The sequence below is a fragment of the Opisthocomus hoazin genome, chromosome 13 (genome assembly GCF_030867145.1).
Source record: "Opisthocomus hoazin isolate bOpiHoa1 chromosome 13, bOpiHoa1.hap1, whole genome shotgun sequence".
Classification (NCBI taxonomy): Eukaryota; Metazoa; Chordata; class Aves; order Opisthocomiformes; family Opisthocomidae; genus Opisthocomus; species Opisthocomus hoazin.
Genome location: NC_134426.1, coordinates 23,251,685 through 23,540,042, shown reverse-complemented (window position 1 = coordinate 23,540,042; position 288,358 = coordinate 23,251,685). Strand labels below are relative to the sequence as shown.

The 288,358-nt window shown below is 39.3% G+C and overlaps 3 protein-coding genes across 16 annotated transcripts; 1 reads left to right on the top strand and 2 right to left on the bottom strand.

Moving 5' to 3' along the window:
* The first annotated feature begins 54,399 nt into the window (after positions 1-54,399).
* On the top strand, positions 54,400-81,539 carry PIWIL1 (piwi like RNA-mediated gene silencing 1). 4 transcript variants are annotated; one of them, XM_075434646.1, is made up of 21 exons: positions 54,400-54,545; positions 55,331-55,419; positions 58,672-58,822; positions 63,927-64,052; positions 65,610-65,824; positions 66,902-67,023; positions 67,684-67,764; positions 68,715-68,912; positions 69,279-69,390; positions 72,001-72,121; positions 72,754-72,871; positions 73,035-73,149; positions 74,072-74,259; positions 74,853-74,925; positions 75,269-75,469; positions 75,756-75,859; positions 76,340-76,410; positions 76,946-77,099; positions 78,150-78,275; positions 79,199-79,346; positions 80,084-81,539. In XM_075434646.1, the coding sequence occupies exons 2-21, from the start codon at positions 55,339-55,341 to the stop codon at positions 80,198-80,200; spliced, it is 2,622 nt and encodes an 873-aa protein (XP_075290761.1). In that variant the 5' UTR covers positions 54,400-54,545; positions 55,331-55,338; the 3' UTR covers positions 80,201-81,539. The 4 variants fall into 4 exon arrangements, with proteins under 4 accessions (XP_075290761.1, XP_075290758.1, XP_075290760.1 ...); XM_075434643.1 differs by lacking the exons at positions 54,400-54,545; positions 55,331-55,419; positions 58,672-58,822 and adding exons at positions 59,701-59,781; positions 63,039-63,189; XM_075434644.1 differs by lacking the exons at positions 54,400-54,545; positions 55,331-55,419; positions 58,672-58,822 and adding exons at positions 59,708-59,781; positions 63,039-63,199.
* Positions 81,540-82,236: 697 nt separating this feature from the next.
* RIMBP2 (RIMS binding protein 2) lies at positions 82,237-265,056 on the bottom strand. Of its 8 annotated transcripts, none has more exons than XM_075434836.1 (28): positions 264,872-265,052; positions 255,509-255,628; positions 251,125-251,235; positions 246,330-246,554; positions 245,504-245,638; positions 201,236-201,373; positions 154,483-154,572; positions 147,549-147,671; positions 140,374-140,478; positions 136,591-136,641; positions 131,329-131,533; positions 125,519-125,670; positions 122,321-122,397; positions 121,271-121,380; positions 120,053-120,862; positions 115,749-115,900; positions 114,900-115,367; positions 112,605-112,754; positions 108,522-108,680; positions 103,705-104,436; positions 101,689-101,806; positions 98,441-98,593; positions 95,302-95,486; positions 92,873-93,041; positions 89,201-89,304; positions 87,429-87,500; positions 86,201-86,335; positions 82,237-83,800 (listed from the first exon to the last, which is right to left on the bottom strand). In XM_075434836.1, the coding sequence occupies exons 1-28, from the start codon at positions 264,872-264,874 to the stop codon at positions 83,612-83,614; spliced, it is 5,241 nt and encodes a 1,746-aa protein (XP_075290951.1). In that variant the 5' UTR covers positions 264,875-265,052; the 3' UTR covers positions 82,237-83,611. The 8 variants fall into 8 exon arrangements, 7 of the variants coding, with proteins under 7 accessions (XP_075290951.1, XP_075290955.1, XP_075290952.1 ...); XM_075434838.1 differs by having other exon boundaries at positions 83,711-85,625; positions 264,872-265,053; XM_075434840.1 differs by lacking the exon at positions 103,705-104,436 and having other exon boundaries at positions 264,872-265,053.
* Positions 265,057-266,406: 1,350 nt separating this feature from the next.
* On the bottom strand, positions 266,407-285,001 carry STX2 (syntaxin 2). 4 transcript variants are annotated; one of them, XM_075434642.1, is made up of 11 exons: positions 284,857-285,001; positions 278,689-278,760; positions 278,092-278,191; positions 276,537-276,611; positions 275,527-275,600; positions 275,214-275,322; positions 273,431-273,504; positions 273,179-273,316; positions 271,659-271,769; positions 270,254-270,302; positions 266,407-268,770 (listed from the first exon to the last, which is right to left on the bottom strand). In XM_075434642.1, the coding sequence occupies exons 1-11, from the start codon at positions 284,884-284,886 to the stop codon at positions 268,577-268,579; spliced, it is 1,026 nt and encodes a 341-aa protein (XP_075290757.1). In that variant the 5' UTR covers positions 284,887-285,001; the 3' UTR covers positions 266,407-268,576. The 4 variants fall into 4 exon arrangements, with proteins under 4 accessions (XP_075290757.1, XP_075290754.1, XP_075290756.1 ...); XM_075434639.1 differs by having other exon boundaries at positions 268,602-268,770; positions 270,175-270,302; positions 284,857-285,000; XM_075434641.1 differs by lacking the exon at positions 284,857-285,001 and adding an exon at positions 283,140-283,209 and having other exon boundaries at positions 268,602-268,770; positions 270,175-270,302.
* Between the last annotated feature and the right edge of the window lie 3,357 nt (positions 285,002-288,358).

The window sequence follows — 288,358 nt, the reverse complement described above, 5'->3', positions numbered from 1 at the left end:
TGTGGCATTGCACCCCTGCTTCACACAGTCACTTCCATCTGCTTGCACAGCTTTGTATGGGCTTGTGCAAGCAGAGTAATTATGGTCAGCAAACACAGGCCTCCAAGATGGGCCAGAATGGTGATAGGTAGAGGCTGGGAGCAGCAGATTCCTTATACAATGGGATTCTGTTGCCATAAGATTACAGCTGAGTTTGTGTTGCTGAAAAAAAATTTAGCCATTTCTAATCTGTCATTGCCAAGCCCGTGTCAGCAAAGTACTCCTGCAGACTTCTAACTCTATTGCAGCATGCTGTGACAAGCCCCAGTATACATCATGGATGTTGGAATTTAAGTAGTATATATCCTTTGTGCTTTATGTGCACATGAAATGAATTTCATAAATGAAGCACAGTTTCTTGCTAGAAGGTGAGGTGGCTGCAAACTGTCTATGCTGCTACTGCTGAAATCACCTATATTTACTCAGTGGGACTTTACCCTTCTGACTGTTGGGACTTAACCCTTCTGACTGTTGGCCCCATGCCTTCAACAACCCTGCAGTGGAAGTGAGATGTAACAAACTGTGATTTTAGCTAACAAAAGCCCACACCTTTGCCACCAACTCACACCATCATGCTGAAAGAACGGGCCTATCCCGTTAGTATTGATTTTCATTTCTTCATAAATGATGTGATTTGCTTTTAGAAATTAAGAAGGAGCCAAATGTAAATTTGTTCATATACTTTTCTTATTTATCTGTTATAGATCATTTCATATACTTCTCAATCCATACTTTAGATAAAGCATGACAGCTGCTCAAGTTTACCCAGCCATAATAACCCAGCATAGGAAATGAGAAAGAAGTGAAGCTACAATGAAGATTTAAGCAGACACAGCATAACTTCATCCATTTGATGAAGAGAATCCAAGAAGATTCACGCAAAAGAGAGTGTGCAGCACCTCTGTTCCTACTGAAAGTGCCAACGAATCCTCTGATGACTGTATGTGATCAAGACCAAGTTGAACTTGTTATGTCACCACATTTCCTGTCGCACAAGTTGGTTTTGCTAGAAGTCTGTTAATCCAGTTGGAGATAATCCAGCTATGTTAAACTTGTGAAATCAGAGCCCAAGGTGGAATAGATGCAGATCATACTGTTTGCCCACATTGGAGATCCTTCACAAGATACCTATCCTAAGAGAAGGTACTGGAGAGAGAATTAACCTACTTGAATAACTAGTGGTTTTAACTGCTCAGAACTACAAAAGGTTTCCCTGAAGAAGGGAACTCAAGTTTCCCTGGATGACCATGCTTTAATTATATATCAGAACAGGGACAACATTCTTATTATTGTCTTGTAATTTTACATTCTGTCAGGCTTAATGAATTAACATGCACTGCTGCCCAGTGTGAGGGCTTACAAACAAATAGACTGTAGTCACCAAAATAAATGTGACATTATAAAAGCTTGGGGCAGCAGAGGGGAAATCGGTGGACTATGCTGAGCACTAAGTCTCCTTATCAACAGAGGACAAGGTTTGTTAAATTGACAGTAAATAAAAAAGCACCTAGAAACCAGGTAAACAGCTGAACTGCAGACTGCAATGTAAGCACTTCAAATTCACCAAGACAAATTCACTTTGCCATCTGAACCTCCCATCGCCCAATCTTCTCTTACCTTATTTAGAAGCTGAGTAACAGCAGGGTCTTATCTGGGGAAGTCACTCTCAGCTCAGCTGGGGAACAATATACTGGAAGCAGCATTTTCCTCTATAAACACATTAATTGGAGTCCGTTTTCCTCACTCTACATGTGCATAACTTGCAACACTAATGGGAGCTATGCAGGCTTGTCAGTTTGCTGGAAAATCCTTTCTTTGGGTCAGTGCAAGCTCAGCTGTCTTTCACTGTGTACACAGCCATCAACTTTAAACGATTCATTTTTCTCCTTGAAAATAATTTTCTTACTTCTGTAGTAATACAAGGATTGAGATGAAACCTGGTGTGTCAGGTCCAGATTTAAAACGCCATTGCTGGTTGTTACAAAAGACAGAACGAGGCACTTGGCTGTTGAGTGGTACTTGTATTTGCAGTACTGAACTTAAAGAATTAGAATGGTCAATGAGGAAACTACGATTTAGGTTAGAAGATATTAGAGATTAGTAGATACTCTTTGTACTGCAGAAATCAGTCCATTTGTAATGACTTTATAAACTAATGTACTTATACTTAATTCTGGATTTTACAGTATATTTGGACCACTAGCAGGTTGAAAGGGTGCACAAAAATACAGATATGGGAAATCTACAGCAAAATATACCAGTATTTATTCTGCTGCAGGTTTTGCTCCAAAGCCCCATTGAAAGAGTTGGTCATTATGTAGAGTCCAAGCCAAGCCTGCATATGCCAACCTAGCTTTATTTTAGGAGATACATAGACATTTTACAGATGTGAATCTCACCCTGAGAACAGAACTTGGCCTGTTTTTCTACTCCTTATAAACTGGCATCCTTCCTGAAATATCAGACATTTAAACTGTTCCTTAACTGCCTACATTGGAAAAGTTAACAGTAAACTGCCCTTGTTTGTGAGCAACTTCAATTTTCATGCGTTTCATGTAATAATCTTCCATCTTAGCAAACTTAAATCCACATTTAGAGACCTTAATATGAATTCTGTTATTAAATATTTGGTAGAAAGGCTTTTTTTTCTCTCTCCTTTAAACTACTTTGGATTAAAATAATTACTTTTGTTTAATATGTGATCAGAGACTCACCTGACCTGTCTCTGCAAGAGATTTGACAACACCCAGGTCAGTATTTTCCCTAGTAAGAAAGCTCTTTGTACAGCTCACCCAGGGAAGCTGCTGAAAAGCCTGTGCTTCGGCTAATAACGAGATTAGTTTTCCCATTTGTCAATTATAACTTCCATGGGGCTTGAATGGTGGAGGAAATTACTGCAAGCAGAAAATGAGCAAAGCAGAAAGGACAGACACTTCAAAAGACAAAGATTTTCTCTGTCACAATTATATCGCAGCTGCCATGAGCTGATCAGACCTCATTGATAATATGGAGAAATACCATTTGGGGATTTTAGAGCCAGATTGCAAAGTTAAGTGAAAGCAAACTGGAATCGTGACTTCCATTTGAAAGAAAAAAGTTGTCTTTAGATGCATACATATGGCAGTCACAGCCATAGATAAAAGCTGTAGATATGCCTCCAGGAATACAACTTAGCCTATGGATTCAAAGGCTTGCATCATAGGCAGAGCTGGTATTGCAACCTATTATTAAAGGTGACCAACATTAGCCGTAATATGATCATGTGCTCAGAAATCTGATAAGATTTACTTTGAAACACTCTAAAGACTTTATACTGTGGAGTGAGGACTTGAAATTTGTCAGGAAGGTGTGTTTTGCATTGTATACAGACTTTTTGCTTTTCTTTTGAAAACTCATGAAGTTGTTGAAGGTAAAAGCACTGGAGCGATTGCGGTTCACACACAGGCACCAGAAACTTGCTAGAGTTCATCATCCAAAGCCTCTAAAGATTTACGAGCAGTGTGAATACCTGAACCTCTCACCGAGTCTGGGTTTGATTGAACTATCCTTTCACCTGCTCCATCTCTGAGACTGACCGGACAGAGAATACTGAAAGCTAGAGGAGAAAGTAGGTACAGACTGTCAGGAGAAAGCAGAATTGTCAAGGTGAGAGGGAGACTGACGACCCTGGAGAATTTTAATTGCATAAAGACCTTGGTAAGACTGCAATTAAGAGCATAAGGAGACTGGCACTTGGAGTCAATGGGACTGGGGAAGAAGAATTCATGAAGAATTTAGTGTGTTTAATCACAAGCTTGCAGAAAGAAGGAAGGTGTTTTTTTAGTTAAGGAAGCTGTCCTGGGGAACCGAATTCAGCTGCAGAACGTAATGCCAGTGCAAACATTTAAATCATATTTTTCAGAAAAGGTAAATTAATTTATGTTGTCCCCAGTCCACATCTACCAGAGACTCTTAAGTCTGACTTGCAGAAGTGGAGAGCAATTTACACTTTATAATAAAAACTACTCTGAAAAAAATCAGGTCTTCCATGTCTCAAAGCTAAAATTAATGAATACTTGCAGACTTAATATCTCTGTGAATTCTCCATCTGTTAAAAAGGATAATATTCTCTCATCTCAATGATGTATTGTAAAAATAATTTATCCTATGTATCGAATGACGAAGACCATAGCAAAAAATAAGATATGCAAGGAAAAATAGGTCTCACATTGGAACAACTGCTCTTAATGGTGCAGTGAGGGCGCTACAAAAGCCCTGTTTTGTTCAGTAGTGTTCTTGCTTCTTTGCTGTTTGGTCCTGTTGTAATAGAAGAGAACACACCTGCAGACACACCCCAGTGCGTAGTGTTGGAGGCAGTACTGCTGGTTCCTGCTGTACTGCTTTTATGTCTTCTATGTACTGTTGCTCAAGATTGGGATAGCCATTGCTATAGCAATGGTCCACAATACTGTGTCATCATTTCAGAGAGACTGCATGACTGGATCAAAATATGCTGATAATGAGACTTCATTATTAGTTGAGAAACCACAGAAATTAATGTCTTAAAGACTTCACAAGTCCTCTTCTGTTTCCTCTTCATTCCTCAGCCAGAGTGAGATTCTTCTCAGTTCACCCATCTTCAGGGAATGCTGTAATAACTTCTTTGTTGTCTGAGTTTCTTCATGCCTTCAGAAGCATGATGCTCACAAAAGCAATCTCCCTTTCCTCCTCCAACCCCAAAATATTTGAAAATCTGGGCGTAGAACTTAAACCAGAAAAGTGAGAATTTTACTAGGACAGACATTATAAATGTGAGAGCCACGGTCTAAGGGTGATGACTGCAATGAAGTGTCACAGAGTTATGAGCAGCCTGCCATAACCATCCTCATGGGAGAGAAGGCGAGGTGGTCATAGTGAAAAAAAGCTCTAGAGTCACAGCACTGAGGAAAAGCTAACCAACAGCTAAAACAGACATCTGGGTAAAAGAGAGCACCAACCTTAAAGAAGTGTTTGTTTTGAAGATATTTGCTTAGTTCTTTTCTTTTTCTGTTTATTTGGCATTATCAGCTCTTACTACTTTCTATCCCCTTTTCTAAAACCTTTGAAAAAACCAGCCAACACACACACATATATATATGTATATATACCTTTTGAAAGGTATATATATACCTTTTATATATACATATACAAAATGTATACCTTTTGAAAGGCTTTTGCTTCAGGCTTATGAGAAGTCTTCTCACATTTCTTTAAAGAACAGCTTGTAAGATGTGCATGTCCACATTTGCAAATATGATTGTGTGTGAATCATCATGGCTGTACTCCATGCACAAGGGGAGACTACCTCAAGCGATAAAACCAACAAAAGGGTAAATGTCAGGGATTGCGGACACTTCAGGCATAGATTGGTTTACATTCATTGTGGCTAGAATCCACCATTAAGTTGCAGGGCATGACTCAAGGGTGACTGTGTAGGGCCAGATGGTACTGAATCTGGCTGTGATCTAAATGAGACATCCATGGTGTCAGAGTCGTTTTGCTATTTCTTTACACTGGGCTAAATTTCAGCCTCCTAGGCATAACGTGGAAATTACATTTTGGACTAACCCCTCCTGTCCTTTTCTGATTTCCAGGTGTTCACTGTCAGATTAATGTTAGAGGCAAGTTGCAGGTTAGATCTTGTATACATGTGATTTCATATCACAGTATGTTAGTTTGAAACTATTATGAAGTAGTTTTCCAGATTAAGGTATCCATATCACATCTACAACTCCTGTAAGTTTAGTGATAAGTGTAAGGTACTCTTATACTGAGATAACTGTGCTATGCTAAAAATGCTGACGTACCAGTAAGCCAAAAAAAATCCCAAACTCACAAATTAAATAACTCCCAAGTAGATATAAACCAGTATTTACGGTAGCGTTTACGCTTACCCATGCAGAAAACGATGTTCCACAAAATGTTAATGTTTCATTTGATAAAAGAACAAGAGAATAAGTGCTGACTGGTTCTGAGTTTTGGCTTCTGCTATCCTTTCTGTCTTACCCCTAATGAACATTTAATTGGTTAAAGCTATGTTTATCCCTACAGTGAGCTGGCAAGCCCAGATAACTGTCTAGATTCTTAGATGATATAAATAGGCACGCTTCCAGTGAGTTTAAGGGAGAAATGCTGTTTTACCCAGCTGAAAGCTTGGTCTGTTACAATTCATGTTTTTATTTATTCTTTTTCCATATGGAACTGTATCTTTCAACTGTATGCAGGTGCTTCCTAACCGTAAGCTTTAGGATGGCAGACTGAATCTAGCTAACACATCTTCTTCCATCCTGCAGCATTGTAGAAGACAGAAGGAAGAGGATTTCTTCTATTTAGATATTTTCTAGTAATCTTGTGCCAATCAGATATCCCCACAGTTGCAAGTGTGATCTCTATGTCTACATATATAAACTTCTACAGAATAGATGAGAGAGCAGCAAATGCTATTAAAAATAAATACTGTAATTCCTGGGGATTGCATATCAGTAGAACTAGTTGTATATTGCAAGCAGCTTTTTCTAGCAGCAATTTACATGATCGCTTAACACCCAGGTAATTGCACTCTTCCTGCCAAACCTACAGTCTTTTGGGAGAGATTTGTGAGGGTTGCCAATTTATATCCAAAAGTGTCTGCATGCGTTGACTAAAACTGGAAGTAACTGACTTGGATGCAAATACATGTGGATGCACGTGAGGAGAATTTGATTCTGGTTTGATTTTTCCCCTCCAGACTTTTCAGTTTCCCATTGCAGAAAAATATGTCCATATCAAATGGACAAGAAGCAATGCCTGTTACTCTTCTTTTTCTTTACACAGGTATGAATAACAACATCAGGCCTGCCCAAGCAGATAAGCTGCAGGTTTCTGCAGTAGTGGCAGGGAGATAGTAACAGACTCTGCCATGGGAGAAAACCAAGATGCTTTAACTTAATACACATGTTGGAGAAGAAAATCCAAGGAAAGGATTCCTGTTGATGGGAACCCAAAGCTTTTTGGAGGGGCTATAGCCATTTATAATACCATTGCTATCATGTATGCAGGAGGATTTTAGCTACTATACCAGGATCGAGTCTGAAATACTCCTAGGTGTTTGGGGAAAGGTGCAGAAAGGCTGCCCCGTGCTGAGCAGGGACCTTTTGTACTCTGTGACTGTCAGATCTGAGGGAATGGAAGCCACTGAACAGCTCTGTCGTAGCTGAGGTAATGATTCTTGTTGACTGTTTTCCTGTTGCTGCAAAGATAGGAAGAGTCACACTGTGCCTGACATCTAAGGAGATTCCACAAGCAATTTGCCTGAGTCAGCAGGCCCTTTGCTGCTGCCTGCAGATAGAAGACACAAGCCAGAATTTGGCTATCTACAGCACACCTCTTGGGGGGGACGTGATGGAAGGAGCCTGCATCATACCTAGAAAAGGGACTAGCTTTCATTATACAGTTTAAATACCTTATAAATATATGTAATATAGTGTAGTTGTTTTCAGTCCTGACCAGCTTTGAGAATCCCACTCTTTCCTAACTGCAGCCTGTCACTTCCTTGACTAATCCTCTCGCTAGCTGCCTTAAGTTAACACCTCTTTATTTCAGAAATTGGCTTTTTTAGATTTATACTCCACTAATTGGCTTTTTCACCCTCTGAACCTTTTCTGCTTCCTCCTGCATGCAACCCAGACCCTTTCAGCACCTAATCCCCTCTTTTCACACTTCGATTCCACCATTCTCTTTTTCCTTCTTTTTATTTCCTCCTAAAATGAGCTCGTACTCTTTTGCTACAACCCCTGAGGCTCTGGTGTTAAAAATCTCTGACTTAAGTTGTAGTGTTAAAAATTTCTGACTTTCCCTGACTTTCATTATCTGACACTTACAAAATAGGCTCTGATCCTACAAACGTGTATGGACAGGCCAAACTTAATTTGAGTGCAGTGAGACTCGTGCCTGTGTTGCTGGCTTTTATGGTTTTATCACAAGTTGCATGATATTTATGTTTCCATTTCTGAAAACCCAAATATAAGGAGTCCATGTTAGAAAGATTCTGCTTCATGTAGGGAAAAAAAAAGAGGAAGAGAAGAAATAACTTCTGGTCCTCCTAGATATAGAAGCAGATGGCAAGTGTAAATCGTATCAATCTGAGAGTCAGAAAGAAAATAAAAATAACTCAGTTGTCAATATACATATATTTTAAATCTCTTCATCGTAATCTCATAATCTTATTGAAGCTGATACAAATTTTGAATACCTGCAGCTGGCAATGCTGAGCATGCAGTTAAACATATTTGCAATTATTTTCATTCACTTATTAAGTTATCACTGGTTTTTGCTAAACAGAAACCAAGTAAGTCAGAAAGATGGATTGCCTATACAGTAACAGAACAATGCTGTACCCAATGCATACAAAAGATTCAAAGAAAGGAAAACAGAGAACCAAAGCTGTGCTGTTCCAAAGCGATATTTTAGGAACATCTGGTCTCTACTGGAAGAAGCATTTCTCCAAAAATGGAAAGAAAATCAAACAAAAAAGTAAAATCTTTACATGTATTCAAAAGCAAAACTTTAAGGAACAGGCTTTGATCTGCAAATGTAATTAGCATTAGAATTAGAGATGGAATGGAGATTTGTCTAAAAGCATTAATTCAAATCCCACGCCTGATTTTTTCTTATCACTGCTGTAATTCTAACAGTGCCTGTGGCAGATTCAGAAATCAGAAGAAAGGGACAAGGGCAGTAGGTCTCCCCCTAGCAAAAAAAAAAAAGAGGGTGGGGGGAGAGAGGAAAAAAAGTGTGAGATGGAATTAATCTATAATATCCCCAACCCAACTCTGTTTTCAATGTATGAATTATTTACCTTCCAATCTCAAAACGCCAATATATCTGTATGCACCATTACTTTGATCTCATGCTGCTACCCAGCACTGCAATGCCTAAAATAAGAAGACTGTGGAAATCTATAGGCTTCAGGTATATTTAATTTTAATAATAGACCCAAACAACTACAAGTTGATTTCAAAAAGTCTGGAATAACTTATTTTATTGATGTTATTCCTCCTTTTATCCTTCTGTCATTGTGTGTGTGTGCATTAGGCAGCAATGTGCCTACAGTTACACCTGGATAAGCCTTATTGAATTACCTCAGACTGCCGTTACAGTAACAGTGAGCAGAGTTTGGCTTCTTTGTGTGTTAGAACATGAACTGAGGTAGAAAGGTTAAAATGGTCTCCTTTGTAATGTGTGGTCCTTTGTACGGAGATAGCTAATCAGTGTTTGAAGGGATGTTTGAATTTAGGATTAACCTCTTTCCCAAGTCCCGTGAGCATCAGAGCATACGTACGTTCAGACAAAGCTTTTTGTTTAGTCAACAGTAATACCTTCTGTGCTTTTTTCAATGGGCAAGAGAAGGCAGCTATGTGCTTTGATTCCTATATCACAGGGCCTCCCAGTTTATTCACATATGTTTCTAAATGCGCTTATTTCTCAAGACTCGCAACAAGGCTGCAAAAACTTTCAAACCTGTGACATCCATTAAATGTTGCAATTGTATTCGGTCTAAACTACTGCTTCCAGGTATACTGCTTCGAGACACTGCTTCCAGACCAAAGTCAGAGTTCGTATTCAGACACCTCTCAAATTCCTTTCCAGCCAATTCTTTTTCTGAATTGTGGTCTCATTAAAAGTAGAAGTAAACACATGATGATTACCCACTTATCAGAGGGATTTGACCAAGCATTTGTAGTTTCCAAGTCAATATTTTTATTGTTATTATGATTATTAAAATTGCAATTTAGCTTGATCATGTTACAGTTTTTACTTTTTTTTTCCCATTTCCTAAGAAAGAAAATAACTTTAGCAGGAACAAAGGCTGAGAGGCTGAGCAAAAGGCAGCCATAAGAGTCTTATCAAAGCCCCAACAGAGTGGGAATAATTATTCACACTCTGTTGGGGGTTCTAGAAAGACCATCTGAGGAAAAGGATCACTCAGTCTTTTCAACATGTGAAATTAAAGCAAACCACTAGAAATTCAGTACAGGGTTGGGAGGGGGAAGTAAAACAGGGGCAGCTGAGAAAAAGATGTGACTTCTTCTCTCAGGCTTCATTCACACCATTAGCTGACCACTAGCCGGGCAGGCTGTGCTGGACAGCGCTCACAACAGTAGTTTCGTAACAAATCTCTGTTAATAACTTTAATGAAAGGATAATAGCAGAGCTGAAAACGACTGTATTATAAGCCACATTTAACTGCTGTATTCTGTTCACTGTCTCGCACTGGTGTGCTAGTTGTTTATTCTGCATATGTAGAAAAATACCTAAGCTTTAACTAATCAACCTAATTGTTCAATTTCAAACACCTTTGTGTTGACTCCCACACTGGCCTTCATTCTTGAGAGAGCCATCTCTTAAATATTCATTGTACAGCCTTACATTGCACCACTGAAAACTTTCATTTTTAACTATTTGGCTGCTGGTTTTTGAAGATCACAACCTGTCATAATGATTAATGTTGTTTCATTATTTTGCTGGACTCTCCCATCTGTCCGTATCCATTTCCCATTTCAAATGGCAGCTCTCTGAGATGAAGTCCCTCATTTTCTTACATTTTGCCTAAGACCTCCTTCCAGGGAATCTTGACAACACATCGTCAGCACTACAGTAATGCGAAAGACAATAAACCAAACAGTCTGAGATTTGTCAGATCATCGTGTTCACTATGTCCCTAGGAATTAGACAAATAATTTTATCTCCATTACACAAATGGGAAACTGAGGTAGGGAGGCATGAAGTGACTTACCCAGGGTCACACAAGGGATCTGGGCAGAGCAGAATTTGAGTATAGCTTTTACAAGTCCAGGGCTAATCTATTGACCACTGGTCAACTTTGTTTTTATAAAAAAACCCACAAATTTTATATATATATATATAAAATTAAAATTAAAACTCTTCAAAATCTGTAATTAGGCTTGAAATTTAAAAAGCTATCAAGAATTGAATCAACTCTAGTCTTTTGTGAAGCAGGATCTACCTAACTGGAGATAGCCTTTGGCATATCAGAGCCCTACTCAAACAGTTCGGGAGTGTTTCTCCTCCTAAATCACCTCTCTGAAGTTCACCTCAGGGTAGAGTAACAAAATGCCACACTGGGCAAAGCCTGTGATTTTGTGAGCACTCCCGCAGCGTGGCATGCTGAAGAGCCACCCTTGCCTGTAGCTAACTTGCATTCTGTCAGTGGTCCTGCAAAGAGATATGTAGTTGCAGCAATATATCAAAATGATTATTGAAATGATTGGGTTTATGATCTTCTGAAGAAAACTGTTTGTACAGTCTGGATTGAATGCTCCGCACCAGCCACTCAAACAGCTCACAGTTTGCTAGCTCAGCATATTAGTTCATTCAGTGTTATGTTTAGGAATTATTAATGAGGGGCTTCTAAGACTTGCTTTAATATATGATTCAAGTCAACACTGGCAGGATTAAAATCTCCATTTGGAATGAAAACCTGTTATTGGTTCTTACTTGCTTGGGAGTAGGTTTTTATAGTAGCTTTGCAGTCGGCGTTGCAGTTGGTTTTGCATTAGAGCTTGGGCTGGTTAGTGCCCAGATGGCACCTCACCTGCAGTTCCAACCCCCCTGAATGCTGTTCTTACTCAAGTACCTTTCCATCTGACTGAAGCAGCCTTTGAATAAGCACATATAAATTTAAAGGCGATCTCTCTGGCCTTTGGCATTATGAAGCTGCTTCTTGAATATGTTAAACAAAAGACACTGCACAGTTTTCTGGCCTGGGGTTTTCTGACATTTGTTGAGAAGCAAGCTAAGGCATTTGGAGATGACCATGGTAATAAAGTGCAGACTGATTCAATAGATAAAGACTGACCAGGTCTCTGAGTCACTGCTTCATCTCTGTCATCTTCTGGAGATAAAGGATACTATTTCTTCTTAAGAAATAACAGGTCTTCATCTCCCCGACGTGCCTTGGGAGCTCTGCCACAGAGCTAAAACGTTTTTCCAAAATGTTGCCATCTTCTTACCAAGCGAAAAGCCCTTTTTCATTTTCTTTGCAAAATCCTTGGGAATGAGTACAGTTTGCATTCACCAGACCATTTCTTATAGTGCTATGGCTGCCGTTGGGCTGCCCTTTAACTAAATGGCAGGGTATTTATCTGCCACACCAGGGATCCCTGGCCAGTAACAGCCGAACATTTCTGCCTCTGAGGAGTCAGCAGTCCAGACAGTCCATTGACCTGAGGCCTGAGACTTCTGTGGGCTGGCAGCTATGGAGAAGGGTTTCTTATGTAAGGTAGAATACTCAGCTCAAGATTTGTTTTATATGGGGGAAAAAATCGTTTCCAGTCTGAATTCATAACAAAGAAGCCAGACCAGAGCCAGGAAATAGTCTTACACTGGCCAAAAAAAGTGAACTAGGTGATGTAATCAAGTTACCTACATGTCGAAATTTTGCAATCCTAAGAACAAACAGAATCTAAGCTATTCGGTGATCTGTGCCTCATGTTACATAATATTTTATATTTTATTATATGCATTACGCTAGCATCTAGCTGATATGTCATACTTGCCAAGATAGTGACAAATGGCAGGAGACAAAGTAAAACCAGAAATTTGGGAAGTGTTTGCTAGAGGTAGAGCTTGGAGGCAGAACCAGACCCAGAGCCCAGCGTGCCTTGCTAGCTATATGTCAACTGGCTGGTGCCTTTTCCACTGTATGGGCTAAATCTTGTTGTGTTAGTAAAACTGCAGATCCCCAGCATGAAATTTTACCCGCAAGGCTAGCTGAGCCATATTATAAATGTGCTGTATACCAAGGGAAAAGTATTCTCTGGTGTCAGAAAATTGTTGGTGTTGCTTTGATTATTTTTTAGAAGAAATACTTTCAAAGTGAAAAAGAGAATTTTTTTTTATCTTAAAGGGGAAAAAAGCAGCAGGGAGTTGCTTTCCTTAGTCTATATGCCCTTTAAAATCCAGCATAGAATACCCTATTAATTTATTTTCCCTTTTCCAGCATCACATTTTGAAAAATGCCTGTCTTATTGCAGATCTGTAGCTGACTTATTATTAGACCCAATGGAGGAATTATGAACAATTTTTTCCCTGTTCTCCCCAGTAGCAGCGACTGGTGACCACATGGCAAAAGCCCTGCTGATTTTTCCTCCGAAGCGAACTAAAGCAGATAAGGTCTGTCTCTCTCCACTGATACACAATGTAGGGATGTGCCGCTGTTATAACCCCTGCACCACAGTTATTGTTAGCAGGTCAAAGCACTGAATATCAATAGACTAATTCCTTCACCCCTCCAACCCGTTCTCTGACTGGAATGTAAACTTCTATTGCACAGCTTTCACCTTTGGCCCTCCCCATCTTCATGGCTCCACACTTCAAAGCATTCTGCTCATGTAGAAAATGCCTTATTGAAGGAATGGTCATAGCTGCACAATTATTTCAAAAAAACTCAACATTGTATTTCAGCTGAGGACAGGAGAACTGGCGAAAGTCTGAATCACTTTCAAGATTCAGATCTAAATCCTGAGGTTTAGAAATATGAAAGTCAAAACTACAATAGTCCAAACACACAGAGCCTATTCTTTGCGCCTTGAAAAGTGGGAAATTAAAGAGCTGCTCTCAGTTTGACTACTCACCTTTCCATTTTCTGAGGCACCCAACAAAGTTCCCTGTGCTAATGAATACAGGTTTTGATTGTTGGATTACACAGATTATTTTCTGTCATCTTCCAGTCCTTTAAACAATTGCTTCCTTTGAAATCCCTTATGCAAGAAGCATATGACCTTACAACACTCCTATTTCTCTTTTGTGTTTAACATCACAGTCCTCTCTGTGGTTATATACAATATGGGGAATGCTATAGGTCAGGGCGATGAGGTGGTAGCTAAAAATGCAGGGTGCTCAACTATTGAAGTTAACACAAAATACACAGAAGAAAAGAGGGCTACATGGAAGATGATTTAAAGGTAAACATTATTTTTTGTATCAAATTTTGTTAGAGTTCCAAAAACCAAGGAACAGGTGATTGTACACAGGACACGATATAAGTTTAGGGACAACAGAAAATTAAATGGGACATAATTGCTGAAACAATCTGAAACAAAAACTTGTTTGAAGTGCGGTGAAGAATATCCACACTAGTTGGAATTTATACTGGAAGACGATTCCTGGCCCCCCAGTCTTTCTCTCTCTACCTTTCTCTGTATTTTCTCTGTTCCCCTCCATGTTCTCCTGCTAGTGCACCAATACCAATCTCTCACGAATTTTCCATAAACATTTTCCTTTAACCAGCCTTTCTCCCTCAACATACTTCTCTCTTCCTTACTGGTATCCAGCTACTCCTGCAACTCTCATACCCTTGCTCTAGGTGTTACATCGTACAAGGGGGGACAGACTGCCCAAGACAAAACAACGGCGGTACAGCTGAGCCTAGCAGACCAAGAGCTTGTCCCTGAATCTAGTGCTAAAGATGTTTCACATTTCCACAACTTCCATCTTAGCACAATACTGCACTTCACAAATAGAATTATCTGTTTTCTGATATCTTTAGGGAACACACAGACAACATTCAGAGAAACTGAGGCATTGCTGTTAAACACCAAGTAAAGTTAAGTGCCAGTTCAGAGGTGAGAAGTATTTTCAACTCTCTGTGAAGCCAGAGATGTGATTTAAACACCGGGCAAGATTCGCATACATTGGGCCATACCTTCTGAAGGTGAATGTTTTTGTGAATGCTTATTAAGAGATGTGTTGTGCAGCACAATTCCTAGATTGGGTTTTAAATGCAGGAAAATGCTGTGGGCACAACAGGCTCGAAACAATAAACTGAACCTAACTTTGTCTAACTCAGCATTTAGAATTTTTATTGGCAGAGACTTGTAGAAAGGAACCAGAAATCATAATTCAGCAGATTCCTTCTATCACTGCTCAACTTTCTGTGCTCATGGTGAAGAGTTTCTTCCTAATATCTAATCTAAATCTGCCCTCTTTTAGTTTATTCCACACTATTGCTTTAACCTTTGGCTCTATCTTCTCAGTTGGTTTAGGCTGTAATGATTTTAGCAATGCTTATGTGCCCTGTCATGACCAGAGTTTTTGGAGTTTCTCAAGGCTTACTGATAAGCACAACTCTAGCAGACTACGGTGTTTTGCCTTGTTACTCACAGGATTAAAGTTGGCTGCAAAACCCAAAAATTTGCCTCTTATCACATCACTACAAAGGCAACAAAAAAAAATAATTCAGTATAATCATCAATGTGCAGGTCTCCTACTAAATAAATAAACCTCATGAAGCTACAGTTATTAAACTAAACATATCTGGCTCCACAAGCCTTTCATGAACCTAACTCCAACTGAAACTTATAGTTCTCTGCACGGAAACTTGCAGGAATAAATCCTTTTTTCTTTGCAGTTAACAAGTCTTCAAACATGTGCATGAAACTATTCTATCATTGGAGTTGAACCTGTAGAATTCAATGGGTGAAAATTTTGATTTAGGCTTTTTATTTTTTTTGTGTTTTTTTCAGGTGTTCTCTAGAGTTCTGTAAAACGTACAGAACCCTGTTCAATGGGTACATGGGAAGTATTTTATGAGGCTTTTCAGTAAGATTTTAGATTTAAATGGTTGCTTAGTAACCAGTTGTGCATTTGGCTACTTCTAGCATCACAGTTGATTCTTCTTTGCTTTGTACCTTGAGCAATCACCATGGAGCAAGCTAGTTGTGAGATGCTATCATCCTGATCATTCTAAGCATTTTGGGTTAAATGTGTCCTGCTGTGCAGAGGGAAAGAAGCAATGAGAGATCACATATAAATGTTCAAAATGAGAAATTAGATTCAATAAATTTAAGGACCAGTACATTTCTTCATAAGTAAAGTGTTGCTTAGTGATAGCAGAGCAGAGGTAAGTCAAAGGAACTCCCAGAATACTGTACCATGCATTTTGAGTATTTTTGGTTGGCAGTAGTCCTTAAGAAACACAATGTTTCTATTTCTTTGTTGAGAATTGAAATGATAAATTTCCCACAGAATATTTTGGAATTCAGAACTGTTTGGTAACTCATATGAAATAACCCATATGCTATGTAGGCACTGAGGTTTCATCTCTTACTTCTCTCAGCTGCCATGAACTGAGAGTTATCATTTCAGCTTTCTGGAAAGCACTTGATGCAGTCAGTTCCTTTTAAAACATATTTTGTTGGAAGCTGTTAGAAAATTCAATAAAGAGACTTTGATCATGATCCATTCATTGACTTTCTTGGACTAACTTTTATATGGGATTTAAAGTGGATTTGAAGCTTCTGTTTCAAAAGCAAAGCATATTTTCCAAATTCCTGCAATGCCTCATGGCATCAGCTTTGCTTTTGAAATGGAGAATGAGGATGCAGAGATATTAAAGCTAAGTTCAGAGAAACATGATTTTTCACCCCCTCTAGAAAAACAGGAATATCCTTACTCTTTCTTTGAATGCATAATTAGTGCTAATTGAAGACCCATGTCAGAAATTTATACAGAGGGACAGGATATAGAATGCACAGGGTTTTTCCTGTCAGTGCTACAGACAAGCAAATGAAGATCTGCAGTCATCCTTTTCATGGATCCTCATGTCACGTGCAAGACCTACAAGTTGTAAGTGGTCCTCTAGTCACACAGAGTCCTCACAAACAGCTCCCCAATACACCTGTGCCAGTTCAAAATCTTGTGTGGCATAAGCTGAATCCTACCATTATGCTGGCAATGTTTTGTGGGGCTGCTCAGGATTCCAGGCAGATAATCTATTTAAACTGCCTCTTGGCTAATTGGCCTGAAACTGCATAGGGAACTACTTTGTCAGCTCAGTGGAAGGGTCAGTTATCTCTGGCAAAGACACAGTGGCAAATGGGCGATTATTTTAAATGGGGGGGTTAGAGCTGGAGACACTGTGAGACTTAAGACTTATAGCTAAAGCCTGTGTGCAATAAAGACGGAGCTATCCAAAAAACCACGCATGCTTTTCTTCATAACTTACATTGAATACAGAAGGGCTTTTTTTCTCCAGATAAACTCATTTGCTGCCAACATCTTATAAAAATGGCTCATGTCACAGTAAAGTTAATTGATGAACATTAGGCCAAAATCTCAAAAGAAGTTAAGGCTGACAGGGATGTGTCCACTTTTAAACAAGCAATAGGTGAGCATCCGTACTGTGCAACACACATTCCCAACCAGAGCTACCCATAGTAATAAGCTAACAAATTAAAAGAATGTTCTGGTTGAAAAGTTAAACCTTCAGAAGTTAGAAAGCATCAGAATTTAGGTTTTAATTTCTTACTGTCTTAGCAATGTTCATCTTTTCTCCCCTGTCCTGTTACATGGAATTCAGGCAGGCCTTTGAAGAAGCACTGAGGTTATAGAAAAGATTGTCTCCATGTTGATTCCTAGTGCCTGCCACCACAGTGGCCCACTAACCGGGAGGGATTAGTCCCCAGAAATTCTTCTCAGTTTCTTTGACAATTTAATGTATCCATAAACTCTGTGGAGTCCTTAATTTCCAAATTAAATATTTGCATATACAGGGGGTTTTGACAATTAGCACTCAGTAAAATTTCCATTGAGCTATCAAGTTTACATTGTTGACAGAAAAGGTTGTCCTTCCTTTGAAAACGTGTGTCCCTACTTCAAATTTGTATCACAAAACCTGAAGTAATATGAGCTTCTCAGGAAAAAAAAAAAGGTTTTTTTTGAGCAAAATAACCTTTTTTCCCTAAGTCCATCTCTATAAAAGACTGAAACATTTCCTCTCACATAATGGCCATAATCAGATACTCAGCAATGAATATTTCAGCTCAAACAATTAACGATCAACAACAGAGGCAGTTAAGGCAGCTTTGTTACTACCTATATTGGCTGCAGTAAACAGTTTCTATTTAATTGTGTTGATGCCTAAATTGCATGCATGCTTAAAAATCTTCGACTGTTTCATGAGACTTCATGCCAGTACTGAACTCCTTACTGTTCTTTGTAGCATGCACATAGATAATAGGCTGAAGCTAGTACATATCAAGATCTCGAGGGCGCTTTCTCCTTTCCATACATCCTAATGCAAGGGTAACTTCCATCAGTGCTAACTAAAGTCACATGTCTAACTCCCCATTCATCAAGATGAGAAAATTACATAACGCAGAATTCCCATTCAGCTTCTAAAATTTTCCATCTGTTAAGCAATTCCCTGGATCCAAATCAAAGTCTGCAGATGCTCTGGGGGTAAAATCTCTACTGAACTAATAACGCAGTCTGGATGGAATTGCATTATTAAGAACATTCATGATGGCTCCATGAATCTGCCTGGATGTGGATCAGCTGCTCCTAATTCAATCATATGCTACATAGATAGGTCCTTATGTCCTTGGTATTTTTTTTCTGATAGCTTATATTCTTGATTGCTTGCCTTAAAATCCGTAGGTGTCCTCTCCTCCCCCTCAATTTGACAGTAAAAAATAACCCAATGAAGAGGTATATCTATACTAATGTGACATTGAAATGGAACTAAATGCCATTGCCAGCTTTGGGAATATGTATCTACAGGGCAGCTCAATGTTCGGTTAAACTAACGTGCAAAAGCCCCACAATCCACAAGTTCTCTGGCTTTTCCATTTTATGGATTTTCGCTGTAGATCTGAGTGAGTACATCCTTTACTCTGAAACCGGAATAATAATGCACTACAGTTATACATTAAAATTGAATGTAGGTGAGGTTTAGAATGTAATCTGGTTTTGTTCATTTGGGGCCCAATTCAGTAAAGTGCAAAATAAATGCTTAATTGTCAAATAAAATCAAGTGTGTTTTTAAATACATTGCATGTGTTGGGTAAGATTCATCCTATCAGTTATTAAGTCCATAAAGATAGCACACATCAGCACTGGTGGGATTTCATTCACAGAATGAGATGATTACAGGTACTAGCAAATTTTCTAATTCCAGACAGACATTGGCTCAGGCTTTCAGGAAATAATTTAAGATCTCTGCCTCTGTTTGCCCATCTATAATTTGGGTATTAATGTCAAAAGGACATACCAAGCAAATTTCATTAATGGGGTTTACTGGTCTAAACTAACCCTATCTTTACACAGAGCACTAATGACAAAAAACACTGCAGAAAGAATTGAAGTGTTGAATGTGATCTCTGCTAGAAGGAGACCAAAAAATAACGAGGAGTTCTGGCCTGCATGGGCAGGAGGGTCAGCAGAGATGGCTCCTCCTTGCATTCCCCCAGGCCCAATTTACATAAGGCTATGTAATGGATTAAAGCTGTGTTTAGGCTTTCAGCAGGTAAATCTAGGAAGTCATTTACATCAGGACTGTGCCAAATCAATGTCTGAAAATCATTTTAAGGTTGGAAAATTTGGTGTAAGTCTTGCTTACTATTATGATCATAGTTTTACATTTAGGTTTTATAGAATCAACTGTTGAAGATTGAACGCAACCCTAAATTCTGGCCAGCATAGAGAAAGTGTTGTTACAGTCCTTCCAGTGGTGTTTGTGAATGTATCCCTAAACAAGATACACTTGCTTGATTTTCAAACTCAGGAAATAAGAATTGTTTATCTGTGTAGAGGGAGCAATCGACCTCCCTCTATCAGCTTTCCCAGATGCTTACTCTGATGGAGTGGAACTACAAAAGCCTGACATGTGGGCCATGGTTGCCTGAACAGTATCAGTCTTTTGTCAACAGCTCTACAATCCAAATACCATGTTCTGCACAGATTCACATAATACTATAAAGTATATTAGCCGTTTAGGCTCTATTAACTAATATTACCTAGGATCAGAGGAATTTTGTCTAGATTATTTGGGGTGAATGGCTATATAGGAGCTATCGATAATGGAATGAAAATTTCTGAAACAAATGCAGTTTTGAAGGGCAGTTGCCTGCTTAACCTCAATAGCAGTATTTCTTCAGAACCATTCTTCATAAAGACTTTGCCTTTGCATATCAAGGACGTAATAAACTGCAATAATGAATGGCAAATAGTTCTCTTCTACCTGTGCTTCATTCTGTTTCAAGTAGCCCCACTGCTGCACCATGAAAAATGGGGGGTTTTTGTAAGTGCTTATCCTATAAATAGCAATGTGCAAATCCCAAACTAGCGCAATATGACAAAAACTGGAACCAACGTTCAATTAAGTCTTAACTGTAGGAGTTCCTTATTAGGAGGGCTTCCTTGAACACCTGGGTCTTCCTAAGGGTTTTCTATGGAGCCATTCACTCAAGTCACTCAGAAAACATTGCACACTGGAAGGTATGGTAGAAATATCTAAGCAATTTTGAAAAACTTGCTTGTGTACTGGAAGTTGACTAACTTCAGCAGCACTGGACTCCACCTGGGCTAATCTGTCCTGCTGCAAAGCAGTGAAAATTCAGTCATTTGCTCTCAGTTTTACTTTTTTTACTTGTCTAATTCATGTTGATACTTTATGAACTTAGAACTGAAATGGAAAATTGTGACTTTCTGTGTAATTAAGTGTGATGAACTTTACAACGGGTTTCTGCTTTATGTTAGTATACATGTAAATTCTATAATTATTAAGTAGCTCTTCTACATCAGACCGACCATTTAAAATGTTTATTCTGAAATCAAATTATTTTCCTGTACAAAACGTGTTCAGTATAAAGATTTGTGTTGCAGTGTCAGATAAAGAAAATCCAATAAACAAGCAAAGTAAAAGCTTCAGTAACGTCATATGCTAAGAAAGACTTGAAGAGAAGCTGTTCAGCTGTTCAGAAGTAATCATGTTGCATAGTGACTACAGCTTGGTGCAAAGGAGTTCTGAAAAGCTGAAGAAAAGGAATGTTTTGGACAGAGACTGCAAATGGAACTAAGGAAATATTTCCGAGGTTAGCAATTTCATTCTCTGTCAAAAAGTTGCTTCTTCAAAGATGAATCATTCCAAAGGGTAAAAATGGGTACAAATAGGACAAGTCCTTGTTTTGAGTATGAAGACTTAAGTGCTAGGTTTCATACCTTAAAATATGCTAATTGATTTATTTGCCCTGGTAATGTTAAAATATTAGATTTGTATTACAAAAAGGGGCAAAATAGAATTTCAACTATATTGGAAAGAGGGTAAATGAAGGGAAGTAAAACACTGCACTACACTGCAAGAAGAATTATCCCTTAGAATAAATACATAAATGACACTAAAAACTTTGAGGGAGTAAGGGGAAGGTAACAAAAATCTCCATGTTCTGTTGTATAGGTTGATATAAAAACCTTAAAACGGGTTTGCTTCATGATACATGCATGAAGTTGGAAATATTCTATCATCAGATAATACCAGTTTTCAGCATGTGATTTCTTGTAATTTGCTAGAAAACATCTGTCCTTGGCCTTAGTCAGAAGCAGAAAACAGCACAGATGATCTGTCTGATATGTTGAGTCCCACTGTCCTCAGTATCTTCTAAGTAAAATTTTGGAGCTCTTATGGAACCCCTGGACGTGTATTCTAGGTTCCTTCAAAAGCCCAACAAGAAAGTGTCAAATGTAAATTCAAATATTTATTCCCCTTGATGTGTGTTTTACCCCAGCTCTACCTTCATGCATTTAGTCAGATTGGTTCAGTTATTCTGTTTTGCCATTTAAAAGATACACCTTCCTAATAATTATGCTGTGCCACCAGAAGATAAGCTGGGAATAAACCATGGATGAAAAATCACAATTGATTTGGCCAGGGTCAGTGTTTCGTTTTAGGAATGGTCTCCCTTGGAACTGCTTACATCTGTGTCAGCACTTGCAGAGGTTACACTGCTTCCGAGGCAGAACCTCGGTCTCCGCAAATTCCTGCAATTCAAATGGATATGCAATGTTTATAATGATTGCAGTTCTGTCCTATATTGCAATACCCAAGAGTCTTTTGAGTTTTTGCAGTGGGTTTTATAACTGTTTGTGGTATCCAGTTTAAAAAATAAACAAAACAAAACAAAAAGCTGGTAAAAGAGACAATTAAATGTCTTAGGTTGAGATGCTCCATAATTTATTGAGGATCTATGAGAGCACATTTGTAGAACCCATTTAATTCATTTAATAGTAATGCAAACATTGATATAAATTAAAACTCCAGAACGCTCTCTCACATCTTTTCTCTCCCCATGAGAGGTGAATGAAAATGATTTATTACTCATAGATTATAATTGCTTAAAATAGGTTATGATGTAAGAAAAAAAATTCTAATCCCTTCTACCAGGCAGGAGCAAAATTCTACAGACAGAGAAATTACATCTAACGCCAGTGTGTTAAGGAAGAAACATCCTTCTTCTCCCTTTGGGGAAACTCTACGAACATCTTTTTAGAACTGTCAAAATTCACAAGCTGTAATAAATTATTCTTTTTCATTACCCATTTATTAAGTAGGCTGTTTGGTATAATAGCAGAAAAATTCTGTTTAATTTTTACAGTATTACATTACTGTGATTTCTCATTTGAAACAGACTAGTTATCAAGAGCAGTGATGTGTTTTATTTTGTACATTGGGACCATCTTTCCTCTGAATTCTGATGAAGACAACTTTTAAAGCATGTAATACTCTGTCTGTCAGGACGGTTACACGTCAGGGAGGTAGGCTGGCTCAGTGGAATTGCCAACCTTAAGGCTGGCTCATAGAAAGAACCTGACTGCAAGCTTAGTCAAGTTGTGCACATGATATCCACTACTGCATTTCTGCAATGTCTTTGCTAACGCACATCGCCATGCTTAGTACTTCTCCCTTCGAAAAGCTGGATCCCATCCTGTTTCTCTGCCAGACACTGAGGGACAATTTATGATGAAAGGACTTCACTCCCTGCTTGTAGTAATTGTATTAACGTATTTGATTCACTATTTTTTTTTTAAAAACCTGAAGAATTAATGTGGACATCAGATGCAAAATTTCATACCAGGTTAAACAGGAAATTGGAGGAAAAACAGACCACTGAGGAATTATAACAAAATATAGCAATGTTGTAAATATTGGCTATAATAATGTGAAATTCTGAATGAAATTTTATGCTGGATAAATGGACAAAACCCTGGCTTAGGAGATGAGAAATCTGAAATCATGTTCTGGCTTCATCACAAATCTCTGTATAATTCTGAGAGAGTAATTTCTTTAATATAATAATTTATTATAAATATATAAATATACTAGAATTATATTACTACAATTTATATTATACAAAAATTTATAAATATAGTAAAGGTGTACTCAGGGTAAAGCTGCCTCACCCTTGGTGATGGAAGTGAAACGCTAATGACTTTTTGCTTTCATAAAATGAAAGTAAAAATACATCTTCTTCTTCTGAATGTGCACACTGTACCCTAGGTTTATGACATGTAAAGAGCTTTTGAATACAAAATCCAAAGTTAATAAACACATCGTAAGTAGTGATTATAATGGGTCTATTTAGAGTGCTATCAGGTGTCATGGGCCACGTCGCATTCGTCCTACCCATGCTGAAAATCTAATGTCTGGGGTATGATACAAAAAATAGCAACTACACTTCCATTTTTAATTGCTGTGCAAGCTCAGGGGAGGTGTCTGGCCACATCCTCAGCCGGCAAGATGAAACGCTTGCAGGTCACATGACATTACACCATGCTTCTGCTGTGGGTCACTACGTTTTTCCTATGGGTTTGCACGCATGGTAGCACATGTACACAGTGTAGCCCAGAAAATATGAATACAGAAGCAGAGGGAATAGATGGCTGCAATAATATTTTTAGGAGGTATTTGTGAGACCTACCGTCCCCCTCCATCCCCCAAAAGAGATATGCAGTTAATACAGAAAGACAAAATAAAAACTACCTATCTCCTATGCCCTGAATGACAACGACAAGCCAGGAATGCTGCCTTGTTGGCTTTGGTTGAAAATATATAAATAAATGGTGGTTATAAAACCCACATTGTATCTTCACAGCCAGCAGCGACATAAAGCTGCTTTCTTCAGCTAGGAAGTGGATTACATTTTTATAACTAATCCGCAGCTCTTTGACTGAAAAGATTTGCTAAGCCCACCCTCACTACTTTTTCTTTTAGGTCTGTGCATTCTAAAAGCTTCCTTCCACCTTCTTCCACCTACTTCCCAAAATGCATGGCCATGGCTCTTTTTTTGGACTTGCAGTATGTAACTTTGTTTGTGCCTTACATTGTTAAACAGTATTCACAGACAGGGGAAAAAAAAACCCAACACCCAAACAACTCAGTGCTTCACTGATCCATAAAATCATTATAGGCAGCACTTCAGTTTCAACAAGTGCCAAAAATTTTACCCCCCCTCCGAACAGAAAAAATAAAGCAGAAACAAAAATAACAAGGCTATTAATCTTTCATTAAGTTAAAGGGATGAAAAGGAATCGCTTAAAGTATCATTCTTTACTTGCACCACAAGATTGGATGCCCCCTGCTAACTTCAAAGGCTCTAAAAGAAGCTGGTTAATATTGTTGGCACAGAACCAGATTGTGGTTTACTTTAGTTTTTGTGATTTTTTTTTCAACAAAAGAAAACATTAAGGGCTGGACACTGATTGCTGAGTAACAGCTATTGAAAGAGGGTGCCTTTTGTGCTGCTACCAGTAATATGTCAATTTTCAGACATGTAATAGCTGTACAAAAAATCAGGTCGGTCACTGCATGAGGGCAAAAGTCTGTAATGTTGCTCCTGTTTGTTCTGTGGTTTCAGATCAGCTACAAATCACTAGTTTTCCCTGTACGCCAGAGTGTTTGGACTTGCAATGGCTCTGGTGAAATACGGCCTTTATCCATCCCAAGAGAAGTAATAGATACCCCATAAGCCACAAAGTCACTCACTTGCTTCCTTGCACAATTGCTACTACATTTTAATTCCTCCCCAGCCCCAAAGTTTGTGTATATTGAAAACAAAAGCTAATTGCTACTGAGTGACATAATTTTGTGGTTGCATTTCTTTGTGCAGGGGTTTCTTTCCAGTGTAGTGCAAGCTGTTAAGCTGCAGATTGTGGTTGCCGCTGCCTGGCAAAGGGCGAGTAACAAGCAGCGAGGAAAAGGCAGGCAGGAAGTGTTTGTGATGGTTTGATGATGTGCTGATGGCTTAATGTGCTTGGCTGAGTTGTGCGGTGCAGGCTCATGTAAATCCATGTTGCTCGGGGGGTGTGTGTGGCACAGGGAGAAAACATTCAATATATTTTGCTCTCTTTTTGAGATATAGGATTAGCTCAGTCTCCATTGCAGTCAGCCTTCAGCCTTTTTCCTTGAGTGGATAGTGAGGAAATACAGGCTTGACCGTGCGAAGTGAGGCTCCTGGGGGCTTGAGCACCTTAATTCCCTGGGTTTCAGCGCGACTTGTCTTGGGCAGAGTAAGCGGAAGGCCCCAGGAACCTTGCTACAGCCACACAAAGTAGCTGCTGTGCCAGACAATGCGTGTAAGCGGTGGTGTCGGGTTGGTAAGCTGAGCGCAGACAGCTACTCCCCTCCTGGTGCGGGGCACAGGGCCTGTAGGAGCGTGGCTCTAACTGCCAGCGCAGCACCAGGGTTACTGGCCGTGCGCAACTGGGGAGACAACAAACCCCACATGTGCACTCAGACCAAATGGGAAACCAAACCCTGGAGTCAAAATTTGCAAATGGCCAGCCCTATAGTAGCTGCAAGTGTTCTATTCCTGTGAAGGCAAAGCACTTTCAGTGTCAGGTCTTGCTAGTAACGGCTATGATGCTAACTCCTAACATGTGGGCGCCGGCCTCCAGGCTTCTGCGTACCTGCCATAACCGTCTCATGTACAAAAAGGGATGAGAAAGTACCAGCTGAGAATTTCAGTGCAGTTTATGGAAATGTTCTGCATATAAAGAAAGGAGATATTTTTAAAATACAAACTATGTAAACACAGGGTAATTGAAAGGATCTATTTTACTTGATTTGTTGCCATTCGTTCCCCTAAGGCAGCACTACTGGATCTGCCCTTTCAAACCCATGATACAGAATAAAGCAGATAGATCCTATTTGTCCCTGTAAAGTTATTTTTCTACTTACACCAGGCTATTAATGCATGACAACTGCAAAGAAATTTGGCTACTTTCCCCAAAGTGTATTTCACCCAACATCTCCCTGTCATGCTCGTATCCATTATCTCTTCTAACTATTCCCTCTGGGACAGAGTCTACATTAATCAAAAAACTTACATTTAATCCAACAGTGTTTGCATAAGGCGTATATACATTCTTGGATATGCCAAATATGACAGATGTCTTAAATTCCTTCTTTAAAACCCTTTTCAGGGAAGGCTGTTATACTGTTGCTGTGATGAATAATGTCTCCTAGACTTCTAATAAACTATATGTATTTTATTTGTCTCAGCCCATAAAGTCTTTGGGGCAGGAGGAAAGCGCATGACCATTATCCTTTTGTTTTTTTCCAAAAGGAAGCATACATTTCCTGCACAAAATAGCAAACGGAGCCAGTTGCACTGTTGGGGAGGCAGGTTGCCCAATGCTTCCTATTACGAGACACCTTTCAGTTGCTCATATTTCTACCAGGCTGCATCTGTTTGTCCTGAAACGTGTGTTCTCAGCTGACTGCCTCAGTCATTTCTGGGAGTAAAACAAACGATAAATCTGTTGTGGTTTTGTGTTAAACTCTGGCAAAGTAAGTGGCAATGATGCTGTCATTTGTTTTCACAGAGTCTGCAAGCCTAAGTTATGTTTTTAAAATACTGATACTTCAATGATAAGTGCTACAGAAAGATCCATTAGGAAACTAGTAATGCTGTCTCAAAGCCAGTTAACGTGCTGTACGTAAGGTAGGGAGGTACACACTGAACACTGGAGATAAAGGGAAGCACTGAACAGCGCCGATCTGTCTCCATGTGCTGAATGAGGCATGGGTTCTCTGGAAAAAAATGTAATTATGTAATTAAGAAGAATGTCATAATGTATAAACAGCAGGGGGCTAATATGGCTCCATGAGCTTCTCAACTCCTGGCTTTTTCTTATTTTTAAGTGCTTCAGTTTGACCTGAATAATTTTCTCTTGACTTGTTTCTCTATGTGTGTAATAAATAATATAGAATAATGTGAACAATACAAAATGCAATTATTTCATTTGAGCAGCTGGATGAATTGCATCTATTTCGGGTAGAATGTCTCCTACATAACAAAACAGATTCCTTCACTGAAAAAAGGATTTTCTCCATCTTCCAAATTTTCTGGTGGGGTTTCCAGTTGGACAGAACAGGGAATAAATTCTATGGAAGCGTCTCTGCCAGAGCCTGAGGAGGGATGCATAAACCAGAACATCACCTGATGTCCTTCCTGGCCGTGGGATCTGTGCAGTCCCATCAGCAGCGACATTATTCTGACTTTTGTCAGCACTCTTTCCTCCTGCAGACGGACAGCTGGTGCGCTCGGTTGACTTCAAGGGACTTTGGATCAGGCCTTGGGCATGAGTCACGGACGTAAGTGTAAGTGAAGGTTGTATATTAACATCCGGTGTACTCTGGCTGCATGCTGCATCTTTGTGACTTTTTACTGAATTTATGCTTCATTTTCTGTAATGTTTATCTTGAAAAGAAGCTTTTTTAAGCTTGGCTAAGCAAAAAGACTTCACAAAGGGGAATGGCTGGTTCACGCTTGAGATGGCTGTCTGTTAAATGTTGTATTAATGATAACATCCTAAAAGAGCCAGTCGGGGGTGAGCAATCTTTTTCCTTCCTTTTTTACACTATCTTTGCTGAAGTTTCTTTTCCGCTTATAGTGAAGGGGAACAGTTTTCTTTTTCTTTCTTTTTTTTTTTTTTTTATCACCATCTTCAACCACAGGGTCAGCTTTGATTTGAGTGAGTCAGAAACATATTTATCTCTGAAGTTCTCCTTCTGTGCCTGGGAGTGAAGTGTTTCTTCTCGTCTCAGAAGAAAGAGACATGTTTTAAATAATAGCAGTGCCAAAAAAAGAGAAAAGGTAATAATAGCTGTTTGTTTGACCTGCTATAGAGTAGACCTGATTTATATGTTGCTGGTACGTATATGATTTTAAGAGACTTCTTTAGTTTCTCCATGGCAATGTTTATAGTTTGTTTATAGAAAGAGATCTGTACTCCAGATTTTGTTCTAAACTCTGCTCAGCTCAGACAGTTGTTACAGCAGATAGACTTGACCTAATGCTCACCCTGTTTAAGATGTGTTTTATTTTTGCAGGCATTCCATAGTTGCAGGAAGCACTCAAACCTTAATCTGGACCACTTGTCGGGCAGTGAATGGAAAAAAACAATTCAAGGAGCAATCCTCTTGAAAAACCATACATGGGTTTTAGGGAGAGCTCAGCAGGCCTGTAAATGCTGTAGGCAGCTTTGAAATCCCCAGTTTAAGATGGGCCAATGAGGCTTTGTTGTTGATGCCCCAAGGGAAAAGCCAAATGCAGTGCTCATCACAATGCGAATGCGTATCAAGAATAAACTGAGATTTTGCATGGTTTGATCTGTACATCTTTTTCCTGCCTCCTTCTGCAGTTTTGATGCAAACAAAACTGCTTAGAAGCCTGAAAACCCTGGAAACATGTTGGTTCTCAGACTCTAACAGGTATGTCCATGGTTTTCAAGACTCTGAATTCTTTTGTGCTCATAGCTTATGCCCTTGGGCAGGAGTACATGCCATCAGTGCAGCTGCCTATCTGTTCAGAGGGCTGCGCGTAGTTAGGAGCAAGCATATGCTTTTCTTGGCTATAGTTCTTTGTGAGTATCCGACATCCTGACAAGGGTCTTTGTAATATTCTTGGCTTCTGTGGTCTTCCGTTGCTGTACCCATAGTAACTGGACTGTAAGTATGCCTGGTATCACCAATGCCAGGCTCTCTTACATGGGATCTTGTACGGTGTATATGGTAAGCATACTGTATAAACACTGCTGTGAGCTTTAATTTACTTATTTTAACCAAATGCACAATTTGCAAGAAGAGGGTCTTGGAGCAGATGGAGAGTATAAGCAGTGGTCTGTATCATCCATGTGTAGTTGCTCTTTGAACCTTGTACAATCACAATAACAATACAGAGTACTACCTGGGCAGAATCCACCATTCAGAGTAGAAATAATATTCTCCTATTCCCTTACTCAGCTACAGATCAGAAGATGCAATCACTATAAGCCGACTATGATATATTTAGCAGTAACACGATTGTACTTGTGCAATACAATTGGGTGTGTCCTCCCAGTAACAATTTTCTCTATATTTTCATTTTTAAGACCTTTGAGGTCTTTCTTACCTCAGTTTTGCTCAGGCAAAATGACGATGTGATTAAGGAAGATGTGTTTTCTGCACTTTGAATTTTTTGTCTAATTTATCGAGTAACAGACTAAACTCCAGTGCTGTAGATCATTGCAATTTCACATTGTCATCTGCAGCTGTAGGTGCTCAACATCTCTGAGGGTTAGCCACAAGGACTTTACACTACATTCATGACAAGGGCCTAGTGAGTACCCTGCTAGTTCTGCAAACACAAACAAGAAGATTGCATATGTATTTTCAGATTACTCTGAATTACTTGACACGCAACAAAACGATTCAGATGTACTTGTGGCAGATGGGAGAACTCAAAATTATTGTTACATTACGTTCAGTTTGGAAGTGGAACTTGTTTTTTCTGTTACTGATTGAGTTGCATCTAGGTAGATCAGGGAATTAGAAAGTTCTTCTAGTAATTCGGGGAGGGAATCTTTTGATTTCTTTATTGCAAATCCCAGTTGCAGTTGTTGCAATTACTACATTTCTGCATTCACTCCAATGCCATTATGATATTCCTTTTCACTGGATGATCCTTCTGGAAGATGAACCAACGGTGAGGAATGAGGTTGTACATAAAAAGGGAGCAGGGGACAAGTAACTTATATGCATGCAACCATGGGGAAAAGCTACTGTATATGCAAACCTACTATTCTGTGCAAGCAGTAATGATATATGGGGCCTGCATTACTGGAATATCTAAAGTCTATAAGTTCTGTACAAGTTTTCTCTTTAAAGAATTGGTAATTTTTTACTTGTAAAAATTACATGTATTGTGTCCAGTAATGGAACATCATTGAGCTAGAATTCCTTTCTAGTAGCTTGATTTAAGTAGGTCCACTTCTGAGTGACATGCAGACATGTAGTATACACAGACAAATTTGAATTAGCTAGAGGAATGTTTTTGTACTAACAGTATATAATTATAGCTCTGTTTTATTGTCACTAAAAATGAATTGATTTGCTGAGGTGATCAATCATTTATGTCACTAGGGAAAAAACCCCATATGCCTATAGCATATCCTTAAAAAATCATACTAGAATGGTGGTCATAGTGCATTTTGGCTTGTATTAGAAATATTACTGTTTGAAATTTTTTAAAACTACACCAGTACAGACTATAATGGCTAAATACAGAAGGCCAGATATTCAGCAGATGCAAACTTCTGTCATTTATTTCCATTGAACTACTGCAGTTTACACAAATCCAGAGAATCACTCTAATGGACCATTTCTCTTGCTTTCACACTGAATGTTGCCTGAGTAAACAATTAGTTTTACTAATTCAATGGAAACTCTTTGCATGTTTTCCCACGTGCACTAACCTCAGTTTCAAGATAAGAAAAGCACACAGTGGAGATCAGTGCTGGCACACAGAACATTATCCAGGCTGAAGTAAGGGGGTGACAGTAGTAGCTGCTACTTGCAAAATTCCTAACTCTTCTCGGATGGGAAATTTGGACAAAGGGACAGGAAATTCCACAGCACTGATAAAAAAATAATTTAAAAGAGTATGATGCTAAGAAGTATAGCTTCAACTTGCAATAGCACTGCTTTTTACTGTCAGTGCTGAGAGTGGTAGTGGTTCCACCTCTGACTTGTCAGGTGTTGAAAAGGATGCTGATCCAGTTGCCACTACCATGCATGCCAGTCTCCTGTAAACTCGGCAGCGATTTTGTATTTCTGAAAGCTTCAGGGAAGCCAGCCACTTGCCATAGTGCTTCAAGGTTATTTTCTCTCAGGACCTGTTGCTCCATGACTTCTGCAGAAGATCCATTTCCCTCCTCTCCTGGAGTGCTAGCGTTCAAGCTTGTGCATGTGAACAGAGTATGGGAGGAAAGAGGGCTCATTTAGTAGTGGAAGGACTAGCATGACTAAGTGATAACCCCTGTGTTATGCAATTTCCAGTGAAACTGATGGAGAGAAAAAAACTTAAGATTTGAGAATTAATTCTTTTCTCTTTCTTTCTTGTGCTTTTTTTCTATCATCTCACATAGGATCTGGACTGTTTAGAAGATGTCTCTTTTTTGTGCTCTCCTTTCATTTGACCATCCTGTGTTCAAATTTGCTTATAGAAACACATAGCGCTGGACGCAGAACATATGCACAGAAAGTAAGACTTTTCTTCATAGCTGTCTTTAGACAATGTTTACTGGACTAATTGGTTAAAGAAAGGGATGGAAGAATTAGAAATAGTTTATATTTTAATATTTTGTTTGAGAAACCCTTAACACGTGTACACATCCTATTCTTATCAACCTGGGAAAACAAATAGAAAGTTAATGAAGCAAACCACTCAGCCTAATCTGAAGATTACTAGCCACCGTGAAAAAAAGACACATGAATAAACAGGCTTCCTTTTCCTTCTTCTGACAATGCTCCCCTCACACAGACCTGAGACCAAATCCAGTGTAATGAATCATTCATGCTAATACTGAACATTATGAAAGGTTAAATGTAGAACTGAATGGCAATGTTGTCAGACCATTTTCTTTCCTTAGTTGCAGCATACATACCATGATGCATTCTTCAACTGTTGTTAATTTAAAGGGTTTGAGGCTGAAAAAAGGAGATTATGGAAATATCATACTAGTCCATGTGGGTTAACTTAGTCTGAGGTATCTGCATTTTCAGTCTGAGGATTCAAAGTGACTTGGTGAAAGACTCATATTTGCTTTTTTCTGTCTACTATTTCTCTTTAATCTCAAAATCAAGAGTACTAAGATTTGATATTAGAATTCTGTGCAGTAGATTATTAGCAGTATTATGAAAAATAATTCATACCTTGGATCATAAAAAATTGAGGAGTTTTTAGATGTATGTAGATAGAAAATAAAGTATTTTCTGTTTGGGAGATTTTATAGTGTAAGAACACTGGAATTTGTATTTCACTAGGGATAATATTAAATTGTGCTAAGAAGAGATCATGCAGATTTCAGATATTCCATGTGCCACAGGAAAATACCTGTATCCAGATTTAAGATTTTAGAAATATTATTTTGGCTTTTCCTTTTATAATGGAAACCTCAGGCCTGTATTATTATCTGTTCAACTATCGAGGCTCATTGTCTACAAGCTTTTAACATATGTTCTTCACTACATTTTCAGGAATCGGCGTAAATATCTTTTTTTCGGTAATATGTTTCCTCTTATTCCTTTGTCCATTTGAGAGCTACACAATTCTGACTAAACGTCCCTATAGACAAGGAATATCCCACTGCTCAAAAATTTTTTACTTTTCTGAGTTCTGTTTTCGTTTAGACGCATAGTCAAAATTCCATACTTGATCAGACTAGTGGTATAGTTAGCCCAGTATCCTGTCTTTAAGAAAAGCTAGTAACAGATGCTGCAGAGGAAGGGGAAAGGAATGTGCGGGTTAGTAACCCAGGGGTAACCTGCCTGCGGGGAAAGGTTTCTCCCCAGGCCACAACAGTTTGAGACTGAGTTATGCCCTGAAGTATAAAGTTTTATGTCCTTTCAAAAACTGCAGTTTTGAAAAATAGCTATTGTAATTTCACAAAACTTTTTGTGAAGTATCTGTTTCTTCATAGACTCACATTAAGTTCTTGCCTCCATGGTTTGTATAGTGACAATGAGTTCAATAAGCCAATTATTTTCAGTTATGAAATAGATTTCCCTTCTGTCACTTTTCTGCTTGATCCATTTCAATTTAATTAAATGGTCAAAATTTAAAGCATATTTTTTCCATCTTGAAAAATAAATCCTTCATCGTAACTTTTCAGAAAATAGCGTACCTAGTTCTTTATTTTTCATTTGGAATGAGTTTTTACACTGATGAGAGATTGTTTAAGCAACCATCTCACTTATCTGCTGTAGAAACAATATTTTAAAGATCCAATTTTCTGTGAAAGAAGCTAGTTCAACATGTAATTCTCTTCTGTCTTTGATGGATCATTTGCTCAGACATAATGAATTCTGCTGAATCTGATAACTTTATTTCTCGTAAAGTAATCACAGTAAAATAATGAGTTACTGTATCATCATTTTTGCTTTGTTTCTCATTGCTTGCCTTTTTCACTTGAAAAAAGTCATTGAGTTCTTGATTAGTCTTCTTGGCTTAAAGGACTTGTCTTTGCCAGGTTGAAAGAAAAAATTATTCAGATTCTTTACTTTTGATTCACCATTGCTCTGAAATAATGAATGGTATCCTTTCTTATAATGACCCAAAACATCAAGGGTGGCTTCCTACTCACTATGAAAAGACATAGGTCCAGCTTTTTCACTGGGATGAAAAACTTGTTAATAAAATCAGCACAGTGGTTCAGGTACATTAGCCTGTTAGACCTCCAACAGGAAAGCCACAGATCTTAAGAAGAAGAAGAAGAAGAAAGGGAAGGAGAAATAGAGATTCATGGGAGAAAAAAAAGGGGGGGAAAATGTGATTTCAGATGGTATCAAACAAAAGAAAAGAATGTTACCGTCAGTTCTCTCCCACCAAATTTGCCTCTGCCCAGTTCAATGCTGGCACCACTGCTCAGGTCAGAGATTTATTAAAATGCAATAAAGTGACAATATTTCTGGAAACTTGGAACCATCCTGGAACTACCTGAAGAATCCTTCTTAAAGGGACTGATCCAAAACCCACAAAAGTAAATAGGAACTTTTGCATTGATTTCAAGAGGCTTTCAATTATACCATAATCCTGTATTGTTTCAACAAATGCTGAACTGGTTGTTGGCAAGGTGTTTGAGGGGAAGCCACTACTACTGCTAACCACTAAGCCACTAACAGAATTTATCATTAATAGAAACAAAATACCACACTGTATTCACGGACATGGCAACAATACCTCCCTGTCCAATAACTTTATACAATGAAAGCCATCACAAACTTGAGATTTTTGAAATATTTGAAGAGTTAAAATTCATTGAAACCTGTTGTACTAAAACTATCAGAAAGGGCTTGCATTTATTTCTTAGCCAGTACATTTTAAAAATACGTGCACTTTTTCAAATGCTATTTCACACTGCATTCCCAGTGATGACCTCTACTATCTGTGCTGGACTTAGGTATTATTTTTTACTTCAATGAGATCTCTTTAATCAGCTTTAAAAACATTGTGAACTGAAACTGCTCTTATTTAAAAGTTTAACTTTACTTTCATCAATTTATAATCAGAGTTCCTCTGGTACGTTTGATTCCTGACAAACAAGGATAAAAGTCTTGTGCCCCCATTGCTAATGAGATGATAAAACAGCAGGGATCAAGTTTTTAATTACTACAGGCTATGCACTGGAGAGGTAGCAATGATATTTTCTATTGCATGTCTAAGTTGTAACTTCAGGCTTATGACAGTCATGCTGTGTTCCTCTGCCTTTGATGATCACTCATCTTTGTCTCCTGAGAACATACAAAAATTTCTGAGCTTGGATCCTGGGGGGCTTGCAATTATTGCTGTAACCTGGCACAGGTTCCAGTGTAGTACCATTGCTGCTCAGTGAGGATCTGATGTCTGAACGGCAGATAGGACATGCAAAACATCTACGAACTTTTCTTCTCAGACAAGCTGGATTCTCAATCTAGTTATATGTAAGTCCCTTTAATAATTATGCTTTTAATTAAGCTGGAGAATCATTTAATATTGTTTCATTTTTTCCTATTAGAAGCACAATCTATTACCTTCTCATACATAAAGAATTACGGCCACAGGCACAAGCAATACACACTTTTGGCACTAGGGGACTCAGGTCTTGAAAACTGATGATACAGGCATATTTTTTGAAACAATCGTCATTCCTACCCATGTTTTTAAGCATGTCGAGCAAGTTTTATTTATTTGAATAAAATTAATACTTATGCAAGAGATTAAAACGCATTTTCTTGTAATAAATAGTTCCATTATTAGAAAGAGAAAGCTGAAGCTGATGATTTTGCGGATCTGTCCTTCCTCTCCCCAGTTTTACAGATCTGCACCACACTGATCAGCCTGCATGTATTTGGCCATTATTCTGGTTATTCAAATGCTTCTTTTTCCTTTTGCTCCATACCACTGTCTTGGATAAGAGTGAGTATTTCCTTTGGCTCCAGTGCAAGGCAAATAACAGAAGAGCCACCAGTTGTGCTAACATGGACAGAGCACAGATGAGACCAGAATTAGGATGTTTGTAGGTTACATGGGAAGTCACCTCTCTCAGTTGCCTCAGGACTGGATCACTGCTTAGATCACCAGAAATTTGTGGGGAGGAAAAAGACAGAGGAGAACCACTGAAAGTATCTTCTCACTGAGCTTCTATGAGTTTTCTCTCTGAATACAGGGTTTATCTTCTCATGAAAGAGTTTGGGAAATTTGAACATGAACCCACCAGATTCTTCAAATCAAGAAGAAGCTGTCTCTGTACTGGCCATGAACCCACCCAAATTTGCTCTGAACCCACTGCTGCTTTTTTCTGCCGCAGCTGCACAACTCTGTCACTGTTGATGGAATCCTACAGACAGAATTTCCTTTAAATTCCTCGATGCTGAGAGAGCACTCTGTGAGAAAACTATTTCATCCCTATTTTGTATTGCCTTTTCTGTTTCATCTCCACTTAATGTGAGATAGGTATGTCTCAGCATTTTTTCCAACCAAAATGAAGCTGCTATTCCTTTCCTCAGTTCCTTCCATTTATACTTCCTCTCTGCAGCTCAATCTTAAGCCAGGAGGGAGTTTTCCATCTAGGAAAGGAGTTTAGACTGCAGAAATAGTGACATCTCCAGCATGAAGTGGAGCCAGCGAGGGGAAAAAGATGAGGCTGGATTCAGGAGCAGGAGGTCCTCCCTGAGTGCCGAAATATGAAAAACAAGAAAGTACTTTATCTAAACTTGAAGATTTTACAGTAGCATCATTTGTGTAGGAGAAAAATACCAAAGGACGTGCCTGCATGCAGAGATATTGCAAAATACCGTATGAAAGCAAACGTTAACTAATTTATTCATTTCAGCAAGAATTGTGAGTTCTGATCTGACTTGGATTCTCCAGGGACTGCATGTCAGCCAAATGCTACAGAAATCAAGAGACCAGATGACCCACTTCTCTCTAGCTTGAGGATAAAACCCCACTGCTTTGGTAGCCCCATCCAAACTGGCTGTAAATAACAATTCTTAAGAAAAACAGGGTGGTGACATGAACTTCAAAAAGTACTTCACAAATTTGAAAACTTCTATTAAATAACCAACCATGATTAATGCACTTGGCTGTAGAATTCAATTACATTTTAAAAGCAAATCATGAAAGAGACTTCATACTTGTTTCCTTTAACAACTGATATGACAGATCAAAAATGTTAATGCTACAAATGCTGTGCTGACTAGAAACCAAATATATCTTAAATGCACTGATTTATTTCACAAATGTAGGTCATCCAACTAATAGCTATTGTTCTGTAAAGGCGATCAATGGCATTTAAGAACTATACAGCTTATATCAACTCAATCCAATGCATAAACAGAATCAAGAGACATTTAGTGTGCTACATAATAGAACTTGAAACGAAGTTGACCATAAAATGTGTGTAATCTAAACTGCGGAAATCACTCCATTTTAATGATCTGTTCCCTAAAAAGAAAATGTAAAGTGTTTAAAAGATTTAGCAAAATGTGTGCATAGATTGAATAAATCATCATGGGTATCAATTATATCTTGAAAATAGTGTACAGCTCTTATAAAATCAAGGACTGGTTTTAATTACAGTTGCAGTGTAACTAACATTTTCTTAATTTTAATGAGTGTTGTTCTATTATAGGATTAACTTGTGCTGAAGCTGAAGAAGCCAAAAGAATTTTGAATTAAAAGAATTCCAAAGACATTTGAAAGGTACACAGAACAGCAGATTTTTTTGAAATATGTTGGATTTTGGCCCAAATGCTGTTCTACTTTCTCATTCAATGAGATATCTCATGGGAGTACAGCAAACAAGATTTGGCCTTTTTTCCAGAATTGTAAAAACTAAATATTGCAATGGGCTACAAGTGGAAAGCTGTAGTAAATGCCTGTCTATATAAGAGAAATTTGCATCACTAAAATGAGCACGTTACGTCATTATAATCTGTAATGTAGAGATACATCAGTAACACTGACTCTTTCAAGTTCCTGTGTTTAGTTGTAAATCGTGCTTCATTGACATGCTGAATCTATACTGAGTATGCACCATTGTAACAGCACCGATACAGCAGCAAAACTTCATCAGGTAGGCAAGGCATTAAGTGAAATATTGTGTAAAGGTCAAAGAACCACCTGGAAGACTCCTGAATCAAAAACAAAACCAAAAAACGGTGCTTGTGTTTATCATCAGCATTTCAAAGCACTTTAAAATAGTATTATTAAAGAATGATAGAACTTAGTTTTCTACAGACAGGGGTAAAGAACCAGTAGTTTGAGAGGTGGCAACAGTCCATTTTGTGGGCGCTCTATTTTTTGTCCCCCTCTTTCCCTGGCTTACCCAAAGTGTGATCATGCTCAATTACTTGCTATTTATGTTCAGGATTTTTTTTATTTTGGTCCCTTCGTAGGCTACTGGTCATGACTGATGTCTAATGTGGGACATAAAGAAGACGGACTCTATGATCCGCAAACAATTTATGGGAAGCAGCTGGTTTTGTGTAAACATGTGAAATGTTAGTAGAGAGATTAGAAGTCATCCTTTAGCCTTGAAAGCGGGCTCTTGAATACAGGAGCAGAAGGAACATTATATTTTTGTTATGCTAAAACTGTGCCACTATTAAACTAAAGTAAGGACTCAAAACCAAAATGTCCATGTTTACAGCAAAGTGAACCTAGTTCTTGAGGCCATTGTCATACCTGAAACCTATGATTTCCGTATGCTGCGGACAGAAACATTTGCATTTGGCATCTCATTTTTCTGCAGCAAGTTTCTTTCCTCTGACTTTTTCATTAGAAGAGCTATAGTGTGTATCAAGAACATTATTTTGCTTATACAAAAGGAAAACTAGATAATAGGTGCTTTTAATGTCAGAAGGTTGTATTGCTTTTCTCCTTCTGCTGGGTGGCCATAATATTTAAGTTATAAATGGCCAAATGTCAAGGCAGGTCCCCTGCTGTGCCTAACTCCCTCTAATAATTAGGTGCTGTTTTATTGTTCCGTGGTTTAGCTGTGAGTACAGCTGTCAGCTGACACAACTGGTAATGGAAGGACCACATTCCTTATAGCTAGACAACTCCCTTCGAAATTCATGGCATACGCACAGCCATCAGATTTGCAGTATCAGGTTCCAGACTATTGTTGTGCACAGCAAAATAATATCTGATCCTATGTGACTGCACTGCTCAATGCATTTAACATCAAAGATATATATCTGTACAAAATTAGGAGGATCAGACCTTCCATCCAGCTATGAGTGTGCCTTGCATTGTTTCAGAAGAAGCAAACAGCTTCGCTGCCCAGCTGGGCTCCTGCCCTGGAATCCTCCCGCGGTCCAACACTGCTGCACCGGCCCCAGCTCCTGTCCCTCTCATACAAGGCCTGGAGAGCACAAGACAAGAAGAAAGAAGCCCAGTGGAAAGAGTAACCCTGTGGTCCCCAGCCACCACAGAGACATTTGGAGCAGTAAACCACTAACATAATTTAGCAACTTGCTAAAAAGCAACTGCAAAAGAAAAAAAGCCAACAGCAAAAGTTGCTGGGAGCACATCCATGTGCAGGCAGAGGGCTCTGTCTGTATTTTCCAAGGAAAAATACGACAGCCATTTACACCTTGCCTGTCTTGCTGCTGTTTGAAAGGTGTTTTACCATCCTACCATCCTTTTTCAGGCTCTCTCTGTAGTCTCCTGTGATACTTCGCGGGGCAATAAAACTCCTGTTAGGTCTGATAGAACTAACAAGGGAGAACCTTCCCATCCTGACAAACTTCACCTTTGAAGGCTCCAGGTAGCAATGCCAGTTCAGTGCCCTCTAGAACAGCTTGCCGTGCCAAAGCTATTTCCCGGGTACAGGGACCTCATGGGAACGAGGACGTGTTGGGACATGGGTGCCGTGCATGGGCTGTGCCAGGAGCTGCCCGGCTCAGGGTGACTCTTCACAAGGTGCACTGCAAGGACACGGCCTGTCCCCCCTCCATGCAAGTAGGCATGGGGCAGGACACAGCGGTGATCGTTCCAGACATCCCTCACGTAGCCTGAGCCAACCTGGAGAGCGACAAGGAGGATGCGCAGACGCAGGACCTGCTGTCCCCTCTGCCACTGGTGGGAGATTTGCTATGTGTGGTTAAAGCCCTGGCTGAACATGGTATGGGTGGGTGCTCAGAAATAGCCCTCTTCAAGAGGCATTCTTGGAAAGGAAGAAGTTACAGCCTCTTGCGGCTCCAGCCAAAAGTTACAGAAGTTTAATGCTGCAGGATTATTAGCTTTTTGTGTACTTAACAAAACATGTCAGTGATGTTCTGTAAAAAAAACTTTCCCGTGGCAGCTGTCAGACTTGTTACAAGCTGTGGTTGAGCAACCAGTCAGGACAAGTGGTTTTCTTGGGGGAAGGATTGTTATGAGGATGGCTGTGCTACTTTATCCCAGAAAATCAAATTATCTCCTTGCTATTCCATAGTCTAGCAATAACTTCTTACCGAAAATGCATCCTCCTTCAGTATGGACTTAGGAAAACAAGGCAAAAATAGCTCATTCAAAGCTAGTAGTGTTCAGGAAGAACATTTAGCAAACATGGAATCCTTAACATCTCAGTCCCTAGCCTTTATTCCAGCAAACCTTCTCTGGTACCAGTGGCACCTCTTTTTCTGGGCAGAATCTGTAAGGGCAGTCCCACATTGCCAGAAGATGAAAATGAGTAAGAGACCAGAGTTTTGGTCAGAGATTTTGTTTGCCACAGTATGCTACTGGATGCAGAAATTATTAGAAAAAGTTTACTGAGAAGAAGGACAACCAATAAAATATCAGTAAATATTAGGGTTTTTCTAGCAGTCACATACTCACCCTGATGAAGACGTCAATTCACTTTAGCGGTTATTTGAACAGGAAAAAGCCAGAGAGAAAAAAGGAAAAATCGAGCAAACAGCCTCTTTTCCTGCTTTCTAAACACTGGCTAATCATTCACCCCATTTTTTGCTAGATAAGAAAGTTCTAGTGGTGGCTATCTGTGAGGTACTTAATGCAGTGAGACTTTTTTTTTAATTATTTTTGCCCAGGAGACAAATGTGTAACCGTATGATTTTTCCCCCTGCTATGTTAAAAATGCATTTATATTTCTTCAAGCACACCCCGATTAAAGAGGGCACATCTGTTTTAAGTCCTTCTTTATGAAAATTACTGAGCTTCCTCTGAAAGCTTATCTTTTAATTTCAAAATTCTTTGTAGCAATAACTTAGATAATAACCAACCATATTTCTGTCTTCTTTAGAAAAAAAGAGAGAGAGCGAGAGAGAAAGAAAGAAAGAACCGTTTTGAGCTTTGAACTCCCCCTCCCTCCCCTCTTTGGGTCTCCTTTGAAAAGGCCCCCCTCATTTGCGTTTAAAATGGATGTTTCATACTGGTTGATTAGTGTTGGGATGGGATACCAGCCGCTCCGAGCCCAAGGCTCAGCTTGAGCTCGGCGGATTATTCGGCGGCTTCCCCGGCAGGGGGGACCGGTTCGCACTTTCACTGCACAGCACCAAAGTCTTCAGCTTTGCTTTTTAAGATTTTTTTTCCCTTTTTCAAAAAGTTGGTGTTTTTTTTTTCCCCCTTATTTCCCATGAAGGGGTTACTTGGGTGTACATAAGACCAGATCAGTTTTAATACCAAACCTCCCCCTCGCCGACCAGCTTTCTTGGTCTGAATAGTACATAATGGCTCGGGACGTATTTACCATATGCCTGTCTGGTTACAGCCATTGTTTAAGGCAAAGATCATTTAAATACGTAAATGGAGACCTAGAGAGGCACTCGATTTTATCACTGTATTATGGTCATATTATAGCATCTCTTTTTTTTCTTTTTCCTTAGGTCTGATTGATATTTTGTTTATCATACAGTAAGTTAGAGACTATGTAGAGGCCGTATGTTAGGATGTGTCTGTATTAACATTATTTCAATAACATTGATCATCATTGCTTCCAGCATTCTGAGTACCAAGTCTAATCCAGCTCTGAACAGGCTTTTACAAAAATTACTTGACTACATACAGCTACCTCTGTATGTTTGCAGTGTTTGATTGTTATTATTAATCATACCTACCGAGATAATGCTTCAGAACCAATGAAAAAGAGTTCTCCTTGTGCAGAACAAAAATAAACAGCAGACAATTTTCTGTGCCTGAAATCTAGCCCACTTTTGTGTCGTCTGATCTCACAAAAGATGAGATCCTTGCAAACCTGGGGTCTCTCAGTTCCACAAGCTATTATGGATACAGGAATACAATCGCGACATGAAGAGTTTTGCCAGACATTACTGAGCATATATATTTTCCTTTGCTCCTTTGTCTCCAGCTGCCTAAAGGCATAATCCTTCCTTGAACATACTGACTACACACAAAATTATGATGTCTACAAAAAGGCAGAATTACTTTCTTTTAACTTTAGCCATCTAAACCAGGCATGAACCTTGATGATTAGTTCAGAAGAATCTACTGCTGACAGAGAGAAACCAGCACCTGCAGAATGTGACCATCCTATCAACACTTCTGATGGAAAAGAATATCCTCTAGATATGGCATGTACTATCCCCACTGATGGAGTCCAGATAACTAGTTCAGCTCAAACCCCTGGCTTTTAGACAGCAGAGACTGGGTGAGATGATTCACACATACTAAGACACAGGATGATTTGGTGCAATGCTCACAATCATGAATTCTTCTTAAAATTGACAGCTACCATGAGCTGAATTTTCTCTTTTGTTTCCTACTGTCATCCCTGAAAATTCTGAAAAAAAAGATTTATCATCTTTGGTACTTTTAGTGAACTGTATTTCTCCTTTGGGACATCTTTGACCTGCTTACAAGGAGGTTAGTAGGAGTAAGATACACAGCGCAGCGCTACGCAGACTTTGAAAACAAGAACTTCTTTGCACCCATGTGGGCACCCACAGTTCCCCTTCCTAGTGAAACATAAACTAATGATACATTTTTTCTCTTCGTTGCCTTGCTTTTTGGTTTTGAACCTCTACCTCCTGGCTGAGCTCGCACTGTGAAACCATGACGTGTAAAAGTCAGATGTGTTATTTTAAAATACGAATGGCCGCAACCACTGCACCCTGTGCCAAGCCCAGGGCAATCGATGCGTGTCCGGCATGCTCCTCTGGGAACGGGGCACTTTGATCCTCCCTCCAGGCCCGATATTCCCACAGGGCTCAGGCAGGAGTTGCACACAGCGGCTCAGCCACCTATGTTCAGACGACAGAACTGTGAGCATCTTGAAACTACGCGGTCAAAGAACGGTTTTAGGCCTATCCAGGGTTAGACATATGCTAAAGAAATTATGCAGACTGAAGTTGAGGATTTAGGTGCCTAAACCTCTCTAAAACTTATCTGGGGCACACAAATGCTTCTTTTGACATCTCTTAACACTTCCTTACTCTTCTCTCTAGTTTGTGTCATGCACCCATGACCACAGCCGTATCTGAGTGTCATTCAGAATTGCCTCATGTGAATTCTGCCTCTTTCTTCTTTTTCCCAGGAAGGAATCCATGTAATAACTACAAAAATTTTAATACATACATAGATAAAGAGACACATATACGCATATATGCATATGTATATGGACCAGTGAAACTAGTAACCAAGATGTTTGACTCCTGCATCAGGAGGTGGGTGTTTTCATCACAGACATCAAAGGAAATATATGAAGGAGGTGGGGATGACAATGAAGCTGATACGTCAAAGGATATTGCAAAAGATGTTGCAGCAGATGGAAAGACGTATTTTACATACTCTGCTGCATGACAAATGATGCAGTCCACATACAATACTCCAGAGAGAACTCAGAGAATATACTATGTGGCTAGATTTCTCAGGGCCACTTTAGCAGGACAGTGTAAATTGGCACAGCTCCACTGGCTTGAATTGATTTTGGCAAATAAAAGAGACGCCAAAAGAAAACCTAATGAGCCCTCAGTCGTTTTATTCAGTTGTGTCTAGAGGCATGGTGATGCTTCGGAAGTGTTGCTTACAAAGTATTAGTGATAGTGGTAAAGCCATTTGTACCAGATTCATTTAACACGTACCCGCCCAACTCAGTTCAAGTCAGTGAAGCCATGTACATAAGTACATCGTCTGCTTGATAGGATAAACATACCATAACATCAAATATATTTGATAGTATATGTTTATTTGATACATACGAGAGCAATGCAATGGGTCAGAATTCAGTCCAGAACAGATTTTAAATACAATGGAATTACTACATCTTCAAATTAATGTTACAGAGATCAGGATCTTTACCATCCTATTGATCACCATGGTTTCTCACCACAGCCCATGTGGAAATCCATTCAGCAGAATCATTCATAGCATGGTCTATCAGGCTATGATTTGACATTTTAAAAGTTAACCAAAATAGAGTTTTATAAAGTCATTGTCTGCAAATATTCCAAGGGAAGTGAGTGAAATGGTGACAGATGTTTTGCATGTAGGTAGATACAAACTTAGTTTAACATAATGTAAAATGTGTGAGAATTATTTAAACTAAATTGCAAAATTAATTATTGGGGTTTTAAACTTGTAAAGCACCATTTGGACTTTCAGGAATCTTCAAGATAAAGAAAATAACTCAGGTATTTATTGTTTTGCTTCAATTTACATTGGTGCTATAAATAGCTGACAAGAAGTGATGACAAATAAGCTATTGTAACCCTTTGGGAGTTTATTAGGTCATTTGTGAGAACGTTGAATAGAGTCATTTGTTGCCCTCAGGTGTTTGAGAGTCTCTTTACCCTTGGGAAAGGAATTTAACAAAGGAGTGTATTTCAAAGAAGGCACTCTGTGTTTTCCCCCTTTTTTCTGAAGTGTTTTCAAACACACTCCAAGCTAAAAATTCTCAGAAGTGAGAAAAGGAGGTATATATCAGACGACCCCTGAAGCAGCTGACAATCCCAGGGAGCAGAAGATAGGGTCAGATTCTAGATGCTTGAATCCCAAATACATTTTCACCGTAGGAGGCCCTGATTTATTTTTGCCCCACCCACTGGGTGCAAACTTTGAAACGCACAATACAAAAGCGTTGGACTAATGCCCTACTTGCTTTTTTTTATTTGGCTGAAATGTGACATGTCTTATTTTCTGTCTGCTTCCAAAACCACTGGGCAGGTCCTTTGTTACAAAAAGACATTGCATCTGCCTTAACCTATAGATCTTCTTAATTAAATAAAGGATTAGCATTTGTTTAGGCTATAATAAAACAGATTGTCAGGCAATACCAACATAGCCTTCATAATGAGTTTGCTAAACAGATTTAAGGCAAAAAATAACTACAGTTCTGACTATCTAGGCAGCATCTAGGTAGTTACCTGGTCCAAAAGCAATGGTCCATACTATCCCTCCAGTGGAGAGAAGGGTAACAAGGAAGCCAAGGCGAAAGGAAGCATGGAAGTGAATCTGTGTAAATTTTTGTTTTCTTTTTCACTTCCCTGAACAGCAGCAATGAAATTTAGCTCATGATGCCTATCTAAAACGCAGGGAGTAAGCAGTTTTAGCATCACCCATCTTGTATTTAGTTCAGGAGGTGCTATCAAGTGAAGTCACTAGCTCATTGTTTCTGCTAATTAAGATACTGAGAGATGAAAATCTGTGGAAATTAAAAGGTTAGTAGTGACAATGATGAAATAGCAACCCAGTCTAACTGAGTAGAGCAAATTTGCGGTCTGGAAGTCCTGAATGGAACAACAGCAGTTGATGGAGACCAGGTAATAAACAAGACTGTTGTTTTATTTTTCCTTAAAGGCTATTGCTGACGGGTCCAAGGCAAGATTGATCATTTTTGTTTCAGGAAAAGCATCCTTACTGTACAGATTCTGCTTAAAATAACTTTTATTTGTAGTGTCTATCAGAGAAGTGAGTCAGACAGAAATAAGAAAACCACAGGCTACAAAAAATAGTGCAAAAACTTCATTTTGATAAGGGAGCTGTCACAAGGACAGTAGTTAAGGCTAGTGTCACAGGTGTCTTTGGCTGAAATAGGGGCACATGTACTCATGAGGTTCATTGATTGGGCCAAGGATACGTAAAATGATGTAAAGTAGAATTCAGCATGAATTTTTCTTCATTAATCATAAGGGATAAATCTTAAGTATTAGTTTTGTAGTTTGTTTCAAATCAATGCTGATCAATCTAGCATCAGTGCTCTATCCTTCACTCTCTCTTTGCCCCTAGCAGTACAGAAGAACTACAAATGGCTCAGAGATTTTTATGTTTTGGTATTAGGACTGATTTGTATTTCTTGCTCTGTACAGCCAGATGTCCTATTTGTCGCAATAAGACCATAAAGTTGGATTTGGTGGGAACCATTAAAATCTCTTGAAGTTCAGAAAAATGTAGTGTCCTTCTAAAAAAATCATTTCTTTAAGAACATACTTAATGACTTCTAAGGGCTAGAAGCTGGTGCTTTTTATCTTACTGGGAGGCTGGAAGATTTCACTGTGTTTTTACAGTGCCTGCCAGTCTCCTTTCCATAGCACAGTATCGGGCAGGAGTTAACTGTATGCTTGAGAATGAGAAAACCAGAACAAAGTAATGTGAAAGAGAACCCGTTTTCAAAACATCTTTCTGTGTTCTGGATGGGGTTTTGTTTCCCGTGACGGAAGGCTGACTGCAGTGGGCATTTCTGACCTACATTTTTGGGAGCTGACTATTGCCTGTCTGTGTGTACATAGCACAGCAAAACACTGTCTGTGCTCTCACTGCACGCTGGCAGGCAGGGATTTGTGCATTGCCAACACCCTTCAGAGCTGGTTACAGAGGTTCCCAGACCATCTCAGGGATGGCCCTGCAGGTTTGGTCCCTGTGTAATTCTTCTGCCACTGAAAAGACGCACTTCAAGCATTTTATAGCTACAATAGAAAGTACCAAAGTATTACAAACTTTGCACTTGAGCTTAGCAACGAGGGTCTCGATGTAATGAAGATGCCTGGCTATTGGCCAGAGTTCCCCTGCACAGTCAGTAAGACTCAGGAGGAGTCCCAAATAGACAGCACATGGAGCCAGTCTAACATCTGCATGCCGGACTTGAATCCCTCTGTCCCCTTCTTCACGTTTACAGATGGATGCAGGCTTGATCCAGTGAGGAAAGCTCTGCGGAGTAACAGTGATTCCCCCGCCACATCGCCTGAAGTGCACGCACTAGCACACGCTATGGACGAGGCTACAGTCCTGTTTTCCACCACTCTCAAAAATTATTTCCTGGTCTTATTCAGGGCTTCAAGAGTGTGCCATCATCCACTTAAGACTCCACTTGAACCCCTCTCAAGTGAATGCCCTCCAGCTCTTGTCTTCAAATAGTGGTGTCCATCCTTTTTGATCATACAAGTCATGTAGATTTTTCAAAGGCAGAGCTGATGCTTACGGCCCCTCTTCTCTCTTGCTTTCTCATTTCTTGACTGCGCTCACTGTGCATTCGGCTCACAGGAAATTCATGCAAATAAGCCACCGCATGCTTGAAAGATGCCCAAGATGAAGCATGGCTGAGATTAGGCTGCCCCTGTGGGAATAACTCATGTAGCCCACATACATTTTGCTTAGGCTGAATTTGAGAGCACACAGAAATTAGCTTATTGGTAGGTGAATGTTCTGGCTGTGACTGCTGCTCATTCCTAGTTACTCTCTCTCTTACGGGCCTTTCAGAATCTTGCCCATACTGTCATGGGTGCAATCCACAGACTGCATGCATCTGCCTTGTTTTCTCCTGAGCTGCCTCTTTGGTGCAAAGAACCCAATCGGTTTTGTCAAGAATCGGTTTTGTCAAGAGTTTTGTGCTGGGAAAGTACAAAAGAGTAACTTGGAGTGCCTGAGGAAATCCGTCATCAAAAATTTCCATGCATATGAAATTGGGCACCTTCAGGAATAGGCAGCATCTAAGCAGGAGATTCCAGTATCAGTTTGGTGTTCAAGTTCTACATTGTACACTATAAGCACATAGAGTCTGTTCCTCCATGTACCTCAATGGAAAGTTCGTTACGCCAGCCATTTAGCTAATGAAATCCATGTGTTTATGTCTGGAGTGCTTTGAATAAATTAGGAACTCTGCAGAAACCTGCCACCGTCCCACTAGCTGAAGCCCTGTCTGCTGTTGGTTACCAAACTGACTCAGCTATTGAGGTAGGGAAACTTAAAATCAGTTGCTCATACTATCTGCAACAAAAATAGTTCAGTGTGAGAGCTTATTCCCATCAGAGTCCAGATAATAACTCTGGTTAGTTCCCCTCTTACAGGCATCTGTGTCAGTAATTCAAGCACGCGAATGAAGGACTGAACTGTACGAAAATCAAACTACTGATAGTGTAAGCAGTAAGAAACGTATTCAGATCCTGGACTGAAATGCATCTTTGGTATCTGAGGTTACATCACACTTTGGAAGCACCTAAAAAAAAGCCATTCCAATTCTTTCTCATTCTCCTACTGACCACTACCTTACCAACACAACCACTGCCAAGGAAATCAGATGCTGTTCCAGTAGAGGGATCAGCACACCAATGCAGCCGCTCTCTTAATGTCTTTTCGTACCTGGTGCTCCCAGTTCCTTAACAGCTCTAGTTTAGCAGACTGCCTCACTCGTGTGCCCGGAGAGGAAGGTCTAGGTCGAAACATTTCATAATGAAACAATGCACTTGATTTTTTTTCTCATGCAATCTTTGCATCACTTTATTACGTGGTGCTTGTTTTTAAATTCACTTTACATGTAGGAGAAGTATCTTTCCACAGTGACAAATGTGTTTCCTTTAAATATGTAGCTGTAGAGATTGAGCCCTCTTAATTTTAACTTACTGTATTATGTATCGGATCATCGTGATTGATTAAGTCCAAGTAAGAGATGCTAAAATAAGATTTAAGGCAAAGGTTTAAAATTGAGATTAAGCCTTCATTTTGCTGTTCAATAATTTAAAATGACAGCCTTAAATATGGAGCACTTCATTTAATTTCCAAGGTTCTTATTAGACCGCATCTGGAGTGCAGTTAAGTGCTAAGACACCACTGAAATATTCATGTGGTCTTAGAGAGGGTGCAATACAAGACGACAAAACTGACTTCGGGTCTTGACAATGAAATATAGGAGGAAAAGACAAGAAACTCTTATTAATGTCTTTGACACAATCTAGCAAAGTGTCCAAAAACTACGAATCATTGAAGAAAGTCTACAACCGCTGGCCAGGATCTAAAAGCATCCATCCATATGGGATCCCACAGAACTGAGGGTGGGTCAGTAGAGGCTTAAATGCCCATCCATGTTTTGATATCGTTGCAATACTGAATTCACAAGCACCCTAGCTGAACCCTGTTGCCTTCATAGGCAGCTTGTGTTAGATTCAATAAAACCATGAAAACAGACATGTGTCTTTGCTTATGTAGACCGCAGACAATAATAGTTTTGTCGATGCTTCCTATTTCTGCAAGTGCTATATAAGGTATACCTTCTACACCTGCTATATGAAGTACCCAAGAAAGCCAAGTTTTCAAGAGCGCAGCAGTCTGTCTGAAGAGCTGTATTTTATCTGGATCACTGACATGAATGAAGCAGTAGAAGAGCAGTAAATACTGCCACTTGTCGAAAGAAGTACCTGTTTAAATGCAACATCCGTTGAAAAAGGGCAGGGAGCACCAAATGTTCATATTTTATTTGCTTTGTAAATACAATAAAGACAGTTGCCTTCACGCAATAAAATGTTCAGATTAAATAAACTGCTACGGAAAGAGAATACAGGGTGTGTGGTTTGGTTGATGCAGCTACCCAGGTGTAGAAGACGTGCTGAAACGCGTTTGATACTTTATTGTGCTGTTGCACTCCTTTCAGCCTTGTGGACCAGACTCTGTGTTTGCAGGGAGCTGGGAGCAAAGTGCTTTTTCTAATACCTTACTACTACACTGAGGAATTTACTCTGCACGTTTGTAACTTAAGGATATCACTTGTGGACTTGTGTTCTTGATTCTCCTGAGAGTATGTTTGCCAGATAACCAACAACTTGACTCATCTTTCAGAAGAAATTCTTGGAATAGCGTACTGAAATTGTCAATTCACTTGCTTAGACCTGGGGATTGTGCCTGTGCATCTGACACTGTGCACGAGGGAGCAGCCACACTAGCCTCCGTCTCGGTATCAGTGACACCGACACACAGATTCAGTGCTGCGGTCACGCATAACCGCTGCGCTGCAAGTCCACTCATTCTCATGCACAGCGCTGACAGAGGTTTCAGTGAAAACATTTCAAAAATGATTTTGCAACTTAAGAAAACATACTTCAGCAATTACCATTTCCTTTACCATGAAACCAAATTCACTGTACATTACAGCTTTAAAGCTGAGATCTAAGGTTCAGATCGACTCTTTAATCCTGACTGTGGCTTCGGGTACTTCCTGATATTTATGAGAAACGCTCCAGGCCTGCAGCTGGGCTTTGAACAAAAAAATAATGAACTTCGTTGACTGTGAACAAAGTTCTGCACTATTTTAAAGAAAGTTAAGCTGTGACATTTTTTAATCCAATACCAAATCACATAACACAAATTCTCTGCATAATTCAGGAATGTTCAGAGCAATAAAGAGATAATTAGATCAAACCGGGTTGCTAAATGAGCTGAAATCAATCTACCTAAACTTGAGAACGCTTGCTAGTCTCTCTCCTGAAATACGTCTCATTGCTTTTAGGACTAACACAACGTTTTACTATACAATACCTGAATCAAAAGACTGTTTCAGTTCTATTCTAACATACTCCACACACTAATTCTCCATCTTCTCTTATTACTTAAAAAATACAAATAATAAAGGACAGAACTAGATCTTACAGCATTTCATACTTAGTTATACAATACACTTTAAAAATCTAATTACAGTATTAACTTCTGGAGGTCTTGTTCCTGTCTATTTAATGTGACCTCTCCATTTAATGTGGCTATTTATGGAGAGCTTCAAATCATTTCTTGCTCGCTTCGCTCAGAATTTGGATACAAATTAAACGTCAGCTAGGACTGATGTGAATTTGTAATGGGCAGAAATTAACAGCAAATAGAGTTAAGTTGATACAGCATAGTTAATTTTGGCAGGGATGTGATGGTTTGTAAATAAGAGGCCATTTTCTGTTCAGGAAAAGAGGGCTCGGGGCACCGTCTGACAAAACAGGGCTTGGAATGAGCAGCGATGATAACTGCAGTGATTAGATACCCTGGTAAACAGGGAATACATGAAACAGAAAAACAGTTTGCTTCAGTTGAAGCAAAACGCATTGTTGTCAAGGGGAACAGGAGAGTCCTACACAGGTTCCAAGAACAGAGTGAGTGATATTTTAAGAGAAGAGTACAAAGAGTAAGGGCTCAGACCAAAGAAGCAAAGATCTGAAGGGAACGCAGAAATTAGGGATGAAAAAGATAGACTAGAGAACAGCAGAGGAAATACAAAGTCGAAAAATGTATTTTCCCTCTTCCTGAGAGAAAATGCGTGCATTATATTTGTTATGCAGCGAGTTGAATTTTTTCCTGTGACATGTCTACTGCTTTCTGTTTTGGTATGTAAATCCTGGTTTCCCTGCCCCCCATACTCTACCCAAGGTAGTAAGTAAACCCGACTCCACTGTGTAGGCAGATCAGTTCCTTTATCCCAAGCATGCTTACAGTAAATTCAATGTGACATTAAAAATTTGCATTGGAAGAAGCAAGACTGTTAACCCATGAGATGTTATTTTGGGTAGTAAGTCAGTCTTTAAAATGTTACCTCTCTCACTTTAGGAAAAAAATAATTAAGAATGTAAAAACACTGTGGTCCAGATTCGTGAATACTTAATACCTACCACAGGAACTTGAATTTTAAAATTTATTTTTTGAGCAATTCCCATTTGCATTTTTTTAAACAAATATTTAATAAGATTCAGGAGCAACATGTTGGGCTTTTTAAAATCTACCCACAAGTAAGAGTTGTTGAGTTCTGTTGTGAGCTTTTCCGTATTTTTTCTTGCTTCATCACAGCAGACAATATTTTTGTTCTGGTATCTTGAGGTATTGCCTTTTCTGGGGCTAGAACCAAAAGAGCTGTTGATACCTGCACTTGGCATTCCAAGACAGACATGAAAGTGAGAGTTCAACTTCCAGTGCTAGGAGTTTACAACAGACTTCAACATTACACTAAAGGTACTGAAGTGAGCATTTTCTTCACCATGTGCATTGGAATCACTTATTTATTTACCATTCAGAATCCCAAAGTGCTGGTAACTACACAAGTTAACAGCTGTCTGCTAGCACAGTTCCTGGCTCCTGCCTCCACAGACATCTTTTTCCTGTTTATACTTGTACATCAAATGGGCCTTTGGAAAAATCCCTGATTTTCTTTTGTGCTGTTTTCTTTGTTCTGTTTCCATGCGGTCTTTTCCCCTTTGGAGATGACATGTATGGGAAATGGCTTGTTGTAGCAACAGGAGGCAGAAGGCAAAACCAATTGCATCACGGGCAATACAAACATCAAAGCCAAGTGCAAGTCAAGTAGCTGTGATATCCTATGCGATATTTTGACGTGCTGAAGGCCAGCACTGGTAGGTTATTTGGCCACACAGAAAAAATAAAATGCAAACATTTTCAAAATCTTGTTTTCCCTCAGTGTTTATGAGAAACCAGCCAGGACTCGGGACACGATGCACCTGCTGCAGCTGGTGCACTGCCATTTCTACACTCCCTCTGACGCTGAAAATTCATTAAGCCTACCTGCAGAGTCACAGTTTTAACTGGGCTTGAATTGCTAAAAAAAAACAAATAGGCAAGTCTGAAAGGCTGTGAAAACCAAATTGGAACCTATTTTTCATTAAGTACTAATTAACTGTCTGACAACCCACGTATAAAAATGAGGGTGCTTATTGTTGATGTTTATTTTCATTTTATAACGAATTGCTGTAGGTAGCCAGCCTGATTAAGTACTTTTAACAACGCCCATCTAAAGATAATTAAGTTCTGCAGCGAAATGTAAGGAATTTGGCATAAAAAAATAAACACGAAGTAGGGCAGAGATTTTAAATGAATAAACAAACATAACTATTTCCAACACACACATTCTGCTTTCTCATGATTTACATAACGTAAATGACTTTAACAACATCTTTATATTCTGTTTATTTTTAAATACTGCTGAGCCAAGAAAATCTGCATATTGTCTTTCTGCAGCTTTAACCCGCTGACCCACTGGAGAGTTCCGCAGGCTACAGAGCAACAGAAGTTCCCACTGTGGGTGAAGAGCCCATGGCAAGCAGTAATCAGTGCTCTTAAAAGCACTGAACATGCCCCGTTTAAGTGTATGTATTGTTTGCTAAATATTTATCCAGATTTATATATGAATAATAAAAATCACATGCTAAAAGTGCTTCAGCTATCTTCAAGCAGCCACATCCGCACTTCCACAGTTCGAAAGCTCTTAACTTGTAAAAGAGAATCTGGCTTTCTCAGTGGGTTGCTATGCTGATGTCAACAAGAAGCACAGCACAACTGGCTTTAGGGACAAGCTGATAATCTCAATCAAAGAGTGATATTTGTACTATTTATGTTAAGTATTAATGTTAACACTGGCACCTGTTTCCACCTGGAATAACAGAGAATAAGGAAAAGGAAACTTGTCCTCTATTCACTGCAGGTACCTGAAAAATTGTAAACGACCTTAAGAGATCAGACTCGTCTTTTATAAGGGTAAGGTTTTAATTAGTCAGTGTTATCTCTTGTCCCTGGAAGCCAGTCTCTCCAGACGCATCGCAGCCACCTGATCTTCAAGCAAAGGCACACAGTTAAAGCTACCAGTGGTCTGCTGTCTGGACACCCCGTCTTTCCGCAGAAGGATAAAAAAGCTTGCATAGAGTTAATTCCCACTGAAGGCCGCTTACTTCCACGTTGTAAGATCGGCTAGTTCTGTCGTGAAGTATCTAAAACACAAGCTGTGACTCCCTGTAACAATCACAGCAACTGGATCAGCCCTGGTACTTCGAAAAAGGGGCGCTTTTCACACAGAATCACAGAATGTTCGGGGTTGGAAGGGACCTCTGTGGGTCCAACCCCCTGCCGAAGCAGGGTCACCCAGAGAAGGCTGCACAGGACCTTGTCCAGGCGGGTCTGGAATATCTCCAGAGAAGCAGACTCCACAACCTCCTTGGGCAGCCTGTGCCAGTGCTCCGTCACCCTCAGAGGGAAGAAGTTCTTCCTCATGGTCAGACTCAACTTCCTAAGCTTTCAGTTTTTTCCTTGTACTTGGCTGCTCGGCTGCCGAAGAGCGCATCTCCATGGCCGGGCGGCTGCTCCTGTGCTCCAGCTGCTGATGCTTCGTCGGATCGTGCCAGGCCGCTCCCGCCGGCAGCTTCCAGGCTGTGCGCACGGTTGGTGCCCGCTGGCAGCCATTCCCCTCCGTGCCCCGGGAGCGGAGCAGGGACCCCACGCCGCAGGGGCTGACAAACGCAGCCCTTCGCCGGAACAAGTCGGAGAGTTTTATTTCTTGTTTTATTGCACCACCTTCTGGCTAACTCAGTTTTATTTTTCAGGCAAGAAGCGGGAGGAGAAGGAGGAAATAATTTTTTAGCGGGAAAATGCTCCCCTCGCAGAGGTGACGAACACCCCTCGGCAGCCCGGGCTCGCCCGCGGGCGCGGCCGCGGGGCTGGCGGCGCCCCAGGGGCCCGTTTCCGGCAGGGGCTGCCCGGGGGCCCCCCGAGCCTCACGGCGCCGGGACCGGCCCGTCGGTGGGAGCAGGCCAGGCGCCCGGCTCCCCCCAAGCTCCCCGGCCCCGATGGCCGCCCCCTACGCGAGCGCGAAATGGCGCTGCGCTCCGGTCGCCTTCGTCCCCGCCCTTCGGGACTCTCCGGCAGCGCTCGGGCCACAGCAGCCAATCGGGGCCGAGAGCGCGTTCCCGCCTTGCACCTCTCGCGCGTGTCGCCCGGGCGGTGTGCGCCTGCGCACGGCGCGGCCGGCCTGAGGCGCTGGGGTCGGGCGGCGGAGGAGCTTGCGGCGGGGGTTTCGTCTGCGGGCACCCTGGGCTGCGAGAGGGGCTGCTGAGCGCAGCGGGCACGAAGCCGTGCGGCGTCGTGAAGAGGACGGCCTGCTGTGCATCGCCGGGCTGGGAGCGGAGTCCCTTCGTGGCCCGGGGGCAGGCTGAGGTAACGCCGGGGGCCCCGCAGGGCTGGCGGGGGAGGGGAGGGGAGGGGGGGGGAGGGAAGGGGAGGGGAGCGGGGGGGGGGGAGGGGAGGGGAGGGGAGGGGAGGGGAGGGGAGCGGGGGGGAAGGGGAGGGGAGGGGGGGGGGAGGGGAGGGGGGGAGGGGGAGGGGAGGGGAGGGGAGGGGAGCAGGGGCAGGGGAGGGAGGGCGGGGAGGGGAGGGGAGAAGGGGGGGGGCGCGGGCGCGGAGCTTGGCCCCGCAGACTGCTCGAGGCTGAGGGAGAAGTTAGGGCCGAGCCCACAGTGAAGGGAAGGGTTGCTGCGGGGTAGGGGGGGAATGGGTCTCTGGGGCCGGGTTGCATCGTCTGGGAGGTGACCAGGTGGGAAGGGTTGGCGTGTGCTGGAGTGAAGCGTGTGCCGCTCCCAGGGTAGAGTAACAAATGAGCCTGAAATGAGTCTTGAGTGCGCCTTGAAAGTAACATCGGTAGGCTCTGAGTTACCCTTGGCTGAAGCTGCAGATCCTGCCATGCTCTCCAGTCTGGTTGACTTTCTTCACAGCTTCAGAATTTGTGGTGGGCTGTGCCAGTAGGTTCAGACGACTATCAGGAGCTATAGCTGTGTGACTGTGTTAGGGTGGAGATCCAAGAGCAGGGAAGTTTGCAGAGGGGGCTGTATTTTACTGAACCAGTTGAAATTAAACAATGCAATGGTGTTGTTTGTAATATTTATTGGAATAAAGATGGGGGAAGGAGCGGATTGAACACTAATGCTGCAGGTGGTTTGTCTTAGAAGATAAGATGACGGGAAGAGCTAGAGCCAGAGCAAGAGGAAGGCCTCCAGGACAGGAGACTACTGTTCCTGCTGTAGGAGCTGCATCTGTAAGTTGGTTCTGTTTTTAATGAGCACAAATAGGCTTTGAAATGTCATAGCTCAACTACTTCGTATTTTAATATCAGGTATATATGGTAGATGATATGTGTGTGTGTGTGTGTATATATCAGGTGTATAGTTGTATTAAGGAAATTTTTGTGTGCTTACAAACAAGTACTCTAATCAGATTATCTTAATAGAGCTATTTTTGTAGTCTGCTTTGTCCACTGCAATACCCTGTAGAGAAGCAGAACATATTAGGCAGCTGCTGCTGCTGATCTGGGCAGAACCTGGGTCTGGCAGGTGTCCTGTTCCTCTTGTTTTTAATTTTAATATTAAGGACTTTCAGTCTCTGCATTTGAACGAGTGCTTAGGGCTTGTTTTGTGCTTATATGCCCTGGTCAAACTGTAGCTTGAACATGGCAGATACTTCTTTATTTGCAGCCATTGCCACATACCTGGGTTTTTTTTTAAAGCAGTTCCTCAAGTTTGTCAGTTACTAAAAATCATCGTTTATTTAAGCATGTGATTAAACTGGAGGAGTGTTTCTAGTCCATTTCTTTCCAGCGTTAGATGAGTTTATATCATGATAGAAGGTAGTTTACAGTTCTGTTTCTCAAATGATGAAATATGTCTTGCATTAGTCAGTAGCACTGATGCACCTCTAGAACCCGGAGCAGAATTTATAAACCTGAGACCCACTAGTTCAAACGTGTGGTCTCATTGACTTGAATAGAATTGTTAGTGGAAGTCAGGAGGTGATATCAGTGTGTAGGGTAAAGTAAGAGGCCTAGATATTTCACGTGGACTAGGAATATTGGTAGAGTCTGAGTGGAGACAAGTCCGTGTTTGTTTTTTTTTTTTTCATATGGGCTGCCACTGTTCTACCATGTAGACTGTGTATTATCTCCCTCCAAGAGGGTTAGTTCCAGAAGTGTTTCCAAAGACATATTGAAAAGAGGTTGCGGAATGAATAAGAGGGTTTATATTAGAATTTTGGAAAAGGAGGGCTCAGGCATGCACTCTGTCTCAGTTTAAGTGAGAACATAATCTGTGCTGGTCACAGAGGAAGATGGGAACAGGTAGCCATGTATGCAGAAATGAACCATACTATTTGACTTTCACACTGGACTGATAAAGAGATATCATAATACACTAAATTCTTATTGCTGAGGTTTTTATCAAATATTCTTAGTGAGATTTAAGGAGGTCAGGGGCCTGCCTTTCGTCAGTAATGTCCTGCCAATTCCGTGATCTTTCATGCTGCGGAAGTAGGAAAGAGAATAGGTTGGTCAGTCCCTGGCAAGTCCTTCCCAATGTGGAGACTGCAGTCTCCAAGGAGGATACCAAGAAGATGGCACTTGCCTCTTTGTAACGGTGCATGATGGGAGGAAAAGACACAATGGGCACAAATAGGAGCAAGATTTGTTTTGACTGGATATAAAGAAAAATGTTTTCATGGTGAGGACAGTCAAGCACTGGAACAGGTTACCCACTCAAGTCCTGCAGTTTATGTCCTTGGAGATGCCATAAATCTCGGAGCAACCCAGTGAGACCTCCTCATCGACCTTGCTTTGAGCAGGAGGTTGGGCTAGAGACCTCCTGAGGTTTCTTCCAGCCTGAGTTATCTTGTGGTTCTGTGAAGGATTGTGGAAAACGCCCTTCCCCATGACCATACAATGAAACCTATCCCCGCATAGTACCTTCCTTCAGTTTATGAATTGATATGGAGCTCTGCTCTGATCCTTTAATGGATGGGAAGGACTACACACAGAATCACACAGAATGTTAGGGGTTGGAAGGGACCTCTGTGGGTCATCTAGTCCAACCCCCTGCCGAAGCAGGGTCACTTACAGCAGGCAGCACAGGACCTTGTCCAGACGGGTCTTGAATATCTCCAGAGAAGGAGACTCCACAACCTCCCTGGACAGCCTGTGCCAGTGCTCCGTCACCCTCAGAGGGAAGAAGTTCTTCCTCATGTTCAGCTGGAGCTTCCTCTGCTTCAGTTTGTGGCCATTGCCCCTTGTCATGTCGCTGGGCACCACTGAAAAGAGTTTGGCCCCATCCTCCTGACACCCACCCTTGAGATATTTATAAGCATATATTAGGTCCTCTCGCAGCCTTCTCTTCTTCAGGCTTAACAAGCCCAGCTCCCTCAGCCTTTAGTGAGCTTAGGACAGGGGGACTCAGTGCCTAGCTGTTGGACTGTGGAGAATCCAGGCAGGTGACACAGCAGCTTCCTTCAGGAGCAAGGGTGGAATACAGGTGAGAGAGGCAAAGCAGAACTGATCTTTCCTGAACTACTTTTGTGAATGCTACAGGAAGCACAAAACTTGTGATAGTATGCTGTTATTGTGATGGCACTGGACTCTGCTAATTTTCGCATATACTCTTTAGGGTTGTGTACGTTCAATCTTTACGGTAGTGCTTATGGGTATTTACAGGCTGCTTAGAGGGGGTATTCTGAGAGATCTTATAGCATGTAAAAATATGAACAGAGGGGCCTGCCTAGTTACTGATCTTGAGTGCAGTGTCGGAACATGCACGTGGGAATCACAAGACGAGTACCAAGAGCTCTGAGAGCAAAGGAATGGAGGAACTCCAGGAATGGATTGCTGACAGGTTGTGTGATGCTGGTTCGGGGGGTTCCTGCTGCTATGTTGTAGGACAAGACAAAGCCAGGCTGGCTTTCTGGCTCAGGTTTCATGATCATGCATTAGCCTCTTGCTCGCTTACGCTTAAAGTAGAGAACTTGGATTATTCCTGGAGGAACTAACCTGTGGGGCAGACTGCAATCCAGTAACATGAGGCTCTGAATTGTGGGATTGCCTGTGGCCAAAGTTCATGTGTTGCAGTCCTTCCAGGCATGACGCTTTTTAATATTATTTATTCACTAGATACTGACGTTACTAAAGCTGTTTTTATACAATAAGTAGTCAGCTACTTGATGTTTCAGAGAGATTGTTAAAAATGAGAAGTCCAGGAATTTTAGTTAGAGCTTGTAAACAAGATTTGCATTTATTACTAGTTCAATGAATATTAGTTACAAAAAAAAAATTCCTGAACCCCACATATTTGGAGTTTGAAGTACAGAGTAGTATCTCTGCTACATAATATAGGAAAAAAAAATAATCTTATGTAGCTGTTACACTTGGATATTTGAGTATTCTGTACTTGGTTAGTGACTTTGTTTTGCTGTACTCTTGGAAGTATGCTGTTTGTTCAGTTACAGTAGGAAAAGTTGTTCCCAACTATTGCAGGCTCGACAGACTTTGCTGAGTCAGCCAGTTGGCCATTTGCAGTCTCAGCAGCCACATGTTCCTTCACCAGCATCAGAAGAACCTGGTGGCCGTGGACAACAGAGGGGCCCTCAGAGTGTTCCGCGAGGCCAGAATGGGAGCAGGCCAGAAGGTCAGAAAGGGTGAAAAAGTTCATTACCCCCAAGAGCGAGTGTTTTGAAGAAGATGCAATTAAGACATTCTTTAGAGTGTATTTCTAATTTTTCTTTTCGAAATGAGATTTATTACTAAGGTTTGGAAAAATTCACTGCGTATACCTTGTGATGATAGTGTTGTCATTCTAAGATGCAGAGTAGCTGAACCAGGAATTTTGAAAACAACCTAAAATATGTTCTACTCCATCTGTACCATCTCCTCTATCAAAATAGTTCAAAAAAATAAATTAGAAAGCAGTTGACACAATTAACTGCATGAATACCAATAGTAAATTTCATTGTGATATTGCATTGTTTTCTTGAATCTTGATAAGGAAATTACACTTTCTTACCTATTTTGCATCACAGTGTATTTAAACATTTTGATGTTTGGGAGGTGACCAGGTGGGAAGGGTTGGCGTGTGCTGGGGTGAAGCGTGTGCTGGGGTGAAGCGTGTGCTGGGGTGAAGCGTGTGCCGCTCCCAGGGTAGAGTAACAAATGAGCCTGAAATGAGTCTTGAGTGCGCCTTGAAAGTAACATCGGTAGGCTCTGAGTTACCCTTGGCTGAAGCTGCAGATCCTGCCATGCTCTCCAGTCTGGTTGACTTTCTTCACAGCTTCAGAATTTGTGGTGGGCTGTGCCAGTAGGTTCAGACGACTATCAGGAGCTATAGCTGTGTGACTGTGTTAGGGTGGAGATCCAAGAGCAGGGAAGTTTGCAGAGGGGGCTGTATTTTACTGAACCAGTTGAAATTAAACAATGCAATGGTGTTGTTTGTAATATTTATTGGAATAAAGATGGGGGAAGGAGCGGATTGAACACTAATGCTGCAGGTGGTTTGTCTTAGAAGATAAGATGACGGGAAGAGCTAGAGCCAGAGCAAGAGGAAGGCCTCCAGGACAGGAGACTACTGTTCCTGCTGTAGGAGCTGCATCTGTAAGTTGGTTCTGTTTTTAATGAGCACAAATAGGCTTTGAAATGTCATAGCTCAACTACTTCGTATTTTAATATCAGGTATATATGGTAGATGATATGTGTGTGTGTGTGTGTATATATCAGGTGTATAGTTGTATTAAGGAAATTTTTGTGTGCTTACAAACAAGTACTCTAATCAGATTATCTTAATAGAGCTATTTTTGTAGTCTGCTTTGTCCACTGCAATACCCTGTAGAGAAGCAGAACATATTAGGCAGCTGCTGCTGCTGATCTGGGCAGAACCTGGGTCTGGCAGGTGTCCTGTTCCTCTTGTTTTTAATTTTAATATTAAGGACTTTCAGTCTCTGCATTTGAACGAGTGCTTAGGGCTTGTTTTGTGCTTATATGCCCTGGTCAAACTGTAGCTTGAACATGGCAGATACTTCTTTATTTGCAGCCATTGCCACATACCTGGGTTTTTTTTTAAAGCAGTTCCTCAAGTTTGTCAGTTACTAAAAATCATCGTTTATTTAAGCATGTGATTAAACTGGAGGAGTGTTTCTAGTCCATTTCTTTCCAGCGTTAGATGAGTTTATATCATGATAGAAGGTAGTTTACAGTTCTGTTTCTCAAATGATGAAATATGTCTTGCATTAGTCAGTAGCACTGATGCACCTCTAGAACCCGGAGCAGAATTTATAAACCTGAGACCCACTAGTTCAAACGTGTGGTCTCATTGACTTGAATAGAATTGTTAGTGGAAGTCAGGAGGTGATATCAGTGTGTAGGGTAAAGTAAGAGGCCTAGATATTTCACGTGGACTAGGAATATTGGTAGAGTCTGAGTGGAGACAAGTCCGTGTTTGTTTTTTTTTTTTTTTTTCATATGGGCTGCCACTGTTCTACCATGTAGACTGTGTATTATCTCCCTCCAAGAGGGTTAGTTCCAGAAGTGTTTCCAAAGACATATTGAAAAGAGGTTGCGGAATGAATAAGAGGGTTTATATTAGAATTTTGGAAAAGGAGGGCTCAGGCATGCACTCTGTCTCAGTTTAAGTGAGAACATAATCTGTGCTGGTCACAGAGGAAGATGGGAACAGGTAGCCATGTATGCAGAAATGAACCATACTATTTGACTTTCACACTGGACTGATAAAGAGATATCATAATACACTAAATTCTTATTGCTGAGGTTTTTATCAAATATTCTTAGTGAGATTTAAGGAGGTCAGGGGCCTGCCTTTCGTCAGTAATGTCCTGCCAATTCCGTGATCTTTCATGCTGCGGAAGTAGGAAAGAGAATAGGTTGGTCAGTCCCTGGCAAGTCCTTCCCAATGTGGAGACTGCAGTCTCCAAGGAGGATACCAAGAAGATGGCACTTGCCTCTTTGTAACGGTGCATGATGGGAGGAAAAGACACAATGGGCACAAATAGGAGCAAGATTTGTTTTGACTGGATATAAAGAAAAATGTTTTCATGGTGAGGACAGTCAAGCACTGGAACAGGTTACCCACTCAAGTCCTGCAGTTTATGTCCTTGGAGATGCCATAAATCTCGGAGCAACCCAGTGAGACCTCCTCATCGACCTTGCTTTGAGCAGGAGGTTGGGCTAGAGACCTCCTGAGGTTTCTTCCAGCCTGAGTTATCTTGTGGTTCTGTGAAGGATTGTGGAAAACGCCCTTCCCCATGACCATACAATGAAACCTATCCCCGCATAGTACCTTCCTTCAGTTTATGAATTGATATGGAGCTCTGCTCTGATCCTTTAATGGATGGGAAGGACTACACACAGAATCACACAGAATGTTAGGGGTTGGAAGGGACCTCTGTGGGTCATCTAGTCCAACCCCCTGCCGAAGCAGGGTCACTTACAGCAGGCAGCACAGGACCTTGTCCAGACGGGTCTTGAATATCTCCAGAGAAGGAGACTCCACAACCTCCCTGGACAGCCTGTGCCAGTGCTCCGTCACCCTCAGAGGGAAGAAGTTCTTCCTCATGTTCAGCTGGAGCTTCCTCTGCTTCAGTTTGTGGCCATTGCCCCTTGTCATGTCGCTGGGCACCACTGAAAAGAGTTTGGCCCCATCCTCCTGACACCCACCCTTGAGATATTTATAAGCATATATTAGGTCCTCTCGCAGCCTTCTCTTCTTCAGGCTTAACAAGCCCAGCTCCCTCAGCCTTTAGTGAGCTTAGGACAGGGGGACTCAGTGCCTAGCTGTTGGACTGTGGAGAATCCAGGCAGGTGACACAGCAGCTTCCTTCAGGAGCAAGGGTGGAATACAGGTGAGAGAGGCAAAGCAGAACTGATCTTTCCTGAACTACTTTTGTGAATGCTACAGGAAGCACAAAACTTGTGATAGTATGCTGTTATTGTGATGGCACTGGACTCTGCTAATTTTCGCATATACTCTTTAGGGTTGTGTACGTTCAATCTTTACGGTAGTGCTTATGGGTATTTACAGGCTGCTTAGAGGGGGTATTCTGAGAGATCTTATAGCATGTAAAAATATGAACAGAGGGGCCTGCCTAGTTACTGATCTTGAGTGCAGTGTCGGAACATGCACGTGGGAATCACAAGACGAGTACCAAGAGCTCTGAGAGCAAAGGAATGGAGGAACTCCAGGAATGGATTGCTGACAGGTTGTGTGATGCTGGTTCGGGGGGTTCCTGCTGCTATGTTGTAGGACAAGACAAAGCCAGGCTGGCTTTCTGGCTCAGGTTTCATGATCATGCATTAGCCTCTTGCTCGCTTACGCTTAAAGTAGAGAACTTGGATTATTCCTGGAGGAACTAACCTGTGGGGCAGACTGCAATCCAGTAACATGAGGCTCTGAATTGTGGGATTGCCTGTGGCCAAAGTTCATGTGTTGCAGTCCTTCCAGGCATGACGCTTTTTAATATTATTTATTCACTAGATACTGACGTTACTAAAGCTGTTTTTATACAATAAGTAGTCAGCTACTTGATGTTTCAGAGAGATTGTTAAAAATGAGAAGTCCAGGAATTTTAGTTAGAGCTTGTAAACAAGATTTGCATTTATTACTAGTTCAATGAATATTAGTTACAAAAAAAAAATTCCTGAACCCCACATATTTGGAGTTTGAAGTACAGAGTAGTATCTCTGCTACATAATATAGGAAAAAAAAAATAATCTTATGTAGCTGTTACACTTGGATATTTGAGTATTCTGTACTTGGTTAGTGACTTTGTTTTGCTGTACTCTTGGAAGTATGCTGTTTGTTCAGTTACAGTAGGAAAAGTTGTTCCCAACTATTGCAGGCTCGACAGACTTTGCTGAGTCAGCCAGTTGGCCATTTGCAGTCTCAGCAGCCACATGTTCCTTCACCAGCATCAGAAGAACCTGGTGGCCGTGGACAACAGAGGGGCCCTCAGAGTGTTCCGCGAGGCCAGAATGGGAGCAGGCCAGGAGGTCAGAAAGGGTGAAAAAGTTCATTACCCCCAAGAGCGAGTGTTTTGAAGAAGATGCAATTAAGACATTCTTTAGAGTGTATTTCTAATTTTTCTTTTCGAAATGAGATTTATTACTAAGGTTTGGAAAAATTCACTGCGTATACCTTGTGATGATAGTGTTGTCATTCTAAGATGCAGAGTAGCTGAACCAGGAATTTTGAAAACAACCTAAAATATGTTCTACTCCATCTGTACCATCTCCTCTATCAAAATAGTTCAAAAAAATAAATTAGAAAGCAGTTGACACAATTAACTGCATGAATACCAATAGTAAATTTCATTGTGATATTGCATTGTTTTCTTGAATCTTGATAAGGAAATTACACTTTCTTACCTATTTTGCATCACAGTGTATTTAAACATTTTGATGTTAGCTAGAGCTGAAGTGTAAGATCTGTCGTCCCTGTATTTGCAGAAGACATTATTGATTTGGCTTACATTTTTTTTTCATCTGGCTAGTGAGCCCTTCTATTTGCTTACTAGTTAGCTATGTGTAAATCTTAGGAAGCTGGTATGTATTACCTGAATGCTACTTCAAGATTAATTTACTACATAGCATAAGCTGAAACTTAACATTTCATGATTTCTCTTTAATTTTTTATATATATGACTTTCAAAATGGAATTGTATTTAATTCCTATGTGTATATAAAACTTGTTTGTAATTCTTCCTCTTCATCAAATTTCAAAACGGTAGGATTACAGATTTCTGCAGGATTTCAGGAATTGTCTTTAACAGAAAGGGGTGGACGTCGTAGAGATTTCCATGATCTCGGGGTAAACACTCGGCAAGCCGTGGAACATGTTCAAGAATCAAAAACTGGTATGTTCAGATTAGACTATAGACACATAGGGAAGTTGAAATGAAAAATAATTTTGCTTTGTTTCTGCTTTTCGTATGGCTCTAGAGAACCAAATTAAAAAAAAAGATCTTCATTGTGTACTGGGAAAGATACAAGTTGCTCCCGATATCTAAGAGGAACGGTAAGGTGGACACGTCTGATGGCAAAGTGCTTCAGACGGAAGTTGTGTAGCATTTTACATTGGAACTATTTAGACAGAAGTGATGATCCTTGTACGTTCCTGCTGTCGATTACTTCAAGCAGGACTCTAGGTTTGCTTCTAGAAGTTGCAGTTTGTTCCATTGACCTAACGAAATTCCTAAAGATCTCATAATAAATGTGGAGTTTGAGACCTTTTCTGAAGAAACTTTTTAGTTTAAATAAAAGGTAATATGCTTCTTTCCTTGAGATCATGCATAGGAAAAAAAGTAAAAGCAGGCTGTCGTAATAGTCCTGCCTTCTTGCTGGAATGCAGTCATTTTAAATGTTGAACAGTGCATGTTCTTTGCTGATAATAGTTTTGTATTGCAAGTGAGTCTGTGAGACATCACAACAACGTAACGGCAACTGTAGTTCGCTTTTACTTAATCGAATGATAACTGGAGCGTGCCACGGGCCCAGAAATGGTAAGGCTTAGTTCTGCTCAGGTCACTTTAGGCCAGAAGCAGGATAGTTGTTTTTTTTTCTCATCTAGATTTTCTATCTAGAACTATGCTGATGCTAGCTCATGGATCGCTGTACTTTTGTAGGCAGCCCTATTGCCAGCCTTTTGTTTTCTCTTTGTTGCTTTGTACAGTGTCATATACATACTTTGTATGTGGTAGGATTTTTTTATTTTCATCTGGGGTGTTGTATTTCAGGTAGGAAAAAATGGAGAATGAAAACCAAATTAAAACAGATGATGCATAATTGTCTGCCGTGTATTTTTCGTATTAGACTTGTGTCTTTGAGTCGAAAAGAAATTGAAATGAGACATGGCAAAAATGGGAAGAAATATTTTAAGGGATCTGGAGCTAGTTCTTACTATTGTGGATTTTTTTGTTTGTTTGCTTGCTTGTTTGTTTGTTTGAAAAATCTTGAAATACCAAAAGAGCTGTCATGTTGTCACATATGAATGGGAATGTGGGTATCTCTAGCGATTGATACTTAGTTTTCGTTCTGTGTTTATGATTCGTGTAAAGAAAGGTTAATTTGTCCGCAAAGGAAGTTTATGTGTTGGTGGAAATTCATCTCTCTAGTACCTGGTGTTAATTCTTTGGGAGACAGGTTACGGATCGAAATGCTTACCTCACTCGATGTGAGAGTTTTCCTGACAAGTGAAGGAAGTATAAAAAGCTCTAATAAGCGGGTGAGTGTCTGTGATACCACTGTGCCTGTGGGAGCATTTCCTGTAGCTTATGAGCTACAACAGTTGCAGAACACAACTGACCTCTAATCTTTGTCTGAATGCCTCAGTTTTTTAAAATTGCTCAAAGCTGTAGAATTACTATAAAGTGGTAAAATCTTCTAACTACTAAGATATTTGCCTCTCGTTTTAGGTTCTTCGGGTGTTATGATAAAATTAATTACAAATTACTTTCGTTTGACATCGCGACCCCAGTGGGCTTTATATCAGTACCACGTTGACTATAGTCCTGAGATGGAAGCACGTCGTCTTCGGTCAGCTTTGCTCTTGCGGCATGAAGAGCTAATTGGAAAGACACATGCATTTGATGGATCAATATTACTGTTGCCAAAAAAACTAGAGCGTAAGGTGTGATATGAGGACGCTATTTTATTTTTTTTTTTTGACTTGCATTTTTTGATGCTTCTTGTTTCTTACTGGTCTGGGTGAAGCTAGATAATTCATGTCCCGTGAGCAGTGTTTAGTTGAATATATTGGTATAAGCTAATTTGCTTGTGTAGAGGAATTTGATAATAAACTGCTGATTCTAATGCTTGGATTCTGCAGGCTAAAATAATCCTCTGCACAGAACTGGATAGTACAGACAGTATTTTTCTTCAGTTTTCTTTCTGCTTAGATCTTTTTGTAACTTCTGTGTTTTAACATCCAACATAACTGAAAGGGTGGATGTATTGGGTGTATGTAGCAAGGTTTTGGTAGCTGGGTGGGTGGGTGGGGGTCTGGGGTGGTCTCTATGGAAAGAGGTTAGGGCCTGCCCTGTGCTGTAAACAGCCATTTCCAGCTGGCTTCACAACGGACCCACCACAGACCAAAGCTGAGCCTGTGAGCAAAGTGGATGGCACCTCTGTGCATTTATAAAGGTGGGGGGGGAAATGCCAGAGCAGCAGAAAAACCTGAGAAGAAGGGAGTGGCAGAGGGAAAATGCCATGTGCTGATGGTAACTCCTGCCTCTACCCCCTGCCTTGTGCCCCTCATTGCCCCACTGAAGGGACTGGGTGTAACCAGTGGTGGTAACAGAGGGGCAGAGGCGGCCGGAGTGAAGCCGAGTCTGGAAAAGGGAGAGGGGAAAGAGGTTTTCACTATGTGTTTTAATGTTTGTCTTTTTGCATCCTAGTACATGAATTAGTAATTAAATATACATTAATTGGCAATATATGAGGTTAATTTCCCCAAGTCTTTTTCCCACGGTGCTAATTGGTGAGTGGATAGCCTCCATTCTACTCCATTAGTCGTCTTCACCCAAACGAATGAAGCATTATAGGTTGTAGTTTACAATCATACTAGGAAATCAAATTCCTGTTTCAGCTAAGTCTTGAATTATTACTTAGAATCTTAATGTACAAGTCCAATTTGATATTAGTGGAGCAAAGTCCCGATACAGCCCTGTTTGCCTTGACTTGTATTAATCTTACTTCACTTTCTCAGGTTACCGACGTGTTTAGTAGGACTCGAAATGGAGAGGATGTGAAGATAACAATCACGCTGACTAATGAATTGCCACCTACTTCACCTACATGTCTGCAATTTTACAACATCATTTTTAGAAGGTTTACTGTCCAACTTAAGTCTTTCTAAGAAGTCATTCTAAAAATACCCGACTTAAGTTTTTTCTTTCCATAGACTGGACAAGTCAGTATTACACATGTAAATTTTTAAGCCTGTGTAGCTACCATTACTATGTGGCCAGCCACATCTGGCAGCATTTTAATGTGCAGTTCTATGCACGTTTCCAGCACGTGTTAGTGGGAAGTGAGTTTATACCTTTTCCCCAAGCAAGCAGATTCACACTGGAGCGCTAACTGTTGTAGGCAGTTAGTCCTATCTCTGCTCTCCTTTTGTGTCTGTGGATTTGTCTCTTTTGAAGCGAATAGTAGTGCAGGACCTTGAACTGCCGAATTGTTTTTTTGACTGTAGTCTTTCCACTTAACCTCGGTACCTGGTCTACCTGGTTCATCTGAAACGTAGCATGTTTAGACTGCTACGCAGCTCGTTGGTGAAGGGCTGGGTTGTATGCTAATTTAACTGATTAATTGTCATTAAGAAGTGTCCATGGCCTTTCTAATTGAGTTTAGTGAAAAGTCCACATTCATGACTTGTTGCATCTAGTCAGATAAAAAAAAGAAAGAGGTTATGCAGAGGGATGGGACCGTGCATAGTTTGATAAACTGAATAATAATGGTAAATGACATCCATATTTTAACTTCTAGGCTTTTGAAGATGTTGAATTTGCAACAGATTGGACGTAATTATTACAACCCCAGTGACCCAATCAGCATCCCTAATCACAGGTTTGACAAGAAGGATACTGGGTTTAGGAGGGGTGCAGGGAGAAAGGATGGTATTTGGATAATGCTCTGGTGCTTGATCTTGTAATAAAACCATGGACTTATGCTTCCTGGGAGTACCGGTTTTTGAGACCTCGGTCTCCTAACTCAGCTTCTTCTATGTGTAAGATCTCATTACTCTTTACCAGTGTGTGTGGTGCTATTCTGTTTTACTCCAGTGTCAGAAACCTTGCTTAAATGTCTGTAAGGCTGAGATCTCTGAATACTGTAATTCTAAAGCTCAGGAGTTACCAGCCTTTGTTCTGAAGGCCATTTAATCTGCTGTGTAAATTCATATCTGGCCATACCCCATTGTGTGGGTGGTTCTGGAACTCACGTGTTGCTCGCTGTCGTGTCTTGTCCTTGTTCCCTGCTAGGATCCCCTACAAAGTGACTGATGCTTCTAGCTAGCCCTAGGCGTATTGTACAAGTTAGTAAGCTTGAATATGACTACGTGAGTGTGGCCCTGCCGTGTGGCTGTGGTGTACTCCTTGCCATTAACATAGCCTACATAACCTGGTTGATGGAAGAAACTGGACAGTGTTCAACTAGATAAACTGTTGGTCTTTCTCTCTGTAAAGTGTCATTGAATACCCATACACTTTGTATGTAAGATATTTAAGACTAATAGCATGAAATGGATTTCTGAGGTTTTGATGCTTCCTTTCTTTCACTTCAGTTATATTGCTACATCATTAAATTAATCTTTTTTCATCTTAAGTTGACTAAAGATAACCTGCATTTAAAATATTTCTGGCTTTGTAAACTTTCACGAGCTTGTTTGTATTTGGATAATGGTTTCTTTGTGTCTGGACTGCTTTCTGGTGTCTGAGAAAGTGGACAGGAGGAACTCAAGGGGTGGGAATAGAGAGGCTTTAAAGCATGTTAAGATTCTGTATGTTCTCTTTTGACAGGTTGATGGTTTGGCCGGGCTTCACAAGTTCTATCCTCCAGTATGAGGAAAGCATTATGTTATGTATGGATGTGAGCCATAAGGTTCTTCGCAGTGAAACAGTGTTGAGTTTTATGTACAGTCTGTATTACCAGGTTGAAGAGCAAAGATTTAGAGATGCCTGTGCTAAAGAGCTCATAGGTTTAATTGTTCTTACGAAGTAAGTCTCTTTGGACTCTTGTCGTCTTAGAGATTTATTTATTTTTTCAGCTGTTCCATGTCCTGAAGTATACAATGAAGCATCAGAAAGCATCAAAATTATATAATTTTCAAATTAGCAAACTAATCAAGGTGACAGCATTTACAAAAGCAGGAAATACGTACTAGATGAGTTCTGTTTTCGTTTGGTTTTATTACAGTTTAGCTTTTAGGAGAATTGATAACCTGTTACAATTGAAAACTTGAAGTTACTGCTGTTGGTAGGAGCAAAACTTTCAGCTTGCATGAGTATTGCTAAAAACTTTTGTCCTGCAGTTCTATTTCTTTTTTGTTTAAGAGTTAAAAAAAGGTGAAATTGTTTGTTTAGGTACAATAACAGAACATACAGAGTTGATGACATCGACTGGGATGCCAATCCACAGTGTACCTTTAGAAAAGCAGATGGTTCTGAGATCAGCTTCGTGGACTACTACAGAAGGGTATGGAAACAACTGTCAGTGTGTGTTTATGCTTTAGCTTGAAACATTAGAGCGTTGTTAGAGGTTTACTTATGATGCATGGATTCATAATTTTCTTTAATAGAATTTTATTTGTAATGGATACCATGTAATCTAAGAGCAGTATCTAATTTATGCAGCATGCATTCTGCATGAGTAGTCTGTCCCAATGAGTCGTAGGCCAGGCAAAAATGCCAGGAGGCTTACATGGGTGAACAAGGCGCTCCTGGGAAAACTCAAAACCGAAGCATACAGAAGGTAGTGGAAGCAGGGACAGGTAATGTGGGAGGAATATGGAGACATTGTCCCAGCATGCAGGAATGAGGTTAGGAAAGCCAAAGCCGCACTGGAACTGAATCTGGGCGGGAATGTTGAAGGCAACAGGAAGAGCTTCTATAAGTACGTAAGCAATAAAAGGAAAACTAAGGAAGATCTGAGTCCACTGCTGTGAATGAGGCAGGGCCCCTGGTGACACAGGATGTGGGAAAAAATGAGGTATTGAATGCTGCCTTGCCCCCAGTCTTTACTAGCAAGGCTGCCATTCAGGATTCCCAGTCCCCAGAGACCAGGGAGAAGTCTGGAGCAGGGAAAATGCATTTGGTGGAAGAGAATCAGGTGAGGGAATGCTTCAGCAAATGAGACATAGTTAAGTCCGTGGGCCCTGATACTGATGCAGCTGGCACGTGTCATTGGGAGGCCACTGTCAGTAATCTTGGAACCGTGGTGGTGAAAGGAAAGGTGCCCGAGGGCTGGAAAAAATGAAATGTCACTTCTCTCTGGAAGAAGTTCAGGGAGGATGACACGGAGAACTTACAGGCCAGTCAGCCTCACGTTGATCCCTGGGAAGGCAATGGAGCAGCTAATCCTGGACACCATTTTCAGGCACGTGAACAAGAAAGTCATCAGGCGTAGTCAGCACGGCTTCACCAAGGGAAAGTCCTGCTTGACCAACTTGATAAATTTCTGTGATGAAATGACTGACTTGGTTGATGAGGGGAGAGCAGTGGATATTGTCTACCTGGACTTCAGTAAGGCTTCTGACGCTGTCTCCCGTACGATGATTGTAGAGAAGCTCATGAAGCGTGAGCTGGATGAGCAGACAATGAAGTGGACTGAAGGCTGGCTGGATGGCCAGGCCCAGAGGGTGTGGTTGGTGGCACGATGTGCGGTTGGAGTCCGGTAACTAGCAGTGTGCCCAAGGGGTTGATGCTGGGTCCAGTCCTGTTTAACGTCTTTATTAATGGTCTGGATGATGGGTCAGAGTGTAACCTCAGCAAGTTTGCGGATAGTTTGCTGGAGGTAAGATACATGAACAGACACCTTCAGAGAAATTACCGTTTTGTACTTTTGGTTCTTTGAAACAAAAGTTTATGTACGCCTTTCACTGCTGAACCTTTCCTGCCATTGAGGCCTGCCATTGTAATTGTGAAATCTTTCTGCACATCAGGTTCAGTTGTAAAACAGGATGGGACGTGATAAACTAGAAGCAAAATCTATATTATCCATTCTAGTGCAGGATGGAGTTTATAAATGATAGATTTTCTCTGCCTTCTTGCCTTTGCTGTGATCTCACTATTTTGTTTTTAAATGCTATCCTTTGGATAGTTTCTGAGCTGTGGTTCTCTTTAAGAAAAAGTAGTAGTTAAACTAATTCTTTCTCTCTATATAGCATATATATAACATAATGGAGTATGTTTGACTGTCAGCCTGTGTTATTTTTGGTTTTGTTCATTTTTTTTTTCCTGAACTAAATTAGTGACTGCTAGACAGACCAACTCATGCCAGATGCAAGGGAAAGTTGCGGGAGGGTTGAATTTCAGAGGCTTCACTTGGAATCTGGTTTGATTATTGCGATGTCTTGAACTAAATTAAGGCAGGAACCTTGTCCATTACTGCTCTGGAATCAGCATCGGAATCTTGACTTAGATATTCTGGGTGATACTGCCCCAAGCAAGGCAGAAGCATTGTTTCTGTTGTCTCTTACAAGTCAGTAATTTGGCAGCAATAGAGAAGATAGTGCTTCCCTGTGTGGCCATTGTTGGAGTGGGGGACGGATCGGCAGTAACGATGTCGACTCAATATGAGCATAAATCGTCCTCCCTTATTAATCAGCAAAACAAGGTTTATATACCAAAGCAACTACAGCCTCTGATTGGCTAGTTACCCTTAACCGTATATGGGCACAACTGCTGCGATTGGAGCAGAGCGTCATCTCGACGCGGAAGCGACGATAAGGCAGGAAGCGGCGAGGAGGCAGGGAGCGGCAGTTCGGCAGTCCCCCTGCGCCAGCGCCCCGCGCCCGCCGCTCTGCCCTCTCAGCAGCGCTCCGCTTGCACTGCCCCCAGGTCCATCTCCGGCGCAAAGCCTGGGTTGCTCAGCAGCACCAAACTAGGTCCCCTCTTGTCCGGCCAGGGCTCCACAGGCCATTTCTGACAAAACCAGTTCCTCTCGTTAGATGTGCTAATTGAAAAGTTGCTGCTTGCTTTTCTTTGCTTTAGGAAAAAGACTCAGTTTCTAAAGTGAGCATTATTATTAAGAAAACTGAGTGTTTGTTATGAATAAACTAACATACCGTGTATATTTCTAATACAGCAATATAATCAAGAAATTACTGACTTGGACCAGCCTGTCTTGATCAGCGAGTCTAAGAGGAGGAGAGGAAGCATGGCGGTAGTACCTGTGGTTCTCATTCCAGAGCTGTGCTTCCTAACAGGTACTCTAGAGTTTTTTCATATCAGAGCATCTGTCAAATCATAGTGCCTACTGAAACTGGTATTTTGACAGCAGCTGCTTGCCAATTTAAGTAGAATTGTTTTGTTTGGGTAAATGTGAGTTTAGCAACAAGTTTTGTAGCTAAAATATTAGATATTTAAAGGAGGCTGAAAAGTTTGAGGGGTTTTGATATTGCATGGTCTTTATGTACGGCGTTCAGTATTGGCCCACTGATAACTTGTCGTGGTTTTTGGCAGTAAAACTTCTGTTGGAAAAATGAAATTTACTATCAGTTGATAGTTTTGTAAGATACTTTAATAGGTGTTTTCCTCTGAGATACTCACTTTGCACTAGCAGTACCTGTCCCTCAGCACTGTTTTGCTTTGCTTTGGAAATGTAAATAAAGAGCTGCATGTCTTGTGTGGTTTCCTCTCAAGTGCAAAAATCCAGCTTTTTTTTTTTTTTCTATGCAGATGGGAATGTATGTATAGGGAGCAACTGAAAACCTTGGTTACTGCTGACACCACTTTACATGTCTGCAGCCCTTGTATAGTTAATCTGCATGACTTGCAAGTTTACTTTTCTTAGTCCTTAGTCTAACTTGTACTCAGAAAAAGATTTTGCTGTTAACAGGATTAACTGAGAAGATGCGTAATGATTTTAATATGATGAAAGACTTGGCTGTTCATACACGACTGCCACCTGAGCAAAGGCAACGTGAAATTTCAAGACTTATTGACAACATCCAAAAGTATGCTACCTTAATATCTTCTGCACATCTTTGTCATGAAAAATCTGTATGATAAACTTCTTTCTTGCAACAAAACTTTGGAAATCTTACTGGTTTTAGGAAAGAAAAGTCTTAGCAAGAGCAAATTTCAGTATGTTTTAATTTAAATCTTGTTTTTAAACAGCGATGACAACGTTCAGAAGGAACTCCGTGGCTGGGGTTTAAGGTTTGATTCTAATTTATTATCCTTTACGGGAAGAGTTGTTCAAGGAGAAAAGATCCTTCAGTCGGGAAAAGCGGTAAATAAAACAACTTCTAAAATCTTCTGCATCTCTCACTGATGAAGCAAGTTCTTAAGGAAGGGAACGCTACTTGTTGGTTTATAAATGAAGGATTATGAGTAAAAAACATCTTTGTCCAAACAGGAGACTTGCAAACTTCAATAAACTGTGTTTAGAAACGCCTGAAGATTTTTGTGGCTTGCATTACAATAGTGTCTTCCTTGCAAAACAGTCCCTCTGTCTAAACAAAGTCATTTCAGATACACAAACTAGGAGACTAGAGATGTTTCTGACTAGTTTTCATTTATTAAAATAGCAAAGCTTTCAAATGAAAAGCCACTAATTATTTCTGTTCACTCGAAGGTGGGGTGACTTCAGTATGAATAACTTAGATTTCAATTAAGTCACAGATTGCCATAAAACATTATATATTTATTCTGTAGTAGAGATCTTTTGTTCGTTTTGAATGAATGCTGGATAGAAAGGGGCATTTTACAGTGTCTTGATCTGTATATCTGTGTATTTGGTAAAGCTTTTTTTGTTCCTGTTATTGAAAAGATCTGATACGTTCTTTATAATAATACTTTTCTCAAGCAGTTACCTTATAAAAAAGAAAAATGGGAGAAAAGTCAACACAAACAACTATGTCTTTGCAGCACAAAAACTGTGCATCAAATAGTAACAACTTGTCTGGGCTAAAAATCATAAGTATCTTTATATAACTGTGAATGAAACATTTGAAGAGTGTAGGATTTCTTGAAAGGGCTAGATAAACCTTATTTTAAATCAGTGACAGCAGTAAAAGAAAAGATAAAAATCAAGTCATTTGTTGTAGGCAGAAGCGTTAACAGTCTGTTCCTGAAGTGTATCAGGAAGTAGTAGTGGTATAGCTTGTTTGGTAGGGTGCTGATTTTGTTTCTTTACCATCTCTTATTTGCAGTTTGAGTACAATCCTCAACTTGCTCATTGGTCAAAGGAAACTAGGGGAGTGCCCTTAATCTGTGCGAAGCCTCTGGACAACTGGTTATTAATATACACACGACGCAACTATGATGTTGCTAATACATTACTTCAAAATTTGTTTAAAGTCACACCATCTATGGGAATCAGAATGAACAAGGCAACCATGTAAGTGTCTTTAGAAAGCTGATGGAAAAATAATGTTATACTTGTTAAGGTATATCTGTTAGCTTGTTTAGGCTGTTAAATGAGGAGATATAGTATGTCACACTACAGACTTCTGTGAGATTTTTAATACAGTTGCTTTCAGTATGTAAACTGTTCAGTTTTCTCTGGTGACTGACTTTCTCACTCAAGCTTTTACTTGTGAGAGCTTTCACTGGGGGTTAAAGCATGCCAAAACCAAACAGTATTAGACACAGAGTCACTGAGCAAAACCTTCTCAAGTGGCGCTATATGTATACAAGAAGGAATATATATTCTCTTGCTGACTTTGGACATATTCTGGTTTGTTCTTATTGCAGATATCTTCTTTGACTACCTGTGCTTGCTTTTAACTTTGAATTTCATTGCTCTTGGAAGCCTAAATTGGGGATGATTCCGCTTAATCTTCAAAATCTGTGACTATTGTGCATTTGTTAGTAGCTATAAATGTGATACTTGATATAGTACTGATGCATAATGAGCATTTATGTTTTTGCTGAAGTTTCAAAAGCTGTTAGTTGTGTTTTTCTGTAAGCATTTTTTCTCTTCCTTTTTAGGATTGAAGTAGATGATAGAACAGATGCTTATGTAAAGGCTTTACAGCAAAGTGTTACTCCTGACACAAACATAGTATGTATTTGAATCCATAATTTCAAATCATGTTAATCTTTGTAATTAGTGTTTTAAGACTAGTGGGATTCATTCTCGGGAATAAAACTCTTGGCTCCTGAGTATCTACTACATGCCTACTCATACTCGTCTTTAAACCCCAGACTAACTATGAGCATCCTTCTGGAAAAGAGCCTTTGTACTTGGCTCTGAAGTATAGACACTGACATTTTCCAGGTATTTCTTTTGCTGTGAACATGTGAATATTTTTCCTGAGTGTAAGAAACTTTCCCTAAAGAATTACAACTGTTACACAAATCTGAGAATGCAGCTGCTTAAAAACATTTTTTTTTTTTCTTTGAAGGCAGTTTGTATTTTGTCTAGTTCCCGAAAGGATAAGTATGATGCTATCAAGAAATACTTATGTATAGATTGTCCCATTCCAAGTCAGTGTGTGGTTGCTCGAACTTTAAGCAAGCCTCAGACTGCTATGGCCATAGCAACAAAAATTGCCTTACAAATGAACTGCAAAATGGGTGGAGAACTTTGGAGCGTTGAGATCCCAGTAAGTAAATTTTTTTTTCATTCTTGAGCCATATTTATAAACAAGCCTTTTTCCCCAAAAAAGAAAACTGAGTGTTCTTTCTCTAGTTTTGTCTGTGAGAAGACACATGAAGTTAAATAAGACATAAGGAGACATTTAATTCAAGGATTTGGTGCCCATGGTTTACTTAAGTATCCTGAAACCATCCAGTTTATGTCATGATCTTGTTACACTGTAGGATGGAAATGATAGGTGCTTTCGCAGGTCTTCATGTACTAATACCTGTTCTGTATTGATTCTTTTTAAGCTGAAACAGGTGATGATTGTGGGAATTGATTGTTACCATGACACTTTATCTGGAAAGCACTCAATTGCAGGATTTGTTGCTAGCCTGAATCAAACAATGACCCGGTAAGATTTGAGTGCCAAAGAAGAAAAAAATAAAACCCTATCTGTCCCTTAACTGAAAAGTAAATTAAATGTGGTGGTCCATCATGAAAGTGTCCAAATTGATTTACTGCACATTGTTAGTAAGAACTGTACATTGTGTATTTCTCTTTCTACTGCATCCCTTAAGGAATAATCTTGTCCTTCTTCCACAGTGCTTGGGAGAGGGGGCAAACGGTGGGGCAAGGGCCGGGATGAGTAGAAGGCATTGGGGTGACAGGCTCTTCTCCCTTTTGAGTTGACTTGTGTGAAAGTTTTTTGACCGAGAGGAATTGCACAGGGGCTTTGCGAGGGAAGTACTCTCATAGTACACTAACTCTTGCTTGACTATCTTGACTCACAATAGCCATAAAGACAAAGTGGTCATAGCCATTTAAAAAATCACTTCATTGAAGGAAGCGTGGGAAATGCTTTGAAGGTCATCTTGTGTTTTGTTCTTCACAGGTGGTTCTCCCGCTGTGCTGTTCAAGGTCGTGGGCAAGAACTTGTGGATGGGCTCAAAGCCTGCTTGCAAGGTAAGAGAAGGCTTTCTGCTCTTGTTGGGTCAGGTCTAAGGAATGACAGTTTAGCCTCCTCAGAACAGACCTCCTCGGCTGCCTTGAGGGGAGGCGTTACCAGCTTGCACTGAGATGAAAGCAGATTAAAAATACAGTTGTAAATCTTGCTGAAAATTAATAGCATTTTGTGTACATTCTTTCATTGATTCCCTTGTCTATTAACAACAATTAAATACTACTTACCAGTGCGCTTCAAAGAGTGCTTTAAAGGAGACAGATTGAAAGGATGAGAGCTCCTTGCTGTGAGAGAGGCCAGTCAACTAGATAATTTCCTTAGGTTCGTTCTTTTTCTGTTGGTACGCAGGCAATACAGCATCCTTTTTGCAGGTAACGTTTGTGTATCATGATGCATACCTGTTGGAGGTTACTGAAAGATTGAGGGCCTTATATTTCAAAACTTACAGCTGTCTTTCCAGTAATAAAAATCCATTTTTTGAGGGGAATGAGTTGTCATTATAGCTAACAGCTGTTACTCTTTTTATTTTTTTGTAAGCTGCTCTAAGAGACTGGTTCAAGTGGAATAAGTATTTGCCCTCTCGTATTATTGTGTATCGTGATGGCGTAGGAGATGGACAACTAAATACTTTGGTTAATTATGAAGTGCCTCAATTTCTGGATTGCTTGAAGAGTGTTGGTAAAGACTACAAGTAAGTCTCTTTCCACCAACCCCCTTTTTTATACTGTAAGAGAAATATACACTGGGATACAAAAAGTGGTTACAGATGAAGATTGTGTCATCTTTTCATTCCGATTTATTTTTACTTGAGCACGGATAACTGCTTTTCTGATGATTACGTGACTTGAGATACCTAACATAATACAGAATCAGAGAGTCATAGAATGGTTTGAGTTGGAAGGGATCTTAAAGATCATCTGGTTCCAACCCCCTGCCATAAGCAGGGACATCTTCCACCAGAGCAGGTTGCTCAGAGCTCCATCCAACGTGGCCTAGGAAAAGTTTTTAGTACGTGCACCACATGAGTATTCAATACACACGTATACTCTTTAGGCATTCTTGATGCATAAGGTAATTAATAGGTTTTTTCAATTGGTTGATCATAGCCTGATTGCTACCATGTGTCTGGTAGGTCTTTTTTTTTTCTTTCCGCTTCTGGGAGGACTGTCTGTTGTCCAGTCACTTAATTCTGCACAATTTTCAACATTCTGCTTTAAAACTTACCAACTGCAGTGACTTGGTGTCTTAATCTGCTCTGAAAATGAAAATATTTCCTGATGCTGCAGGCAAGCAGAGCACAAAACAAGTTATAGCTAGTAGGAACTGAAGTGCTTGCTGCTTCTGTTTAGCTTCTGTTGATGGCTTGCTCTTTACCAAAAATACTGTCAAAACACAATGTTTTCTATATGAAAAGATGAGGTAAAGAGATGATAGAAATCAGATCTGTCTTTAGAAGATCCCGTTTTGGTCTGTTTTGAGTCTCCCTATGAAGCTCAATGTAAGGTAGACTGGTAAGAAATAGTATCAAAGTTGCACCTGAAACGAAAAATGTAAAGTTATGAACAACATCCTATTTAATCTAAATCAATGCGTCAGTGAAGGGTTACATGTGAAAATAACGCTCCGGAGAACTCTGAATTGCTTTTAATTTGGAGCTCTAGACAATCTGTTCCTGAAATACTCTCAGTGCAGTTTTTCAGCATAGTTTTGGGGTTTTTTCTTTTGTTTTCATTTATTTTAGTCCAAGACTTACTGTGATAGTTGTGAAGAAACGAGTGAATACCAGATTCTTTGCACAGTGTGCTGGAACACTTAAAAACCCACCCCCTGGCACTGTTGTTGATGTGGAGGTTACCAGACCAGAGTGGTAAGTTAGCATGGAGGTAACACTTGTGTTTGCTGACAACTTGATAATAAAGGAAATATATACGATATTAAATTGACTGTGGGATCAAGTAGAAAAATACTTTCCACACTTCTGTCCTTTTGAAAAGAAATCATAGTGAATGTGTAGATGAAAGAAATGGAGAAGCTTAAATGTTATGAATTCATTATGCCATGTTTCATGGCTTCCAATATGCAGGACTTGTATACATCAGAGTACAATATATTCTCTAAGTAAGTGTGTGTGTGTGTGTTTGACTTTTTGGTGTTTCTCTTTTTGGTTGTTAAAGGTTTAGTACCAAATGAGTTCCTGTTGGTAGGATTGCCCAACTGTCCTTAACAGAAATGAATTTCTGTCTGGCTGTTGTTTTGGCGTGCATAAATTTTGTTACTTTGTAAGGGTGCACTTCATGAGCAGATGTTGGAAGTGTTCTTTGGTGGTTGGGAAGTCACGAGAAGATGCCTCAGAATTGTACCACTATCTGTGTAGGTAACACATGTACACAGATCTCATCAACTTCACTCGCTTGCTGTTGGTGTTGAACGTTTTAGCAAGTCACGCTCAGTGACATTCAGGTCAGGTGTGTGGGAAATGCAAAGCTTGTTCAGTATGTGATTGGTTATCAGGGAGAAAACTGGATGATGAATGGTGAAGATTTTCATGGTCTTAAGACCTGTTCTATATAAGAAGGTTATTTACATTCTTCCAGATCTCCTCGCTTTTGAGAAACAGAGGGAACTGATTATCTTGTGATGAAAGTGCAGGCATACTTTTTGGGGTTTACTCAATGTGCATAAAGTGACTTGAAGAAAATAAGTAAGACAAATTTGTGGGGATTTGCATTTTTTCTAAGAAAAGCAGCCTTTTCTGTATCAGATCTCTGGGATTTTTTTTTTCTATTACAGGTATGATTTCTTTATTGTGAGTCAGGCAGTGAGAGATGGTTGTGTTGCACCCACTCACTACAATGTAATCTATGACACTAGCAAACTGAAACCAGATCATCTACAACGTTTAACCTACAAACTCTGCCACATGTACTACAACTGGTCGGTAAGTATTTCCTCTGGGAAATGATAATGCTTTTCTTCTAAGATTGTGCATAAGTATGCAATAGCAGCCCACAGAAAGGTAGAAAAAGGTGTCCTTAAAACACCCTTGCAGATCTGAAAAGCCTGCAGGTATGGCTCTTGACCTAGAGTGGTGGCTTGAGAATGAGCCACTGTAAAATAGTGTGATCTCTTCGAAGTCTGAAGGTTATTCTTTATTCTCACGAGAAAATACTTCTTGTTTTCAGTATTACTCCCAAATTCTATGTTAAACGCCAACCTGAAATGATTATTTCTTACCTGCTTTGTGTGGAAATGCAACCATGTTCCTCCATTTCCCTTGAGGCCACTTCTGTTGCGTACCAAGATCAGCACAAAGTCAGCTCACACCTGAGGTGTGCTTTAGATTTGTCAGCTTAGCAAGCATAAATATTTCACTTAGCTGTGTCCTGCCTTCTGTGAGATCCAGCATCAAATGTAAACCTGCATAAGGGTTTTTCTGGAGTGAGGAGGGAAATGGAGTTGGCAAGTTTTTTGCATCTGTCCTTCTATAAAGCACAGGTTTTTCTTAATGCGCCTAGTGTGTGTAATGTTGTTTTCACAAATCTGCATAAACTCCAGGGAATATAAATTTTACGTGGATCTGAACGTTTGAATTCCAGGCCTGTCTTTGTTACAGTGACTGCATGCTTATTTAAATGACTTGAAAATGATTCCTTTTTTTTTCTTTTCCTTCTGCAGGGTGTTATCAGAGTACCTGCTCCTTGCCAGTATGCTCATAAACTGGCTTTCCTTGTAGGTCAGAGTATTCACAGAGAACCAAGCCTGCTGCTTTCAGACAGGCTTTATTATCTTTGAAGTTCAGTTACCAGCTAAAAAAAATAGTGCAGCTCCTTTCTAGGGAATTTGGAATTGTCTGGGGGTTTGTGGGGGTTTGTTGTTGTTTTGGGTTTGTTTGTTTTTTTTCCTGAAGAGACATGTGCATGGGATAATGCATATGTGCAGTTGTGGAACTTTATTTTCATAGTAGCAGGAAAAAGCTTGAGGTGGCAGATCTGCATTTTGAATAGGTGTCTGCTTGCTAGAAAAGCTATATAATTATTTATTGTTTCTAATGCTTATTTACTAAAGTGTTTCTGGTGTTCTTCACCAAAGATTCAGTTGTTCTTAATTTTATTTAACTTCTGGAGAAGTCTTATGCAGAATTATTTTTCACATACAAGATCCATAGTTATGCAGACAAAACCCTAAACTTCTCCAGTTTGCACATTACACTTTTTAATTTTCAAAATGCAATTTTTGCTTCCTTGTTTTTCTTGGCTGTTAAAGTGAGGGCAAACTTTTGTCTGCTAAACTATTTCGTATCTTAAATAGGGGCTATTGGCCATTCTTGATTATCAAAGTTTTGTTTTAAGATTGCATAGTGCTGTAAAACCTGTGGAAAAGTTTTTAAAACTTGCCCTTGTAAATGATTTGCAGAAACTGTCGTGTGCTCACTGGTGTCTCCAGAGGAGTGGAGGGAAGTGGAAATTTCTGAAACTGGCATAGCTGAGGACGCAGTTCTGTGTATGCCAATGTTTCAGGAATGAGGGTCAGAGGCAGAATTATTTCTGTATCTTATCATAGCTATAGGAACACCTTTATTATATGGGACTGCAGTGTTCTCTCTGCAGAAAGTGACGGCTTTGACTAAGCTTGAATGCTGTTACGGGGGCTGTGTGACTTAGCCCGTTGACATGCTTTTTTGTAAGTCTTGTAACTTCACAGTTTTTACACAGTGCGAGTCAATTGGTGTTTAGACAACTGCAAGTTCATAACTGGAATGAACTAAATTTCTTGGTTGACGTTGTGTAACTACGTGCTTGTTAAATGAGAACAATAATTTCCACCAAAGAATATCAGTGCACTGATGTGCAGAAAAGTAGATGGTTTCACTATTCATGGGTTTGCTTTTTGGTTGTGCAGTTCCAAGTAATGGGAAGTGCTTAGGTCTTGGTTTGTATCGTGCTTCTAAGATTTTTCATTGTTAACTACTCAGCAGGAGTACCTTAATTTGTAAAGCATGCAGCAGTTGTGTTGACAGAAGTTGATTTCAGATTTTTGCATTGCCAGGCACTGAGTCAAACTAGTGCATATGGAAGAACGTGGGTTAGTGCTGTTTTTTAAGCTAACTTGTTGTGTACCTTGTTCCTTTTCTTTGTGAGATCTAAATAAAGTTGTTGCTGTAATCCTTGCTCATTTGATTTTGTTAGATGTATTTGCGTACACACTTCGAGTCTGGGCTTTGGGCATACAATGTGACACGTGCTGGAGTCACTTCCTAACCATTTTTTACCTCTGGGAAGCTCCTGGAGTCTTGCATGTAGGTGAGCCTTTATTCTACAGTAAACTTCAGCAGCCGTTGACAGTTGTGAAAAATGAGAGTGCTCCATAGCTTGTACTCGGTTCAGGTTTTTTTCTTTCCTAGGCTGAGAGAATTGTACCACCTTCTTCCACGTGACATTGTAATGGAGAGAGGCATAGGGGGTTCTGGCAATAATTTTGCTCTTCCCCATGTCATACGGTGGTGGCTTTCCCTGTTCACTACTTAGTATTTTGTATTTCTTCCTAATTACGTGTCACTCGTATATCTGTCACAGGTAGTCATTCTAATCTGGCTTCTATCATTCGAGGTCAATAGCAGCTGCTTCCTTAGTCACCTGCGGCAAGGCGGGAGATGGGTACCGCGGGCTGGTCCTTCGCGCGGGCGCAGCGCTGGAGCACGTGGCTTGCACCAGTACCGCGTGCTGGGCGCGGGTCCTACTGCTTGTGTCCAATCCCTTAGAAAGGGAGGGAGGGCTAACACCGGCGTCAGGCAGCTGACACAGCAGATTCATGAAACGTACTGCACTCTACAAAATATCAAATTATTTATTTATATAAAATATAATACACAACAGTTGTACACATGCACACATCCACACAGTACTTTACCACAAATTTAGGCCAGTTATTTTAATTAAATGTTATAATCTAGCACACGGTATCTTACAGTAATTTACATTATTTTCTGAAGACACAATGGGGAAGCTTTGATCATTCATTTATAAACCTTCCATAAATTACAAAAAGAAAGGCAGTCTGAAAAGTATGTATAAACAGTAAAAACAATTTACAAATGGACAAGAATTACAAAATAGTAACAGCCAATGACTGCCATCAATGTGTAAGATTGTTTTTCTTGAGATGCCAATATTGCAATTAATTGATTATCACGTGTTGCAGCCTTTTGACTGGCTGCGGCTTGTGTATGTGACACAGTTTCTCACTTCAGACGTGCACTTTATCTTAAATCTGACATCAGCAATATGAAAATGCCTTTTAACTTAGGACTGTACCTCCACAGGAAAAAATGTTGGGGAGTGAAGGTTTTTTTGTTGTGGAGTTTTTGTTGGCTCCCCCCCCGCCAGGTAATTTAGAACAGTGAAGCAGGAACTCCAGAACTGGAGGTTGTGTGGTTGGAACTGGGTGAGTCTCTGAATAACTTGCACTGTATCTGAATATCAGTTTAGTGAAAGTGTTGACAGAAGAAATCAATACAAAGGTTTTGGTTTGGGGGAAAAAAAAAAAAGGCAGCAAAAAGCAAACAGAAAGCGTTTTGCACAGCACTTTCAAACTCCCAGGAGTTACATCAGACACTGGATGGAGTCAGTAACATAGTACTTGATCTGAAATTACCATGTGTTAGGGGAGATGAAGACAGCTGAACACACAGTACATACAAAGTATACGCTGTATATTTATTAGACAGTACAAATCATTGTGCATTAATAAGGCAAAACATCAAGGCTGTTTAAACTAGGAGTTTCAAGACCATTTTTGTGTGTGACAAAGATTAGACACCGTGGGGTGATCTCTCTCAGCCAGGAACAGAGTTTGCTTCCCCCCCACTCACGGTTAAAGGAGACTAAAGGCTGAGATTTGTCCAATGGAGTTGCAGGTGTTGAGTTGACTTCAAATAAAACCATGTTCTTCTAGTCTTAATACCACCAAATTTTTCTGTGTTTTTTTTTTAAAGAAAAAAAAAATTGCAACAACAAATCCACTTCCTTTTTTCTTGCTGTTGTGATTAAGCAATTCACATGATTCTATTGATGTCAGAGTTAAAAATGCAAAGGTTTGGTAACGTTGTACTGCATAGTCATGAAAGCCCTAGTTTTGACGTTTAAAAAAAAAAAAAAGAAAAATACACAGACTGGAAGCTTTGCAAGTTGTCCAGGAGTACATGAATCATTTCACTGCACCAAGCTTTTTCAGCAGTTTCTTGCCTTTGGAAAGCAGCCCCTTTTTCTTTTTCGAGGACATATCCCTGCCTCTCCCGGGACTACCAGAACCCATAGGTGACGGAGGTGACCCAGAATGGAGATGAACTGTGGGGGATGGTGCTCTCCGTGATGTACCTGTATTCTCAGGAGGAACCTATTAGGTACATTGTTATAATTTATTGAATGTTTGAAAGCTTAAAAGCTATTATCATTAAGAAAGTTGGTAACATCACTTGTCCCACTAACCCACTTAAACAAAAGGGCTGGTTCCTTTCTTCTTTGTGGCTTAAAATACCGTATGAGCTTACGGAAAATACATCAATTTTGAGAAAAAGTAGAGACAATAGAAAACACTCCAATAGAGCCCTGTTTTGGTTATATTTTTTTAAAGAAAGGGTTGGATACACTTGTTTAGCCATAGTTCTGGCCAGAAAAGCCACAAAACTGGTTTTGGTTTTGCATTTCAGTACTCTGATAGTACAAAAATGAAGAGGGATATTTTCAGCTATAGATTTTTAAAAAAAGAAGTGTTAATTACTAGAGATTAGCAATAGAAGCCATACTGTTTTCAGAAGAAATTACTGGAAATGCTACACAATCACTTATTTTCTTTTAATGTCCTTTAAATGCCTTTTCTTTAAAATTGGCTAGCAAACTTTATGTACACATTTGAGGAGATGGCACACTGGCTTAAAGAAAAAAAGAAAGGAAAAAGAAAAAGCTAAAATGAACCTTAATCGCAATCAAAGAAAGCTTAAAGACCCTGACTGCTTGATGTGTATGCTGCAGCTATGAGGTTGCTGAATGGAGGTGAATACTTGTACAATAGTTAGATGACAGCATTCCTAAATATTTTAAACAGCTATTTTTTTTCAATTATCAAAAGCACTTGAATGAAAATGCTAAAACTACTTATACTCAGCCTACCCTAACTACAGTGCCCGACTGACAAAATGTGATATTATCAATTAAGATGATATTTTCGTAGTAGAATCCATGCCTTAGGGACCCCTGTTATCGTGTAGTTCAAGTTAAAACAGAAGCAATTTACTGGCTCGTTTGTGTAACAGTGAGTTAAGCAAAGGGGCTTCAAGCCTACTTTGATTTTAAATCAAGGTCTAATTCTAATAAAAAAAAAAAAAGCAACTTGGTAAAGCACCCCAACGTACACCTGAAGATACCATATATTTAGTCTAATGCATTCGTTCAGTGAGCTGCATGTTTCGTACTGAGACTTCTATTGCATTGGTAAACCAAACAGTTGCTCACACTTCGAATGTGCACTTCCCAGGAAAATCCAGGCCAGTCGTACCACGTGAAGGAATTTTTGAGAATTGTCGAGTCTTAGGCAAACTGGGGTATAATCGATTATGGAAAACATATTTTAAGGCAGACAAGTTGTAGCTATATTTGAGTGTAATGAGTTTCAAAACCAACTATACCCTTGTAAACTACGGTAGTAGTTACGGTAGTAGTATCGGCTTGCATTTCATTTGTGTGTTAGTTAAGGGTTGGGGGTGTTGTGCTTTACTCTCGACAGAGGAGCTGGGAGTTCTGACATCGCAGGTTGGCTAACAATGCAATATGCAGCTTTTGTTTGTAGGGTAGTTAGACATCAAACTCTCCTTTCTATGTAAACAGAAACATTTAGCTCAGGAAGAAATATGTTCCAAACGTTGACCTTCGTAAAGTGAGGTCTAATTGACTCATTTTGAAGGATTCCTTTTTAAAGGATTTGTCTCCTAAAACAGCTAAATGGACTTGACCAGGTACAGTGAGGGCATACAGCCTGTTCTTCTGTGGCCAGTGGTTTTGGAGACATATTTCTTTTTTTTTTTTTTTCCCCCCCCACAATTAAGTTTCAAGACTTGCATTAGAGAGCCAGGTAGCTTTAACTGAAATCTCTATTGGTATCTTCAGTTGCTCACTTACGTGAAGGCTACATTGCCTTATTAAGGTGTGAAATGAACACTCTTCTTCTGTTTCCAAGCAGATGAGCAAAGAAATAAAAATATATATAAAATATATAATATATAAAAGTATTGCAGTGATGAAACAAAACCAAAAATGAGATACTCTACACATGATTAGTCTTTCATAAAGGAGAAGTCTCTGGGCAGTTAACTAATGCCAGTTGGAATAGGAAGTCATAAGGATTAACAGATGAACGCTGTCAATCAATCAGCTGCATTGACAGTTTGTATTTTGAGGAATGCGTGTACCCATCTTTTGTCCGCAAGAACTTTTGCCTTCAGTGAGATATTGCGTGTAGTAAGAGTAGTTTAGGAGCATTAAGAAGTAACTACTTTCACCACAGAGAAGCTGTTTAAACTCAGATTCTAATTGAAAAACTGTTGAATTTAGTTTCTTCGTTTACAAATGTAACGAGCTAGTGGAAGGCTACGGGAAGTCATTTTTCTCTGTGTTTTATTTTATGTATAAGTTAATTTTAAATGAGCAAATGGATTTAAAATGTTAAAAGTAATGTCTAAATTATACATGAAACAATGGAATGGAAAATAAACATTTAAGTTTTTTGTAGTCGGTTGCTTACCCTTTTTGCTTTTGTACGTATCGGTGTATCGTGAACGTAGCGCAAGGGTGCATCGGACAGATAGACTTCAACATCATCAGGCACTTCTTCAAGGAAGTTGGAAGGAACCAGCCCCTTTTGTCCGTTCAGTTCACCCTGCACCATGATGAAAATTTCAGTGAATGTTTTAATGAAAGCAAGTGTAGGTTCCTAAGAAGGTAGGGACAGGTTTGTGACTGTGTCAAAGCCAGCGAGGAAGAGGAAATACCTAGCTGAGGGCAGTGGGCACCCGAAGGGCTCACACACTGCTGGTCACAGGAGCTAGCGTGGCTAAGGGCGAGCAAATGCACCCCCGTGCTCCAGCTGTGGGAAGCGGGACGGGAATTCCCACCATGTTTCCAAACAGATGGGTGCAGTGCTTGGCTGGAGGCACTTCTGGGGCCAGCACATCGCTCCTTTGGGTCTCGACAGGGGCCACTTCTGAAACGTCTCTGAAAGAGCTGGGCCTGTTCTCTATGACCGAGACACCGGGGCCATGGAAAACACGTGCTCAAGAGGCTGAGTGGCAGCTACTGTCAATGGGAAGATCCTCAGCTGGGCCAGCAATGCTGGAAAATTGTCTGCCATGGCTAAAACTCTTCAAGGAATGACGAAGTCGTAGGACCAGTTAACTAGTGCTCCAAAGATGAGTGAGCTGTTTTATTGATTTATTTTAACCCAATAGCCCTGTATCCTAAGGACAGGCTCCCGCTAGGTTTTTCTCCCAGATGAACTGCGTTACCCATGAGAACTCAATGACCTATGTGTACGATCAAAACACACTTCGCAGGAAGCTGCATGAGGCAGATATTACTTCTAACATGCCAGAGGCAGCTCTGAGCTACATGAGCACCGCTTCCTGAAACCTGTGCTGGAGGGGCGAGGGAGAACCTTCCTCGGGGCACGGGCTCATCCAGCTGCCGCAGCTCCCAGGCGCTGCCACGGCCTGCGCGGGTGCCGTGAGGCCGCGCTCCTGTCCCGGCTCCAGGCGGGCTGGCTGGGACCGCGGGCTCCCAGGTGAGGCCAGCCCTGTCGTGACAGCGCTCCCGGGCGCGCCGTCTGGATGGCGTTGCTGCTGAACCGGGAGCGTGGCCGTTCCCACGACAGGAGCTGGAATGGTGAGCTGGAACCCCCCCGGCCCCCATTCAGGAATTCGTGCTCATGCAGAGTGCTCTGAGGGTCTGAAGGCAGCAAACAGAAGCCAACTTACGTAGTAAAAGCCGTCTTCATCGATTTCACCAAAGACCGTGATAATGTCCCCTGTGCAGAATGTCAGCTCAGCCTGCAGAACAAGGAACACGTGACAGCATGTTTTGTTAGGCAGAGGCTAACATTTTCTTTATTAATAGCAAATCCACAAATATTTTCCTCTCCTCTTTACATTACACCACAGTTGGTGAAACTGAACTGAACTGTGAGAGCAAAACTTTCTTTTTTTAAATATTTTCTCTTTAAGCTTGGTAGGTCTGGCCCCTCTCCCGCTAGGCTGCGGACACCCACAGGACTGCCTGCGGAGTGCAGCCAGACCTCGGGGGCACTCGGGACTCATCTGCGCGAAGCCTGGCGCAGCCTGAAGAGCCTTAGAAGCTGTGAACTGCCTGGCCTCAACGGTCAGTCAGTCCTCCTGCGAGGAGGGAACACGGCGGAGGGAGGGTCCTGGGCCCGAGTGCTGGGACTGGCGGGGGTGAGAGCAGCTCGCAAAGTTCTTAACTAAAATTCTGGAGCTATACTGGATTCTGGTCAGTAAAGTCTTCGGAACAGGCACCTCCAGGCTCTGAGCTGCAGTCTACTGGGCTCTTTTTAATTACCTGTGGTTTAAATGTAATTTCATTAGGTTTGTTTTTTTTTTTTAAGCTTATTGTTAATTTCCTGTGGCTGTGGGAAAGAGAGAACAAATGAAATCTTTACAATATATCAGTACATTTTATTTGATTTGCAGCCCAAAGAGTTTTGAAACACCATAATTTAGAACCAGATTTGGTTCAGGGAGAACTACAAGCCAGCTCTGGGTGAGTTTTAAAGCATCAAGTCCCACATATTTCAAAATTCATTTTTTTTAAAAAAAAACAAACCTCCAAATTGTTCTACAATTCACCTGAGGAAGCTCCTAGGTATGCAGGAATTTTTCAGAGCTTTGAGCATACCCTGACACTCTTACCCTAATGAATGAAAACTGCATCAAATCTTGCCTGAGGGCCTCACCGAGTGACATCAAAGCCAGCGCAAGAAGTGATGCTGTTGCTGCTGGTCACAAATACGGAGAGATGGGAAACTGCACGCAGGCAGATGGAGGCTAAACCCATAACGAGGATCTAGCGCCTGATCAGCTGTGTTTTAAATGAAGAGCTACCTAATGCTCAGTTGTTTAAGTTACCCTTACATTGTTATTAAAAAAAAAAAAGATTACGGCCAAGACATAATTCACAAAAGCTCAGAAGCACCCATGAAGGGGAAGAACTACCCCTTGGGTTTTGGAGGAACTGTAGGTTACAGAGATTTGGCTGCGTGCGTCACTGTCAGCTTGTCGGCATGAGCTATGGTGCGTCTCAAAAAGAATCCTGAGGTGGAAACATGCAAAGGACACTTGGAAACAATAACTGGAAAATAATCATCCCCTACTATTTCTAACGCCACGCTATTTTCCTCACAGACTTCTGGTTACACGCGTCTGTGTGCACCTGTAGTGCACAGCATATATCCGTAGCGGACTGTACGATGTATTGAGCCATATTACATACAGCCTGCAAAGGATATTCCTTGAGTGTTTGAACAAGAACCATAAATCTACTTGTGCAGCAGTCGTAAGCTTGTCCTATACAGCTGCCTGGAAACACTCGACCAGTCTTTGGGATTCTAATTTTTTTTTTTTTTTTTTTTTTTTACATCCGCTGTAAATGTGTAACAGGGCTTATTCGTACTAACGGTGTTTAACTACGCTGTGGCTCCAGAAGTGGTAAACACGGTAAGCAGTTGAGTCCCTACCTCCACATCAACGTTCGGCGAGCTTTCTCTGGGGTCGTAATCGTACAGTGCCACCATCCTCCTCGTCGCCACCGAATGCTGCCTGCCGCTCCGCCGGTTCCGCTCTGCTCCGGCCACAAGGAGAGGAAGGGAAGGAAAGCTATCAAAGTTACTTTGAAAAGAAAAACAAGGTGCAACTTTTCCCTACATCCTTTTCACGCCAGCGCAATCACGATGTTGGTGTTTCTCTAGCATAGTGATAAAAGGTCACAGGTTACCAAACCTGTTAACGCAGCGAAAGGTGTCAAACCAGCATGTAGCGTTTCATAAATAATTTTTTAACCGTTGGCTTGCCCCCTTTGTTCTAAGCCACTGAACCCTCTGAACAGTGTGTAGCTGCACAGCTAATGATCCGAAACGTTCAGCCATTCTTGGTTGTAAGGCTCAGAGTTTGCCAGGGTATACAAAGCTAAACAGTCAAAATACATCTTTGTTTCATTTCACTCGAACTTCTGCATTGACTGTCTGCTCTCTTCCCCCTCCTAACCACGAGGCATTTTGTGCCTGGGACTATTCTTCAGCTTTCTGCTGGGAGCCTGGATGGAGAAACGGATGCTCTCCGCTGTCCCACAGCAAAAGAGGCTGCCTGTTATGCAAGCGGTTCACAGTATTTTGAAGACGCTGCCTACAACAACACCTTCTCAAGTACCGTTTAATTTTACAAGTTTCCTTTGTGGGGAAGAGAAGGAAAGGAGTAAAATTTGTGTTTGCCAGGAACCACATGAAATGGTTATTGGTTGATACTAGACATCTACAGAGAAGTCCAAAACAGGCTTCATTTTAAATTGGAACGGTATTAGCATGATTCTTGCAGATGATTGCTGTAGCAAGAGCAACGCGCTCGTCAGTGCTGCTTACAGAGCGGCGCCGAGGGCAGGTTGGATGGGCGCTGTGCGGTGAGCCGAAGGAACCTGAGGGCTGGAGGCACCCTACGACTGCTCTGGCAGGAGGGGGACGTTCAAGGTTCGACTAACGTAGGAGCAAAGACCGAGGGCAGCATGCACACCCAGCTGCCGCATCCCCCGCCAGCGGACACCGAAGCGGTCAGCCCAAGGAGATGGCTTTACTTGCACAGTGGGTGGTTTGGAGTTGTTTTCCCAGCTGCCAATGGAAGGGATTTCCACAGAGAACAAGGAGAGATCCAACACGCAGGCACGGACTGGAACAGACGCGAGACCCGATCCCCCAAAGCCTGGATCAACCCATCCCTGAACGATCGTCTTGGAGCTGGGCGCTCCCTGTTGAAGTGCTTCCCTGGGGCAAGACCCTGCCCCCCGCTCAGGATCCAGGGCCCCTCTACACCAGAGGAAGAATCCAGAAAGGACCCTATACGTAAGTGCTATGGGACAAGATTTGCCAACTTCTGGGTTCCAAAAGTTCAAAGGCATAAAAAAAATAAATCTGGACAGCTCAAATCATTTCAGCTAATTGACAGCTTGAATCAAATGATTGGTTCTTAGCACAGACCTCTTTTAGACTTTCTGGATCTGCGGTGTACAGAGCGTGTACTCGCTTTGAAACGGTCACAGGTGACTTCAGGAAAGGAATGCATACAAATAAAAGAAGAAAAGATATGAAGCGGTTCAAAGTTCTGTTTTTAAGGATTTAATGTGGGCAAAGGATTAAGAAAAATATGGTCATATGAATGCAGCATGTAAAGTTTCTGCTATGATATTAAAAATAGGAGTAACACTACGAGACAGACTGGCGGTTAGAGCCTGCTTCTGCTCAGAATCCACGTGGGCAGCCTCTGCGACAGCGCGGGTCTGGGCTCGTGGATCTCTGTTGTTCAGTGTTTGTATTTCGTCTAAAATTAAGCCAAACTAACTGTTCTTTCCAAATGCATTAGTAAGAGTGTTTGTTGGTTTTTGTTTTCTAAATGGCTAACCACTTAAATGCATATTAAAGAGAAAATACATGATGCTTTTAAAATGCGAAAATATTTAAAGGTGAACTGCTGGGGGTAGGTTGCTAACAGCTCTCTCAGAAATGTCCCAGAACAAAAAGAATTGCTGAAAAATGTAAGGCAGGGCAACATTTCTGTCACAAATTGCCTCCTCCGCTTGCCAAGATAAAGACGTTTGGATTTCGCAGCTGTTTCAGGAGACGCAGCCCCACTGGAGCACAACAACGGAATCCAGTTCTGTTTGCAAAGTACGACCCTTGGACAGCCAAAATACTCCGGTTGTGGGGAGCTGTGTGGAGGAGCGGTTTCATGTTCTGTACCAGCGTCTTGCTGACTTTGATAAGAACCGAGAGCGCTGAGCAGGGCTCAAAGCAGTACGAGCTCCAGTCGCAGCTGTTCAGGAAGATTGTCTGGACCCGCACGTGCCCTCCATGCTAGAAGTAGGAATATTTAGATGCTTCTTGACCCCACCTCTCCAGGCCCCAGCTGTGTTCGCAGATGCACCTAAAGCAGGTTAGGAAGCTCATTCTGACGGATTTCAGGCGGTGCAGAGCCCCGCTAAGGCGACGGCTCGCGCAGAGCGGTGCTGGCAGCAGCCGACCTGCGCAGGCAGGCCCGCGGGTCCCGCCGTGAGCCTCTCCCGTGCCTGCGTCCCGTACGTGTGGGTGCGCGCGCTGCAGCTGCGGCAGCGGGGGGCCGTGGGGTTTGCAAGGGCCTGCGGCCGGGAGTATTTGGTGTGTTTATATTGCCCAAGTAAATACACGGATTCTAATTCAGAACTCAGGTAAGCGCTTAAGAACTTAAATAATCCTTCTCTGTCATGGACAATGAAGAATTTAAAAATATCTCAATATCTTAAAAAAACAAGAAAATAATTTGTCTCACATTTACTAATATGATTTTGGAAATGATAAGGTTTTATTCAATCTAAGAAAACAATTGTGGAAGATTTCTTTGGGTTTTTTTTTTAGCAACCACTTTTACAGTTCACTTTTAAACAGGACTGAACCAATTCCAGCCCTTTATACTCTCTGAATCATGTTGAAAATTTTAAAACATATTGAGATAGTTGTATGAAATTTATTTTTAGAAAGAAATCTAGGTTAAAACACTTGCACTCAATATCTGTGTACAACATTGAACCAATGATGCAACATAAGCGGTTCATGACACAGAACTGTTTGGCCAAACTCTGCTTTTTAAAGGGTTTGTTACAGCAATATTCATAAAATCTCACAATATGTAGTGCTATCCCAAATGAGATTACACATAACCCTTTGCCACTATCCCTTTAAATTACTGGTAAAGTAGGAGAATGTAGAAGAGTGACAATAACAACAAAGAAGGGATTCTTTTGCTGCTTTGCAGCAGTGAGCGTATCACAAAGCACCTCAGCACAGCACACTCCAAAGCACAGGGATCATGTTCTGTGTCTAGAAATCTTTCAGGTGACAAAACTTGTTTTTTTTTTTCTAAGTAAGGAAGGAAAGTAATGAGTGGAGTGGTGAAGATACAAGTCCTCATTTGCAGCAAAAGATGGGACCAAGACTGAATATTAGTTGAATAAAGTCATCCAGATACTGACACAGAATGCATCCCATGGTGTAGTAAATGGCTGCAAAATTTAGCTGCATCTGCGTATAGTAAAAACAAAAGGCAAAGCAGATCCAGCCAAGTTAATAGCACCCAAAAGTCAGAAGTGGTGAAGCGTCTATACTTTTCCTTACCAATTTTCTCAACCGGTGTGTTCAAAGGAAGAAAGCCTTGTTTTAGAAGCTGATCCATCATCTCTTCATCATCTGCTTGGATCTCAGAGACCATATTACATGGGATAAGGCCAATTCTTGTACAGGTCTCTCCGCGATAGAATCCATCAGCATCTTTGTCCCCATAAACCTGTTACTCAAAGGGTGATAACATTGGTCAAGAAAGGTTTTAGCATTTAGGAACTTTAATACAGGCTAAATGGTTACTAAAGCATGGACAGATGACTACAGTTTGGATGTGGAATAAGATTAGTTTTTGACTATTCTGAGTTATGACAAAACTGGAATTGTTATGTTAATTTGAATTATGACTTCAGATACATAAGTAGAATTTTGACATTTTTTGTTAGCAATGAAATACACAGAAAGCGAGAGACACCATGAAAAGTCATCCGTTTCTCCCTGTGCTGAGCTGACAGTGTTAACCATGTAAGCGTAACCACTTAATGGTTTGCACTCCTGTGTATGGAGTTATTCGCATAGCACCATTTTTGGTGTATGATCAAAAATGCTTGTCTAATACATAATACCCTTGATATACGTACTTACTTAAGCTCTGCTATGGTCTGTCCACAAAACATGAATAAAGGTGCAAAAATAGCATGAGTTTTCACCAACAAGAACACTTAAATCCAAAATTTCTCTTAAATTCTAAAAATGCAGCCAATTCATAAAGGCTCCTAATGATACAAAGGCCTAGATCAAGGACTGTGCTAAACAAAAGTGGTGCTCTTCAGGCCAGACTGATGACTGAGTTCAGATTGTTCCTTGTTCAGGCTCGATCAATTGCTTTTTCTTTTCTTTAAAAACAAACAAAACCCCCCCAAACTAATCCCTTCAGTTCAAATCCGAGTTCATTACAAACGACCTTTGAGGAGCCTCAGCATTCTGGGGCAGGAGCATTTTCCAGTTTTCGTCGCGGTATGGCCGTGACTTACCTGACACCGCTACTCCTTCACACAGTACAGCCTGTGACCGTAACACGCGCGCGGGACAGGCTGCGTACAGCGTCATACTCGTGGCGGAACTGACCCTCCACCACCCCACTGCTCAGGTAATGTACGAAAAGTATTTTGGAAATGCAGACTAATCCATCTTCACAACAATTTGGTGAGAAATCCGAAGCAGCAGCAGATCCCACAGTAATCACCATGGTCCCAAACAGAAAGTAAAGATCACTGAGAATAAATATCTGATGTGGGACCTCTCTAGACTTTTCAGAGCCAAACACATACATAGGTGGGAAGAAATAATTAAAACACCCAAGTGAAATGAACATTCTTGCAAAGAAAAATAAGCTCTTAAACAAGTTCCATATTTTTGACATAAATTTTCTATCATGTAAGGAGGTAAGCCAAATATCTAACAAAGTATTTAACATTAAAAAAATTGTGATTTATGATATAGACTTTTGCGTTAGGATCCAATCCAGCACAGTGGAAGTCAGTCAGAATTTTAATAGCTTAAGTTACCATTATATCTTTGAAATGGGCAGTGCGACAAATGAGCCTACATTTTTTCAGGTTCTGCTACAGACCACACAGAAATCTCCGTTACTCTTGGACTGCCAGCAGCTGTTCCTTCTGCCGCTCTCAGTTCTGCCCATTTTGCACCAGCTCGATGAGCTACACAGCTGCAGGAGGGGATGCTCACTTTTGCTGAATCAACAGAAAAATCTGCTGGCTTTTGAAAACCAGGTTAGCAAACTGAACAAATTTGCTTTGTAGCTGCACAATGATAAGGTGAGGGAAGCTGGGACAGGGGCTGGCTGCAAACATGGGCAGAGCCCAACACCGTCCCCATCACCGAAACCAGGCCGATTTGTCTTCTGCGCCCTGTTTAAAGGCAGCTTGGGTGTTTTATACCAACCAGTCAGGGAAGGGAGTGGTTGTCCCAGTTTCAGAAGAGGATGACTCTGGAAGTGAAATACCTCATTTCTGGACCTTAATTACTCTTAAGTGTATGCTAGCTAGGAGTCTTCAGCATCTTAAATAATCCAGCAGCTCTGGTATGTATGAAGGTAGAACACTGAGCACTTTTGGGGTTCCTCTGCAGGAAAGCCATTCTCTCTGAAGCAGCTTCTCCTGCAGGGTTTGAGGCAATGGACATCGGGGGCTTCAGAGTCACAATTTTGGTCTTAGCACCTAAATCCCTGATTGAGTCTGGCTCTAACTATCTATAGCACCTTTGAGATTTTTGCCCATTACCTAATTAGTTTTAAGCCATTAGCACTAGATGTTAGGTTGCAGATCCAGTGAGATTTGTAGCCTGAACCTCAGCAGGAAAAAAAAATGTGGACTCTAGTCACACAAGTTGCTTTCTCCACAGGGAACAAAGTACACCCTGTTTGTAAAACTGGGTCCTTCATTTCCTTTGGTTTTAGATCCCACCTTAATGATCTGTCCTTCTTTAAATGGCAGCTCTTCTTCTGCAGCATCAGGATTTGGGGACATTGTCAGCGGATCGTAGTCAAAGAGTGCAACAAATATTCGAGTACAAATATCCTCTGTGCCAGGATCTGTTTCTGATTCTTCATAAATATCGGGAGAAAGATGGTCATGACCACCATAGCCATCTATGAAAGTAAATTCAGAAAGGAACAATTCAGTAATAGAAGCTGGCTTCATCTTTCAACTATTACAGTTAATATTTGACATATGTTTGGCAATTCAGTGAAAAAAAAACCCAGTAACTTTATGCATGTCCTATTAAGCTTGGTGGTGTTTTTGTTAATAAGTTGTTATTTTTCAAAAAAGCGTATACAATCTGCATGCACTGAATATGGTGTTGCTCTCCCACACCACACTGACATTTACACATGTGAATACAGCTCAGGTAAGAAAGCACTTTCTGTTAGGTTTACTGGAGTTTGCCATAAATTAATAAAGCATGTTAAGAGTGGCATCATGATGAGTCTGACGGGCTTTATCATTACTGCCAAGATAACCATGCTTTGGATCCAACTGTGCTCCAGCACAGCTGCTTCTGCTCTTCATGGACACAAGAAAGCACATCGCAGCTGTGCTGACACACCATGTTTTAGGTACCAGGTTTAAAACATGGTTATGACCTCTTCTCTCCAGACAGGCAAGAAGAAATGTATTTCAGTACTGTTCCTTATGCCAGGGTTGGAACTACACTGCCTACGATTTTGTTTAAACACAGTCAATGGTTAATGTAGCCAGCAGTGCCCCAAACCAACCCAAACACTAACAGGATGTGTTAAAATCCGGGAGGCATGGTGAGCTATGGCTGCGTTTAACCGTAAGCTCATTGGGAAAGAGCACCCGTGGATGTCACACCTGACACTGCGCTGAACTCTGTCCACTGCAGGGTACCAAATCAATGAGGACGTAAAAAATGAGAACCAATGTTTGGTCTCATACATCTTTCAGGCTTTTCAAATGACCTGAAGAGTGTGTTTAGTCCATGATTCAACAACTTACTTCAGGATGGACTTCAGTAAAACCGAATTAGAAAATTAGGCCCAAATGGCTAACAATGAGTGTTTTGATTGATGGGTTTCAAAGGCTTTTTATTTGTTTTCAAAGAGCATGTGGCAGTGCTTTGCCAAAAACTAGGCTCTTTCAAGACACATGAAGTTAAAAGTCCCAAAAAATAAAGCCTTCCAAATCACAAGCCACTTCCAAAAAAACTTGGCTGACTCTGCAAGTCTTGCTGCCTTCAGTGGGAGTTAGGTACTTTTGTTTTTTGGTGAATCAATACTTATTGTCCAGTTTACAAGACCCTTCACAATGAATAAATTGAGAAAGCAATGTTAGGAATTATGATGAAAATGTAGTTCAACTATATAAAAATTTTTCCAAACAATTTTCCTATTGATACAATTTTACTATCACCATCACTTACAAATTAATGACTCCCATTTTTGGTTATAGTCTGAACATTCAATATGGAACATTTTAGACAAAATTCCTCTTTTTGCCTATACATTAGATGTGTTTTATTCAACAATTAATATTTTAAACTAATAGAAAAAAATTTCAGCGGGTCACAGCTTTAAGGGAACAGCTACTAACTCTTGGGTCCAGAGCGCAAGAAAGAATGTGAATAGGGAACAATGCAGAACAGCAGAAGGGCAGGGAAAAATTGCAGCCAAGAAGCTTTAGGCAGGCACAAAGCACAGAAAGGAAGTGTGGGAGAAGAGCACATGTGGGAGAGAAAGCAATGGGACACAAAGGATGGGATTCTTTGTTCTGTTCTCCTCCCACAGTCAGGTTGCAGTCATTCTGTGGTTCATACTCAGGCCCACCAGGCAATGTAAAACAGGTGGGTTAAGGGGTGTTTTGTTTTATTTTTTAAATGGAAAAATATCAATTTTTGCATCCAACTCCAACTACAGTTAATGGGGTTAGGTGCAAACATGAATTATAGCCCAATGTATCTCTGGTAAAAGCACTGGCCTGTAACAATCTCGCTCAGAACAGTCATGTTTGCTTCCATGAACTAGAAAGCAAATAATCTCTTGATTAGCTCATTACCCACTTCTCCTGTTCATTCAAGAGGTATATACGTATATCATACATACACACACATATGATTGTGTATGTCAGCTCTTTGTCTTTGGATGCAGCCAGCCAGATTCCCACCAGATGCATAGTTGCAACCACAGTTGCATTGACTTCATGAGATATCCATCGATACACACAAGCTGATGATCTGGTTGTAAGTCAGTCAGATATGCTTGCTTTGAAATCCAACATTTAACTGTGATTTACCTAAACTTTCAGGGCCCCTTTTGTTTCATTTCAGGTATCAACAAAACTCTAGTATGTTTCTTTGCTCTCCGTATGGCCTGGGCTGCTTTTATGGGTTGTGTTAGATAGACACTTCAATTCACTGTGTTATGAACCATGAAAACTGAGTTGTTGATCATGTAATGATTTCTATGTTGATGAAGCAACAAATACTATCAGTAGTGGGTATAATTGTCTTACTCATGTAATATAAATTTGTCATTATGACGTAATTATTCCTAAAAATAAGAATAATTTTTGTCTTCACCAAGTGGCACAGCCAAAGTCCTGTGTGATCATTGAAAAGAACCCGAATCTTCATTTAGCCCAAGCCGTAAATCAGAATAATGTTTGGTAACTGCTTCCTGTTACAGGACGTTGGGTTGTGATATACCAGCTACTGCTTGTCCCTGACCAGTCTGTATGAATCAAGTGGCAGCGTGGTCGTTTTGATGAATGGTTGTTCAGGTGTGTACAGTAAATACTGACTGGCATTAGTAGCAGCATAGCTTCACAGAGGTTCATGCAATGCAGTGGGCTTGGGCTCAGTCGAGTATGGAAGGCGGCTGCACAGCAGTTTTAGGACAGAGGACTGAGGGCTGTTTGTCCCTGACAGCTGAGCTGGAGAGACTTACCTGAGAGCAGGCAGGATTTATGAGCTAGTTCCCCTGGCATTCTGCATTGCATGCAATGTTGTCATACAGAAACCGCACTTGTTAACACGCAGCTCTAAAATGTGTCTGTCATAAAGGATGAATAATGTTCGGCATACCGTATCTATATTCAGAGGCCATGGTACGCTGCTGAGGCCATTTCTTGTGTCCACCAATGCTGTGATAATAAGCTTCTTCTTTTACAGGTGAAATATTTCCCTCACTACCTGACCGAGACCGACCGCCTTCACTGTTACTGTCCATTGTAATTTCTATGGAGAAAAAGGGAATGATCTATTAAAACATATTGTATAGTTGCCTTTGCAGAGGCTCCTGCGAGCAGGCTTTGCCTACCTTTTTTTCTGACTTGCATATAGTAGGAAGACTAAACACTGCGTAAGCTCTGCCAGATGTCTCAGCCTCTAGAAATCCTTTTCCAGCAGGGGAATCACAGAAATGTGTATCTCCTTTTTTTTAAAACATCTGAATTTTGTGCCTTTTAAAATTCATACAGTGTAAATATTGTTTGTTAGATCTTTGGATAGGAATCATCTTTTATTACGAGGTTTAACAATCCTACCTGCCAGATCTGCAAGGTCAAGAGCACTGTAAACTGTATTTCACCTTCTAAAGTATCAACCTAAAAACAAAAATTAATTAATTTACTTAAATCCTATCTGCAAGAAGATACTAATCCAAAGTATTTATAGATTAATGGAGAAAATACCTCAAAGAATTTAAATTCTGGAATAGTTTGGAGAAAGGTTTTGTCATTGGAATCGTAAGAACATTACAATTTTGAAGGTCTTTCCCACTAATTTAACCGCCCAGAGCTGTCTTGAGAACTTTCCATCACTAAAGTCACCATTTAGCTGAGTAACTCAGTAAAAGCTGCAGGCATACTTGTAAAGGAATAAGTTGCTGGCAAGAAATTTGGAATCCACATTTTTGAGCTATATGCTGAGGTCAGCAACAGTTTCATGTATTTAAGCAGCCTAAACTTTGGCTCAATCATATTTACTTTCTTCTTTCCTTTTATTTTACTCTGCTTTTCTCTTTGTGGAACTACATATTATAATGACACGACTGCCATAACTTCCTTCTTCAAAACCCATGCTCACAGCCCTTAGTCATGGGAAACTTCCTCTGTCAGCGGGAGTTCTGAACAGTGGGTTCAAGGTTATACAATGCTCTACTGTATGATGTTGGATTCCCTGCTTTTACCACATTTTATTTATTTGAACTCTTGATACATTTCATATCCTTTAGATTTTTTCCAGCAGGCTTACAGGAAGCAACTTTTGTGCAGAGTTTCATCAAGCGTTTATATTTGCTTCATTTATCCTCGAAGTGATTTATTACAGTATGATGCTGAAAGTGAGAAATATTGCGTACATATCTCTCAGTAATTTTAATCACTGGTCTTTTAGTCTGAAATTAGGACTCTTGATCTCTAAACCACATAAAGCCTTTCTACAGCTTCACAGCAAATGATCTTTTTGATACATGCTGTACATAATGCTCAGTAGCTTCCTTGTTACCAGCATTAGCCATTATTGTAATTTATTCCTAATGGAGCTTCCCCAAAGACCATTTGTGGGTTGTACATCGTGCAAGATAACTAATTCGTTCTTTAAGTTACATTGAAAGAAATAAAATCTGAGATTTTATTTTCTATTTAATTATCTGTTTGAGCACAGATTGACTATCAGAAATTAATTTCTTTATTGGACTCCTAAGCTGTTGCTATTGAACTACTAAACAGCAAAGTCATTACTTAGTGGTTTCCATGTCCTAACTTTGTTGACAAGAAAGTAAGCTCTGATAAATTTAATAACTTCCTTTATTTTTTAAATAAAATGAAAATGAAAAGGAAACCCAAAGGACTGATTCAAACCAACCTGTCTGCACTCTTTCTATTTATAAGAAAATGTTTTAGCAGATAATAGAAAAGAAAGAACTTAGATACCAAACTTGCTTCAAGTAGTCCAAACATAAGCCAGAAATCTTTACTCCTGAGAAAAAAAGGCTGCTTTCAGAGAAAAAGGAAAAGGACATGAAAATCCAAGAGTCTTCACGCCATCATCCAAAAGCTGTTTGGTTCAGCCAACAATAACTTGTCAACAGAAACACAAGAGCCTCCCTGGAGCTGATTCTCCCCCACACCATTTTCATATCAGTGTAATTCCATTGACATCTGTGAATATTACCCTGGTTTATACCAGGATGTGGGAGGAGAATCAGGCCTCTGACCAATCATGCTATACTGTAGACACTAAGAAATTTTCATGCATTAGAGTTCTGTGTGTTTTCTGACCTATGGTTTCAGTAATAATAATTACTATCTACTAGATATCAAATTAATTGTGCCCACTAGGGAGATTTTGCTTTTAATTTACAGTACAGGCATGTTAGTGTGATTCTAAATGAAAAGGGAAAAATATTGAATATTTAAAAGCAAAAGCATTCCTTAATGATCAGTTTCTTTCCTTCCCATAATCTCCATTTGTGACATCTCTTCTTCACATAAATGTCAGGTGAAAATTGCCTGACACTGCTTCCTTCTCCTTCTGATGATGCCTATAGTATTCACAAATGAACGTCCAGGTTAGGGCCAGGAACTGGACCGACTTTACATTTTCATGCAGTAAAGTTCTGCTAACAGCTTACAGAACTCTTTCTGCATTTGTTTTGCACGTGTTTCCCGATTTTCAGTTTGAATGTTTCTTAGTTGTCAGTATAGACTGCAAGTTTTAACAGATATGTATTTGTCCATAGCGTCTTGATTCCATTATCTTTTCTGCACTACTTTTTGGACTTTCTGGTGTACACCAGCATATAGTTTAAGTCGTAAGTAAACCAGAATAGGGACGATTCTGTAAGAAGTACCAAATTGAGCAAATATATGCATTGTTACATTTAACAGCTTCTATTTTTCCTGCTAAATTCCAAAAAGTAGTCAAGAAAATGGAAAGTGAATGCAAATTGATGGCTGATGAATGGAAAGATGGATGGCTGAATGGATGGCTGAATGGGTATGCTTATTTTACTAGTATAGTAGCCTGCCTGCAAATTTCTTTTTAGGTAAGATCTAACGGTATCTAAGCTTAACCAAGCTTAGGAAAGCCCTGACACCCACTAAGTTCAATGAAAAGGCTCCCCGTGATGCCAATGACTACCAGTTCAACCCCCTGTGAGACCTCAGTACGCTCAGATTGAGATGGAGATGGTTTTAGTTCCATTTTAGCCCATTTTAACTAAGAGTAACCACGGTTCAAGACGAGTGGCTGTTGTTTCTTTTTTTAAGGACCACCTTCCCAACTCTGAGGCTGCAAAGACCAGAAATGCACCAATCTGTCCAACTAACCAATGGAAGGGACCAACATTGGTCGAGACCTTTGTGGCACTGCACTGCCATGAGAGGACCTTCGCCCTGCATGCTCCGCCCTTTCAGGCCGTCCTGCAGATGATGGATTACCTAAAAGCTAGAAAACAACAACAGAAAAAACAGGTTTGTAAGTTACATGCGTGGTAACATTATGGTTACATGGTTGGACATTAATCAGGTCAATCACATTTGGAAGCACAAGCTCTAAAGGCAACTAAACTTAGTTTTTAACTGAAAGGTTAGCTGAAAAGTAAATACTGTTGCCTGGAAAACCTGCAAAAGAAAAATGGTTCCCTGATTTATGGCAGAGTTTTGTAACCAGCAGTCACACATCAGAACAAAAAGAAAAGAAACAAATAATTTTGGAAATATTCTTTTGCCTTTGTTGTTGCTGCTAAGATGACGTTTTAATCTCCTGAAGAGTAGTGCAACCAGTCATGAGAGCTGTGGAGATTGGGCTGCACTGGAAAGGCAAGCCTTTTTTGCATTCAGCTGTACAACTTTGTCCAGTTTGCAGCATGTGAACAAGTGTACGTCCTTCTGTCTTTGAGCACACTGCTCTTCTATAATGGCCTTCGGTTGTTAAAGCCTTTTAAAGGTCATTGAAATGCGTAGCAGGGAACGCAGACAGTTCCTCTCACATCACAGCTGTCTCTCTCTGTTCACTACCCTTGCAGAAAATGTTGCTGTTTTAATAACTAAATGGTACTGTTTCAACGCTCTCAGGGTTTATCATGCAGTCACCAAGGTTAATACGGCTTGGGCACCAATTTTAATGGGAGAAATTTTTAAGGATCATTTCAGCACAAACTGCTAGGCTAGAAGCGCAGGCAGTCGATCTCTACTCTTACATGAAATACATCAGATTTGAGGTTTCCTTTCTGGACTGTTGCAGACTGAGAGGGTAAGGTTCTTCTTGAGGAAGAACTTCTTCACTTTGAGGGTGACAGAGCACTGGAACAGGTTGCCCAGAGAAGTTGTGGATTCTCCTTCTCTGGAGATATTCAAGACCCGCCTGGACAAGGTCCTGTGCAGCCTGCTGTAGGTGACCCTGCTTCGGCAGGGGGATTGGACTAGGTGACCCACAGAGGTCCCTTCCAACCCTTAACATTCTGTGATTCTGTGATTCTGTAAAGAACTTGCTTTGGTCTTTAGGGAGCAGGGAAGCCTACGGATGCGTCTATCAAAGCGTGGAGACTCTGCTACAGATTAATGGACAGAAACGCAAATAGGCAAGATCACGCAGAGGCATCCTTGAAAGATATGAAATGGCCCTGGACTGTCCCTTTGGAAGAAGCTGCATTCTCATGCAGAGATGCAGTCTGCAACTTCAAAGGCAAGAAGAGATGGTCTAAAAAGGAAGGCAAAGTAGTGACCGTGCAGAGATCAGGTAGAAAATGGAAATATGATGAAACCTGTGACTCCATAAATCTGGGTCACTGTCACACGGGGGGAGAATCTTGATTCTTGTCTGGAGACGTTTCATGATAAAGAGCATGTCCTGAAAACTCTGGGAATGAGGTGAATAAACACAAAATGATGAAATTAATTCCTTGACATTAAAAAAAAAAAAATACTGATGAAATGTTTTTCCAGTTAAAATGCAGCTTTTTTTAAAGCAACATTTAGATGGGCAAAATAAAGAAAAACAATCTTTTGGAAAAATTATAGTTCAGCTAACCCTTAATTAAAATTTAGATTCAGTTGTCCTTTAATAAAAGCAGCCATTATTGTAATTTGTTCTGTGGGAAATCATCGTAAAGCAAATTAAACTGATTTCAGCATGACACAAAAGAGGACTATAAAGGAAAATGCAGAATAACGAACAAAAATGAATGGGGAGGGGAAAAAAAGGAAAAAATGTAGTGAATAGAGCCAAAGGGTGGTCCCTAAAAATTAATTCAAGAAAAAAAGAAAAAAAAAAAAAAAGAATGAAAGAAAGAAAACAGACTGATTTGGCAAGCAGATGTTAGAAGGAAGATTTATTTCACACACCAGAGAGTCTTCTGCATCTCTGTGGGATGTCTTTGCAAGTAGACCAGCTGCCCTAGAGTCAGCCATTTTTAGGTCAGTCTTCCAGCCTCCCTGAACATCTTCATTAGACAAATTATCTGTTCTATTACATTTCTGAGTCTCATACTTTTTCTCGTAACTGGGCTTGACCTGTTCGCTCCTGGGCTCTACAAAGGAAGGACCCAGGTCACCAATATCTTCTTCGATGCTCGTTTGTCTTGTTAAAGTTTTCCTGCGAGCAAGCAATGGCCTCATGCTTTTCCTGCAGGAACAGTTAGCAGTCTCTGCACAACAGCTAGATGCAACGTTGGCAGAAACTGAATCGCAAGTATATCTGAAATTAAAACGAGATTCTTCTTCTTCACTTCCACAGTCTAGTCCACTGTCTGGGCTTCTCGATAAGGATCGGCTATATTTACATCCTTTGTCGTCTGCAGCAAAATCCTCCATGCCTGAAATTCTGTGCTTGGCTGAGTACCAGAAGTTGTGCTGCTGGTCTTGATTGTAGGGCCTAGGTGGTCTAGAGTCTCTAGCTATTGTGGGATTCTTTTTATAGGGCATACCTAAACCCTGCTTGTACAGCAGTTCAGAGTATTCACCATCCTCTTCAGCTACTTCTGGAATACTGAAAAGCTTTTTACTGTGATGTATCTGCTGTGAAAAGTCAGGTTGTTCCAAAAAAGTGGCTTCAGTGGTCTTATTCTTAGCGCACTCCTTAAGATTATGTAATGTTAAAAACCAGACAGGGAACAAATAGTGTGTGACAAAAATAAAATGGGAGGGAAAAGGGAGAAGAAAAGAAAAATAAAGACAGAATTAGTTTTAGAGCAATGGCAAACATAACACATGCAACTTATTTAGTGAAAAGGATGTCATGCTTTGAATGAGAATCTGTGAAAAATAAAGACATGATTAAGAAGTTGCTGGGTGTCAGATACAACATGAGAGGTCAGTACAAACAACTGAGTGACGCTCTTAACAAGAATAAACCCATGCATTTTAAAACAAAGCAAGAAAAGCTGCATACATGTTCCAGCATGGTGAATGAGAATGGCATTAAAACACAGCACTAATGCTTAGTATGTTCCTCGCCCCATGCCAAACTGCGATTTATTTTTTCTTTGTAGCCAGAACCCGTATCTAAGAATGAAAATTCTGTTCTAGAAAAGCTTTCTTGCTTTGCATCTGTTAAAGCATCCTGTGTGAGTAGCAAATACTCCTAAATCTCCTGCTGGAGGAGAGCTATTCTGCAGGCATCATTAAAGGAGTTGTAGTTTTCTTTGTAAAACTGTAAAAAACCTGCACCATTTTCAAAGCTTGGTTTCCACAGAAAGAACCCTGAGAAGCAGGCTGCTCTTTGACGTCACTTGGTCTGCACTGTCATCAAATCTCTCATCATAATCTCGTACCTGCTTGATAAAACTAATATTCAAAAATCAGCCTATTAGCAGAGGTAAATAAAAGTCTCTGCTTATATCAGAAGGAGGTAAAAACTATCCCAGCCTGGATAAAATAAGCATTCTGAATGACAGATGTGTTTTGTATTTTTTCTATTTCATTTACACAAAACACAAGTTGATGTAACAGAAGAATCCTGTGCAGTATCTTTGTTGGATTCTGAGAAGAGACAGAGAATAATGATGCAGGAGGTGTTGGTTTTGATTGACAGGGTTTTTAGATTCTACATCACAGAGATCACTTCTCCTTTTACTTTACTCAATGCCCAGAGCAGGTAGGTCTCTGGACACAACAGCACCCGTAAATAATGACAGGATCATCTTAGAGACTTCAGCAATACCTTTCTCTCTGAGCATGTTAAATAACAGGGTTTGGGATGTCTTCCCATTTCAGGCATTAGGAACTTTCTAAGTTACTTTGTGACTGTGGGCTGGATGAGTGGACAGTGGGGTGGACTGAGAACTGGCTGAATGGCAGAACTCAGAGGGTAGTCATCAGCAGCGCTGAGTCTAGTTGGAGGCCTGTAGCTAGTGGAGTTCCCCAGGGGCCAGTACTCGGGCCCAGTCTTGTTCAAATTATTCATCAATGACCTGGATGAAGCGACAGAGTGTGCCTTCAGCGAGCTTGCTGATGACACAAAACTGGGAGGAGTGGTGCGTACACCAGAAGGCTGTGCTGCCATTCAGTGAGACCTGGACAGGCTGGAGGGTTGGGCGGAGAGGAACCTGATGAAATTCAACAAGGGCAAGTGCAGGATCCTGCACCTGGGGAGGAATAACCCCATCCACCAGTACAGGCTTGGGGCTGACCTGCTGGAAAGCAGCTCTGTGGAGAGGGACCTGGGTGTCCTGGTGGACGACAGGTTGACCATGAGCCAGCAGTGTGCCCTGGCTGCCAAGAAAACTAACGGGATCCTGGGGTACATTAAGAGGAGTGTGGCCAGGGGGTCAAGGGAGGTTCTCTTCCCCCTCTACTCTGCCCTAGTGAGGCCCCATTTGGAGTACTGCATCCAGTTCTGGGCTCCCCAGTTCAAGAAAGGTGAGGAGCTACTGGAGAGAGTCCAGCAGAGGGCTACAAGGATGATGAGGGAACTGGAGCATCTCTCCTATGAGGAGAGGGTGAAGGAGCTGGGCTTGTTCAGCCTGAAGAAGAGAAGGCTGAGAGGGGACCTATAGCTGAAGGGTGGGTGTCAGGAGGATGGGGCCAGACTCTTTTCAGTGGTGCCCAGTGACAGGACAAGGGGCAACGGGCAAACTGAAGCAGAGGAAGTTCCGTCTGAACATGAGGAAGAACTTCTTCACTGTGAGGGTGACGGAGCACTGGAACAGGTTGTCCAGAGAGGTTGTGGATTCTCCTTCTCTGGAGGTATTCAAAACCCACCTTGACATGGTCCTGTGCAGCCTGTTCTAGGTGACCCTGCTTTGGCAGGGGGGGTGGACTAGGTGATGCCGAGAGTTCCCTTCCAACCCCTGCCATTCTGTGATTCTGTGATTTGTTTCACCTATTCTCATTCATTTTTAAAATGCGTGCCACACTTGTGAAACTTTTGAGACAAACTGCCATAAAAGTGGAAAAATGTCAATAAATATGAATAAGGATAGTTTTGCCTGGAGTTCAAACTTCCCACAGGCTAGAATGCTCAGATCAGGTGAGTGAGTTGAACCTTCCCTTGATTATACGTCAGCCTGTGTTTTAAGGAACCACAGGAGGGAATAATAATCTCCCAATAAAGCAAATATATACATGCATGGAAAATGTTTTACTCTTACTTGGGGGCATCTACTAACTTGGGAGAGAATACTCAGTAACAGCTGCAAGGGCATGGCTGGCATATTTTCACATGCCAGAGGAACAGGAACCCGATTACATTATGGAAAATTCAGTAAACATATTTTTTTAATTTTTTTGTTAATTACTGATGTTGTAAAGTGAAATTGGATCTAGTGAAAGAGAGGGAAATTATCGAGCACTTTGGGAGCAGAATCTGACCAGCATTTTATATCAGAATATTTATCATCATGGTGGGTCATATTCTCCAAATGAGACTTGGATATCCAGGAAGTCCTCATACTCTGAATTCCACTTCTGCAGAAAGAGTCAACTAACTGTACCCTTCACATACACTGCTACATCAAGAGAAGTATGCCTACAGACTTTAACAGGTCTAAAATTCTTTACTACATCAATTAACGGTGTAGAACATTCTTTTTAAATATCAACATTGGCAATACTAATTTAAAACCAAGAAGTAAACATACTTTCTGATGCATAAAGAACAAGAACTGTCTAGGGATAATTCACTTTTTCCCAGAGGAAAGGGACAGAAGCAGCATGCAGAAGGATTTCAGTGTCAACCTTGATGTTAGTAGAATAATAGAAACACTGATTATTTTTTCTTTTGAAAAAGTACCTGTCTCATTCCAGATTGTATCAGAATAAAAGGACTGAATTTATAGTATGTGAAACCATTTACAAGAATAGTCAAAATTCTTGTATGCGTGAGAAAACAGTATAGTTTTTTAGTTAAATAATAGCACAGCAGAAGAAAAACCAACCTGTGGGTTTGCCTATCATTCAAGTTATCCAGTTTTCTAAGAAAACACAACTTAGTGTAATTGCTAGACACATAAAAAGGAAATACAATTTACACGTAAAAATATACTATGGGAAATACATATTCTGTGTTGGGTAGGTTCAACATTCTATGTATGCTCTGAATGTTAAATTAAACTTGTATTTCACGGTGAATGTTCCTGTGTAATGTTAAAATAATATTTCTGATAGGTACTTCCTACTGTCTCTGGTGATTCCTTAACGATCAGAGCACAAGAATTTCTGATAACGCGTTTAGGAAACAAAGCTGACCCAACTCCCTTTCTTACAAGCATACTTTAGAGCCTGTGGAAGAGATGTACTAGGAACAGGGACAAATTATTCAGACATGGAAAGCCTAAATTGTTTTTTTTTTTTCTATACGTATGAATGTTTACATACATCTTCTTGCTTAGAAATAACTCCTTGTCTGGGTAGAAAATTTATGTTGTCGTATAGACATGGGCAAGGTCCCCAGATCTAAAACAGAAATTGCAACTTCAACAATCACATATAGGAAAACAGTCAACTAGTTAAAAGATTAGCTATCAAATAATGTAAAAAAAAAAAAGGTAATAAATGTATTAAAGTGGCCTTGACATCATAAACACTGTTCACCCCAGTTCTAGGTCTACACAACAGTGGGAGTTTTAATAGTCTGCAAAATCCATAATTGAGTAAAAGAAATACTTTGAAGGAAGAATCAAAATACGGAGGTACTCCTAAGGTTTCTCTGCAGTCACACTTACCTTAAGTGCACTGTGTGAGGTCACACTGACTCGTCGCCTTCCTCCATCCTCCAGCTGCATTTCAGAGTACAGCTCTTCCTCATCTTCTTCCATAATATCAGACAAGTCAGAACCTCTGCTGCTCTCTGTATGGTACTCTTCACCATGGCAATAGTGAGGCTAATTGACAGGGTGAGAGAGAAAGATCTTTACTGGCTGTAAAGCTGAAAATCCTTGCATAACACCATTGAGGACTAGAGCATTTCCTAGGTTTGAATATCACAGTAATAAGCACATACAAATTACATCATGTGGCTTGCTGCTCTGTTCTAGCAGGGAGATCACGTGTAAATGTTTTTTGCCCATTTACGCTCCCAGTTTGGGAAATCTCAGTCCCATAGGTAATATAAAAAGGACGTCTGCATTCACAGCACCAAATCTAGTTTTAGTCTTGATTAAATTCCCTTGATTGAAAGAGGTCCTTCATGCATCAATGCACTTGCTGACCAAACTGTAAAAGCCCTAGGATAATTCACACATCATCTGTTCTTCACAGCTGTTTGTTACATCACATTGTAATTCAAAAGTGGTCAGCATTTAATTATTGCAGGATGTTACCATCTTTATATGTTATAGCTGATGGAATTTGAAGCTTTCATTCTCTTAAAACATTGTAGGAATAGACAGGCTAGAACCTTAATTGTCTTTCAAAATTAGTCCAAATATTCCAAGTTCCTATAAGTTTTCAACTAATTGGAAGATAACGAGGAAAAAGTACGTCCTACTGAACTGACAACGTTAAATAGGAGTGGCCTCTGTTAATCATTACATCTAACAAATCAGATCATAAATCAAACTCATATTTCCAAGGACAAATTTTCAAATGGAGTCATCTGACTGTCAGATTGCAGTAGAATATTTGAAGAATCAAATATTATAGAAGTACTGGAATACTAGAAATCACTGCATTCCTTCCCCCAGCAATACTAATGAAGAAATAATTTCTACAGCACCAGATCAATTCTCATAGCTATGGGACACGCTGGTATCGATCAATCCCATCAATGAGAAGAAAGTATCTACAACAAGCAGTTTCTCCAAAGTGAAGATGAATTTGCCCTCCAAATAAAAGAGACAATTTCTCCTCTTTTGATTTTTTGTTCTGGAGCTAAAAAGACTGTAGGGTCAAGCCTTTAGTAGCAATCCTTGGTGCCAAGCCCGTAATGTTTCCAGATGCTTCAGATGCATTGCATTAGGATCATCTTAGAAAAATAGCCACTGCATTTTCACAATGTGTTTGGTTTCTTTTTGAAGTTAAAAGATCAGACTATATTCTAATGCTTCATTTTTCACATCTAAACTCTGTGGATCTTACATTCATCAGTTCCATTCCAGCAGAACCTTGGTCTGGTTTTCATAGAAAATCACTCCTGCACACTTCTTCTCAGCTGTGTTCAAATAGCCTTGGGGGTTACACTGGCACAGTACTACAAAACTTGCCCAGCTAAGTGCTCAAAGACTTGTAGATTATCAAAGGTCAATGCAGCTGGAATAAAGCCCAGATTGCTTGGGCAATCAGACTACACAGACCTAGCAAATTGTCTCCAAGACTTCTCCACTGCGATTCTACTAACGGGAATGCCTTGCTAGACAGACACTGAACTATTTAAATAGATATTCTAATTCAAGCACTACATTAAGTAAGGTGTAAAATGTAACTAGGAGATATTACATAAAGAATAATTATGCAATTCTGCTTGCAATCAATTAACTCTGTATGTAATAGGGCAAGCATACTCTATGTTCAATAACTGGGTGCACTTACGCATACAGATTTCCACTGAAACATCTATGGCCACATATTCCATGCACTTGCGGTTATTATTTCACATGTTTTCTAGAACTGCCTTTCCTGCAAATGTCCCAAGCTGTCTCTGAATTTCAGGTTCATCTCCGATACTTACTTCCCTTGTCCTTCACACATTTTTGTGACGAAAGAATTATCATTCCCATTTTAGTCTTAGTTGACATGCCCACTGACCCAGATCCTCAGAAGTATTGAGATATTTAGATGCATAAATACTTGAAAGTGTCTGGGCAAGAAAGACTAACTTTCTAAGTCTAATTTCACTACGAAAGTCTGTGAGAGACTGATACTGCATCACTGTTTCAGAATTGTGATCCATGCCACCCTTCCTCATGGGGCATTTTAAACTGGGGAGTTTAAAACCAATATTTCTTCCTACAAAATACAATGCATCAGACATGAAGGATTTCCATTAGTAGCCATACACATCTAATGTTAATAAAAAGCTTGATGAAAAAACATTGTTACTTGCATTTGCTTGCAGTTTTTTTACTCTTCTCTACGGAGAAAGGCAAGTCAACTGATAGAAAGCCAAAGACTTTTGACAGGGAATCAGCAGACAGAATAGCCCTTGCTTCTGGAAGATACCAGAAGCACATGAGCATTATAATGAAATTAGCAAACTAATTATTTCTTATGGAGAAAACCACCACAGATTAGGTTTCTCCAGTTTTCTCCAATTATTTCTTCACTAACAAATCAAGTGGTAAAAGTAATCATCTTTCATAAACAATGCAAATGAGCAATTAAACTACTAACAGGTATATCTCTGAAGCTATAAAATAAACATTTAATAATCAATTTACACTTAACACACTGCAGCTGTTTTGCCAGACATAATTAAACCGCTATTTCTCAAAGTGCATTTTCTGACATAGTGTTTTAAAGCAGTGAAGAATTCTTTCAGCCTTACATGAAAGCTAAATTCGAAACCAATCAGATCTGAGAATACTTGCAGCCAGAGAGATTTCAAATCTAGCTTTAAGGACGTTCCCAGTAGGTAACAGAGCTTAACCTTTTTAGGCTTCAAGCAATATAACTTCAAGGGTTCCCAGCCTTCCAATGTTCTTATCCAAACCTTCTATTTTGTAGACTTTGGTAAAGCAGACACGCTCCAAATCACTCTTTCATCATCTGAGGTAGTAAGTACACATGAAGCAGCAACTTTGTACTCGCATGGTAGATACCCTCAAGGGTATTTACCAAGGTTAAATATGAAGTATGGTTATCAGAAAAATGAAGTTGATCTCGGTCCCTTACAAACACTCTAAACTTTTTACACTGGGCCTTCTCAGTAAGATCACTGGTCCTGTTAGAAAATCTTAGCCTCATTGTGTCCAGAATAATTTTAGTTGCATACAGAGATACAGATGTATCTCACCCACAATCACATTTTGTAAGCACAGCATGGGATCCACTGTATGTGAAGATGGAATCAAATGAAATCCTGAAGCCACATATTTAGAACACTGGAAATTTTGAGCAACGTTTATACATTTATAAATGCTTGAACTTCTATAATAAATGGAACCAAAATTGCAGAAAGTCTCAGAACCGGCACGAGAGAGAATGCCATTGCTTGGGCTGTTCAACTTGGGAGGTCAGATGTTTAGCTAACGAGATTATTTGACTGTGCTAAGACATATGAAAATATCTCTTTGCTAGAATTTACATCTCTCTTGAAAGTAATGTAATAAATTACTTTATACGTGTTTTCAGTGAGATTAGACTAAAAGCTGTGCAGATGTGCAAAATTCTTCTGGCAACATCTTTCTATTCATTACAACATGCCAAGTATATATGTTGTTGGTTTTCTGCTAATTAGGATCACATGTTATGGCTTTAATGGAAGACAGAAATCCTTCCCCCTTTCCCTTTTTTCACAGCATGTTTTCATACGCTATAGTAACACATCATCCAGAAAAAGGCCAGAGCCCAAACATGACATTCCAGTTACATTTTCTATTTCAATTTTTTCATCTTCAGTCCAGTGCTTAAGACTGTTGCCTGGGATAACGATGTATAGAGACACGGTGCCAAGCATTCGCTTCCCATTACACAGTGTTATGCTCCAGTAACAGGACGTGCATCTGCTTCCCCACAATTTAGCTGCTTCTCTGTACAGTTTACCAACATGGCTACAATAATCAGATGGTGACCTGGATAGTCTGCTGAACTTCACATAATACTTGTCTCACATTAGACACCTGAAACAATAACAGGACTGGGCTACTTACTTGCTTTCCAAGTTCTGACCCTTTCAGGAAATCATCAACTGAAGCCCCCCTTCTTTTGACATTAGGAGAATCATAGCCATCTTCTTCATCATCTGAGTTAGCGTACTGGGCTGCATTACTCCTTTCACTAAAAACACTCCTCCTCTCCATCTAGCAAAGCAAGAAAAAATGGAAAATTGTGAAGCAGACTCATTCCTGCACCCAGTGGAAGAAATGGCAAATAGAAGACATAAGGACTCAAGAACAGAACATTTAAATGTACTCACAGTTTTAAGCAATGTAAGTTTCCCCTGACTGCAACCTTTCAGGAGTTCTCAAGAATTTTTTGCTTCTTGTATTGCTCTTGCTCATAAGCAATTATATGCATTTGTGACTATCAGCTCCATTGCTAGCTTTCTTCCCAGTACCACTTACGTCAAAATTGTCAGTATCCTACAGTCAGAGGCTACTAATGAAGACACTATTTTCCCCTTGGCGGAGGGTTAGCAGAACAGCTAGCCACTAGAGCCTTTTTGACCTCAGTACAAAAAAACGCTATAGAATGAGATTTCATGCTCATTCTGCTGAGGTCACTCTTACCCTCAGCTACTGAATCCTGCTGCTTACTCTCATGGCAATAACCATCAGCCCTCTAACAGGCTGGATAAAGGGCAGGGAGAAGACAGCTTCTTCTGCAGCAGCCTACCACAAGGGAAGAATTTCTTCTACTGGGGACTAAACATGACAAATATCCCTGGCCAAATTTGATCTAATTTAGAATGAATCCATCTGTAAACTGCTGTTCAGATCCCTGAATTAAACATTTCAAGCATTACTAAAATTAATGTGATTAAGCATGGTTCAGAGCATATGTTATGTCAGCAATTTTCAAAACCAGAAAAAGTATTTCAGTTCTCTTTCCCTATATGGTTGTTAAATCAACTTTCACTTCAGACTGCCAAAGAAACTAACTGCCTTTTCTCCCTCTATTACATTTATTTCAGTTTGCTTTATTTATAAAGAAAGGGAAGAAATATACAAATGCATATATATATATGTAACCAGACCTTATTGATCCAGAATTATGCAGCTTCCCAAAAGCTGTATCACCACCCACTGGCTTAATTCTGTCCCAAAGCAGGGACAGTCAATAAGTTGGGGCTGTTAAGACATCTCTGAACTGTCAGAATTAACGGAGTTATTTTGGAGATACAATGGGAGACAGAAGACTGGACATAACAACTGATGACTGCCAGATGAAGGATGGAGATAGTGTATGAAAAAAGTGACACTGGAGCTTGAAACGAGCAGCAGACAGTTGTGAGCAGCCTGTGATGAGAAAGTAACCGCCCAGGGCACTGGCAGTATTTAAATATTGTACGCTTCAGTAGGAAAACCAGAGCATGTTGTCAGGATGTACACGCATCAGCTATGGTGAACCAAGGGCCTCAAATATGGGATTTAAATTAACTAGTAAATATATAAGTCACTATAGCAGCCATGGGTCATAATGGTCTCAAAACCAGGAAGTCTCGTCCGGGCAGTGATGCTTCCAGCAGCAACAAAAGGAGCTGTAATGGAAAGCTTTCACATGGCAGCTATGCTGAAGCAGCTGTAAATGTCTGTGAAGGTGTGTGCTACACCTGTGAGAAGGGCCATTATGTAAAATTGCCTGTGGATCCATGTTAGCATACAAAATACTGCTTTACTTGCATCTAAACTGCAATTTCCTACTTCGAAAAAGCAGATGGGTTGAGAATACAAGCACGTCTCCTATCTGACTGCTGGTTAGATCCCCTTACAGAAATGAGACTCTCTCATTCTATAAACTGTCAAAAAGATTATCTCTCATAGTAAGTCTGCTCAGGTCATTTGCCTACCTACCTATTTCTGGACCCATTTTTAAACTGCCTTTTATTGTTTTGGTCTCTTTCAAAGTACTTCAGTACTTGCTTGACTTATCTCACATAGCCACAAGCCTCCCTTTTGACTCCTGCAGGATCCAAGCGCAAACTTTGATGATTACTATTTTTTTTTTCAGAAGTAAGGCTCTGCATTTCTGGAGACAACATTTCTAGTGATGTTATGGGGTTTCCATGCTGATCAAAGGCTGATGAATGTTCTTTATGGTTACATGCGTATTTGTGGAGGATGACACAGAATTTTAGCACGCTGCTTCTTCTCGAACTACAGATCTTCAGGGTTTATGAATTATTAGCTGCTCCTTAAAGCATATGGTGACAACATTCTTTGATGGAAAGTGCCATTATGAATAAAGCCAGCCCAAAAAAACCTCAAGAAAAAGTTTGCTTTTACCCTATTGCTCTCTGCAACTCGTTGTGCAGCTTCTCTTGCCATGGCTTTTGCGACAGTATTTGGGACAGGTGTGCCTTGAGGTTGAGGGAGTATTCGGTTAGGTGACGGAGACCTCCTCCCCTGAAGCGGGCTGTGAAAATTAGGAGCAGGTGGCTCAAGCGTATGTCCATGAACAGGGGATGCTGAGTGAGTCTGCTCCCATGACTCATCAATTTTTAAATGTGGACCTAAATGTTCTTCTTTGGTTTCTGGGGCTCCGGCACTTGCTAATGGCTTAGATTTGGGAGCAGTTCTGGGGTAAGGGGTTGGAGGCACCAGTAGGTCAGATGGAATGGCAGCAACAGAAGAGTCCGCTGATTCCCCTTGTGCAGAGAGTGTTCGAACTGTAACTTCCTTTGCTTCCAAACTCCTTAGTCTCATCAGATCCACCAAGGTGTTCTCTGCTGTTGGAAAGATCACCTCCGCCACCTGAGTACACAAACAAGCAACTTACTAGCATGAAGACATCTGTTCCCCACCTCTCAATCCCACTAAAGTACAACCTTCAAAGTCTTAATGTGGAGTGAATTATTGACGACACAGAGTGGGCTGCAAGCGCCCATGTTAGGGCTCCACACCAGTTAACCCCAGTTGTCTTTAATCCTTTCAATCCATTTGTCCAAAAGCTGAAGTGCTTATAGGAAGGAAGCTAATGAGAAAGTTATGCACAAACACAAGAGTAGGTTCTACTGAAAGCTGAGAAAGCCCTGCACACATTCAAGTGCAGTCACATGTTTATTGTTGCCTTTACCTATCAGCTGAAATATACCTACTGCAGATGGTCACTGTAACGCTGGAAGGAGAACTCACCCGTTGACCTTTTGCATAAACACCATAGCCAGTGACGCTGGCGCCATGGGAGGTCCCTGTTGCTGTCAGAGTTGGTGGTTTCCAGGATACCTGTATGGTTGCTGGGCTGGACCCAGTCCGTACAGTAATGTCTTGAGGTGGTGCTGGAGGACCTAAGAAAGACAAGACTCGTCACTGTTGAGCCTTAGATCTGAAGTATGTACATCGACGGATATACTTGCAAGCTGGAAACGACAGATCTCAAAGTATTTTTTTTTTAAGATGACAAAATATCATTATTGGAATTAATATGTAAAAACAGAAGCATAAACTTAGCAGGTCATGGAGCCAGGAACTGACTGTCAGCTTACAGCCAGTAACTAAGCTATATTTCTTTCCAAGATGGTCTGTGCTTGCAGCTTGCTCTAGACCTATTTTTATCCCTCCAGGCTACATAACTGCTATTTACTCTGAATACAGAGATGTTAACAGAAAAATGCAGGGAGAAAAAGGCCCAGGAGTGGCACTTAGTGGAAAACTGCCACAGGTGACAGCAAGCAACTTTCTGTTATATATCTCTCCACTGTATGCACACTACGTACTCAGAAATCACTTTCAAATTCTGTCTCTCTGGACTGTCAGTGACTCCAAGTCACAATTTATGGGCTAGAAGCACATTGACACTAAGGTGCAAGGCGGACTGCAACCTGAAACTTTAACCTTTTCAACCAGCAGCAATGCTGGTTTAAAGGACTCTAGGTCTTCTCTCTGTATTGAAGAAAAAATATGCCTACTAACCTTTTAAGGCAATTACAGCATGTTAGTGTAACAGTACACCAAGCACATCCTTAATTAAAAGACATAATTGCCCTACTATAAATAGCTCTACTTTGGTCAGAAAGCCAAAGTAAAAATAGCATAGAGATTATTAGTTCGTTAATATTTCAGGCATCCTGTGGTGCTAATTTAACAGTTAAACCCTGAGAAATATTTCGTGCTGTAACATTTCAGAAGCAGGGTTCAGCTGGAGCCATCTCTGGGTAATAGTCAGGAGAATACAAATCTTGATTGCTGTGAGTTTACTTTTGCCAGTGAACTAAGCACAACCGATTTCTGTTCAGCTACCAATAAAAGCTACAAATATTTTAACTGGGGGTACTCACTGCTACCAAACAGATCATGATAGAAGTCACGCAAGCCTCAGCCTCCAGCTATGCTGGCAAACAGTCAATGCATTTCAGTAGTTTGCTGTCACTGAATTTCATCCTCTAGTGGGCGTGGAGCTGAAATTGTGGTCATGTTCAGGACACTATTAGCATAAAATGAAATTTTTGCCTACACCATTCCTTGCACCTATAAAGTATTTTTAACTTGCTAGGCCAAAGAATGCAAACTGACCTAATACTATTCTTAGCCAAGACATAGATTTTGATTTAGGATTGAATTTCAGCTTTCCTGACCATCCTATTTTACTGACAGCCAGCACTCCCAATCCAGCAAAGCTCCTCGGATTACAAGAAAGAATGCATCTGATGTAGTCCAGTATCTTGTCTACAAGAATGACATTAATCTGCTCCTGCAGGAGAAGTCACCTTCCTTCCACTCTCCCAAAACCGAGCAATCCCCAGAGAGCCTGTCTCAACCTTCACAGGCTGGATCAGAGACAGGTTTAACAAACTGTAATGCCCAAGGCTTCGTATGGTTTCTGTTTTCCCCCGTCATTAAATGGGGAATTACTCTTGATGACTTTTGATGGTCTTGGTCATCACCATAAATGTTTGTTTCAGAATTCTGCTACAGTTTGCTCTTCAGGAATTTATTACCTAAACTAGCTCAAAAACTGTAACAGTCCCATTGGTCCCAATCCTCTGCATACTTATGTCTGGTTTTAGATTTGATGCATCTGAAAGAATACTTCTATTTTAACTTCAGCGGTTCTAATCCTGTGATGAATCAAGAAGAGGAGTTCAACTGCTCAGCCACTAAAGAGCTGTCACCAACTTTGGTCCAACAGGAAGCAATGTGTTTTCAAGTATAAATTGTGCAAAACATGATACATCTATGCAAAGAGAAAAATGAAAGGTGACCTCTAACTGTCCTGTGCTTCTCATGGTATTGCTCTCTCTAGCTTTGGAATGTGAGCAGCTATACAATGAAAATTTTAAAATATTTACTGATCTCCACTCACTTTTTGGTGTAAGTGGCTGATGGTATCCTTTTCTGTAAGGGTATCACAGAACCCACTAGCAAAGAGCAGAGCTTCTCAGCTTCAATTAAAGCAAGCACATGTATTCATTTGTAAACATTCCTGAAGCCCTTAGAAAAATGTCAGCACAAACGTTAGCAGCTGCCTGTGGGCAGTTCTGTTGCAGTTTATGCTGCACTGTCTGGTAATCCCGACATTCACCACAACTAAAGGTTTGTGTGACAGCACTCACCCTCATGCATCTTCTAGATAACAACAGACAACAGCAATGCACAACAACAAAAGATTCCCCTCACACAGAGTATCTGTATTGCTCTCTCATCATACTCTAATATCATCTTTGAAATATGTCCCTTACAGTGCAGATTAGTCAACTAAAGGTATTTAAGGTGGAAAAATAATTCAGAATCTGAGAGAAAAAACAGTATTAGTCACAGTAAAGACACTTTCTCTATTTTTTTGTCTTTTACCTTCATTCTTTGAACTGTAGTTTGGGAGAAGAGAGATGTGATTACTCGAAGCCAGTAATATTTGCAAGATGACAGCTATGATGTTAACGCTTTGCTGACACTGATTTCATGGGCATCCTGCTCCCTTTGTTTCAATGACTTTTGAAAGACAAGCATCGGTTTCTAGTCACTTCAACAGTTGCTGTTTTATTTTGCAGTGAAAAGTTGATGTGCTTTTGTAAAAATGCTCTCTGTGAAATGAAGCGGTGGGAAGATTCTGAGATCTCTGAATCTAAAAGCAGTGACTTCGCTGCATTTTAGCTCCTCAACAGACAGCTCATTTATTGCTTTAGCATTCTTCAGCAGCTAGAGAGAGATACAGCACGCTAAGTGTTCAGCCTGAACAAAACCTGACTTGAAAGGCCTTTCCCAAACGACAAAGTCATCAACATACCTAGTAAGTTCAAGCCCCTATCTAGGCAGTCTCTCCCAACTTCAAAAAAATATATACAAAGTTTAAAATGTCGTTGTCCCTCTCCCCCCACCCCCAGCAGATTCAATAACAGCACTACCACTTATCTCACTGAAATGATTTAAGGCAAAAGAGTAGATGCCCAAGCTGAGGACATTTTTACTGAAACTATAAATCAACAGCATTAAAAGCAGTAGACATAAGCTTAAGTCCCTTGCTACTCAACCAATGTTACTGTCCTGCATGTCTCTTTATGTGTAAGTCACGCAAGCCAAGAAAGAGAGCAGAACTAATTCCTGCCCCGTCGCTAAAATCAAATCCCAGCAGGGAGTCAGTTAAGCCGTAGCACGGTACACGCTATTGAAATGTCACTGGCCAGGAGTCACTTGCACTGGACTGTCCCTGCTCCAGAGGCATTCAGTGATCTGAAAGTCTGAATATATATATGGAGTCTTCTACTTGTCCTTGGTTAGATGGATCTATAAGGAGAGATGTTCAAATTTTTCAGGTACTGCCATACACCCTCAAATTATGAGATCATACTTTAAATGCACTACATTATTTCAGCTCTAGTTTTCAATGTTCGTGGTTCTTAAATACTTGGCAATGACTGGTAATACTTATCAACATTCCTACTGTAAAAGCAAGGTGGGAAAAAACCTCGGACTTTCCAAAACATGACCAATTTGTTATCATTACAAATTCAAATTGTGCAATGTGATTACAACTTCTCAAGCAAAACGCGTTTACATCCCCTAAATGACTGTGTGGTCCTCTAAGATGTCTGTGTTGCTTCTCATTACAGAAAAGAGCTGGATCATCCCTGTAAAAAGTGCTTGAAGACACACAAATAACATACAAATAACACGTCAGAAGTAGTAACTGTTTCTTAACCAGTGGTGTTAAACACAAATGGAGATTAATCTGGTAAAAGACTTAGCGTGTGATCTGTGATGATGATAAGCATGGCTTTCCCTTGTTTGTCTCCCAAAAATGCTTCAGTCCTACCCAGGACCAAAGAAGAAAATAATGTAGTGCAGGAATTAATTTTAGATACCATAAAGCTATGTAATAAATCCCAGTCTGCTCATGAATGTGACAGGGATTACAGCATAAAGCTAAAGGTTAGATTAATTTATCTAGAATTTTCAGAGAAACTTAACTGGAGAGATTTGGGGTAGGGAGAAAAATATCAAACCTGCTGGCAACGTAGAAAATTCCACAAAGGCTTCCTTTTTTTCTCGTTGTTCCAGGGGAAGCTGCCAGGGCATCTGATGGGGCTTTGCCATGACCTTCACCTTGTAGGCCATATTGGGCTTCAAATTAAAAAAATGGTACTTGTAGCTAGCAGCCTTGACAATGTCAAATTCTTCTTCATTAAGAAAGATCACATGACTGTAATTACTATTTGTAGGGAGCCACGACAGCTCAGCAGAAATCTGGGTTATATTGTCCACTTTAAGATTAGAGGGGGCTACTATGACATCCTTCCCAACTAACAAAGTACACTGCAGCTCATCTGAGTTACCCTTGTTTGTAATGCTCTGAATTGATATTCGGTACGTACAAGTAGAAATGTTAAGCTTTTCTATAAGAGCTTTCGTTCTGCTTCCTAAGGCTATGTTCATCCGTACTTCTTTGTCAACCAGAACATTGTAGCTGCTAATGGTTCCCCATCCGGGTGGCACTACCGGTGGCTCCCAGCCCACAATGACACTTTTGGCTAGTTGTTTAATAAGGGCGATTTTTCTAGGATAAGGCACAATGTCTTCTCCAATTTCATCAATGTTCACATCCAGAGTCCCTGCGCCATTACTGATCACACTGGAGTCTATGTGAGTTGGTGGACTTATCTCCAAGAGATCTCCTTCTAAAGTAGGACCTGAATGGTTGATAAAATTCTGATCTTGTTCACTGCTTAATGTGCTTGATAACCGGGTCTCATTGTCTTGAACAAAATCCACAAAATTTGAAGGGACTAGTCCTCTTTGTCCATCTAGAAGTTCCCCTGGTGAGAAAGAACAATGCCATTAAAATCCTTGAAGGAGCATACCTCTTGCATGTCAATACCTTACAAGTGGAAAAGATAAGGAAGAAGATATAAGTGAAAACTGTACATAAACAAAATTCACAGTTTGAGAATGTAAAGGTTCAGCGAGGCAAAAACCAAAACTGCCAGTCAACTTAATCTTGCCAGTAGGAAAAGCTGACAATATAAAATATCTTCTAATTAGCTATGCCTGCAAGGAGCAGCTTTGCTGGTGCAGAAACTCTGTTAATTAACACAATGATGATAGGGGTATTTTTAGCAACTGATTTGGTATTAGATGTAGGAAAGAACTGGGAGCATGTTTGACAGATGAACTGATTTGAATCTGCACGAATTAGCACGAAATCACAGATTAAAAAAAAATACCTTCATAAAAGCCATCTTCATCCATATCTCCATACACATAAAGGTATTTTCCTGCCGTAAGAGGGAGCTCTGCCTCTGGATTTTCATTGGGTCCATCAAAAGGGTTGTAACTGCAGCAGATGGAAAACATGCCTGTTCACTTCCAACCCCTCACAACGGAATGCTAAGCAGAAAGAGGTGTACAGTTCTCAGGCTGCACAGGAAGGTAAGTCCTCAGTTCAGTCTTTTTGGGTACTTTCTGAAACATATGTTCTGAATGGAGTCTAGGTGAGTTTGTTGTTGTGAACTGTAGCACAGACAGACTCCCATGAAATGCAAACGATTCGCTTAAGCGCTATGCACTTAAACCCACATCCTTTTCTGTAAAATTTACTTACACATTTCTTTCTTTGGTCTCTCTGAATACACTGGCCAAAATCTTCTTCATTTTTTAAAGTCAGTTAAGGAAAACTCACTTGTAGGGGTCTTTTCCAGTCCCCATATTCTGTTTATTTTCTATGGTAGTCTTTTATACAAGTTTACTAACTTCAGCAGAGACAAGTTAAATAAAGACAAAATCATTAAGTTACAGCTAAAACAAGCTACTCACAGACAAAAACTTCTTATAAAGTATTTAAATCCATATCCATCCTGAAAGAAATTGTTAGCCACAGAAATTTTTATTGTAATAGTACTTTATATCTGAAATTTTAATGTGCAAAGTAAAGATGTAAGCAACTTATCAAACTTTCTTTCATTGATGAAAAAGCTATTCATAAGAACAGACTGAGGCATCCTCTGTGAAGCAGGAGGTACACATTCTCATCTCATTTAGACGTTGAAGGCTAGCAATACAGTGGTGCATAGAAGAGCTATGCCATGTTAAACTTTCTCTGACCATTAAAGTACACGGAAGTGGCACTATTTTGCAGCCAGTGCAAACAGCAAAGGGGTCTGATATCCATAACGTTTGTTCCGGGTAACAATTCTGTGCATGAATAAATGTGAAGCAAAACCAAATGTTGAATATTACAAATATATATCATATATGGAATGAGCTGGTTTTGTTACCTATAACGGGCAATGCAAAGATGGACTTTCCCAGAATATCTCTGCTTTGAGGTATTGGAATTCTGATCATTATCCATCTGTACAGGGAAAAAAAAAAAAAAGACAATGTGATTTCAAAAAGATGAATGCACTCTGTGTTCCTGACAGGTGATGTAAAACAGGCAGTGAACATGCAACATTAAAAAAAAAGAAAAATCTAACATGGAACAGCACTGGTTAATATTACCTAGAATGGCTTAGGCTAAGAAAAAATTGTAATCCAAATTCTAACAGGGCAAAGAAATTGAGCTAATTCGGTGACATTTTACTAGAGATTCAGATCACCTGTCTGAGACTGGCTGTCATTTTTCCTCAAAAGCTTACAAAATCAGTGAAGCACCAGTAGGTTTGTGCTTTGTCATTGGGTCAGTGGACACGGCTGAAGGAGATGTGGCTTTGACCACACACCGTTCCCTTTCATGCTGCTGACTAAAGAAATAGGCATGACTTAACCCTACCAGTCTTACTGACCAGCTCACCCTCCTGATGAAGCTTTTACTAAAGCCTTTGTTAAAGTACAGTAAACTCAGTTGCTCCATGACCACCTGTTGTAAGTGATATGCCTAGTATTTCTGGACATAGTACAGCCATACGATCACACACACAACCTAGGGTGATACCCTAATATTTTCATCAGAAAACAACAGTAGAAACCTGATGCCAGTGACTAAATACTTAAGACAAATGCTGAGTTTTAGAGCTGGTGCAAGTGTCAACTTTCAAACACTTGGAAACAATGAGTATCCCACAAAATAGACCCCCTTGCCAATCCAATCCAATTCACAGCAGCAGCATCTGTTAAATTCCACTCTTTCCACTAAGTGAAAGAAATAATGTATTTCCTCTGAATTTACCATCATATTTAATTAAATTCTGCAAAGCCACACATTTATTTCATTGCAAATCTGGTTTGTAAAACCTGGAAATTATATTGTGGTGCTGAGTCAACACAGACTACCTATTTTAGCTCTGCACTAGGTATCTCGCTGGGAAAATAATAATCTTTCTCTTATACTTCGAGCCTAGTAGAGATTTTAAAGTGAGAGATGCACTTCTTTCCTCCAATTATTTTAACAGTTTGCTGTGAACTGTTTTAGGAAAAATGAGCAACTTTTCCCCTCAGTTTGAGAGATCTTTAATTGAGGTAGAAATACTAGGTTTAATAGTGTGATCAAATAAGATAAGTTGTCCAAATATTGACCGAAATTTTACAATCTGGACAGAGTGAATATTAAACTGCCACTTTCAGGCCTAAACTAGTTCCTGTTTTGTTCCCACTATGGAACAAAAGTCTTCCAGAAAAATACTGAGTCATGTCATTTTTCATCTGAATTAACTCTTAAGAGGTGGGTTAGCTTGTTGAGTCAGCACATCACACGCTATTCCGCCAACACTACACTGCCAGGGAGGAGGACGATAACAGTCAGCTAATAGGTATTCTCTCCCCTGTGCAGCATTTGGGGGTGCAGGCAAACTCTCAAGGGTTATCATCCTGATACCTTTTTATGGACATGTCACAAAGCTCATAACTAACCCAATAATGCTTATTTTAGAAGACTTTGCTACTAGTAACAATCAGGGAAGTTGCGGATATATTTTTGCAGAGTATAATTTTTTAATTTCAGACTTCACAGCATTATGCTCCATTTTTAGTTTTTATTCATACACTCTCCCCCTGGGTCTGGATACCTCAAAAATAGAATGGAGCTTCATTTCTGTGAGCTTGCATAATGTAAGTATGTATCACATAATTACACTCTAGAAGGCACACACCGAACAATTCTGCAAAAGAGGGCTTGACATTCTCAGTGAGAGATAACTCAAAAATAATAGAAAAGGGGAACTAAATCTGACGTGCACTTCTTCTGTTCCTTGCTGTTAGTTCTGCTTCCCTAAGTCTTGCGGCTAAGGTGCTTTTTCTGGTTTGACTACTTCAGGCTCTTTTTTCTGTGGCCTCTTCAAAAAGCAGTCAGTGTTCCCACTTTTCAGTAATGCTGCTACACATATATATACGCATATATTTATTTGTGGATAATCCTTAGATATGCCCATGGAATTCCTACTATACAAGAATCTAATATTTTCTTGAGCATCTTACACCATAGGCCTGATCACATCAGGCTTGTTTAAAAACAATTTGCTTCTATCAAGTTTCACAGGTTCAGTAGCAATGAATATAAAATAGAAAATATGTACACAGTTTCAATTTATTTACTTCTGTAAAGATTAAGAATGGAATTCAGGACTGAAGGGTAAAATTGAAAGACCCTTTCCTCAAGGCTGTTTGTCCATATAAAACAGTCTTTACAGTATTTAATAGAAAATGATAACCTTCTATAAAGTTTTCAAAATGTGTCCTGTATCTCCTTATATTTAGCATTTGTCCTAATATATCAACAACCAAATTGTTATGGCACCTTTGTAAAGCTCTTCTGAGCTTTCCACTGGCTTTCTAGTAGAATTCTACTGAAAACGAGGAAATCTTTCTAAGAAAGGAATAACAGACCCTTTCAAAAGTACAATTAAATACAAGCTGTAAAGTGGAATGCTGGGAGTTTAGTGACAACATCCTGCAACTTTCACTTCCCAGGTTACAGATTCACAATCAGTTTGAGCTGGAAACTGATGCTGGTGGGTGGTATCAGCCTAGTAGTAGCGAGAAGATTCACAAGTCATGAAAACAAGTCCCACAGAACAAGCTATTTCTTCGTCAGAGCATACCTGCCTGGGCAGGGCACTGCATGGAATTTCTCTTCCATTTGCCCAGGCTGTATCAAAGTCACACCTTTTGGCAGGTATAATAAAATAATAATAAACCTGCATAACATACATATGCCGACACAGACAGAAATGCTGACTTACACCTCTTATGCACAGAATAAGAACACTCTCACTGCATCTCTGAAGGCTGAGGTTTTCATAGAAGCTTGAGGTTCTCACCCTTTTTTTACGCTGTGTAACTAGCGCATCAGCTGAGACTTCTTTGAAAATCTCAGTTAAATTCCCACTGGTCATGTTCCCAAATTATCTCATAAAATGAGAACATTCATGTCTTGACTTGTTAAGAGCAGATGGATCAACCTGTATCAGTCCCCTGGGAGAAGAAAAAGTCTTGGCCCCATAACAGACATTTTCAGTAACAAATCTAAAAAGACTCACGTCTGAATCAAATCTGCATCTTGGGGTACCAGATCGTGACTTGGACAGGAACGTAGGTTTGACAGACAATTGTTCTGGTTTGTCTCCAGATATTTGAAGGGGTCGTATAAACTCTGAAATCACACAACGACTTCCAGAAGGACTTTCATGACCTGGCAGTGAGCAAAACACATATAAGTAATTTTTATCAAGCAGAAATACTACAAACTGATAAGAAGCAGGGAGTTATTTTCTGCTCCTGTTAGAAATCATTCTAGAAAAAGACTAAGGTTGGTAAACTGCAGAGCACAAAAGTAGCTAAGCCTACTCATTCCCAGTGTTTCAGTAAATTACATAGTCAACAATATGTAATGGAACATAATGTAGAAAATGAAGGTATTCTAATTAAAAAAAAATAAATCAAAGTTAAAGTTTCCCCTAATAAAAAAAAAGTCCGCCTTTGTTCTGAGCACCTCAATGTCTTCAGAGAAGTTATCTGACATGCCATTTAACATGCCCACCATTAACAAGTCGCTGTTGGAACGCTTCTGTTTCTTTTGGGGACTCTGTCGTATACTGGAAAGTAGACTCAAGTCATGCATTTATCTTCTAAGAAAGTGACTGAAATGCTACTAATTTAGTTGGCAGGATATTCATTTTGAAATGAAGGGAAGTGGTTTGGCTTTTTGTGGGGCAGTAAGTTCCAAGAGCACTTGCTTCATATTTCTTAAGAGCTCCTTGTTAACACCAGTACTAAAACACAGGATTTGACCACAGTGCCATCTCTCCAGTTTCTAAAAGACAGAAGACAGGCTATGAAAAAGGGAAAATCTCCAGACATGCTTTTGGAGTATTTCTACTGCACTTTTTTTAAGCACTTAAAAATAAAAAGACAGTTTATACTGCACATTTAGAGGACACAATGAGACAGCCTTACAAGAGGCTGAACACTTTTATCTCCTATTGACTTGAGTGAAACTCAGGTCTAATGCTGAGGAGAGACAAATAAAAAGAACAATTTCATCAAGATTGCAACAGAGACTAATAAAGTGTAATACAAAATACTTCTACATTTTTTCTCTTTTCTGTTAGTTTAGTCCCCAAGCCACATGAAAACAAGCAGGAAATTGTAAACTGAGCCTAATCATACTTGCAGCATCAGCAGAAGTTATAGCAAAGCACAGAGTCTAGGGCGCTGCTGACACAATCAGATATCCAGAGTGCCTTCTCCTTTCTTTCTCCCTCTCATTAACATAATGAGCCTATGCTTTAATTTTTCAGATCCTGGATATGTGTAGTTTCAGCATTTCCTCTCCAGTTCTGCCAGAAGTCTGGACAGCAACGTTTTGCTACTGAATTGCAAGCTTCCCAGACGCACATCACCAGGAATTATCAGTGCAACCTCTTTGTTCATATTGCAGAGGAGAATAAGACACAAAACATATCATCAGAGGGTTTTTCTGGTGTGGTCCTTAGTCCAATATGATTAATTTTCTCTGCATCGCTGTAATTTACAGCAGGACAGCTTAAGAACATTGACAGCAGGGAAATACACAAGTCATGATACAAAAGATTAATTACAACCCGCCTGCTTACAGCAATCCCCAGGCTGGAAAAGGGCACATTTTTTATTCTTGGAACCTTTCTCACATATATAACAGAAAAGTCATTCCCGTTCAGAAACCTTTAGCCAATTTAGCTCCTTCTGTTTGCTGTTAATGTGCTTGCCATATCAGCCTGTCAGTGCCAAGCCTATAAATAATTGGTCCAACTGTGATTATTCATTCAAAGGAAACTGCTGTTTGGTCTCATACCTCCTGGATTTTTCAGGCTTTGTTATTAAATTAGTTGCACCACATACAAAATGTGGAGAAAGATTCTTGGACAATACAGCCCTTGCTTTGCATAGATAAAGGATGATAACCAGCATAGTAACACACATTATCAAGAACTCCAGGAATATCAAGAACTTGGAAGATATTCAACTGTCTTATTTTCTCCACTTGTAAAACAGGGTACATAAAATTTACCTTGAGTCCTTAATACATAGGAGAGAAAACTGTGTAGTGGTTGTAACTGCATCATGTGGCTGGACACATCTGTGGCTCCAGATGTTGCTAATAACTAGATACAGCCTACTTAGATACCTCACTCCCCATCAGAGTAATTCTGTACCCACATCCATCAATGTATGTGGAAATACAGATTCTGCCTCAAATCTAGCTATGCAAAATGGATCTGTCTTCCTAACTGGACTTGTTGCCGCCTTCAGTGTCCTTTTCTTCTCTGTTCATTTGGCTACTTGTGCAATGCAACATCTCCCTGCTCAATAAAATCTGCACTGGGGGCCGTCAACCCCTGTCTCTTTATGCAAAAGAGTGTGAAATAACAGAAGCTGATCCTGTAAGGCTCTTTCCCATGCTGTGGGACTGCCTTTATCTGGGACCACAATGCAATCTATTTCTTAAAGCATCTTAAAAACTACTGCATTTTCAAGGTATTCTAATATCTGCAATAAATGGGAAAGAATAGGTTTTTGGGCAAGCTGTATCATACGTTAGCAGTTAGTTCCTGTGTATTCTGTACAGGAGACTTTTGAAAAAGGTCATCAGACACTTAATAGATGTGCATTCATGCTGATTCTATGTATGTAGAGCCACAGTTGGATTAAAGAAAATAAACACAAGCATCATCAAGCAATGCCTTTGCAAAAAGCAAAATTGAGATTCACCGTGCATGAAGCACATTCCTCCTGAAACCTCCTGAAACCCTGTAATATCCTGCCATTGCTATACAGGATGTCTGCATTTGTAGCTTGCCAATACAGGAGTACAGACAAAAAAGGCTGCATTTAGAAACTGGCCTAACTTTACCTCCAAAATAAGAAACAACTTCAAACTAGGTTGTCTTGTTCATCCAAGGCAATTTGGCTGATGTCCCTGGGCTTGAACAACAGAATGTGGAGGAATGAGACCCTTAGGGACTGTTTTAAAACTTGTTAACTCACTGAAAACTAAAAAAAAATTTAAAAATGCACCTTTCCTTCTATATTTGAAAATTAAAAATACAAGAGGTCAGTTCATAGGAACATGCAACAGCTTCTAGAAATGTCTCTTCTTTTCTCTAAATACTAGAGAAGAATCTTATAAAGGCACAGGGGTTTTGTCCATAAAGTCTCGTAAAATCCATATACCTTCAAAACGGCCCTTATTTTTCCCATGACTAGCCAGTATCTGTTAAGGAAGTCTGAAGAACACTCTTTCAAGGAAAGAGACAAGGAAGAGCATGAGACTTAATTTGAATCTCTCAGCAGAATTAAAGCTGGCCATACTTGTAGTACAATTAGACTCACCATTTTATTTATTGGAACTGGTGACTCATTATGGACTACCTAAATTATCTAGAAAGGCCATTTAAATGAGCCTTTTATCTAATGAATAATAAATCTTAAGGTTTCTGTATCTGATTGTGACATTATTATATGTTTAGAGTGAACTTTTTATGTTCTAATCTATTCTGGCTAGGTTTATTTCATTTCCTGATACATTCAAACATCACCAATTAAGGCAAAGCAGCTGGTCATAAACTGATCTCATTTCCGTCATTTGCTTCGCTTTGAAAGCTGTCCTTGTGTTCCCTCTTGTGTTCTCTCTTCCTCACACATAATAAAAATAATTACACTTCTGGTTTGAAGAACTTGCTGTAGCATTACCATTGTCAATGTGAAATGGTTGATTTCAATAATTAGAAATCCTGCCCATTTGCTTAAACATAATTTTATTGCTATCAGTGCATTCATACTGAGAATGAATATTGTCCAAAGATTTCTGATGTTTATATATCGTTGCTGCAGGCCCTGAATTCTAAGTTGCATAAAAATCAATATGAGTACCTTTATGAGAAAAGGTTTGCAGAGCAAGGCCCTTAAATAAAGTCAGTACAGACTTGGCTGTGTTTTCTGTGGTTTAAGTCAAGGAGTTCTTGGAATATTTCTGTTTGTTATGTTTTGAAGGTTTTTTTAAAGGCTGTTTCCATTACTATTTCTAGAAAAAATAGAAGTTCATTTGGAGAGTTTGACTGAGGACCTCAAAAAGTTTATTTGATTTTTATTTGAGGATTGGAGCCTATTTAGATCAATTCCAGAGATACAGACTGGACCTTCATTAGCTGCCTAAAGGATATTTCAACAACTAATTACCTTTCCTTTAAAATTAATTGTTGCTTTGAAAATCCTGTCCTTGGAGACATGAGGGGCTAATCCTGTTGATGTTAAGGAATTTTCTACTAAATTCTTACAGCTATCAGCTAACGTCTTCTGAATTCTCCATTTAGTGCACTTCAATATCCACTTAGGTAAGGCTTGCAGCTCCAGAAAAGCCTATAAACTAATATACACCACAGTGGGCAAGACTGCAAACAGCTCGAATTTTGTGTTCAAAAACCCAAGGCATACAACATACAAAGGTACTGAAGTGAAATGAACGAACGATGTCACCTTGGTTCCTTTTGACTTGGTTTCACATTAAGTTTATCACCCTTTGCTGAAAATAACTGCTCATCTGTAACAACAGGGAAATGATTTGTGATTTCTAGGCCCTATGCCTCCAGTTCCTCTTCATACTTATTTTAAAACAACTTCAGGGGAATTCGTAAGAAATGGAAATTATCTGACAAGTGCTCTTTTGCAGAACATATAGTCATTCTAGCATGGGGGATACTGAACTGATAAGCACACTCCTCAGCTTTGACAACTCTAGCATGCAATTTACTTGCAAGTTACTTTCAAGTGCCCTCAGGTAACCTCTTGCCTTGATCTTTTAAATTTTCTTACGAATAATGAATTGTTAACAAAGTTGTGTACTTAGAAGGAGCAGTTACTTCTGGCAAAAGTTCAACACATCTTGGAAAAAATGCATACTGTGTTGAAGATACTAGGAACTATAAGTGTAACAATACCAATAGAGATGTAAATTTTTTTTTTCTGCATTCTCCATTTCTTCTAAAACTCAAATCAATGATATTTTTGTTGTGACTTTTCTGTTTCTAAAACACCTGGCAGTTACATGTTCAAGTACTATTTTAAACATAGTTAAAAATTGAAACACACCTTTGCACAGTTTAGTAAGCAACTGTAGTTATTATCTCTGTTCAAGTCTGTTAAAATATATCCCATGAAACTCCTTTCGAACCAAAATCACTTTGTGATAGAATCTGTGTTTTTGTAGATAGTGTTTGCTTCCACTGAGGGTTTTTTTTAATGTTTTAGTTCGAAGTTTTTATGGAGAAGTGCATATTTTCTGTTGAACAAATGCTGCTAGACCAAAAACGTTTTCATGTTTGTCAAAATATTCCATTCGGTTTTCCCATTTTCTACCCAGTGCTATTTACAAGTTTCTTTTATGTGCTGGCTAATGCAGCGTGGAGGTCTCTATGCTTTCTTTCCCCATGAACTGCTACTGCAACAAGATAGCAGACCAGCTCTTGTCCCTGAAACAGTGAAGGTTTTACAGCAAAGCCTGTATATGCAGTCAGTCTTTCTTCTTCCAACAGAAGTAGATACTTACTTAAGGAAGACATCGTTTTAACACTGAACAGGTTTCTCATCACTATACCCAACAACAATTAGAAAGAATTCTGCTCATAGCAGTGCCCGAATAAAACTGGAACAACCTCAGTGAAGGCTTAAGAGATACTCTGAAATTTAAGCAGGTCCTAAAACAGGAGCGAATTCTATCCTTCATTTGTACAATCAAACTCTATTTACATCATTGAGCTTCATCTTAAAACCTACAGGGGAGAACAGATACCTACAAATAAATGCTGGTCCTTACCTTTGCCTATAGAAGTGGCTATTCCATTCATTAACTGGGATAGAGATTTACCGGGAGAACCAGGGATATCCGAGGATGCCACCGAGTTACTGCTCAGGAGGTCAATCTTTCCCGCTTGCTGTCGAAACTTCTCCAGCTCTCTGGACAAAAGGTTAAACTGTTCGCTCTGTGTCCGGCATTTCTCTTCTAGCTCTCGGACCTTGGCCTGCGCAAGCAAGACATAACACAGATATTTGACTGAGATCAGAGCAAGCTATGACTGCGTCAGATTTTTCTTAAGTACCAGGAAGCCAGGATAAGCAAACTGTTTGGGATAAACAGGCCCACAATCGCACTTTTCTTCCCCTAAATTCTCACCCATATTTCAAACTAAACTTTTTCATAGCCCTGTAACATTGAGGTAAGGGCTCCTTTCATCCCCAATTTCCAAAGTGGAAATTCCTCATCATCTTTTTTGGCAGTGCTAAAAAACTCATTGCCAAGAACACTTGTGACTTCTACACACATCTGAATGTCACACTTGTATGCTTTTCCAACTTTTTCTAAAACTCAAGTATATTTCTGAGGTTTGCCCATCCTCAGCTATTAAGTTGAAGCCTCCTGAATTGTTAGATTAACACTGATGTATTAAAAAACACCACCAAAAAAAACCCCACTGTGGTTCATGCAGAATGTGGGCCTATCTACTGGCTTTCAAAAATGCTCCTCACTATAAGTGCAAAATCACACAAAAGTAATCCAGACACGAGCCAAGAGGACACTGTTTGTAAGCTTGTGAGTAGAACCAAAATGTCATTGTTGGCAAACATTTTTGTTTCAATTTTAAGGTATCAGGCTTTAACAAAACAGAACTTTAAAGATAAGCTTCTGTGCTGACTTGGAAAATTTGCCTACATACAGTTTATGAATTCCTGATGTGAAAAAATGCATGAGGTGATGGGAAGGAAAGATCCTCTGCCTGAAAGAAATGACATAGGGCATGGGAATCCAGGATTTCTTCTACACATTTAACTCAAAAAATATATTAGTGAAGACACTAAAGCATGAAAAAACCCTTTTATCCAGATCCGTACCTTCATTGTTCCAGCCATATTAAGGATGTAATAATGTTTTCAACATAATGCATTTAAATTTCAATCTGCATTTACAAACAGCCTGTTTGCATACACTGTCATGCACTTCTGAAGAGAAAAACCACAAATCTAGAGTGCCCAGAAAGCCAGGAAAGAGCAGATTAACACCTATTGCAAAGACTGAAGAATCAGCAAAGCTCCTCCAAATTTCATTTGTGAGGCCTGATTTTCACGTAGGGGTAAACAGTTGGTCTGTACTCTGGAAATGGGCCAGAGAAAGACTGCCGTCTGCGGCCTAGGAAGCACTCGTGTCTCGTGCTGTGACCCAAGTGCTGCAAGCAGGAGGAGCTCAACAGGGGCAGTAACAGGCTCCGTATAGGAAAAGCTAATGCATTATGTCCTAATCTGACGCTTTATGATGAACAAATATCACTTTCCTTCATCAAAACCCCCTTTATGGCATATGCCTAGTTAAACAACTGTACTAACAAAGGAAGTCTGGATATCAACTAAATTCATTCAACTGTACTAAAGGTTTCTTTTTCTTGAAAGAGAAAAATGTACTCAGTTCATATAAGAAAAACTGCACATATTACATATCAAGAAAATGGCATATATTACATACCACCTACACAAAGATCAAAGATCTTATCAAAGATAAACAAAACACATATAGTCCCCTGAATAACACAAAAATCCAAATTTCCTCCTACAGAAGGTGGTATTGTTTGTTCCTTTTTTTTGCAACAAATACATTTTTAAAGCTACAGTGAATTTTGAGCATATAATTTCTTTGTGTTCATGAAACACTAATTTAGTGCTGCTAAAGAGGTCTCAGAGTATCTATATGATTATGAAACAGAAAACGATAAGATGCAGAGACATTGTGGGAGTTTTACACAAACACTAAATTCTTTGATTTTTGTTTTTTGTCTTTCATCTTTTCACTGTGCTTTTGAGCAACTGAAATGTAAGCCTTTGCTATTTGTTACTTTGCTGCGTGAATAAGGCATCTACGTACATTTTAAAAGAACACTAAACAAACAAAGTAGTGAAGTGGTTTGGATTTTCAGATCCCCTCTTTCCAATGGGAAGTTTAAGGATGAGCTAATGAACTCTCTAAGAATATATACTGACCTTTCCACATGCAGTTACGGAAACTCTAGCATAAAATAAAAAATAAAATCATCATCATCCAGAACCCAACAAGATGCTAAGTCTGCCTTAAAAAAATATTTTTGAAAAAAATATTAATTTAATGTATTATTATTTTTTTATTGATTTAAAACTTATTTGCATTTCAGGATATTACTTCTTTGACTTTTCTTTCAAGTATCTAGAATCTTCATTTTCAAGTTGTTCTCTCATGACAGTATGAAGCCTGGAAGAAAAATGCCTTTGCTACTTTTTTTTAATCAAGCTTATGAGTTAGAAGTGAGCACAAAGCTGGTACTATATAAAGAAAAAATTGTCATAAGATCCACAACAGTACTATAGCAGGAGTCATCCCCATCCCCACCTTTGTGTCTTGACTTCAGGCAGGTGCTTGGTTCATTGTTAGCCAGCCAGCCTCACCTCACTGTAGAAAATCTACATATTCATAGATATCACTGCAGGGTGAGGCACGTGCTTACACTCTCAGCAGTACTGAATTTTCATTCTGTGTCATGGTTCTGCCCATACAGCCTATCCTAATAACCACAGCACAAAAGTGCCAAGTCTACCAGATCTCCCTAAAACTGGATCTGCCACTAGCAGTGGTTGTATGAAAAGACATTCTCTGCCGCAGACAGAATGTATTTCACTTAGGACTTGCCCAGTTTCTCATACAATACATAGTACTATATCTAAAACTTAAACAGCTGCTTAAATTGAAAATGAAGTAGACTTCATCCATTACAAGACAGATACTGTTCACACAAGACGGGTAAGATGATGAGCAACTTTCCAGGTGGACAGGCTTGAATTCAGACCAGTAATTAGCTCACATGTTCTGCTGTGGAGATACCATTTCATAGTTTTATTGTTTACATAGCAGCAATGGCTTTCAGTAGGTGGCTTAATAAATCGACTTCAGGTGAAAGTACCACATAAAGTTATTTTTGTATGAATAAAGAAACAATCTGAATTCAGACAAAATCCACACACTCAGAAAGCTACAATCTGGAATAAACCACCAAACCATTCTTACTGGGCATGCTCATAAGAAATTGACTTTCAAAATCGGTACGTGAGTTCTCATTATATCATGCCATATTTGAAGATTAATCTCTCGTAGAAAAAAATTCTGATCTGGGTGATTTGGTATTAGGCCAATAAATGGCAAGCATGCTTGCATAACAATGGCTCTAGCACACGTTCCATGCAAGGTTAGGCAAGACTATTGTACTCAATTTGAAGGGAAAAGTGCAGGATTCAGGACAGGGAAAGGAGAATTTGTGCCCTAAAATACCTGCATGCTGTCCAAGGTGTTCTGGATGAAGTGCAAAGCAATAAATTCCAAACAAGACACAGTAAACAGAGATGTGAAATAAACAAAGAAATAAAGCCAGTTTTGAACACTTTTTTTTATATTTCAAAGCAAAATATATTAGAACAGTTAACACGTGTAAAAACATGCATTAACACAAAACACGCTATACAACGTTTCAGAAATCAATACCACTGCTGGTCTTAAATTGCAAAAGGCAGATTAAATAAAAAGCTAAAAATTAATGGGCTTATGGCAATAAAAAAGCAAAAGCTTAGGAAACCTTGATGGCTTTATGCAGATCTGAGGTCACAGACAAACCAGCTAAATAAGAGTTTTGATTGGCTTGAAGGGGGTAAATAATCACTTGCTGCTTTGTTTCTACCCAAGTTTTCCTGCGTCATATACTTTCCACCAGCCATTAAGTAATTTAATCTTATGTTCTTACAGGCACAACAAACTTAATATATATGGTGCTAATGAAAGCATGAATAAAACACTTTCTGTGGGAATATTAACTTTTACAGATATATATAAAAATTTTTAGAAATTTTTTAAAGATAGTCAATGCACCAGAAAAAACATCTTCCATCAATGACCAGTAAGGACACAGAAAGAAGAGCTACTGTGAGAAGGTAAAAATACTAGAAATTACCTTCTGCTAAAAACAGATTTCTAAGTGAAATGTCGGCAATGCACTTCCTATAATCAGTCTATGGTATCATATGTTCTTTGTGATATGTACGGTATATTAAGACTTAATAACTATTTAATGCCTTTTCCTCAGACAGAAAAACTAGTTTGGTAGTTATCAGTAAAAACCTATTATCCATGAAAAAATGAAGAACAAAAGAGAGCAAAAAGAAATCTGGATGCAGTTAGTGTGCTATTTACTTGTGCATCCATATTTTCTGATACCTTACCTTATGCAAGTACATCAAACAATATGATAGGAATTTAAAGAATCTGTTAAGCCTAGTTTTGAAAAACTCGGGAGGAATTGTTTGCTATAGTAACCTTCTTACAGGAGTTCTAATTTCTGCTACATGTTGCTGTCATTTGTCCTATCTTACACAACATTGTGGGTCAGCCTGCATTTCGAAACAGCAGAGAGCAAAGGGAATAAAAAGTTTTGTCAGCACCAGGCAGATATTTGAGTGTATTAATTTCTTTAAATTCTTCTTGGATTTTTTTGTGTGTTTTCATATGTAATTTAACCATAACTGTAAGTATTCATTACAAAGGTTCCATTATTATAAGATAGTTTAAAATCTCTGAAAATTTCACTCCAGCCTAAGACAAAGAGATTTGGTAAACCTTGTCCTATTCCAACTCAAACTGACAGCACAGCTCATGGTTTTCGAAAGGGAGTAAGAATTTGCTCCTATTCTTCATGTCACTTCTATACAAGACACAAGGAATTCTATCTCCTTAGGCACAGAAGACTGAATTAGTCTTCTATCCAACCCCATCAGGTTGGATGGGACATTGAGCGACGTGGTCTAGTGGAAGGTGTCCCTGCCCATGGCAGGGGAGGTTGGAACTAGATGATCTTTAAGGCCCCTTCCAACTCAAATAATTCTGTGATTCTATGAAATCACTAGATTTTTTTCTTTTTTAGGATTAATGACTTGAAATAAAAAATTATGATACTGTAAAGTTACTACATTCACAATAGAACTGCCACAAGCAAAGGTAACAAAAAGGATATCTTCTTACCTCTAGCAATTGAACTGCTCCTTCATGTTCCTTCTTAGCTTCAACTTGAGCCTTGTTTTTGTAATAGAAAGGAAGAGAAGAGGAAGAGCAGAGGAAGAGAGAAGACTCAATTAGTCATGCCACGTATATTATGCTTTAACCACATAAAGTAGCATACTGTATACTCAAATCCAGAGTGAATTACTGTCTTGAAGGGATGGCTCCACCAATATTACTACAGCGCTCTGGTTCCAAGCCACTGAAATAACTGCTTATTTGTAGGAGATTGAATCTCAATGAAGCTTAATAGCACCAGTATTTTGTTGGATCAAGACAAGCATGCTCAACAGACTGCAAGAACACATCAGAAACATCTCTGAAACCCTGTAAAGTCAAGTCAAAAAATGAGCTTGTTATTCTACATTGCAGGAGGTTCATTGTGTAGAGACCTACCATACTAGCTAGGAGAAAGCAACACAAAAATTAAGCTCATTCTTTTTCGTTAAGAGCAGAAAAGTGTATTTTATGGAGCTCAAAAATTCAGTTAACAAATTTTGGTTGGGAAATGTGTAAACCTTAAAACCTAAAAAAATAGCACTCAGTAACTTTGTGTTATCCTCACTTTATTTCTGTTTAAGTTTTCACTGTCTTCTTTACTGGAGCTTGCCCAAGATAAGCAAAAGTTTTTATTAACCATTGTCAGTGCTGATAGCATCAACTTTGCCCTTTGGCTCCTTATTACTGTAACCCAAAGACCACATTATGCACATTCTTCATCAGAGAAAAGTCTTAAAACCCTCCAGTTTAGCAGAGGGCAACACCGTGCCAGATACTCCCATGATGGACACTGACACAGCTATGTTAACTTCGTTTTCCTCATCTGTGAGGGCTACCCTACTCCGTTATTGGTTTCATTGAAAGCTCGGTCAGGCCATAAAGTCACAACCAAAATCATATACCCAAACTATACTTCACTGTCATGCATGGTAATAAAGCCTCCTTCGGTCCTGCAAGTGCAGTCATATTTCTTCCTGTACTACAGCAATAAGTCTTCTTGCTGACACCTGATAAAATGTTGGCTCCATAAGCATTAGCAAACATATGATGACAGGTAATAGAAAGCCTTGTGTTATCCATCACTACAAGTTTAATAAAATCTACCCAGAATACGAGTTCTTGATAAATGATCAGAAAACTTGCATCAATAGCTATCTCTCTTTTACACCGAACTGTCTTGTATGAAGGCTTTCTTGGAGAAAAAGACTACCTGATTCCTTATCAACACAAAACCTTGATGAACAATATTATATTCTTCCTTCTAGGCTGCAAGTCTATCAGTCTGTACATATATTAAAAACACAATGATTTTTTACTTATAATATCAAAATGTGACAACAAATGCATCAGACTGCTCCAGTAACTTGCTTTGTTTTGAAGTGCACATTTCTGTGGTTCACCAGCAACTTTACGACAGTAACAAGATACACTGTGAAATGTCATCCTGTTACTGCCTGGAGTTACTACTTTCATTTCATGGTACTTTTTCAAGTAATTAGATGACTCGAATAAAATAAAGGAAGAAAGAATTTAACACACATGTACTAGGTACATTGAGAGGTCAGCTCTGGATGAAATGTGAGCCAGGAATTCCTGTTTAATGATGGAAGCAACATATTATAGTTACTTCAATAACAGATTTATTTAAATTATTTTTCTGACAATACAGACTGCAGTATAATGTTGAAAAGGAGATGTGTTGGATACCAGCAGTCTAGAGGTTAAAGCAGGACAAATTAGTCTCTACTCATCTCACTACCATGCCTAGAGAATTACAGGTAGCTTGTGAATCTCTCTACAAGGTAGAACAGTGCACAATATAGATATAATCCCAAAGTTTTTCAATGTTTTGAATACCTTCCCTCTTGTATCCAGACAGTGTACTAATCTGGTCTTCATTCTTATTCTATAGCATTAATAATAGCATTACAAAAGCAACTAAGCATCTCAACCAAACTGGGATTCCAAAATGTCACAAGAGAAATGAATCTACGCTTGGAAGGGCTGAAAATCAAAATTTTAAAAGGGCTGGCTTTTTTTCTTTCTTTTTCAGTGATATCTAGAATGAATATCACATGCAGGTTTTGTCAAGAGATGTGATGGGTAGAATGCTCATTTAAGTTGTCACAGATCCTTGCCATGAAAGGCAATAATAACTAAAAAAGACACGATAGCAACTTAATCACATAAAGAATTAGTTGTTTCAGGGCAAAAATGAGTGTCTGTGCAAAGTCCTAGGATGAATATTTCAGGCTAATGAATGAAACCAGTAAGAAGGACGAATTAGTTCTTAAATGTTTCTAAGTAATTCATAGATGAATTGTTATGGTGGATTTCAGTATAAGGATTCTAAGCTAAAATTCTAGTAGTACTTTGTGTTAAATGACTATTAGATAATAATTTTCAACATAAATGATCTTGTATTCCATGCTACTTCAAATCCACTGAACAAGAATTTAATCACTGGCTACAGAAGCTGAGCTAGTCGCATGGAGTAAAACACGAAATGCAATAAATATACCCTAATTTGTGCTTGAAGTCTATCATGCTACAGCTTAGCAAAAATGACTGAAGAAAACAGTTTTACAGAGATTTGTCTCCTGTAGCCAATCTGTAACAAAAAGATCCATATAATGTGGATTTATTAGAAGAATGTGACAAAAATTAGCAAGAAGAAAAGCTGCACCTTTGCCAAGAAATTTAAGTCCAAAATTTATGTGGAAGTTCAAACAATAATAGCTGAATATAACTAGAAATAGTGTTTTGAAATATGCCTAAATAGATTAATTACAAAAGGCTGAAATAAAATTAACTGGAAGATTTCATTTGGTCAAGTGAAGCTTTCTATTTCAAGCAAACTATATTAGATACATCTTTTGATTTTTCTGAGAATGTCCCTCCATGCCAATTCTCTACCAAATCATCGTTAGCATTATTATTTCTGTGTTTTGATCCAGTCAAGCAATTGGAAAAAATCAAAATTAGTGTTGACACAATTGCAGCTTTAAGTGACTTTGGTAAGACTGAAACTCAGTGTCATGTCTTTTATATTATAATGAATACTGGGAAGTTGCAGTGTGAAAAAAAAGAAGTCTTAAAGTTATTTGTGAATTAGAGAATGAGCTTGGAAATCGGTACTTAAACAACTGTTTAGTTTATGAAAAGGAAGATCAACTGTGATGTGTAAGTACCTTGACAAAGACTTACTTTAATCTAATTTAGTGGAGAAAGGTAGTAAGAATCACCAGTGTCTGGAAGAGGAAGTCAAAGAAATGCTAACAAAACATTAGTATGTCAGTGAGAATGATAAACTGTTCCAGCAAACTGACAAGGAAATGGTGGATTCCCTGTATTTTGATTATCATTAAATTAAGACCTGATTCCTTCCTGATATTTCAGGAAGCACAAATATTCCTGAGACCAATATAGAGGGAAGTGATAGAAATACAAAGGAAATACATGTATTTGTATCACTTTTTCCTGTTGGGAAATACGAGGACTTGCATATACTGGTCACGTTAATCTTCTGTAGCATAAATAATTATAAATCAATTAGTACAGCCATGTAAATCCAGCAGTAACCATCCACTTGTTACAACTGCATCAGCAATCACGCAGAACAATCCACGACAGCAATGGGCTTGGCGGTGGTGGTGGAAGTTCCTTTAAACCAGGAGGTCTGTTTCAATGCCAGCGCTCTGTCACTGCAATTTGCTGTTTCGCCTGACTTTCCTCTCCTCCGCTCACCTTCTGCAGGAGTTCAATTTCCTGCTGTTTGGCGTTGAGAACAGCCAAGGCTTGCTCATGCTCCAACTCCAGCTGTTGCCGCCGTTCAGCAGCCTCTCGCATATGCTGTGCCAAAGGAAGCAGAAAAACTATCAGGAGACTTTAACACACTCTACCTGCAGCCAAATGTGCTGCCGATCCCAGGCACGCAGACGTTCATCTCAGCATAAAAGTTCTCTGGTTTCACTGATAGGCAAGTGGAAAACTGGATAGGATTTTAATTCGGTCAGTGCTTAGAGGCATATTGCCAATGCTAAACTAGGGCATTTTGACAGCAACCTCTTTCAGGACATACAACTGTCATTGTCAGCAGTGTGGCCTCTGTGATGCACAAGTGAACAGCACCCGTTTTATCCATCCGGCACACATTTACATGTGGCATTGTGCTGAAAAATTAAAGCTTGGAAAAATATTAGCTTGACAATTCCCTAAATGCCTCTTTATCTAGGATACAGTTTTGTCATTTGTTTTGCAAATGATGACCCAAAAAATATAGCTTACCTTTGCTAATCTCTCCCTATTATTTATAGCAAATTAGAGCAAAACTAACACAGGTGAATTTGATCAAAAGTGACCACACAATACTCAGAAACAACTTTTAAAGTACAGTTGTACTAATGCTTCAAAGCAATATGAGAAAGGTTTTTGGGAAGAGCACAAGCTGTACAATGTCAAGATACCCTTTGCAGATAGCAATCTTTTTCATTACAGGTGAATATTATTCTCCCAGTATCATTATAACTTTCAAACACCCTGCTAATAAATGGGAGTTAAGAAAGATCTCTTTATAGATTCTGATCTCTTCTCTGGTGAAATTGGTATTAAAGATTTTTATTTTCCAAATTACACATTATTCCCATAACAATCTCAGAGTAGAGGCACAATGTCTTATCTGCAGCACCATGAGTTATTACACAAAAACCTATTAGGAATCAGCACTCGGAAACAAATGCATGGCTAAAATTGACAAGAACAGCCCAAAATACCTCTTATTGTGTACAAGAGAAAATTTTATCAAGCATATTGCTAACCTTTAATGAGCTGTTATTCCCTGCTACATGTTACCCATAGCAAAGAGGGACAGCGCAGTAAGGCTAACTTCTCTCAATCTGGAAATGTTTGGAAAGGAAGCAGAAATGTCTCCAATATCCCGTTTGGCCTCTGCTTGGGATTTATTTGTTTTCATTTCATGTGTTGATTAAAAACAAGAATTAAAAAAAAATCGGATTTTACCAAGTCATCAGTTTTGACTATCAACTACAGCTTGTTTTCTAGGAGTTTTGTGAGGAATCAGTATTTTGACCATAGACATTTCTGAATTGTGCATATTGTACAAAAGTTAAATGGATCTGTTTATGGGTAATATATATTGTCAGTATTTAATAATTATTCTGATCTTTATTAAATACTGAGACATGGTTCTGATTCTCATCTCATCTGAATGAACATAATCTATTTTGCTAACTAGTGTTACTCATGATTTAAATTAGCATGAAGCTACGTTTACTGACCTTAGCAGCTTCCATCAAGTCTTATGTAAAACTTGACACTGATGCGGCATCAGCACATTTTTACATGCAAGAAATGGTGAGGCAATCAAGTCATTCTCACACCTTTAATTAAAATCTTTAATTATCAGAAAAAAACCCCAAAGGTCTCACTTCACTCTCTCAAGATGTAGTTCCTGACTTGGCACCGCATATTTTGATACCATTAAGTTCTTACTGCTTTTACAATAGCTACTACAGAACATTTCTAGTCCTTTGCAGAGATCAATAAATAATTAATACCACAACCATACAGCGAATCTATAAAATGTAATGAAGAAACAGACTGTGATACATGTTCTGTGGTTCTCCCCAGCTTTTAATTTCTGTGTTTCGTAAAATAAGTATTTAATGATCTACAGTTGACAGATTTTAAGGTCAGAAAAGACCATTTGGCCGTCTATGTTGACCTAAAAGTACCTCTTAGTTATTTCAGTATTGTCATGATCTACTTAGTATTTAAAGCAGCAAGGATCTCTTCACCCCGGCATCTGTCCCTCCCCTGGCACAGCAATTAAATCTCCCCCAAACCAGAAGCAATTTCTCCCCTCCCACTCTGCTCGCAAATCGGTTGGGTCTGCAAATCTGTTTTGTGCTTCCTATCTGCACATCAGCTGCTGTCATTTCTTCTTCCAAGCCTGAGGGGAGTAGGTAAGGGCAGTGGAGGAGGACTGCAGAGATCACTAGAAGAACAACAGGGAGAAAGCTCTGACCTGCTGAATTCTTTCTGCATCCTGCTTCAGGATTGACTTCCACGATGATCACACTGCCATGCTTTGTGCAGGCAGTGGCAATCCATTTGTCAGTGCTATCACTGTCCTTAATGGGAGGCAGGTTAGAACTTTCTAAACGTGCAAACTTGCACTTCTCTTTTTGCACCCTTTCTAGAGGTCCCAATACTGTTACTCTAACTTCAGAAAGTAAATCCACATCTAAAAGAGCATAGAAAAAATACAGTGAGGACTCCGTATTTCAAAACATTGGCAAATAATGCTCTATCCTTCAACAAAAGTGCGAAGAAAGAACTTTCTCTGTGTATCTTTCAGACCAAAGGCAAGAATCCTGCTATGCAACAGAGAATGAACTAGCGACATTGTGCATATCTCAGTTTTCTTTCAAACTATAGAGCTGGACAGCTGTATAGTATAAACTGTTTCTGAAACAGCACTTAAGGGATCTGCTCACAGTTCTTATTCTTCCAGCTTCCACATGGGCAGCAGAAGAATTTGACAATGAATAGCCCATCCTAGGTCCAACTGTTTCAGTGGCTGCACTGTATTACCTACAGCTGCAAATAAAACAAAGAAACCCATTCTTTCCTATAGCAGTGACTTCTCCAGTTCCAAAATGTACAACTGGTTAACGCTAGAATAAACTCCAATGGCTTTCAAGTACTAAAGACTTGTTTGAGTCAGAACTCTTACATGATACTGAATGGGGAGCAAATTTAATTCTCAAAGGACTTGTCATCTGCGCTTGCAGATGGGTGAGCACCATCACAGTGGAATGAATGGGAAAAGCTGGCTGAACACACCAGAAAATCAGAACTGTTCCATGTGAGAGGCAATATGAAGATTCTCAGAAGTTAGCTAATTCAGCAGTTCTTCAGCTTCCCTTTTCTGCTTTGTTGATACATCCTGAATTTCTCAAAAGAGAAACTGAACTTCTCTTGACAGTGAAACAAGGCTAAATATTTCTCCAAACTTTCTGATAGTTGGAAAGCTGCAAAGCATTTTTTCAAGCTACTAATTTCCCGAGCATAGGAGGACACACATGAAATACATAATTAACTGCATCTGCTTGGGCATGGTTAGCGCTAAACAGGAGATTTAGGGTTTCAAGTTTGTTCAAGGTACTCTGCCAGCTCATAAGGTTTCTGCTTAAGGGAGAGAACTACTGAACATGAAAGGTCAGGTTCTCTATATCCACCAGGCAGATTTTGTCTCAAGGAAGGAAAACTTTTAAAGGCATTCTTAAGCAGAATAGTGAGATTTACAGAATGTTTCTCCCACATCCGTTAGAAATATTATTTCAGTAGAAGTTAAGAAAAATCAGTCAAATGATCAGATTTAGCTCTTATGCTGAAGAAATTTTGAGGAATCATTAAGTCAAATACTAGTAGATAAGCTAATTAAAGAGTGGAGAAATGAACATTGTTTGGTATTATCAAAGAAAAAAAGTACGTTATTTAGTTTGTTGTGAGAAAATAAAACACAGTTCATCATTAGAGGAGTTTCAAGTGTTCAAAAACATACCAGCATAGCAAAATCAATATCCAAACAAGGTATGAGAAATTAATTTTATTGCTCATGAAAGTGTTAGTGTGTTTTTTTGGCAGCATAGGAGTCCAGACAATAATAATTTGTATTTTGATTTGATGAAATGAGAATTAATGCCAATTTACTCAGAGTAAAGTGCAACCCTCCGCTGTTTTATGAGCCATGAATTCACAGTTCACTTCTTTTCCAGACTTTTCTCCTCTTATCTTTCTGCTTGAAGAAGTAAATTCCTGCAGCTATCCAGCTGGAATCCCACAATCATTATAATAGAGAGCACAGGCAAGCCATACCTGTTGAAATAGCTTCTAGGAGTTGATCCTACTTTCTGTAGGTACTAGCACACGGCTCACAATAAAACAGCAAATTGGTGATAAAGGTCTGTGAAACTGTCAGTTTTGTATGCCCCAGAAGAAAAGGAAGGAAATAACAGAAAAAGTAAATTATCCTCCATTGCTTGAGAAAAAATTCCTGCTTGTTCCTGGGGAAAGTTGTGTTAATCTATGGACAGATACCAGTGTATCGCTCTTCTATTTAATTAAGCAGTTTAATTTTCCTTTCCCAGTAGATGTATTTCTTATTTGCACATAATTCTAGATTAATTCCACCAGTGCTACCTGTTGACTGGTAAATAGGACATTGATAATTCACTGCACAACAATACACAGAATAGTTAACTCCACTTGGCATTGCCTAGTATGTGATGTGACTTCAGCAGCTCATGTATTCGGGAGCTGCTGGAACAAGTTGATTTACAGAGCAGTCAGCTTACTTTTGATAAACCCACAGTCTTTTGGAGGCTGAGCAAGAGGGATTGTAACTTATAACCACCTTTTATTTCCATCTGTAGCTGGAAAACCTTCTCCTCACCTCTTGAGTAATACCAAATAAAGCTTGAGAGAAGGTTTCAACAATGTAGTTACCAGTACAACAAACCAAAAATAAAAACCCCTCCTTCTCAAAATTCAGACAAGCAGGTAGCCATTTTCATCACTAAAATCACCTCCAAAATCCCAGATCTGTTCTGATGCAGCCAACAGCAATATTATTTTTCCACTTTAAGAGCAAGTCTGATGCAAGTCAAAATCATTAACAAATCCAATTTTAAATAAGTGAATGTACTTATGACAAGCATAGGCTAAAGCCACTTAGCATTATCAAAACATTCTGCAAAGAAAAATATTGCTCAAAATTTAAGATAACACTTATTTCCATTTCCATCTCCTCCTGCTCTCAGGGCATCCATCCCTCCTTTACTAGCCACTTCAGTGGTTTCAAAAAGGAAAAATTTGGCCTTGAAAAGATGAAAAATAAGCAGCTCTCTAGCAGTCTGTCAGAAAAGTTTCAGCACTGGATCAATGCTCCATTCCAAACAGAAAAACACATCCTTCATTTTTCTGAATGGCCTGAATTACAGACAAGTGTTTATAAATGTTTTCTCTCTAAAAATTCTCACTGTAGTCCTCATCAGTGTAGCTCCTCCACTGATGCAAATAGCTGTAACTGCATGACTTTTTTTTTTCCCCAGTAATCTTACCTGCTTAACTCTCTTCAAGGCCTGTTTTGGTGGCAGTTTTCCACATCACAACTTGCATATTTTCTACAACTAAGAAAACCTGGGAACAGTGGTCCATTCAAACCAGTTTGTGTTTCTACCACATCATGTGCTCCTTTCCACTGACTGCCTCTACCCCATCACATTGGGCACTAGCTCATTGCCTGTAAAGGAGCTTTCAGACCCTTCTCCATTACTGCTGATCCATCTATCAGTTTTGGCTTATCAAGTTACTGACTTCCATATTTATTTAATCAATGACACTTTGGGAATTTGCCTGTTTCCTAGCAAAGCACTGTTTCTTTCCCACCAACAGAACTTTTTTCGCACTTCATTTCAACGTATCACAGAACCATAGAATGCTTTGGGTTGGAAGGGACCTTTAGAGGACATCTAGTCCAACCCCCCCACAGCGAGCAGGGACATCTTCGACTAGACCAGGTTGCTCAGAGCCCCGTCCAACCTGGCCTTGATTGTTTCCAGGGTCAGGGCCTCCATTACCTCTCTGAGCAATCTGTGCCAGTGTTTCATCACCCTCATTGTAAAACATTTCTTCCTTCTATCCAGTCTAAATCTACCCTCCCTTAGTTTAAAACTGTTACTCCTTGTTCTGTCACAACAGGCGTTGCTAAAAAGATTGTCCCCATCTTTCCTATAGGTCCCCTTTAAGTACTGAAAGGCCTCAATAAGGTCTCCCTGCAGCCTTCTCTTCTCCAGGCTGAACAACCCCAACTCTCTCAGCCTTTCCTGGTAGGAGAAGTGCTCCAGCCCTCTGATCATTTTGGTCACTCTCCTCTGGACCCGCTCCAACAGGTCCATGTCTTTCCTGTGCTGAATACAAATTATTGCCCCCCTGAATTAGCTGGTAAGTAACAACCTCTTGGTTGATTCCATTTTCCAGCTGAATTTTACTCTTACTCTACCCCATCATCTCAGCTAGATCTTCTCTCTTTTAGATTCACCTGGTGAATTCCACTACTCATAAAATCATCTTGTCCCATGGCATTATGCACAATAACCCGGAAAACAGAAGCAAGGAAGCATCTTCAACTACATAGTGAAACCTCTGCTGAAGAATACACTTATGATTCAAAATTCATTATTGAATTTTTCAAAGTTGAAAAAGAAGCAGCAAATTGATGACATGAAAACAACTGTGTATTTAGAAAACAAGCATGGCTAGACAGCAATGGACTAAGCTTCTCTAGAAGCATGTTAAAAGAAAGGAGGTTATGTATCAGGTACTATAATTCTTTCTAACTAAACCTCTCTAATAAAACAATAGCAGGTGTCGCAACCCTGTCCTGACAATGGGATGTACTCTGCGCAGGCAATATGAGCTGGCACCAGCGGCTTCTTTCACAAGCCCACAATAGCATTTTGCATCAAGTTAGTCTGACATGTGTAGCTCTCTTTAAAGTAAAATATCTTGGAAGTTGTTCGTATTTCCTTCATCAGTGTAGTCACTTGTCGTCATTTTCTTCTCATGTTGCCTTGAACAACTGTATAGTGAAAACCTACATCCAATTAATTCTAAAGTATCAGATAAAGATCTCTAAAGATGTCTCTCCAATAGTTTGAGATCCCATGTAGGTACTTGGTCTACTGTATTCTGCACTTTTTATCATAACTAATAGGGACTTTCAGTCCCCTAGTTTGCAATGCACTTACACTTCTGTGACTCACTCAATGAACATCAGGAATATTAAACAAACAATAGAAGTACTGGATTGTTGGACTTCACGTCATTATACGTACCTTTAGGACCTGCTCTAAGTTCTCCAGCTTGGCTTGGAGCTGGTGTTTTCCCTTTACAGCCAAATCTCGTTCTTTAGTCACTCTGAGAAGGGTTTCTCTAAGATGGTCATAGTCTGATTTTACCTAGAAAAAATAAAATGTGATTATTTCCCAGACAGCTAATTAATGAAGGAAAACTATATCTGACACAAACATTTTTGCATGTTAAAATGGAAAAAGGGAAGAAATATTCAAAGAAAATAAGAAGAGTAAAAAATGGAAGGGAGTGTTCACTGAGGAAATTGTGTGCATCTCATATACATGTATGAAAAACATTGTCTTTTGACAAGGATTACAACCTGGTGACCAAACTGTACTTACGCATATGTTACACAAATTTAAATAAATAAACTATATAATGCACAAAATAAATGACAATCAAAAAATTCTTCATTTCTGTGGATCTCAGAGGCATCGGAGATGGGTGTTCTATACAAAGAGACAGAGATCTAACATACATATAGAAATATAACTCAAATTTGCATTTTTCTGGACTATCCTTTAGTGTAAATTGACTTCAGAATAAACTCAAATATACACAATCAGCCTGTGCTAACATTTGAAATCAGTGTCTCTAATTCAAAAACAGGTATTCTTCTGCAACAGAACCCTTGCTCTCCCTTAAAATATTTGCATACAGAAGGTTTTTAAAGCATCAGATACTCACCAAGTAGGATTTGTTTTCTGATTTACTTTACTTGGTGCTAGCTTAACCATTTCAGTGTGATTAAGTCTTTTTATACAGGATTTTGTGACTCATCAGTGATAGTGACTACTTCATAAACGCACACAGAAAATAAGAAAATACAATATTAAACTATTTTTTCCTGCCATGGAAAAGTTGTTCCTTTAGTTCAGATATGCTGAAAATTTTATTTCTTATCCCTGATCATTTTATGACTTTATGTCCTATATTGATGTATAACAATAGGATTGTTACAGCTTTTATCATATCAGAAACTGCAATTTTTACATTAAGAATGAAAATCCACCAGGAATAAACACGTGAGTAAAAAACCTCATAATGTTCACATACTCTTTCCACTTCCCTGCGATGTTGATAGAAGGTAAGAAAACAAAAGAAAGAGCCATAATATTTTTAGTGAACAGTGTTCCAAGAAGCATCTGTTTTCATCTGTTCACTGCAACGCAGGGCAGAAGCCTAAACAATGCTGGCAGGATTACTGACCAAGGCAAGGCAGCACAAAGTACTGGGGCAAGGCACAGGCTTTAATCTTGGTGCAGCTCATGATCCCTTCTAACTTCAGTTAAGGAAGTGACAATTTTTTTTTTTTCTGATTTAATTACTGTAATTTCTTGTTTTTTTTAAAGAACGAATGGCATTAAGCAATCTCTGACACTGACATCTCCTGGACATTTTCTGAAGCAATGTTTTGGAAACTGATTCAGCCTTTCTGTTTGCCTTCTGGCTCCAGTTTGTTAACTTGCAAATTTTGCCATGGACCGAACAATCTAAATGGTTTCTGCCAGCCCTCGTATTCATCTTTGCAAGAGGGCTCTTTAAAGTGCAGTGGACTAGAAAAAAGAAAGAGGAAAATGGAACAAATCATGTTTTCCACAAGAACTGGCGGGAGTAACTATGACTCTCTTAAGACGGGACCATAGTTACTAGCTGGGCTGAGCCGCAGATGTCACACCTCCCCGTGGTCCCGCTGGATGCCCTCCTGGGTAACCAAGTTGACCTCTGCCCCAGCGGGAGTTATAGTTACTTCCTCCCTATCGAACGGCCTCACCAACCGATCGATAGTAATTAAATACGGTGATACAAAATCCCGGCATCGACCGTGTTCGTTGCCTAGAGCCTCTGCCCACGAGTGGTTAGTTGGGCGCAACCAAGTTCTGCTGGAGGGTGGTGGTATTTGGTAATGACTATATCCTCAAACGATTGTGACAAAAAGGGCTGACCGATGTGGGTCATCTATGTATCGGTAGCCAAACGAGACATTGTGGCCATTGGTGCCACTGTGGCCATTGGTGCCACTGAGTGTTGGTGAAAAAGGGAATGGAAATGAGTGGGTTGGAGTTTGCGAACTCGAGATTGTACGGTTTGATTTTTTGACTCTTTCGCTGTTATTCCCAATGTTGTACCCTAACTACTACCAATAAAAGAAAAAACGAAATGATGATAAGGTGGGAAACACCGCACTACACCTCCGGCCTCCAAACTGGGAGGTGTGGTAGACACACTGGAAGGCTGTGCTGCCATTCAGCGTGACCTGCATAGGCTGGAAAGCTGGGCAGAGAGGAACCTGATGAGGTTCAACAAAGGCAAATGCAGGGTCCTGCACCTGGGGAGGAACAACTCAATGCACCAGTACAGGCTTGGGATGGACCTGCTGGAGTGCAGCTCTGTGGAGAGGGACCTGGGTGTCCTGGTGGACGACAGGTTGACCATGAGCCAGCAGTGTGCCCTGGCTGCCAAGAAAGCCAATGGAATCCTGGGGTGCATCAAGAAGAGTGTGGCCAGCAGGACGAGGGAGGTTCTCCTTCCCCTCTACACTGCCCTAGTGAGGCCCCATCTGGAGTACTCTGTCCAGTTCTGGGCTCCCCAGTTCAAGAAAGATGAAGAGCTACTGGAGAGAGTCCAGCGGAGGGCTACAAGGATGATGAGGGGACTGGAACATCTCCCCTACGAGGAGAGGGTGAGGGAGCTGGGCTTGTTCAGCCTGAAGAAGAGAAGGCTGCGAGGGGACCTAATAAACGCTTATAAATATCTGAAGGGTGGGGCCAAGCTCTTTTCAGTGGTGCCCAGTGACAGGACAAGGGGCAATGGGCACAAACTGAGGCACAGGAAGTTCCGTCTGAACATGAGGAAGAACTTCTTCCCTCTGAGGGTGACGGAGCACTGGCACAGGATGCCCAGTGATGTTGTGGAGTCTCCTTTTCTGGAGATATTCAAGACCCGCCTGGACAAGGTCCTGTGCAGCCTGCTGTAGGTGACCCTGCTTCAGCAGGAGGGTTCGACTAGATGACCCACAGAGGTCCCTTCCAACCCCTACTATTCTGTGACTCTGTGTGATTCTGTGATGCAATTATTGTCAACCTCATTTTTTTTTTCTGTGCACAGCTTTTTCTTCTCCTTTTCTCTCCTTTCTTTATAACTAAGGAAACGAATAAAAAAATGGATTTTCAGAATCTATTAACTTCCTGCATTCTTTGTATTTTATTTCATTGCTCAGATCAGTCATTGTATATTGTTGAAGAATAATGGAGTGGAAAAAGGAAGCAATGAAGTATCGCTATCAACGATGCAATTTTGTTATTGTCTGTGATTCTCAGTTAATTTACTGAGGACGAATGAAGTACAATATTTTGAAGAAGTTTCAAGAAAAGGTTACTTTCCACATACTTTAGTTTTCCCTGTCTCTAAAACAACTGACACCAACTGACTGCTTTCTTAAAGAATTTTCTAAAACTTACTAGTCATCATAGTCTGGATAATTTTTGGGAGCTAGCGAGCACGGTACCTTTCTGCTGTGTGTTTTTCCCCGCTGGCAGTGAAGGGGCTATCAGAACAAACAGTACCTACCAGGCTGGCAATGCAATTTTGGAAAGAGATGAATTAGAGACAGGTAGAACTGTAGATACTTTACACATCTCAGGACCTATCATTTAGGAACTCAAAGTACATACCTAATTAGTTAAAGTTTAGGAATACACAAATGGTTCTCATAACTTCTCTACTTTCTCTTTTGGCAGATCAACTTTCAAACAAAGTTCTGTGTACATTTTCATTTTGCATGTTCAAAGAACACAACCAAATCTACCAACCACCTTCCAGTAATTACTCTTGTTAATTCCAGCAACACCAATAACTTTTAATATTTCTACAGGGTATTCTTGCCAGGACTTCCTCCTCTGAAGATTGTGTATCACATAGAATGCTGTGATATATCCATTTATATAACCCATAAGGCAGCATAAAACTTGACAAGTCTGTAAGTCACTTTTTTTTTTATTATTTAGACAACATTTGTTCTTAAATGTGAATTTAGTGCTCTCTCCAAACAGGCTGATTAAGAACATACAGGATATACATGAACTTGAATTACACACAAAGCACATCAAAACATCAATGTTCCCAGTGGCAAAAGCAGTTGGCCTAAATAGAGTGCCATCATAAACAGTTCAAATTTCACGACAGAAGCAGGGAACATTTATCTGTGACGTTTCTCTGTTCAATGCATCAACCAATTTATTTTTCATCTCATACCTTCACACTTACTAAATGCGTCCTCATTTGAGTCAGTTGTAAAGACCAGAATACTGCTAAAGTGGCTTCCAGTTCCTGGACACTTCAACGGAAGCTAGCAGAAACCAGCACTTCAACAGAAAGTCAGCACACCAAAATGAACCAGCAGTTTATTTCATTGGTGAAAAGCTCCATCAACCTTATAAACCCTCATTTGCCTTAATTCTAGATGTCAGAGATCTGCCAATTTTTGAAACAACTGACGTTGTTCAGAAAATATTATTCAGAAACTACCATGGTAATGGTATGATTTCAGGTATTGTGAAAATAAATTCTGAACATATAATGCCTATTCTGTTTCTACATAAAAGCACTAGCCCATATATATTCAGACGAGCAGGAAAACAAGTCCGAGCCCAGTGTCATAGCACTCCTAAGGACATAAAATCTTTTGAAAAGTGCTCCACTCCAGGAATGCAACTTTGTTTCTCTTATGCAGAGTACCAAAACTAAATCATGTAAGTTAGCTACAGTTTTAGCTTTGTTTTGTGGATTTAAAGGTATCCAGCCTCTTTTCTAGAGTCACATTTCAGCAACTACATTCTGTGCTACATAACAGAATGCATAAACACTCCTCCAGACCCATTTGCTTGGATAAAGTTGGCCTGTTTTTCAAGCCAGTTCTCAAGGGTGAAAGATAATAAATTATTTTAGGCAGGTTTTGCCCTTCAGGGCTGAGCCCTAACTCTGTTAGAATTCTGCTCCAACCTCCACGTCCAAAGCTGTATAGTTTAACACTTTCTGAATAGTAAAATGTAATCTAAACTGCACAATCTATCCTCAGCCTCAGTGTGTGTGGTAAAAAAAACCAAACCAAAACCAACCAGATGGAAAAACCCAAGCAATTCCCTCAGAAAACCTGTTATGCAAGCAGGAAAACACAACATTTGTTAACATCCAGGGTATACTCCAAAGACTGCATATTGTTAAAATTGTTAAAAGTCAGAGCCTACACTTATAGTAAGTCTCCTACTGAAGCTGTGACACTAGCACAAGCATCCAGAACTGTCGCATTGAGCCTTTCAAGTGTTTAATATATTTGAAGAAACAAATACTCATAGTATGATAAATTCAGACACTACAACAGTAAAAGGTAATTTTATTGCTAACTTAATGGCTAAAGTGTCAAAGGTTGACTAAATTGCATTTACTAGGTTTTTCAATGTACCTCAAGCTCTTCACTATAGTAAGAGACAAATATTATCTATAATAAAGCATTATTAACCCTGTAGCTCTTCACTTTCTGGTAGTAAGAGGGTTAACAATTCTAGCGTCACCAACGTACTGAGCCTTCACTGCATTAATGCTGCATGGTATTCCTGTGGCAGCTGGAATATAGAACTGCCTAAGTAAGACTTTATGTGCCCTGTGAAGTACAGAGTAAAGGCAATGTGTAAACAACAATAAAGAGAAGAGAAAACCATTAGGAAAGGGAGAAATTCTAGACAGATGGATGAATAAAATTAAGTGATGCTATGATACACATGGCTTCCTCCAACCATAAAGTATTATTACACTGCCTTTTTATATAAAAACAATTTAAATTCCCCAGCAACAGAAAATTTCAGGTCTGCTTCAATAGCAGGTGCTACACACAAAATGTAGAGTACTTGCATGGCCATCTCTGAGTTTTAGTAATTTGCATTGTCTCAGGGACTTAATCAGCCCTCCTTTGGTTTGGAAATTCAGCAGTGGGCTACTCTGTGACACAGGCACCTCAGAGATCGCAAAGCATGCAGCTACCACTGTTCTGCAAGCTTTGAGGACAGGCTTTCATAGAGCCTGTGTGAGCTACAGCTCTTCTGATATGAATGAGGTTGCCGAGCAACTCACTTAAGCCCTGTAGAAATCCCAGATTGGAGTTTTATTTTTAGCTAAATGTAGCCCTGTAAAGTGGCTGGTTCATGATGTTTCTTCCACTGAATGCATATGGGGTGAGGTAAGGCACGTCAGTCTCTCCTGCCATGCTAGTCACGCCATGCAGTGTTTGCCATAGATATAATCACACTGTAGTCAGAAAGATATTTTTTGTCTTATAACAGGCACAAAAAAGAATTGAAGAATATTATTTACTATTAAATTAGTTTTTATATCAGGGCCTGGAATAGCTGAGACTATGCCATGTGCCATGCTACAGGGTAAATAACAACTGCTAAATAGAGTTTTGGACATTCGCTGCTGGACAAGAGCTTTTCAACATTTTATCAAGAAATTTAAAAATCTAAAGAAAAAATGCAGAAGTGTAGGAAAAAATCCTGCTAGATAGTGATTATTTCTATAAGTATTTCTCAGAAAAAGAAGGGAATTTTTCAATCAAATCTCATCAAAATCACCAAAACCATCTTTTTGCCAAAGCCTAATACCAGTTTACAATACTAAGAGAATATGCATCAGAGGAATGATATACCTCTCTAAAGTCTATCACTGTGTCTTAAATTTTCACATGAAAATAACATTTGAACATAAAATAAATTTTTGTAGTTTATTTTTTATTAAAATATTTTATGTTCTCTAGTAGAAACAAGCAAATCAGCAAAAATTACAATACAATCCACTTTTATCCACTCTGCAGCCTGATTTCTGTAACGAATGAATGTAAGAGAGCTGTGCTCACAGTGTTACCTGGTCATACTGCAGTGCTTTGTGGGACACACTTGCATACTGAAGGCTCAGGCGATTCTTTTCTTGCACAGCATCCTTCAGTTCATTTTCCTAAAACACAAGTAAAGAGTGTTATAGACCATTTATCTCCATTACAGTACATCCTATTAAGTGCTTAAGGGAGCAATGTTTTTGCATTATTTGGTATTAACAAACTATTAAGAGTAATATCAGGCACAGAGCCAAAGGCACTGAAGGTGCAGAAGCAGCAGATTAGCCTGCATTTACAGTTGGCTCTATTGTAAACCCACATGTTTTCCGTAGATGATCTGATTAAAGATGTGCAAGCAAAGAGAGGTGGCCTGACTTCACAGGCCTGGTGCCTACAAAATAATAAAAATAAACATCTCCCTGTGCATGTAACATAGATCTCAAACCTGGCTGTCTCACTTAATGCTGGGAAGAGAAAGAGGCTTGGCTCCCAGAAAAAGCGTAATGCTATCAAACTTCGGTCTTTAGAAAGTATTTTGAGGGCAAAAGCCAACAACCGGAATGTATAGGCATTTACGCATTTTTATATTCACACATTCCACTGTACTTATAATGTATAACTATAATATACGTACACATACACACTGTAATGCAAACATTTTTAGAATCTGGGTAGAGCATCTATGTACTACAGTGGCAGGCAAATCAGAAATGCAGATGGAAGTCAAGAGGTAAGTAACCTGCGCCTAAAGATCAAGGTATTAACTGCAGCCTCAGGAATGTGTTTGTATTTATTTAGACAGCACTGTAAGAAAAAAAAAGAAGTAAATAGAACTCAAATATACAGTCAAAGGTCAAACTAGAGGGGTGGAAATGCTTTGTCAGGTCAAACAAATCAAAATACATGCAGCTCAGGAAAAAACAGCTGCATCTTCTGATATTGTTGACAATTTCTTTTTCGCAGAAGTTCACAAAGGTACTTGTCTGAGCTTAAATCTCAAATTCAGTTCCTTATGAAAGCCGCAATCAGTCATGCTGGGCAATCTGTAATCTTTCCATCCAACAGCGTGCATTATACATTATCTTCTGAAAACATTGGTTATATTTGCCAAAAACTATACTAAGGCGGGCAAAACTGGGCCTGCTTTTGAGTGATTTATTTATGATTTTGCACCATTGAAATCCAAACTATCACCAGATTTCTCTACTAACTCTGATGAGGGGTTAAGAAAAACTGTCCAAGTAATGCCTTATCACAATTTCTCTTTAAAATTCTCAATAGGAATTAAACTGCCATTTTTTAATTTACTAAAGTAAGCCCTAAAAAAAGTATTTACAGATTCCGAATCTTAAGTCTTTTTCATATTACTTGAACAAAAAAAGTTGCTATTTTAAGCATACCCTTCTCACATCAGTTTCAGAACTCCTTGCGCACAAGATCCATGTTTTGAACAGAAAACTAGTGTTTTCAATAAAAAGTTGCTAAACTGCATATCTATCTAAATTGTTTCCCAGGCTTCACCACCTGAGCATCAGAACTAGTGAAGCTGACTGATTTCTGCCCAATGGCCACTTGACTAACATCTAAGAAGGTGCAACATCCAAATTTGATTGAAATTAACCACTGGGTTCAAAATTTATAGGGTCAGCTGAACAGGTAATATGATCATGTGAATAAGTTTTTCAATAGAAATGAGATTAAAATACCAGTTTTAGAAAACATATCATACAGTAAAGGCCATTCTGAGTAACAGTGATTTTGACATATCAATTAATTCTGCAGAAGATATCGCATTTCTGCCCACATTTGGAATGCCAATCTCACAGTTAAATTTGAACATAAACACAGGATAGGGAAATTATTTCAGCTGAAGTAACGACATGTTACAGCACCATCATCGTACGGTATCAGAACATCTCATCATCTGTGGGAAGCCGTAGTTTTGACTGAGTGTTAAGTGCTACTGCACTGAACTAAACCAGGATGACAAACTGCGGAGTATTCAGAGTCTGCCGACTGCAGATATACCTATCATCTCTCACATAAGGAGCTCAGCAATTATAATTTCCCAAGTCTGTTGAATCTGTTGTTCAGGGTGCAATTAAAAGTGGCAGTCAGGCTCTGTGAGATGCTAGACAGTTCTGAGGGCCAAAACAAGAAGAATTTCTTAGCTCACATTGTATTTTCAAAGGTGTGAACTAAATCAGTAAATATTTTTATAATATCAACAAACTGCACAGAACGGTTCCTTGGATATGCAAATAAATCATTGCATCCTATTAAGTGCTGAAAGTCACTTATAAAGCACAGTGTGTCTATTCTGCGCTTTACAAGGTGAAAATCAGCTACACTGCCTGCTCTGAAACCCCTACAACTGCAGGCTTTTGTCAAGCCAGATTTGACATTGACTTTAATGGATCAGTTTGCATTTGTTACAAATCAATACTGCTCAGCTGAGTAAAGGGGATCAAGTGACAATGAGTTACCAGGTTTAAATAATGTTATTAAAAGGAATTCAAGAAGAATGGGGGGAAGGAGGGGGGAGGAGAGGAGAGGAGAAGAGAAGCAGCATAATTGATGGCAATCTAGGCCAGCATGTTTCACACCCTACTTAAATTCTCCAGAATGGAAAACAGTTTGTGAGAGATGGCACAGCAACTGGGCTGGCTGTTAGTCCTAACTGAAGAAAATACATTTGATTATGTTATTTGCAAAGATGGATAGAAGTAGGGCAGTAACTATCCCAGTTTCATTGATCTTTAGTTATAAGCTTATTTCTTCTTGCTTATATCTCTGTTCATCGTAGTGGCAATATCTCTCAGTGTTCTTTTGCATTTGCCAGGATAAAGCCCACCCATGTTCCTCGTCCCAACTACATCTGTAAAGATCAAGAATCATCTGAAACAGCAGAAGGAATTACTGGCACACTTCTGGCCTAGAAAATACACAGATAGAGACCCAACAACTAAAACTCAGGTGCAAAATTTCCACTTGCAGTATTTGCAATAAGGATAGAATGTATTTGTATACATTATCAGTGTGTTTAGAAGTGACAAAAATACATGTACGCTTATAATATTTAGATTGCTTGCTCTCAGAAAAAGCATTAAGGAACAATGAATAAATGACTGAAAGGTCTCAGAGTAGTAACATGTAGTGAAAGTCAGAAACTAAACCGAATTCTTTTAAGTTATAGCCAAGTTCCTTTATTGGGCTATGTCTTCTGGAAATGATCAAAGTCATAATTACTATCAACTCAGAAATTCCCACAATGTTAGTTTCAATCGTTTGTTGACTTGAGTCATCTCTCAACAGCAACAAACCCTTACAACAGGGGCTCTGACAGAAGAAATCTGATAGATTTAGCTGCAAATGTTTAGCTACTGCAAAGTATTATCAGACAAGTCCCTAAAAGTAACCTGTGCTGTGGCTAACTAAAGCAGCACATACAACTGTCCGAAGGGGAACACAAGCTAGTTTCTGTGTAGTACACATGAACAGCACTTCACCAAACAGTTATATGCTTTCTCAGAATTCCTCATGAATAGTTTCTCCAGTGTTAAATGATTCCAGATGCTAACTGTCACTTGGAGAAACACTCTTACAGTACTCATCATACATCTCCTCTTCTCATCATCTCCTCTTCTCTCGTGGCTGTGAAACACCACCTGGATTTTTGCAAATGATAGTTAAGCATCACTGCAGTTTGTGATTTTCCGTCTAATCAATTGACTTCAGTTTGGTCCCTTAGCAATATCCACCTCAATACTTTCCAGATTAGTTAAATATAAACCTTCAACAAAAAAGACCAAAGCTTATCCCAGCTACGCCAGAACTAAACTCAACCAAATAGGCAATTCATATATTAAAAAAGTGAAGTCATGTAGAGGAAAATTACATTTTTACTGTTTTCTTCCATGTACAAACCAGAAAACTCAGATTTTTGGTATAAAAACTTATTGTTCCACAGTCAGTCTCTGAAAGTTGCCAGTTCATGGCTGCTCTTCTCAAACTTGTTGTCATTCCACCATTGTGTCTATGCCCATTTGACTGGAGCCGGAGTGGCACACAGAAGGGTGTTTTTCATTTGTGGGGGGCATCCAACACATTTGATTATCATTTTACAATGTTGTGAGTTGTCTTCATTAGGATTTTATGGTTAGATCCTGAAAGCACTTTGACACTTCAGACACATTTTAAGGGAGACAGATGCCTTTTGAGTTTGGTTTCGGTTTCTTCTCAGTAGCTGCTGTGTTTTGGATTTACAACAGGAAGAATGTTGATAACACTGATGTTTTCAGTTGTTGCTAAGATATCAAGGACTTTCTCCAGTCTCCCGTGTGCAGTTAATGAGCAGGTGTGCAGGAGCTGGAAGGAGCACAGCCAGGCAGCTACCCCAAGCTGGCTGATGGAAATATTCCATAGCATGAATGTCATGCTGACTTTATAAATGGGAGTTGGCCAAGGGGCAGGACTCTCATTTTTTTTTTTTTTTTCCCTCTTTTCTGTGAGTTCAAATCCTCTCTTGTTTAGGAGTTCAGACTTTTCTTGGAGTTCAGTGCTTCTAAGGAGTTTTGCAAAATTTGCGAAATCTGCAAGGTCCAGGTTCCGCTATCGCTGCTTGGGGACTGGCTGCAAATCAGTCATTGGCTAGTGAGAAAATTGTATTGTGTATATTTTGTTTTGCATATTCATTATCATTACTATTCTAATTATTATCATTATTAGTAGTAGTAGTTCCTTTGTTGTCTTCTTAAACTGTCTTTATCTCAACCCGCGAGTTTTACCTTTTGTCCATTTCTTCTCCCCATCCCACTGGGAGCAAGGGGAGGGGTGAGCGAGCGGCTGTCTAGTGCTTAGTTGCCAGCTGCCAGGTTAAACCTTGACATCCAGTCATCTTTCTTCTCACACGGGAAGGCTACGCTTCCTTAAGATGGTATACTGAATTAAACAGTGTATTTTTCCATTCTCTCTCCTTTACTTGGCAGCTAGCACTGCATGCATTAACAACAGGGCAACACTTCTCACTTTAGCTCTTACAACTGCCAATTCCAAACAGAACCTTCAAGTCAACAGAAAGAAGAGGTCAGCAAATACATAGGGCAGCCATCACAAATGTCAGACTTACTGGCAGTAGGCTGGATATGTGCTTTTTGCTTCCAGCTTGCCTGTGAATGCTAGGGATTCTCCGCTACAACCTTCCCCACTCTTAATTTAATAACTCTACCAGGTTCTAAAGGGAACATGCAAAGATGCACCACTCTGTTATTGCTTGGACCTTAGAGGAGACTTTGTGGGATTTTGCAATTCATTTTGAAACTTGACATGATTCAGATTTTTAAAATTCTTGACAATAAACCAGTACTAGTCCAAAAAAACAAACCTGTGGAAAGCATTACCATGAACTCTCACCTCATCCTTTTTTCTTTCATACAAATAGCTTTTGACTTCTTTTTACAAATTTAATGAGAGTTTTGTCCTTTTTTTCACCTGCTGCCCTCTCCCTGTTCTTCATTTATTCACTGTATGTAACAATTCTGACAATTTAATTGTGCCTAAGAAGCAACATTTTACTATAGTCCAATGAGGTCTACCATTTAACCTATGCAAATCAATCCACTGCAGCAGGTAATAAAGACAAGTTGGGTGAAGATTAAGAACTCATCAAGCCAGTTAGTCCAAGACACAGTACAAAGGGAAATGCTGACGAAATGTTAGCAGAGTAATGTGCAAGTGAAAAGGAAGCAGTACTTCATACTTCCAGAAAAGCTTCTCACCAGTCTCTAGAGTCTTGACACGGGGTTTCAATTATTAGTTGAACAATCTGTCACCCCCTTTCTAATGATGTTGCTATACAATCGCCATGTAAAAAAAATCACGAGCTTAAAGCAATTTAATTACTAGTCTAGTATGTATCCAAAATTTTTACAGAGAAATGAATGTGGAAAATTAATAATAAGGAAAGAAACAATAGAAGCTGTATGTAGAACTATTTCACCTTCCCCCAGAAAAAAATTAAAACACTGTCACAGATTCGCATCAACTAGCTACAGAACAAACAAAACCTAACCTTTTATAATTTACGTAGGCAGAAGTTGCACTGAGCTTAGATTGCTCCTGCTTAAGCTTTCTTATCAAGCTAAATACAAGACACGTAAACCATACTTACATATATTACACATGTGGTGGTATGCCAATCAAGCTGTATTCACATCAGGACCATAAGTAGCATAATTTGCAAAAAGAATCTGAAATGTCTTTAGCATGTCAGACAAAATTGCAAACAGAAAGGATATTTCCTGCTGGATGTAAGGAATGCTTCAGGCATTCTCAGCTCAGACAGGCATTTTGATTTAAGAAAACAACCCTAAGGATGATTTTTTCAGAATCTGCAAAGTAAACTGAATCAGAAAATTGACAGCTCTCCCAAATGTGTATAAACACAAGCAGTCCTGCAGTGTACCAGTTTTTAAGGGGTGCCCAGAGCACTACACAGATGTAAAGGCTCACACACCAGTACATACTTTGCAAAACATGAGATGATTAATAAAGAAACATCCATGAAAAATTAAAAATAAGACATTTAAAATAAATTGTGTTACCTTATATATGAGTTGCATCTTTTAAAGTGCAGAAATGAAGGCAAAAATGTATGTTCGTAACAGAGCAAAAGTAGAAATTCTCCCACGGATATGAGGACTGACTATACAAATTCATGGTAGGAGGATGACTTCTGTAGATTTAATACAATCAGACACCGCTGTCTGGGTAACAAGGTTCTACATTGCCTGGAGAAAGGCATCTGTTGCCCTGTGTGCTAGTTTGCTCATCCATCAATTATTTCTGTTTAAAGAAACGTTATAGACTATCCATTTATTTGTAGCTTTTTTACTTTGAGACTTATTTTTGCCAGTAACCTGGAATGACTGTATTAGAACATTCTGATTATAATTCCCTGTGATAGTTCTCTATTTTGATAATACATGAATAGAATTAATCCAAGAGAAAAGTGAAAACCTCTAGTCTACAGGTACTTGAAAAGGAAAAAATGAAGAATCTTCTGATCTTTTCCCATGTTTTTTTGCCCTGTAAATGACTCACTTCTAAGGTCAGTTTCATCTCCACCAATTTGTTTTTTTCTCTTCTTCTAAGAGCTAGATTTGAAAGGCAAAGCTGACTCATTCTGAATAGTACATCGCAGAACTATTTAAGAACCTCAACTTGGGCAAGCTAACAGAGCTAGGCTGAGGCACAGCCTGTGCAACAAACTGCCATTAAAACCTTTCTGATTTTGTCTTTGTAATTAGTATGTGGATGATCCAAGAAAAATACAGGCTGTCCTGCATAATGCCAACCACTATACAACATAGCACTGAGCAAAGTGGAACCAGAAGCAAGCAGAGAAAAACAGCTGTCACGAGAGATGTTGCTGTTATGTTACTGTTAATGTTCCGATACCACTTCCATTACATCTGACAGCTTTGGATGCACACCGAGAAGATAAAAGTGGGATCAAAGAAAGCACTGAAAGATGCTGAATGTCCCCTACCTGTCCCATGAAGGGTCCAGTTCTCTTCAGTACTGGCTTCCACAGTAATCAACTTTGACAGTTAGCAAGTTCCACTTTTAATAAATTACTTCTTATAAGTTAGTGGAAAACTATTAAAGGCGATGAAAAAGTATCAAAATACTCTTTTATTCTGAAGTGTTTTACTATTTCCATTTGATTCTTCCTCTCAATTGTCATGATGAAGTACACGTTAGCAAGTAGTACACGAAAGTAGTCTGACATTTTATGGTGTTAATATTTAAAAATTAAGGGATTTCTACAGAGATTATTAACAGACATATATACATTTTTTCTGCTACCACTCTTAAGATAAAGGAAGATCTACTCAGAAATGCTTGCATTTTAAATAAGATCACTTCACAATTCAATTTTTTTCATTTTAAAAATAGGAACTTTCCATGCAATTATACATTGTTCTAACAAAGGAAAACAAATGCAGCTTTACCCCTCTAATCAGTAGGCTGAGTTTAGCATAAGAAACACCACATAAAAATAGCACTTCTTAAAAAGCACTACTAAATAAGGAATGCAGGAAATGTAGCAGTTTGTCGGACTTGGAAATCACCAGTGTCTTTGCACTACAGTGACCAGGACCAGACGTTATAGAAGAAGCACAAACAATTAATGCACAGTATTATTTTTCACTTCAGTAAGACTCTGAAGATAACAACTTTTGTGCTGCCAACTCATTCACACTATTTTCGTCTTGTCCTTTGGAGTATTAGCTTTTCACGCACCTGTTTCTCACAACTTGTCCATACAACTTTTTCTACCGCCTCAAATCTGTCACCCCTATAAAAACACCGATTTACACGACAAGGAACTCACTGCCATGTTTTACAGGATCAGAAATGAAAAGGACAGATCAACATCAGATTCACCTGAACTTCAGGAAGAGTCCTCTATTTTAGAATCACATGTAACCATGTTTGATTTGATGGTGCTCAGACTATGGCTGTCACTGAAAATTCTTCGTCACACTCTCCATCTTCTTTACTTCACCTATGGCATTCTTACACCTTTTAATCATTAAAATGGGTAAAGTGATAACTTTGGATATATCCAAGTGCAATGGCGTTATTATAGCATCCGTACTCATGAATAAACAACACAACAGACATTCTAGCTGCCGCTGCTTGCAATGAATTACCAAATATGCAAGTTCTCTTCAAGACATTACTTTTGGACTTTATACCTACCATGGCTGAAGGAAGTAATGATGAAGACAGTAAAAAAGCAGACATTCCCCATGATAACATTATTTAGTATTTGCTATCATGTTTGTAGTTTATGATGCCTTGTTTCCCCCATGAGGTACATGGAATGCACCAACAAGATTCTATACTCAAAAGCAAAAGACCTAAACATCTTTGCAGGCTTCCAGTTCACAACACAGACGGAATGAAGTCTCTAACTGGCAGTGAGTGGCATTACTTTTTTTCTTGTTAACTTCTGCAGAAAATATCAAACACTACCCCAACAAGCAAAGAAAGCAATTGTATAGCTTATGTTTTCAGTGTCATCTTTTAAAACCTTCTCAGCATTTGCAGTGAAATGTTATTATTGGACAGCTGCTTAATTCCTTAATGACAAAATCATACATTATCTTGTGGCAAAGTTGCATACAAATGTATAGCTGTTAACTAAAGAATGAAGTAAAGGTAATTTTAGGCCTATCAACTTCAAAGAAAAATAAGGGATAAGGGAGAGGTCAATTATCATCAATAACAAGCTATTTATGTATGTTAATGATGTAATACTTGCATTTTCACACTGTTCCAATAACTAAAAATAAGCAATGTTGATAATGCTTTCATCAGTCACCATACAAAAAAATATTTTGATAGGTACAGGTTTTAATAAAAGCTTTGTACCGAAGTAATTCTACCAACAATACAACGGCTGTTCCTACTTCAGTCACCCAGAGCACCTGTACAATGTGCTTTAGCTTTTGTTCAGGCTACCTTCCCAAAGATACCCCCTCACCTCAAGTTAGCCAAACTACTACTTAATATTTCCTTTAAAAAGCAAGTACATTTGTGTTCCACCTTCCAAATAACATCCAGCTGCTGGAATATAAACACAGTCAAAGATACAGTAAAAATGCATTTCTGCAGCCTTTAGTAGTGAATTAATCTTAAACTTAATATTACAGCAGTGTTTTCCCCTCAAACAGTATTAGAAAGTTAATCAATTTGACTTGCGAGCTGAAGCAAAATCAATATTTATTCAGGGGCTTTTCTTTCAATTATTTTTACGTTCACTTCTCAACACAATCAATTAATCCATGTATCCGAGAGACAGAGGGTCTAATTCTTATTCACCATGGCACAGTCCTAGCTCCTCCAGGGACAACTTATACCCAAGGGAAAGAAAACAATAATCTTAAATTATCAACTGCTAAGGGAGAAAGGAGTGAACAAGGTCCCTGGTCTTGTATTAAGGTACAGAGGAAACACAGCGTGGCTTAAACATTAACCGCATTTGAATGCTGGTATCAAGCTGGCACTGTCTGAAGGGGACATTCCCTACTGCCCCCTTAGCAAATATTTTCTTTCTATTTTACCATCATACTACATATTTTTTGCTTCACATCTCCAATTGGTAGTAAATTGTTCTTTTGCCTTGAGTCCAGTGGATGTGTCAAAGATCTGTTCCACTCCCACTTTGTGATAATTCATAAGAACCTTGCTGTCCACATTTTCCACTTACTTCGGTTTCACTACTGGCAGAACAGAACACATCAGCTACAAAACTTGAAGCAAGCTGTTCTGATCACCACTGGAGCTCATTAGGGACACGGCTGCAACAGATAACCTCTATTCAATAATCGACCGAGGCATTAAGGTTTCTGTTTGATGACCAACAGAACACCTACAGAAGACCAGTGAATGGCAATGTGAACTTGGAGATCTTTCAGCAGAATACCTTCTAGGATCTTCTAAAGACCATATATGTTGGTATTCTGCTAACACACCAGTTGCAGATGCTTTTGTAGAGGAATAGCTCATGGAAAGATCTTGTCAACTTTGATTAAATTGTCAAGTTCTTTGTGCTATTGCTTATAATAGAAATTTCTTATTCTTACCGAAATAGAGCAAGCCATTTCTTGTTCTATTTCACTGATATTAAAATGCAATTAGTTATATCAGCTTTCACAAATATTTCGCAAAAAGCTTTCCTTTTTGTCATGCACAAAGAGGAGAGAATAGCAAACAAGATCAACTGTTGTCATGGTAACGTCATGCCACAGCAGGTGAAAAACTCAGTCCTGTGCACTAGAAAAGGATGAAATGTACCGAACCTAAGCAGAACATCAACTAAAGCTCACCAAGCTAAGTGCTTTTTCATAGACTGGCGTATTTTAAGCAATATATTTAGAGAGGCAAATGTTAAAAAAAACTGTGTGAACTCTGGTCACCTTAGTAATTATTCAATTGTCTCAGAGGAATTTTATTAGGCAGACATTTATATTGATATGTCGCATAATTTTGGAAATCTGTATGCAATGTTTAGCACAATTTTAAAAAAGTACAAGTGACTTGAAAACAGAAGATAATTTTTCATTTCAAGACAGATACAAGAAAAATATGCTGAATAATTTTAAGGGTTAGATGCCAGAAGCATCCTTCAAAAACAGCTCTTCATGCTCCAAAAGTTCTATTTTCAGAATAGATAATATTACAGCCTTCAAGTAAGACCGTAAAATCAATTCTTCATCTTCTGTTAAGCTAAGATGGTATATATAAACACTAAACAAACTTATGAGTGAACCAAAACAAAGTATTTTGGGCCACAGCTTGCCCTGTATGATTTTTTTAAGAACAGCTATACAAAACTGTACCTAAAATTATTTACAAGCAAGCGCCCAGCTCAAAACATTTCATTCCCATTTACAGAGATTGGAACCATGCTTGGCATTCTCTCCTCAGGGAGAACAAACATCCAGGTGAGTCACGAAGTCACCTTTGATCTGCAGGGCTCTCAAACAATGGCAAAACACCATGTATCATATTCTGTTAATCCAAGGTGTTCTCAAACCATTTTCGACACAATTTGAAAACTAGAAAAAATGGAACTTTATGTGATGTCTTACATAATACAACATTAAATCTGAAAGGGCTACATAGTTTGTTCTAAACAATACAGATATAATTTTCTCCATCCATTTAGCAAAACGTAATGACTTTAAAGCTTAATAGTTTTACTACTTCTGTATTTATAGGTGTGAATACTTACACATACTATTTTTCTAAGGAGTCTCAAGAAAAATACATCACAAAACAATGAGTTTAAACAGTCTTCCAGTCAGAATTTGAAATTTATTCATTACTCACAGTCCTTGGGCAGGCAAAGAGTGAACTGTGCATTCATCCTTCCTAAGTGCCAAAAAAGAGAAGATGGCTCTATCGCCTAACTACAGCAATGTTGTTTCTTATGCTTCTACTCAGTATCATCAAATGTCCTGTCGCAAGGATATCAGGAGAAATACAATAGCTAGCAAATACTAGAATTCACTCAAAAAGATTATTTTTTTCTAATAATATGTCATTATTTTATTATTTGAAATTTAGTTCAACCGTGAATACCAGTAATGTACCAAACTTCATATTAGGCACTACCCAATTAGAAGAAAGTCCTTGTCTAAATATATTATGTTTTGGTTTTTAAAGCATATGACAATATAGGGGCTAGAATCAAGTCTAATTAACGTATAATTCTGGAGGCAAGAAATCCTCTGCATATGCAAAAAGGAAAGTAGCTTTACAGTTTTTAAACAGTGGCTGCTTGAAGACACCTTGCAGCTTGGAGTTAAAAAAAAGATATTAGGCGAGGTTATTTGACAGAGTGCAAATGAAGAGGATGAAAGCAGTATCTCCACGAGAATAATACTTCTGTATATTGATATATGTACACGCTGAGGATGTCAATAGTTTGTACAGTAAACCTGAGAGAAATGCATGATACCTGTTCTTCACAAAGAGAAACTCAGTAATTAAAACCAAAAAACGTTCATTGATTTTGGATTCCTCTGCTGGTTGTAGACATCCCTGAAAAACTGGGGCAGTCCCCAGCAATGAACGCTTGGGAAATGTGGTCTGAGATGATTTGACGGGCACTGAACAGCAACAGGAAAGCAGAGTCAGAGACAGACACTAACACAAAAATCCTCCTGTGTATCACACTCTACACAAACATAACAAGTCTTTAAACCTTTAAAGTACTACCACAGCTTCTTATTTTGCTGTCATAAATCTGCTCTACATTTCTGTAGTCTATAAGGACAATTTTCCAGGCATTTTTTGAGGAGAGCAGAACATAGACAAAATACTTTGTGTTAACACATCATAAGAAACAAAACAAAATCTAAACAATATATTTGCCATGTTACTTTTCCTTATCTTCTCTTTCCTAAATCTAATTAAAGATGCCAGGAAGATATTTATATACAGTTCTGCTTAGTATAAAATAAAAAGAAAATTAAATCAGCAAGGCCCCAATTCAGGCAAGGAACTAACTTCTTAAGAGCAGTGGAATATTGAAGCAATTTATCCAAAACCCCCTAGTATTTTCCCCTTCATTAAACTCTGATACAAATCCAAACAGAGTCCTGACTGCTTTCAACAGGGTAGAAAATCATCAGCTAGAAATCTGCATTAAAGCTGCAATCAGACTTATTTCTTTGCTATTTCCAAGTCGTAGCAAACATATTATTTGGTGTCTCCAATTAATCTTAAATTTGCTTCAACGTGACTAATTAGGTGTATATTACCCTCAGTGTTAAACCATTAATTATTTCATTACTTAGAGTTACATGTGATAGCAACGAAATGTATTTCACCCCCACTTACTCAGAAAGCAGTCCTGCATATATGCAATTTCATCCATCTTCCCTCCTTTATGACACAGGCGAACAGAAAGAGTCAGTTTCTTTCTACTCATTCAAGCTGTACCGCATCATATTCTTAAATTAAAATTCATCTTCCTTACTAGCCGAAGCTGACCTTTTAGCTGCCGCCTGGAAAGAGAACATCACTCCCCTGGGGGCTGTTCAAGGGGAGGGCTCTCTTGCGCCTGACACCTTGTAGCCACCAGACCAGATGAGGCAAAAGCACATTAAAACGGCTAATTTGGTAAGGTATGACTAATACTATTTATACAAGGAGAGCTGGCAAGCCACGCTCAGCTTCTTGCTCCCTTAAGTACCTGAGGCAGAGAAGCTTTTTGTGATTCGTAACATCAGTAAATATTTACATTTTGGTTTATTCTTTAAAAGTTGATAATTAACTTCTTGAGGCTGAACAGAAAGATCCTGTAAGCTTTCACTCGGTTTCTGTATCCAGCTTGATATTACTATATCCCTGAACTAGATCAGGACATTCTGGGACTTAAGGTACTTGCATTCATTTAAATAGCCAAAGCTTATTCATAGTTGTTTCCAAGATAAAACCATGACACATTAGTAAAGCACAGAGGTTATGGTTTTGCTACTTTCTCATTTAATAAATGAGATACGTAAGACAGTTACAGAGACTGTAAAAGGATTTTGCCTTCTGTCACTCAAAACAATCTGAGCACTAGGAAGTTTAATTTCTCTTTGCCCATAAAATCTTTTTCATATAAGCATGCATTACTCCTGAACATAGCTTTTAAAATCTTTCTCACTGTCACTTCATATAAAATTCATATTATTTTATGTTCTCCTTAAAAACATACACAATCTCTGTTGTATGATTTGTACATTTGCTGATATTTAATCAAAGTTCTATATTTCAAATACAAACAACATGAAAATAGCTCATAAGACTGAGGACCATTAGGGCAACCAACCAGCAAGAGTCGAATCAGAGCACAGAATTCATCTTCTGCATAAAATACCAGTTGATTAGTAAACAATCTTACATAAGGAGATAAATGAAATGGGGAGGAATAATGATGTAAAATATTTCTAATTTGTGAATTGACTGAAAATAAATCTTGACTCAAATAATATATAAAGGGGAAATACAAACAAAAATTAAACTCTAGACAGTGAAAATAATGCTACTCAAGGATATCTCTGAAAATAGTGGGACAATGTAAAGAATTACTACTACTAGTGGAATATAGTATTCCACTTTACAAAATTAAATGTTGAAAATTTCACCTGCTGAACTGAAGATCAAAAAGAAAATAATTCCAATGCTAATAAGATTTAGCTTTAGGGCTTGTCATATTTAATTTTTTCAGTTCATAAAAAAAATCAGTTGTTATGGCAGCTATAAATTTAAAGCTTTGTGGACTTTTTCAGGACAGGCTTTGAGGACAGGGAAGGAAAAAAAAAAGAAAGAGAAATACTGAAAAACATTAACCACAAAGAATGTCTTATTTTCTCTATTTCAAATTGCTACTCACCAAAACAACACCAAAACAAATGACCCTATACTTACGCATTTAAAAACTTACTTCTAAATGAATTATGACTTTAATCTCCTAGTAGTCTAACTCAAAGATACTGCCAACTAGCATATGCTAACAAATACAGTTCAAATACTATCTTCTGGGCCTCTTTTTGTGACAGAAATTAGGATTCTTTTAATGGTAACATTCTCCATACCGCATCTGAATGGCTTTTCATCTGAACAATACCTTCACTCTGCTATCATTCAGCTTTGGTCCAGAAACCTCACAATGACAAAGTTTTTTCAGAAGACTGTATCAACACTAACCAACTGATCAAACAAAGTTTAATTGATCATAATAATAAAAAAAAAGTAAATAAGTGATGGGATACATCTCTGTGATCTGGTTTGAGACACTGAAGAGCTTTTAAAACAATCCAAACTGTGCAACCTGGACCAAAGGGCAGGTATCCAAGTTTATTTGAACTTTTAAGCAAATACAAGGCCAGTTTGAGAAACAGATTAATGAAATCATTACTCTGTTTAATAAAGGATATGATTTGGTATAAAGCCTAATGTGTTAAGATTGCAGTCAATACCAGAAATAGCAAGACCAACTCTTTGTACTGTCTGCTTCTCCAATTTTCTTTTTCCATTCATAGATATACAAAGGGACAAGTCCAGTTTTAAAAACACCTACAGTACCATACATCATCCCAAAACCTGAAAGAGAATGAATTCAGTTTAAACTCTGGGAAGATGTAGATTAGTTCAACTTTCAGTTCACCCGAACTTATTTTCACTTCACAGTTTCTGACACTCGTATGCTGTGCATTATCAGTGCAACTGGGGAAAACAAAGAACAGAAATAATTTATCTTTATTTATTAAAGATAAAATTTGTTTGCCATGTGTTTCTTAAAACTATCAAAATCATGTTTTCTCATGAATCATCAACTGAAAAAAATAGAGAAAATATTATATTGGATTAAAATAAGCCTCATGTGTCATCTTTGCATAGAAACCTCCTAAACCATACACAGACAGTATCAGCACAATTTCCGAACTCTCCCAACTGCTCAGTTAAAAACAAACCTACAGCTGAAAATCTATTCATGAAGTAAGAAATGGATCTCTCTCAAGGTAATCATAATTCTCCATGCAAAACAAGTCCTTGGAGAACATTTAAAAGCTACACTAAAATTTCCAGCACTTTAGACACTTTAGACCAGATACTGTCAACTGTATTTCTGCCTATTATGAATTTCATTAACATGTATTTTTTATTCATATTAAAGTAATTTTCAGTTACTGCTTTTTTTTTTCCTCCTGATGTATTTATTTGTAACAAGTAATGCTGAGAGATCTTCAGTCCTCAAGCAAACTAATTAGCTCTAATAAAGTCAAAAGAAATTAGTTTTGGTTAAATATTAACAGATAGCAAATTTAAGATGTGCTTCTGAATTGCAATGAGCTGAATTTCAAAACAGAAGGTTAATCAAAGGGGTGGTTCAATTTATCTCCCATTATGAATAAAGATTTTGAAAGTAGGCAGCATTTCTGGGCACACGAAGAACTGAAAAAGACAGTGAGAATGTATGTGTTCATACAACGGTTTCCAGGAAACCTCAGGAAAAAAAAAATATAGACCAAAGACAGCAGGCAATATTCAAAAAAACATAGCTCAGCTACTTTTCTGAACTTATTAATTCAAAATTATCAATAACATTAGCTGAAGATCAGTTCTGCCCCTGTGCTTCCAAGGGACACTGCATGGTGTTTTTTCTGTCACTTTAACGCAGAAGTAAAGGCAGCTAACTACCCTCTGCATTTTTAAAATAGACTGCGATAATGGTTATGCACGCATTCTAAATGTCATAGTGCAGGGACATCAAATGCAAATGATGCCAAGCTTTTTCTCTTCTTGAGATCTCGATGAAATCTCCTCATACTGACACTAGGTTTAAATGAAGTTGAGCGTTACTGAATTCTCTCTGATATGGCTGTCAGCAAAGCCAAGAATGAAACTGCAAATTAAAGATAGCCTCAGATGGCTGCGCATTTATGAAGTTTTCTAAAACATAAATTTCATATCACTGATTCTTTTTTCCAACTATCTACTGAAGAATGACACCTGCCTGCAAAAAAGTGATTACTAGAGATCACTGAGGTACCAGAGATCAGATGTCTTGACAGATCCCCCTGCTCCAGTGACAATCAAAACATCTGTCATTCTAATAGGCATAATAGCACATAACAGATTAATATTTCTTCTACATTTCCAAATGCAGAATATATAGCTCCAGAACTGCTATTTAAAGCATTTCCATTGCCTGTAGCACTAAACTAACTTCTATTTTCACAAAAACATTTTGACAGGAATGTATGTGTATGAGAACCATTTCTTAGCACCTCCTTGCAAATGACATCTACGCTTGCAAGGAGGCTGCCTTTTGGTGAACTCTCATTTCAGCATTAACGTGCATTTTAAAAATGACGAGCCATGATTGTGGAAAATCTGATATAAGTATGTGAAAATCATGGGCTTACTTACGGTCTATTGAAGGAAAGCAGTGGCTAAACATGCTGCTTTTAATTAAATGTTGTACATTTCCTCATGTATGTTCAGTTCTGATTTAACACTCCAACCCTTCATAGGTAAACTACTGATTTCAGCTCCACTCTCTTGAACAGAGGCTGTCATGCACATGTTATTTATCTCCCTTCATGCACAGGCCTTAAGAATTTTTGAGCCTAAACTACCAGAAACACCAGCAAACTGGAAGGTAGAGCATTTTCAGTTGCTAAAAAGAAAAGTTCTTCTACAATGCTGATATGATTTTTCTTTTCTATATACAAAAGAAAGAACCCATAACAGAAGGCAATTTCAGCATAGAAAACTGAAGTCTGGACTGGTTTACTCTTCCATATAATCTTCACTGATTTCAGGTTATTTCATACTGTAATCTAGGGCACAGTTCATAGTGTGATAACAGAAAGTACCATTTACAATCTGAACAGACCACTCTTTAATGTTCTGACTACCAGTCCCTTCCCCCAGCAGAGTGCGTTATGGAGGAAGGACTACAGATGTTTGCACACACATGCCAAACTGTATCCACACACAGGTGCTCCACTCACAAAACCAAAAATCAGCTACAAGGAAAGTCAGCAACCTGCTGGTTCAAGAGTTTTTCTAGATGAAACATAAAGATCGCTGCTGGGTAAATCAAAAAGAAAATTGTAGACAGAATTGTTCCATGTGTTATCTTTTGGCTGCCAAAATATAGCCCAGAGAGCTGATCAGCTCTGAAATCACCAATTCTTCTTATACAAAGGAAACCAAAAATTGCTGTTTCTTTACAAGTCTGTTACTCTGACAGTCAGTCTACCTTTCACCTCATTAAAGGGCAACTTTGGACACTCCTGCCAATTCCTTCTCTCCTCTATTGCCTGTCTGGTGTGAAGCCTATCTGATACAAACCAGGGATAAAAATCTGCTCTTAGGAATGCAAACTCAGTTTTCATAATAAACTACTATTTTCCTCCTTGCAAAGACTAGCACCATTCACGTGAGTGTAAAAATCTTGTGCAAGCATTTTACAAGTTAGTCATACAATTTATTTTTGCAGAAGCTAGAAATGGATGAATTGCCTTTTTGTGTATGTTCTCCTGACTTTCCTTAAAAACGATAAAGACGACAAGAAAAACATGATCAGAGATGGCAGGTCTCTCAAGATAATACCAAAATGAGCTCTTCATCAATTTGAAGATATACCTTTGTATATATGATCACAGGACAGCCACAGTCATGTATGTAAAAATCAGGTGAACCTCAGCAATGTAAAACTACGGGTCTTCAAAGGACCCGACATACCCAGTAGCAAAGCAACACTGGGAAGAGGATCTCTTTACGGCACAGCTAGGGAAACAGCAAGTGGTAAACTAAGGAAAAAAAGTGTCATGTATCTACTGGCTTAAAGCATATCATGAAATGTGCAATTAAAGCAATTTTGTGAAAAGTTAACAATTATGTTGTAAAATGTCAAAGGCATAATCCAAACGCCCATCTCTACCTGCAAAATGCAACACATATGCTTTCTCTCTCCCTCCATGAAAGACTCCATGATACCTTCTGGAGGGCAGGGTGTGAATATAGGACCTAGCATTTAATTTATTATTTACCTCAACAGCAATGACAGTGTTTTGACTTTCTCTTAAATTTGCACATCTCCTCATTGCCAATCTTTTCCCTCCATTAGTAGTTTGTTGTTCTATTTTATTTTCCAGCAAATTAACACTAAATTGAATTCCACAGAAAAAAATGTTACAGGCTTTCTCCCCCATGCCAGATTTAATCACATTTTCTTCTCCTTCAATTTACACTACATTTTATGGTGGAAATTATTTTTAAGATTGATTTCTGATGATTATGCTTATTATAGTTCAGAGGATTATTCTATCTTTGGCGGATTCTCAAAGAAAAAATTTGATCTGGAACAACTTGTGAAGGCCAGAAGTGATATTTACACAGAAGACGATTTCTTTTCCCATCTACTTCCCCTTTACAGCACTACACCCAGTGTGTGGCAGAAGGCACAAAGTCCTCACGTATTTCCTTCTTTCATAAATAATACTAGCAAATGGTGGAGAATGGACAGAAGAACTAGAAATAAATCAGTATCATTCGTTTGAATTAGATGTAGAATAAATTCTTCTCTTTATGGACAAGCTATCTACCTATGGCCAACCCTACACATAAAGACATTCCTTTACTGTTTTAAAGTGCTCTGAAATTCTTTTAATAAAATAAAATTATTATTTATTGGCAGTATGTCATGAATATAACCTTCCTTTTTTTTTAATTTCTTCATATAAAATTATTGCTTTTTAAACCCCTATGCTTCAATTTGTTTGAAGTATGATAGGAGATTATCTGCTTAATCCATTTCTTTCACTCAGGCATTTCAGATTTCATGCAGCTATGCAAAGTTTAGTTCTGCTTAAGAGACTTGTGAAGCTCTTCACAAAGCAGAAAATGAGTCAGGGTGGTTTAAAAAAAAAGTGTAGTGAAATTGAACTACAAGGGAGAAATTTTGAGTTACTTCTCTCATTGACACTGTAACTAGCTAGAGAATCCATGGTACCTTTCTCCTTTTATTTGCTGCGGAAAAGACGGCATCTGAACGAAGCTTGTTAACTCCATTTCTTCAAGCTTACAATACTGTTTCAGTTCTTGTCAAAATGGAAACTACCACTTGATTGGGAGCTTGACCAAATGCAAACTACTGCAGCACTCAGACACTGAGATGATGCTTTATTTACTCTGAGGAAATGAAACTCACTGCCAACATGTTTTGTATTCAGTTTTCGTGCCTGATTCAGAGGATCAGAATCTGGACCTTTTCTTTACTGTTTTCAGCATAACACAGCACAATTCAGTCTATATCACCTTAAATGGGCTTCAACTACGTAATTAAGCAAATAACGTTACCATATCCTTTCTTCAGGAATGACTGGATTGAAATTAATGGTGTCTCCTTAACTCAGTCTCTTCACTCATCACTGGCTGAACCACCTGTGGAAAACTAAAGCGCAGTTTTCCCTAAGGGTCCCAAATTGCCCGCAATGAAGTGCTATGCCTCTGCAGAGCAAAGATGGCAAACTGAATGTTATGGCAATCTACATCTCTGCCATAGAAACCCTGAAAATCCCTGTCCTGTTCCCTGGACAGGTTGGAAAACAATCCAAATTTTGAACATTCTTTTCTCCACCAGACTGTCAAATGGCGTTATTTCTTCTTATGTGCAAAATTTGTGTTGAAAGTTGCTCAAATGCCAAAATGTGTCTAATCCTGCTATAATGTGGTAGAGAATAATTTCTAAATTGAGGAAGTAATTGCTTTTCTGTCCAGTGAAATGTACACTAGAAAAATAATCTTCTCTAGGCAAGTCCTCATTTTAAACACCAGTTCAGACTTCAGTGAACAGAAGCACTAAACCTTTGGAAAAAAATGAAACTGTACATTCCATTGTTGCAGTATACTGTTTTCATCAGTGCTTGCTCTGTATCACAACCTATCAAAATAACAATATTCAGTGCTTAGATGTCATCCAACACATAGTTACAAAGTGCTTTGCAAATAAAACTACACAGTTCTCTTGGGTAATAGTCCTTTTCATGGAGGATTTTTACTTTCCCTGTTGTGGTTTTATTAGAATTCTGCACAAAAACTTGACATTTCGAAATTCTTTGTGCAAATGGAAGGAAAGAAAGGTTCTTGTTTTAAATGCAATCTACCTGACACTGCTGCCCTAGAGCAGTTCCTTGCTAGCTTGAATCTTGGGAGCACTCAGTCTTTGATTTCAGGAATTTCAGAGGACTGAATTCTTAGCTTCCAAAATCTGGAAGAGACTAGAGTGAACAAACAAGCAAACAAGTTGGCAACAGAATAGTTTGCCATCTGCCAGTTTAAATTACTCTTTCAGTAGCCCTACAATGTGGATTTCAAATACACTGCCAAATCCCCAACCAGATAATTAGTATAGTTTCTCAATTTAATAAAGTATCAGCAATGGTCTATACACATTTGTCACGTACAGGTTTTAGCTTCACATATGTTTGATATTCTATGAATTAATACAGAATAACAGGTTCAATGGTAGATATATTCCAATTCAAACTATCGTTTTACAATTCATAGGACTGGGCACCAATCCCACTGGGGAAAAAAAAAAAGGCAGAACAAAACCCCCAGAGACCAAATTTCCCATAAATCTTCATAAGTATTAAAAAAGAGTCAAGGTGAAACCCATACAAAACTGCACAGACCAGTTTGTGAACTGAAATCACAGACAAATTAAAGAGAGACAGAAGGATGTCCCACCAACCAGTGGTAAGCAGAAGCCTCTGTGAAAAGCACAGCAAACTCCCAAAGCACTCTGTCACCTTCGACTACTGCCTGGTTAAGGGAAGGGGAGGAAATTTAGCCCTATTCATAATGGTGTGCATATCACACTAGCTCCTGCCTCCTACAAGAAATCCCCTCAGCAGATTCCATCATCTCTCTAGCCACTGGCGAGACATGACCCTGCTTTATTCATGGGCACGTTTTCAAAGGCAAAGTGCATTTTACTGTTTTTGAGATGTTGATGCAAACCGATTGAACATGGGAAAACTGTTAACAAACATCTGGAAGAAACCTGCAAGTCTCCAGCTGAGTCCTGCAGACACTGTTTGTTTCACTGTTGTTTACAAGGATGATCATCTGCTATGGCAATAATGTGTCACTACAGATTAGAATAGTAGTAATTTACACTTTTAGTGAGAACTCTTACGATGTTGGACCAGAGCTTTAAACATTGCAGTATATCACTTGTAGGTCTGTGTCACTATATACGTAGAATCAGATCTTGTAAGCCTGAGCAACACACTGCCATAGGTAAGTATTCAAGGATATGACAAACATCTATCAAAAATCTCTTATTTGATCTTTCCTGTTTGTCATGGAACTGCATTCATTTAAATAATATTACTACAGAACTACAAAATACCACAGATCAAGCCTTTGAAGAATTCTACTGTTTTTTTATTTTGAATTGACTTCATTTCAGTTCATGGCCAATGTAAATGAGCATTACCAACATGATCCATAGAACAAATTAAAATTAAATCCACTACACACAGTAATTTTGGGTTAAGGAGTTCAACAGATGTCACAAATAAATACAAGAAAATGTGCTCAACAAAAGGAGATATGTTACACCTCTGCTCTACCTTCATGTTCTGTATCTCTTCATTAGCACCCCCAACAGAAGCATGCAGCTTATTTCATCCCATTTGCCAAACTATCCACTTTTTTCACACATTTTTGTAGAGAAGAGAAAGGGGAAATCATTCAGTACACTGAAAATTTCAGGCCATGGCCACTAACTTGACAGAAGCCCCTAATTCTCTTCATCTGGATAATTCTCCTCTTCTCAGGACAAAACAATAGATAATACCTATGTAACTTAAAGTAAGCTCTCTGCTTTAGTCCTCACTCTTCAAAATTTACCAATATTTTTATCTGACTGTAGACTAGAGGATCAGTATGTACAAACAACCCAAGGCCACATAACCATGTTGTGCCCACCATAACAGCTATGCAAAACTGTTAACCTGCCAAATTCCTGTTCAGTACTGGGATATTAAAGTGTTACTTTTAGGTATGAAAATTCTGTGATAGACAAAGTAGTTAGAACTGTATTAGGTCATTTTTGTTTAGGATCTGCTGGGTTTCTGGGGTTTAGCTTTGTTTGTTTGTTTGTTTTTGTTTTGAGCTCCTGAATTTCTTTTAACTACACTAAAACATTTTTATATTAGGATCTACCTAAGGATCATTCACGTGTCATTCATCTGCATTAACCCCAGTTCACTACAAGCAGTAAATTCTGAAAAGTGAAGATCTTTAACTGGGTCATTAGTATGTGTCTAAAATTTCCTACCAGATGAATGCAATTACTTCTTTTCTTCCTCAGTTTTGGGGGAGGGCTGTAATCTTATCTGACTGAAATTCACTCTAAAATAGAGAGAAAGGGAGAAGGGGAAAGAATAATAGAATAAAAAAATATTGCCTCACTCTGGGTAAATAATCACAAAGGCATCAAAATCAGAAAGCTCTTACTCCATACAAAGTGCTTGAGAAGCAACACGTAACGGATTATGGTGACAAAAGCATTTGCAGATTTAGTAATTCTTGATAGAAGGGGCAGCTAACCAGAGGTCATTGCTATCATACCGGGAGCCAGCTGCACCTTAATCATCCATGAGACAACCTTTCTCGGATTCAAAGCAGATTCCTGCTGTAGACTGAATTCGGCACTGAGATGGATTCTCAGTCTGATTTGGTATAACTTCTCAGTTTACCAGCAAGACAAGGTACATCACATAGCTCCCACGAGGTTTAATACGGAGCTTGAAGTCTCCCTATCACTCTCAGCAGTAGTGAGAGTATCTAAATAGTACTCTGTCTCTGGTAGCCTGGGATCTAGTAAATTAATTTCTATGACATTAGAACTCTGTCTTTCTGATGTACTGGAGTATTGTGACACTGCAGAGGAATCCACAAGTGAAAATACACAAAAAGACAGTATTGAAAGAAAAAGTGAAACATCCGTCTTTGTTCTTGGAATTTTTTTTCATAGGACTTTACCTGAATCCTCAGAAATGAGAATCTTTATGATCTTTAAAACCTCCTGTATTCTAAAAAATCTGAAGTTGAGGATGGTGATGGATTTTTGAGAACCATGCAGAAGAGAGGTTACCTTTTAAATAGGTGCCAACTTCCAAATTAAATAAGATACAAAATCTCTCACTTTTTCAAAAACCTGAACAAAGAAACAAAGTGCTGGTACACTGTCGTAACACAGAAACGACTATTTCTAAACCTGTGAAAAAGGGTAGATTACTGTGACCTAAAATTCACTGCTCTTTAATCAGTGACTCTTCAAAAGGACAGATAGTATAAGAGTAATAGAGGGATTTTCCTATTCTTCTGAAAAAGCTTTATTACGCATACTCTGTGTGTACCCTACATAGTGACAGGCAGATACATGGGCACAGAATGGCTTCTCTTTTCAACTGGGTGAGATAAGAGAACTGGGCTTCTAGAAATAATTTGTTTTCTTCAGCAATAGCTTTCGTCATCATTCTTCTTTTCACTATTCTTGCAGTCTGTGAGGAAGGCTAATTTTTCTTCACTGATCTCTGCATGTGTTCTGACAGCTCAACCCAGGCTCTGATTTTTCAGCCTGCTTAGGAAGCAGAAGAGGCTTTTGCGGGGTGAGAGACATTAATGTCATTTGAATCAAATCTGCCTGAGAAATTTTATTGCCATTTTCTGAAGAAAAAATTCAAAACAGGAACCATGGTGGAAAAAATGGGAAAGAATAACATTAAAGCAGAAATAACCATCTCATTGTTATTCATTAATCTCATGTTTGCAACTGAAAAAAATTAAACACTCTATGTTTCTTGTAGGGCACGACTTAAAGTGCAATCTAGTTATACATAGTAGCCATTCCTGTCAAATGTCTTTATCTTTCATTTCATTAAGGGGCTGAGAGTATGGGCAAGCAACATTTTCCCATAGGGTGAACCACAATTCTCTTGCAGAAACTTACTCATTCATTTGCTACTGTGTAGAACACGCCACCACCACCACCCCGGCTTCTTCGTGATCATCCAGTTCACAGTTGGATCAAATCTCTGCAACTGCTGACTGGGACACAAGGTCCCTTCTACTTCATTGACAGATGCTCTTAGAACTATGAAATTTGGAGAAGGACACAACTGATGGAAACCAGATGGAGAAATCATCAGCAACATGCCCAGAGGGCTGCTAACTATTCACAGATCACAGTTAGCAACTTGGCCTTGGAAAATTATAATGAACACATGATTACAGGGCTTCTGTATCTTCTTATTTCATCAGTATTTTAGAACCGTGGAGCTGTTTTTTTTGAATAAATTTAATTTTTGTTCTGAGTATCCGTTCATACACATCAAGTGTACTATTTGTAATATACAGGCAAAATTCAGCCTTTTAAATACATTTTCACATAACTCAGAATATTTTTAAAATTATTGTTCAAGTTGAAACAGTTCTTTTGAATTTGCCAAAATGAAAACTTGAAAAAACTTAAGCTTTTCTTCAAAGTCATCGTCATATTTTTCTTCAGTATTGACCACCATACATCTACTACTTTAAATAAATCAGAAGTGTATAACTCAAACATCATCAAGTTTCACTAAACACTGCCAACCTGAAATGACTAAACACTGTTTTGGATTTGGATTTTTTTTTTTTTTTAGTTTTTAGCTCTATCAAACTCCTCCTTCTCACAAGAATTCACAGAAAATTCTGACATTAACAAATCTATGCTTTCTGTAAGAGGAAGTGCAGTACAAAAATATCCAGTGTGCTAAAGCACAGATGAGTTTCTTATGCACCACCCAAGATAACAAAATTAAAATTCTGAGTCGTTTCAAATGGTTAATATTGACCCTGAAGAAAAATCGCTTCACTCCCTATAATATTAGATATCATACCACACCTAGAAAACACCCATGGTGTTCAGCTACTTAAACCTGGTTTAACTAAATTTTTACAGTGTCTTCCTGACTATTCTTTTTAGCTTACTACATATGGTGCTACTTTTTCCCCAGAGGTAGAGATTTCCCAATCACACTTGAGGGGTTTGTCTTGGTTTTAAACTTAATTACATAGTAATGTGCTAAAAATGCTCTTACATGGGAGGACTGCAGTCTTATTCATTTTATAGATAAGGACGCAGTCCTATTTCAGGAAACTTATTTCCAGAATCTGAGTAGTTGAGATCCTGTAAAGGGTATGTCCCAGCTCATCTGTCAATCTACTTTGCTTCACGTGTCAAGAAGAAGCACTCACAAGGCTAGAAGCCAAGAAACAGAACTGAAAATTAATTCCAAAACTGAAGTTAAAAAAACCCACAAAACAAACAAAAACCCCCCACTGATACAGCAAGGGGAGTCGAGTGGGTAGAACTCATAGTAATTTTCTATATTGGTGATGTTTTGTAAAAGTATTTTCCCCTCATTTATCTGCCAAGGAGAAACACATAAACTGCAGTTCATCAAAAATTACTAGCAAAGTCAAGCATTTGATTCACCAAATTTTTCTGTTCTCTAAATCATGATCTACAAGTCTCTTGCTCTGAGGCTGGCAATGGCTTCATTGAAGACATTCTGTAGACAGAGTTTACATGGCATGCAGACATTGCAAAGACATGAGGACATCCAGGCAGATTTCTGAACTAATTTCCATCATTTCCCTTTGGTAAGTGAAGAGCTGAGAGAACATTTTTCCCTTTCAAGGTAATGCTTAGCTGCATTGGAAAACACAAACTATCCTACTAAATAAAGAAGATGAGGTTTCAATACAATAAATATGTGGTTGGTTCAGAGGCCTGAAAAAAATTCAGAAAGAAACAACTTTTTCCTTTATATTACGTCTGTTTTTTCAAAATACTGCCCAGACCAGTTAAAAACTTTGAGTCCTCTATCACGATCACAAAGAAAGTACCCAAAAAAGTATGAGTCCAAAGGTCTTTCCCAGTGTATAACCTCCATCACCAAAGACTCTGGAGGAGCAGTAGAGAAGAATGGGCCACAGAAGTCTTTTAAGCAGTTCTATTCAGAAAATCAGATTAAACACTCTTTCTTTTCCAATTGCCTTCCACAGCTGGTGACTACCAAGAGAGATGTGTATTCATTTGGAATAACAGAAGCAATTACAGCCTGGAACAATCCAATGCCAGTGATACTTCATAAGACAGTAGCGATGTAAACCAAGACCATGGTAAATCATCTATCTGCATGCTCAGTGAAACTAATCTTACTGATACCAGTGCTGCTAACTAACATCACTTTCTGGAAATTGTTAGTCAGTGCTTTGCCATTGACACTTGTGACAACATTCCTGCTTACAAACCAAATCTGAAGAAGACTTTTCTGCAGTTGTATGAACTCACGTACAACAGAAATGCATAAGCCACATATCAGGTCACTTGTTCGTCCTTATCAGAGAAGATAAATTTACTTCTGCCCTAGAGAAGTTGTCTCATTGTTACTCAAGAACTGCTTCAAGAATCTGAAATTTTAGAAAATATCTGCAGTAGTAAATTAAGTAAAATTCACATTTTTATAAAACTTTGGACCCAGCACAGTGGCATTTTGCATGTTGATTCTGGAACTGACGTCAGTGTGCTTGGAGAACGTTTACACTATGGGAAATCCAGGATTAAATTGCTAACCTTAATATGAGTGGTATTGCAGTCTGTTGTCCTGCTCTTTGTCCTCTGCTTCTTTGAATCAAGCAACTGTAGTAAATATGCAGCACAGTGAGACAGAAAGGTTTTAGGGAATAACCTGTTGTCGTAGCCAAGAGTTTCTCTTTGGAACATGGCTTAACTCAGTGTTTCTTGGGCACAGATTCATTGTAAGAGGCAGTGGTGTCAGACAGTGATGTAACACACAAGCAGTAAGCAGCACTTATATCCTGTATTGTACCCTTCATACAGTGATTTCAAGGAAACGTAAAAAGAGAACATACCTAAGGCTCACACAAAGCCTAGGCTTAAACTACATGCCAAAAGGCTTAGCCATATAAAACACTAGTGCAGTCAAGAAATACTGACTTTAAACTTCTGGTTGGACTGCTGTCTGCTACAACTATCTTGACCCACCCAATAATTCTGTTATTCTTGTGTAAAATTCTCTTGACCCGATCATGCAGCTATGGCATTTTTATTTACTTACTCATTTATTTTTAGAAAAAGAGAATGGAGGAGGCATTTCACTTTCTTAGCTCTTTCATCGTTGTTTCAGAAAAAGAGATCAAAATTTCCTCTTTGCTAGAAATGTAGTATTTAGTTCTGAGCACTGCACCCTGTAAAAAGCGGTTACAGTGTAGGCTTTATTGTCACTACAGAATACATGTAAGTTAACATATTCAGGATGGATTTTTACATGTATTCCTTTTATTTGACCTGTCGCTTGGAATCCTGTAATCTGGATTCATGGAAAGAAAGAGCTCCTTCAGAGTAGCCCACAGCATGGTGACTATGGGACTCATCAGGGATCATAATTTATAATTTCACTTCAAAACCTCATCTGGATTCCCAAACTGACAAAACAGGCTATTCCATTTCTACTGAACTCCCAGGATGACAGAAGTCTTTTTTAAATAGTTTTTTGGCATTCTAGAAAATCTAGGAGGCATCCATTATACTGTCATCCAGCCTATAAAAATTACATGACTTAACACACTTTTTAATTGCTTTTAATTATTAACATTTATATTACTCCTAAAATGACGAAGTGTCTCATCTGGAGACATGGTTAAATTATTAATAACACTCGAAAGCAAAGCAACAAGTCTTAGACTATGGACTTTAAACATACACAATATTATATGCATATGTATTTATAGATATAGTATTATCTGTGTAAATACGTGTAAAATTCTATCTCTATATATAAAATATATAAATATAAAAATATACATATATGTTTTCATGCATGCATCCTTAATACTATCTCATGATCATGCTGTTCAGAAGGTAGAAAAGAAATTAAGCTCAGAAGGCATTTGGTCTCCACAGGCTTGAACAAAAACAATAGCCCAGAAGTCTAAAAAGCCTATCTTACCATCCATTTATTTTGTGGAATTTTGTCATTTAGGAGAACGGTGAGGCTAGTAGAGACCGTGGTGTAACAGGCTTGCTCACTGCATATTTCATAGTTTTAATGGAAAGTATTCATTACAAAAAAAACTCACATGAAATAAATTATTATATTCATGGACAAAGCCAGTTGTCAATAACCTTGTCCATTTGAAAAGATTTCTCTCCAAACAAGTAGTTCGCTTTTTTCCTTTACTTTTCCTTTACTACTCCCTCAAATGTCAAATACCTTGCAATTCTACAATTTTAACTGGCATTGGAGATCATTAAAATTATAGCCCAAACCAGATAAACTGCACCTATGTTCTCTCCTTGTCTCTCTGTGGTTCTCTCTTAGGACTTCTTCCCAACTTTCGTTTTAACAACATACCCAACTTCATGTGCTAGATGTTCAGATTAATTCTACCCTCGTTCTGTGTTTATTAACCTTAGAAAGCAGAGGTAGGTTAAGTAGAGCACCATTATTTTTTATTGAACTACAGTTCTTTCTCTTATGATTTCTGCCAGAAAACTGAAATTTTCCTGCTTGTGTCACTATCAGATATCTTCCATTTTATATGACCTGCTCATTTCAGATAAAGTTTATAGACAGGTTTTCTGCCAAGCAAACCTTTTACCTTCTGGAGTTTCCAAACATCTATTTCCACAAACAGCTCTGTCTACAATATTAACCACAAAAGAGTAAATAAGCCACAACACTACTAAGGCTAATGTCATTAGGTTGCCAAGAGACACCTTGAATATAATACAGATTGACTCATAACCAAAGACAGACAGCCAGTAATGCTGTTACAACATCCCCACAGGCTTCTTGTTCCTTCTTTTCTAGAAAATTACTCACACAATTACAAAATTGTTGAAACCATTTTAAGAAGAGTACTAGAAAGCAATGAAGACAGTTCACTATTCAGATATGGGCATACCCAGCTGCTTATGCTCAGTCCTTTCTCTAGGCATCTTTCCTGCTTTGTCACTGGCACCATCCTCTCAAAAGGATGTGTCACAGTTTTGACCTCCCTTTTGCTGTATCACTTTCTGTTTGAGCCCTGGATGAGCCTCAATCCTCTGACAGCAATCTTAGGAGTAGGTGAATGAAAGTCAGACTCCCCATGAAAGACTTAAACCAATTTGGAGAGCTGGAAGTACCTCTGAATTCATAAGAACGAGAAACTATTTATCATAGGCAAATAATGTGGAGAAGCTTGTTTCTCTCTTTAATGGGAATTAGGAGGCACCTTTCCTTAACAAAGGAGTGAGTCTCATAATTGCCCAACTTTCAGGACTTTAAGGAAATGGAAAAACTCTGCAAGAAAAGTAGGAAAACTGAGCTTGTTTCAGAGGAATGGAACAAGAATAGCGTTAATACTGTGCTAGCAAACAAGGTTCTAGCTTCCTTCTGAAATAAAACCTGCAAAAAATACTTGTTTCAAATTCAAACAATAAACTCCCCTCATGTGACAACCAATGCGACAACCTGCTAAATTTCCTCCTGAAGTTGTAAAGCTGGGTCATAAAGGATTAATTACATAAATGAGAAATGCTCAGAATACATCTTGCCACTATAGTTAGATCTCCTATATTTAGGGTTTATTTCACTTTTCTGCATTGACTTCAGACCTAAGTATTGCCAAATTTGCAAACTAGCCAACATTTTATACAGAGAGAAGTAAGAACAGATTCTCTTATGAATACATCTTTTTCAGCTTTTTTTATCTCACTTACTACTCCCTACTTCATAGCCTTGGTTTATATTTCAGATTCTGACAGGAGCAGGGCTTATTCCACTAAACCAAATTACAGGTATTAATTAATGTCTCTCACTTGTTTGCCAGCTCCTGCAAGCAGAAGGGTAGATAAAAATGTATTTACAGCAGAATTTGATTACCCATTTTCAGGCCACTGGCCTCCTGGCTAAAGTCTCCCAATGTAGTACGGAATAGGACTCGGATTAAGAATTAATTTACTGTCAGCAATGATCTGCAATTTAATGGCTTAATCAAGTTTGCTATGAAATTGGTAGGAAGCTCTGGAGCCTAATATTGCCTCAGAGCCTGCTGCATCTGAAGACAGGTTTCAGAGATCCATAACATAATCATCATCCAGCAAATCCAAGATCTCTCTCAGTATATGAACAGGAACTGCCTCTAGCAAGCTTACTGCTCACATTACAAAGATACAGCTCATGGGTTTGAAGTTCAGTGCATACATTTGACTCTTTCCTCCTCTTCCAGCTAAATCTCCCAAAGAAGCTGTACTTGCATGAAGGCCAAGATTAGCATGTAAATACAGGCCAGTGTGTGACTAACACATTCTCCCTCGTCTTTTCAAATCATAATGCAAATATAGAAAACTGTTAATAAAAAAGACAAAAGCTTTTAATACACAAATGTTTCTTTTAGCTCTATTCAGAATTCTCCCTACAGTGGGCAGTATGATTAGAGTTCCTTCTATAGGGACACAGCTGAAGATGGAAATACAAGATTAAGACTTTGAAAATCACAGTTGAGATAAAATTAGCCATGAACAGAGCCTTTTGTTTGTTAAAATTTTGACATTTAAAAGATCTTGATTATTTTTAAAAATGAAATCAATCCGCATTTTCTGATAGAAGCCAAGTGATAGAATAATAAAAGTCTAAGTGCTGAAATACAAAAAGTTATGCCAGAAATAGAGGAATAAAAACTACTCTCTGGAGCTTTCAAGGCCAGATTTTAACGATCTTAGAGGCTCCAACCTTTCAAAAGATATGAATAAGCTTCTCACATGGACGTTTAGCTGGGCTGAAATATTCCAAACTCTCTGCAAATTATCATCTGATGTCAAAATATCCTGGGGGAAACTCCTAGAAGTGCTCTGAACACCGCACCATCACAGTACCTTATCTATTTTACTACTTTTTCCCTGCTAAGGTTATGAATCATCCTTATGTCTCCCATTCTGTCACCCATCCATATTTACACCACATCTGGCACAATGCTACTAATACATACAAATGCTTCTTTTTGCAGCACTGAGGACTGCTTTTTTTCTGCCCTTTTTTTTAAAAAATCACCTCAAAGCTTTTCCCCCTCATTTATTCTCAAAACAGCGTCATACAAAATACCCCTAAATAAGCACTACATCACTATGTGGAATGATACTTTATACACTGAACTTAAGAAACATGAATGCAGAAGGTTTGATTCTTAACTCCTAAATATGAAAAAAAAACATGGATACATCCAGAATGGGCTTTTTACAAGGGCCTGTAGGGATAGGACAAGGGGGAATGGCTGTAAACTGAAAGAAGGTAGATTTAGATTAGATAGAAGAAAGAAATTCTTCACTGTGAGGGTGGAAAGGCACTGGCACAGGTTGCCCAGAGAAGCTGTGGCTGCCCCCTCCCTGGCAGTGTCCAAGGCCAGGCTGGATGGGGCTTTGAGCAACCTGGTCTGGTGGAAGGTGTCCATGCCCATGGCAGGGGGGCTGGAACAAGGTGATCTTCAAGGCCCCTTCCAACCCAAACCATTCTGTGATTCTATGCTGATGCAGTCCTACACTTCCACCAAAAGTTGACATTTGCACGTGCGGGGAAGAGCACACTCCCTATTTACGGTTAAAAGAAACTCAGAGGTTAAAAATTATGAAAGTTATAAGTAAGTGAAGACCTAGTATAAGATACATGCTAATGGCAAACTCTTGTAGTAGTATTTATGTTAATGAATATGCTGTTGTCAGAACTCAAACATGTATCTAACATAAAACAATCAGAATTCTGAAAACCCAAACTAAACCCTCAGAAAATCCCAAAATGCACAAACATGCTGAACTACATGTTAAACGTAATACTGTGGCTGGATGTTTGAGTAGTGATCACTCATATAATGTAATTACTTAAATACAGGACTTAAGCTGAAGAGATGAAGAATGCATCTCCATAAAGACAAAAAAAGCCAAAGTCTTAAATCATAGCTTGTCATTCTTAAGAAGTCCTTCCTCTAGTAAATATTTCTCAAATGAATTTACATACAATATTTACATTGACGATAAGCCCTTTAATGAGCATGTTGAGAGTACTGCAGCATGGAGTCAGACACCCAGAACTGTCTCATTAAGCATTTGATCACTTCCATTTTAAAAGGAGAAAGCTATGAGAACATTACTGTAAGTGTCTGTACCTTAATCAAAAAGGCTAATTAGGTTTTATCTGTAAGACTGAGCTGTAATCCTCTTGCCTTGTATCCAGCTCAACTGAGTTACCAGCTAGAATAATTTCCTTAAGATCTATATAGATCACTGGACTTCTGATTCATCATTCTCTTAACAAATGTGTTGTTCCCATACATTCTACAAAACTGCTTTGTTTAGTTATCTGCAATGGCATGTTTCTCATATCATGAAAACTTCAGAAGCAAGAAAACTCTGCTTTTTTACTCTAGTTCTAGAGGGTTCCTGCATAGTCCGTTTTAAATTCTATAAGTTGTGTATTACAAGGACATGTTGTGAAATGTTACGGCATTTATTCTCTGAGCTTTAAGCATGGGCTTGCCTCCAATGATGGCTGAGTATACAGTTAAACTCTTCAGCATCTTAACAAGTAAGTGTATACTTCATTAGAAAAGCAGAATGTTCATTCATAAAAAATATGCAAAAATCTCTTTTACAGCATTAAATCCTTCCTCTGTCAACACAATGCTAGGATGGTTATGCTCATCCAGAAGCTGCAAATCACCAGCGCACGTGTACAGGTCTGAGAGCACGCAGCAATGATGGCAATGCCAATACTAGTGTGTTCCAGTTGCTACGGTTGTTCTAATACTCATCTCCCTGTCCATTGCGATACCATTTATGATTAGAGCAGTGAATTGAAAATAGCAGCTCCTACTTTCTAAACTCCCCTTTCTCATCCCAGACAGCATGTAATGGAACTATCAGGCCTAAAAATTCACTCCGCATGTTACAATTTAGAATCATAGAAAGTTTTGGGTCGGAAGGGACCCCTAGAGGTCATCTAGTCCAACCCCCCTGCAGCGAGCAGGTTGCTCAGAGCCCTGTCCAACCTGGTCTTGAATGTTTCCAGGGATGCGGCCTCCACCACCTCTCTGGGCAACCCGTTCCAGTGTTTCACAACCCTCATTGTAAAGAATTTCTTCCTTATATCCAGCCTAAACCTACCCTGTTTTAGTTTAAAACCATTACCCCTCGTCCTGTCACTGCTGTCTCTACTAAAAAGATTGTCCCCATCTTTCCTATAGGCTCCCTTTAAGCACTGAAAGGCTGCAATCAGATCTCCCCGCAGCCTTCTCTTCTCCAGGCTGAACAAGCCCAACTCTCTCAGCCTGTCCTCATAGGAGGTGCTCCAGCCCTCGAATCATTTTTGTAGCCCTCCTTTGGACCCGCTCCAACAGTTCCATGTCCTTCTTGTGCTGAGGGCTCCAGAGCTGAACGCAGTATTCCAGGTGAGGTCTCACCAGAGCAGTGAGTGATCACCACTTCAGTGTGTGATTTAACACCGGTTTCTTCGCTTATACATCAGCAGCCTGGTTTGTGTCTCTTCTCTCCACAACAATGTGTATGCCATGTATGCTGTATTGCCACAGGTGGGTTTTATGATCCCATCAGAACAAGAAACTAGATGTTTTCAAATCTTAAAATTTTCTGGACCTTGATCCAGTTTTTTTAACTGTCAACACAACTTACGCTCTCTTAAATCAAGTTACACCATGCTGGATTTTCTTTCAACATGATATAGTGGCAGGCATAATGCTTTGCTTTGTAAATTCAGAACAGAATTTTCTTTCTGTGCAATCATCTTCAAATTTACACACTGAATTCCTTTCTAAACAGCTGCAGAGGGCTGGCTGCTAAGAGCAGGCAACAGCACAGCCCACCCCCATCTCAAGTGGGAAGCTAGGCTGCAAACCATCAAAATGCCAAAGGCACAAAATAGCATGCTTGTCCCAATTTCTTCATGTTATTTTGGTATACTTTAAAAAAAACAACAACACATAACTCATTAATTGTAACCTTTCAAACGTGTTTTCCTTTCCCCTAAACTGTTAAGATTTAGTAGAACTGCAGCCAAAGTTCTCATGAAACTATTTTTAGCCTTTGTCACACAGAGAACTTCACAAAGAGTCTCATCTTTCTATTAATGCAAATGTATTTGAGCAGTCAGTGCAGGAAACTTTAAAATATGCTAATCACTGTTCCTTTGGACTCCCGTCCCTAATGTCTTTGCTGATGTATACATGTGATAGACAGGCTAAGTAAATGGAACACCGTCATTTAAAGTGTCAATAGGTATTCAAAACTTCATAAACCCCAATACCAATAGGTATTCAAAACAGCCATATGTATATTTTATTGCCACATTCATATATTTCATAAATTTCCACACTGAACATCCTTTTAATATATAATGTTCTTATTTTCTGGTGTCTGAGCTGAATTGCCATGGTGTGTTATAAATGAAAATGCTTTTGATAATCACATGCAACGTTTTTCTTTTTAAAGTGATTCAGTGCTGATGAAAGGGACAGATTGACGGCCTTGCAGATTGGAGTTCACTGTTAATCCACAAAGAAAACAAGGCACTGTCAGGGCAGTAGCTGGGCCAGCTTCCCTCCAGTACATCTCCATTTAAATATGTAAGAGAAAAAGAAAAAAAACCAACATACATATCGGAACTGTAAGTCACAGTCTGACTCTGCCTGCTCATATTCTTGGCCTTGCTTCTTATTTGACTAGCAGAGAAAGTAATCAAAGCAAGCATTGCATTTCTGGGATTGGACTGCTGCCCATGAGCTGCTTTGTAGAACACATTTAAGTCCAGCAGCATGCATCACTTTTAGGCCAGTACATGGATCTTCAGTGTGTAGTTAAAAGACTACGTGAATCTTATCTAAATAAAGCACTGAGGTAAAGTTACTGGGTCTTACTTGGCTTCAGCACGCCTCTTCTGAAAGCAAGCGGTTCTCATCTACTGGATGTCCCTTCAGGAATGACAGATCTTTTCTTCCACGGGTTGCTACGATAAGGACAAACCTACCCAAGATAGATGTATGCAATTTTGTCACTACTATTTAAGAAAATGAATATAAATATTATATATATTATATATATTATATATATTATTAGATATGTGGCCAAAATACTGGAAAATATTATTTTGGATTTTAATTATCTATCATATAGTGTATAGCAGCAAGTGCCACATCTGGAAGACGAGGCCTAGACACTTGTCCAAACCACCTGTAACTCCTAATCTATAAAACTAAACTAGAAATTTAGAGAACAAAGACCCTTTTTTAATGACACACAACTATGTCAGCAATTGGGGGAGAATATGCTAGCATAGAAATAAACAAACAAATAAAATCACAGAATTTTAAAATACCAAAAGTGGCTCAGCTAGAATACTTAAAACAGAGCTTACATGGCTTAGTCGTCCGGCTACATCAACACAACAGAGCGATGTGCCCAGAAACAGGAGCGTTTCATTGTGCAATGGTAGCTGCCAGTCGAACAGCTTCCTCAGACACCCTCCTGCCATATTCAAGTAAAATCGGGTCTGCTCACAGGGAACTAGGGAACTGTTAGTAAAGAGATAACGGGTCATCCCCTTCTTAACAGATATACACTTACATATAGCTGTTTTCTTGTCTCAATAAAATTTCATAAATAATATTAGCCTTGGATTTTTGTAAAAGATCTAATCCCATTGAAATGAATCCCCCGGTCTTCTCTGGAAGCATTGGTTGTGTCTAGAATTGCATTTTATCTTCTGTTAAGTGAAATGATACAGCTTTTAGAATATATTTCAAGTGTTTGCATTCCTTTTTTCTCCAGGTGAAGATGCCTATGACATTTTGTTTCTGGAATTTCAACTGTTAGAAACAATCTGTAAACCTTCATGGCAACTACACAAAACATGCTATCTCCTGCTAAAGAAGGAACCAGGTAATTTCAAAATATGTTCATGAGCGGTCTTAGTGTAGTGTGCATTGCTTTGAATCGTAGTCTGTTCCATTATTGCTACATTTCACATTTTATGAATTCTTAAAACCCACAGAGAGAAGGAGTTAAATCGTTTTTGCCTTGCTGAAATGAATAGTCTCAATTACGTCCTTGAGACCATGCACTCAAGCCAAGACACTTTTGGCTCTATATGAGCATATTTTTAAAATGTGTTTCTAATTATTCATATAGCTCATTATCTCCTTGCTATGCTGAGCACAACTCACTTCCTTCATCCACCCACTGCCTCTCAGGTAACGATGAACTAATGGCTTGAATGTGTCTGAAACTATTACTTTTTTAAGAAGGAAAAAATTCAACCAGTGCAGCCACTCTGGGGGAACATTCAGTGAAATGACAGTGATCTCACCACCATTAGGTTTGAGAAGCAAGGCACTTACATTGCAACCTTCCCCCAAATACAGAACATCACCTGTCAACTTCTCTTCAAGAGCAATGCAGGTACCTGATAGACAGCTGTGTCCATAAGGACAGAGTAAGAGAGAACATCCCAAGTGATGATTGCTTCAAAACTGTTTACTTCAACCAATGTAGTTAACTTCTGGCCCCACAAAATAAAATAAGCTGTACCAAGGCCCCAGATGATCTACCAATACTGGTATGTATTCCCCAAGGAGAGAAAAAGCGGCCATTTATATAAAGCATGTTGCCAAATGTTGCTGAGCCTGCAGTCTGGCATCTAGATGGTGGTTACCTCTCTCCCAACATGGCAGAAAATGGTAAGGCTGATGGGCACACTTCCACACTTGTTAGCATGTCTTGACACAGAATAGGTACCATTAGAATGTATTTACACAGGTTAGCTACAACTCCACACACCGTAAGAGAGCCCTGTTCTGCAAAATCTTATGCTGATCAAATTACATTGTGAGCTGTCTGCAACATCAGTAGAATCACTTGTGCCAATTATTTACCGGGGTAAATATCTGAAGTATTGCATATACTTTCACACACCTCAATCTTTAACAGCAATCTTGCATTCAGCCAGTGCACGCTGAATGTTTGCAAGTGTCTGAAGACACCCAGAGCTTCATACACCCAATCTTAACCCATTAGAAACAGAACTGGAATGCTTCTTTGGAGGGCCAAATCACAACTGCTGCTTCAAATCAGAGTTGCAGTCTCAAAACCATTGAAACAGACAAGCTGAAGTTGCTACGCTCGTAGTAAACTTGTCTTGTCCAACTCCCAAATTCATTCTATTCTCATCACGGTACACGCTGAGAAAATAAGTTGCACTATTTCCCGATACAAAGCGAATGTTCCAAGTTGTGGGAATGTTTGCTGAAGGACAGGGCTGAGGACTACAGCACTTTCAACTTTAACCTTGGTTCATTTACCATAAGAGTTAAAAATTCTTGGACTCTGGTTTGTAGTTATGTAGTTACTTTTGACCTAAACACAAACATTCTGCATGACTTACCTTGTCAGTTTTAAACTCTTCATAGAAGGACTTCTTTTTTGTTGTTGTTTTAAACCAACATTTGTTCATAAAGCGCCTTTTGCATTTGGAATCTGTACTAAGATCCCCAAACATAGATGCAAATATAGAATCTGTGCATATAAAATATGCATGAGTGCTAAGCACAGGTTAAGACAGGAATTTGTAAACTACGACACAAACTACTATGCTCCTGTTCACACATCTCAGTTTTTTTGGTTATGTTTGATGAAAGAGGACAGCTCAGAAATACAGTTTTTTGTATCTTTTTGACATTCAATCCACTTTTCCCCAACTTGCCTTTTATCTCTGATGTACACCACCAAACCATGGGCTCTAATATTCATATTCAGAAAGGGAATTCATTTAAAACATCTTTCTCCCAGCTGTGCTGCCTTTACAAGTGCTGTACACTTTGTACAGCATTTATACAAACTGGATTTTTGATCCAACACTTCTGGTGTTTTTTAGCCAGTGAAAAGCAAGCCTGATAGCTTTGAGCAGCCTTCTTGCTGCAGATTTAATGACAAGTGCTTCTCCAGCAAACAGAGTGAAAAGTTTGTTCAAATAATGATCTAGTCTGCATTTATATGCTGTTAGAGAATAATTTGCTTATTCATACAGATAAGGCTGTATCTTGCTTGCACTACTCATAGTACTAGCCTTACTGACTTCAGTGGTACTACTAGTAATCAGAATTTGGCATATCTTATGTGAAACACAAAATGAAGACCAACACTACCAGAAAGACTTGCAGATATTTAGAAATGGAATACAGACTCTTCTGGCCTTAGGTCATCAACTTTAACAGACCAGAAATTCTTTTGCTGCCCAGTCATTCATTTAAGCAGTGATTGCAATCCTCAGCCATATGAAGGCTGCTAAAGTCTTTTAGAAATGCATTAAAGGACAGAGTCTAGTTCAATTCGAGAACTAGAAGGCAACTAGAAGTTGAAGAACCAGTTGTTTCATAACATAAAACCCAGCAGCAAAATTAGTATTAAACAGTTAGTTTTTTTTGAAACCTCAGCAGAGAGTCTGACGTAGCTGTAGACCTGAATATGAAACAACCAACAACAGAGGTGGTGTTACTGGTGTTCCCACTGGAGAAAGCTTTGATAAGCACTATCATTTTCATCATCTGGGTTTGATGTAATAACTGGCTGAAGGTAAAATATGAATTCTCATGCATCCTATAAAAAGAGTCAATCAGTTCCCTAAATTATTTGTAAATAAAATCTCAAGCCAAAATCAGAGAGCCATCATCTGATTCACCTCTGAATTTGGTAGTAACACCACTGAGCCTAAAGATTTTAGTATGGGGTTTAAGTTTAAGGCCAATATTTTTTAATCTCACCTGAGTACTTTGCCTCCAACCAATTTACTGGACAAGAAGCCTTGCAAATGAAGCTACTATGATATTCTGCAGTGTGATTCATTAGGACAAAAGTTAATTAAATCACATTCTCTCCTCAGACGTATTATTTTGTCTTAAAGATGATTAAACAAGAGGCAACTGTAATTAGGACAGCAAAATGTGTCAGGAAAAAAATTAAGCTTATAATGTGTTTCAGAAAAATGAAGTTGTAAATCACCTTGCTCCATAAGCCTGTTGTTTTGCTGTAACTGATAATGCATTGAAATTCTTTAGCTTTCTTGTCTGATAGAAGTATTACATTTGTTGAGGTAATTTAGAAGGAAACTGGGACTGTGACAATTGACAGTACACTTAGGAGAAAGATAATATATACAGCTAGGCTTACACAGATGGCGGCCTTTCAGAGAGCAATGAAAAGAACACCAGGTAGTGAGATTTATGAAAATACAGACTACATCCATAAACACAAAGTCAAGATTTAAAAAAAAAAACACAACACACTGTCTCTTAAAAAGAATCCCAAATCATATCCCAGGTTCAAAAAATAATTGTTTTAGGGGAGGTGGAACCATTGAAAGTTTGCTTCACTGGCTGTTTGTTGGCTGGATGCATTTACATGACAGTACAAAATGCAAAAAGAAAAACCATGCCCTGCAAGCACTACCTAGGAATGAGAAAATCTGCATTCAGTTCCTGAACCTATCTTTGACTTTCTTCAGATACTAATTAGCTCATTTGTTCTGTTCCTTATAGAGGAACAGAGATAAGAATGTTTCGCGGCTCTTGTCTGTTTTGACCAGATTCACTGCTCATTTATCTCAGTTATACGGAGATAATTTTGGGATGTCTCCTAAATCCGCTGTCACAAAACCCAAAAATCTAGTTTTTAGTATAAGAATCTGCATGGTGTGAATATATCATATGCAATAAAGGTTATCAGAAGGCCTTGCATGTGAATTTTATAATCCAGCAGGATTAATGGATGTATTCATGAGACACACACAGATACAGACCTATAGCACTTGAAAAATATGTAGCATATTTTTTCCAGAACCATAACAAGGCAGCATTGCATCCAGCACAGGCAAAACTCCCCTGAGTCTGCTAAAGGCCTGACTCACCTATGCTCTTTTGAACATCTGAGCACGCCTCATCTCTCCAGAGCTCTCTTAACAGCCACCATCCTGTGTGCAAACCACTCAGTCCCAGGCATTGACAGCAACAGTGCTTGAGCGTACCTGCTCCAAGCTGGTGCCCCTCCTGACCTGTGACTGCGGCTCTGAGTAGTCCGCCAGAAAGAAGAAAGATGGAAACTATGTTACAAGAGTGTTTTTGTTAAAAGGTCATATTTGAGTCGACAATCTTTTTAAACTGAGAGAGTAAGAACGTTACATTCTAGGAAAGAAAAAATGAAGGTTAGGCTGCTTTCATGGCTACTAACTTAACCCAATCGTGTACTGGACGTGTCTCATTGTTTGAGCCTTTAAATATCTTTTACTGCTTTCACTCATTCAGGAATGTAACAACCTGTTTGAACTCTGATTAGAAAAAAAATGGTTTTTCAAACCACATCAAGATCTATTTGTGATGGAAGTTCTCCTCACAGCCTGCAGATAGGAAAGGCTTTTATTATACTAGCACTGTATCAACAACATCAAAAGAGAATTCTACATTTGCACAGGCAATATTTCATCTAGGAACTATCATTAGAAATGGAATGTTATATAAGTCATTCCATTGGTATGGAGAACAAAACTGGCGACAGAATGGTAAAGGGAAATCAACTATTAAAATAGCTCATTGGCACTCAGTGCCATATGTTTAAAAATGCTCCAAAGAGACCCAAAATAATAAACATTCAAATATATTATGATTAACTTCAGCATCTATCAAAACCCAGATACTGGTTTTGGCCATGGATACTGTTGCTCTCATTACCAAAAATCTCACACATGTACAGGGAACAGGAAAGACAGGCAACCTTAAAAAGTTCCTTTCATAGAGCCAGCTATCTATGCTAAACACTAAGTATTATACCAGAAGCATTCATATTTTTGATTATTATACTACTATCCAACCTCATTGTTCTGCCATCAATAAGAGACTGCAAGCCACCTCTGAACAGCAAGCAATGCTCAAAATATTTACAAATTAAATAACAATTTTTTTTCCCTCTCAGGCCAGTTTTTGCCTATGATTATAAACATCTAGTGCTCTGATCTCAGTAAGCCATGAATCAAAGCGAGCGTTTGGGAAGCATGACAGATTCCTGCTTTGCACAGAGGCACAAAGGCTTAAAGGCAGTACAGAGTGTATTTTAGAGAAAACTACATATCACAAAAGACTAAAGCAATTACCGGTTTTTCGTCATGAACATGTCATAGACGGCTGTACCTCAGCAAACTGCTGTTGTTATAGAAACTCTGCTGACATGTTGCTACTACGGTGAAAGTGGCATTATACTCACTCTAATGTTCTTTTTATCAACCTCAGTTTAAAATTCAGAGCACTTTAATTTACAATCAGGGAGCTGCACGTCATTCCCTGCAGCTGCAGGCAGTGTCAAATGCTGCTGTTGCCTGGTAACTAACAGGTAACTGGTGCAAGTCTGTTATATTTATGTACACAGAAAGCTAATGACAGAAGGTGAAGGGAACATTTGTAGATAAAAAATTAGGTCTCTGTTTACTAAAATACAGGATTTTCCTCTTGCAGTGAAACCACTACTGAAACATACAGTACCAGAATGAAAAATTGCAGTTATTTCTTCTGATCTTCAGTGTAAATGATTAAAAAATATTGTTACTGATACAGCTGCAGCAATTCATTAAAAATTAAATAGAGGTGAACAGCAAGTTAAAATTCAGCCCCGATGTACTGTAACTACAGTATGAAGCAAACATTATTTAACATTTTGTTAGGAATTTTTAAACCTGGCATCAGAGTATCTAGCTCTCTTGCTATCTGTACTACAAAGCTATGTAAACAATAGTTTTTAACAGAGGCTGGTTTGGTTGTCCAAAGTTCACTGCTGCAAATAATAATTTCTCTAATCTGTTCTCAAGACCCTAGTGCAAACCACTGCTTTTTTGTTTACAACAGAATTTTATGCATGAATTATTTGTGTGAATGAAATTAACAGCAAAATTCCCACTAATTTCAACAGCATCGCATTTTTGCCTCAAGGGAACTTCTACACCCAGCGTTTGGAGACTGAATTCACTTTTTTACTAGAGATGTCTTTCACCAGACCTTAACATTCAGTTCCCATCACAGCTATGTAATTATTCTTTTCAGAAGCAGAGATGCAAAGACAGCTTTAATAGCTGTTCAAAATATCACATTTATGCATTTTTCTCGTGTACTAAATATAATTACTTCTGATGCAATCAAACTCATATCCTTCAAATGGATAAATCCAGCACCAAGTTTAGAACCTCAGGCTTCAAGTATCAGGTTCTTAAAGCAAACCTTTAAGCCTTTACTTTCAGTTCTATGAGGTACAATATAAGAATAGTGAGAACATTAGATTTTAAAAGGGTATATTTTATAAATCTTCTTTAAATTATTCTGTTCGTTACTGGTTGCAAAGTGCTTTGAAGATCATAGTTGATATACCAACTACTACTTATAACTCAGTCACCAAGAGATGTGGATCAAGTAACTGACATATATATATATATATATATATATGCTACTCAGAACTCATTATCACTGGAAAATAAATCACAGTATCTTATTTTTCATAACACCTGCCAGTGCTGAAGGGTCTAAAGGACCTTCTAAAGTATGAACATATTCTTCACACAGGTACAGACATACATGCTTTTAGGCTGGCACAATAGCTCATTTTTAAAATGGGAGAGTATACAGTAGTAGCAAATATTCATACATGAAGGTCTAGTTGTAGGATCGGGTCTTCTTAAATACAGGTGTAACTTCAAATATGCAATAATGCATTGCAATGCACTCTATGCAGAGTGCAAAAACTGTTAATAGCTGTAATGCATGCTTGTAGAATAAACCCTTATTAGCAACTCCTCTGCCCCTTATATGTTAAAAGTAACACTGTACATTCTCTATAGATTTTAAGAATTACCTACAATTATTAAGACAGTCTACTGAAGGATACTATACAACACAAAACATTATTTTAGTATTCCTTCTTCTCTGCTTTTCAAGAATCTATTGTTTGAACTCACTATAAATGTAATGGGGCCATTTTGTAAGGACAGGTGTATACATTCAATAATCATAAATAATGAAAATTTATGCATATATTTAAGCATTCATATTTATATAACCATAGGCTAATCTAGGTTGGAGGACTCTGGAAGTCTAACTTCCTGCTCAAAGCGGGGTCAGCTTCGGAACTGGATCAGTTTGCTCAGGGCTTTCACCTGTTGAGGTTTTCATCTCTCCAGGGAAGCAGATTCCATAACCTCTCTGCAAAACCTCCAGGTGTTTGACCACCCTGATATATCGAGATTTCTTTTTTCCTTAGATCTAACAAGAATTGCCCTTGCTAGAGCCTATGCCTATTGCCTCTCGTGCTTTTTCGCTGTGCATCTCCATAGAGTCTGGCTCCATCTTCTTTATAATCAACCCATTAGGAAACATGTTTTCTGAAGGGTAATAAACTCACTGTATCATCCCTGAATACATGGCCCCCCTGTTTTTATGCAGAACATGTCCAAGCCAATCATTACATACACATCACTCAAAGAAGTACCAGCATAGTAAACATATTTGCTAAAATAAAGAGTAACTCAAGACTAATAAAATCAACTGCATCCTTGGCAAGGAGAATTCAGAGAAATTGCTGCCAACGTTGAGACATAAAGAGATCTAGGGACCACATTTCAACTTTGAGGTTTTGCTTTGTAAACTGAATTTTAAAAAGTGTAATTGTTTTAGCACTGGAGAGTAATGTTATTCTATCTCATATGAAAAGAATATTTCTCTATAAAACAGCATCAGGTTGAGAAACAAAGCCCTGAAGTTTATATATAAATGGAAGCTCCGGAACTTGTAGTTTACTCTATTTCAGTCAATTCTGAACTCCAACAACAGAAATTGCTTACACTATTTCATTTTGAACTAGTATGTCCAAACACAATTTTTGATGCTTTACTCTTGATGAATTAAAACCAAGTTTTTAATACAATTTGGTTCAGCTATCAGCAAAAAAACACACTGCTAACTGATGACAGACAGATGTTTCCTTGCCAAGCCACAAAGTTTTGACATTTCTTTACATTCACTGTTCTCCTTCTACTAGGACTAAATAATAAACAACAAATAAAGGCAATGTAGAGTTACAAACTTATCAGTATTATTTGCTTTCAATATTGTTATTGACTCAGGGTTTTTCAGAGTTTCTGAAATGACAGAGAAAATATAGACAGTTTCTCCAATTCTAGAAGTTCATACAAGGATTCTCATGTCCCCGTATTACTATGCACTATTAAGTGCTAGGATTTGTTTCTGCTGGTGGCAGTGTGAGCACCAGTCACCTGCTCACCGCTCAATCCCCACAGGCATGCTACACTTCCAAATGTGCCACTACAACTGCTTCTGCTGCTCTAGAAGGAACTGCATGAGGAACCGACCTGCGCTAAAAATAACGGGGTGGGCAGTGGGAGAAGTAGCTTGATTAAGCAGGAATTTCTGTGAAAAGGACAACCATGAAATTATTGCTTAGCTATCTCAGGCAACTGGCAAGTTTTTGGAGGATAAACCTGTACACAGTGTATCTCCTCCTCTGCTGACCGAACTGCATTTACTGCTGAAAATTGACTCCAATGCTCAACTCAAGACAATCTATTCAATCTAGTTTCTCCAAAAACTTCCACAAGTTTGTCATCCTTCTTCACAATATTTTTGTTTTCATTATTAATTTTTTTTAAAGAAAAGAAATAACACCCATCATCATTTCATAGTCCCAAAAGAAGTAAATTCCTTCCTGCAATGAAACCAAAAGCAGATAAAACAGCTATTAATTTTAGGAAACAAAACGTAGTGTTCCATCTGCAACTCTGATGTTAAAAAGAAAGAATAATTTGTCTGCTTATGTATTCAAATGTCTTTGTACATAAGTGAAAGTATTTTATCTAAAAGGAAGACTTTAAGGCACCTCACTGGCACACATTTTCCTCTCTGGAAGTTGTCTTCACGCACACTAACATTATCCTATAGCTTCTGTATTCAAAGAACCTTTCTAAAAGGTTTTTCTCTGAATGTAAAAGTTGCCTGAAAATCAGAACATGTGCAAACACATAGAAATCCGACCAGAAAAAAATCTGTTGACATTCAAAAATGATTGGAATGTGCTGATCATAACCATTAAGCACTGGATCCTGCATTTTTGTACTCATGCATCCAGAACAAAGAATTGGAATTACTATTTATATCACATTTTTGTTTATTAAATTCTCATTTCATACTTAAATTATGTCTCAAGGACATATGCATATTACTTAAGTACTACTAGCTTTCTACAGATTCTAAGAAATCAGTACAAAATCTATTGCTATAAAGACTGTGGAGCTAAACCTTTTTTCTCCAAAACACTCACCCCTCAGAAAACCCCAACCCCCTGACTTTGGTGAACATGCAAACAGAAAAACCCAACCAACCAACCAACCAAAAGCAGCAGCATAGACTGCAAAACTAGACTTGTCTTTAAATTCATCAGTTGCGGTAAAATAGTAAAAAGAGAGGACTTACTAAAAACCGCCAGTGACAATGCTCTTGATTTAAGGTGGTGACATGAGACTTAGAAATCTGGGTCTCTTCTAAAAACTGGGTCTGATCAAATATTTTCTGTGATGTTGCATGCTGCAGACATGATGAATCATTTCCAAACTGTGTGGAATAAAACAAGTGAGCCGTTTATTGAAACTGCATTTGTACTAGCTGACTAGCACTTGCTCTTCCTACAATACAGCATGTTTCATTAACATGTTTTTCAATTCCTGTGCCCCCAAAAGCTGCTTGAAAGTGATGCTTAAATATACATTAGATGCAATAGAAGCCAATATAAACTAATAAAGTCAGTCTTGCTGAATAAATATTTTGTCACTGCAGTCAACAAGGCTGAAGTCCAACACAAACCTCCAAAATAAGGCTTAAATAGTGTGGTCATTGGTCCCTTGTAATAAATTAATTTCAGAGGGTAAAGAAAAAATTCAGTTTCAATATTTTCTCTATAAAATGTAGGGACAGAGAACTAAGCAGAAAAATTCTGACTAATATTCATCATCAGAGTCTGTGAGGTTGTCAGAATAACTCTTTATATTAACAACAAAGTTCCAGTAAAGCTTATAAAAAGTACCGTTAGAAATCCTGGGTTTTTTTTGCCAGCTCACCCACACAACTCACAGTACTCTCTAGCTTTAAGAGGGATTATTAGGTTTGATATTTAAATTTTTTTTTTTTTTTAGAGTCAGCAATGTCAACATTCTGAAATTCCTTTTTAAAGAAGGTTTGAGAACAACCATTTCACGTACACTACATTTTCACATAAATATAATTTGAAATGCACATGTTTCTGAGGAACCTTAAAAGATCCTGAATTTGGGATAGTTCAAAACTACTTAACCCTTTGCTTAGCATTTTCTGTTCCGGCCAACAACCAAACACCATTTGCAAAATGATTCAATAGAGACCATAAATAGGCTCAACCCAAAGTTACCGAAACCAACGGAAAAACTCCCACTGATCTATGGGTAAGATCCTAATTGTTTATAGTTTAGTTTCATAACCCAAGAAAAGACCCAGCAAAGCAGCTCTCCCTTCAGGCAGAATTAGCTTCCCTTCCTTACACCATAAGTCAATTTTAATACCACCTACAGCAAGCAAGAATCATATGTGTTTTAAGCTGCTTCTTCAGGAAACATGAAAAATGGTTAAAAAGTTTTTTAAAAACAAAAAGGATTTGAAAAATAATCTAACATAGCAATAGCACTGTGACAGTTTCAAATGAATCACAGTTTGATGTAAAGTCTAGGATGAAGTATAATTAGCTTTCTGTTCCCAGAAGAAGCTTAGCAAATCACTAAGATGATTACACATAAAGATACCTATGGACAGTAACGAATAGGTGGCTGTTTCCTCTACATAAGGAGCAGAGATAGGTCTGTTAACTAAAACTACGATTTTTAAGACTTAATTTACAAGGCTATAATTCAAGTGATAGAATGAATTGACTGGAAGGATAGCATGCAGATATATGAAAGAAAGAAACTTCTACCAGCATGTTTAAATGCCCTCTAAAACGCCAACTAAAAATTTCCAAAAGATGCACAACATCAAGCATTTGAGCAGTGCATGGGGCCAGTAGATTTATACGCCTATTCAGAAGCCATCCCTTGAACTTAAATATGTATAGCGCACTACTTGTGACATACAGACAATGGAAAGCCTGAGTATTCAGCAGTATTAGGTGTACTGATTCAAAGAACAGAAGAAACGCAAGTGTAAAGATTTTGTTTTTCAGAATTTCTCAATTTTAAGGCTAAATACAAAAGATAAAGTATATTGAGATGCTAATTTGCTCATCCACACCTTTGTATTGCATCTTGTCACTAAGCCAGGACTTTAATCTGTTCAGTAGGTACCTGATTTTGAATGAGATTTCTAGGCAGGACCGTAGCACAAAAAACTTAAATGAATAAATAAATAGTATAGCTACAGCACACCCATAAGGATTTAATAATACAGAGTATTCTGTTTATGATTATTCATTTCCTCATATAAATAATGCTGTCAACAGAAAACTTTCTAACTTCTTCTGGAGTCATGCATTTAAATCATGTGTTTCACAGAGATCAATTTCTCCTATCCATTAGATTATTTTTCTTCCCACAGATGAAAAGATTTAGAAATCTGAGGTCCTCAGCACCCTTGCTGACCTTTCCAGAACTACCTTTTTAATAAATTTTACCGTGGCGCATCTGATAGGAGGCAATTTAATCTTCCTCTAATATTTTTCTAGCTGGAAGACTCCAGAAGCTGAAATCTGTATCAGACATACTCCTGCAGAAAACAGAGTGTGTTTTACAGTTCATTTCTGTAAGAACTTTCTCTGTGTCCTCACTCTTGCACAAAGTCTTCACAACTCTCATCCACATGATCTGTCTTCACATCCCTCTTTTTATAATATTCAGGTCAAAATAACTGTGTGCAAAGATGTTAGAACTCTCAAAAGAACAGTTTGAGAAATAAATGATGTTGCAACCACAGCTGTCAAGCAGTAAAGCATCTTTCCATAATATTTGATTTGGGTTGTATTTCAAAAACTAGAAAATAAAAAAATTTTAGTAGAAAGATTGCTGATTAAGTTCAGCAAATTAAATTCAGATGAACCCCCATCTTTGCAGAGATGCCTTCAGGCTTCATTTCTGCTACACTGCAAGAGGGTAGGAAAGAACCTCAGAAACACTCAAAACGCAGCCTGCAGTGTAGTGTGCTCAGGATCCAGCACACTACACCGTGCCATCAGCAGGGGAAATATGACCATAGCTTCCTTCCACTCAGTAAACAGCACTTAGATCTTGTCCCGTCTACATTCTTGTCCTGGGTTTGGCCAGAACAGGGTTAATTTTCACCGGAATCCAGGAAGGGGCACAGCCGGGGGGTGGGGGCTGACCCCACCTGGCCAAACAGAGCCCGGTATTCCATACCATGTGACGTCACGCTGGGTTCCGGTGGGGGGGGCGGGGCGGCGGGAAGGCACTCGCGGTTTGGGCGGGCGCAGCGCCGGTCCGGTTTCGGGAGAGCGGTTGTTGTACGGTTCGTGGTTGTGTTTTCTCCTTATTTGTATCGTTGTTGTTCCTGTTTTCCCTCTGTTTGCTGTTCTGTTAAACTGCCCTTATCCCGACCCACCAGTTTCTGCCTTTTTCTTTCCATTCTCCTCCGCACGCCGGCGGGGGGAGGGGCGGCCGCGTGGCGCTTTTGTTGCCGGCGGCAGCCGAAACCAAAACATTTAATTGGCGCCCAGACGTGGAGCGGGGATAACGGCAGGGCTGAGCAGCGGGTGTTAAAACTGCTTTCATAGATTTTGTTAAAATTTATCATACGCATTTACTGTGTTAGTTAAAGTCGCCGGTAAAAATGTTTCTGTCTGTGATCAGATGGCTGTGGTTTTTGAATCCGTACTTGCACTATGTTTTCCCTGTGGTGCTGTTCATTACCTCGGGGAAAAGGATCAGGGTGATGATTTTGCTATACTGTATGATGTCGACTTATGACATGATAACGTCAATGTGCATGAAATTAGGCTTGTGTTTGCATGCGGCACTGCGGTCATTTCCGTACCTCGGGTCCTATGTCTTAGATTTTGTTAGTAATCAAACCCAATCTGTGGGGAAAACCGAAGGGGATACCTTCCCCCACTCTTTCGCCCCCCCTCTCTCCCTCAGGCTGGTCCTAACGGCTTTTGAGAATTTTGAGTACCCGTGGGATGCTCAGGGCAGCACTCTCCTTTTGTTATGCCTCCTGAATGGGTTGCAGGTTTTGTTTAGGGTTAAGCAAGTCGTTAAGAACATCGTGCAGAGACCTGCCCCGGGGCCGGATAGCTGTGAGTGGCTGGGTGTGTGGGACAGCATGGGCAAGTACCTAGGGCAGTGGGCACCACCGGTGTTTTTTAAACTCACCCCTGAACAAATACAGAATCCAGACAGTCTAGTAAAATATCTGCAAAGAGTGTGCTGCCACCCGGGGAACTCCAGAGAGACACAAATCACTGCAACGTGCTGGGGTCTGGCCCACGCCTACCGAGCCCTGTTCAACACTGTTCAGTGCCTTAAAGGGGAAAGGGGGGGAAACGAAGCGGCAGGCACTGCAGCTGGCGCTGCCCCCCCAGCCGGCCCTGCAGCCCCTCCAGCCCAGCAGGCAGTCCCAGCCCCCCCGACTGGCACCACGGCTGCTGCAGCCACAGCTGCAGGGTCTGCCTCGGTTTCCCCAGCGGGCACAGCAGCTGCTCCAGCCCCAGCTCCAGCCACAGGCACAGTGACTGAGCCCAGTGACCAACCTGTGCCGGTAGCAGTCGCCCCTGTAAAACTAAAGAAAGACGCAAAGAGAGCAGATCGCTCCGGGAGGGATGATGATGAGCCAGGGTCATCACGGGAGATAGAGACAGAGATCATCACCCGGTCCCTGTCCCTGGGCGAGCTGCGAGACATGCGGAAAGATTTCAGCCGCCACCCAGGAGAGCACATTGCCACCTGGCTGCTGCGGTGCTGGGATAACGGGGCCAGCAGCTTGGAATTAGAGGGCAAGGAAGCCAAGCAGCTGGGATCCCTGGCCAGGGATGGGGGCATTGACAAGGCCATTGGGAAAAAGGAACAAGTCCTCAGCCTCTGGAGGAGACTTCTGTCAGGCGTGAGGGAGAGGTACCCCTTCAGTGACGATTTTGTATGCTATCCTGGCAAGTGGACCAATATGGAAAGGGGTATTCAGTACTTGAGGGAATTAGCTGTGCGGGAGCTGGTTTACTGTGACACAGACGATGAGCAGGTACCCACAGACCCAGATGAACTCCAGTGCTCACAATCCATGTGGAGGAAGTTTGTGCGGAGTGCACCCTCCTCGCATGCCAACTCACTGGCAGTTGTAAACTGGAAAGGTAAAGACGCACCAACAGTGGATGAGGTGGCTGTCAGACTCCGCCAATACGAGGAAAGCCTCTCTTCCTCCCTTGTCTCAGCTGTGAATAAACTGTCCCGACAGTTCCAGCAATTCAAAGAGGATATGTCCTACTCCCCACCTGTGCGGGCCCGCATCTCAGCTATTAGGGGCAAGCGTTTCTCTGCTCAGGAGAGAGAGTACAGAGGCTACACACCACGGGGCACCCTGTGGTTCTACTTGCGTGACCACGGAGAGGACATGAGGAAGTGGGATGGAAAACCCACCTCAAGTCTAGAGGCCCGAGTACGTGAGTTGCGAGGTAAAACAATCACCAAAGGGGATTCTGTTAGGAAAAGTGCCGCTCCAGTTTCCAAAAGCCAGCTCTCCAGACCAGGTAGAAAGTTTGACCTTGATTCTGATCCTCTGGAGGGGACCTCCAAGTCATTTTTACAGCAGGTGAGCAGCAATTTCTCTGACGAGGATTAGAGGGGCCCTGCCTCCAGCCAGGTGGAGGAAAGGGACAACCGTGTCTATTGGACGGTGTGGATTCGGTGGCCTGGCACGTCAGATCCACAAGAGTATAAAGCTCTAGTGGACACTGGTGCACAGTGTACTTTAATGCCATCAGAGTTCAAAGGGTCAGAGCCCATTTGCATTTCGGGAGTGACAGGGGGGTCCCAAGAGCTGAGTCTACTGGAGGCTGAAGTGAGCCTCACTGGGCAGGACTGGCAGAAGCACCCCATTGTAACTGGCCCCGAGGCTCCGTGCATCCTTGGGATAGACTATCTTAGGAGAGGCTATTTCAAGGACCCAAAGGGGTATCGGTGGGCTTTTGGCATAGCTGCTGTGGAGACGGAAGAAATTAAACAGCTGTCCATTTTGCCTGGTCTCTCGGAGGATCCTTCCGTTGTGGGGTTGCTGAGGGTTGAAGAACAACAGGTACCCATCGCAACCACAATGGTGCACCGGCGACAGTATCGTACCAACCGAGACTCCCTTCTCCCCATTCATCAGCTGATCCGCCAGCTGGAGAGTCAAGGAGTGATCAGTAAAACTCGCTCACCCTTTAATAGTCCCATATGGCCAGTGAGAAAATCTACTGGAGAGTGGAGACTGACAATAGACTACCGTGGCCTGAATGAAGTCACACCACCGCTGAGTGCTGCTGTGCCAGACATGCTAGAACTTCAATATCAGCTGGAGTCAAAGGCAGCCAAGTGGTATGCGACAATTGACATCGCTAATGCATTCTTCTCCATCCCTTTGGCAGCAGAGTGCAGGCCACAGTTTGCTTTCACCTGGAGGGGCATCCAGTACACCTGGAATCGACTGCCCCAGGGGTGGAAACACAGTCCCACCATTTGCCATGGACTAATCCAGACTGCACTGGAAAAGGGTGAAGCCCCAGAACATCTGCAGTACATCGATGACATCATTATATGGGGCGACACAGCGGAGGAAGTTTTTGAGAAAGGGGAGAAAATAGTTCAGATCCTTCTGAAAGCCGGTTTCGCCATTAAGCGAAGTAAAGTCAAGGGACCTGCGCAAGAGATCCAGTTTTTGGGAATAAAATGGCAGGATGGGCGCCGTCAAATCCCAATGGATGTCATCAACAAAATAGCAGCTATGTCTCCACCAACCAGCAAAAAGGAAGCACAGGCCTTCCTGGGTGTTGTGGGTTTTTGGAGGATGCACATCCCAAATTATAGCCAGATTGTAAGTCCTCTGTACCACGTGACCCGGAAGAAGAATGATTTTGAATGGGGCCCTGAGCAACGACAGGCATTTGAACAGATTAAACGGGAGGTAGTTCATGCCGTAGCCCTTGGTCCAGTCCGGTCAGGGCAAGATGTTAAAAACGTGCTCTACACCGCAGCCGGGGAGAATGGCCCAACCTGGAGTCTCTGGCAGAAAGCACCAGGGGAGACTCGAGGTCGACCCCTGGGGTTCTGGAGCCGGGGATACAAAGGATCCGAGGCCCGCTATACTCCCACTGAAAAAGAGATTCTGGCAGCATATGAAGGCGTTCGAGCTGCTTCAGAAGTGGTCGGCACTGAAGCACAGCTCCTCCTAGCTCCACGATTGCCGGTCCTGGGCTGGATGTTCAAAGAGAGGGTCCCCTCTACGCATCATGCCACCGATGCTACGTGGAGTAAGTGGGTCGCGCTGATCACCCAGCGCGCCCGAATGGGAAACCCCAGTCGCCCAGGAATTCTGGAGGTAATAATGGACTGGCCAGAAGGCAAAGATTTTGGAGCATCGCCAGAGGAGGAGGTGACACGTGCTGAAGAGGCCCCACTGTATAACCAGCTGCCAGAAGATAAGAAACAGTATGCCCTGTTCACGGATGGGTCCTGTCGCATTGTGGGGAAGCAGAGGAGGTGGAAGGCTGCTGTATGGAGCCCTACACGACAAGTCGCGGAAACTGCCGAGGGAGAAGGTGAGTCCAGCCAGTTTGCAGAGGTGAAAGCCATCCAGCTGGCTTTAGACATTGCCAGTCGAGAGAAGTGGCCAGTGCTCTATCTTTACACTGACTCTTGGATGGTGGCCAATGCCTTGTGGGGGTGGCTGCAGCAATGGAAGAAGAACAACTGGCAGCGCAGAGGCAAACCTATCTGGGCTGCCCCATTGTGGCAAGATATTGCTGCCCGGCTAGAGCAGTTGGCTGTAAAAGTCCGTCACGTGGACGCCCACGTCCCTAAGAGTCGGGCCACTGAAGAACATCAAAACAACCACCAGGTAGATCAGGCTGCTAAGATTGAAGTGGCTCAGGTGGATCTGGACTGGCAACATAAGGGTGAACTCTTTATAGCTCGGTGGGCCCATGACACCTCGGGCCACCAAGGAAGAGACGCGACATACAGATGGGCTCGTGACCGAGGGGTGGACTTGACCATGGACACTATTGCACAGGTTATCCATGAATGTGAGACATGCGCTGCAATCAAGCAAGCCAAGCGGGTAAAGCCTCAGTGGTATGGAGGACGATGGCTAAAATATAAATACGGGGAGGCTTGGCAGATTGACTACATCACACTGCCACAGACCCGCCAAGGCAAGCGCTATGTGCTCACAATGGTGGAGGCCACCACCGGATGGCTGGAAACCTACCCTGTGCCCCATGCCACTGCCCGGAATACCATCCTGGGCCTGGAAAAACAAGTCCTGTGGCGACATGGCACTCCCGAAAGAATCGAGTCGGACAACGGGACTCACTTTCGCAACAGCCTCATAGACACCTGGGCCAAAGAACACGGTATTGAGTGGGTGTATCACATCCCCTACCATGCACCAGCCTCGGGAAAGATTGAACGTTACAATGGGCTGCTAAAAACCACTTTGAGGGCAATGGGGGGTGGGACTTTCAAAAATTGGGATACCCATTTAGCAAAGGCCACCTGGTTGGTTAACACCAGAGGGTCCACCAACCGGGCTGGTCCTGCCCAGTCAAAACCTCAGCGCCCAGTAGAAGGGGATAAAGTCCCTGTAGTGCACATGCGGAACATGTTAGGGAAGACGGTTTGGGTTAGTCCTGCCTCAGGCAAAGGCAAGCCCGTCCGCGGGATTGCCTTTGCTCAAGGACCCGGGTGTACCTGGTGGGTAATGCGGAAGGATGGGGAAGTCCGATGTGTACCTCATGGGGATTTAATTTTGGGCGAGAATAGTCCATAAATAAATTGTATAAAGTTAGTTGTTAAATAACCCTGTCACTGTCTGTTATCACTGTTATAATTGTTATATTTTGTACCAGTAGTAGCATAGTAAGAATCGTCCAGATTAAAGAAGGATGGACTTTTTCGATGAAAACCTAGCAGAGCACAGCGATGATGGAACTGGACCTGGTTTTCAACAACTAGCATCCAGCAACTTCATCAAGATCAACATCTCCTGCAGACTGTGGGCACGGGCCGCACCAGATACATCAGCCGTGAGCTCCGGATGCAGCAAGTGACCGCCCATCACCACACATCACCTCCCCTGCCACGGAAGACCATTACGACAGATGGAGCCTGAAGTCATGGATTAAATGAACTCAATGGACACTTTAGAGTGATGATCCATAGACTAAAGGAATGATATCTGGAGACAGGAGAAGTGGTGGTGATCAACTGGACAATGGGGGACCTGGGCATGACGTAGATGGTATGGAATAAGGGGTGGATAATGTCCTGGGTTTGGCCAGAACAGGGTTAATTTTCACCGGAATCCAGGAAGGGGCACAGCCGGGGGGTGGGGGCTGACCCCACCTGGCCAAACAGAGCCCGGTATTCCATACCATGTGACGTCACGCTGGGTTCCGGTGGGGGGGGCGGGGCGGCGGGAAGGCACTCGCGGTTTGGGCGGGCGCAGCGCCGGTCCGGTTTCGGGAGAGCGGTTGTTGTACGGTTCGTGGTTGTGTTTTCTCCTTATTTGTATCGTTGTTGTTCCTGTTTTCCCTCTGTTTGCTGTTCTGTTAAACTGCCCTTATCCCGACCCACCAGTTTCTGCCTTTTTCTTTCCATTCTCCTCCGCACGCCGGCGGGGGGAGGGGCGGCCGCGTGGCGCTTTTGTTGCCGGCGGCAGCCGAAACCAAAACAATTCTGTTAAAAACTATCAAGGTATACGTTCCTACCCCTGTTCAGCCAACAGTTCTACCCTTCATCCCTCAATAGCCGCATTTTCACGTAAGCATCTCTGCGCTTCTTCCTTATGCCCAAGAAAAGCTTCCCTGTGAGCATCTGACAAAAGCATCTAACTGTCTTAGAATTCTCAGTTGCTTCGGTACCTATGGAAACTAAAGTAATACTCAGCCAGGTGACACACCAAGGTTACACTCCTCCCCACCAGTGTTGTTCCATGACCTCCTCCCACTCCCTTTTTCTGTCATACCAATCTTATATCGCCTGCTACACTGTGAACTTCTCAGAGAAATCACTCTTGTTCTCACACGTATATAGAACAACACTCTCCAGAGTCTGAATTTGTGCTAAAAACCATAGTGTAACAACAGAGAAGGGCTGACATACTTATTGGACTCAGTAGATGATAAGGATGAATAAGTTCTTCCAAAGACTTTAAAACACATATTTTTCACTAAAATGGAATTCTAAAATGTTTGGATAGTGCCCCTCCACACACAAAATGGCAAGGCATATGAATTGCATCCTATATGCGCAAGCTAAATATCAGAGGTTATTGTCTAACAGATTGTTCAGAGTTAATGATAGATACTTCCACTCATACCCCCACATTTCCATCTATTTTTAAATGTATTTACTTACATAATGTTTGATGTCTTCATCAGCACCAATCTAATTCTGATGGCAACACCAAGGCTGTACTTGTAGGACATGGGAATTCACCCTGGAAAGCATGCGTCCTTACATTTCTGTTAGGATTGGGCCTGGAAGCACAGGATCTTTTACTTATTCATGAGTTTCCTGAGAAGAACTAGTGGTTGCTTTGTGTCAGCTGAATAGGATCGTAATTCAATCTTCACTGGAACCTGTTTGTCTGAATGACTCATTAAGGTGCAAGCTGCCTGCTCAAGAACTCTGTTTCATAGTAATAAAGCCTTTTGTTAGGGGAAGATATGTTTTGAGAAGTCACTTCATACAGTACAAGTTTATAAAAGTTCATTTTTGACAGCTAATATTATTTCTTAAGAGCATAAATGAAGTGAAGCACACTCACACCAATAACAGTAACATTTTGCTGCAAGGATTGCGTCAGTGGGGAGCAGGATGTTTCACAGGCGCAGGCCTTGAAAATGCCAGCTCACAGCTGCAGGAACACTGGAATAGGATAGTTTCTGAAGTGCTCAAGACTTGGTATTCAAGCACAGGATTTCCAATCAGCTTCTGAAACAGAGCTGTTATCATTCCTCTGAAATTCTAGTCTTTCCAAATGGCTACCTGAGTATAAATGACAAGGAGTCAACTGGAGTTTCACAAGTCTATAGCTCTAGCACCTACAGTATTACTATAAATGCAGGTAAGAAATGCCCTCTTAGAGCCATATGGTTATAATATTCATTATAGAGTTTTCACTCAGGAAAGGTTCAGGTAACAGAAACAGCAAGAATAGTTGACCCTTTACAAACAGATCTTTTCCAGATATCGCTGCTATGGCATACATATGACATGAAAGTCAGCTCAGGAACTGAAAGAGTCATTCTAGGAAAGCCGTCTAGGAGGCAGAGCACATGAGGTCAAGCGACAGCCAAAAGTTACTGCTGGCTACTGCTAAACAGCTCTGTTCAGAGCCAAAAGAGCACAGTAATGATTTACAAAGGAAGCAGAATACAGAGCAGTTATGGTCAGAATGGCAAATAAATCTGTTTTTATGTTCATGTTCACATCACCTCCATTATAAATATGGAATAAAATATATAAAAATAGGTGCTGAGCTGGGGTATGTGCATTCCCTCAGGCTTTTTGAACCCTGGAGAATGACTGCTTTTAAGTTTCATGCTCTAATTTGGGGCTTTGATATTTTGGTATCTTCATTCTAATTTAAAACCAAGACTTCTCTCTGTCATAAGAAGGAGGAGCAAAGACATTCCAGCTCTTTCTCTGTTTCACCGGCTTGCAGCCCTGCACTTTCTAACATGATCCGCAACTGGACATGCAGTTATCTAGTTTACTGTTCTGTTTGCATTTGACAGCAGTTTGAAACAGGAATTATTTCACAAATAATGATTCCTGTTTCCCTCTAGGCCCATGGAAGATATCAATTTTTGAGGATAGGCATCACTTCAATTCACAAGAAAGCATGCTAGGCATACCCTTGCACAGTATATTACAGCTACCACACCACGAGATTTCCGCTAAATGAACAGGGAACTTCTGAAGACCATTGGCACTGACAGCATGAAAACAGATGGATATAAAAGATGAGTGAGGAGATGAAACTACATCTACTTTACTTAACTAAATCTAAATAGACTCTCTTCTTGTGTTCAGCTAATTGGCCATGGACACTTCCCTAATGAACATTTTCTTAGGGATTTTGCCTTCCAACATTTCCTGTCCTTTATTACGTTTATTGAAAAATCTTTCTTGGTGTTGCTTTAGTAGCTGATCTTTCTGCAAGTATTCCAGTGACCTTAACTAATTTAATCTTCTTCCTCACCCCATCCCTATGCAAAACCTTTTGCTTATACTTATTCAGGAGATCATCTACAAGGAATTAAATACATGTGGTTCATTGGCCAGTAAGTGAAAGCAGACATAATCATAAGAAACAGTTCTGAATTTCAGGGTGAATGACCTCCAGAAATGAGTAAGAGGCAAAAGCAATGTGTGAGTCCCAGAAACTGCACTGGGATACGTTAAAATTTAACCTTACTCGTTATTATGCTGTTTCATAACACAGTGATACAGAGTATTCATTCATAAAGGTGCAGCACAATGAGACAGTTTATCATGGTCCATTGGAGATGTAAGTCTTTTCATATTTCTTTTCAAGCTGAAATCAGCAAAATGCAAATATCAGCAACAAGCAGAGGTCTAAACCTGAGTACTGACATTCTAAGGAACATCTCTAATGACACACCTTCATTAGAGTTTCTTTAAAACTCTAAGCCACATTGAAGTCTAAAACAGTATTTCATGCAGATTACAATATCCAATGTATTTTATGACTAAAAGCTAAACTTTTTCTGATTGATGAAGTACTTTACCAACATTGAAGATAAAACAATATAGCTACAAAACCAAACTACATTAATGTTCCTTACTTGACAGGGTTGTGAAACAGGGTTTTGGAAATTAATTTGAAAGATGCTGTCATCGTGCCATATATTTTACAATCATAGAATCACAGAATCATAGAATGGTTTGGGTTGGAAAGGACCTTAAAGATCATCTAGTTCCAACCCCCCTTGCCATGAGCAGGGACATCTTCAGCATCAACTTTGATCTTATACTGTCCATGAGAAATGCACTGTGATTGAAGAATCAGTAGCCAGCTCACATGAAAGGCAATAACACTCAACACAGAAGGCAAAACGTCCACAATTATAATGTTATCAGTCTGCTGAAGCAGTTTTTAAATGTTGTATTTGTAACATAAGACACTCCAATAAATTCTTCACAAAACATATTTCAGTCTTTCCTCTTAAACTGAAATGATTACCCTGACCTGCCTCTCCTTTTAGTATGTGCCCTTTTTCTTATGCCTTTATCAGAGAAACATTCAGTATTAGTGAAATAATCAGTAGTATTACAATGCATAATAATTATGCAGCTCTACACTCTGTGTGGGTGTGTGCATGTGTGCAAAGATATATTTAATACACGTGCTAAACAAGACAATATATTTTATTTATTGTCTATAATTAATTAATTACAATTTATTACTGTCCTATTAAGTCTAAGTAGGTAACAACAAGGCAAACCCTGGACTAGTAGCACTATGGAAATGCCTCTTAATTTTTTAAATTAAAAATTCCACAGAGAATAAATTCATTATCTGTATTGTGGTAATGCAATACAATATTGCAGAGTGTCAGTCAAGGGACACGGCACGCTGTACTACCCACAGCACAGAAAAATATTGCTTGCTTCAACAAGCTTACAATCTCTATTTGCCCATAGTAGTTCACACATGGCATCTTTTTTAAGAAAAGAAAAATTATGAAATTTTACATTTGCCTGCATATTTTAACCAACAAGACAAACTGAAACCATTGTGACATTGAAACAGCACTGCATTATGTGCAAAACCTAATGTAATCTTTACGACCATAAAAAAAATTACAGGGTACTGCATCTTACCTACATGACATCGTCATCGTTACGTCCAGAAACACCCCCTCCTAGATCTAGAACAAAGAACTGATCCAAAGATCAAACCCCAAGGTAACATAAACTGCTATGTTTTTTTTTTCTCAGCACAACTGCCTGCAGCTTCCAGGGATGGTTCCTTAGTTTCCTGCCCCAACACCGGCCCATGCTTGACCTTGTGCAGTTGATAACATCTGACAGGGTCACAGTGCAGTGATTTGGCTGCAGGAAACCACCTTTACAAATGACACACACACACACTTGACTCTTCATACAGCCTTGCCAGCAGAAGAAAAACACTTCATGTGCTTTGCAATCTTACTTCATGTTTTACTTTTTTCACTGAGAAAGAAAAATAAAGATAATTTTTACAGTTCGGTGTTACCACCAAATCTTATCCAAACTAGTTGATCTACACAGCCACTGACACAGGAATACAGCTGAGGTTAACTGTAAATTGTATATACAGGAACAGGGGAGAGATTGGAGAAAAGGTAACAAGCTTTCTACATCACCAGAAAGCTTTTAAAATAGTAGTACCTCCTAAGAAGCAAGCCTTCAGGAATTACGAAAATTACTGTTTGAGGAAGAAAAAATACCCCTTTAGTCTCTTCTAAAATTATTAATGTCCTGCAAGAATACACTTGCTTTTAATCGAAGGACTCAAGAAGTAAAACAACATGGCATTTCATGATTCCTAAACTATCAGTTTTGAACTTGTTAACCACAACTCTGTAGACCTAATTTCTCTACTTCAAACATATTTTGCTCTTCTTTTTCACTACTCCCCTCATCTTGCACTCTAAAACCACAGTCTGACTGCAAGAGAAGAGAGGATATTTCTGTCAGAATTTAGGGGGGAAACATGGCACAGGTGCACCAGTAGTTGTTGCATAGGTGACAAGCGTCAGTATAAAGTTAACTGAAAGCACAGAGCCATCATGGAGAAATTTGAGAGGGGAAAGAAATATGAAGTGTCTTGCCTGACAAAGCAATGACTTCAAATAAGAGAACCTCTGCATCACTGTGATAGTACAACTGAAGTTTCTCTAAGGAATAAAACTAACTTTATTTCCTCACTCTTCACTCTTGCATTTGTCTTTTTTTTTTTTTTTTAGCTCAAAGGTGACATTCAACTCAGGCAAGGGCTTAATTTGATATGAAAAAATTTGGAAAGGTGCTACATGTCTCTCCATCAGTAAGGCTAAACCATGCAATACATGTTTGTAATATTTTTCTAGTGTTAAGCCAAATATTATCCTCCATCCTTATTACAACTGAGACTATGGAAATTCTTTGATGATATTTGTCCTATGATTTGAGAGCTTTCTGGTGTATTAAACAATCCCTGGTTTTGTACTATTACTTTGTATTTCAAAATCACAAAACAAATTAATTAGCAAGATCATGCCACCTTGTCTTTAATCTCATTAGAAAAGACTACTGGCTACAGAATCAATTATTTCATAGAGATTACTGCTTTAACACCATTAGCCTTTACATCACACAGGCTCATTTTGAATTTTCAATTCCACTGTAATTTCCTCCACTAGTTTAATTACAACCCTTAATTAAGTCCGTTCTTTAATCAACTTTATAGTTATGTCCATTCATTTATATCTGCATATAAAATAAGAAACAAAGAGCAACTTGCAAAACTGTAAGGCCAGCACAAAAGGTTTCACAGGATTTGGTTTGCCTTAACCTCTGCTCCAAGGGCTGCAAGCATTATTTCCTTTTAAATATCCATAATAAATTCATAACAAACAAAAAAAAAGCAAACATTTTAGCTAGGTTTTTAAAAACCATGACTGACAAATTTTTGATTTTGCAGTTCCTGAAAATCCAGTGAATTAGGGATTATATTTACATACTTTATTGTTTACTTTTCTGTCAATTTTAAGAATCTGTAGCTTGGTCACAGTTTTCTAGTTACTCCAAAAGCTAAGTTTAGATGGCAGGTCTTTTATCTACATACGGTGAGGATATGCTGGGATTTTTACAGGCGACTTTCATCATACACTTAGACATCCTGTCCTGACATGGAAAACACAAATCAATATTGAGACAAGGAGTGGCAGTTGCAGAACATAGAACGTATTACAGGAAGCTCAGCTGCTGAAGGTAAACTGATGGGAGAGGTGCAGATAGGTTGGCAAAACTATTTTCAGGATGTTTCCAAGTTCAAATTCACTCATATAAATCTACTCCATCTGAATCTGAAACAATCAGTAGGGGCTGTTTGGCAAAGAAAACAGTTGTAAACAATCCTTTAGACATATGAAGTCTCCCTTTACTCCTATATAAAAAAGATTTACCTAAGCCTCTCTGTTTCTCACTGAAAGAGCTGTATCTATATACAGAAATACTCCTATGAATTTTCACTGATTTGTTTCAACGGGTGCAGAAAGTCCATCCTGTATTTATGCACAAATTTTCTATTTTATAATTGAAACATTAACTTATCAGGGTATGCAGGTGCTATAGTTTTCAGAATAGATAATTTCATTTTCAAAGCAATAATTGAAATTTTACAACTTCATGCTTTACTGCTATCATAAATAGTTTGTGGTTCCTTGCAGAGCCAAGTGCTTTGCAATTTATGGCATGCTAGCCATGACATTAATATGTTGCTTTCTTTGGAAGCTGCTCTTTTTAACCATTCGGTACTTGGAAGGTATAGCAGTCATTCAGATCATTCACCCCACTTCTTAACATATTCTATACAGATACACGTACATATTAGTATTGACTTTTTTTTTTCTGTTAATATTATTAAATCATGAAGGTGTTGAGAGAGATAGAGCTAAGTGTTTTTCATTAATGAATGAAAAGATGTACTTTCCCTTTACACAGTTTGCAGAAAAATGCAATTCCCATTTTTAGAAGGAGTTAATGTTTGAGCCACTGACTGATCCTGTCAGGTTGAAAAGATCCCAACGTATGTCGTACATCAATTTCTGTTCAATAGGATTCTGAACATTCCTTAAAGTTCAGATTGATTTGGCATTGTATATGCCTTTGTCTGCATCAGGTGTGAAGACTTAAACCCTGTAAGTTTCCAAAACATACTGGCTTAAAGAATATTTTCCATTCCTAATGTTTTTGGCATCTCAAGCCTATTATAGACACACTCTGCTGTATGCACACCCTGACCTCAGTCCTTCAAGTGGGAAAGCCCAAATTTAACCTCATATTTTGCAGACCCTCATATCTCTTCAACTTCTCCACAAGGAGATGTATTATTTTTTAACAAATTACTGTTTCAAATAAAAAGCACAGTATTCGGACTCAAAAAACCATTGCTTATACTTCTAAAATGAGATATAATTCTTTTAGAAAACAGCATTCTGCTAATACTTGCAAATTCACTGCCCTTGAAGGCACATATGCAGCAAATATCAGCCATATTTTAAAGAAAAAGCACTATCTCTGCAAGAGTGTCATTGGAGTCACTAGCTAAATGTTCACTCCACAACCATACTAACACATAAGCATTCTCAAGGTGAGAAATATTTACTGGATCTGAAGAGAAATATATCAATACAGAATCGCTCAGCATCAACATCTAATACCATAATTAACGATCACACAACATGTTTTTCAACTGTTTGGTATTTTAATAGAAGGATTAATAAGCCTTTTGCACCAATGGTTCTATTTCGAGAACAAATTAAAATATTCTTCATTAACATGCAGCTTCTTTCTTATTTGGTGGGCACATGATCAGAGATATGAGAGGCTCTCCCAAGAAGTTTCTAAGATGAACTTTTAAGGATTTGACACTTTTTAACTGAGCATAAGGGAAAGGTCCTGGTCTTCAGTAACCTTCAGTGAAACAGGAGATTGGAATGACTAGGAATAGCCTTTGTCCTTCTGCTATCTTTAAATAGCTCTACCCAAATCTGTTGTTTTCTTTTTTTTTTCTCCTCTCTCTAAGAAGAGAGCTAAAAGCTAATTTATTTTCCTTCCTTACTGCAATGTTGCAGATGATAGCACAGCCATATCCTCCTGATCATTAGATCCTACAACTGGGAAGATATTTTTGCCATTTCTTTCTCCTTTACATCACACACTGAGTCATTTTTCTAACCTGCCTCCTGTCCCTCCAAATCTCTATGATTACCAAAACTTGTTGTCTGGCTCTCCTCAGACTGTTTCTTGATTAGGGCAAAATCCTTGCCACCCCAAACACCAATTTGCCCTTTTCCATCTGTGAAGCAAGCAGCTGTTGTTGCTGTACTCTTTCCTTGCAAATTACTTCTGAGTTTTCTGATGTGCCAAGCAGGAGCTGATCTCTCAGAAAGGGCTATGAAATACCAAACAGCCCTATGCAAAGGGCTATGAATCACCAAATAAATTTGGAGTAGCAAATTTTCCTATTGGTTTAGACATATTTCCACTTATGCTTTATTTGCTGAAATTCTTTTTCCATCACAGTATAACAAAGACTTCTTGTCATTTCTTCATAGAGCCTAAATGTTATTTTACTTAAATTCTATCTTTCATATTTTCCTGCATAACTGATAAAACTTTCTAGTGACTTTTTTCAAGACCTATTAGTATAAATGTACCAAAAGTTAATTAGCAACAAAAATAAGAAATGCTGACACCCTTTCTGCATGCAAATATATTCTCTTAAATACAAAACATGAAACCAAGAGAATCCTGTTTCAGTGAGCAAATTAACAAAAGGTCAGAAAACTTGATCTTTGTCACTGGTGTACTCTGTCTGAAAGCTGAACTGCCATTTAAATATTTATAAGGGAGAGCTGTAATTGCAGGTTGAGAGCTGTGAGACAGCTCTGCATGCACAATACAGGAAACCCCGAAAATATTCATGACATGGGAGACATTCCACCAAAGGAAAATTTGGGTGAAGGAAAGGAGTACTAACATGGCGTTTCAATAATTTTGAATCAGGAGACAAAAGAAGGTGACCTGAAACCTGCTCCTTTTGGGGTCTGTCATGGCACGCAGACACAGAAGAGAAGAGAAATTCAGACTTTTATTAGCCACTAAAAACTGGTGAAAATAATAGTTTCAAATGATGACAGCACAACCAGCAGTAGACGGAACCATGCTTCAATTCTGTGAATATTTTTAAGGAAATAAAAAGAAAATCAAAATGGGAGGAGAAACAGCTGCATACCTGACAAAGCTGAAAGAGCAAACAAAAACTTTCCCTGCTGCATCTATTAACTGGGCCTGCTACCAGCAACAGAGCTATCTCCTAGGAGATTAAGGGTTCTTGCTAGATAATCTCCTCTCCTGCCTGATGTTAGTCCCTTTAATTAAAATAAACTTATACTTGTTCCTCTAGTTTGAAATCCAGTTTACTGAAAAGTCATTTCAAGCAATTTATTCTATTCGGCACCATAAGCAAAACATGAATGCTCAGAGAATTCACAGACAATTATTCCTACAGAAAACCTCGGATAATATGAATCAAGCTGATCAGCCTACAATATCCCAGCAAGACCCACTATGCCTATAGTCCACTCTGGCACCCTTTATCTGTGCCCCCTTCCTTTTTTCACAAGCCCAAATATGCTCCAAACACACAACAGACAATTTTTCCATTTTGGTCATTTAGTAAATTACCTTCCAGTCACAGGAAGCCCCAGCCCCAGAATTACCCCAAAAAGCAGCTCTGCAGACCACAGCAACCAAAAGACAGAATATCAAATGCTTATACAGGTGAGATTAAATTTTGAGACAGAGATGCTTAAAAAACTATCTTGCAATAAACTGGATATTTGAAATGTATGTAATTGCAAGATAAATTATACATTAACCCTTTCTATCAAAAATATGTACAGTGAGCTTGGTAGGATTACTTCTGAAACATCTGAAGAGAATGAATAATTAGCATAGGCTTAAGAAAGAAGTAGTCTCACGAACGCCAGGCAGAGATCAAACGTATTCTGTTGTTGGTCCTGCTCATTCCGCCGCTTTTTAGAAAGGATAACTACCTGCATAGTCTCTAACCAGCTATCTCCATGATACTGGAAATTTTGAAACCAATATGTCTTTGAAAATCATATAATACATTTCAAAAGAAAGAATCACAAGTTCTTAAAGAACTTTTTTGGAGCATGTAATAAAATATGTTCGTTGGTCAAACAAGCCAACATCTCAAAATATTCCACTGATGACACCTGGTGGAGTTACATAGTGATTTCTCCGGCTTTCTGAATATATTTCAGACTATGGGCAACCAGGGTATCAATCTTTAAGACAACAGGTCATGTGAGGATCCACATTACACATCAAATTCAGTATGAAATCTTTAATTCCATTTTGCATTCATGGCCTTTCAATGGAAAAAGTGTGTGTGCCCTATGATTCAGACATGCAAATGTCACTTCTTGGTATAATGGGAAAAAAGAATAAATTAAATTATAGAACATGGTTAGGAAGATGCAAGGCATCATTACCAAGCAAAGCCCTTGATCCAGAGTAAATAATCTTAAACATTTGATCCATAAGTAAGCTCATAATAAAGGGTTAAGAACTCACAATTTACTAATATTTGGAATGTCGGCCAGGACAAGAATTGAGGCACATATTTATACCAGCCCAATGACTGAGTTCATATCTGTTCTATAGAAGGCGTATTTTTTTCTTTGGTGGAGAGGTTGCTGAAGAAAAAGACTGCTGTGTGAAGTTACTTAGCACATGCTATGTGAAATATCCACTAAGAGCTGTTAAGGACACCACCTCATGTTCAGAAAGTCTCCTCAGCAGCAAATTGTTGGAGACTGGAAGAATGTACACACAAAATAATAAGTATGCATTTACCTTGCTCTTACTTTTGTCCAAGCAGACTGTTTATCACAGCTGAAGAAAGTATACTGAATTAAGTGGACCTCTGCTCTGAAGTAATTTTATGTTCTTAGAATTGTTATATCACGTTCCTCATATTCCTACACCCATCATTACAACTCATGCCATTTGTTAACTTTAAAACCCGTGATTACTTGAACATTCCTTATTCTATTCAGTGTTTCCTTTTCCAGTTTGGGGTTTGTGAAGCATGAGAGTATTTAAAGATTGCCATTTCAGCATTGCTAGCTGGAACATCCATTCAAAGCATATGCATATAAAGACATACAAAACCTTCCTTTTATGCCAGCATTTCTTTCAATAAAACATGACCTATGTCATTAGTCATTCAAAGAAAACAAAAAGGAGTTCAGAATATTACTGAAGTAAAGCAACTGATTAGCTAAATTAATTTTTTGTGAATAATATTTTTGCACTGAGAATGGGATAATAATGAGATTGAAGGAAAAAGGCAATATATTACCTAGATCTAATTAGATGATACCAACAGTGAACTCTTTTTCTACTAGGGCAGATGCTTGTGCCAGAGAGGTTTTAATGTTAGGTTCCATAAAGTAGGATCTGCATTTCATATGAAGTACTGGGCTCCTGGCTGGCTCAGATTTTGGAGACAATACACCTACCCTACCTCCTATCAATACACTTTAATTCAGTTATAAAATCCGTCTCAGTACTCAGTATTTTAGACAGGTCTTCCACAAGGTCTACCATCTTGCAGGGAACCCTCCTGCACTTTTTGTGAGAGCACTCTGAAGTGACTGGTGTATTGCCACTGCCCTCTTCTGCGTGAGATACGGCCGGGACAGCTGTCTGTAGTCCCTGCTGTGCTGGGTGGTCACAAGCTGGCAACTACTCTGCAGATCTTTATTTTTATTTTCAAGGTAGTGTTCTTGAATTCTTTCTTTATGCTTGCCATGCAATAAAGATGTGCAGAACAGTAACAACCACAAAATGGCAGAGTGACAACAAACTGGTGGCAATAAGGTAACCTGAATTTTTCAAGAAGTTGACAACACAAACATCCTGTTCCTTTCTGCTAAAAAACCCCACACTTCTCGCTTTTGAAAATGAGCTCTGGTGATATGCAAAAATGTAGCTTAAAAGGTGATCACAGACTCATTTTCTGGCCCAGCTGTGACAAGGTTGTGACCTTTAATAATATTGCTTCCTCCACTACATTGGGCTGCTAATGAAAAGTACTTTGGTGACTCTGTCACCTCTTTCATAGGACCAATAAATGAGTAAGAAATGTTTGTCATCAGAGCTCCAGAATGGGATGGAAGGGTTGCAAATTTACTGCCTGGCTCCAAAGATTCAGCCTCTGACCTTGGATAACTCATTCAGCCTCTTTCTAAAGAGGAAAAAAAAAATTGTTCAAGCCAAGAAGTTTGGGAACAAACTATATTATTGACTTTGAATCACAGAAGTACCATAGCGATGATGGATTATACAAGTATCTCAGCAGGCAGAAGAACCCAGGCATGATATATAAGATGGAAAAGTGATTCCTAAATGTCCATATCAGTAAAACCACTCACTGATGGTGCTTGATTCCTTGTATCTCTGTTCAAATATCTTTCCAATCTTAGCCAGATTGAACAATTCCCGTAATGACAGGAAATACGAAACACTACTGAAAATGCTAAGTTTAGCTTGAGGGTAATTATACAGATCTGGCTCTGGATGAATGGTCATCTTGATTGTGAATGGGAAGATTGTTGTTTAGAGTTTTTAATAAATAAATTTAAAAATTAGAGCTCACTTGTCACTTGCAACTCAAAGTAAGATAGAACAATAGGCTGTACTGGAGGCTATCCAGACATGCAATCACAGCACTGAAACAGAAACATCCCATGGTCTACATCACCAGAATGATAAAATAAAAACAGACAGTTGACACTAGAAAAACACTTGCTAAGCAACAGAACGCATACCCAACCCAATGGGAAAAATTGTAGAAAAAATTATTATTTTTGATTTAATAAGTGAACTACCTGGCAAAGTGAATTACTTCCTTCCAAATGAATGTAACAAAAATTAGCTAAAGCTTGATCTTTTTTTAAAAATAAGAACAAGAATAGTAAATATTAAAAAAATAATACCCTACAGCTACCACACAACTTTAACAGAGAGGTAGCATAGTTTAGGACACCAGGTATGGAATTAGAGGAGCCCTAGGATCTAGTCCTACTTTCCTGACTTACCCTTCCTATATCATGGGTTAAGTGACATCTCTTTTCTACTCTACTGTTTCTGAAAGTTGAATTCCAGCCCCAAAGCTGTATTTTAACAGTCAATAAGCAGAGGATCTGTAACAGTGAGGTTACTCTTGTCCCATTTATCTGGTACATGGTGGTAAAGTAACAGTAATCTATGTAATCACACATTGTTCATGTTTGTGACAAACTTAGCTTGACCCTCCTCTTCTAAATAGGACATCTGGCAGCTAAGACAGTGTGTATGCTTTCCAGCACATGCAGCTGTTATAAGGAAAGGTGAGTGGGAGACACAATAATATGGAATTGGTCTGCATTTCCACTCAGTTGGTTCACTTCCCACACAAAGCCCTGACAGTGCATTCAGTGTGTAACATTATCCTCACTGAAGGGTTCCAGCTTTATGTTACCCTGGGGAAAATACTAGCACCTTACTGTCTCAGCCAATAAGCAGGAACTTGCACTTGATTGGGATGATTATATGTACTTGTAAGGGCTGAAATATTCCCCCTGTGTAATATTCCCCTCCGGAATGTAACTCCTCAATTATTTGTGGCCCTATTTTCTAAATGTCCAGTACACTAAAGTCATGATATCTGAGCAGTGCTTTTGAAAAAAATCTGTCTTTCACTTAGGTTCATGAACAGGAAAGCAATGACAAACTGTAGACATTTAACCACTTGAAAGACATATCCATGAAGACCTTTGAAGATCTGAGTTTGTGCATTCCCTGAAAAACTCTTCCTAGAACATGGTGCACCCCAGCTTCCAGAACCATAACCACTAGATGCAAAAAGTCTTTGCACATTTCCACTTTGACTTTGGCACGATTTCGCAGTCCACTGTGCATCTCGGGCCCAAAAACTATGCAGGCCATGTTTCCAACAGTTTACACTATAAAGACCATTTTAAACAAGCCAACTGTTTCCCTAAGAAGCTGACAAATGGCTTGAAGTCACCACTCCATGAGCAGTGAAGTCTTCAATGACCATATAAATGTAATTTCCAGACCATTCTTCCATCCCTTTTTCTATCTGTGAGCACCATCACTTTGTGCTCCCTCTTCACTTTTTGAAGCAGATACTCTGTAACCTTCTTAGCACGGAAACACTTCCTCCATCAAACTGATAACTCCTCATGAAAACTAGCACTGGGAGCTGCACTGAGCAAAACTCATATTTACAGAAGCCTCTTACCACTTCTTACATCCTTGCCTTAACTTTACTCTTCTTTATGCATTCAATATTACATTGGTTTGCCCTTTTGGCTTAAAACACTCTCAATAACTCTAATTTTCTTAATGGCCCTTGCTTCAGCTTACATCAGTTCTCCAAAGCACTGCAGTCTTGAAGGTTCCCATATTTTTAGTTAATGTGCCAAATTGCTCTGAATTTAATTAGTTAAATTCCTAGCTGCAGAGATCTATCCTAAACTCAATGCAAGAGTCTGCTGTCCAAGTTTTTGTGACTAATTCAAAGCCACTTCACTTTGGTAACTTCTGGACATGAGGTTGTAATGCAAATGATTCATGAGTTAGTGTTTTATAACTAAAAAGCACTCCTAACTATACATCTCAAAAACCAGAGTAGCACAGAATATGTGGCAAGTGCAAGGAATGTGATTCTTGGGAAAAATACCAGCCTGCTATTTAGATGAAATTTTTGGTGTTTTGTTTTGGTTTTTTAACACTGAGATAAAAATTAAAAGTACAAACTAAGATAAAGACAACTAAGCATTTCTTTAATGAAGTATGAATATAAAATAATTTACACAATTCACAAATTAGAAAAAGCTTATTTAAGGCTGGATGATTTCTCTATTTTATTCATGCTGCAAATACGGACAGCCTTTGTCTACTGGAAAACTGGTATAAGTAATCCCTCTTGTGATAAATGTGCCCATAACTATTTTTCATAGACTATAAGGAAGCTCTGCATTAGCTGTCAACTCAAACCTGTATAAATCTCCTGACTAAGAAGAAAAAAAAGTATTTATGAAAAGCAGATATCCATCCATGCTAAATCTAAATATTTGTTTTAATATGAAAATTCACAACACTACATATTAATACATACTTCATATTCAGGTTTTATAAATGTACAAAGGATTCTGTGGTCCACATGTAAAGACATGAACAACAAATCAGAGCTGTCACAGCTACATCCTCATCCAGAAAAGCATTTAAACCTCCATTTTTAGCAATATGTATGAAGAAGCTACTGTACCATTCTGCAGAAACCGCACACTAGCAAAAATAATACCTATCAGGGCTGTTGGTTTATTTAAATGCGTTATGTATCAGCCACACCAATTTTTCTTTCATTTCCATGCATGTGACTAATATCTTTCTTACTGGAATTATCCCTGAGTGATACTACCAGAAGTCTAAGGAGAATCAGGCCTTTAAGCCCTAAGTATTATCAACATAAAATGTAAATCCTTTAAAAAGGATTTGAGGTGGCTTTTTATGAGAAAATGACAGTCGGGAAAATGTCTAACGTGCCTTGACATAAACAACAGGACAAGAACATTCTCTACAAAGAACTCTGAAACCCAAACAAAAGCCAGAAGGCATCCAATAACGGCTGGTATCTTTAAATAGCCAAAGCATCTGAGTTTGACATCCCTATTTTGGCAACAGCAAATTCATCATTTTGGCAAAACCAGAATCTCCCATCACTCGACAAATAGGGTCTTGAGCCTGTATTGAAAAGTATTGTGCTATCCTCTCCTATGCATAGTACTTTCAGTGACTTACATGGTTAACAGCACTACCACTGTTAATTCTCTGATCACCTCATATCTGGGCTCTGTTGATAATTACGGATGATTTAATGACCAAGTTTCAATGTATCTGCCAAAACAGAAACTGAATCTGCAGACACAAAGCATTTTTTTTTCCAGTGCAAGTATTTGACATAAGCCTTATTGGATCTGTGCCTACATATGCAGCCAAGAACATTAGCAAACAGACTAGCCCTACAGCACAGCCACCTGAGCACTGCGGGCTTCCCCCTGTGTTCCAAAAACACTGCAGTCCACAGCTTTAGCTCTACAGGTGAATAATCTGTCATTCCGGCCATGCACTAATGGGCTAATCAAAAGAGATTTTCAGCCTGTGGAGTATAAAATAGCACTGCTTCACTCTAAAATTAGAGAGAGATATGTCAACACCAGACTCAAGCCTTCAGGTTCTAGCCACCATTTAGGATAAGAAACACAGCTGCTCTTTCAGATAGTCAGAATTCTGGATGATCTACACTGAAATTTTGACTCATGCATCTTTTATCAGAACTAAACATTTTTCAAAATTTATTCCAATTATACAGATTAAAGGTGTTTAATATTAAAAATTAATCACTTTTTAATACAAAATAGAATATGTAAATCTTCATGGTAGTATTTTATTTCTCATTAGAGGTATATAAACACCTACACTTGATCTAGTTGTCTGGGCCCTCTTACAGTCAATGGAAAAATGTGCACATCTAAGATATAATTTATCTCCACTTTGACAGATACTAAAAATAGAAAGATTTCTTTCTCCATCTAATTTTTATAATTTATTACTAAAGTACTGCCCAAGCACTAGCCATTCGTCATGGTCTCTCTGAGATGGTGCTATAACTGGTCCTTTCTCTGCCTAGACTTACAGCAAACTTACCTTGACCTCCCACTTGCTTTTCTTATGAATCATTGAACAGATCACCTGAACCCTGTATATATTCATGCTTACACTTTCTTTTCACATGAAACTGTGCCTATAATAGCTGCTGATATTTGCCCTTTTCAAGGGGAGCTCTTTGAATAAAGGCAAGTTAAATAACTAAATTATCACAGATCCAGAATTAAGCCCTGGAAGTGAGAATCAATTTACTTTGACTTTCCTATTAAGTTGTATGAAGATTAGTTAAAGGATTTTCTTCTTCTTCAGCCTCCATCTGCATTCTCTATAAGTGAAAGGACAGAATTGATGATATGCAGGTCACATCCATCTTCCTCTTTGATCCGGTTAATGAAATTGAGATTCACTGCAATTTTCTGCTTTCCATCGTTTAAGGAATGCAGTTACTTTGAAGATTCCTTGAAGCTTACAATATTTTTCCTCATAACCAGATTCTGTTTCTCCTGGATATCTTATTTATCACCGCCAGTATAAGTCGTTAACATAAATTTTCTGTCTAAAGCAATCTAGACTGAGCCCTGCAAACTTAAATCCGATCTTGAATTTGTATAGAAAGTTTTCTAGAGAAGCTCTCAGCTTTTTCTCTCTTACACAAACATCATGTATTTCTAACTACTGTTGCAAGTACTGGGATGGCATTTAAACTATGACCGCACACATGTTAAAACAGCTGAAAAGGGGTCTTCATCAAGTTAATGGTTCAACTGGTAGGTCAGTACTGAAGCAGTTGAGGGCATTACTGCTTCTCTACCAGAACATGGAATCCACAATCACGTTGTGACTGTAGACATGTACCTAAGGAGAAAGATGCTTCTTCTCTCAAGAGTTAGTGACAAGAGCAAGATAACCAAAGCACGTAACAGGAAAGGCCAAAGCCCTTGGCTGCTGCTGGCTGATGTACAATCTGTGCAATTCCTCTGAAAAAGGCCTTCCTAGCTAGCACATTCCCAGTTGCCTTTTTGTCCATGGACCCTCCTCTGTCCCGTGGTCCCATTCACCAGACATTCATGAATGCAGGAAGTAAGAAGCAGGTCAGGCTGACAAGATGCAGTTAGCATATGACATCAACGAAACACACCATGTCATGCTGTAAAGAACAGAGAAACCGCCAGAGGCAAGAGAAAAGAATGAGGTTGAGTTTGCTTGTAAAAGTCTCACTTACACTGTGACAGATTTGAGAGGTCTGTAAATAGGTTGTGAAGCCCTTGTTTGGACAGAGTTCTGGTATGTTAAAGGGACCACCACACTATCTCCAAGTGATTTGCTGCCGAGCCTTGTACTGCTGCTTCCTTCCTCGAGTAAGTGAACAATACAACCAGAGGAATCAGAGTATGATCTTTACACCAACCTTCCACCTCTTTACCTTCCACAGAGCAGATTAGTGCACAGTCTATTTTAATTCTGCATGAAAGCCACTACTGCAAAGATTGGAATACATGAATAAAAATAAACAAATGAGAAAACCACACCACATCTTTTAAGCCTTTACCTTGCATGTTCCACTGGCAAGCTTAGATATGCACGCTAGAGGGAAACTAAGAATGCTCCAGACAGTAAAGGTTAATATTGCTGTGGTATGGCTTGGTTTTGCACAGTGATTAGGCTCGCTGCCAGCCTGATTCCTTCAATGTTTTAACTATCTGCAGCTTGAGTGATTACATTATTAAACTTCCAGTGCAGACAGTATGCCAAACTCTAGCCACTGTTCCTGTAGGAAGGGAATGGAAGTCTTTAAATACACTTTCTCTTTGAAAGTCTAAATAAAAAGGCAAACCCTGACCTGATTTTCTCAGGAAGAACCATTTCTTAGAAACCTCCGGCAATCTCTTGATTCTCAGCAGGAATTTTAGGACTAGAAGAATTTCCTATCAGCCAAAGAAAGCATTTTTAAAAACTTATTTTTAAGGCTGTAGCAGCAGATCTAACATTCCTATCCATCACCCATCACAGATCTGCATAATTCAGATCCCATAGTATCCCTAACAATTATAGTCTGAAGACTTTAAGGCCAAAAGCATACACCTTTACTATTCAAGCTAAGAGAATAAGTCATCACCAATGATTTCTCATCAGTGACGAATTTAGCTCATCATAGGTCAGTCAAGAAATCTTCAGATCATCTCCAAAATAAACAGAAACCCTAAGAGATCAGATTGAGTAGCACACAGTCCCAAGTATATCTTACAAACTAGTACGTTATCAAATAAGCATGGGGAGCAATTGAACCCTGTTATGTAACAAAAAGATAAGAATATCTTCATATTGGGGTAACCAGCAAAAATGTTTGCTAGCAACACAAAGGGAGAATTTTAAGTGACGTATTCAAAGCCACTTTGCTTCACCGATCTCTCTGAACCCACAACAATGAATACCTCTTTCAGCAACTGTAATAAATGCAGTTTACTTTCCTGCAACAGGAACAGCTACCTGCTAGCCCTAAATTTTGACTTCTGCTTCCATTGTATCCAGAAAGAAGATAAAAGGAGTATTTGCAGAGTGAGACGGACATAGTTACTATCCTCCTGTAGGGAACTACAAGCACCTGTTAATCAGTCAATTAAAGTATCTGTTTATTTTTCACAAAATGTTGTTTCGTCACTTCACCCTCCATGACTACTAGCTATATAGAGCAGTATACAACCATTGTATTCATTTGTTTTAATTTCTGCGTCAGAAAATGATTGCAAACTGGAGAAGTTTCATATATATTTACAGCAATCTACACATTTACCAGTAAGTTTACTCAGCAGAGCAGGGCTATGGAATGGGCGGAACCCTCCAGGTTTCATTCTCAATGCTGTCACTGGCTCATTGCAGAACTTGGGGAAATCATGTGCCCTTCTAAAGAAAATGGGGATAACAACCATTCTCACCAAACAGATGTGCAGTAAGACTTTGTTAATTAATGTCTGTAAGTACTTCGAAACCCCAAGATGAAAGACAACGTGCATCATATGAATCCATAAAACGTACAATAATGTATCTATGGAATAATGCATTTAACGCTTCTTAACCATCAATCCTGTGCTTGTAAAAGGCAAACTACTGCCATCCCTTTCTAAGCAGACTTGCATAGACAGAGCCAGAAGCCAAGAAAAGCTAGGGACTCTGTGCCTCCTAACAGTCTTTCACTTCATTGAGGTGGAATCATTTAAACACTACCAATATCAAACAAAATCGCCTGGGCTGCAGGGACCTCTGTAAGGAGAGGCTGGGGCTGCCCCATGCTGGACACAACCCACCACAATGATGAAAAAGCAGAGGCAAAAAAACTTCATCAGGTGTTCTGCTTATGTGGGCCTCCAAGAACTGGCCTGAATTTAAGACGCAGCCTATGGGTAAACCATACAGGTCAGAGCACAACCTCTACTACTCGTGTTGCTAGCCTTCCAGAAAAAGGAACTGTGAGAGCTTAAGGTATGTGGAGAGATGCTACTAACCAGTTATTCACTGCCTTCCGTGCAGAGACTGCTAATGCCTTGCATTTGATTGGCATGAAGACACATCATGTTTTAAATTACCCTTACATGGCTATTAGTGAGTTTTATCAGCTGTTATGTTCTTAAAATCACTTCTCCATCTCTTCAATTTGATAATAGATGTTCCCCTCCAGGTTTGCTATTAAGGTGTTAAATTTCCCTGTCTACTTCCCCTCCCACCCTGCCATCTTCATGATTTGCTTCCATTTGGCATAAACCCTGAGTAGGTATTCTCGAGACAGGATAAGTAACAACCCAATATATTTGACCCCACAGGAATAACAATTTGAAATAAGAATCTGCTTTTCCCAGGAACACCTTTGGGAAAACCCTAAAAATGAACAGCAGAACTATCCACAATACTGCAAATACTATGGCAGTTAGAGACTAGGAGAAACCTGGGGCTTAGCAGAGCAGACATATCTTTTAGTTAGGAGCTTTGCATTTTAATATATTCAGTCACCTACACTGAGAAAAATATCACAGGCATCATGTAAAGATTGCAAAAGTAAAAGGGTTTTTCTTACCTAAATAGCATTCATGTAGCACTTTGAAGAAAGGGCTCATAGAGAATTACTGAATTCAGACAGCAAACAAACTCATAAAGCACTTAGGTAAGGTAAAAACAGAAGCTAGGTTAAACCTTAGACAGCTGCTACTGACAAATCACACTAAAAATGAACAGCCTTATATCATTTTTGAACACTTTAAAATCTTGACAATGTTCTGGTGTTTGAATTGGAGCACTAAGCACTAAGTATATGCTTAACTTTAAAAATTCTAAGCAGCTGAGTTAGTGATGAAATCAGACTATTGCCTAGTTGTTTTGTCACTATTAGACTATAAAGAGTAAGCTCTTTTAGTGTGCTTTCATAACACAAGATGCCCAAATTCCTGGTTTATTCCTATGGCCCTTTCTTTTTGTTTGTTCCAGTTCATTTTTCTTGAACATCTTGAACATAAACCCTACAATGACATAAGCAGGTAGAGCTTTATAACGTATTTTAAGTATTTCCCGTATACGTAAATTGTTTCAACTGTTTCTCATGGAAATAACATGGCTTGTTTCTTACATTAGTCTCCTTCCCTTCTGAATGTGTGTGGTAATTTTAAGAGACATGCAACACAGAGTAGGATGTTGTGATAACTCCCCTGACGCATTTACTTGATGTTTGTATTATTTATGTAATAGTAGTTGATTATCAATCAAATGCTGATGGATAGTGATAGTTAAATGTTCCTGTGGGACTTCAAGAGCCTTTTTCCATAAAGTAGGTTTGATGGGACTATAAAAATTCAAATGTATTTCTTCCCATGCACACTTGTACTGAATTACAACAGTGGGATTCATGCACGTGAGAAAAGACTTACCACCTATCTGAAAAAGATATACTGCACCAACCCATTACAAAATAAAACCTTTTCAGCCCTGAAGCTATTCCAAGAAATCATGAAATTCTGATAATAGGAACGACATGGACCTTTAAAAGCGCTGCAGCTCACGGGCATGCATTATTCTTTCTAGTTAATGCCAGCAATTCTACTTTTAATGAATACTGCAGATAATAAAAACAAATTATATAGTGCTACATGCCTCGAATCTGTATTTTTCTAAGAGTCATGATTGCTGTGAAAATTCTGTCCCCTTGGAAATTGTTACACACCACAAACAAAAGATCATTTTTATCCTCAAGGCGGATTTGATGTCAAGGACAGTCCCATTTTGCTTACTTTGCTTACTACGTGAATTTTAGTTTTGAAGGGGCAGTAGTCCACACATGACAAGATACAAAAAGCTAAATTGCAGTACATTACTGAGGACAAAGACAGGAGCAATGACAAGGAATTAACAAAGATTCTGCCATTAATCAGTATTTAATAAATACTGATATTTAAAGAGCATTTCTAATCTCAGTATTAAATTGCCCAAGCTATCACATATATGAAACAACTATAATATGCAAGTCTGGACAGACACCAGGAGACCCTCCTCATAGATATGGAAAACAAATGGATGTTACCTTTTAATTCCAAATGTTTACCATCAGGATTTCTTATTTACCTCACTTCCTTCATTTTCCACTCTGACTTCTCTCTGTGTTTTGGTTTTTTTTTAAAGCCTCTCCACTTCTTCCTTCCTCATTCAATTGCCTGGGAAATCCTACAGCATCTGATCTAACTTCTGCAAAGGACCAGTACAAGAGCTACAAAGCAGGAAAACAAAGCTGGTTCAAACCCAAAAAGAACACTAGTGCAAGCAAATACTTTGCTCTAGACACCTCTCCTTGTGTACAAAAGAACTCTCTCCTTTGCAGAATAAAATGCATATATTATTAACAATTTATTCTAGAGGGGCTACGTGACATTTTATCTTTCAAACAATAATTTCTTGTAGGTGAGGAGACTAAAAACTAACCATGGCATTATAACATCTCCAACACCACAAATTCACTACCTCCAGCTCCTGAAAAAGTAAATTGAAAAATTAATCTCTGATTTTGGTTTTCCTTGTTGTGGCTAAATAGTTTCTCCCGTTTATTAAAAAGAATTCAAAAACTCTGTTCAAACAGTAGTGTACATCAAGATTCTTTTCTAACAGTCATTCTTTGGGATTGTAAGGAAAAGGGATAGAAATGGCCATACTAGATCAGATTCCAGACCCATGCAGTCCAGGTAACATTGGGTGTCAGATGTTTCAGAATAAGGCACAAGAAAACCACAGTAAACTCCTGTAGTATAACCTCTAGTCTCCCACAGTGCGTGAAATAACAATGATGATAAATACTAACAAAACACCAAAACACACAGGGCTTAATATCCCCTCCAATTCAACTGCAGTCTGCTTCCATTCACACATTACAGTATATAACTCAGTCCTGTTGGGGAAAATTTCCTGTTACTTAGTTACAGAAAATCAGAGCTGAGAAAATATCCTTCCCAATAGCAGCACAATCTCTTAAATGCTATTTAACAAAACAATATTAAAAGTCAACATTGTTTGTCTAAATGTGCTGGTAACTTTTTACCTAACAGACTAAATCTTGGTTACACAAACCAGAATCTGGGGACAGAGAGGAAAGAAGACACCTCAGAAAGTGGCTAAAAAGTGGGGGAAGGGGGAAGGAGAAGGAAGCTTCTCTGTGCTCCCTCAAGTGCTGCATCACTCTGCTGTGTCCAACTGTGCATGTGGACTGACAGCGCTCTGAGAAGTTTCAGTGCCTCATTCAATGCGGCTGATCCGGCCTGGCAGATCTGCCTGCAGATCAGAAATAGGAAATGCTTCAGTTGTTTAGTGTCGTTTTCACTGTCATACACTTGTTGCATCAACATTCACAGTTATGTTTAATGAAATGTAGGTATTTATTTATTTACAGTGCACAAATATTATGTTTACAGTAATGTTTACTGCTCTGTGCTCAGAGCAGTTTTTTACAAAGAGTCAATAAAACCACCTGAGCCCCACAAACACAAGCGTGTTACACCACTGGTGTCACCAGTACAACAGCCTCATTCACTATTTGATGCTTTTAGCTCTTATTGTCACAGACAGGTTTTCTTCCCATCTTGTTCTGTTTTCTAAATTGTTTTGTCTAAATTTAAGACAATTTCAATGATCAATGTATCAATAAAAAATTATATATCTACAAAACTTCTATCATTAGATCATAGAAATATCAGTAGCTTGCAGATCTTTATACTTAATTTCCTTTAAACACATTTACTGAAATTAAATAGAAGTTTTTAAAAAAGGAAAGCTAGACAGGTTGCAAGCTAAGCAGAAGGTTTACAGTTTTTGGTAATTAGTACCTATCGATATCAAAGCTGACAAAACTCTCATTTGCATCTAACAGCTGGGATCGATATCTACAAAGAAGTCACTGAGCAGGGTTGCTTTACTCTGGCTGCGTGAGACACTTCACCTTCTGGAACTATAAAAAAAAAGGCGTGGCCTACCACCGTCGTAGGAAATAAACTTAAGTCCATTTGAGTCATCAGAGAGCTATGACAGTTGGTATGGCATGAAGGAACTACCCTTCCTCCCAAATCCCCTCTCCCTTATCAACCATGCTTAGACGGGATGTTACTCTAAAGTTTATAAAATCTATGCTTGTGTTTCCTCACTTGTAGGAATCCTCAAGAGAAGATCGTCACAGCTGCTGCTCCCTAACACTCATCACTGGCAAGGTACCACAGAGCACAGACAGTTCAGGTAACAGGCACGGCATTATTGCTGACAGCGCAAGAAAAGATTTTCTCTTGTAAGTCTTTGCGTTTCATACCTTCATTTGTTCAGGTCAGTCACTTGTTGCATCCTAAAACATTTCAGGACAGAGCTTGCCATAGTGACTGATCTCTTCTCACTCTATGACTGTAAAGCACATTAACTGGAAGAGGTCCAGATCCTGAATAGCTCACCTATGCAAGTTATTAACAGAAAAAAATGCCTCAATGACAGGTTTCCTTTAAAATACAAAAGCATTAGCTGTACCCATCTGCCCTACCACAAAAAACACAAAACTGCTTTACAGTTGCTTCTTTGTTCTCTTCCTAATTCACCCAGCAGCCAACAACCATGATAACACAGCAGCGTTAACTGTACCAACTTAATCTTAAAATCAGCCAAAGCTACCAAATCACAGGGAATGTATGGTACATCCATTTGTATAGATGATTTAAGACTGTTGAGCAACAGAGACCCCTTCCAGCAACAAAACACTTGTAGTTTCAGTATACCCAGTAGGTAAGCAGGCAGCCATGAGGAGAATAGACAAACTGACTATAACCACCATGATTTATCATAGTAGTAATTTTTAGAAAAAATTAATACTCTCACAAACTCTTTACTGTGAGAACCACACAGGCAAACAGTCAATTTAAAATGAAACAAAAGAAAGCCTGTTTTTAGAAGATCAATACTTCCCCCTCTTCCCTTCTTATACAACATTGAATTAGGAGAAGCAATGCTATGGATAACATGTTGGACTCTGCAGACAATATCCACAGATTTGCATTCACCATGCTAAGTGATCTTGAGCAAATAAACCCGAAGCACATTGAAAATTTCTCATCTTCAAAATGGACAGAATGGTATCAACCATCACTCTTCAGCACTTTGTAAAGAGCTTTTATTGAAAATTGCTATTCCAAACTAAGAGCTACTCTAGAACAAAATGCACTTTCACACAATCACAGATTTCAATACAAAATTATAAACTTGAAAAACTGGCTTCATTTGAAAAAAAAAAAAAAAAGGCAAAAACCAACAAACACCCAGAATTTCATCTAGTTGTTCCTAGTTTCTAACTGCAACTTTCGTTGCAAGGCTACAACAGCTCATTGACACTGAGCCTGCCCAGCAGATAAAGAAACTTGAGGCAGAAAGATCTCCTGTGATTTCCTTGAGAACACGCAGCACGTCAAATGTCAGAGCCACCAAAAAGACCCCACCTCCAAGGCCCATTATCTGGCCAGGAAATCAAAATGAGACTTCCTTTCTTCAGGGCACAGAGCTGGCCCATCAATGATGCAGTGCTTAAGCTGCACTGGATAGTGTATAAATAGGTTTTAGGCAAAACTGTGAAACCGTATATGAAGTAGAACTATAAGATGGTGCTGGTTCAGAAAAAGCGAGAGGAGCTATTATTCTGTGAGTGGATACATGGCTGTCACTTATAAAAGTGCTTTTTTTGCAAAGCAGCAACCTAATGAATTACCATGCATTAAAAATTGATCATGCCTACATAGCATTTTTTTAAACTTCTGTATTGATTTATGTTTTCATTTTGCGTAATGCACCAGAAGCCCAGTTAAGATCTGCAGGAGGTGAAGGGGTGGGGGACAGACCGAGAGAATTTCTGTTTGTTCTGTACTCTGGTCACTTCAAAACTAAAATGAACAAACCTATCAGGAAAACAGAAGGGATCCTAGCATACTGCATTTAATATTCATTTGATCATTACCTGGCATGTCAAAGTGTTTAAATCTAACCCCTCCCCTCCTCTACCCTGCAGGAAAGGCAGACAGTGCAGACTGCAAAGCATTTCAGGGAAATAAGACAACTGGCCAGGCAACTGAGGGCACAAATCTTGTGCCAGAACAAACCATCCACAAGATTTCTACAGTCATTGTACATAAAAAAAACCTGATCAGACTGCTGGCTGCAGACAGAGCCTTATGTCAGGCCCAGTATGACACAAGCACATTTTCCCAAACTACTTAAAGGTTATGTAATAGAGATCTGCAGAGCATTAGCAGTCACATGACACGTCCCACTAAGATTTCAAACTGCCACCCACAAAATTTAATTAGCAAGCAGTAAACAAGAGAGAAAGGAAGAAATACACTCCTGGAATTGACAGAGAATATTCTTGCTGTTCTAAACTGTTTGCAGAATTGGGGGCAGAGAAGCGGGGAGAACAGAAACGAGGATTTAACAAATAGGTAAAACTGTGACTGTCACAGAAGAGGGAAAATCCAGTAACAGGGGACAGATTCAGCCATGTAGTCCTTCTTACAGTGACAACCGTGAGCTTCACATGGCTGAACGCTAAGCACCACCAACTCTATTTGTCTTCCGTAAGAGTTTAGCCCATTAGCCCACTCCCAGAGATACCCTTCTGAGCTATCCCTCCTGGTGTAAACCAGCACAGATCTAGAAGAGTCCCTGCTGATTAATACCAGAGGATATTTTTAAGCGAGTTGGACAATGCACTTACTAACTATGCACTTTCCATGTCAATGAAAAGGCACCATGATATTCCATACAGAAGCAACAAATAACATTTTCCAACTGTATAAAAAGGAGGTACAGAAATATTCAGCAGGAGACGAAATGGTGACATCACAGAATAAATTCCTGATCCTGGAGGAATTTAGTCTCAATTTAGAATTTTTCTAAGCCAACTGTAAACAAATTAACCTGGCTCAAAAAGGACTTCTTTTCCTTCCAAAACTGGAAAGAGGAGGTATTATTGACAATTTTTCCCCACACATTCAGTACAAAAACTTAATTGAAGCTGTCTCTAAATATAATTTATGTTCCTCAGCAAAAAAAAAAAAATTAAAAAAAAAAATTCAGTCTAGCCCCAGGGAGGTGGAGCGTGGAAGGAAAGGGTTTCGTACGCTGACTGCTCATCAGCTCAGTGCACTCGGATCAGGCCTTAAGGAAGGTATCACGCTGAAGAGCTTGCTACAGGATGACCTTTAAAGAAAAAATGGAAGATAGTTTCTAATTGTCATGAGATGATAACAGAGAAGAAAGACTGTGCCATACTATTATATTCACAATGCCTTCCCCTTGATTCTTCACAGTAATATCATGCACCGCTGCTGCTTGCTAATCAACACCAAATATTTGGCATAGTAATACTTCTTGCCTTAGAAACCAAGTGTTATACTCTTTGTAACACAGAAAATGTAAAACTTTATGACAAGTAAAAAAAAAAAATTTCAGACCTACAGTCCCACTGCAGGTCTGTCCTGACTTATTCATCATATGTGTTTCTATCAAGCCATTGCCACCGTCAGGGAAATTAGGCTCTTCACTCCAAACTGAACGTACCCATAAGCACAACAGAAAGTTTAGCAAACCAAATGTTATTCCAAAAATCTCAAAATCAATTCAGATTCCTCTGACACTTGGAAGTATTTTTCTATAGATCAATGACACACAATGCTGACTGTCAAGTGATTTATAAATATCATCTAGAAGCCTCCACTGGGATTTAACATCCTGAAGAAAAAAACAGTCTTTGGCCTGAAGATTTCATTATTTTAGCAGCTAAAATCGGTAGAATGCAGTGGAAAGGGTTCATTATTACACCCATTTACAGAAAGAGAACAGAGCCCAAGAGATACTAAGTGCTTTGCTCAGGGTCATTCACAGAATCTGTGGCAGAGCTGGAAGTCACACTGTGATTTCCTCATCAAGCACCACGTCCCAAGCAGAAGCCAAAATGTTGAGCCACAGGCCTATAAGCCACTCTACTTTCCTCACCAAAATGCCAACCACAGGTGGCTTTACAACCATACTTTACAGACGAACATGACTCCAACATGTTATTTAGCAGAATGGTTACAGTTAGCAAAGGAACCCTCGATGATCACACTCAAACTTCAGTGTCAACCAGCTGCTCCGGAAGATCATTACCTGTTCTCCTGGAGCAATGTAATCACTGCCATTTCCCACGAGCCCACTCTGTGCAAATGAGCCTGATAAAAGCCCTCTTTTTCACTAGTGAACAGAAACCGGTTTCATGACACATGGCTTTGAAGAAGCTGCATTTTTCCAGCACAGTGGCTATATTCCATTTCTATTTTTAATCATGATATTGGTATATATTTTTCAATTCTAACAGCAATGAGTAGATGCTACTGTCAGCAATGCTTCATGACAACTTTCATCTGTGGTGGACAGTCAGCTTAGAAGATCATTAGTCAGCTACTCTGAAATATTTTGTAGTAGTGACAAGGGCCTGTAACAATTTAAATTCAGTGAAGAACAGCTGTGACACTCAAACCATTCAACATAAATATTGAAAGGACAGGACAGTGATGCATGACCAACTAGTTTATTATTTCAGAATAAAGTCAGCATGACTTTGGACATTTAATTTTGATATGTGCTGAGGCATTTCACACACATAAAGGAAAACCCCTTATACCAAAGGATACCAACTATCCAGTGATCACAGGCATCTTATTTCTGCTCCCGGCAATCCAGAAAGGCTCGGACTTTTGTGATACACTGTTACCACAATGAATATTGTTGTGCTTATACATCCTTTTCATACTCAGTATCACACACCTATATAAACTACAATGAGTATGCATATCTAAGATGTATCTAAAATAGAATGAGCTGACATTCAGAGAGATACGTATTTTGTATATACACAAAAGTACATACCTAGCTTGCATCAGTATGAAATTGGCCACATACAGAAATGCTTAAGATTTCTGAGCTTGCAATTGTCAGTTAACTATAGCAGCATGTATCAGCTATTCAGATCATTTTCATGCAGAAATCTGCATGCTGCACTGTCCCATATTTTGTTCCGTCACACTTTTCCTAGCCTTAAAAACCATGTGCCATTTTAAAGCTGTAATTTGCTTATAATTCTAGAATATTCAATACATTAAATTTCTCAGAAAGGTCATCCAGGTACACCCAAATATATAAAGTTTTATGCAATACCACTGACCCTCTGTTTACTGCCTCTAGTATACAGTCACGCTGTATGTTAGCAGGCCGAAACCCATTCCGATACATAACTGTGAAAAATCAGGGTTGCTCTCTAGTCTGCAGGCAGCATGACCACTTCACTAGTTTCATTTAGATCAGGTCTTTTTCCTATTAAAAAGAAAGTAGTATGCACAAAGCCACTGTTCAGGACAACCAGATATCTTTAACAAAAATAAAAGTCACCTAAAAAAGATCCAACACCCTCCTTTAAGGTACTAGAAGTAATGCATACGTATCTCAAAGGATGTCTACAGTGGTGAATCCTGGCTGACATCTGTAAGATTTGATCTGAATTCCCTTGCTCATTTGTCAGCTGGGTAGACTTGAAAGCCCTCCTCTAATAAAAATGTAACACCTCCTGATCAAAAAAGCTGAAACATAAAGTGACTACAGTAACTTTCGTATCAGTTAATGTATACTGCTATTTTTTATTTTATTGAATTTATGGAGACACTGTAATTTCCACTGTACCACTTGGTCTGTGTTTTAGTATTTCATGCTGTTTTCTTTAGGCAGCTCTTCTATCTTGCTAAGCAATAGTCCTTATTAGTATTTTGGTGATGGCAATCATAGTATTCTTTCCCTGCCTCAGCATACTCGGTGCAATTCTTAATGTTAAGATCAATGGCTTTGATTTTAGGTATTTCTTCAAAATATATCAAATCACTTAAGGAACAGACTCCGTATTTACTAGATGCAGTGACAAGACTCATTAATAAGTTATTCTGCTGAGTTATTTTATATATAAACTCTGCACCACTACCTGCACTGGACAAAAAAGCCCAGATAGTGTTTTACCACTAACAACAGACAGCAGTAGCTTAAAAAGAAAAACCAAAGCCTTCATATGCCCTTACATTTTCCTCAGTTAAAATTGTACTAAGACCATGTACAAAATTGCAATGTCAACCACCACATCACTCTTAGAAAGGCAAATCTTCCCCGTCCAACGCAATAGGCAATTTTGAAAAGAGGTTAATAAAAAACCACTGCAGTATCCCCTATAATACTGGGCACAGCATACTGATACATGCTGACTAATTAACTGGTATTTATATGCATATGCTATAATAAAATGTTATTTTTCTGTTCTACATACTCTTATACATAACGTACTTCCCACAAATGCTGCTATGTATAGTGTGTCCATATATAAACATATATGCAGAATATCTCTCCCCTCTACCAAAAAAAGCTGAGATATTTACTTGCAATTGGTCTAATTTAGCATTAGATGCCAGACAAATACCACATATAATCTCATTAACAATATCTGTATGGAAGAGTAGTCACATTGATGACTTTGCCATGACATGACAATATACATCTGCAAAGTAAACAGATACTGTGAATATGCACCGTGCTCGGGGGCTTGGCAGGGGGGTGGGAGCTGCCAGCCAGTATGATTACTAACTTTGCCCACAGACACTAATACAGAAAAGAAACACGGCACCATCAAACCTGTCAATATAGTATTTATTTTATTGGAAACCTTACAGATGACTGGAAAATGACATCAGATTAAACATCAATAGGAGGGAGGATGGAATAATCTAGCAAGAGTTTAATCCCCTTACCTAGTGCTTGTGCCCGATACTAACACATTTTATTATTCTAAGCAGCACCTAGAAGAAAAGATCCAGTGAAGGGCATCATCAAATTGCAGCAGAATAATAAAGTTTGTCTGCCTCTTACCAGAGTTACTGCTGCATTACTGCTAACTAAAACAAGGATTCTCCCCTGCACACCCCTGCAAATCTTCAGCCCTCCCACCCTCATTTGGCCCATAAAGGTTTTAACAGACAGAGCTATTTTTAGAAAGGGTGAAATCTCAGCATACCTTCAAATCAAGTGCTTGCGATGTTCTGCAAGATCATTGCCGAGAGAGAACTGCAGTCTACTGTGTCAGATTACAGCCTCGTAGAGAAAGGCGGCAGCATCGGCAGCAGCAGCATTGGTGTGTTTGCACTGCTAGTATTCAGGCTAGAAATGATTCATTAGCTGTCTGCAGGGAGGCAGGGTGAAAAAGAGAGAGCAAGCATCATCGGCCATGCAGCAGCTGCCAGCGCCTGTGAAACAGCAGCGCCCGCACACACAGCCACGCACCAAGATGGCTTTCCCTGTTTGCCGGTTTCCCTTTCACATGGCGTTAACCCCAACACAGCGGCAAGGAGCGGGGACAGGAGCTGACAAGCAGCAAGTGGGATCGCAGCAAGGGTGTGTTTCAGCGCGGGGGGGCGAGGGGGGAGGCGGGTGTTGGGAGATTTTATTTTACCTCCAAGTAATGCTATCACAGGATCTTCTCAGTAGGTCATCTGTGGCCTACTGGCACGAACCAATGAACTGTAAATGTGAGCTGCGATTTTTTTTTTCACTCCCAAGCCTGCCCAATGGAAGGCTTAGAAACACGAATGCAGAAGGGTATTAAGACAGATTACCTGGAGCATCCTAACCATTCTGTCTTTCCTCTTCTCAAGAAAACTGTAGACAGCATATTCACACAAAACTTCTAAGTATGCAACAACCATCTCCCCAGCCACTAGAGGGAGACACTGTAAGGGGATACAGGGAAAGATTTTAAATAAATCATTTTTTTTAAATCTAGCTTTAATCTTTTTTCCCCCTCTTTTTTTCTTGCCCCCCCCGAAGAGATGATCTGACTCTCAGAATCTGACCCCTTTGGGAGTGCATTCACTGCAACGTAACGGAATTCTCAAGGCTGCGCAAGGTTAAATTATCAAGAAAACATATGAAGTTATGTTGAGTGGAACTTCTGTATTTTCCTTTCAGTATTAAACAGAGGAAGGATATATTGCACTCTCCAGGCACAATTTTATTGAATTCTGTCCAAGTATCAGCAGAAATACATCTCTCCATTTAATAATGTCCCCCCTTTATCCCCCAAATTATGTGTCCATGCAACTGAAACAGGCTATATTAATTTACAGTTCCTTTTCAGATATCAGTCTCGCCCCCCCCCAATTTTGCTAGTAGGCATAATAAGGAAGAGGAGGAGAATTTTCAGAAAAGTTTAGGATTAACAAAAGGAGCCATATTTCCCCCAAAGCCTAATATTTCTTTATGAAGCTGAAATGCATGGATAGTACCCTGATCTCCAGGAACCATCGGCATCAGATGCTTCACTGGAAGGTATTAAGAGCCATGGAGAAGGGACTCGTCAGCTCACCTCTTTCTCAAGTTTTGTCTTCTCTAGATTTCCAGTCCATGATAAACTTGAACCTTGAACCATGATGCTTACTAATCAGCTAAGGAATCCTTCCAAAATGGCATTGCCTGTATTTCTGAATATATCAGTTCCCAAGCATCAATCTATTTGAGTGCCTTACTAAGATCATTACCCCCAAAGCTTCTAGCAACACTGAGTACCACCACTCTCACTGGGATGAACAGCATTTATCTTCAGAGGTTTAGGATTAAAGTATGGTGCAGAGTATCACAGTGTGATCTTCAAACTGATTGCTTCTGAAAAATCTGTCCCTCATTATACGAATGAAACAGCTAAAAATCTGAGCCTTGGTGCTGCGATATATGAAGGGGAAAAAAAAAAAAAGAGGAAAAGGGTTATAGGCAAAGTGTGCTTTCTTTCCTGAAGGTCTCCCTTGGCACATTCTAGAAAGGCTACAGTTTTCTGAATGGAAAGTCCAACATCTAAAAATAAGGTATCTAAGACCACACTTTTGTGCAAATCTCAGCCCCAAATGACCTTCCCTAAGATTACTCATGACTGTAGCGGGAACGAAAAAACTCTGGTATTTTCAGAGAGAAAAGCTGTTCCTACTCAGGATCATATGTTCCTTCCCAGATTAGATTATGGCTTTGATCATCAGGCAAGTGCACTCTTACTTTTATAACTAGTTTGCAGCATAAATTGTTTTCATTTTTTTCTAAAAAAGGTCTAATTTTGGCAAGCTAGATTTTTTTTCCTCGGTTGAGCTACGTTCAAGCTTCAAATCCAAACGTTCTGACTATGACTATATCAGCATTCACCATACTGTGCTTCAGCAGCAAATACAGATCTGCAGCATATGACACAAAGTGATACCAGAAGATTCCAGGTGACACATTTTGGAAATCTATCTTGTCTGGAGACTAGATGAACGAATCTGTTGCTTTATGTGCATTTGTACAAACAGAACAAAAATTTGCTAAGTCAACTTGACACTTGAAAAGAAGTCAGATCACTGTAAGATGGCATTATTAATGCGTTACACTGAACCAAACCAACTCTTCTCATTCCTTTTCATGGGTGGATTTAAAACATGTATCTGTACATGGTGTGTGTGAGTACATATATGCATAAAATATGTAAATTATCATAAACTTTCTGGAAATCTTGTTTTAAAAATATGGACAATTATATGAATAAATTAAGTCACTCTGAAAATAAAAATAACAAACAATTTTTTTAATGATCAGCACAGATTCACTGCTGTGAAGATTTAAAAACATATTCGGTAAACGAGTCATCAAAACTTGACATATTCAACTTGTTACGCCACAGCAGATGAAAACTCACATTTTACTGGAACTGTGAGATGTTAGGACATTGTCAACATAAACAGTTTATTATTAATTCGGTAGTTTATATGGCCAAATATAAGCATCAAGTATATAGCTTGATAGCAATTTTTGCCCATTCAGGGCTGGATGCAGCTATGCTGACGATGGGCTGCTGGTTACTAGGAATGCACATGTAACAGGCCTGCTGAGAGAAGAAAGGGAATTACAGTTCTGTATGCCAGGCCGAGAAAACCCCCCAGGATAACAATCCCAGTATAATGATCCTCCCTTTCTTTAGCAAAAGAGATAAAACTTAAGGCTTCCTTCCATGTACGACAGGGCTATATGAAATGCCATTTTAACTATGTAACCTTTCACAGGCCACAATGAATTTCATGCTCTTTGCAGTCTTTCTGAATTACATGAAGCAATTATTTAAACTACATCCTAAAAGATGACTCTTCCTCTTAGTACCCTTAGTATGAAAAATAAAACTTACAGTAGGTTTTTTCAATAAAACAAGCCATAATGATGATAAACTCTTCCCTTCCTAATTCCACTTTGTATAATGAAGTAGGCTGAAGAAAATATTAAAGGAGCTCACCTTGCTAGCTGCCAAAAGACACACAGGGCCTCCTGTGGAGATAAAGGACAGCTGTCTCTGAAGCCACAACAGCTCTTTCTGAGATTGTTTCAGTAACTCCTCTGTGTCGCCTGGCTTCTGCCCCATCAGACCTTCCTGCACGAAAGGAAATTTTCAATTTCTGTTTTCTCAAATACATGGCGATAGTAACATGTGATTAGTCATAGCTGAAATTCTCGCTAAACTATACCATTGTATCTATATTTATGTCTGTGACTTTTTGTGCATAATTTGATAATCCTCTGCCACCTATAAAGCAAGATGTCTCTTCATAGCATCAGCAGCATCCTACAGTTTGAGTACTCTAATACTTCACACTTAGTAAACCTTCTCTGGCTACTATTTAAGCCACGTTATGTTGAGGTAGAAAAGAATGTGAGCATTTAAAACCTTTGGGAACAGGGAGAAGTTCCTCTTACATGTTATATTGCTGTAACAAAGGGCTCGGAGATGCTGCTAGCAGGGCACAAATTTAGTACAAGACAACGCTGAGAAGAGTTGGATGCTAATATAGTAAATAAAAAGTATAGGAATGCCACTCAGTAATCCAAAGTACAAGTTTAAATCCACAGTGAAAGTCTTAACTTGAGACTAAACCAGAAGTCTCTACTACACATGAAAACTTACAAACTATTTAGTATCAATAAGCTATCTGTTTGAATGAAAACTGAGCAGAAAAACTTTTTGTTTTCTACTTGGTTTTAACACTTCTATGAATAAAAGATTTTCAATGTAACTGTTTACTAGCACAGTTAGATATTAAGAACATAGCTGGATTTTTACCTACCCTCAGGCATCCCAGCTGATTTTTGAGTTCTTCACACTCCACTTGCAGCAGTTCAATCTCCAGATCTTCTATGCTTTTGGATTGTTTGTTGACGTTTTGCAGATGCTGGGCCTTAACATTGACAAAGTGCATTTTCTGTTTTAGGGGTAATGTTCTGGTAATTGTTTTTGTGATGACAGCAGTGTTATTGGATGGCAATGTCAATGAAGTTGAAGGGCTGACATCCTGGTAAAGAGAAAATATATTTTTCATGTCATTTTTGCTAAAGCTTTCTCTGAGGGAAAGAGTATAAATCAAATTCTTTCAAAAGTCAAACCATAAGTGCATTTGAAAATTTTATTCAGATCTTTCATTCAAACAGTAAGTGAGCAAGAAGCAATCTCGCTTGATCAATCACCAGTAAAGAGATAGGACTAACGCAAAGAAATGAAAAGCAGTAAATTTCTTTCCATATTTTTTTTAATTCAGCCAGTGGGTGCCAGCCAGCCATGATCACTCTGACTACACAGATAACAATGTATTTACCACTTGATGGCAACATAGTGCTGCTGCTCAGCCACAACTTGCGGTCCTTCACTCAGCGTTGTATCATGCAATTAATTAAGAAGTTATCCTTGGGCTGCACAGGCACCTCACTTGAAGCTGTGCTCCAGCTACATCCGAGACTCTGTATTCCAAAAGGCATGTCTGACCACGCCGCAAACCCTTCGCTGGGAATCAGCTGTTATGCAGTCAAACTTGCTGTAGGAGGGTGGTGGAAGAAACTGAAGCTCCCTTCTGAGACTAGGCTGTTCACAGCTCTACATGCCCCAAGTCTTCTTGCTTTACACCCAGTAACTACCTTACTCCTTGACTTGTCCCAGTGGGCTCTCTGGTGCAGTGAGATAGCACATCACTGCAGCAACAGTATGAGAACCTAGCCCAGTGACACAGGTTGATCTGGCAAGATAATACTCAGCATCATGTAACAAATTTAGTTTTGTTTAGGAAGGTCCATCTGTACTGTTATAACAAGCAGATATTAGGTGCTTCAGTGTAAGAGCTTCACAGTCCTCCAGACATTCACAGCAGTCCTGCTGCTGAGTACACAGCCATTTTGCTAAAACAAAAGGCATTCCTAGAAGTCAGCATGACTGTGACAGAAATTTCCCTTGCTGAATCCATTTGTCCCGGTTTTTTAAAACCAAAATAATCTAGATATCTCTACATAGGGAAAATGCACAAAAAGTATTCTATTGTGGAGGAAACGAAGCTGTTTGGTACCCTCATCAGCTATCCAGATCGCATTTTTTGTAACATTTAGCCCTCTTTCTCAAAATCCATTCTCACCAAGTAAAACCTTTCAAAAAACATAGTGTCCTTTGTGTTGTTCTATGCACTCAACAATTAATATACAAAGGCAGGCCCACTTAAAGCTCTTCCATTTTACAATTAAACTCAAACTAAGTCAAGAGATAAAAAAAGCTAAGTTCCTACAACACACTTGCAAGAATACCACTTCCAGCCTGGTATTGCCACTTACAACCAGTACAGCATGTGAAAAAGTTACTGATTTTTCAACACAGTCTACGTGTAAGACCAGCTTGGTGTAGCTTTAATACAGGAAGAATCACTTGCCTGAATTTGTGCCATATTCAACTAAGAATATTAATGTGGTTCAAAACTGACACTATAATTTTAGATTGTGTAGGATTTTACTTACAGCACAGTAAATCACTCTTTTGGTGATCACTTTACTTAGATTTTGTTCTTGTGTTTCACAAGTAATTTTAGAGAGGACAACTGAATTCTCAGTTCATTATTCTGTGATATGCAATCCCTAAAGTCTATAAAGTATGTTTTCTTATTTTTCTTATGAATGTTTTGCCTATTTATCTCCCCCCCCCTGCCCCGTTTGGGCTACAGAAAAAAACATACTTACTGTCACATTTCTCAAACCCACATTTTGATAAAGGCCCAGACACTGATCACAGGTGAGAAAACAAAATGAAACTTTCAACTGACCTGAACTACAGTTTCAGGGTGAAGAGCCCCCTTTCTCTCAGCACTTGCTCAGCCAGCCCACGACACGGCTCTGCCTCCGTGTTGGAGCTCAATGAAGCTCACCCAGAACCCTAGCCCTGCCCGCTCCCTCAAGGGCACCCGGAGAGACCCAGACCCTCCAAGGGCACAGCTGGGGCATCATTGCATGTTGGTGTCATGAAGAGGTTTAGAAGTCTGAGTAATCAAAGTCATTAAATCACAGTAAACATTACAAGCCATATATTACACACAAAATGACAAACACTAATATTCAAATAATTAGAAATAAACCCCACAGGATTCTCTTAATTTAAAAGTAGTAACCATTGGAAACCTCTAAGATTAGGTCTGAGGTAGTATTACCAAAGAACAGCTGTATCTACGGACATCATTGTACCATCTATCTTTCCTTTTTTTTTTTTTTGTATTGGAGGTTTGAAAAATAAGAGAGGTGTGAAGTCCGGATTTCAGGTCACTTACTGTGAACTTTGTAAACAGAACTTTGCCAGACACACATCACTAATACAAACGTAACCAAACTTGGTGAATACTCAAGAAAAAAAATGAGTATTAATTTTAATATTCTTTATCTTTGTAATATACTGAACAAAATTCCATGAACTTTGGATTAGTTCAGCAGGATAAAAATTTGATCTGAGATACCCCAATTTTAAAGTATTTCCCAACAGTTCATGTAATTCAGGAAACAGAAGACTAACGTTTAGAGAAGTAGCGGGACACCATATTCTCAAATATTAAACAACCTGAAGGATATGTTACATGTATTTCACAAAAATGTAAATATGTCCCCAAGCAAGTCATATCAGCAGATACTCATATTTTAACAGCAACCTGAAATACTGCCATAGCTGTCAAATTATGTATTTTAAGTTGGATTGCTCAAACATTTATATCAGTTCTTTCTGCTGCGGTGTGATGGGTTTGCCTTGGCTGGCTGCCAGATGCCCACCCAGCTGCTCTTTCACTCTTTCACTCCCCATTCCTCAGCGCGTTGGGGGAAGAAAATAAGATGAGCAAGCTTGTGGGTTGAGATAAGACAGGGAAATCACTTGCCATGTACCATCACAGGCAAAACAGACTCAGCTTGGGAAAAATTAATTTAATTAATTAATTTAATTTCTTGCCAATTAAAATAGTTTTGGGTAGTGAGAAAGAGACAAAAAATTAAAACACCACCTTCTTGCCCCACCTCAATTTCAAACCTTCATTCCCAACTGTTCTACCTTCCTCTTCAGGAAAAAACCGGCTCTGGCGTGGGCCGCAGTGTGGCCATCTGCTGCCCTGCCGCCTCTCCCTCAGGGCTGCAGGGACTCTGCCCCATCCGTCCTCCTCCCCCTGCCCGGCCTGGCTGCTCGGGGCTGTTCCTCGCCCTTTTCTCCTCACACCCTGCAGCGCTGGGCCCTTTCTCCCAGGCGCTTTCCCCGAGGCCCCCCGAGCCCCCGCTGCGGCCATCGGAACGGGCTGTGTCGGACGCGGGGCAGCCCTGGCCTCTCCTCACAGAGGCCCCTGCACCCAGCGCAGCGTTTAAAACAGAGTCCGACAACGCAACCACCCGAGGACAAACCCCACCGAAGCGGCCGGCGCCCCTCTCCTCCCCTGCCGGAGGAGCTCCCGGCACAGCAGCCATTCTTGGGCTCAGGCAGGTGGTTCGTGGCACAGATGAGACACAGCTGGGTGAATTGGGGCAACTTCAACCCACTTTTCATTTTTAAAGCCAAAAAGGCTCAAAATTTTGAATGACGAAAACTTGACTGCCCCAAACTGGAATGCTGGCAAATTCTCACAAACAGATCCTGATGCTGACCTCAGACAACTAAATCAGACGATGCTCTCCAGCAAACGCCATTTCCACGCTCCAAAAGAATTCATTTTGTCAGGAATGAAGAGAGCTAGAAAACCCGAGTCAAACTGTGGTGTATTATATCTGCTAAATCTGCACATGAATATTTAACAGGCAAGTTTCTACTATTAAGCATTAAACTGTTGAGTAAACGATACAGTAAAAAGTCTCCGAGTTGCCAAACACTTAAGTGTTTATTGATTTTTTTTTAAAGCCATTTTTATCGTGTTTGTATCAGCTCAAGGGAGCAGGCATTGAAAGCTCTGGAGAGGGAATCCATTAGTGAATAGCAAAGACGAATCAGAGTAAACATCAGATAAAGTTCCCCATCGCTAATGCACCCTAATGTGACTGAAAAGCAGCTTCCCTCTCGATACACAGGGTGCTCTGTCTCCATCACGAGGGCGTCCTCAGGTTATCCTCGCTGCTTCCTTCTTCCACGCCGATCTGGGACACGAGGCTTTTCAGAAAGGTGTTGGTCCCCCTCTTTCACACATCTTGTGTGCAAGCTAACATGCCAGAGTCATGACAGAAGGAATTTAACATCAGCATTTTTTTAATTGGGGGATTGCTTCAAATTGACCAATATTTTAAATTTGGCATCTTACCATGAAAGCAGTAAATAACTGTAATTAGAAGATTAAAAAAAACAATTGTAGTGGTGTAGTCCTGTAACTGGTTAACATTCATCGCATAACTCCTACATCTGAAAAGTTAAGTAATTTGTGCTGGACCATAAAACCAAACCATACACATCAGGGAAGCAGAATGGGTGATAAATCTCAGCGCATCGGGTGCCGATGGTCGTTTCACCCGAGACGTGGTCACTTCTGATTCGGGCCAGTGCCATGACAGCTGCTTCAGCACTTGGCAGTAAAGCCACTGGAAGATTTTAGAGCATGTAACACTCACCTTGCTCCTCTTTACATTTATTGAGCTTCTTTTCTCCTTGCTTCTGCCCTCAGATCTGCAGTGTGGAGGCTGTTCAGATGTTCGTTTTGCTTTCTTGTTGCCCTTTTTGGACTGTGGAACAAAATCCATCAGTAGCTCATTAAAATATATTACAACACATCTAAAATGTCTCAGTGATTCTGTTGGTCTTAAATCAATTTGTTCTTGCATGGCAAAGCACAAGTTTCAAAGTATGGACTTGAAGCTCAAGAGGGCTAATGGAACAAATGAGATGTGGCATTCAGTCATCACCAGAGGACAAAACAGCTCTGCAGCAGAGCCCAGTTACTGGTCCCGTGTCTGCGCAGAGCTTGGCGTGGTGTATATCGTGCTAATGCTACAGAACGGGAGACTAGACACCACCGCTGTCCAAATTAAATAATATTATTAGGAGCAATTTATTCCCTGCATGGCATTTTGTCTCTTGGTCAGTCTCAGGAAGAATCTCATATTTGGTTTATGTGGAAGATGGGTAGAACAGCAGGGATGTAAGTAGCGTGTAGATAAATGGTAAATAGCACTGCTCCATCAGATTACTTGGCCAAAAGAGGCCACTTTCTGCTACATCCCTGGAATTAAGTGGGATAAAGAAGCACAAAAAGAAGGACCTTTGCTCCTTCTGCTGTTACTCAACACAGAATGACAAGTACACAATAAATATGCAGTATTATTTTAAGTGTGCTAGAGATTTTAGCATTGATTCCTTTTTTAAATTTCAAGGTACTGCTGAAGTCATGTTAAATTTATTGTACGCTACATTCATTGTAAGACAGTCTTGTCTCCTAGAACTTACAAACCTAAATAAACAACATAAAGCAGTTAGGGAATTGGCCTCATACCATATTGCCTAGTTCAAGGTAGTTCGGTACTCTCTGTTTTAGGAAGATTGATTCTTCTTTCTTCTGTTCATGAATATTTAAGGGAACTTTCATAGTGGAGTTTCCTGCTGTCCATAAGCACCAGCAAAGCAGCTGGTTTTTTTTACTTTACATAACATTTAATCTTGGGTAACGAAGACCACTCCCAGAGAGTAAACAAACTGACAGATCTGTTTTTCCAAACACCACTACCCTTGTTTTCATCCTTTCTCTGCTGATAGTGAGTCAGGCTGTCTCTATTTGGCCAGCGTGACTTGGCGTTTTGTACCATTTGAGGTGTGGACTTCCTATTGGAGAAAAGTTGAACCTTGCAATACCAAGCAAGCAGATGTCTTCAGAAAAGGAAGTTTGGAGTTTATTTTTTTTTCTCATCAGCCCTCAAAATTGTCTGATTACCCACCAGCAGGAGATGGTAGGAAGAAAAAGCAACGAAATAAACCAAGTAGAAAGAGAAAGTGAATTGGTTCTAATCAAGCAGCTAGCTGCTTGGAATTGAAAAGAAACCTCTTACGTAGCTGTTCTGCCGTCACTGTCTGTGAACCAAAGGTGGTCATTAGAACTGCTTCTACTACAAACACCAACCATCTGTCACTGCTTTAGCTGCGATGATTTCTGCGATAGGCCAGGATGCTCAGGAAGAATCCAGAAGTCTTCTCTGAAAAATTAAAACAATGTCCCCTCCCCCATATTCTCTGAATTTTTCCTGTTTTCATCTGATGTTCCACTGGTGGGAACCCACCAGATCTAAAGAGGACACTGAAAGTGGAGGGATAGCAAATATACACAACAAATGCAAACATAGTGAGAAGGAAAAGCACGGGGGGCTATATGCAAAGAAACTTACTACATGTGAAATAATTGTCCAAAATGTTTTGGTGGGAATTAGACATTTTAAGAAGTGGGAGGGTCATTGTTGGACCCTGAATAAAATCGTCTATACAATCCCGGTTGGTACAGCTGACAAGTATGAACACCTTTTCTTTAGTTCACCACTGTGCCTGGATAATAAAACCAGATTAAAATAGAAATCAAACTGAATGCACTCTTGGCTGGAACCTGAGCTGGCCCCAGGTGCAGACAAAGTTGGCACAGCTTATTGCGACCGAGGACGGCGAGGGCAGAAGGGAGATTTTGCTAAAGCTAACAGGAGTGATCTTCACTGCGGCAACAGCTGGCACTGACGCCATGGACTACCACCCCCAGGGAAAACAAAAGGGAAAGCTTGCTCAAAGGGACCTTCTCTTTCCCAGTCTTGCTCACACCTTCTTTTTCCCTTTCTGGTCCTACAGCCTATCTCACCTCTCAAGAGTAGAGGAAGAAAGAGTAAAACCATTTTCCCTTCTGAGCTCCCATTTCCAAACCAGTAAGGCCTGTGAAACCTCACTGCCTCCTCCTAAAGCTGTCAGCTTTCTCTCAAACTGCAATAAAATAATTCATTTCAATGAGAACATTACATGCATATCCATTCTTTCTTTAAGTAACCACTATTTTACAGCAATTCAGTTTTTATTTCTCTTCTATATGTTACTATATTGTGTTTTGGTGATATGTTTATCACTATATAAGCACAGAACTTTTAAGGCTATAACACATGGTAACGAAACAGTTCCCCTTTAATCACATAAAACATATTTTAATGCAATTAAAAGAATTTCAGATTTACTTTCCTAGTACTAAACGATAGGAAAGTCAATGAGGGCACTTATTTATATGTGTGTGGGATAAAAAGAATGCTCAGTGGAAAACCAATAAAAGCATCCTGGCCTACAAGCCTGTGAGTCATTCTGCATAGCACATGCTTCCCAATAGCTTAGCAACGAACTGACTTAGATGAGAAAAAACAGAGAGCAAATATATCACCTAAAAGCCACTCCTGAATATGGGTATGTGAATCCAGTTGGATTAAAGGGAAACACATAGACTTTGCCTTTCTTTTCTTCAGACTCACTTGCAGTAATTTCTGTTATTTCTAGGGATTAAAAAAATAAATATACCAACTGTAATTAAAAATACATTTCAACACTTGCTGAATTTTATCATCCTGTGATTTTTTCTCCTTTCTTTCTAAGACTGATTTGTTCCATGGTTTTATTTGCCTCCTATTGGAAGGAAAATCAGACCCAAAAATACACTAGGGAAAACTGTATAAATGGGAACTCTGACAAAAGCCTTATAAATAGCTTCAAAGTCAAATGAGCGCAAGTGTGCCCAGCTGTCACGCTTTGGGTCCGAGCACAACATCAGAGCTTTTCTCCCAGCTCGTCCTGGCAGACAGAGTGGGTGACTCTCCGAGGTGGATCAAGTCTTCAGACACAGGGCAAGATTACTGTAACCTAAAATTAGCCTGCTGAATTCATACAGAGGCTGTCAACTCTCCAGCTTCATTTCAGAAACGCCAGTCACACAATATTCTGCTAAGCACTTTTGAAAGCCTTTTGTAGAAACTTGCTGTAGTTCTTATAGTGGTTCTGAACCTAATTTTAGGTGAACTTCTTTTCAGGTCTTGCCACCAGTAACTTTTGAGGAACTGTGTAAATACATGGTGAGAAATAGCTTTATCTTGTAGGAGTAGACTAAATGTACTGTTTTACACATGCAAATTAATTTATTCAAAAATAAATGTACCACTTGTTCAGCAGCTTAGGAAGCAGAGGCTTTTCTATGTGGGGAATACGAAAAGGAGCTACAATTATTTTAACAATGAATGCCTAAAAATGTATCCATCGGGGACAATAACATCAGTTCACCACAAATGGTGATATCACTTGTGGGGGTAATACAGCTGAAGACAGACTAGGCAAGCATTTTGTATAAACCATTATTATGATACCGTGTGGCAAACCCAGGAGAGATAGAAGCACATACTAAACTAGAATTCTTAATGTGATTTTTTTGTTGTGGGCATAAAAATATTTCCTCAACGAAAGTGTAAGAAATAGGGACAGACTGAAAGAGTAGCCATGGCCTTCTGGGACTATGAGCTTGTTCTTCAAAAAACTGGATCTACAACTCACTTCAGGCTTACCAGGGCACCAAAACTTACCTGCTATTAAAAGTTTCACAAGCTCTAGAGCAACCCTTCTCTGATAGAATTGGCATCGTGATTACAGCCACAGCATAACCTAAATGCCCCATCTTTGCAGCCAAGGGAGGTGTGTAAATGTTATGACCTTCTAGCTCACAAAGAAGCTGCATTCTGGTTGTGCTTTTCATCCATGTACTTTCTGCTTAAAAAATCATCTCCACTTTCTAAGCTGTCTACCAAATAGTAGGATTTCTCTTTTTTAATTAATTATTTTGCATACTAGCTACATGTCCTACAATATATAGATTTTTATTAACTTGGAAAGATTTAAAAATATACTTATTTCATACAATTGCTTACAACCCCACCCCTCAAAAAAAACCCAAACAGGCAAGTTTTCAGACAAATTCTGGCATGTTCTGGGTTGGAAATAGTTACTCACCACTTTGTCTTCCTCTTGTTCTTTAGTCAAAGGCTTATCCACCTTTGAAAACGATTGATTTGCCTTGGGGGAATCCAGTACAGAATCGCCATGATCCAGAATGTGACTGATAGCCGCCTTCTGTAACAGAGGGAAAAGTGGCTTGAGAGCATTTAAACTCTCTAGAGACAACCCTAAATTGGCTTACAGGACTTCTGACTTTTAACGAAGTCAGACAGCAGTATTTCACTAGTTACAGTTTCAAGGTAATAGTCATATTACTTGGATATTTCTTCTTTGCTTTCTATACGCCTTTGTTTCCTCCTTCCCTTCCAAAACATTCTTGGCCTTTCCTGCATCGGTTTGGAGATGCTGGGTGGGTATTCTGACACCCAGTAGAGGAAGCAGAGGAAACTGCCTTGGCCTTTTCTCCTTCCAGGGCTTTTCAAAAGACAACCAAGACATTTAGTCACAGCAGAAATCAGCATGGCTCAAAGTTTCCCTTTTCCTCCGAGGAGCGTTGTTGCAGATGAGCAGCCGAAGTGCTTTTGAACCTTGGAAGCTAGTACTTCTAGTAAGACAGCCTCCCAGATGTTTGGTAGGTATCGTGAGACAACGAGTCAAGCTCCTGAAAAGCAGCAGCACTGTGCCTTTCCTTTTGGAGAGCAAGTAGTGTCCTGTCAGCACTCCCCACCCACTGAGAACAGTGGTTTATATCCAGTAATAATGTATTGTTCTTACTTTGCTGTTGTTATAAGCTGAGTATAATGTCTGTACAGCAAGGCAGTGTGTGTCAGCTAAAGGCACAGTCACAGGTACTCTGAGTGAATGTTACCATTTCAGCAGAGTTTTAGAAAGGGAGTAGTTTTCCTCCCACCAATGTCAATAGCATTTTCTTAGGCCAGCAATCTAAAATATTCATATCAGGTAAAACAAAATGCTGTCCATCGATACCTAGCAACATATTCTGGGCTTTTCATTAATCCTATTTAAAAATTAAAGGTAAATTTCTACTGAAAATATACACTTGATATTTCAAACAGTTTCAGAATGGGGTAGTCCAGGCGCTGCAAGTTTTACCCTCAACAGGAGATGGTGCTTTCCACCTGCCTTTATGTTTTATTCTGAACTGCGGGCACAGTGACCCAATTTGAGATGAAAAGCCTAGAAGACATTTCAGGAGAAATCTCTGATGCTCAGACACAGCATCACGTTTCTCGTTGATTGAGAAAGAGCTGAAGAAAGAAAAGAGTACATTTTACAGCTCCCAGTCACCTGGGAGGCATTTATATGCCAAGAAGCTAGTATATAGCTTTCACTGCAGTGAATTTGTAGACTGCTTGGTTTCAACAGTGTTTTGCAAAAGACTATTTAAAAATCCACCAAAAAGCAATTAAAAGGAAAGTATATCTGCAAACTACATGCAAAACATAAAACCTATTGAGGTTTGAAATTCAGTGTTCTTTTATTGTGAAAACTTATCAAAAAATATAATGGAAAGTACATGGGAGAATTGAAAATTTAAAGATAAGAAAGCAGTAAGGTCTCTTTCCTGAGGAAAAAAGAGGCTGTGCATTCCAGCAATTCAGTACAGAATCAGTGACTCTGTTTCAAAAGAAAAATCACTTCTCTTATCTAGAATCCTGGGTCAGGCATCAAGCCACTGAGCCATGTGTGTCCAGTTATGACCCTTACTTTTAAGTAACGGCTAAAACCCACATTAAGAGAAGTTATTCTTGCAATTCGTACAGAGGAATTCAGTCTAAGCTTCTTGCCTCAGCTGAAGAGAGAAGGCAATGAGAAGCGTGACTGCTCCTACTGAGCACCACACAGAGCTTTCTATCTAATGTATCCCGAGTTGTCCAGCAGGGACTGGAAAGCTGGTGTCTAGAGGATACAAATTAAAAGGTTCATACTGAAGATGCAAGTTCGCCAGTGCCTGTATTGCTTGTTTAATGATGGTGTGAATACCCTTACTGGCATTCATCTGCAGTCTGTACTTGTATTACACACTTCAGAAGGGCAAAAGATGTGCTTTCTGTGGTTAACAGAAGGAAAATGTTTGGGGGGAATCATCAGATTTAAGTTGGAATTGTGTTTACAGGCACAACAGATTAACGCACAGATTATTCATCTCAGCAATCCCAGGTTTAAGTCTGCTTCGCATGTAGGCCTGAACCAAGTAGCTTTGAAGCTAAAAGGAGTGTTGCTGTGAATTTCAATAAGAGAGGCTGTATAATTCCCTCCTTCAGCATTCCTTGTCCAGCAGAGACAAGAGATTGAAGCAGCTCATCTGTACATGTACAGGTATTTCAGAAGCTCACTTAGCCGTCTCTTTATTTGTAATTACTTGTAGTCTTCCCCAGTATTTAAAAGCATTACCTAAAAATTTAAAAATATATTATTTCATAGCAACCACGTGAAAACCAAGACTATACTGCTTAATAAGCTTTTTGAACTTTTAACTTCTACTAAATTCTAGAATGGTCCTGTGTTCTATATTTTAAATATACTCCAGTAACATTAAAATACACTCCTCCTCATGCTGTCTACTTGCCTCAAAGGAACAGAAGGTAGGTAGGAGATCAGCCGCCCTTTGCAGCAGCTCTTGAAGTCAGTGGAAAGATTCCTGTAAGAGTTGATTACACTCTAAATTTAAACGGCCAGCCATACTGGAACAGAAACTCCAAACCTTCAGACCCTCTCTGAGATTAAGGTTTTTCTTATCAATTTCTAATCATCAAGAACTACATCATCAGCCATTGTAAACTGGAGTAGCATCGCTGCAGCCAGTGAAGCAATGCTTCATTGCTGTACCAAAGGAAGACCCAGCCTGTGACAAACGATGCATTTCCTCAGGGACTTTGTACTATTTAGGCATTGCTAACGATATGCTTAAGTAGAATCGTCCATTTTAGCAGCAAGTTCACAGATGCATATGAAAATACTGGTGAAATTTTCATTAGCTACTAAAATGCTCATTTCTTATATACAAATTGCTTAGACACAAATGAGTAATGCGTTTTTTAAAAAAGAAATCATATTTGAAACAAAATTATCACAACTCCCAAAATGAAAATAAACTGTGATCCAGACTTCACCTCCAATAAGATAAATGCCAACAGAAACATTACTAGACTAATGCATACATGTTAATACTATACTAGTGCTCCTATAAAGCCATAACAGCCTATAATAGGCTCAGCTTCATTTCACCCATAATATGTTTTGTTCCACATCACACTGAAGAAGCCTCACCCTAAAAGCCGCCTCCTCCACCAACCAAAGTGAGAAGGTGATTCTCATGTGACAAACGATACCCAGAATGAGGGCCCATGTTTGCGCATTACAGACAGCTGTGACATTTTTCTGAACAAAAGTGTGCAAAGTAAATATAGAGGAAATTATACAGCAATACTCTGAATTATTGAAGGGCTAGCTATGCAGAACAAACATAATTAAAGGGTCTCATTATCTTCTAAATAATCATTGTAAATAATGCTTTAGATAATTACTTCATTAGTTCTCAAAACACTGGCTTTTCTTCTCCTCTGAGATTCCATCCACTAACTCTACTCTGAATAAAATGCCAACAGGGAAAATAAAAAGCAGAGCAAGCATACGAGCTGGAAATGCAACGTGTGCTCATTGTATGAACTGATTTAAACCCAGGATGTTTTGGTTTTTGCAGTTTTTCAGAAAGTTAAAAAGTTTCATTTTTTTAATGTATGTATTTTTTTCTTTAGATTGCTTTCTGATGCAGTTAGATTCATTTCCTAACAGCTATATTTATCCATTGAAAGATGGTCGACAACAGTGTCTCTCTCATGGATGACTCTCTGTCTCAACCAAACACACAATATTGCCATTTTTCTTCACTACAAATACCTTGATGTAGATTCAATAGCAGAAGAGAATATGCCTCTAAAAGCCACAGCCTAAACCAAAGGCAAGCCAAAGATCAAGAGCAGAAACAGGCAGAAAATCTAAGACCTGCAACTAGATGGCTCAATATCTAAGAAAGTCTGCATCTGGAAATGCATTTGGAAAAGTGAATATCTTTTTTCAACATCATTCTGTGAGTACTGCCAGTAATTAAAGCAACAGCATGAAAAAGTGGCAAATCTTTTCCTGGTCAGGTCCCAAATCAATGTGTGGCACTGCAGAAGGCTGACACTTACAAGTCAGCGTATTTTAACAGGCCTTTGCCAAAAATCCATTAAAGAAATTAAGTCGCAAGAGGAAAATGGTAAGTTTGGAGAGCAAGTCAGCAATCATCCGATCCTTTAGGTAGAAAATGCACAGTAGACAAATCAGCAACATTTGAAACTGTGAAAACTAATTCTCTTTTCTCAAGGTGATTACTGAAATTTTGAAAAGGGAAATCAGCAGCAACCACAAAGCCCGGAGAGAAATCAGACACGTTTTGCAGAGATGCATACTTGTTTCTAAAAAAGAAAAAAAAAAAAAAAAAGTCAACTTACGCTTGTGTTAGAAGAAAGAAGCAAGTTTTAGGGCACTTCAGTTCCTCATCAAAGAGGCAACCTGGAGATACTGAAGTTACTTCATTTAATGGACATTATATAGACATTATTTGAGGCTAGAAAGCTAACATTAAGTAAATATGCATGACTAGACTGATATGTACCCTGATACAATGCTGTGGTGTATAAAGATTGAAGCAATAAGCACTAAATAGCTTGTATTTTTGCGAAATTCAGAAGGCTACCCTAAAGAAGTTGCTAGACATAAATCAATCGCCATCAAAAAGGCTAGAAAAAAAAATGCATCCCAGAAATTGGCTTCCAAACCCTAGAGTAATTGTTCTTTTTTTTTTTTTTTTTAAGGAAAAAAAAATGTGAATATTGCAGGGAAAGGAATCTTACTTCTTTCTCGTCTTTCAGTCACTGTCAGAAGCTGAGTACTGCTAACTGGGCTAACACGAAAAAAATATACTCAAATCTCATCAAGCATTCTTCCCCTCTGCCCACTTTTTCTGCCATGTCAGCATTTACAAGCAGTGCCTGCGTGGTGGCAAAGGCCGGACTGGAGAGCAACCCTGCAGGAGGCCCTCACCACAGGAGGCTGGGAGGCGGGGACTGGTTTTCCTGCAACTTCCAGTGCTCTTCCTTTCCCGCCATATTGCACTATTGACCTGCCAGACTATGGTACTCCTGTAGAGAATGCAGGAGACATCAATGTTGCGAACTTAATAGTCTTTGTTAAGCCGTATTCTAATGATTATGGTTTAAAACTAAACATATAATGCTATTTCAGTCCGAACAAGAGGATCTGACGGTTAACTCTCCATTGGCTTCCTTGTTTGTGAGGCAAAACCACCTCAACCAGAGCTGTCTACCTGCAGATGCACCTTCACGTGGTGCCTTCAGCTGTCAATACTTCACAGCTTGAAACGTAATGCCCCAGGACAGCTCACCTCTTTTTCCCCGCCTTGTGTTTAGCTAATCACAAAACATGAATGCTTCGGCCTGAGAGCTTGAGCTTCACTTACATTTACAGCAACAATAAACTACTTTCTAAACAAGTCAGACTACCACTCTGCTAAAGGTGTATGTATCCCAAACTGACACTGAAATCAAATTGTTTTGAAGCTTTACCCACCTGTGTGCAAATCGGTCCTTTTAAACATGAGCAACTCAATGCATTTCCATGCCCACAGGAGGCATTAGTCCATTACAAAATCAGCTAAGCAGAATTAACCTTATCCAGTATATATGGATTTACACCTTCAAAATGTTTCCTTGCCTCCCCCACCTATATAGATGACTTAATTTGCTCATTTTTGAAGGTGACGTAGGTAGTTCACATTAATAAACTTCAATTAAAAAAACATAATCAGTACTGACTAATACTGCCTTCATTGGTTTGTATCTGTTTCTTGTTGATCTTTCCCATGCATTTATCAGTGACTAAGCTTTTCATTCAGAATTAATAAAAAAACCCAAAACCAAACGAACCCTCCTACAAGGGTTGGGGGTTTTTTTGTGTTTGGTTTGGGGTTTTTTGTTTAATAAAATGACTATAGTGGTAAGGTCGTGTCTGGCTTCCGCAGATGTCAAAGGTCCTTCAATATTTGCTGTAAATGTAGAAGATACAAGGTTTTCTCCTTCAGCTCAAACGCCTCTCCCTTAAAACTTCCAGTTCCTCTCACCGACACCGACCTGCAAAGACCTGTCAACTGACCATCCCCACACCTGGCTGCAGCAGGGATGCTCCAGCGACGCACCGGTGCCGCTGCCTGTGACGCTTTAGGAGAAAAAGTTGGTTAGAAGAAGATGCACAGCAAGCATCAACTCAAGCAGGCCTGCTGTTGGACCCAACATGGTTTCAAGAGTACAATTCTCCAGACTACTCCCCTACTCATCCGAGGTTTACCCTTTAACGTAAAACTCCTAAAGTCAAGAGACCTGCTTTTGCCAAGGCAGCTGTTGGGAATATTTTGTTTGGAGCTTTAAGTTGATTTTGCAGAGGGCACTGTAGCTTAATTGCTCACACTACAGAGATTCCAAGCATCAGATCTTTTCCCTAGACTCAGTTCCAGATTGCTAGCTGTGCTTAAATCAGAAATCCCAGGGAATGGCCTGAAAGAATAAAATTGGAGTTCATTGTGTTTTCTGAGAGCATTTCTATCCAGCTGAAATTTACACCATTAAATATACAAGGTTGTGAGGGAGCTCTAAATTGAAATGGTTTTGTCTACCCCATAGTCAGCCTTCAAAGGATTTGCCTTCCACTTTCCCAGTATAAGACCTAGCAATAAATTAAAAACAGAACAGGGTTTAGCCATGCTTTCAAAAGATAGCACCTGTCATGGCCAGCAGCCTGCGGTTCCGCAGCAGCGACAGAACACAAGCCAGCCTGCCAAGTCAGTCGCTATTCCAGCCAACGCACAGCATCTACATTGTGGCCAGGTTCCTGGTGTGAAGGGTACTCCCGGAAAACCCTCATAAAAAGCTCTGCAGAGAGAAATGCTGATTGAGATTATTAAACCAATCACATAAAATTGTTTAGAAGATGAACTTTGAAGCAAAGCAGCATTCTTCCAGACCACTGAAGGAATGGGACTAACAGTAAAGGGTTCTGTCACTTCTGAATGCATCGTTGATGCAGGATTACAACCACCGAGAGAAAAGACTCCCCGCCGCACCCTGCTGTTCCCACAGGACAGGGCATCTCTTGCTCCCCAGATACTCCAAATGCTGGAGTGCAAGGCTGCGATGGCGGCTTCTCTTCTGCTGTAGGAATCCTTTGTCACTTTTACCAGGAACCAAATGTAGGCCTCATTTACAGCACTGGATGTAACTCACGACTGCTAAGGGTTATACATGGTCCAAAATTTTAATATTCAAAGAACAAGATGCAGAAAATTAAGGTGTCAATACTAGTTCTTTCAGTTCAACTTTCTTCCCAGCATCATTTCCCACATCTATAAAGTGCAAACAAGGTTTTCCACAACAGGGTTGTGAATTTCTGTAAAGCACTTTGAAACCCAACATGTTAAAGCTGCCTTCACCAATTTGGACATCCACTACTTAATCAGGTTCTAGAGAAGAGCGACGCAATCCAACACTGCCAGACAGCTCTGAAAAAAAAATACCACAGCTGTAGCAGAGTTACTTGCCAATCTTACAAAATCTTAAAGGTATTTCCTTCTACTGGCTAAAATTATCTCAAAATACAGATGCCTCTTTCAAATAAAAAGCTTATGAAGTTTTACTGTTTAGAAAGATGGCAAAACATAAACCCCGTGTAAAATTTTTTACAATAAGAGTAAACACAGAGTGAACTTTTAAAGTTTCCCAGGAGTGTTTTAACACTGTTTCAGGCCCACACCAACGGCGAAGACAGTCTTGTAGGCTGGAACGGGCACCTGCGTACAAACAGTGTGCTCTGCCACACAGACCCTGTCTGGTCTCAGACAAGTCATTCCAGGGACTCGGGCGAACTAGGACTTAATCTTCCAGTTCTACACGTAAGCAGAGCAGCTCTGTAATGGCTCTGATGAGCGTTCGATTCCAGTGACCTACAAACGGGAGCCAAGGAAAGCCCTGAACAGGTTTTCAAACAGTTGCAACTCTTTCATTTCCACTGAGCAGCATCTGACTGGACAAAGCCCTGTTGCAGGTAGCATGAAACGACTCACGGTGAAGAAACCACTGTCTGGTTTGTTGTGAAATACAGCCAGTCGCCCCCTACCCCTTGTCTAAACGTCATATATTTTAAGTTTAGTCTAACAAACAGAAATTTATTCCACAAGCAGGCCAAGGAAGAAATTCTTCTCAAGGCCAGATTCTCTTCTTATGACTTTTTAGACTAGCAAAAAGTTATTTGGTTTGATGGACTTCCTATAGAAAAACAATTCCATTAATTCATAGAATATTAAGAGATACTGTTCTACTATACAAACAATTACAACAGAAAAAGTTTTGCTTTTTAAACAAAATTAATTCATGTTTATATTTAAAAGATTCAGTTAATCAAAAATCAAAGATGTTTCATTCCGTGACGCAGAACCATACGCGAATCTGGTCCGATCTCAGCAATGACACTGCTCTGAGAAAGAGGGTGCACTTGATGACCTGCAGAGATCACTTCCAACCCAAGTAATTCTCTGATTCTATGACATATAGATGTTCACCACAGGCTCCTGTCACAATTCAGGAAAGGAGGAAGCTTAAAAAAGAAGCCAAAGATTTCTTTACAACAAGCTGTCGATATTATTATACACACATTAATGCTTCTATGCCTTCTCCTCTACGAGCCCCCACATCTCATTTCAGAAATTTTAGAGACATTTCCTTTAACAGACTTACCCAATGTCAGAAACATTGATGAAGACTATATAATAGCAGACTCAAGAAGGTGAAAATCTTGTAACTACAGAAAGTTAACAGTTCCGTGCAGTACTTCCAAATAACCTTGACAAATATGTATTGGAGTTGGCTCTCTGTTTTCTCTAAGATTCCATAAAAGGACTATCAAGTGAGCTCTTAAACAAATGGCACCTCCGCTGAGTCCGTATTCATTCTGACACTCTCTAAACGGAGTTGCTCCAGCTCGCTGTACTTTCAGTTGACAGTAACTAGCACGAGCTGACCCAGTAGTCTCATGTTCTCTCTACAGTGTGGATACAGGAAATATAATTTTGTATGCAAAATAATCCTTGTTTTCTGCCCAGCCCACAAAGTCTGCTATATATTGTTAGCTATTTGTATTATAACTTAGCCATTTTCTAAGAACTATTTACTCTTGAACATCAAAATCCTTCTTTGCTCCTACTTGCAGTAAAACGGATTCAAATGCAGCTCATGAAAACAATCATTCTTTACAACACATTAACACAATTATTTTGCAACTACTTACCATTTCTATTTAATTCCCTTTGTAAAAACCTTTATTCCAGCAGTACTTCTGGTCTTCAGAACCTAGTTACAAGTGCTTATAAAATGCTCTTTTTATTCCAAAATGCTCATTTGTAAGTGCTTTACTACTGGCAGCAGGGCTTTGCATGTTCGAGACAGGCAGCAGCTAGCAGAAGCTGCGAACAGCACTGCGTAACCGTGGAGCCGATTACTGTACATGACAGGCGAGGCTGAGCCCATTCGCAGGTGCAACGGCTGCCCCGCTGACTGCGGGAGGAGGACGAATGCCATGGTTATTTTCAGAAGTTGCATACATGCCACATGAATGCATCAAATCAAATTTAACATCAGGTAACTTAAGTCTTTAAACCCCCATTCACACCCCAAAAAACAACCCACGTCCAAACTGTTGTCTCAAAACCACATTAAGCACAACTGTCTGAAAGGGTGGGTTTTCTTAATATAATATCATTTTTATACAGAAGAACATCCTTCTTCACAGGCAGCAGTTCCCTAATTTCCCTTTGTCTTCTAAATTTTATTTAATCAGGCTTGTATTCATCAAAACTCACATAATGCTACACTACACAAATCCTGCATTGCCTAGAAGTGTCTGTTCTGTGTTTTACACTACAGAGCGAACAGTGGCAGAATAAAGACAGATTTTTTTTGAAACGGCTTTAGTCCATTCTATTGAATTCATTTATGTTCAGGTTTGGTGCTTTTTCCACAGGCAGCAAGGTACCACCGTGAGCAGCAGCAGACACACCGCACAAACACAGAACAGTCTGAGCAGTTTGGCTGTACAATCATTGTAACAGCACCCATGTAACATTTTCCCTATGCTAAGATTTTACTTTCTTGGTTTGCCTTTATGGACAAGTTTGCCTTATTAATTGCTGAGTTCAACATTCCCACTCCAACCCAGTTTTCCCAAAACCACAAAGAAAGACTGAACTAAGCATCACTGCTCAATTATCTCAGTTACTCCTAAGTAGGCCAAGTCCCAGCTTCCGCATGCTTTGGTATTAGCTCTGCGTGACTATCCTCATCAGCGTTCGACTGTTCAAAAGTTATAATGGCAATCTATTTCTGTACAAAGATAGCACTGACTCGAAAACAAATGAAACCTTGGGCATTCTTTCTTTGAAATTTCACCAGAAAAGCCCCCACGCAGCAAGAAGAGCACAAGCAATGTTCGCCCTTTGCAGCACCCTACGGACACTCGTATTGCGTTTGCGAGAGCACTGGCCGTACGAAGGCCCACGCTGGCTCCGAGCAGGCCGAGCTAGGCGCGCACCAAAGAGCTGGCGGAGCGGCCATCGGAATGAAGCTTCAGCACCAGCACAGGCGCCATGACTCCAGTTACCACCTGTCCATCAGAACCCCACGCCTATTCCAGAATTCCCAGTGCTGGGGTAGGAAGGTAAGAGGAAGTTATTTGAACTCTGCATTGTGAGCAACGTGCTTCTATGAGGAATTTTTGAAAATACATTAATAACTTTATTAAAATAAACAATTCCCATGTCTATCAAGTTTAATATTAAAACAAAGTTCCATGGCCATAGTTTAAATTAATAAATCCTATGAATGTCATCACAATTATCTCCGCATCTACTTCAATCATCTCTACATTTTTGGTAAAAAGTTTCAGGACATACAGTATTAAGACCTAGGTATTGGTTGTTTGAAATATGTCCTTGTAAAAACACACCAGCCTTATTCAAACACGTACTGGAAATATTCACAAAGGCCACAAAAACATCATGAATATAAAAACAGGCACTAGACACTTGCTTAGATAAATTTATTAGTGCATAGGTTAGAGATTTACTCCCCTCCAATATTAACAGAACAAAGAGGTTCATGTCAAAAACAAGTTTTGTTTCAAAACAAACTCATTGAGGCAGCTATATAGCAACAAGTAAAAAGTACAGAGTGACCTATTCAAATTTCTGGTCTTGATGGGCAAATTATTGCATTATAAATAAAAAAAATTCAACGTGCCAGGATGTTGGGGGGTCATTTTAGGTAATCATCTGTTAAACAGCAGAACTGATTTTCTTCCCCCAAATTTAATTTGTGTCTGTATAAATAATATTTACTGATAAAATTCTAGAAAACTATAGAATAAAGATATATTTTACCTAGAACAAGTACTAAGGCAACCAATTTTTCCTTACTTTGCATGTAAACTTCCTCACAAACATCAGTGAGTGTTCTGGACTTAGAGGTAAAGAAATTTGTTCATTAATGAAGCCTAAATTTCTCAAGCGACTTCTTTATGTCTGACTTGCAAAAAGAGCAATGTTTTTTCTTTTTATTAAACATGTTTGACATCTGAATAGCTCTAGTACGTTCACAGTATATTTGGACAGCAAAGCAGGAATATTCATACACACATTATAAATTGTAAACTTTGCTGAATTTCATTACGTCAGATTGAATTATAGTTTACCGAGCAACTTCAATCTCACTTTCAACAAAACAGAAGTTTAAGGATTCTAACCTTTTAGGATTGAGTTATTGCAGTTAACGTTGTAGTTGAGTATTTGAAAACATTGACAAGTGTAGTTTTAGACTGTGTTTAAAAAGGCACACATTATACTTTCCTCTAATTCTTTTACAGTGTAAATATATCTACATATCTACATGGATATTCTTAAACAAAGAGAAGTCAAAAATTCAAGTTACAAATACTTTACACACAAAATACAAAAATAACTAGTAACGTTAAATGCAGTTATTTGGTTACATCTGAAGTCTTTCGAGCTTTCAAGTCTTGCAAGCTAGCATTACAACAGATATATATGCACTAAAACACTTCATGTATGTTATGTAACACAGACATGTCACAACAAATCAGTGTCTTAGTTTGCATCATGTTTCAAACTTTTCTGAGGGAGTTTATCCCTATGTGCTATGTTCACAAATCAATATTAGCAAGCTTCCGAATAAAAAACCTTGACTTGGCTTTATAAAGAAAATGTGTGATTTTTGTCATATCCATATGAACAATAAGGTTAAACTGATCCTTCAATTTCCTTTGCTCAAGGATTATTTGTAAAATGATCTGCTCAAGTTCAAATTTGGTGTGCTTTATTACCGCATTCTTCTACCAGAAATGCTGCAACTAACTTACTCATTATAAAGGCAAGGAAATCTTTAAAGCAATTAACCTTAGTCACGTTGAAAGAAAAAAAAATCTAGAAACCTGGAAAGTGTAAAAAGGCTTTTTTTTTCCCCCCTTCTCAAGTGTAATGCAATAGGCAGTCAGTTAAATAAGTAGTCTTTTCAGGATAAAATATTTTAGCACTTGTTGGAGAAAGAACTTTTAAGTATAAAGCTTAGATAGGTTAAGGTGACTAAATAATCAATACACTTGAAGACAAGGCTACATCTCATAAAAATGTTCACAAGAGTGCTAACAAAAGCAGCACTGGTAAGGTACTAAAATTCATGATTAGAATTATATTAGCAATTGCAAAAAATGCCAAACAGTCAAAACTCTCTCAACTCCCTATTTAAACTGTTCGTAACACTGAGATATTAAAAAAATCCTAAATTACTTTAGTTCATAACAATTAAGAGCAAGTTTCAGTCTTACAAATGTATAGTTTATGATGAAAATCCATGCATACCCTAATACATTCTGATCTTTATTTATAAGTAAACATTAAGAGTGATTTTGTTTTCATTTTAACCATTAGTGATAGGTCATCATCACGGAACAGTGTAAGGCATCATTTATTAAAAAAGATTTGGTTTTACTGAAGATGTATTTTTGAGTTTCTGAAGGTTCATAACTCTTGCATGTGCTTACTATGATAGTGTTGTTGCTAGGATAATCCCAAGTATCAGAAGCAATACAGTTACACATATAATTATGAACATCAATTTCTGCAAAAAAAAAGAGAGAAAAGTTGAGATTGAAATACCTTGTCAGATACAGAACTGTTCAAATACATGCATAGCCACAGAGAACTAATAATACTGATACCTAATCTAAGCGTTTGGGTTTTCTTTCTAAAGAATACTTATTGCTATGATCTCTTATTGTTAGTCTTTCTTTTCTAACATACATGTAACAATAGTTACAAGATAGAGCTATCTGTGTAACATTTCTGTATTTTGCTTCACAGAATAATTGTTATTACTCATACCCAACTTCTGTAAATATCACTATATATAGAAAGAGACGCAACAGTGAACATTTACTTATCAAGGTCAAGTCTAAGTAGAGTAACATTGCTTACTGCCACCCTCCTTGGATAAATATTTGTAGCCTGCTCAAACCTTTACAACTGCACACAGTGCAACTCAGTAAAATGCTGTGTAGATAATAGTTCAGAAGAGTTGCTGGGGGGGGGGGGAAGAGAGATGGGTTCTATGTAAATGCATCAAAATCTGACATTAAGTCTGGTATTTCTGACTATAAGCAATGATACAGTAAATGCTGTTATCTGCCCATAAGCCAAAGCTGATAAGAAACTGTAACATCAAAATTAAAACCTTCAATATTAAAAGAGTGTTAGTACAAAAAACTGAGTTCTTGATTAGCTGTCTGGAATGACATCCCACTCATAGCACTTCACATACAGTTTGAAGATACTACATGTAAAAAGTTGAGTTTCTGTTGGACTCAGAAGGGTTAACTGCTATTTTCTACTTAGCATGGCTAGGTATCATCTTAACAAGAAATGGTAGGTTAGTACAGCAAAAATCTGAAAACTTCCAGAATTCTCAATGTCCTAAAATTTCAGCTGGAAGCTTTGCAGACTTCCTTTTACAAATACATTGTTATTTCCCACTGTTTCATTTAGTCTAGTATTAATAAACAGCTTCAAAGTCAGAAATTTTAGGATGTTCTGCAAGGCACGATAGCCAGCTTCATGGTTGCAGACATCTACTTTTATGAAAGCTCTACTTAAAACCAGAGAAAACCCCATCAGATAAAGTTCAAGTGTAACTAGTATTCAATATCTTAGTGCAGATTCTTTGCCAGTGTGAACTTTCAGTATAAAAAAAATTCAAAGGACTGTGAGACAATAAACAGATTTTTTTGGTCTCACTTCTGTGTTTGAGGCTTGCATAGTGATTGCATTCTGTAAATTTAGCAGCTTACCACTAGATGTCAGCTTTCAATATTCACATGCGTAGCACTTTTGTAGCATGCAGATAGGGAAGATACACCGATGCATCTCCAGCCTCCCCCCACACTAACTGTACACATATTAAGGGTCAGTAGAACAATACAAGTTGGCAGAGCAAAACAGGAGCAAAATTAGTTGATTAGTTACTTACTGCCACCCTGGCAGGAAGTCATGCATGCTGAGATTATCCAAGCATCACCGAACACCAACAGACAAACCAATAATTAGACCAATTATGGCAATCAACACCAATGAAACAACGATAATTATCCACAATTTCTGTCAAAAAAAGGTATTATTATTTTAATATTAAGCCCATTAAGACTTGCATTTATTTTCAATTTTTAAAACAATCAGTTTTTAAATCCACACTCATTTTTATAAAAGCTTGAAGTATTCTCAAATTGAGTTAAATTTATCTGTATACTCTTGCATGCATAAGAATAAACATTTTAAAACAGTGTTTACAGGTAAACTAATGTGATTAATACCTACATAATTGTCAAAGATTAGAAAACCACCACTTAAATACGTTCTTCTGACACTTCAGCAATTTTTTAAAAATGTAACAGTTGTGTTATCTATATATAGGTATCTGTCTATCTATATAAAGATTTATTACTCCCTCAAATCCAGCTTGCCATAAAAAGCCTCAAAAAATTGCACCTCAAAAGGGGGAATTATAATGTCAGAGGAACACTTTGTTCACTCTGCAATCATACAATTACAAAATACAAAATATAAAAATAAATTTAGTAGTTTGCTTGCAGAATACATTATTTGGCTTTCTGATGGGAAGATATCGAAACACAAAGCGAGCTTCCATACCAATGGAAAATGCCTGAACGTCACTTTGAACTCCATTCCTCCACAAGACTGAATGTCATAGTTTAACGTCATACACTTTCCAGAGGGAAGACTCCCCTATGTAATCTATACTTTTACAACAGTACAAAAGTAGTTATCTGGAAAAAGAATAATTACAGATGGTATTCTAAAAAAGCAAGCCCGCTTCAGCAAAAACAGTAATTTTATTTTTCCTGCTAGCATGGTGATTTTATAGCTACAAATCCAGGTAAATTTACCAGTGACGAAGATCTAAAAACCTTTAAGCTTATTTAGAGTTCAAATAATTTAAGGTATCATGATGATAAAAAAAAACCTGTGAATTTATCTGCTAGCATAAGATATTAATTCTTCTTTTGGGCTTTTCACACTCTAACGACAGCTTTTTAAATGGAAAATTGTGAACATGGCCTTCGCTGTGCGTGAATTGCCTATCCGTTTTTGTAGTAAAAGAAGTTTCTGCTCTCTATTGGTAATATAAATTTTTAATATTAACTATAGCAAATTAACTCACATTGTAAATGTTCTGATTTCTTCCGGATTATGGGTTGTGGGGTTTTGCTTGCTTGTTTGTAAAATCCTTTCGTAAATCTTCCTCTGTCACACACTAATTTTTAACAACATTTCCAAATCTAATTTTAACTATCACAACTACAAAAACTAAAATGCATATATTAATTCTACCTTGAAGGACTGAATACAACATCAAAAATCAACTAAAATCGAAGGTCACTTCATAATGTGCTAAGTTAATATACTGACTAGCACAATTACAAAAAGATAGCATACCCTTCGTGCTTTACTTTGATATTTAACTGCCTTTTTTGTGTCTTCTTTTGCATGTTCCACGTAGTCTGATGCATTCATCACGTTCTTTTCTATGTTGTTGACCATTTCACCCTTAAAATGAAATTTTGAAGAAAAAAATTTTATCATGGATCCTTGTTTAATGAGCCTAAGAGAAGAAAGGCTATAGAACATCAAGGATTATTTTAAAGAAGTGAATAATGTACCGATTAGTGGCTGACATTTTTTCTATGTTGACGTGTAAAGCAAAATGGGAATGAGAAGCAATGCCTCAAATTTCTAATCAAACAATGAACATTCATGGGCAGGGCAGGCATATTTCTCCCTTTTGCAGGAACAAATACTGAACACTTAAAAACACACCTTTGAATGGGAGGTATGTCTTAACAGCCAAAACTAAAACTGATGTACTAAAGAGGTCAGAAATCTCTGACATGCCTTGAAGTGGGAAAGGATATTGACTATTTTGACACAAGGTTCAACAGTTATCTAAGAACTCACACACATATAATAGCAACATCAAAAGTTCCTCAGGGAACTTGAGGGTTTAGAATGTCAATACACACAAAAAAAAATCTAATTACTTATGATGAATGACTTTTGGTAATGAAATGGAGGATTGGTGAAAAATTGCAATAAGTCTATTACCTGTGTTTCTGTCCATCAGAAGAAATAATCAGCAGCAGTAAACAGCAAAGCATTAAAGAATGATGCACAAGTAACTTTCATTCATTTCTAATTCAAAAGAAAACTGCTACCAATTTGTCTTGGCTATGTATTTAATATCAAAGCAACACAGGACTTCTAGAACAAAACCCAATTTAAAAAAATAGTCCTTTTCAGGAAAGTTTCTCTCCTGAACACTATTCCTTTCACTTTCCTGCATAAATCAAAAAATTTTAAGAACAGAAGTTAAAAATATTTTTGTTAGGTAATTGGTACGCAGACACTACAAATAGAATGAATTTATGTACCTGTCAAGACGAGGGTTATGAACACAAGAGACAACTTGAATGACTTGTCAATCCCTTTATATTTATGTTAGTTATAACAGCAATCATACCTTTGTGTTATGTGCAAGGTGCATACATCCTTGCTAACGCACATTTTATTCCACCACAGTAGTCTTTTACTATGTCTGTGAGAATCCTAAATTCCCAAGATATTATCCAACATTCCAGGAGAGAGTTGTTCTTAAAACATGCACAACACGTTCAAGCATATTGCGATGTAAGCGTGTTGAACAAAATATTAAGCATACCAACTGAAAAGTCTATGCTTTGTTATCCATAGCTGAGTGAGTATATCTAGATTATACATTTGTCTAAAATAAAACAAAAAACCTTTAGTGATTAACTTTCATATATTCTAACCACAGTCAAAAAACACCTTAAGTCTGTATTATCTGAATATGAGCAACTGTTTCTGCATATATCAAAGAGGAAGACTGGAAGAAAAAAAAAATCCGACTTGCATAGATGTGTTTGAATTGGTTAATTTACCTGTGTTTCAACAAACATTGCCATGTCCATAAACATTTCATGTAGTTCCCGTATGCTAGATTCCAGTTTCATAATATCCTTGTGACGTGACTCAATTTCATTCAGAGCTTGTCTAGTTATTTGAGAATCTGATATAATCTTCGGGAGAACAACAACAACAAAAAGATAAGGACATAAATAAGTGTGTGCTGACACCCTTCTAAATAGCAGAAGCAGAATAGAAGAGACACATCTGAACCTGGTATTACATACATCAGAAGTGAAAATTGCAGGATTACCACTCTCCAACATTTCTTCCAGTTCCTCATCAGTGGTGGTCTTCCCAGCTAGGATAAAAACAACAGTATTTCACACAACCTCACATATTTGGTATTGAACATAACATTTTACCATACCTGAAGGATGACAATTAAAAGCAAATTCTTGTATTGAGCATTTTTCAGGATAAAACAATACAATGTTTAGCCATCACCAAGTGCCATTTTGCATATGAAAAACCAGAAAATATCAATTAATAGTCAGAAAACAAATGTAGATTCAAAGCTATGACAAAGAATTCCTGGTTGGTGGTGTTATTCTTCTGGTCAAATTGAAGAGTTTGATCAGAATATTTACAATGTACTTATGAACCTTGTTAAGTGGAGTGCTCTTCAGAGGAAAGAACTTGAGATAGAAAGCATTCACATAACATCCAGTATTTACCTATTCAGTCAGGTCACACTGGCACCTAATTTACTCAGTCCCCACCACTGTGCGGGCAATAAAATCTTTACATAAATTTGATTTTACCAACACAGTATTACACCCATATTCCACATAGAGAAGATGATTACCCACAGAGTACCTTCACTTCTACTTTTTATAATAGAACTAATAATTTGTGTAGTTTATTATTGCATGTTTATGCAAACTGAATCCTATTGATCACGCTGATATGACAAATGCAAATCTTATGAGTTACACAACACATTCAAGTGGTTTGTATTGTACAGTTTTAAAAATTACATATCAAATCCCTGTTCTTCCCACGTAAAATAAGTTGAATATCTGTGATAACTTATACAATTCTGTCCTATAAGACGAAAGTTACAGCTTGACTGTTACTTTCTGACGTTAATACCGAAAAATGCTGCAAAACCCGCTTTAAAATTTTTAGTGCTGAGGAAAAGCTGAAGGCTCTAATTGGGTCGTAACAACATGAACTTAAAAGAACCTGAGACATTAGGGTCCCTCCCCTCAAACGTACGGGTATAGAATAATTTAACTTGCCCAATAAACTTCACTGAAATGCCGAATTGAACTATTAGCACAAGAGGCTAATGACAAATTAGAGAAGCACGTGAAAAGTAAAGTCTTCTTGCAGTCTGCCAACCTTTCTGTTTGCATTTCTTATTTCAGCAATATACGTATTTGCTTTTACAGGAGATATTCGAAAAGGCTAATCTGAGGTACACGATGTCATGGATTTTTTGTCATCTTCTGAAGTAGATGCTGTAGTTCAGAGTAGAGTCAGGTACCTTTCCGAATACTCCTCATAATAATTAATGATGAAATAAGTCAAATGTAAGTCAGACAACAAATGATTATGCATCTAACAGCAGCACTGACTTTATGTCAGCTGAATTTAACCAATGTTCTTATCGGCAAAAACTGCATAGCATAAAAAGAAATGCTGTCCTGTTTAGCATGTTAATTTTGGAATGGCTTTTACTAACACTTGCTATCATCAGAAAGCAGCTTTTCTTAATGTTTTGTTTGAAGTTCCAACACTGGAAATACATGAAACAAAGGAAAAAGATATTTTCTTTAATCATTTTCAACACAAAATAAATAATTTAGTGAGTTTTCTCTATTTTCTTTACAGGCGTTCTGAAGAGTTGTATCAACAAGTTTATGCCATACAATAAAGCTGTTTCTTTTCCCTCACATGCTTCAAGATGTATGACACTTTGTACCATCTTTAAGTAATAAGAAAGAAGGGAAGTACTAACAATACAATTCATCTCTTTAAAGAAAGTGTATTCAGGTCACTTACTTATCTCTAATTGTCTCTGTATCCGACCTTTGCTGCGTTCTCGAAAAAGAGTTTGGGTCTCGTTGTATTCCGTCATCACCTCCACAAACTTGTGAGCTAATACAGAGTGCTGGTTTTTTGAGGATTTAAAAATGGGGAACAAAAACATTTATTTTTTTTTATACAGCAAATACTACTGCACAACAACTGAAAGTGGTATTTACATTCCAACAAAACAGAACGTGAAGTTCTGAAACTGTTTCAGAAAACTGAAACTAATTCTCTGATTTACCAGAATCCTTTTATCTTGTTTGAATTTTTTAAGTGATCATACCTGTGTTTTTCTTATCCTGAGGTCCACTGATGTCCGATTAGCATTTTCGCCCTGATCAAAACTTTGTTCAATAGCTAAGAACAATACAAGAACATTATGAGTCAATATTCAGTATAATTATTTAATAGTGTAGTTCAGTTACTTTGTAAAAGCTATTAATCATTATTCATGTACAAGATACCCATAGACATGTTTAACATTTCAAGGGGAGGAGGGGGGTGGCAGCAATATAGATGTAAAACAATTTTGATAATTGGTACAGATCTTAAAACACAGTAACTACTTCAATACTCTTAAGAGTCACACTACTTCCTATTACTCTGGAAAAAATTCAAAAGGTTTCATAAAATGGGCTACCCGTACAGTTTATACAATAAACACCATACCCTAGTGTTTACAGGGGGACAAAAACACATAGTAATTGCAACTTATTAACTTTAAAACACTCAATATATTTCTAAACCTATGCTAAACAATGAAGACTCACTCACAGGGGAAAGCCACAGCAAAATTAGCTTGTCTGAATTTAAAATACAACAGGTGCTCTAGAGCAATTCCCTACGTAGATATTTACGCCACAGAGACTGTCTTTTTGCAGTCAAAGTTCATCCTTTTCCCAAACATGATGATCAAAACAACTCAGTTGCAGAACACATTTCTACACAGAGGAATTACTTGCATCTTCATTTTCTAGGTTATTTCTGAAAGCAAGCAAGCTCTTTGTCCTGTTCCACAAACTAGGCTGTGCTGAGACCTGGTATTTATGAGTGGTGAAGCTTGCCAAGGAGGAATAGAGAATGATACTGTTAATGACATGGGCTGTAATTAGTTGGCAGGGAGGTGGTTCTCTCTCTCTTTTTTTATTTTAAAGAGCTGTACAATACAATTTATGCACACACAATGGAACTTTTAAAGTTTAGATGTTCAGCAGCAGTGCATTAAGTTTGAAACACTGCTACCATCCTGAAGCATTACAAGTGACAGTAGTTTTATTTCTCCTCACAACTTACCCTTTAATCTGGCTCGGATTTTATTAGCAATTTTCTTTATTTCCTCATTTAATTCTTCAAGATCTTCCTTTGTTCCTTTAAAAAAGAAAAATATTTTTTTTTAGAACCGTTAATGATTGATAACAGTAAGCCAGCAACCACCTACAACCCTACCTTGCAATCTCATAATTGTATTCAGCACAAAAGAAATCTGTTCAGTACTTCTTCAGAGAAGTTATTCGTTATACTCTTTAAGTATTTTAAATATGTTTTTTGTAACAGCATACTATCAGATTTCTGCTTCTTATGACAGGCCCTGACACTCAGGAAATGGTATGGACAAATCACCAACTAAACCAGGTCATAAAATATTCCACGTTTTTTCTCAACATAACACTTTCAGGGTAATATTCATTTGGTGGTCTAAATGAAAGGTCACTGAAGCCTATCAAAAATACAAATTTATCTCACATTTCATTAGTTCTGTTGTTTATAACAGACTCATTGCTTTATCCTTATTAGCATAACTACTATGTGCTACCTATATTTTCTGGAGAATACTATACAGAGAATTCACGAAGAACTCAGCTAGATCTCTGTTAATGGGTTCAGTGAAGACACTAGGTTCACAAGAGTGTACATTACTTACAAGCAATGCCATGTTCCTGCACAGTTCAGATGCATTCATGAGAACAATTTTTAGCACAAACACAAGTTGATAAATGAGCTGAGGATGAATCCTTATTAAACCTGAGATTCATTGACTCTATACGATTGTTAAGACAAAAAGTAGTCTGCAAAATCTTTTGTAACAATACAAACATATATCCATCCATAAACAAAGAAAACAAGTGGAAAAGAAAAACTAGCATCCAAAGTTCAGTTTTCATCAACAGGAAGATAACGTTAAGCTAGCATTGCAACATTGCACAAAAAATCTCAGCATCTTTTCTTCCCTTTTCTTTAAACCCTGCCCACAAACACAAGCATGCCTTGAATTAAGAAGTGTTGAGAACGGAGCAGGTTCCATATTTCTGAGTAAGTTCCCTAAACTTTTGAGTTCTCTATTCAGAAAGTGCATCTTCACTTTCAGCTTTGGGGTTACAGTGTCTAAAAATAGGACTCCAGCACAGAACTCTTCCTGCCCCCAAAGTAACTGGCTGTAGCGCAAGTGTTAGACAGGATCTCTCACTGAAGACTAAAAGAGAAGATGATGGCTCTCCCGTAAGTGCTTCAGATGACAACTTCAACATTTTCACTAATTAAAAGAAATGCAAGTAGCCCCTAAATTTCTGAAAACACAATCAAGATACCATATTAAACTAAGTTTTGGGCTAGCAAAGGTTTGGATGATGCAACAAGTATTCTGAAAAAGTATTTATTCAAATGAGACAAAAAAGGCACAATAGGCAAGTGAAAATATTAATTCCATAGTAAATATGGAAATATTTAAATAAATTGTGTTACACTGCATCTGAACACCTGAAATTCTATTCCTATACATAGCTTAACCAAACAAAAATTATTTCAGAATATCTAGCCACACACATCCGAAATCTAAAAAAGTGATACTCACTTCCTTCAGGATTTGGTGCTGACAAGATAATGCTATGCTGCTTCTTCACTTCTTCCACATTTTGTGCTATTTTTGCTATATTATTTCTAAGTTCCTCAACCTAGAGGAGGAGAAATATGGCAATGAGAATATCAGAATAACTAGAGGCAAAGATTTATTTTTAAAAATCTCTGGTAATAAAAATCATAAAGTATTTCATTGCAACATTTGTAAGTATCTGACAGAAATCTCAGCAGAAGTGTTGACATTTAGATAGCTTGCACTTTTTTCTTTTAAGAAAAAATGGTATTCTTAATAGCAAATATGTTCTGTATAGCCAAAAACTTAAGTGCTACTATTCTTAATGAAAAAGATTTTAAAGTTCTATATGCAAGTTCCCTGTCGACAGGCAGTTAAAAACACTTATATGCAGTAAAGACAGAAAATATCCTGAAATAAACAAGCAAAAGTGTTACCAACATTTGATTTTGCATATCATTGCAAAGCATATTGGGGGGTGGTGGTGTGTAGATGAATTGTTAAACCTAATTACAGACTTCAACAGGCAAGGAGGGAAAACTGTAAGTCTTTAATGTGAGCTGAAAACTACAGCTTTACCTGTTGGAAAAAGTCATCCATAAAATGGTCTTTTTCAACAATAACTGTCTCCCCATCTTCATTTCCTTTACACTGTAAAAGACAACAAAACAACTGTATGAAGTAAAACTCTAGACACTGTTCTGAAACAACTATGACTTCTTCCACGTTACTACTGCATACACATTTTTGTCAACAGTCTGCAAAGTCAAAAAAAGTAAGTTTTCCCTCTTCTGAGGACTGTAACCTAAAAAACAATAAGCAGAGAGGTCAAAGAAAGTCACCTAATTACCACGAAGTTGTGAATGTCGACCCATGTACTCCTCTGTAAACAACTTCAGGACAGAACCAGACTGTAAGCGGTCAGTTTTCATTACCTGTCAAAAATTATTAAAATACAATTTTGCATATAAATGTGCTCTCAGAGCATAAAGATATTTCCACCGTGAGTCCCACATGAATTGAAAATAACACTTGGTTTACTGAGACAGTAGACCTTCTCAGAGAAATAATACGAGGGGTGCTGATGAATGACTTGTCACGTAATAAGGTAAACATCTAACGAAAGCTAGAACAAAAAGCTATCAACATCTGATTACTAGTTTTGTCCTGGAGTGTTTTCATGGCTGCCATTCCACAACAACTGAGACATAATTATGCTACTCTAAACTACACATGCATTACATAATTGATAAACCCTTCAAATAGCAGCCAAGGGGGCCAAAGCTCAAGCTGACAGGCTCTCTGAGGTCTCCAGGGCACACAACGCGATACGTTCTTCGAGTCACACTTCCCCAACCCTTGAGCCAGTCCAGCAGAGTATATGGATCTTGACTGTAACTGAGATTCAAATTTGCTCAAAGGAAGAGAGAATTAACATGCATCATATAAAGGCAAAGCCTTCCAGCTGCTATGTTGTCTGGTTCCCTCTACAGAGCACTGACTGAACTGCACTGAATCAGAATTACAACAAAATATTATTCTACCATAAAGTCAATGGGTTATCTACAAGATAGGTAACATTAAGGGATTTTCACATTCAAACCTCTGTTTCTCTTACAAGCCCCTCTGCCTTTTACCTGCTAACACCCACTTTGTGCTCCTAAACCTTAAGCCGAATGCCCATCAAGCCCTTTGTTTCTGGTTTTGTTAAATTAGGTGAGATATGTATTATTTGCATGACAATTCTGCAAATTAATCCAATTTCAAACCCTGCTATTATCTAATAGAGAAGTTTATACACAATGATGATCTATGCAGCAAAATCTGCCAATAATACCCCAAACCTTCAAGGAAAGGGATTATTTATACTTTGCGACAGTTCCTATCCTGCAAATTCAGGGAGCCCTGTGACAATATTTTTGTATTGCATCATATGTGTTTAATGCTCAGGGGAACCATAACACCTCAACTGAAATAAAGGAATTTAGATGTTATTGCTCTCCTGGACCACCCTCCAACCACTCATAATGCTGTGTGTCATTAAACACTTTTTGTAGTTACTCATTTCGGAACGATGATATCTAGAACTCAATGCTAAAGAACCTGTCCATAGGGATTGTAATCAATCACCAGTCTCGCTTAACACAAATAAGCAAGGAAGTCTGTGCCCAAATGAAGTTACCCGACTTTTACCCATACCAGAGACTGCAGTGCCACAAAGCTACCAATTATAAGTTAATATTTAAGAATGAGCTACACTTTAAAGGTATTTAATTTCATTACCTATGTACAGAACACCTTCTCCTTACATTTACTGAGTAAAGAATAATCTTTCTAATTATTTATAACCATATCCTGTGTTTAGTTAATTGAACTAAAAATAATGAAAATAGTATCAGCTAAGAGATTCAGCGTGTCAGCTTTTAGTTTGGTCAGAAGATCTCAGTAAAACATTAAACACCTGAGTGAATCTTAAACAAGTGAACGAGACAAAACTCGTACTCAGAAGTCGTGTTTGTTGGTGCCAGACTGGCAGGAAGCAACCATGATTACCCACCCTGCAGTCAGTTCCACATTCTTTTCACTTTCACATTCGGTTGCAACAACAGCACTGACAGATCAATTTGCTATCTACAATTTGTTGAAGGATTTACGGACAGCCTGCTTTGAACACCAGCACTTGAGACACCTGATGACTTGTCAACCTCTATTCTCTATGTTCTTATATCATCACTTACCTAAAACACAGGTTATTTGCTAACTCTTTCAACTTAAGTGATGCACATTCTTTTGACAAGTATACAATTCAACCAAGAACACACATTTACCATCAAGTTTAGCAGAAACATAGTTTTTCTTAGACCCTACCTCCCCATTATATGCAGTATCACAATAAAATGATAAAAAGTTTCACGTCAACGCCAGGCGCAGTCTAATAAAGTCTGTTTGCAGCTCATACCTTGACCTTGGGACTGTCTGGGCCATACAACTCCACAAACATTTGTAGAATCAAGTTCCCTCCGAAGCTGGTTTATATGACAGAATCCAGATATTCAGACAATATAATTTCTCAGCTCCAAGTAGGAGCTATCATGATGGTTTATGAAACTTCTGACATTTCCCATGTCTTACAGAATGGCAGAAATAAATCTAGCTTGAGCTATCCTACCAAATTAATTATTGAACTTTGAAACTGAAAACAGCTTTTGACCCAAACCCATGACTATTACTTGCCCTTAACACTCTGTCAAGGTTAGTTATTTTTCAGTCCAAATCAGCTGTATTCCTTTGACAGGCTACAAGGATAACAACTGCCACCGTTATCTCAATGAATCAGACTTACAAAGCGGGAGACAGAGCGTTATTGTTGCTCCTTACAGCATCAATGTTTCAAGAAATTCTTTTACATCAGAGTAGCCAAGGAGGGCCTTCCAGAGGGCCAAGGAGATCTGCCAGTCAGCTTTGGCAGGTCAATCATTAACATGCATTTAGCAGCATTATTGTACAACCAGAAAAACATCCTATGGTAACCATCTACAAGAAATTACGCTGTCATGACATGGAAAACATATAGCTCATCTTCAAAAAAGTCCATGTTTGAACTAAGACTATGTAAGAGATCAGCTCAGCAAAAAAAAAAAAAAAAAAAAAGAAACAAAACCCAAAAAGGACTCAGTAATGTTTTCCTCCTTCTGAAAAGGTTCCTTTCGCATTTTTCCCATGCCACTCAGTTCTACCAGTTCTAACTTTTGTGATTTTGTGGTTCTTCATCCATTCCTAAACAGTTCTGGGAGTACTAAGTGAATGCCCAAGCAACAGTTTACAAAGAAAACAAGGAATTTCTGTTCAAGATACAGTTCCTTGTTTAAAAAAAAGCTACAATCAAATAGAAACATATTTTTCAAATGTTATGTCTAAGATATCCTCCATAACACTCAAGAGTAAAGAAATATAAAAAGCATGTATTTAAAACAATTCACCGATCAAGCAAGAAACATGGATTTCAACAGATAGCTCTGCAACCATTTCAGCATGTAACAAGATGGTAATTTTTGAGCCATATGAACAATGCTCCCCAAACCTCACATCTAAAACATCCACTTAATCAGAGAATCTTACCTCTTCTTAAATGATTTAGCAACAATAAGAAAAAAAGTTGGAATGAGTTTTATTAACAGACATTTAAAATGACATCTGTTTTTAATATCTGACACTGGCTGAATGTGCTGAACTGAATTTCTGAACACAGATCCTGCAGCCCTTTTAAGTCATTTTAAGAGGGACTTGTATCCATGAACAGCAAATCATTGAAGGCTGGGAGAACGTTTTACACAGTCATTATCTGATTGTGCATCATCATCTGCTTGTGCAACAATATCTGAAGGCTATATAATCTGCACGTCTTCAACAACTTCTTTCTCCAGCAATTATTTCAGCACTGTTTAACTGCCTAAATACAGTGTATTAGCAAAAGTATCAAAAAGTTATGATAATTTTATGTTACTAGACCACAAACATTGATAAGTAACATTTCTCCCTCTTCTTTATAAAGAGAAATCTATGAAAACGTTACAACTTCTAATGACAAAGTAGTTTGCTTGCTGTCAAACAGAATCCAGGAACACACAATTGAGGACATGTAAACTTACTAATTCACATTTCTGCTAAAGGGAATACGGTATTTAATTAAAATGGGTCAGTGTAGACTAGAGTACTAGGATTTCTTAAATTACTTGTGCACCACATTGGGCCTTTGTGGGAAATGGGGTGGATGAAACTTACATGTAAGGTACAACCAAAGTAATACACAACGACATTCTTATATTAACGGAAATGGGCAAGGCATAGTTATTCCTGAAGACTCTGCAGGCCCGGGCCTGTTTAAAAACTACAACGTATATGCTCTACCCTTCACTTAATGATTTAGACAAATAAAATACAATGGAACTACACTAATCAAACTGAAACAGTCTGGAAAATAGGCAAATAAATGTTAATACATTATTTATTCCTTTTCAAAGCAATCTTACCTATGTGTGATTAAGGATCACTGTTCAAAGCATTTATAGCAGGCAAAGTAAAATCACTCCACAAAATCATGATCTTTTTTAATGTTTCAGATAAAGATGGAAGATAGAAGTTGCTACTTCCACGAGTTCCCTGTGGAAAACAAGTTTTACAAAGGCTATCTCCCCTGAGTATGCAACTTTCAAAACTTCATGCCAACTACACACTTCTAAGTGACAAAATACAACAGACTGGACCTTCAATAACTTCTACCTTCATTTGATATTTAAATATTTTGTTCTAGTTAGAAGAAAACTTAAATTTTAAGTCTCTAAGCTATTTAATTCCACAGGCAGTGAAAATTACATTAATGAACATATGAAGCACTTCAAGAATACCAACCATTGTGTTTCAAGCAGTAGCTTGCTGCACTAATGTTTCAGTTAAAGAAGTAGCTTGCTGCAGTACAGTAATGTTTTCAGATGTCAAATACTAAAGCTGGCTTAAAAACTCCTACGTACAATTGCTTTAAAAACTTTTAACAATATCACGGAGGGGCAGGGGGCGTAGTGTTCTGGTTTGGTTTTTTTTTAATTAAAAACCCCATACAACAGATCATGCTGCTTCCCCTCAGTCAGAATGAAGTCTGTGTGTTTAGAACTATAAATTAAAAAGCAAATTCAGGTTGCTGTTTGCTGCTTCCTCTTTCTAGGAAGTATGCGCCATCACTGAAATTTGGCATGCTTTCCTACAACCTGGACATGTTTAGAAATCAGAAAAGGGAAGAAGTATTCCTGAAAGAAGTTACACGTTTCTTTGGCATGATTCCGAGACATCTTTCCTGGTAAAGATACCGTAATCTAATCATGTGAAAACTGTTCTGATGTCAATTCATCCCTTTGGGGCGAGAGACAAAGAGACTGGTAATTCCATCACTTAGAGACGGAGCTTCCAAAACATTGTGATCCAGAAGACATGAACTGAATTTGAAGATGAACAAGTCCCAAACCTGCACGTAGCTCAACCCGGGCCAAATTCTACATGTACGTGGAGTCCTGGAACTATCACAGGAACTCCTGTGCTTTCCATTTCTTTTCAGGGAAAAAAAGTCAATATTATTTTACTTTAACCAAGCCGTATCCTGTTGAACACAGACATGATGGTACCTCCCTCCAACTCTCCCTTCTTTTTTAGGATATTGTTTTCAAAGCACAAATAAGGGAAAGGAAAAGGTTGTATAAACACAGCCAGCTACCATTTCGTAAACACGCGGCAAATAAAATCCAGCGAGAGCTTTACTGACATACTGCTGGTTACACAGTTCCCCGGCAGATAAATCTACACCACTGCGCCGCGGGCAGCCCGAAAACAAATGATCCAGCTTCTCCGTCACTCCACACGCTAACGTTTGAAACGCGCCAGAGGTCAGGAGGAAGCGGGGGAAGGCGAGCTACAGAAACCGGAGAAGCCTGAATCTCGCTGCCAGGTCCCCCGGCGCCGGCCCGGCTCTCGGGGGAAGCCGCCCCCCACCCCGAGGAGGGAGCCGGAGAGCGGCGGGCGGCAGCCGGAGACCCCCCGGCCCCCAGGGACGCGGCGCCGGCCCGGCAGATCGCGCAGCGGCACACAGACCTTCCCGCGCCGACCGTTACCTCAGCCGGCCACAGCGGCCCCCGGCCCGCTCCTCGCCTCAGCCCGCCGCGCCGCGCGCCTCCCCGCTCTGCCCCTCGCCCTCGCCCCCACCTCTGCCAGGTCAGCCAGCCGGTCCTTCATCCCCGCGGCGGCTCGGCGCCTCCCCGAGGCTCCCGCTGCCGAGGACCGCCCGCGCCCGGCTCGCCGCCGGGGCCGCCGCCGCACTCGCTCCCCGCCCGGCCGGGCGCTGCGGACTGGCCGCACCGCCTCCCCACCCTCCTTCCGCGGCGCGAGGGGCAGCGGCCCCGCCCGATGTCACGCCGACCACAGGCCGCGCCGCGCATGCGGGGAGAGGGGCGGGGTCGAGCGGGCGCGGCAACCAACCCCATGGGGAGCGCGGCTCGCGCTGCTGACGTCATCCGGCGGCTCGGGCGGGCGGAGGGGCGGGGCGCGGCCCTGAGGTGACTCCTGAGGCGATTCCTGAGGCGGCGGTGGCGGACGAGGCGGCGGGAAGGAGCAGGCAGGCGGGTGATGCGTGCGAAGCGGTCAGGAAGGTGTGACTGAGCGAGTATCGTCGCCTCAGTGTTTAAGAGGGCCCTTCAGCGGACAGAAATAGCCGGTGTCGGGGAACTGAGGTGTCCGAACGGTGCCGCAGGGACCTGCAAGGACACTCCCGTCCCGAGGAAGCGGTGCTGCTAGGCGTATCGCAACGAGAACTTACAATACTCGCAATTTTGGGAGAATCGTGAGAGAAAGAGTGCTAAAAAGTTGTGATATGATTATTTTGCAGTTGAGTTTCATTTAGTTCTTTTTCTGGTACATGATGTCGGTAGGCTGCAATCGGACTTCATGTTTAGTCCAAAAAGTGCACAGACTGTGTCCTCTCTTTGCTGACACCTCTGGTCTCCACAGGCCACAGACACATCCCTTTGCTGTGCTCTAAGCTTAAGACACAGCTTGCATTTGCTGTTCACCCACAGAACAGCTAACGGTGATCCACCTCATGACTGGAAGTTAAAAGCAAGCTGCACACTCCCATTCCATGGACCGGCAGATGATCCATCAACTTTAACTCTTCAACTAAAATGTGTTGACAAATGTTGCCTGTTGCTGATGTTTAGGGCTAAAACTTTGCCGAAGTCCTAAATCTGTCCAATAACAGGTGTCTTAAAGCCCTAGGAGTTTCTAGGCAACAGAGCATGCACACTGTATGGAAGGCAGAAAATCCTCAGTGGTATTGTGTTCTGCGCTTGCTAAAAAGTACTACTTCAGGCTATAGTCAATTACTTGTAATTATTAGTACCTTAGTTCTACCATAATATGGACTTTATCTTCTAGACCGTGTTCAGCAACTGTAAATTCTGAAAATGTTTTAGATACTGAGCATAATAATCGAACACACAATTTTCCTTATGTGTTTGAAGAATTTTATTCCAGTCCTGGATCCGGAATTTAAGGATCCTGAATTAGCAAAGTAAGCCACTTTAATAACAGTAGATTGATGATTTTTTGTTTTCTGAAAAAATGTAGATGTACATCTGCCCTACATTTTTGACCTAGTAAATGCTTATCTTCCAAGAGCTTAGTCTCTTAACAAGACCTAGAGTCAGACATGTTTTAGTTGGTGAAAAAATGAATAAAGTTTGTCTTTTGAATACATATTTTGATTGAGTTTTGCCACTGTGTGATGCATTTTACCTATCCAAGCTGACTGACTAATTTCCTCTTCAAACCTTGTAGTGTAATTTCCTGTGTCGCCTGGAACACCAGCGTGCAGACCTCCATTCCTGCCTGAGCTTGTGTTCCAGAGACATTTCCGCAATCACTGCTTTAACTGGGAAGTACAATTACGTTCCGTTTCGTTGCTGCCTGCTTATAGTGTTGCCTTCTTTTACGGTTCACAAAAAGATTTTGCTTCCTACTGACATAGCAGTTATATTCAAACACGCTGCTTAGCTCTGTGACTCTGTGTATCTCCAGTACTACCGTTGGCAGCATTCCTCATTTGCATCTTCAGATACTGCCTAAGGGCTGCCTCTTACTCTGGGCATTTATCTGTTTCAGTGAGTCCCTAGGTTTGTTCATAGATGACCTGAGTCAAGATGTAGGAAATGTAAAGATCTTTTAAAAGTAATTACCCTGTTGATTACCTAGTGATATCTTATGGGCTCTAATCATTTAGATAGTGATCTGACATTGCTGATAAGTGCTTGGAAGTGTTTTGTTGCCTTTGCTGAATGGGGTTGTCTGGAGCAGAGGTTTTGTGGATCCTCTGAACTGAACGCTTACTTATACATGATGATAAAACAGATGATAAAAACTAGATTCCATGTAGTAATTAACGAAATAAATATTTTCCAGGAGCTCAAGTGCTATGATAGGGGACTTTTAAATTAGAAATCTATTTTAATTATTCCAAATTAAAGTATAAGATAGTATTAACATTTTGTTTGCAGGAAAACCAAGTAGTTTACTAATAAATTTGTAACAACATTGAGAAGTTTCTAAAGTACACTGAGTGGTCTATACACAGTTACAGATTGTTGTTGTTTTTTCCTGGAAGTGTTTGTATTCTTAAAAACTGCCAAGCTCCACTAATGCAGCTTTATGGGCCCCTATTTATAAATGCATGCCTATTTGTCAAGAAGAGAGGTGGAATTCACAAGGATTTTATAAAGAGAGCATTGTGCTGACAAAAATTTGAGTTACATATTTTCATATTCTGAAAAATATCCTTCCTGACACCTAGAGGCGATCTGCAAAAACACTAAAAAACTCACAAATCCAACTCGTCAAAAAAAGGGAAAGCAAATTGAACAAGCCAGGGACTTTTCCAACAAAGAAAATCTTGTGCAACATTTGGATTGGCATTACACTATAAAATACTCAAAAATTACAGCAGAGTGCAACCACTCTTGTAAAACTTTCTATATGCATTGCCTCTGTGTCTGTAGGAAATGAACACGAGAGAAGCTATGTTTGTATACACCACCTGCCATGAAGTATTTTCTATGTTAATTCAATGAGGAGACATTTTAAAAGTCATTTATTTGTTCTAGATCATGGGGTGCACTACGCAGACCACATAAAAGTTGTTTAAGTGTACTGGGGTAAAAAAATGAGAGACCTTAGAAATCGATGTGAGCCCAGGAAGCTGGCATTTATAGACCTATGCAGAACACTGATGTTCTTTGAAAGTAAGTTTTTGGACAACTTTGTTCCACTGTAGTTTGGACTCGAGAGCTGAGAGAACTATCCTAAATCCAGGGCTTCAAAACAGCTTTTATTTTCATTAACGCACTCTCTAGTGAATGTGAATGAGTTTGTATGAATAACTGAAAATAATGGTTGTAAGGTGCATTTAAGGGAAGTCCTTCCGAGCGCAGCTTTTTACTGTTCAATTAAATTCTCCTGCTGCTGTTACGGGCCGCTTTGCCGGACGGCGCCGGAGGCGGTTTAATAGGCTTTCTGAGTAACTAGGTGCGACTTTTAAACTTTGTCCGCAGAATGAGTATCATCAGCTGGCAGCTGATCCCACGCACCCAGGCGATTTCTGGAGCGGTTTCAACGATTACACGGGGACGCGGCCGAGCTCCCCGCGCCGCTCACCCCG

What these genes read in the sequence shown, in the direction of transcription:
- PIWIL1 (XM_075434646.1), top strand. Translation starts at nt 55,339, where the DNA reads ATGACGGGAAGAGCTAGAGCCAGAGCAAGAGGAAGGCCTCCAGGACAG. An exon ending in TCGTGGACTACTACAGAAGG is followed by an intron (nt 69,391 to 72,000) that starts GTATGGAAACAA and finishes TTTCTAATACAG; the next exon opens with CAATATAATCAAGAAATTAC. An exon ending in ACATGTACTACAACTGGTCG is followed by an intron (nt 79,347 to 80,083) that starts GTAAGTATTTCC and finishes TTCCTTCTGCAG; the next exon opens with GGTGTTATCAGAGTACCTGC.
- STX2 (XM_075434642.1), bottom strand. Translation starts at nt 284,886, where the DNA reads ATGAAGGACCGGCTGGCTGACCTGGCAGAG. An exon ending in TGGATGACTTTTTCCAACAG is followed by an intron (nt 278,192 to 278,688) that starts GTAAAGCTGTAG and finishes CTCCTCCTCTAG; the next exon opens with GTTGAGGAACTTAGAAATAA. An exon ending in CTGCAATTTTCACTTCTGAT is followed by an intron (nt 273,317 to 273,430) that starts GTATGTAATACC and finishes GTTCTCCCGAAG; the next exon opens with ATTATATCAGATTCTCAAAT.
- RIMBP2 (XM_075434836.1), bottom strand. An exon ending in ATTTTCTACGTTGCCAGCAG is followed by an intron (nt 115,901 to 120,052) that starts GTTTGATATTTT and finishes TGTCTTTCTTAG; the next exon opens with GTCCTCCAGCACCACCTCAA. An exon ending in CCTCACACAGTGCACTTAAG is followed by an intron (nt 104,437 to 108,521) that starts GTAAGTGTGACT and finishes CATAATCTTAAG; the next exon opens with GAGTGCGCTAAGAATAAGAC.